The sequence below is a fragment of the Phodopus roborovskii genome, unplaced genomic scaffold (assembly GCF_943737965.1).
Source record: "Phodopus roborovskii unplaced genomic scaffold, PHOROB, whole genome shotgun sequence".
Classification (NCBI taxonomy): Eukaryota; Metazoa; Chordata; class Mammalia; order Rodentia; family Cricetidae; genus Phodopus; species Phodopus roborovskii.
Genome location: NW_026126448.1, coordinates 10,704,194 through 10,965,387, shown reverse-complemented (window position 1 = coordinate 10,965,387; position 261,194 = coordinate 10,704,194). Strand labels below are relative to the sequence as shown.

Here is a 261,194-nt window from a genome sequence, read left to right as displayed (position 1 = left end):
CTCCAAACCACTGAGTCCATTTTCCAGCCCTGGATTTCAACTGATTTTTTTTGTTTGTTTGTTTTTGTTTTTGTTTTTAACTGTTTGAGAAACTGGAAGTTGGGCTGGTGTGATGGTTCTGTGAAATAAGGCACTTGCTGCCAAACCTGATGACCTGAGTTCAACCTACAGGACCCACGTGGTGAAAGGACAGAATCTACTGCTACTAATTGTCCTCTGACCTCCACGTGTATGCCACTAGCCTGTGTGCACAAACACACGTAAAAACAAACAAGATGTGTTTAAAGGGGAAAAAGAATCTGGAAGTTAAGTCTTGAGACTTGAAGGAGAACTGTTGTGCCAATTTGGGGGAAATGGTGAAGAATGTATCCAAAATACTGAGGCTGTTCGCTCAAGAGGAGAAACACGTTTCTACAGCCTGGTGATATTTATCCACATGGACACACCTACTGCAGGTTTGTCGTTTAATGTACTAGATCTAGTAGCTGGGCCCATTTTTAAAAATAAATTTTATTTATTTTATTGTATGGGTATTTTGTCTGCATATGTGTCTGTGTGCATTATATGTAGTCTGCATATGTGTCTGTGTGCATTATATGTAGTCTGCATATGTGTCTGTGTGCATTATATGTAGTCTGCATATGTGTCTGTGTGCATTATATGTAGTACCATGGAGGCCAAAAGAAGACATTGGATGCTCTGGGACTGGAGTTAAAGGTAGTAGTTAAAAACATAAATAAGATGGGTGCTGGGAATCAAATCTGGGTCCTCTGTAAAACCAGCAATCTCTCCAGCCCCAGCTGGGGAGTTTGAAATATATATATTCTAATATAATTAATTGTAGCATTTCTCCCTTTCCTTTCCTCCCTCCAAATGGGCATATTTTTAATAGACAAGGCTCAGCATAATATGGACTTGCTCTGAAAGCTGAGATGACAGACATTGTTTTGCATATATAGAAAAAGATATTGAAGAAAAAAACATGGGATGAATTACTAAAGATATTATTCCTTCTGTCACCTGCCACTGGTAGGAACCCAAGTAAAGTCTTGAATCTCACTTAATTGTAAAAAGTGCTTGCAAGGACACAGCTCTGGGTTTGGTCTAGCCACCACCACTAGAATGATGTGCCCAAAAGTCCATCTTCCACCAGGCATGGTTGCAAAGGCCTGTAATCCCAGCAGGGAGACATAGAGTTTAAGGATATCCTGGGCCTCATAAAAAGATGGTTTCAAAGAAAAAAAGTAAAAAGAAAAAGAAAAGGGATAGTTTGACTGATGGAGTGTTTGCCTAGCATGGATGAAGGCCTGGGTTCGATCCCCAGCACTGTGTAATCTGGTCATGGTGGTACACACCGTAATCCCAGCACTATAACCAAGAGGTGGGGCAGGAGGATCCAGAGTTCAAGATCATCATTGGCTGCATAGTGCTTGAGAGCATTCTAGGCTATTCAAGGCCCAGTCCAAAGAACAGGTATGAGAATCTTTAAACACCATTTAGTAGCCATTCCTCTGGAGACCAAGAATGCTAATGAGGTGGTGGCGAGACTGCCTCAGAGGTTAAGAGCATCTGTTGCTTTTATAGAGGATCTTCAGGTTCAGTTCCCAGCATCCACGGGGTGACTTAAAACTGTAACTTCAGTTCCACAGGATTCAGCCCCTTCTTCTGACCTCAGTATGTGTGTGGACCACATTAAATTAAAAAAAAAAATAATGTTGATGAAATGCATTTCCTATTTTCAATGGAGTCATGAAATTCCTAATAGTTGCCTTTAACAATGATATCAGAATGGATACCAAGATCTTTGGAGATGGATAATTGGGAATAGGGTCTCAAATAAATGGCTACTTCATCCATGTAGCTAAAATTTCCCCAGCTTTGGAGACAGACATTACTGAGATGGAAATGAAGCCTTGCATTCTACTGCTGGACCTGAGCTAGTGGGCAGATTCTGAGCCCACTCAATAAGGCCAAGATGCTGTCCTGAGAAGGTAACTTAAAGTCCCATTGGTACTTATGTGTCTCACTCCTGGCCTTCTCCAAAGGGGAGTAACTGTACAGGTGGATTAGAATGTTAGCTGTTGCCAGTTCCTGCATGCTTGTAATTCTCTTGTCCAGTTATCTGGTGAGACAGTATGGAGCCTAGGTAATGAAAGGTTTGCCTAAGAAAGCCTCACCCAACAGGGCCTTCAGCCTCCCTCACAGATCTTCACCTTCCTGAGTGGCATCTAGTTGGTATCTTTAGATCTTTTCCCTCAGGCACTCTGGATTCACTGGAGAGGGTTTTTCAGATACCCCTATGGAATGTAGATCAGATGGGACATTCTGGAAAGAAGGCTTGGAGTCCTAAGTTCTTTGTGCATGTTTTCACTTACTCTTTCACTTACCCATCCTATCCTCCATGTTCAGCATAGAACTGGTCCTCCTCTGTGGCTGGTGCCCATTAGGTCCCCTCTGAGATGGCATCTCCAGGCTCCTGGAAAGACACATAGAGGGCTGCCCTCTGCCTACAGAACACAGGGAGGCTGGAAGTCAGTGCTGCACCAGCAGTGTCTCATGAGAATTCGGCTCTTAGCATCACTTTCACTCCCATTTCAGTATACCCCAGGCGATCATCTGTGTCAAAGATGGTCCCTTCTGGTTCTTCTCGACGCTTGCTTAGGGCTTCAGCCTCGAGTCTACTTAGCACCCACCTCTGTTTGCCAGTTTCCAAACTGTTATATTTCTCCTTTCCCATTCACCTTGTCCTGTAGATTTGTGTCTAGAAAAGGTGAAGAGGGATAATCCTGCTTACCTTCCCATGTGCTAGTGAACACTGCTCTTTGAAAGTGAAAAGGCTCCCATAAAAACTGGCGTCTTCAAGGGGTGGAAGGGTGGATGACCTGTATGCTGGATGGAAATCAGGCATGCCTGACATCCCAGTACTTACTTGCTGTGAGTTTGAGGTCAGTGCAGGTTCAATGGCAAGATCTTGTCTCAAAAATAAGTAGAAATAAACCAAGCAAATTCACTGGAAGCAGAAGCTCAGAACCAGTGTAACTGTGACTAAAGAACAATTTTAAGTGTTAGGAATTTATCCTTTCAGATGCTAACTGAGGTATGCCCTGTGTCTAGGAAAATACAAATTATTCCATGGACAGTTTGATGAATTGTCTTTCCAGGGTATGCTATCTATTCCAGGTCCATTAAATAGGAGATTTCAAGGACCCTGTTGTTTGGGGGAGGGTAGTGCAGACCGGTTAGACATGATGGCTCACTTCACAGGAGAGGGAGACTTCCAGCTCATTGTTCACGCATTCGGGGATTGTCTGGGTTATCTCAGAAGCAGAGCCTCAGACAAAGAAGGGCACACAAGTCGCTTATTAGTGAAACTCAGGAGACCCAGTGGGGAGTGGAGGGGAGGAGACAAGGAATGAAGAGTGGAGTAAAGAGTTGTTACTCTTGGGTAGCTTTCTGTGTGTGACATCATCAGCTGCTCTCATCCCTCTTCCTCTTCTTTTTTCTTTCTTTCTTTGAAACCAGTTTCCTTTGTAGCCCAGGCTGTCCTTAAATCTCCGTCTCCCTGTTGGGATTATAGGCCTTTGCTATCATGCCTGGCAGAAGATGAAGTTTTCCTTTTCCTTCTAGTGGTGTGGCTAGATCAAACCTAGAGCCACAGCCTTGCTAAGAAGGGACTCTATACGTTTTATTTTTTATTTTAAAAATCTTTTTGTGTATGGGTATTTTGCCTCCATGTTTGTCTGCTTATTTGCTGGGACAAGTCATTAGCCCTGAATTACAAATTTTCAAATGGATCACTCAGATTAATTTTTTTTAATGTATTTTGTTCTCTTGTTTTGTTTCATGGTTTTTGTTTTGTTTTTAGAGACAGGGTTTATCTGTAGCTTTGGAGCCTGTCCTGGCACTTACTCTATTGACCAGACAGGCCTCGAACTCAGAGAGATCTGTCTGCCTCTGCCTGCCTCCTGAGTGCTGGGACTAATGATGTTCACTACCACCCCCTTGTTTTTGATTTTTAAGACAGCATTGCTCTGTGTAGCTTTGGAACCTGTTCCCGAACTAGCTCTTGTGGACCAGATGGTCTCGAACTCACAGAGATCTGCTAAATGTACTTTTTAACATTAAAAATTTTTAGTAATTTTTAACACGATAGAAATCCTTCATATAGATATTTTAATCTTCTTTTCTGTATTATGATTGCAGTTAAGAAATAGGGAGGAGAGTGTGATGCGCACTCAGAGGCTGTTACACAGGAAGCAGACTAGTACTCATGGAACCCTGGGCTGACCAGAGTACTGCCTGAGTGCATTCTGCCAGGTGACAGGGGCAGGCCAGTGTAATACCTGAATCTTTACATCTTCTACCTGCAGAACCCTCTTAAAACTGAGAAGCAGGCCCAGGTTCCTTTCTGAAATAGGTTATTGTAGCTATGTCAATTGATTAGGTTGTTTCCTTAAAAAGCTGAATTCCTTGGCTACAATGTTTTTGTTTTATGATCTGAAGTGCTTTCTTACTCAATGGGAGATAAATTGTTCTCTTTTGAATACCTTTATTAAAACAAAACAGCAAGCTGAAACATCACTCAGTTTTAGTTCCTAGTTCAAACAGCATTGGGAGGTCATAGCTTGTTTTCAGAGAACGTTGTATTTATTTTGCTTAATTTGTACATATTAGCAATCTAGTATGCATTTTTCTTAACATGTATAGTTTATGTAAATATGAGTATGTGCTCATATATGTATGTTTGACATATATGTCTGACATGTATGTCCATGTGCATATCTGTATGCATTTTCCCTGATGTGCCTATTTGGGTGTGCCTGTGTGGATAGTGAGGTAATTTTAGGCTGAATCATGTAAATTTTGTTTGTCAAAACTGGTCAAATATCAGGAACTTCATATGGTTTAATTTAACACATTTTTTTTTTCTCAAACTGGTTCCAAACTTGAAATCCTCTTGCCTCGGCTTTTTAAATGCTGGGATTACAGATATATGTCAACTACAATTGCTCAAATAGCCAATTTTCTCCTACAAGTCATTTTTTCTTTTATTTGCTTTTTTGAGGAAGAGTTTTAGCCCAGTTTGCTTCAAACGTCTTTTGTGGCCAGATCTTCCTGCCTCCACCTTCCAAGTGTGTAGATTTTCTCACTACTTTTAAGTCTGCTTTTAAGATTGTTTGGTATTGCCAGGTATGTGACGCTTGCCTATAATCCCAGCAACAGGAGGCCGAGGGAAGAGGATTGGCTATGTTCAAGATCAGCCTGGCCTACAGAGTGAAACTCTGTCTTACAAACCATTTTGCAGGGCAGCTGGTGCACACTCTATTAGGGAGGGGTAGGGACTTCTCTAACTGCTACCTGTGAGCCAGTTTGGGTACAGTGTGAACCTTGTGCACACCACTCTTTGCTCGTCCTTTTGACTTTCCCTCTATGGCATGTCTAATCATGTCTTTTGCCCATTTTCCCCACTGAAGACTTTTTTCTTTTCATTTCCTTCCAACACATTTACATAGTTGAAGTTGATCTGATATTAGTAGACAGTAACTGTGGGTTCAATTCCCAGAACCCTTGTTTAGAAAAAAAAAAAAAAAAGCTGGTGCAGTGGTATGTACCTGTAATTCCAGAGATTAGGAGGCAGGAGACAGGAGAATCCTAGGGTCTTCATGGCTGTGGCCCAACCCAATCAGAGAACTAATGTAATGAGACCCTGTCTCAAGTGGTTGTCCCCCACCCCACCCCACCTCCACACACTCTTTCTAGGCTATTACCAAGTATTCCAGATTCTGGAGTCTTATTGGTGATCTCTGGGGCAACAACTCTATTTTATTATTATTATTTTCTTATTTTATATATCTATCCCAGTTCCCTCTCCCTCCCTTTCTCCCTCCCTCCCATTCCATTCCTCCCCCCCCCCCCCCACACACACACACACTCCACAGGGAGTGTGATGCCTTCTGGGAGGGATCAACAAAATCTGTCAAGTCATTTGGAGTAAGGATTAGGCCCTCCCTCCCGCCTCTAGGCTAAGGGAGTATCCCTCCATGGGGGATGTGCTCCCAAAGTCCTTTTGTGCACTAGGGATAGATACATCCTGGTTCCACTGTCAGAGGTCCCTTAGGCTGCCCAGGCCTCCTAACTGAGACCCATGTTAAGGGGTCTGATTGGTTCAATGCTGATTTTCCAGCTATCAGTCTGGGGGTTCATTAGCTCCCCCTTGTTCAGGTCAGTTGTCTTTGTGGGTTTCTGTGGCCTGACCTTGTCCCCATTTTCTTATCACTCCTCCCTCTCTGCATCTGGATTCCAGTTCTGCTCAGTGTTTAGCTGTGGGTGTCTGCTTCTGTTTCCATCAGCTACTAGATGAGGTCTCTATGATGGTGGATAAGTTAGTCATCAATCTCATTATCATTTTATAGAGTCTCCAGGGTTCATTGCTGGTGTGGACTGGTGGAGAGGGACCGCAAACTCTCATGGGAATGACCACACAGATTTTTATTTTTTTGTTCACTTTGGTTTTTTTTTTTTTTTTTTTTTTTTTTTTGGACAGGGTCTCTCTACATAGCCCTGGCTATCCTGAAACTCAATATGTAGACCAGGCTGGCCTGGAACTCACAGATATCTGTCTGCCTCTGTCTCCTGAGTACTGAGATTAAAAGCCTGCACCATCATGCCCAGCCAACCACATATCTTAAAAGTCACACACACATACACCCTTAAAATATTTTAAGTCATGTGAAGCCCCTCCACTCAAGCTGGACACCTGTGCTCAATCTAAGAACTCATGTAAAGGACAGATCTGATTCCACAAAATCATCCCTTGACCTCCATACACATGCCACTGGCGTATACACCAGCCTGCCCCTAAACAATAAAGTAAAAGAAGTCAACCACTAATTACTTTGTTTCAGAAAGACCATTTCAATGCCTAAGAAAAAAACATGTGGTACAAGCAGAAGAGTCTGGATTATGATCCCCAGGATCCAAGTAAAACCTGGGTGCAGTGAGACATCTCTAATCCCAGCGCTGGGGAGGAGGTGAAGACTGGTAGGTTCCAGGAGTTCACTGTACAGCCAAAGAGGGGAGTTCTTGATTCAGGGAGAAGCTGTGTCTCAATCAGGTGGAGAGCAATAGAGGGAGGCACAGCATTAACTTCTCACCTCCACAGATGCATGTGTGGGCCAATGGGTGTGGTGGGCAAAGGTTTGAAATCCCAGCACTGAGAGACACTGGCAGGAGTGTTGCAAGTTCAAATCTTGCTTAGGGTACACAGTGAGTTTGAGGACAGCTGGGGCTAAGTAGCAACATTACCATGGCTCAGTGGGAGGTGCCTGCTGCCAAGCCTAGTGACCTGAGTTTGATCCCAGGGCCCATGTGGAGGGAAAGGACAGAGAACTTCCAGAAGCCATTGTCTGACCTCCACACACCCACCGTTTACTCTGTTGTAGCATGTGTGTTCATACCCCTGGAATACATTTCTAAAAATGTAATTAAAAATGTAAAAACATGAAATACAAAAAATAGGTTAAAATTTTTGTCGAGTGGCCTTTTATATTGTCCTAAATCAGTTTTATAAATGTATCCCAAGTTTGTGTTTTTTCTTTTATTTATTTATTTTATGTGTATGAGGACTCTGTCTGCATGTCTGCCTCTGCTCCGGAAGGAGGCACCAGATCTCATTACAGATGGTTGTGAGCCACCATGTAGTTGCTGGGAATTGAACTTGGATCCTCTGGAAGAGCAGCCAGTGCTCTTAACCCCTGAGCCATCTCTCCAACCCCCAAATTTGTTTTCACATTTCATTTTAGACCAATGGAAATTTCTGGTAGATAAGGGATCTGAGGATTAACTACTCAGGATCACTGATTTAGATTGTCTTTGATGAATTAAAAGGGAATGTTTCACTCCAGCCCTTTGTTTACATAGAAGAGGGCTAATAAAAATGTTAGTTGGCTCATTTCTAGAAGTGATGTTTTAAGTAAATATATGATTTTTGCATTGTTATGGTAGAATAAGCTAGTACTAACAGATGTCAAAATTTTACAATGAATTTTGGACCGAAATTCTATCACATATATGACCTGTCTCATAACAATATGGATGTATTTAACACTAATGAACTGTACAAGTATTTCGGTCTGAAGGCTAGGGCTCAGTCAGTATAGAGTTTGCTGTGCAAGCATGTGGACATGAGATAGATTCCCCAGAACACATGTAAAAATGCTACACACAGCAAAGGCCTTTAATCCCCGCACTTGAGAAGCAGAGGCAGGTAGATCTCCGTGAGTTCAAGGCCAGCCAGGTCTGTCTATGGTCTGTCTATCAAGTTTCAGGTCAGCAAAGGCAACATAGTTAAGACATGCCTCTCTCCAAGTCAAACAAACAAAACCAAACCCAAATGGTGCCCTGTTTGTGATTTCAATGGCTGGAGGAGGCTGAGACAGATCAGTTTCTGGGAAAAAACATGGGTGAAACCTGAGGAACTACACCTTAGGCTGACCCTCTGACCTTTACATACACATGCACCAGTGTGGACTCACACAGTAGTGTTTTAGTTTAGCTTAAAAGTAGACCTTTACTCATTACAGCTGCTGTTGTCGCCTAAAAACGATTTGCTATTATTATTTCTACCTGCATCTACCGAAGGTCATACTACATGGAGCAGAGGTCTGATTGTGCTAAAAAGAGAAGTTTGGGGCTGGAAAAGATGGTCAGAGAGTAAAGGCACTTGCTGCTAAACCTGGTGACGTAAGCTTGATTCCCAGGACTCAGGAGGTTAAAGGAGAGAACCAATTCCTGCAAGTTATCCTCTGACTTCCATATGCATGGTATAAAAATAGAAGATGGAGCATGCTGATTCTTAGTTCCTAACTTTTCGGTGGCATCCCATATGTTTCAAATTGGCACAATGTTTTTAGCATGGTTTGCCTTAACCATCCTGAAGTCTTGCATCTTACTACACATGCTCCCATCTCAGGGACTTTGTTCTCTGCTAGAACAGTCTTTCATTTTGTTGTTGGTGGTGGTTTTTGGAGACAGGGTTTCTTTGTGTAGCCCTGGCTGTCCTGGAATTAACTCTGTAGCCACACTGGTCTTGAACTCATAGATCTACCTGCCTCTGCCCCCCGAGTGCTGGAATTAAAGGCAGGGGACACTACTGCCTGGCTAGGGCAGTCTTTCACTAGATAGCCATGACCTGACTTCTTGCAGATCTCTGTTGCACTTAGAGCATCATATCAGAGGGCACCTTCTCAGCTGCCTTCAGTAAGGCAGTGCCTACTGCACATAGCTCTTAGTGCAGTTGCACCTGGATATCTTTTATCATTCCTTTCTCCTCATTACTGGTTTGAAGTTGCACATTCCTGTTCTTTCAGTGGTTGCCTGAGTTACAGTATGCATTGAAAACTCTCAATATCTTATTTACACACACTCTGTCATGTGTGCATGTGCACAAATACCGATGGTTTCCAGGTATCTACCAAAATAATTCAAGTTATGCTTTATTTCTTTTAAAGTAAAGAAACATTAGTTTCTGGAGCTCCTCCTGGGGTCCAGGAAGTTGAATTAAGAGTCTCAGGCAGGCTTGGTCATTTCTAAGTCTTCACTTAACATTGTAACTGAAAACTTATGTTTAGGAAGCCAAACACTTACAATTATAACGCTATCTGCTAAAGAAGACACGGGTTTATTTTTTCTTGTAACATGACTGTAGAGACAAATAAATAAATAAATAAAAAGCCCAGAAGTGAAATAAAACGTGACCATTGACTTGTCACAGGAGCGTTTGGAGCCTACCTCTGAATGACACAGGGTGTCTGCCCAGGAGATAATTAATTCCTGCTGTGAGAGGGACTACTTAGCAAGATAGGAGCCAGCTGGCCCACGAGATAAAACTAAAACTAGTTTTCCCGGCTCCAAAGGCCTTCCACCCCATTTCAGCTGTACACTCCCTTCTCCAGGAGCACCGGATGGGTTTGATCAGCGGTGTGTTTAATAAATTCTCTACTGTCCATTTGTCTATTTTTTTTCAAATCATTTTCAAATCATTAACAGTCCAAGTGCTACTGTCTTCAACTCAATGGGCAGTCAGAGATGTCCTTGATCCAAGATCACAGCCCAAGACAGGAAAATATTTTCGCTTCTGAAATTTCTCCCGCGTTGTTCTACTTCAGTCAACCCCCTACCCCTTTAAGGGATCTGCCGGTCCTTTCAGGTCCTAGTCAAGTAAAGAGGATCTCCTATATCCATCCCAACTCGTTATCTTCCTCCCACTCTTCTGTGAGCACAAAAGTTCAGTTTTCCAGCTAGCTGAGTAAAAGCTGCTTCTAACTCTGATAAACTTACTGGATGCTGACTTTCCAGTTCTTGCTTTGGTAACCCTCTCCTATCATCTCTTAGATATTATCTTCAGATGGGTTCAGTTTTCTCCAATGTTGACTGAACTTTTTAAAGAGATAAGTTAAAACCAGGCACCGAGGAAGGCTAATCCAGTCGGACTGGCGACTTTTAAGTGGAGACTGGGTCACAGAGACACGAGGCGCTCCCCCCAGCTGCAGACACACAGTAGACATTCCGTGAGAATATGGGAAGAAAGGGTCCCTAGCCGCCAGGGCCGTGAGAAAACACATTCCTATTGTTTGAGCCACCCGGTGTGCAGTGTTTTTTTAGGGCAGCCTTAGCAAACTAATACATGCCTTCAGGGACATTAAAAATATATATCCCGGAATTTTGTTTTTAAGTTTATTGTTTTCTAGGCCCCTGTTGCCATTTGGGTTGTCGTCTATTTATTTTTCTACTTATCGATTTCACCAGAATGAGGTTAGGAGAAGGCAGGAACTGAGTGCTATTTAGGGCTGCATCCTGAAGCCGGAAGAAGAATGAAAGAATGACGGAGAAGCGGCTTCCCCAGGAAGACCCGCCGGGGCATTTGGCCCGGGAGACCCGGAGCAGGCGCCGGGGGCTCCGCTGGGCACCGCCCCTGGCTCTGGCAGTCACCGGCGGCTTCCGGCTTCCGGGATCGCGCGGCACCCGGGAGGGCGGAGTTACGGGCAGGGCGCCGGCGCGGGCGGCGGGCGGTGGGCGGGTCCCGGGTGGAGGCGCCGGGCAGCGGCGGGGCCTGAGGGGCGGGGTGAGACAGTCGCGCTGTGGCATCTGAACCGCAGCCGGCGACGGGCGTCCTGGGCGTCCTGGGCGTCCAGGGCTGGCGCAGGAGGTGCTCGGGTCGGACGCCCGTCAGCGCCGAGCCTGGCTCCCGGGTGCAGCGGGTGAGAAGTGGGAGAAGGCAGTGTCCAGTCCCGAGGCCAGCGGTGCCCTGCGTCCCCACGGAAGCTTCGGTGTGCGCTAGGCGCCTCGGGGAACGGATCCCGCCACCCGGGGCTACTCCAGAGAGCCTCCGGTGAGTAAGAGCAGGTCGGGGTGGCTGGCACCGAGGATGGGTCCCAGCAAGCTTCTGTGATTGTCAGCGTTTTCGGAAGGAACAGCCGAAAGTTTTTGCACTTAGTACCCGGACTTTTTACGTTTTCGGGGCTATATCCACCAGCTCCGGTCTCGTTGGACACTCAGTAGTTCACCTTTCCTTCCCCTCCCCCAAACTTCAAAAAGTTTGTCCCCGTCCCCCGTGGATGGAGCCGCTTTTGGGCTCTCAGATCCACTGGACCTGGTCCTCTGTAGTGATATATATGATTTATTAAAGCTTGACTGAGGATTCAGAAAAGCAAAATTATAGCCACAAACCTTAGAAACCAGGCATGTGCCTTTAATCCCAGCAGCCCGAAGCCAAGATGTGGAGATACACACCTTTAACCCTAGAACTCAGGATTAAGAAGGATCTCTGTGAGTCCAAGGCCACCCAAATCTACACAAGAGTGATTCATTCTAAAAGAGAATTATAGCTCATACCTTTAATCCCAACATCAGAGAAGTATGTAAGACAGAAGCAAGGTCTCAGAGAGCCCTTCGTTCTTGGTGAAGAGCTCGTGCGTGGATCGGTCCTTTAAGCCTGAGCTAGAGGTGAGAGCTAGAGACTGGCTGCTTTGCTTTTCTGATATTCAGCTTGAAGTTCGAACCCCAATATCTGTCGCTGGGTCTTTTATTTATTCGAGTTACAGTTCCCGGTATCAGCAACTACTCATCGCTGTTAGGTTGTTTCCAATTTTGCTGCTACGGTCAGTTCTGAAGTGATTCTGGTTGTACTTGACATACATATTTCCTCCATCCGAGTTCCATGAGAGCATGTACCCCTCTGTCAGTTTTAATTAGTTTTGAAACGAGGATTCTTTTCACCAGCTGCTGGGCATCTTGGGTGAGTGATGGGGCAGCTATGTGGATTGTTTTATCAGCCAAGATACTTAAGCTGAACTTTAAGTTCAGATGTCTAATTGTTTTTTAAAATAACTTTAAAAGATGATACCTTGGGGCTGGCGAAGATGGCTCAACCAGTGAAAGCTTTTGCAGCCAGGTCTGATGCCCTGAGTTCAATCCTGGTGGAAGGAGAGAGCCGACTCTCAAAAGTTGTCATGTGACCGCCCCCCATAAATAAGCACCTACAAATTTTTAAGTTTAAGATAATGCTGTTGCAGAGCTTTAAATGAGAAGGTTTAAATTATTAACTTGGAGTTTGCTGTAGGCCTAACATCGTCTCAACACTGCATCCCTGTGAAGCAGTTACCACTCGCGTTTTATAGATGGGAAACTGAAACTCAGGCTTGAAATTCTTTAGAGCTCTATGTACATTATGCTCTCGGGGGTACTGACATCAGAGATTCTTTCTGGATTCCAAATATGTAGGTGGAAGGAGCATGCAGTTTAGGAGGCGGGAAGGTCAGGTCAGGGTGTGTGGGCATTTGTACATCTTTGTATCTGTGTGTTTGGAGTTGAAGGGTGCTTCTGTATCCAGGACACTGTTATTTCAGCCTTGAGCCAAATCTTACCTTTTTGCAGTTATAGATTAATTTCTGGACTTCTGGTTCTATGATAGGTGCTCTGGTTACACCTTTTTCTTTCTTTCTTTCTTTCTTTCTTTCTTTCTTTCTTTCTTTCTTCCCTCCCTCCCTTCCTTCCTTTTTCCTTTTTTTTGGGGGGCAGGGTTCCAGACAGGGTTTCTCTGTGTAACAGCCCTGGCTGTCTTGGAGCTCTCTGTAGACCAAACTGGCCTCGGAATTCATGGGAGTGCTAGGATTAACAACATGAGCTGGATCTCACCTTTCTGCCTTTTGATCAATCCTCAAGGGTACAAATAGAATTAGTGAGAAGGCTCAGAGGGGAAGGGCACCCGCCAAACTTTACAACCTGAGGTCAGTCCCTGTGACCCACGTGGCGAGAAGAAAATGGCTTTCTTAAGTTGTCCTGTGACCTCCACCTGGGCACACAGACAAGTAAATGAATACTTTTTTTTAAAGTACAGCCAGGTGTGGTGATGCTTGAACCTTTAATCCCAGCACTCAGGAGACAGAGACAGGAACTCTGTGAGTTCCAGGCCCGCCTGGTCTATAGAGTGAGTTCCAGGACAGCCAGGGTTATACAAAGAAACCCTGTCTCGAAAAAGAGAGAGAGGTACAAAGGACTTAACCCTTAATCTGGCTCTCAGGATTGCCTCCACATCTGTTTCCACAGTTCTTCAGGTCATGATATGGTCTCTGATATTACAGGGTCTCAGCAAACTTTGTGGGTAGAAGCTTATGATCTGAGAAGATCCATAGGACTGGGAAGCCCACCCTCAGAAGTTCCAGCAGTTTCCCCAACAGAAGCTGCCACCCACAGTGAGGTGGGTGCCATCATGCCTCAGCAGCTCCTGATCACCCTGTCCAGTGAGGCCAGCACCTGGGTGATGCTGAACCATCCTGAGAAGACCAAGGAGGGGGCCTCCCCATGGGAGGACGTGACGAAAATGCTTGAAGGAGAAGGTGAGGACAGACTGATAGAGGAGGGAGTAGGCCTTTGAGGATAAGGAGGTCTGTGTGGGGTCCGTGCCTGGTTTGGGGGCCAAGGGATCTTTGTGAAGGAAATGCTGGGTTCCCTCCTCTAGTTCCTAGTGACTTGTACTGTGCACTACTTGCATCTCCCTTCCCCAGATACAGTATACAGCAGGAAGATGGGCCACAGGCTTCCTGAGTATGGGATCTAACTCAGAGATGGGGACTCAAAGGCCTCTGTCCCCTGAGTCTCAGGTTTTCTGCAAAGCTCCAGGTCATCTTAACTCTAGTCAGTATTAATCTTTTTGCCATCATCTTCCTCTGAGTGGCAGGAACAAAATGCCTGACTACTCTCATTTTATCTAAGTTATTGTCAGTCCCTTTAGGGCATGTCTAGGTCTTAGTCTGTTCAAAAGTAGTTAGTTGGGAAAAGGAGTAAATGTTCCTTGTGATCTCTTCATTCATATCCATAATGCTTGGTATCTAGCTTAGTGTTTTGTTGTTTGCTTGTTTTTTTTTTTTTTTTTTTTTTGGGGGGTGTTGCTTGGTTTTTTTGGGGGGTGTTGTTTTTAATGTTCTAGCTAAGGGACTGTTGCTAAGCATCTTAACAGATGGAAACAAGAATAATTACCCCTCTTTGTTGCTGGTAATGGTGTTTTGTCAGTGTCTTATGTGTAGCCCAGCCTGGCCTCCAACTTGCTGTGTAACAGAGGCTGATCTTAATCTGTTACACTACTGCTTCCATCCTCCACAGAGATGCAGGGATTAGAAGTGTGAGCCACCCCTGCTTATTCATGCCTGGCATGAAGAACTTTCTTGAATGCTTATTTACTAATTGGTACAGTAGATACATAGAGATAAAAATAATAGCAGATAGCCTTTAAAAAGTTCTTTGGCAGACAAGGATCAGGAAGCCGTCTTCTGATTGCATGTGCTAAGTCATTTCCCTGCTGAGCAGTGGTGGCACATGCCTTTAATCCCAGCACTCCAGGAGGCAGAGACAGGCCGATCTCTGTGAGTTCGAGGCCAGCCCTGGTCCTCAGAGTGAGCTCTAGGACAGGCTCCAAAGCTGCAGAGAAACTCTGTCTTGAAAAAAAAAGAAAAAGAAATAAGTCTAATCAAAGGTTAAGAAGTTGAGTGTGTGGCTGAGGCCAGCCTGAGTGACAGAGTGTGACCCCGTCTAAAAAGAAAAGCAAGCCCAGTGTGGTGTGGAAAGCTTCAGCCCCAGTGCTCAGGAGGCAGAGGCCAGCCGGCCTCTGAGTTCCAGGCCAGCCAAGGCTGCATGCCCTTTGTGAGTGTTTGGGAAAGGAGCCCTACCAGGGGGGAGGGGGCCAGCTTTTCTATTTGGTGGTGTGGGAAGGTTACACATCTCATGGTTTTTCTCTTTCTATAGCTCCAATATCACACGATACTTATGGGAGCCAACAAGAAAGTTTATCAGAAGGCGTGACCTCTAGCATCCTTGCAACAGAGTCCCAGGTGTGTTGGAGTTTCCTCTTATTTTTTTGACATTCCTTCTTAGTTTTTAGGTATGTACACTGCCTTTTTGAGAAGTGGAAGTAGGTTAAGACATACAAGTTACTGATATATAAAAAAATTAGACTTCTGTGGTGGCAATGTCAGAAATCAACATTGTCCTAATTTCAGGGTAGAAAGCAATGTTCCCGAACTGACAGAATCACTTGGCGTCTAAGATAAACATCAGTAAAATAATTAATGTATTGGAGAGAGGAGAGGACTTGTTGGATAGGAGTGACTGCTACACACTGGTAAAGACCTAAGTTCAGATCCCAGCCTCGGCATAACGATCTGGGTGTGTTGTAACCCTAGTGTTATGGGGGGTGGAGATAGGGGGATTGCTGGGGCTTGCTGTTTGCCAGCGCAGCTGAATAAGCACGAGCTGGAGGTTTGAATATGACAAAGAATGATGGAGGAGGACACCCAGTGCCCTCATGTTCACCTGGGCAAACACAGTGCACACATGTACATATATTACACACATACATATACATACATACATACATACATACATACATATGTACACAACAGATTAGATAAGCAGTTTCTAACATAAATAATAGCCATCAAATGTGTAAGTAGAATTCTGTTCCAAGGTTCTTAGTGATCTGTGAATATGACTATGACCATTGGTATAGCATTAAAAACAGGAAAAGTGAATAGAAAAAGAAACTAGTCAGGCCACACAGCCCACACCTTTTAGCAAACAAGAGAACTCAGAACCATTTAGGTATTTGTGGCAGCAGTAGGTCATCACTGCCTGATAAAAATTTGGTTGAAACAGAAGGAAATTCTAGAATAGGTACAAAGAAATACTAACGGGCTGTAGAAATAGCTCTACAGTGGTCAGTGTACTTGTTACTCCTACAGAGGACCCAGATTTGATTCCCAGAACCCACATCACGTACCTCCTAACTTCAGCTTCAGAGAGATCCAACACCTCTGGCCTCACAGGCACCTGCATGTACATGGTATACATACATACACACACTCTGACTCACATGTACACATGCGCGCGCGCGTGCGCGCGCACACACACACACACACACACACACACACACACACACACACACACACACACGACAAATAAATCTTTAAAAAACCCAGAAATAATTACTGGGAGATTATTGGAGCTGGAGGGATGGCTCAGTGATTAAGGGCATGTACTGCTCTTGCAGAGGACCTGAGTTTGAGCCTCACATTCATGTCGGGCCCCTCAAGATTGCCTGTAAACTGGGCATGGTGGTGCATGCCTTAATCCCCGCATTCAGGAAGCAGAAGCAGAGGCAGGTGGATCGCTGAGTTTGAGGCCAACTTGGTCTACAGAACGAGTTCCAGGACAGCCTACAAAGCTACAGAGAAATCCTGTATAGAACTCCCCCACCCACCAAAAAGTTTATTTTTAGACTTTTTTCTTTTTAAGTTTTAAAAGGTGGATTGTTTTTGTTTTTGTCTGTCTCTTTAGGTCTGATAGTTTTGTTTATTAGTAATTAGTATTTACTTGGAAGACAATGAGTTCTATTGAAGTTTGGGCTTGAGGGAAATCAATTTTGCTTCCTCTGAAGTTTCTCTGATCAGAAACACACTGTCTTTTCTGTGTTCTCTATACACAACCCTGGCCATCGTAGCACTCACTATGTAGACCAGGCTAGCCTCAAACTCACAGAGATTGCCTGCCTCTGCCTCCTGAGTGCTAGAATTAAAGGTGTGCACAACCATGCTCGGTCTGTCTCTTTAAACAGACCTTCAATGCATTATGAAATAGCACACTGATTTACAGCCATCCCAACCCAAACCTATCAGTCTTCTATGAAGTATCCTTCTTTCTCAATCTTCCTAATGCTATGACCCTTTAATACACTTTTTCATGTTGTAGTGACCACCAACCCTAAAATTATTTTTGTTGCTACTTCATACCTGTAATTTTGCTACTGTTATGAATCATAATGTAAATATCTGATATGTGACCCGCTTGAAAGGCTCCAGAACCACAGGTTTAGAACCACTGTTTTAAAATCTGCAGTGTGTTTTTGCCTGCAGTCCATTTTGATTAGCTTGGCTGTCTGGTTTTTCCACTACTGTTTGCACAGAGCCCCTTTCCCATCTCTCTTTCTTTAAGCCTCTGACTACAGTGTGGCCTTACATACTTAGTCCTCTTACACAGTGGTTGCTTCTATGTGTACTGTGTTCTTTGTCCTGTTTGTATTTGTTACTTTGTTCATCTTCTGCTACCTTCTTTTGGATGGAATACTTTTTCATTGTCCCATTTTTGTCTTATAATGATTTTGGCTACTTTAAAAAAAAAAGTCCCATGGTGGTGCATTCCTGTAAGCCCAGCTAACCTGACCTTGTTTTTGTCAGTCCAGTCTGCCTTAAGTGACAGTGATATTTGCTGCTCTTGCAAAAGATCTGAGTTCGGTACCCAGTACCCCACACAGTGGCTTATAACCATCTGTAACTCCAGTTCCTGGGCCTCCTAGTGTACCAGGCACACGTGGTACATATACATACACACATGTAGGGAAAAGACTCACATACATAAATAAATCTTAAAAAACCAAAACAAACAAGCAACTTTGAGATTCCATCTCACTGTAGTCAGAATGACTGTCATCAAGAAAAGAGGCAACAGATGCAGGTGTAGGGAATGCAGGATGTAGGGAAACGGGCCCTTACTCACTGCTTGTGGGTTCTAAATGAGTCAGTATGGAGGTTTCTCAAATAATTAACAAAATACTTCTATATGACTGCATTATCCCACTCCTGGGAACATACCCAGAGGACTCTGTTCCACCACAAAGTCCTACATATCCATGCTTATTGCTGTACTATTCACAGTAGCAGGAAAATGGAACCAGCCTAGATGCCCTTCAGCCTGCGAATGGGTAATGCAGACATGGTGTTACACAATGGGACTTTATTGGGCTGTGAAGAAAAATGAAGTCATGAAATTTTCCGGAAAATGGGTGGATCTGGGAATGGTACAAAGTCAGGAGACCCAGACTCAAAGATAAATGCCACGTGGCCTCTCATGCGCGGGCCCTCACTCACGGTATCCACAGGCCTGTGTGTGGGCGGGGGAAGTGTGGGAAGTAGGCCGGAGATGAGAGGGACAAAGAGGTGTGAAATGGGAGAGGGCAGTGACACCAAGGTGACTTGAAAGTGGGAACGAGGCTGTGGATTGGCGTGTAAAGGAACACGCTTCAGGGACATGAGGGAGAAGACGGTTGGAGAATCAACAGAAAACCAATTTTGTTGTAAAATGCCACAGTGAAACGTGTTCTGTGCGTGCTAATGTAAACTCTTCGAGGAAAACAAAGGGATGTGTAGGCATTGGGGACAGTGAGTGCCACGGAAAGCACCTCCTTCCTCGCCCCACTCACCTGCTCTTACCTCTTCTGTTGTCCCTTGTCGCAAAGCCACCTCCACCATGCGGTTCCTGGTCCTCAGTCTGAGGCATTTGGCCCATTCTAGAGTACTTTCCCTCGGATCCCACGGATCCCACGTGACTGCCCCCCCCCATTAGTGCCTCCTGTCAAACCGTTCGCTCGCTGCTCTCACTACACCCCAAAGAGAAGATCACCCCGACTCTCACTGGCTTTCCCACTTTCTCATCTTTTTCTGTCCTGTGCCGTGTGCTTAGTCATCTATAGCAGTCTCTAGACAATCCAGGCAGAGCCAGCAGCGGCTCCTGGGGAAACTGGTGTGGGTTTTCTCTGAACTTTGAACACTGCCGGGTTCTTAGAACGCTCCTCAGGTTTTGACTGGGCTGTACTGACTCACATTGCCCGTCTGATATTCCAGGAATCCTTGACTTTCAAGGACGTAGCTGTGGACTTATCCCTGGAGGAGTGGGGGCAGCTGGCTCCTGCACACCGGGATTTGTATCGGGAAGTGATGCTGGAGAACTACAGGAACCTGGTGTCAGTGGGTAAGGACCAACCAGATGTTCATTCTCCTTTCCTTTCTGTCGCTGGGATAAAATCCCCCCACAAAAAGTAAAGGCTTATTTGTCTCATAGCTTTAGTTCCCATCCATTATTTTGGGGAAGCTGAGGCAAGAACTTAAGCATCACATCTACAATAAAGAGCAAAGGCTAGAATAAATACATCTTTGTTTGCTTGCTTGCTCTCAGCCAGCGTCCTCTACTCTAACATAGTCCAAAGCCCCAGACTGGGGAATGGTGCTACTCACAGTGGACTGAGCTCTTCTCTTGTTAATCAAGACAGCTTTCCATACCAACTTGATCTAAACAGTTCTTCAATAAAGAATCTTCTCAGGAAATCCCCAAAGGATCCATAAAACAAACTTTAAAAATTACACATCAAAAAAAATCTTCTCAGGTGGTTAAAAGTTGTGTCAAGTTGACAAATAAAAATTAACCATCATGTCAACTGCCCTCCATAAACCTGCCCATTATTGGAGAGCCACTGTTGCTAAACCGTTGATGTCATGGGTGCACTGGGTTTTGGCTGTGGGTTCTGTATTGGAGATTTGTTGTTCCTTTGAAGATCATGCCAGGGCATATTGATGAATTCTTTAAGGGACAGCTTTTTTTTTTGGTAGAGCTAGAAGAGAGATATGCGACCCTATTGGGTATCAGAATCCCGAATAGCAAACGGTGGACCGGAACTCTGGGGAGGGTCTCAAACAGCAGCATCAACATTATATAATTCTTCTCTAACTCTGAGCAGGATATCAACTTTCCAAGCCTAGTGTGATCTCCCAGTTGGAGAAAGGAGAAGGACCATGGATGGCAGAGAGTCAAGGCCCAGAGGACCCCATTCTTGGTGAGACCAGGGTGCATGAGTCCTGTGGGTAGGTAGGCCAAGAGCGCTTGGGTCTTCCTAGGCTGTGGGGAAGGCTCAGGGCTGGCGGGACCTGCACTTTCCCGCCTCCCTATTTCAGCCTCCCCATTCAGCCTCCCCATTGCTCCTTTCCTGTCCGATCCTTCACGCCTTCACTGCAGTCAGAAGGGACAGGAGTCTTGCCCTCATTCGAGTTAAATCCGATCCCCTCACAGAACAGGGAAGTCGCTGACGTTAACATGGGTCTTTTTTCAGTGCCACATTATATTCCACAGATCTTTTCCTCTTTTGCTTTTATCCCCCCCCCCCACTATTACCTTATGATCTCAACTTCAGTTTCTCCTAACTCACATATATAATTTTCCTCCAAACAACTTCGTAAAAAGTCCTGCAAGCGGGCTGGCGAGACCGCTCGGCCGGTAAAGGTCCTTACTGCCGCGACTAAAACCCCTGAATGTGACCCCTGGAAGCCACAATGTGAAAGGAGAGAACTGACTTCCTGACTGCCCTCCCACCTCTGCCCACATATGTACACACAAACGTAATTTGAATAATTAAAAACTTTCCTCTCACGAAGAATCAGGGAAGTTAGAGGAATAATTCGGTGATGTTACAGCCTTGGCAAAAATGCTGAGTTCTGAGAACTCTGAAGCTGACTGGAATGCAAAACAGTGAAACCGATTGGAAGGTGGTTTGGTGTGCTCGAGTCAAAGGAAGGCACATCTGTCCCATGACCCAGCAATGTTCCTCAGCCATCTTAGAGGATTACTTGCCTATGCACAAGGACAGATATGTGCACGTGTATGTTGACCACAGTGTCTGTTTAACTGCCAATGTGGAATTTAGGACGTAGTGGAGAAGGGTCAGGAATTCAAAGCTAGTGTGGTTTACATGAGATTCTGCCTCAAAAAAAAAAAAAAAAAAAAAAAAAGCTCAGGATTTTCTCCATAAAGGTCTTACACATATTACATGTCCTGCATCAGATTCATCATGAGATACTGCACTTGCTACTGTAGATGATATATTTCTTGAATTATATCTTGTTTATTGCTACTAAGTAGTAACACTTTGAACATTTTTATTTTGACACTTAAAAAATTTTTTAATTCATTGTTTTGGGGCATTTTAATAATATACTGTTTCAAAATGTATATTATTATTATTATGTAGTCCAGGCTGGCCTTAAACTCAAGGTGATCCTCCTGCCTCAGGTTGCTGAGTATTGAGATTATAGGTAAAAGCCATTACACCCTCTCAATATTTCAGAATTAATATTCATAATGATTTAAAGTAGCCAGCCGCTTTGTTTTACCCTGTTATAAATAGTAATTGCTTGTACATCCTCCTTGGTTTTATCATCCACACTGATAATGATGAGAATACAGGCTTCAGGTGCAGGAAACTGCCTGCACGTGCCAGGATCACAAAGCAAGCAGCCAGCAGAAAAAGAGGGAAGCTGCTGTGAGTGTTGTTGGTTTCTTGGTAGACTCTTTAAAAGTGACCTTGTAGAGGGTTTTAAAATGAGCACCAGCCGGCCACTGTGGTGGCCGCAGCCCTAAAGGGAGGGGCAGGAAGGGCAGGGGCAGGTCGTGACGTCATACTGGTGTGTATGAGAGGGATGAGGCCAACCTGGGGCTCTTAAAGCGCTGCCTTAAAAAAAATCAAAACCCCAAATAAATAGCAAGTATTTATTTATTCAGTGAAATAGCAAGCAAAATTCCATATTCAAAGTTCAGTCTTGCTTTCTCTTCCTCAGACCAGAGCCAAGGGCCTGGCGAGCTTAGACTTTGTTACTGTCTCTGTGGTGGCACACACCTGGTGGCACCAGTGCTTGGGAGGCAGAGGCAGGCGGAACTCTGAATTTGAGGCCAGCCTAATCTACAGATTGAGTTCCAGGATAGTCAAAGCTACATAGAGAAAGCCTGTCTTGAAAAACAAAACAAAAACCAACCACGGGAAATTAAACCTTCTATGAATACAAACTTATCACTTGAAATAGTAGTTAGTAATGGTGTAATAGATAACTAAGTAAGAAAACTAGCCAAAACTAAAAAAAGAAAAATTACTGTTTTTTGAGTTTCATACATGTATCATGTGCATTCTAATTATTATAGTTAATCTTCTTCCCACCTGTATTTTGAGTCTCAAAAAATTAAATAATATTTAAAGACCAAAACAACTAGTCAGAATTTTATGAGACATCTACCTTAGATATAGCAGCAACAGCCATTCTGGGTTTCTTGTATGTTTCCTTTGCATAAATGAAATTATAGATATTTTAATAGCTTATAGGGAACAGAGCTAAACCCAGGGACATAGTAACTCCAACTATTAGTTAATGGTAGCATCATGTTCTTGTGAGTACTCTTATTTAGGTCCCTGTGTTCTGACCTGGAGACTCTGTGCTGCTGCTGGGGATGTGCGTGACATCAACTTAAAGTCATATCCTAGAAGGCATAACCCAGAGTCATTCTTTAGTGTTCTTAGAACACAACTAAGCCATTTTTGTGATGCATAGCTAGCATTTGACAGGTAGAGGCAGGAGGAGCAGGAGTTCAGATACTCCTTTGGCTGTGTGAGGCCCTGTCTAAAAAAAATAAAAAGATACACAAAGAGAATTGAATGGTGCAAGTTTTGCAACATATAAAAATAGATGCAAGCAACCTATTCAGTTTATTTTTAATTGTTTATTTTTGAGATAGAGTCTCATGTGTCTCAAGCTGGTTTTGGACTTCTGATCTTCTTGCTTCCACTTCTCAAGTGAAGGGATTACAGGCACATGCTCTCTCATCTAGTTTTTACTGTAACCCAGGGTTTCATGTAAACTAGGCAAGCACTGCCAACTGAACAGCCCCATTCTCTATTTCTTAATTTCATTTCTTACTGCCTGGCCAGGTGTATAGCTATGTCTAAACACAATAAAAATCCCATGCTGCTTTCTGTACTGTTATCTAAATCTCTATTCTGTAACACAGTGGTTGCTTTTTAAAAAGGTTTATTTATTCATATATTTCATGTACATGAGTGTTCTGTCTTCATGCGCACCAGAAGGAATCTGATCCCATTACAGATGGTTGTGAGCTACCTACCACGTGGTTGCTGGGATTGAACTCAGAACCTCTGGAGGAGCAGTCAGTGCTCTTAACCACTGAGCCATCTCTCTAGCCCCAGCTGTTGATTTTTTTCAAAGCTTCATGAATGAGTTATTCACATTCTTCTCTCTTTTTTTTTCTTTTATGTCTTTCAGATGTGAAGAATAAACCAGAAACCAAGGAGTCAACTGCAGAAAATGACACTCCCCCTAAATTCTGTCATGGCATCATGATGGAAAGGCTCACAGAGGATGATGCCATCTGTTCTGCATTGAAGAAAGCCTCCAGCTACGATGCTACACTAGAAAGGCACCAGGAAACCCGTGGAAAAGGTGTGAGGCCAGCTGTTTTGACCCACAAAAAGGGATGCCAAGAAGCAAACAAATTTGGGGAAAACCTTGAGGGTTCCAATGTTATCTTAGAACAGAGGCATCATAAATACAACCCAGGTAGGAGGAGGAACAAATGTAAGTTAGATTCAACTAACGATCCAATGAGCTGCATAGGAGCCAGAATGTATGGATGTAATATATGTGAAAAAATGTTCAAACAACCCATTCACCTTACAGAGCACATGAGAATTCATACTGGTGAGAAACCCTTCAGATGTAAGGAATGTGGAAGGGCCTTTAGTCAGAGCGCATCGCTTAATACCCACCAGAGAATCCACACTGGTGAGAAACCCTTCGGATGTGAGGAGTGTGGCAAAGCCTTCCGGCATCGCTCATCGCTCAACCAGCATCACAGAATTCACACTGGAGAGAAACCGTTCGTCTGTGATAAATGTCAGAAAGCCTTCAGCCAGAACATCAGCTTGGTCCAACATTTGAGGACGCATTCTGGAGAGAAACCCTTTAGCTGCAACGAGTGTGGGAAAACTTTCCGACAGATTAGGCACCTTAGTGAACACGTAAGAATTCACACCGGGGAGAAGCCCTATGCCTGCACTTCGTGCTGTAAAACGTTTAGTCACAGAGCATATCTGACACATCACCAGCGAATCCACACTGGGGAGAGACCCTACAAATGTAAGGAATGTGGGAAAGCCTTTAGGCAGAGGATACACCTTAGCAACCATAAAACTGTTCATACAGGAGTGAAAGCCTATGAATGTAACCGCTGTGGGAAAGCCTACAGGCACGATTCATCCTTTAAGAAACACCAGAGGCATCATACTGGCGAAAAACCTTACGAATGTAATGAATGTGGAAAGTCCTTCAGCTATAATTCATCACTGAGCCGACACTATAAAATACACAAGAGGAACTCTTTTCAAGATAATGTTTAAAAAATGATACAGGATACATGAACAAAAGGCAAATTGGTGATTCTAAGCTTTAAAATTTCAGAACTCAAATTTAAGAAATTGATAATGACAATGGGAATTTTTTATTTTGTCAGTAGTATAAACAAACACTACATTGATTACCACTGTCTGCTGACACTTTGCAAAATAATAAATCCAGCGTTATAAAAAATTCATAATTATTTTTTCTCATTCATGGTAGATTAATAAATTATATCTTGGTGGACTCATTGGCTTGCAGTTTAGTATTTGGGAACTACAGTTTAAAATGTTACCACCTGGGCTGGGAGAGATGGCTTAGCCATTAAAGAGTTTAGACTGCTCTTGCAAGAGGACCCAAGTTTGGCTTCCAGCATTTACCTCAGACCACTCACAACTGCATGTAACTCCAATTCCAGGGGTATCTAATATCTAATACCTCCAGCCTTTCTAAGTACTACATTTAAATTCGCAGACTCAGACACAAACATACGCAAACACACACACACACACACACACACACACACACACACACACACACACACACAGAGTTAAGGACCTTGCAGTTGAACTACAGTTATGTGTTGAGCTTAATTCTTAACTATCCTGGAGTGAGTGTAGCCCAGAAGTTGCAAGTTGCACACTGTTGCTAGAGCCTGCCCCTTGGCTTGGTCTGTTGCCAGTACCTGCTTGGTTACTATTTACCACACCGTCATGGTTACTATTTACCACACCGTCACTTCTCCCTCTGCTAATGACAGACATTTTTTTCTCCATGACTCTTAGCATTCTCTCCCATGGTCATGCATTGGGTCTAATTGATCTTACTGACATTTTACATTTCTTCATCTCCACCTTAGAAGTCTCTTGAGCTCCAAATTACATTCAGTGTGGGTATTGATTATAACTGCTTCAAACGCTACATGTTGAAATCTTACTGTCTTTTCAGTAAAGTCTGCATTCCTTAACTTAGAAAGTTGTACCACCATCAATCCAACTCTCCAGCTAAACTTGTTCTTCTCACCCATTACACCCCCCAGTTGATCACAAAGTACTGTTCTAGGACAGCCTCAGTTTACCTACTCTCTAGGTCAGGGTCAGCCTGCAAGTTCTTAGCATTTTCTAACTGTGTCATCATCAGTCGATCTTCCTCTAGCACAGTAGTACTCAGCCTGTGGCTTGTGACCCCTTTGGTAGGGGTCTAATGACCCTTTAACAGGGGTTGCACGTCAGATATTTACATTATGATTCATAACTAGCAAAGTTACAGTTAAGTAGCCACTAAAATAACATGAGGAACTATATTAAAGGGTGGCAGCATTGGGAAAGTTGAGAACCATTGCTCTAGCAAATATATATATGCTGTGTGCTGCTACAATGACATACTATAACACACACCCAACCATTGCTTAAAATCCCCAGTTGTTTATGATTAAGTGAAGAAAAATGTCATTTTATCTAAATGTAGAACCATTGAGACCATTTCCACCCAAATGTACTTTGGCTCTGTCATAAAGATTTGTGGTCCCCCAAATATACAGTCATATTACTGGATTTTCTTGGGGCCTAATGCTGAGCTCTAGTAGCATTAATAGGCCAAGCTCAGCCACTCACTTTCCATATTCCCTTAACGAAAGAAGCAGAGAAAGGGGATGCATGCAATGAGGCCACTTCGGAGAGAGGAACAAACAAGTCTAATGATTCCCAAGACCGTAAGATGGTCTTAACATGCAGTTTAGGTTTCTTTATCTATGTTTGGTTTTTTGGAGACAGGGTTTCTCTGTGTAGCCCTGGCTGTCCTGGAGCTCACCCTGTAGACCAGGCTGATCTCGAACTCAGAGATCTGCCTGCCTCTGCCTCTTGGGTGCTAGGATTAAAGGTGTGCACCACCACTGCCCAGCCAAAGTTTAGGTTTAAACAGAGGCCAAGAGAGGTACACAACTAAGATGTCCTGGTCAAGGGATGGTCCTGCCCATGTCTCAGCTGTTTCCTGCAGAGTGGTCTGACAAGTGGTAAGGGGCGTGTGAAGTGTCTCCTGGGAGACATATCCTCTGTATGGCATGATGCTTCAGCATCTCCTTTCCTCCAGCACGAGCTCCCAGGAAATTAATTTCTCTGGGTCCACTCCTTCAACAGTGCCAAAGGGAGAGGCACAGAACTGTCCCTCTTTTATCTTTGCTCCTGCCACATTGAGTGTGTGTAGTATTTCCTTGGTTTTAGTCCCCATCTGTGCAAGTCCCCCCCTTTTTTCCTGCCCAAGTTCTTTGGCATGTGTTATCCTTCCACAGACCAGAGAAATATATATTATATATATGTATATATTATATATATGTATTATATATATTCCCAGCGCTTGGGAGGCAGAGGCAGGTGGATCTACAGAGCTTGGTCTACTGAGTGAGTTCCAGGACAGGTTCCAAAGCTACAGAGAAACCCTGTCTCAAAAAAAACAAAAACAAACAAACAAACAAAAAAACCAAACAAACAAAAAAAAAGTACTTTTCGGGCTAGAGAGATGGCTCAGCAGCTGCTCTTCCCAAGGACCCAGGTTCAATTCCCAGCACCCACATGGCAGCTCCCAACTGTTTGTAACTCCAGTTCCAGGGGATCCAATACCCACTTGTGGCCTCTGTGGTGATATCTAAATTAAAAACAAACTGGCAAACCCTTGAGTTCTTGACTGAATTTACTAATTGAGCAACACAGTCAGGCATTATCCTTTTGGAGTTTTGAGCTGAGGTTTTAGGTGTGGGTCACCACGGGCTGAAAAGTATTTCCCAAGAATAGAAACAACTGGAGCTGGAGAGATGGCTCACAAGTTAAGAGCACTAGCTGCTCTTCCCGAGGACCTGAGTTTGTTTCTGGCTTTCAAACCTTCTCTAACTCTAGTCCCAGGAGATCCGACTCCCCTTTCTGGCTTCTACAGGCACCAGGCAGGCTCATGGTGCTTATACTGCAGGCAAAACATCGATACGCATAAAATAAAGCCAGATATTAAAAAAAAATCTTTAGAAAGAATCTGAGCATAAGGTCATAATGCCTGTAATCCAGCACCGAAAAAACAGAGGTTGCAGTATCCCAACTGGAGGTCAAGATAAAGGATGAAAGGAAACCAAAGGGCACTGACAACAGGAGGCCAGCGTCTGTGAAGCTTGAGTTCGTAATTGCTCCATAAACAGGGAAAGCTGGTGCCGGATGCTAAGATCCGGATTCAGGTTCCAAGGGTGTCAGAAGCCTGCTAGCTGTACTGGGGATAGCCAGTGAGGTGACCGCCAAGACCTTCCTCAGTGGGCTGGTGGTCGCAAGAGACCCGGACAGCGGCTGCTAGATGCTTCCAGGCTAAAAGACACTACACACAGTACATACAAATGCACCAGGTTTAGACGCCCGCTCAACCCTAGTCTCGCGAGATCGGGGGCTGGGTCTCTGGAAAGGGGCGGTTCTCGGACCGCCGCCAGGAAGTCCAAGACGGTGGTCAGTTGCTGAGGGATAGTCCTGAATGAGGTTCCTGTTCTGTGCATTCTGAGCCTGGACGGATCCGAGTCCTGGCGCGTGGGCTCAGCACACTTGAGGGTGCACACCAGGAGGACAGGAGCTCGGGGGCTGAGTGGAAAGCGCAGGCCTCCCCCGTGGATAAAGGCAGTGGCGGCAGCCGGAACCCATCAGCCAGGCACGGCCTCCGACCTCGGGCTGCAGCTGGGAGCCTGGAGGGAGGAACAGCGCCAAGTAGAGGGGTTGCATCAAGTAGCCCTTCTGGGGTATGAGAAGTTATGGAGACCTTGCCCTGGAGAGGCCGGTGCTGGGAGGAGTTATGATAGCTAGCTGTCCCTGCAGGGTAACACCGTAACATGAGGTGAAAAGAAACAGAAGTTCACATTTTATCACAGCAAGGCCCTGAGTGCCTACTCATCTTCACTCGTTTTGCCATTTTAATACACGCCCTTCCCTGACGAGGGAAATCAGCTAAGGCCCAGGTGAGTACGAGCTCCTGCTCTGCTAAAGTTACCATTTTCCGGAGCGAATAGATACATAGACCAATCAATTCATTTGAAAGAGGAAGGGAAGCCACATTTATGTGTACTGTGTTTTAGCTAAACCGACATAGAAGGATTAGCCTACCAATTCTACATTTTAAAGATGTGTCAGTAACATCAGAATCTTTTTTCAATGTGCCCAGGAGTATTCAAGAAACAAGTAGCATACTAGCAAATTCTACTGGATTTTTCAGGATTAGATTCAAACTCTGTGGTCTCTTGATTCTGTCCTGGTACTTTCTAAACATCTCATTTTTGTTTTCACCTAGTAAGTTTTAGCTACACTTATGCACTTTTTAAACATATATGTTCACATATTAAATATTTAACATAGATATTAATAGGTATTTATGAATCTTTTAAAGAAGCCAGATGTACGCCGGGCAGTGGTAGTACATGCTGTTAATCTGAAAAAGACAGGCAGGAGAATTCCAGAGTTTGAGGCCAACCTGTTCCACAGAGCGAGTTTCAGGCCAACCAGGGCTACAAACCCCATCTCAACCCACCCTCAAAAAAAAAAAAAAAGGTCAGAAGTCTAATGAAGCATTTGGTAGATGCTATAATAGCTTTATAATAAATCTATGGTATATCTTAAAATGCTGGTGCAGGCATCAGATGATGTTGACAGGTCATGTGTCTATAGTACATTGTGTCATATTCCTTTCTGAACTTTTTTTTTTTTTTAGCAGCATAAGAATGTCTAGGCTGGCTGTGTGATGGTGGTGCACACCTTTAATCGCAGCACTGAAGAGACAGACACAGGTGGATCTCTGAGTTTGAGGCCAGCCTGGTCTACAGAGTAAGTTCTAGGCCAGCCAGGGCTACACAGAAAGAGACCCTGTCTGGGTTTAAAATGCCTGGGTCGTGTGGTTGAGTCTAAAGTGTGCATCAGTGTAAATTGTTTCCTTCTTTTAAGTAAATGCAGCATGTCTGTATCAGGGTACTAATTTTTGTATTTTCAATTGTGCTAATAGGCCTTTTTCATCATAAGCTAATTTCTTACTGAGAGGAGAAAAATATTAATGGCAAGCACCAGGGTAGTGGCTAACACAAATTTGTATAAAGAAGATCTGTGTAAGGTCATAAGGGTAACTGTGTGTGTGCTTTCTTTTTTGCTATTGTTTTGATTGGTCTAATGTAGCCCAAGCAGGACTTAACGCAACTTGGCTATGTAGCTGTGAGACCTTGAACTCTGCTGCCTCCTTCTTCCATCCCCCAAGTACATGGGATACGGTCTTGCCCTGTCATGCATGGCTAGTAAGAATAAGAGGTTTTCTTCATCATTAATATATATCAAGACCTATAGTCATTAAAGGTAGTGAAATAATATTCCAAATCTGTAGAGTTTCGAGTAAAATAGGGAAACCTCAATGTGAAATCAAGGCCAAGAAAATAAGATTTGCCTAAAGTCATCCATGACAAAATATATCAGCAGCAGATCCATGTATAAAAATAAAATAGTCTACTCTCGGTGGCACATCACTTAATTAACTTGTGCTATGACTCTGTAGAAGTGAAAACAAGAAATAGACATGGATGGGTAGATAGTAAGTAAGAAGAGTCATAAAGTGTACCTGTGTGTAACTCTTTGTAACTACTCATTAGTCATATGTCTTCTTAGGGCTGGGGATGTAGTTTAGGAGTAGAGTACTTGCCCAGCATGCATAAGGTCCTGGATTCAGTTTCCAGTGCTGCATTGAATGGATGAGTCAGTCAGCTGATATGATCCTGTTAGTCTCATAGGAATTTGCAAGTCTTTGACAATGTTTGGTACATTATCTAGGTCCCTCTTCGTTCAGTCTAGAACCGTACCATGTATAATGGCTGAGACTAGGGAAGAGGAGACAGCATCAGCAGAAGCCTCAGGGTTCTCTGACTTGAGTGACTCGGAGTTGGTAGAGTTTCTGGACCTGGAAGATGCCAAAGAATCAACTGCTTCAGTTAGCAAGCCTGGCCCTTCTTCTGAACTCCCTGGGAAAGATGACAAACCTGTAAGTGTGCAGAACTGGAAAAATGGATTGGATGTCTTGTCGCCCATGGAGAGATTCCATTTGAAATATTTATATGTCACTGACCTATGTACTCAGAACTGGTGTGAATTGCAAATGGTGTATGGAAAGGAACTTCCTGGGTTTTTGACACCTGAGAAGGCAGCTGTTTTGGACACTGGTGCTAGCATCCACCTAGCAAAAGAACTGGAACTTCATGATCTTGTGACTGTCCCCATCACCACTAAAGAAGATGCCTGGGCAATCAAGTTTCTGAACATACTTTCAATGATTCCTACCCTACAGTCAGAAGGGCGCATCAGAGAGTTTCCTGTGTTTGGGGAAGTAGAGGGCATATTTCTTGTTGGAGTGATTGATGAGTTGCACTACACATCTAAGGGGGAACTGGAGCTAGCCGAACTCAAGACACGAAGGCGCCCAATGCTCCCTCTGCCAGCTCAGAAAAAGAAAGACCATTTCCAAGTTAGTCTATACAAATATATCTTTGATGCCATGGTACAAGGGAAAGTGACTCCTGCGGGCCTAGTCCACCATACAAAATTGTGTCTAGACAAGCCACTGGGGCCTTCAGTGCTGAGGCATGCCCGACAAGGAGGCTTCTCTGTGAAGTCTTTGAGTGACCTCATAGAACTGGTTTTCTTGTCCCTTACCCTGTCTGACCTCCCAGCTATTGATACCCTAAGACTAGAGTATATCCATCAAGAGACTGCCACTGTATTGGGCACAGAGATTGTAGCCTTTGAAGAGAAAGAAGTGAAAAGCAAGGTGCAGCATTATGTGGCCTACTGGATGGGCCACCGGGAACCTCAAGGTGTTGATGTAGAAGACGCATGGAAGTGTCGGACCTGTGACTATGTAGACATCTGTGAATGGAGGAAGGACCGTGGAGCGCTCAGCTCTTCACTGGAGCCCAATGCCAAGAAGTCGAAATGAATGGAAGTTGCACTTTGAGAAATGTTGATAATTTCTGTTCTTAATATAGCTGTGTAAAAGGACCAGTCTCTCAGCTTGGCGTTCACAGTCAGGAATGACTGGAGAGATCTGGGGTTATAGTGACCTCGGAGCTTTGAGATGAAATACAAAGGAGACAGATGGACATCATGTCTGCAGCAGAGGGATCCCTCACTATCACTGCTTTCTCAAGAAAATTATTTGGGTTCTTATGTTTTTTATTTTTTTCTGGATGAATTTTCTTTTACATTTTTCATAATAAAAATGAAATGACCTCTGGAACTGTCAAACTGATGTTGAATTGATGTTTGTGAGTTTGCTGACCTCAATCCTTGTAAAGATGACCACTATACTATACATAATTGTATAGTTTCACGATCCTTTAAGTTCATGCTTAAACATTTTAAAGACAGAGCTAATAGAATAAGCAGACCAAGAATTTAAAATAACAGCAGTATATATTCTCAGAGATGATGCAAGAAGTCATGGAGGTAAAAATATTAGATGACAATTATATATGAAATAACAGTATTCACATATTATACAATCCAGCAATACTACTCCTGAGCATATGTCAAGGGAAATTCATATGGATGCAACAGGAAATATGAAAAAATATACTTTCACAAATACAAAACCCTAGAAACTATCCCGATGCCCATCATTAGGGAGTAAAGTGATATAATAACTGGAACATGAGCCTCGATGATATGTAACAATATGCATGAATCTTAGCAACACCTTAGTGAAAAGGGTAAGTCCAAAAAGATTACATGTAACAGGACATCCCTTTTCATAAAGGAGAAAACAAACATTTTAAGGAAAATGTAATGGTAGAGTTAGAGTATAGCCTGTGTTTTTAAGATACTGGTCTCTCTAGGATGCCAGATCTCACAGCCTGAAGGCATGAGACCTCATTCCCTCCTAGAGTTGACAGGCCACTGCTGGAAGGATTAAAACACAAGTTGGGGTGGGGAGAGCAAACCCTAGCTAGACAAAGGAAAACTAGCTACTTTTCCCCTGACATTAAATTATGGTCTGTCTCCAGATGAATTCAAACTACATAGTTTCCATAGCAAAGGCATTACCTTATAGCCCTCACCCACTAGGAAAATGGTATAAACATGAGCTCTACCTTTGTTTCCCGGAAATGCACACCCTCCTTCCTGTCAGCGGACACTGAAATCCCCCTGGTGACCAGAATAAACCTGCTTTCACATGGAATTTGCCTATCACTTGTCTATAGAACCAGCTCTTCTCTCCAAGATGCCTTGGACACCATTTGTCTATTTCATGGTCACATTTTCAGTTCCACCAGAAAGCAGTGGAACCCTCAACATCACCAAAGAAGCAGGAGAAACAAACTGGATGACTACCACCTGGAAATTAAGGACACGATAATGACCATGTTAGTGAATTTGTAAAAGTTGATGGAAGGGGTGGGTGGGGCAATGTGAGCTTAATTCCTCACACCTACATAGTGGAAAGAACCAAATTTCTCTGATCTGCACACACACACACACACACACACACACACACACACACACACACACACACACGATGAATATAATTTTTCAAAAAAGATAAGCCATTACAGTAGGAGATAAAAAAAAGGTAACCTTGGAGTTGGGGAGATGGTTTATTTGGTCAAATGCCTGCTATGAAGCATGAGAACCTGAGTTCATTCCCCAGTTCATTTAAAAGTGGGCCCAGAGATTGGAGGCTGACTAGTACTGAACGGGTAGAGACAGGCAGATCCCTGAAGCTTATTGGTCAATTGTTCTAGCCTAGTTGTCAAGTTTCAGGTTCAGCAAGACCCTGCCTCAAAAAAAAGTGGAGAACCAGAGAGAAAGACACCTGATATTAACCTCTGGCCTCCTCATATGAGTACACCTATGGGTGCGTGTATGTATGTATATGTCACATGTATACACAAAATAATAGATTACCTCTAGAAACCCCTTTGAGCTGTACATGAACAAACACACACTTGGAGTACTGATAACTCTTCCCACCTACTGGGTAATATCAATGTGCCAGGCACTGTGCTAAGCACTGTGTATCAGTTATCCACAGTGCAGAACCTGAGGCTTAAAAGGGTTAAATTACTTCTCCAAACTCCTGGTGTTTGAAAGTAGTAGTAGATTCCAGCCCACTGATGTGTGGTAGCAATGCTTATGCCATTAAGCATTGTGCTTTAGTTTCTCTTACTATTACTAAGTCTTTGGGGGCTGTATAGATTATGATGACATCAGAAGAGCTTGACAGTTCTAATTTTGTCATATTTTGGCTTACCTTGATCTGTGAAGATACACTGGGATGGGGCCAATGTCTACACATAAAAAAATTCACTTATATTTCATGTGTACGTGTACAGGTAGCCTGAATGTTTTTGGTGTTTTGTTTGTTTGTTTTTGTTTTTAAGACAGAGTCTCACTATGTAGTGCTGGCTACCCTGGAGCTCACTGTGTAGACCAGGCCTTGAGCTCACAAAGCTCCACCTGCCTCTGCCTCCCTCCGCTAGTGCTGGGATTAAAGGCACATGCCACCACATCCTGCCCTAATGAGAAAATTCTTGATTCAAGCATGTTCAGCCGTTTGACATTGCACTATGGCATTGCCATCCACAATGTGCACACTTGAGAATTGCACAATCAACTTACAAAACTTTTAAAAGGACATATTTATTTATTATGTATACAGTGCTCTGTTTGCCTGTTGTCTTGCATGCCAGAAGACGACAGCAGCTCTCATTATAGATGATTGTGAGCCACTGCTGGGAATTGAATTCAGGACCTCTTGAAGAGCAGCCAGTACTCTTAATCACTGAGCCATCTCTCCAGCCCCAAGTTACAAAAGCCGTGAATAACAAATCTCATAACATTTTAAGTAAGTTTGAGTTTGTTTTTGGTTGTATTCACAGCTATCTGTAGGTACATGCAGCCCTTGGGTAGCAGGTTGGTCAGACCCATACATACAATATCTTATTTTACTATTATTTTCTGCATGCCACAGCATGGGTGTGGAGGTCAAAACAGCTTTGTGGAGTCAGTTCTCTCCTTCAATGTTTATGTGTGTGCTGGAAATTGGACTTAGCTTGGTCATGTTTGCATGGCAAGAGTCCTTACCCACTGAACCATCTTGCCAGCTTGAACTACAACATAGATAATACTTAGTATTCTGACCTTAGACTACATTGTTAAAAAAAAAAAATCCTTGGGCTAGGGATATGTCTTGGTAAGGAAAATGCTTGCTGTATAATTATGAGGACCTGAGTTTGAATCCCCAGAATCCATGTAAATACAGGTGCGGTAATGCATATCTTTAACCAGTGCTCCTCCAATGAGATGCGAGGTGTGGACAGAGAATCCATAAACACCTGTGGACCAGCTAGTCTGGCATACACAAAGGAAGACAAGAGCTCATGTCTCAAATAAATAAATAAATAAATAAATAAATAAATAAATAAATAAATAGTGAAGCCTGAAACATGACGTCCTCTGGCCTGCACACATGTCATGTGTGCACCTGTGCTTACTACACACAAGGCACATACACATGCATATGCACACACATCATGCACACAAAATGAAAACAACCTATTAATGGACTCTTCAGTTGTTGATACTGTTTTCATTTATAAGCTGTAATGGTTGGAAAGAAAATGGCCCCCAAGGGGAGTGGCACTATTAGGTGGTGTGTCACTGTGGACTTTGAGGTGTCGTATATGCTCAAGATACTGCCCAATGTGATAGACCACTTCCTGTTGCCTCCACAAGATACAGAACTCTCAGCTACCTCTCCAGCACCATGTCTGCCTACACTCCACCATGTCCCACTATGGTGATAATGGTTGAAATCTGTGAATGTTTTCCTTTATAAGAGTTGCCGTGGTCATGGTGTTTCTTCACAACAATAGAAACACTAAGGCAGAAGTAATGGTGTGAGGACATTTTCAAGGTGTTTTGTTGTTCAGGGGCTTAAAAAAATAATGTTGAGGATCAAACCCAGAGCCTTGCATGTGGGAAGTAAGTACTTTATCACCAAGCTGCACGTTCAGCCCTGGAAAGCATTCCTTTTGTCTCAACCCCCTTTCCTTGTTTAAAATAATATTTTACCACTTGATTATCATTTATTATTTTAATTCTTTTGTGAGTTATTTTTTTCTTTTGGTTCTTTTGAGATGTGATCTCACTATGTATGTAGTTCAGGTTGACCTGGAACTCGCTATGTAGCCCAGGCTGGCCTCACATTTATAATTCTTCTGCCTCAGCAGTCCTAGGGTTACAAGTGTATGCTCAGCTTACTCAAGTTTAAGTCTCATAGATAGCCTATGCTGTGTGTACTACAATTGTCACCATTTTTTCAGCTACCAAAACTGAGGTACAGAGTATTCAAGTAAATTTCCCAGGGTGACATTACTAGGAAGACAGCTTGCAGCCTGATAAGCTGCTGTCAGAGCCCAGATATGTGGGATTGCCGGGGTGTGCACACATGCAAGCCTGCCTTGGTACACATGTGCTGGTCAGAAGACGATCGGGTGTCAGGGATTGAACTTGGGTCACCAGACTGGGTGACAAGTACTTTTACCTGCTGAGCCACCTTGCCAGCCTCAAATTGATCTAGATGACTGCCTTAGGGTTTCTATTGCTGTGAGGGGACACCATGACCACTGCAACTCATAAAGAAATATTTGATTGGGCTGGCTGGCTTACAGTTTCAGAGGGTCTGTCTATGATCACGATGGGGAGCATGGCCCACACAGTCAGACACGGCGCTGGAGCTCAGTGTGCTACATCTTGACCAGAAGGCAGCAGGAAGTCAGCGGGCTGTCTCACTGCAGGAAGCTTAAGAAAAAAGACCCCAAAACTGGTCCCCACAGTGACAGACTTTCTCCAACAAGGCCACATCTCCTAATAGTGTCTCTCCCTTTGGGGGCCGTTTTCTTTCAAACCACCAACAGTGACTAACATGGTTTTCTATATTTTCCAGCCCACTTGTTGCCTCAGCCTCCTGTGCCTCCATGCCTGACTTTTTAAATCAATTTCTCCATTACTCTTTGCCGTAGTTAGGGTCTCTAACACAAACCTTGAGACAGGAACTGAAGCTGAGGCCATAGAGTGATGCTGCTTACTGGCTTGCTTCTCAAGGCTTGCTCAGCCTGCTTTCTTATGACCCAAGACCACCTCTCCAGGGATGACACAACCCACAGTGAGATGGACACTCCCACATCAATCATCAATTAAGAAAATGCACTACAGGCTTGACTATAAGCAAATCTAGTGGCATCTTCTCAATGGGAAATCCTTTTTCCCAAATGACTCTAACTTGTGTCAAGTTGACATTAAACTTGCCAGTAAACTCTTGTATTATATATAGCATGCTTCGGGTATAGAATTCTAATTTCACATTTATTTTTCCTCAGAAATTACTTACCCTCTGGTGCTGCTATTAAAATACCTGGGAGTTATGATTATAGCTCAGTTATTCTAGAAGTCCTGAGTTCAATCCCCAACACACACACACACACACTGTTATTAGCCTTGTTTTTTTTTTTTAATTTTACTTGATACGTGTCTGTGTGAGTATATGTCGTGTGTATGCCTGCAGAGGACAGAAGAAGGTGCTGGATCCCTTGAAGCTGGAGTTACAGGCTATTGTGAGCTGCCAGAGGTGTGTGCTGGGAACCAAACTCAGGTTCACTGCAAGAGTACTAGGTGCTCTTAACTATTAAGCCATCCCATTAATCCCTTACTGTTGTTTTTGATAGCCTGTTTTTTTTTTTCTGTATGACCGCTACCTTTGAAGAGATTTTGCAAAAGTTTCGTATCATTTCACAAATGTTGTCTATAATGATTTTATTTATATTTTTTTCTTTTCGTCTTCTCTTTTCCCCCTTCTTCTTCTCCATCTCCTTCTTCTTCTCTTCTCCCCCCCTCCTCCTTCTCTTCTCCCTCTTCTTCTTCCTTCTTCTTCTTTCTCTATGTAGCCCTGGATGTTCTGGAACTTGCTATGTAGATCAGGCTAGCCTTCAACTCACAGAGATCTGTCTGCCTCTGCCTCCTGCCTGCTGGGATTACAGGTATGCACCACCACCACGTGGCTTGTATTATTCTTAAAGTAGGCAAGTGGTGGTGGTGGTGTTGGCAGTGGACACCTTTAATCCCAGCACTCAGGAGGCAGAAGCAGGTAGATATCTGAGTTGAAGGCCAGCCTGGTCTACAGAATGAGTTCCAGGACAGCCTGGGCTACACAGAGAAATTTTATCTCAAAAAAGAAAAAAAAAAAAAGCATTGTTTTACAAGAACAGAGAAATATATTTTTTTTTTCTAAATCACACGATGTAGTATAAGAATACTCCAGCAAAGCTGGGCGTTGGTGGCACACACCTTTAGTCCCAGCACTCAGGAGGCAGAGGCAGGTGGATCTCTGTGAGTTCGAGGCCAGTCTGGTCTACAGAGTTCCAGGACAGGTTTCAAAGCAATACAGAGAAACCCTGTCTTGAGAATAATGCTCCAGCAATTGACAAGAATACTCCAGTAAGAATAAGTATGCTTTTGGAATACTTTTTAACAATGTTGGTAATGTGAATGGTCTAATATCAATAAAGTCACATTTAGGGAAAACTGGAAGAAATAGAAATAACAGTCACGTGAATAGTGTTAGTCAGTGATTTTTCTGTTTTATGCTTTTCAGGATTTTGTAATTCCTAGTTATTTCCCTTCCCCATTAACAATGGTATTGGGAGCTGGTGAAATGGCTCAGTGGGTGAAGGCACTTGCCACCAAGCCTGCCAGTCTGAGTTTGACTCCTGGGAACTCTCATGGTAAAAGAAGAGGACAGACTCAAGAAAATTATCCTCCGAGGTCCACAATCACTCTCTGTGTCTGGGTGTGCATGTACACACAAATAAATAAATGTAATTATGAAACAATGGTATTGGTGCTTCCAAATACAAAATTACATATGTCCAGTTACAAATGTCAAAATCCTGAGCTGGGTATGGTGGCACTTGCCTATAATCCTAGCACTCGGGAGGCTGAGGCAGGAAGGTTTCCACAAGTTCAAGATCAGCCTACCTACAGTGTGAGACCCAGTCTCAAAGAAGAAGCAAAGTATTATAAAGCAGAGATAGCTGAAACTAGTCTGCTACAGAGTGTCAACCCAGAGGAGTAGGAGTATCTAAGATCAGGAAATGGAAGCTGGAAGTGATCACACAGGACTGTCACCCCAGCTCTTGGAAGATAAAGATGGAGGATTGCCTGAGCCCAGCAATCGGAGAACAGACTGGGGGGACAGAGTGAGACTCTACCTTAAAAAAACAAAAAACAAAACCAAAGAGCCGACCATTGAATACATGAAGAATTTTTTGTTTGATCTTCTTTTTCATGTGTTTGTGTGTGAGGTTGTTGTGAATGACTATTCTGAGCCAAACACCCACAATCTTGGGGCGCTCAGCGGCTCACACTTGCACAAGGGTTATGGCAGCTGGGCTCAATGACTGTTCACATTCCCTCCTGGAGAAGTTGGGAGGGTCACAGGACCCTCACCAGAGTGGCCTGCCTGCTTCCTACCACCTGTTCGAAGCAAATGCGTCTTTTTTAATTAATTAACTAATTTTATTTTACATGTTGATCCCAGTTCCCTCTCCCTCCTTCCCTCCCTCTTACTCTCTCTCCCCCCTCACATGCACCCTGACCACCCTCCCATCCCACCCACCCCCACTCCACATGTAGGGCAATGCCATCCAGGTGGGGTCATGTAAATCTGACAAGTCATTTGAAGTAGGTACTAGGACTTCTCTCCTGTCTCTAGGTTAAGGCAGTTATCCCTCCATGGGGGGATGTGACCACAAGGTCCTTTTGTGCACCAGGAATACATCCTGGTTCCACTGTCTGAGGTCCCTTAGACTGCTCAGTCCTTCTAGCTGAGACCCATATTCAGGGGGGCCTGAGTCAGTCCCATGCTGGATTCCCAGCTATCAGTCTGGGGGACCGTTAACTCCTCCTTGTTCAGATCAGCTGTCTCTATGTGTTTCTGCAACCTGGTCTTGTCCTCTCTCTGCATCTGGATTCTAGTTTGACTCAGTGTTTAGGTATGGGTGTTTGCTTCTGTTTCCAACAGGTACTAGATGAGGGCTCCATGATGGTGGATAAGTTAGTTGTTGCTCTCACTATCAGGGAAGGGCATTTATGGTAGCCTTTCCACTGTTGCTCAAATTGTTAGTTGGAGTCAGTATCTAGACATTTCTTTAGGTTCAGTTTTCTCTTCAAAGTAATAATGGCTTCCTCTTTTATGTTCTCTCTCTCTCTCTCTCTCTCTTGTTTTCTATTTCTACCCTGACTCAATCTTCCTAGTCACACATGATTTCCTCTCCTCCCCTTCTCTTTCTCCTACTTCTCTCTCCATTCGCTGCCCCCCCACACTTCCCATGTGCTCTGGGGGACTTATCCCTTCCCCCTTCTGTGAGGGACCTTATATGAATCTCTTAGAATACACCTTGTATCCTAGTTCCTCTGGTGGTGTGAATTATAGGCTGGTGATCCTTTGCTCTAGGTCTAAAATCCATATATGAGCGAGTACATACCATGTTCTTCTTTTTGTGACAGGGTTACCTCATTCAGGATGGTTTCTTCAAGTTCCATCCACTTGCCTGTGAATTTCAAAATTCCATTATTTTTTTTTCCACAGAGTAGTATTCCATTGTGTAGATGTGCCACATCTTTATCCATTCTTCACTTGAGGGGCATCTAGGCTGCTTCCAGATTCTTGCTATTACAAATAATGCTGCTGTGAACATAGTTGAACACATGTCTTTGTTGCATACATGTGGATCATTTGGGTATATGCCTAAGAGGGGGATTGCCGGGTCCTGTGGTAAACTAATTCCCATTTTCCTGAGGAACTGCCATACTGATGTCCAAAATGGCTGTACGAGTTTGCACTCCCACCAGCAGTGGAGGAGTGTTCCCCTTTCTCCTCATCCTCTCCAGCATAAGTCATCACTGGTGTTTCTAATTTTAGCCATTCTGGCAGGAGTAAGATGGTATCTCAAAGTTGTTTTAATTTGCAATTCCCTGATAGCTAAGGATGTTGAACACTTTATTAAGTGTCTTTCAGCCTTTTTGATTTCCTCTATTGAGAATTCTCTCTTCGGCTCTGTACCCCATTTTTTAATATGGTTATTTGGTGTTTTGTTGACTAATTTCTTGAGTTCTTTGTATATTTTGGAGATCAGCCCTTTGTCAGATGTAGGATTGGTGAAAATCTTTTCCCAGTCTGTGGGCTGCCGTTTGGTCTTGTCATCTGTGTCCTTTGCCTTACAGAAGCTTCTAAGTTTCAAGAGGTCCCATTTATTAATTGTTGATCTCAGTGTCTGTGGTACTGGAATTATATTCAGGAAGCGGTCTCCTATACCAATTTGTTCAAGGGCACCTCCTACTTTCTCTTCTAAGAGGTGGCTGGATTTATGTTGAGGTGTTTGATCTATTTGGACTTAAGTTTTATGCATGGTGATAGACATGGGTCTATCTGCAGTCTTCTACACACCACCGTCCAATTGTGCCAGCACCATTTGTTGAAGATGCTGTCCTCTCCCCATTGTATACTTTTAGCTGTTTTGTCAAAAATCAGGTGTTCGTGGTTGTGTGGGTTGATATCAGGGTTTTCAATTCCATTCCATTGGTCTACCTGTCTATTTTTGTGCCAATACCAGGCTGTTTTCAGGACTACAGCTCTGTAGTAGAGCTTAAAGTCAGGGATGGTGATACCTCCTGAAGTTCTTTTATTGTACTGGGCTGTTTTGGCTATCCTGGGTCTTTTGTTTTTCCATATAAAGTTGATTATTATCCTTTCAAGGTCAGTGAAGAATTCTGGTGGGATTTTAATGGGTATTGCATTGAATCTATAGATTGCTTTTTGGCAAGATTGCCATTTTTACTATATTTATCCTACCTATCCAAGAGCATGGGAGATCTTTCCATTTTCTGGTATCTTCTTTAATTTCTTTCTTTAAAGTCACAAAGTTCTTATTATATAGGTCTTTCACTTGTTTGGTAAGCGTTACACCAAGATACTTTATGTTGTTTGTGGCTATTGAAAAGGATGATGTTTCTCTGATTGCTTTCTCTGTCTCTTTGTTGTCTGAATAAAGTAGGACTACTGATTTTTTTTTTTTTTTTGAGTTTATCTTGTATCCTGATAGTTTGCTGAAGGTGTTTATCAGCTGTAGGAGTTCCCTGGTAGAGTTTTTTGGGTCACTTATGTAAACTGTCATATTATCTGCAAATAGAGACAGTTTGAGTTCTTCTTTTCCAATTTGGATCCCCTTGATCTCCTTTTGTTGTTTTTTAGCTGTAGCTAGAACTTCAAGTACAATATTGAGGAGATATGGAGAGAGAGGGCAGCCTTGTCTTGTTCCTGATTTTAGAGGAATTTCCTTAAGCTTCTCTCCATTCAGTTTGATGTTGGCTGTTGGTTTACTGTATATTGCTCTTATTGTGTTTAGGTATGTTCCTGTTATCCCTGATCTCTCCAAGACCTTTATCATGAAAGGGTGTTGAATTTTATCAAAGGCTTTTTCAGCATCTAGGGAGATGATCATATGGTTTTTCTTTTTCAGTTTGTTTATATGGTGGATCACATTGATAGATTTTTGTATGTTAAACCATCCCTGCAACCCAGGGATGAAGCCTTCTTGGTCATGGTGGATGATTTCTCTGATGTATTCTTGGATTCGGTTTGCCAGTATTTTATTGAGTATTTTTGCATCGATGTTCATCAGGGATATTGGTCTGTAATTTTCTTTCTTAGTTGTGTCTTTGTGTGTCTTGGGTACCAAGGTGAAGCAAATGTGTCTTAATAACACCTGGCCCTGGGGAAGGGCTAGAGCTAGGTAGTCTAGCTCTCATCCCTGTTGGGAAAGACTTTCCAGTGCAGCCCTTTGGTGGGAAGAGCACCCCTTACCTCTGCTCTGTAATTAAGCCCCATATAAACTCATAGGTTCCCCAGAATGAACTTTGGTAGAATTGTGCCTCAGTTTGTCCTTGGGGCCTTAGGAGAAAGTAGACCTTGTTTACATCTGTTGCACCATGGGAAGGGATTTTAGCTACAGGATTATATATATGTGCATTGGGGAGGGGGGTGCATGGCTGTGCACATAGAAGACAATCACAGAAACTGTGGAGAGATTTTACAAGTAAGCATAAATGACTTAAATGTATGGACAGGTGTTCAGCCTGTCTCATAATAAGAAGTGGCAATCAAAAGGGAACTGAGGCCTGCAGTGGTCAGAAAAAGGCCAAGACATTGGATTCTCTGAAACTAGAGCTACCAATGGTTATGAGGCACTGCCACATGCTGGGAACAAAACCCGTGTTCTCTGCAACAACTGAGCAGTCTCTCCAGCCCCTAGCTTTTCTTCCTTGAGTGTCCCAGCCTGGCCTCAAACTTTATATGTCGCCCAGGATGACCTTGAACTTCTGATCCTATTGCAACTACTTTGGGTGCTAGGATTCCAGGTGTGCACGACCACATCTGTATAGTGGTGGTGGAGATGGAACCTAGGCTAGAATGCTGGAGAAGCATCCTAGCAACTGAGCTCGGGTTATAGTCCTGCGCCAATCACAGTGTTTCTTAAAGGCAGCAGATGGAAACACTGACAGATAGTCTCCATCCCACACTCTCCCATTCTTCTTATTCTTTTCATGTTCAGAGTGGCACTGGTTCTTTCCCACACACATGACAGACACTATTGGCTTCTGCTACATGTAGTGATGACAGTGCCAGGAAGGGTGTCACACTGGGGAAGAGTAATTCAGGAGGATCTAGGGTTCAGGGCCAGCCTAGGCTTCACAGTAAGACCCTATCTCAAAATGAGAGGAGCTAAGGAAATAGCGCTTGTCTGGAAAACACAAGGATCTGAGCTCAGTCCCCAAACCTGTGTTTAAAACAAAACAAAACAGGGGTGGTGAAGTCACTTGGAATTCCAACCTTGGGCAGGCAGAGACAGGTTTCCCGGCTGGCTACTCTAGCCTGCTTGGTGACTTGAAGCAATTGAGAGACACTCAGGGTTGTCCTCTGGCTTCCACAGCTGCCCAGGGGTTCTTGCTGCAGTGTAGCTGGAGTCTTGCTTTGTGGGGGCTGGCTCTGAGCAGCAGGCCTGCAGTTGGTTATACTAGCCCCTTCCGGTGTATACAAGCTTCAGGAGGGTTCGGAAGAGCCCTGATTTTGCACCTTCTTCAGTCCCCTGTGGCTTTGCTTGCAGTGGGTCTAAAATCCACCTGTTGTCCCCTTGTTCCTCCGTCGGTACACGCTGTCACTACTGGGAGGGGCTGCCCTCTTACCCAGCTAGGAAAACCCATGCTCCCTGGAGGCACTGACCCCTCTCCCCACCCCACCCCACCCCACCCCCAATGTGGCTAATGTAAGTTCCTCATTCAAGTCAAGGCATCTTGGACTGCAGTTCTTAGCAATCCACAGTTTCCCTCTTGGGATGTTTCAGGTCTTGTTATTTAGGAATCTTCCCTAGCCATGGCCAGCTGTTGGGCTGGATTCTTTCCAGAGAGAACTGTATGCTCTTTCTTGAGTCTGCTGCCTCCAGGGACCATGTGCACCTGAGCTAAAGTTGCAATTAAAGGAGACAGAGGGCAGCATGGCTAGCGGGTTTCAGCTGCCTGGACTCTGGAATCAGGTAAGCCACGGGCTCCAGAAGTCTCCAGAGGTAGACTGGACCCAGTAGCTTGTATCTGGCAGGAAATACTTTCTAAGACCCTAACGCCCCACCACAGTCAAACGTCCGCTTTGCAGATTCCCGCCTTGGTCACTGGCTTTCTCTCCATCAATCCCCGGCTTCATTTTCTCTAGTTCAAGCAACATGAGCTATGGATATAACTCAATTGCTTGCTATTTTGTCTTCCTCATTAGTAGGTTCAGTAGCCACTACTATATAGATGTGATCATTTTATTTTTGCATTTATTTATTCAGTTGAGTAGCGGCAAGCGTGTGCCTTGGTGTGTGTGTGGAGGTCGGAGGATGACTGGTGGGAGTTGGTTCTCTCCTTCCACCGTGTGGGTCCTGGGGATTGAACTCAGGTTGGCAGGCTTGGCATTCTCACTGGTCTCTCATTTCATTCTTTGTGTAGACAAATGGGCTGCACGTGGGGTGGCTTTGTTGTCCTCTTGCATTTCCTCCTGGATTTGTTTCTCCCCTTTCACCTTTTTGTGGGCTCCAGGGATGGAACTCAGGTCATGAGGCTTGCACAGTGAGTGCCTTACTCACCAAGCACCTTATATAGACAAGAGGTGTTTTTGCTTTGTTTTGGTTTGGTTTTTGGTTTTGTTTTTCAAGACAGGGTTTCTCTGTATTGCTTTGGAGCCTGTCCTGTAACTAACTCTGTAGACAAGAGCTTTCAATCAGTATGTTTGCTGTGGATAAGTGAAGTGTTTGGAGTGAAGGAGAAATGGGCTGGGGTGGGGTGGGGGTGGGTCTGACCAGGTCCTGATGGTTCCCCACTCTGCCTGGTACTTGGGTACCACATCCTGGTGCTGTGATACCCAGCCCAGTCCTCTGTGCCCTATTAACCATGAAAAAACAAAACAAACAAAAAGAAACAACATCCTTAATACAAGACAAGATGCTAGAGAGCCTCAGGTCAGGTATGAGGTTGGTCTGCTGACTTCCCTACTACTTGGGCTCCCTTCCCAGTAACCTCTTGTCTGCAACATTTCTTCCTACCTAAGCAGAGAAGCATTCAACCATCACAGCACAGGCTAGGAGGAACTAAGAAATTGTACTTTAGAGGATCTCTCAAGGTGCCTTCACCTTGCCTAAGGCAAGAGGACATATCTCATGTGGTGGGTGCTGGTCCTCACTGGAACAGGGTGCCAACTCTGCTTGCAGAGAGGGGGAGTCACCATAGGCAAGGAAGGACTCGCTGGCTTCCGAAAGCTGTCTCCACTCAAACTCAGAGCATGCTGTGTCCCAGTCTGTACAGCCTTCAGAGAGTTCTTCAAGCAGGTCAGTATAGCAGCACTGTCCAGACAATCAGACACTTGGCTCCCAGATGCCTGTTTCCCAACAAGCATCAGTCCGCTAAAACATACCCACCCACAAAGGGGTGTGCACACATTAATGGGTTGGACCTTAAATATTTTCCAAAGGCTCTTATGGTGAAAAGCTTGGTTGCCAGCCTGTGGCATTATTGGGAATTGGTAAGACCCATTGACTCTGAACAGGGGTTGGGGGAGGATTGGGGAGAGTGGTGTCCACAGTGCAGTTGAGCTAGGACTGTAGGACAGGATGGGATAGATTGCTGAGACTAAAGAAAACACCCAAAGGCTTCATGCCAGACACAGGTTTATTGAAACTTACGAGGGGAAGAAGGAGGGAATGAGCAGCAGTGGGAGAGAGGAGGGCGGCGGCACGCTGACCGGTAGCCTCTTTGCTCCTCAGCTATCCTCTTTGATTGCACTGCTCGCCACAGGAGGAGAGGCACTATGTCAGACTGCACACGCAGTGGCACCATTAGCTTGCCAGACTGCTTTGTCCTCGGATGACCAGCATTCCAAGGAAGAGCTGACTTAGCCTGTGTGGGAAATCAGCCCCTCTTCTGATAATGCTACTCTCCTGGTTCCTGTGGTGTAAGACACTTCCCTTTGCCTGGACGTTCTCGTTTCCTTGAGGGGATTCGAGGGACACCAGCCCTTTCCTCTAAGCTTGCTTACTGACTTTCGTGGACTTTCTGCCAGTTATGCTATCTAATCCGAGGTTCCAAAGCTTCGGAGCCAAGAGATCTGGGACTGAGACCTCTGAATCAGGGGGCCAAAACAAATCACTCATTCCTTCTTTAAAACTGGTGATCTCAGAGTTTTATCACAGGCAGAAAGTCATCTAATGCAGTCAGGAGCTCAGTGTGATTCTGTGGAACAGAATAGAAACCAGCTTATTTGCTTTCTTAGAGGGGCCACAGGAGAGACTGGGGATGCAGCTTAGTTGGTAGATGCACAAAGCCCTAGGTTCAGTTTCCAACATTATGGAAAAACCAAGCACTGTGGTGCCTGTACTGGGGAGGCAGAGGCAGGAGGACCAGATATGCAAGGTTATTGTTGGCTTCACAAGGAGTTGGAGCCAGCCTGGACTACTACATAAGATCCTGCCTCAAAAAAAAAAAAAAAAAAAAAAAAAAAAAAAGAGCAAAATAAAACAAATCACAGAATGCAAGTGTTAGACTGTCCAAAGAATCACTTGACATGTAAATCCTAGCTCCAGATCAACCACCTCCACCACCCACTGACACTGCTCTCACAGGACTATAAATGCAGAGGATTGTAAAATCTGCCACTCCCCCCCATCTCTGCCTTCCAAGTGCTAGGGTCAAAGGCATGCAACACGATAGCCTGACAAAATCTGCCATCTTAATCATTTTCAGTGTCCAGTTCATGGGCACTGGTGTGCAGCTTCCTCTGTCGGTAACATTTTCATCTCACAAAAACTGAAGCTCCCCAATAGCATCACTCCCTGTTCCCTCTCCTCACAGCTCCTAGCAACCGCTTACTCTAAATATCTCACTTCGTGCAGTCACATTGTGCTTGCCTTTTTGTTACTGCTTATTTCGCTTTACAGAATATCTGTAAGTCTCATTTGCACAATCATATGTGTCAGAGCTTCCTGTTTCACAACTGAACAGTATTCTGTTCTGTGGGCATCCCGTATCTGGCTTATCCATTCACCTATCAATGGACACTTGGAGTTTGTCCATGTCTTATATATTGTGAATGACTCTACTATAGAACTTGGGTATGCAAAATATCTCCTTGAGACAGCACTTTCAATTCTTTTGAGTGAATGCCCCGAAAAAGAATTGCTGGACCCTCTGATAATACCACTCCTAATATTCTGAGAACCTGACTGCCATATTCTTTTCCTTTTAATAATTCCCACCCAGAAGGCACCAGAGTTCCAATTTCTTTCAGGCCTTGGAGTGTTTATTATCTCCTGTGCATCATTAGTGGACATCTTAACAGGTAGTATCTCACTGTAGTTTTGTTTACATCACTCTAATAATTAGTGATGCAGACAGCTTTGTATTGGTACCATTGGTTTGTTTTCTTTTTCTTTTTTGAGAGGAGATCTTGCTATTTATTTTGAGACAGAGTTTCATTATGTAGCTCTGGCTGACAAGGAACTTATTCTGTAGACCAAGGTGGCCTCAAACTCACAGAGATCCTCCTGCTTCTGCTTCCTGAGTGCTGGGATTAAAGGTGTGCACAACCACATCCAGCTCCGTTTTATTCTTTTGAGGCAGGATCTCTCACTGAACCTGGAACTCACTGGCTCACCAGCAAGCTCCACCCTCCACTGGCTGCTCTTCTAGAAACCCCAGGTTTGATTCTCAGCACCCATATGGCAGCTCACAACTGCCTTAAACTCCTGTTCCCCAGGGTCCATTACCCTCTCCTGGCTCCAAGAGCACCAGTAAAGCACGTGGTACACAGATACAGATGCATCCAAATACTCACCCGTAATTTAAAAAAAGTTCTCCAAGCTAGTATCCAGCACCAGGAGCATGAGACTGTGGGCTGTCAGTCTTATATTCCATAATTCAAAATAAAAGCATTCTCACTGGGATGAGAAACCATTTGATGCACATTCACCCAAAGATCATTTCAGTGAGGGGCCTGTGGATCACTGACATATCAGACCCAGGAAAGGAAGTGACTTTTTATTAACAGTATTTGTTTATTAGTGTCATTCATGCACTCATTTTATGGGGCTGGGGATCGAACCCAGGGCCTTGCTTATGCTACACAAACATTCTACTATTGAGCTACATCCCTGAACCACAAGAGACAATTTTATAAAACCCATAAGAGAAATTGAGACTTTGCTTTGAGGGGATGTATTTTTGAAAAAAACAGTCTTATGTAGCCCAGGGTAGGTTAAACTTTCTAAGCAGCTGAATATATAGCTATGGAACTCCCCATCCTCCAGAGTGCTGGGATTACAGGTGTGCACTACCATGCTCAATCACAGGAATATTATTGTTATTACTATTAGCTATTTTTTTTTTTTTTGATACATGATCTCACTATGTGGCCCTGGCTGACTATTGCGGTAAATAAGGATCAGGATAAACAAATAGGTCAAACCTCACTACAGCTGACTTTGAATTCGAAGCGATTCTGCCTCTCTCTCTCCAGACTGTTGGGATTACAGGCATATCTCACCACACCTGGCTGATATTTTTAGAACTAGCCTACATTTTCATTCCTGGATCCTGGAAGATATTCTTTACCAACCTATTAAGTTTTGAGGCAAAGATACAGATATTAAATTAAAAAAGAAATCAAGACTGTGGACCTCAATTACCACCTGTACAAGAGGCATAAGCTCGTGAGCCATTGTCAGGCTTTGTTTATAAAGGGGCTGCTTGCCGCACTTTAGCCGCCTCTTCACAACTTGCTCACAGAGTTATTATTGGCACAGGCGCTGTCTTCTGTGCAAGTCCTCAGTGACTCACTCGGAAGTCAGAGGATTCTTCAGCGGTCCTTTTCTTTGCTTCTCCCTACCCACTGAAGCCTCCCTGCGTGCTTGATCGGCCAGTTGGCTCTGAAACTGTCTTGCTTTGTAGCCCTGGCTCACCAAACTCCCTATGTACATCAGGCTGACCTCAAACTCACAGAAATCCACCTGCCTCTGCCTCCTGAGTGCTGGGATTAAAGGCGTAACATCTAGCCTTGATCAGCCAGTCTTTTCCACTGTCTCCTCACACCACCTGGGTCTGTGGCCAAACTATGGAAACTGTTAACTAGTGATGGCTAATGTGCTAGTAAAGTTTTGTTGTTGTTGTTTTGGGTTTCTTGTTTTGTTTTGTTTTGTCAGCTCAACACAAGTTAGAGTCATCTGGGAAGAGGGAATCTCAATTGAGAAAATGCCTCCATCAGATTAGTCTGCAGTGCGTTTTCTTGATTGATGATTGATGTGGGAGGACCTAACCCACTTTGGCCATGCCGTAACTGGGCAGGTGGTCCTGGAGTGTATAAGAAAGCAAGCCGAGCAAGCCTTGGAGAGCAAGCCAGTAAGCAGTGTTGCCTGGTCTCTGCATCAGTTTCTATCTCCAGGTTCCTGCCTTGACTCCTGTCATGATGGATACAAAGTGTAAGAGGAAACAAACTCTTTCCTCCCCAACATGCATTCGGCCATAGTGTTTATTACAGTTGTGGAAAGCAAATCCACTAGATGAGAAGAATGCCCGGACATGGTTTAATTCTCCTGAGCAGGTATACCACCTCAGCTGTACCCTGGGGATAATCTAGGCTGATTCACTCTTGCCATGAAGACATTCCCACCTTTACATTCCACCTCCTGGGGTGGGGGGGGGGGAATTCTCGCCAAAGCTCCAGTCCCTTCAAATGGCTCCTGACCAGGAATTCCCTGGGAGCAGGGTTTGGACAGGATGAGTCTCCATCCTGCACCATAGACTGCTATTTTGGGATGACATTTTAAAAATAGGTATTATGGAGGTATAATTACAGAAGATACAATGCATTCTTTTTCATCGCTTTGTTTGGGGATAGGGTGTGGCTATGTAACCCAGATTATTCCTTGAACACTTGATCCTCCTGCCTCAGCTCCCTGAGTGTTGGAATTACAAGCCTAAGGCACCACATTTAATTTACTAATTGATATTTTCTCCCTGAAGACTAGCCTCGACTGTTCTAGAATTTAATGTAATGATATTTACCCATTGTGCCTTTTCTTTCCTGTGGGTTTGTTGTTGTTGTTGTTTTGGCAGGCCATCTTTGCTCTTCATCTTTGCTGTTGCTTGTAAACAGTAGTGTTAACAATTGCCTGAATCAATATGCCACACACAGGTGGCTTTTCCCATTGCACCTGTAGGTAGATATGGCAGTTACACATCTTCCAGTCTACCCTCCGTTACCTGTTCCTCCACGGGGGCACAGTTCCTTTAAGGCGGTTCTCAAAATTCCTAATGCCTCTTATGTTGTGGTGGCCCCCCAACCATAAGATTATTTTGTTGCTACATCATAACCATAATTTTGCTACTGTAACACATCGTGATATAAATATCTGTTTTCTGATGGTCTTTGGTGACTCCTGTGAAAGGGTTGTTCAACCCCCGGAGAGGGGTTGCAACTGGCAGGCAGGTGAGAACCTCCGCTTTGAGGGGCTCTTTCCGTGAGAGCATGAGGTTTTGTCAGTAGATGGCGCTGCAGAGTCATCGCAGCAGGCAGGACCTTGAATTTCCCTTCCTGGCTCCAGTTGAGTTTTACTCTCCTAATGCCAGAGGCACTTGCATGGGATATATCTGTTAGTGTCTTGCCCTGGCTGTGTGTCCCCATCACATTAACACCTACCAAAATATAGCCCTAGCCCAGAGCCACCTTGAACAGTGTGCCCATTGAGAACACTGCCCACCCCAGGTCTTGCTCAGCCCAACTGGCCCTGACATTCTTGACTCCTGTGTATCAACAACTCCCAGCTTCTGCTCACCAGCTCCCTGAAGGGTGTTCCAGCATCCCTCCCTGTGTGGACACCAGGCGTGCACCACTCCATTCCATCTGCAAGTAGGTTCATTACTCTCTGGGCACTTCTGCTAGTTGTCACAACCTGCCTGTATTTGGGTGTTTCTGCTACCAGATCCAGCCTGGTGGCTCAGCATACCACTACTACTTCTGCTTTGTTTGTTTGCTTGTTTTTGAGTCATGACTTCTCTGTGTAGCCCTGGCTGCCCTGGAACTCACTCTGTAGACCAGGTTGGCCTTGAACTCTCAGAGATCCACCTGCCTCTGCCTCCCTAGTGCTGGGATTAAAGGTGTATTCTGACACCTGTGGTGATATATTATTTAGGTTTAGTAAAGCTTGCCTGAGGATTCAGAAAGCAAAGTCAGCTACATGTTATAGAAACCAGGCATACATTTTTAATCCCAGGACTCAGGATTAAGAGGTAGGTGGATCTCTGTTAGTTCAAGGCCACTCTAACTACACGAAAATGATCCAGTCCTAAAGAGAAACAGCTCACACAAAAATGATCTCGGCACTTGGGATCACAAGCCTTCAATCCCAGCATTAGGGAGGTATATAAGACAGAAGCAGGGTCTCAGAGCACGAATTCAGTCTCCAGCCACGTTGAGAACAGAGAGACACTGAAGTCTGAGTTAGTCTCCAGCCACACTGAGGAGAGCAATAGTAGTCTGAGCGACTCTGAGGAGCAGTGGAGTGGGGAGCAGTCTGAGGTTTGCCCCTTTGGTCTGAGCTGATGTGGAGGTAAGAAGTGGTGCCCTGCTTTTTTCTGATCTTCACCTCGATGCTTGAACCCCAATATCAGTCTCAGATACTTACATTATCATACATGTTTTCCCGCAGGTTTAAATCCTAGCTTCCAGAAGAGTCCCTTCTTTCAATCTGTTTGTGTACTTTCCCTCAGCTTTAGGGCAGTCTTCAGATCATTTTGTGTGAAGTACTGGGAATTGAACTCAGGGCCTTGTATATGCTAGGCGAGCGTTCTACCACTGCACTACACCAGACTTCTCCAGTTCCTTTTGCACCTTCATAGCTGTTCCAAAATTGTTTTTTCTTTTGTTATTTATCTTTCTAGAGACAGGGTCTCATTATGTAGTCCAGGCGGGCCTTGAATTTACCATGATTCTCCTGCCTCCATCTCCTCGTTTTTTGGATTACAGGCATGAGCCACCACACCTGACTAAACTGGTCATTTTCTGGTTTTTTTTTTTTTTTTTTTTTACGTTAAAATGCCATTATTAAGCTGGATGTGAAGAGGTATAACTGGCCTCAGGTTAAGTTATATATATTGAGTTCCAAGCTAGCCTGGGTCACATAGTGAAAACATGTCTTAAAAACAAAAACAAACAAAAAACTTGCTGGGTAGTTGAAGACGGAGTTTACAGGTAGTGGCGGCATGTGCATTTGGGACGCAGAGGCAGGTGGGTCTCTGTAAGTTCAAGGCCAACCTGGTCTACAAAGTGTGTGCCAGGATAGCCAGAGCTGTTACATAGAAAAACCCTGTCTCAAAAAACCAAAACCAAACCAGAACAAACAACTTAAATAATTATATAAAGGAATTCCCTCATGGTAGATTATTATTTTAAGGTGTGTGACTTTTGTTTATGCCGCACTTGTTTAACTCAGTGAAGCTGGGATTCTTTGTCTGTTCAAAACACCTGATGGTCTAATAAAGAGCTGAACGGCCAATAGCAAGGCAGGAGCAAAGATAGGCAGGGCTGGCAGGCAGAGGGAATAAATAGGAGAAACGAGGAAAGGGAGCAGCAAGGAGAGAACAAGGAGAAAAGGACTTCAGAGGCTGGCCACCCGGCCACCCGGCCACAGAGTAAGAAGGGAAATAAGGTATACAGAAGTAAGAAAGATAAAAGCCCAGAGGGAAAGGGTAGATGGGTTAATTTAAGTTAGGAAAAGCTGGCAAGAAACAAGTTAAGCTAAGGCTATGCGTTCATAAGTAAGAATAAGCCTCTCTGTGTATGATTTATTTGGGAGCTGGGTGGTGGGCCCCTCAAGAGGCAAAAGAATAAAAAAAAATCATACTACAACTACATTCCCTATTTCAAATTACTCTGTGGTTTCAGTATTTGGACTGAATTCTAACAGACATTTGTATTGTGTCCAGTTGTGGCTTTAATGAATGAAGCTGTCATGAATGTCCTTATCTTGGGGGATGTATGTTTTCATTACTCCTGATAAACACCAAGGAATGGAGTTGCTGGGTTCTATGATAAGAGCCCACCTCTGGGAGGGACTGCCGAGCTGTTTCCCCAAGGGCCTGCACCCTCTTATACGTCTCTCAGAAATGCTGTGCTGTGTCCTACCAAAGCTCCACACTACCAGTCATTTCTTTTAAGCAGAGATATGGGCTGGCAGTTCCTTGATGACTAATGCTATGAATCTTATCTGTATAGTTTTGTAACAGTCTGTTTAAGTCTTTTAACCTGTTTTGATTCATCTTGTTTATTTAGATTTTCAAGTCATGGTTTCTATACCTACCCTTAGCAGTAGACCAGGATGGCCTTGAACTCAGAGATCACCAGCCTCTGCCTCCTGAGTGCTGGGGTTAAATATGTGTGCTATCTTGCCCAGCTTTGACCATCTTGTAATGAATGGGTTTTTGTTTGTTTTTTATGAGATAGGGTCTTGCCCAAGAGCTTAGCTTGGCTTGAACTCACTATGAGGCCCAGGCTGGCTTCAAATTTCATGGCAATCCTCCTGATTCAACCTCCCAAGGGCTAGGACGACAGGACTGGGAGCCACTATACCTGACTTCTTAGGAATCTTAATGGCGTCTCAGGAAAAAAGAGAAGAAATACAGCTTTTGTTAAACCCACGTTATCTTTCTTTTGTTTTAAATTTTTGTCTATCATAGTTGTAAGACTCCACCCCCATTTCTCATTTTAGTGGTTTTCCTGATTGATGTCTGTGGTTTACTTGAAGTTAGCTGTAGTTGGTTGGTTTTCACTCTTTTGGCTCTTTGGGGGCCCAGCTCCCAAATAAGTCACACAGGTGCTTATTCTTATTTATGACTGCCCAGCTTTAGCTTGGCTTGTTTCTTGACAGCTTTTCTTAACTTAAATCACCCTGTCTATCTTTTGCCTCTGGGCTTTTATTTTGCTCTATTCCATATACCTTTCTTATTCAGTGGCTTGCTGTGTAGCTAGCCCCAGGGGTCATCCTCCTCTCCCTGCAACTCAATCCCTTCTCCCAGATTTCTTCTATTTAGTCTCTCTGACTGCTAACCCTACCTATCCTTTCTCCAGCCTTGCCATTCAGCTCTTTATTAGACCAATCAGGTGTTTTAGACAGGCAAAGAACACAGCTTCACCTTAAACAAATGTAACATTAGACATCTTTGTATCTTTAAACAAATGTTCCACAGCATAAACAAATGTAACACATCTTAAAATAATAATCCACATGGTTAGCTTTTCCTTCTTTCTCTCTCCCTCCCCTTCTGCAACGCTTCATGAATGTGTGTCATCTTTGCACAGGGGCCATGCTAACCTTCTCTGTTTCATTCCAATTTTAGTGCATGTGCTGCTAAGTGGGCGTGGTTAACTTTTCTCCACAGTGTCAAGTAAGGAAAGGCTTATCGTTTTCTATTCAAATGCAATCATTCTCTGAGCTAACTTCTTCTGGGACCCAGTGATGCCTCAGATGCCACCCAGGTCTGACGACATGGCTTATGCATGTATGGGTGTTTTTACCGCATGTATGTCTGTGCACCACTGCATGCAATGGCCACAGAGGTCAGAAGAGGTTGGTCATCTGATCCACTAGGATTGGAGTTAGATGGTTGTGAGCTGCCATGTGGGTGCTGGGAATCGAACCCAGGACTTCTGGTAGAGCAGTAAGTGCTTTTAGGCGGAGCCATCTCTCCAGTGGCAAGAATTGACTTCTTGATGGCACTGTGTCTTTCTGTCCATGTTTAATTTCTCTTAGCCCCATTTTGTATAGTTCTTACAAACATTTTGTGATTATTGCATATGTATGTATCTGTGGGCACACCAATGTGCCATGGTGCTTGCAGGGAGGTCGGAGCACAATGTTGTGAGTTGTTTCTCTCCTGCTTTTCCTAGAGTGCTGACTGGCCTTTGTTAGCTTGACACACACCAATCACCTTGAAGGAGGGAACCTCAGCTGAGGAACTGCTTCCATCAGAGTAGCCTGTGGGAGAGTCTTGGGGGGCAGTCCTTAATTGTTAACGATTGTAGGAGGGGCCAGACCACCAGCAGAAAAGTAGCTAAGAAGAAGCCAGAGGAAACAAGCCAGTAAGCAAGCCACAGTCCCCTGTCTCCATCCTCTGCTCCTGCCCTGACTTCCTTCTGTAATGGACTGATGGGGAAGTTAAGCCAAGCAACCCCTCTCCTCCCCAAGTTGTTTCTGGTTGTGGTGTTTTTGGCAGCAGTGGAAAGGACACACAGGTCTGGGGACCTCACACAGGTCATCAGGCTTGCACAGCAAGCCATCTCACCACCCTTTACATTTACTGAAATTTAATAGGTGCTATTATAAATAGCATTGTCTCACTTGGGAGCAGAGGCAAGAGGATCATCACAAGAACAAGGAGTTCCAGACCAGCCTAAGCTGTCTCAAAAAGACAATGATTTTACATTTCTTATTTTTTGATAGGCTGTAATAGTAAAATTGATGTTTGCATGTTGAAATTGTGTCCTGGATCCTTGACAAATTTATAACTATGAGTTATTGTTTTCTGTAGAATTTTCTGTTTACACAGTCATTGTACCTGTAAATAAGGCCATTTATTTCCTTTAATCTATGACCTTTTGTTTGTCTATTGTCCTAATTGACTAGGACTGCTGACAGTGTTGACTAGAAATAGTTAAGGACAAATATCTTTTTCTTTTCCTGACCTCTGGGAGAGGTATCCTGTTTTCACCATTATATACCATGCTGCCTCTACTGTGGCAGGCTTGTTCTGCCACAGTATTTGTCTTTGTTGCTGTTAATGGCCATGAGGAGACACCATGACCAAAGCAACCCACAAAGCAAGCATGACTAGAGCTGACAGGATCATAGCTGATCCACTACAAGTTGTAGAGACAGATAAGTGAAGGGGAGGGGGAGAGAGGGGGGAGGGGAGAGAGGGGGGAGAGGGGGAGGGGGAGAGAGAGAAGGGGAGGGAGGGGGAGAGAGAAGGAGAGAGAAGGGGGGAGGGGGAGAGGGGGAGGGGAGAGAGAAGGGGAGAGGGGGAGGGGGGGAGGGGGGAGAGAGAGAAGGGGAGAGGGGGGAGGGAGAGAGGGGGAGAGAGAAGGGGAGGGAGGGGTAGAGAGAAGGGGAGAGAAAGGGAGGGAGAGATGGGGAGGGAGGGAGAGAGGGGGAGGCAGAGGGAAAGAGAGGGGGAGTGGGAGGGAGAGCGAGGGAGGGGAGAGAGGGAGTGGGAGACAGAGAGACTGGGAGGCAGACACACAGATAGAGATGGGCACAGATACAGAGATCCAGACACACACACACACACACACACACACACACACACACACACACACACAGGGGTGGCTGGTGTAGGTGTTTGAAAACTCAAAGCGCACCTCCAGTAACACCTTCTCCAACAAAGCCACACCTAACCCTTCCTAAATAGTCCACTAAATGGGCACTAAAGCTTCTATGACTAACTAGTGTGGCTAGCTTTGCATTCTGATCCCTAGACAAGCTTTATTAGAGGTATCACCACAATTCCCCTTTTTGCCTAATACATAAAGGGTACAACTAACATAAGAAAAATATGCAATAAGTCCAGAAAGTCCCGGGGGTTCTCCTGTTTCCTTTCCCTAACCCTGAGTTACAGGCACATACCTCCACACACACACACACACACACACACACACACACACACACGACTTGGCACATGGGTGGTCACACTCATAAATGAGCCACCTCTGTAATCCCAAGTTCTTTTTATGTATCTACTGAAATGATACATGGTTTTCTCTTAATTACCCAGCGATTCTTTGTTCTTTTTCCCTCTTCTTTTGGATTGTGTATTAGTAATTGTCTTAGTTAGGGTTTCTACTGCTGCAGTGAAACACCATGATCAAAAAGCAAGCTGGGGAGGAAAGGGTTTATTTCCTAACACTTCCAGATCATAGTGCACCACTGAAGGAAGTCAGGACAGGAGCCCAAACAGGACAGGATCCCAAGGGCAGGAGCTGATGCAGAGGCCATGGAGGGGTGTGTGGCTTGCTTTCTATGGCTTGTTCAGCCTCTTCTAGAATCCAGGACCAGCATCCCAGGGATAACACCACTCACCATGGGCTGGGCCCTTTCCCACTAGTTACTAATTGAGAAAACGCCTTACAGCTGGATCTCATGAAGGCATTTCCTCAGCTGAGGCTTGGGGTTCTCTGATGAATCTAGCTTGTATCAAGTTGACCACAAACAAAACCAGCCAGTACAGTAATGGACCCTATCCCCACTATACAGTGTTTCACTGTTTTCTTTTTAAATAGTGTTTATACCTTTTTTGTTTGTGTTTCAAGGCAGGGTTTCGCTGTGGCTTTGGAGCCTGTCCTGGAACTAGCTCTGTAGACCAGGCTGGCCTCAACCTCACGGAGATCTGTCTGCCTCTGTCTCCCAAGTTCTGGGATTAAAGGCGTGTGCCACCAACTCCCGGCTTCTATTTTACTTCTACATATGTTTTCTGCTTCACAGTAAATGGTTATTTATCAGCTTTGCTCTTTGTTTAATGCTGAGGATCAAACCTAGGGACTGGCATGTGCAGGTCACAACCCTTCCAACCACATCTGTAATCACACATGTACTCCCTTTAAATAAAATTTCCTTCTTGAAATGGAGTCTGTTTCCCTGGATGACCTAGAATTTCCTGACTGGCGTCAAACTCAGAGATCTACTTGCTTCTGCCTTGCCAGTACTGGGATTACAGGTACATGCCACATCACCTAGCAAATGTATAGTTTTAAAATATGTATGTGTACTGTGTGTGAGAGAGCTGGTAGAAGCCAAAAGAGGGCGTGAGCTGGAGGTAGAGGCAGTTGTGAGTTGCCTGGTGTGAGTGCTGGGAATGGAGCCCTGGAACCCTCTGGAAGAGCACTAGGTACTTGACCATTGAGCCATCACTTCTCAAGCTTTTGCTTTTTATACATGGTGATTACCAAATTAAGAAAGTGACCTTCTGCTTGCTAGTTTTTTTTTTTATTATTGTAAGTAGGATAAACCCTTATAAAATGTCTTTTCTGCATTAGGATAAACACATTTTCTCCTTTAATCTATTAATGTAGGAAATTACAAAGATGAATCTTTCTAATAATAATGAAACATCTTTAAACACTGCTTAGTTATGTCCTACAATGTTTTAGTAATTGTTGGAATTCACAGTTCATGTTTAGGATTTTCACGTCTTTTAGAGGTAGGGAAGGCAAGGGGTGCTGCTGAGGTCAGTGACCATGGCAAGCCCCAGCTCTAGAGCTGGACTGTTCATTGTTTCTATCAGGCGTAGCAGAGTCAGCCTTATGGCTGTGTGGCCTTAGCCCTGTCCTTCCTGACCACTATATTTGGGTGTCCCCTGTAAAGTCTGCACAGACAGAAATTTTTTTGGGGGGGGCAGTAAGCAAGAGTCCCAACTGGTTAGTATGATTCCATGGATCAGGAGTATCCCTGTGCAACTAAGCTCCAAGGAAGGGGCCAGAGACCCAAGTTCATGCCTTTTCCTGAGCTATACTTCTCTCCCACCTCTTGGCCAAGGCAGCATCCCCTTTAATTACCCAGAACCATTTTCTCTCCTGAAGTAAAGACCATCCTCAAGCTGGGCGGTGGTGGCACACACCTTTAATCCCAGTGCTCAGGAGGCAGAGGCAGATCTCTTGAGAGGTTGAGACCAGTCTGGTCTACAGGACAGGCTCCAAAATTACATAGATAAACCCTGCCTCGAAAAAACAAAACAAAAACTAAACTAAAATAAACAAACAAAAAAACCATCAGAAAGCCACACATGAAACCAATTTCAAATGAACTTTATTATTTTTTTTTTTTGCTGCTCAAATACTGTACATGCAGAAGCCATGTGAAGAATTTTCTCCTCAAGGGGATTGGCAAGGATGTCACATGAGACAGCCGGCATTCCCTCCCAGCTGTCCACCTGCTATCCAGGAGCCACAGTTTGGAAAGACGCTGCACACAGAAACTGCAGAGAGCTCAGATATAAAAGGCTAATTACTTCTTATCTAAACAGTGTGCTTGTCAGTCCCTAACAGCTCTCGCTCTCTTTCTTTGCAGGATGCATTTGGAAATTCTAAAAAAGGGGTTCCTGCCTTCTGTGAGTTTCCATGCTACAGGAGTTGCTAGAAGTCTCAGGTCTACTTTTCCTGAGGAAGAAGCCACTCTGCCTTCTGAGATAACGTTTGGGAGAAGACATTTGGGAAGAAGTGGTTTTAAAAAGCCAAATGCTTGGAAGTTCCTTCTCTCATCCCATCAAAGAGAATTCGGTCAGAAGGCTCTGAGTGTCCACTCTTCCTGGGCTGTCATCTAGAAGCAGAATGAGGAATGGTCTTACTCAGGATACAGCCGAGATGGTGACATTGCACGGCACCTTGGAATCAGTCTTTTCTCACCAAGACCAGAGAGCGCGTGGGGTTACAAAGAGATGAAGCCATGTTTCTGGGCTCTGGGGCTCTCTTGCCAGGAGCAGTATCTGAGCATGGACCAAATGAGGACCTGCTCCCAGCATGAGAGCAGAGGGAGATGAACCTGGCTGGCCCTTACCACCCAAGCCATAGACTTCTGAAGCCTGGAGGGAGCCATGGAGCAACTAGCTAATGCTCTGATTTTACAGATGAGGACACCAAAGCCCGGTGAGGAGTCTCGCACAAGGTCACAGTTTCTGGCAAAAAGAGGCGGGGTGGGGGATACAGAACAGCCATCCCTGTCCAGGTCATTGGCTAATGGGGCAGATGCTCAGTTGTCCCTGGGATTCTCAGGTCCAGGGACCCTTCCTGGCATCAGTGTGGACTTTCTGGCAGGCCCAAGGCGAGTGTCCAGCCAGAGCCAGTTTCTCCAAAGCAACACTCACTCTTTTCAAGGCGCACCTGCTGAGACAGACTAGGCCCCAGGGAGAAAACAGGCCTCTCACTCATACAGTTTGGCTTTTCGTACAGGCATAGCCATGCTGGGCCTACAGAAGCCCACACTCAGGGTTGGGGGAGGGGAGTTGCTTTGCTACATGGAAAGATTAAGCCCTTTGTCAGAGAACAAGGACCTTCCCTTGGGCATGCCAACTTCTGATCTGTGTTTGTCCAGCTCCACCGACAGAGCTGGTACCCAAGGAGGCCAAGTCGCTCTCTTTGGCATCACTGACATTGCTCTGAGGTGCTCAGGCACTCTCAAAATGACCCTTTCCCAGCCAGGCCAGGCTGATCCTGCCACCATCAAGCCCCCACCAGATTGGACAGGGTCCCCCTGCTCTCTGGTGGTGGCTGATCTCCCCAGCCTCTTTGGACCTGGGCTAGAAGCAGACTGGAAGGAGAAGGCAGGGAAGGAGTCTGTTTCCAGCTCCTCTCTGATCATCCAGCGGAAGATGATGCAGGAGAGGGGGCATATGCAAGAGAATGTCTTTATGTGGAGACAACTGGGGAGCAGGAGAGAAGGAGGTGTTAGGGAAGCAGGCCTCTTCTTGTCCACTTCCCTGTGGCCACTACAGAAATGCTGCTGGACAAACTTTAGGCCCCACAGGAAGTACCACACCTCCCCAGGCGGAGGACAGCAGCCTCCGTCAAAGGCAGCGGCTTCTTAAAGAGTTTGCACAGTGCTGGACACAATCGGAGAAATGCAGAAGAGCAGCCTTGCTGGGGTGCCACTGCTTCCTAGGCCAAGGGTGACGGAGAACATGAGGTATCAGGAGCTCTGGGTCCCCGGGGGAAGCAGAACCTGTGATGTGAGGCCCCTGGGTATGACAGGGCTCCTGGGAACACAGTCGAGGATTGTGCTACATTTCATTTCCAAAGAAATGCCCTGGGAGGGCTCAATTGTCTTTAAAAAGAAAAAAAAAAAAATGGAGGCTGCTGGTCTCCCCCAGGCTGGCAGTAAAGGAAGAGCTGGTGTGCTTCCTGGTGGTGGTGTGGGGGTCAAGCCCCTGGGAGAGTCAGCTTGACCCCAGTGCAGGACCACCCAAGCACCAACCCTGCCTCTCTCTCTAGAGCTTTCCTTGGTTCTGCCTCTACCCTGTGGCATGCTGGCATTGCCAGGACCCGCTGAATAGGTGCTCCTCAGTAGAGCTGGGTGGGAGGAGACTGGATGAGAGAGCCTTTGGAACTGGGTCTTCCCCAAATGTCCCCTTGACAAACCAAGACCTGGCCCATTTCCTGGAGGATGTTTCCTAGCACAGAGTCCCATCTCTGACTTCCTTGTAGGGAAGGAATCTGTGAAAAAGTGGGACAGGCTGGGCAGGGCAGAAATACAGAGACACATGCTCTGAGTCATTCATCACTGCCCACAGCGCCGATGAATCCCTGGAGGAGACAGGATGACTGCCATGTGGCCAAGGGGTTATATGTGAGATGGTCTGTTGGTAAGGGAACTCACAAGGACCCAGTTACTTCTTGACCCACTGTCCTTTCCTCAAAGGGCAGATCGCTCCCAGCCCAGGCAAGAGTCACACTCCTCTTCTGGAACAGGGCTATCTCTAGAACGGCATCCCAGTGGAGCCCTGCATCCAGGGTGCCGAGAAAGAGCTTTAAATCCAGCCTCTCTATCACAAGTACACACTAGCCTTACACAGCCCACATGTGTGAGCAAGGATCTAGGTGGGATTATTTATTAAAAAGAGGAATTCCCCAAAATCAATTAGGGGAGGGGTTACCTTCCGCGAGCGGGGCGGGACAGCGAAGTGCCCATCTCCTAGGCCGTTTACAGCATGAGTTCCGAGCACATCACTGCTAAGCTGGTCCTCTGCTGGCATCTCCCACTGCTGGAGGGGACTCAGTGCTACATCAGCAAAGGTCGATGCTGTCAGTGGTCACTGACCCTCCTCCGCTCCAGATGGCTTTCACACCATCCAGAGGATGACAGCTTTTTAGGCACACACACCACAAGCAAGATGAAAACAGCTTTTTGCAAGCCAGTTTCCCCCTTGCCCCCAACCCATTAAGGGTCAGAGGCTGGCACACTCTGCCCGGTGTCTAGTGATACAGGAAATACATACACTTCCCAGCAAGACAACTTCACTAGCCACTACCTCACTCCCCTCCCCTCCCCCCTCCCGTTTGTGTGGGGGCTTCACTACCTTTCTTTGAATGGAGGGTGCAGGATTCTCACTACAGAGAGGCCTTTTGGGCTGGGCTAACTTTATGCACCCCAGCTTTGGTACAAACAGAATTCACACTCAGGCCAAGGACTTTCACAGTTACCCAGGTACTTGGGCCAGAGGCATAGCCACACTTGGAGATGGGCTGGAAGAGAGGCAGAAAGAGAGCCGCCTTCTCTCCTACCCCCACCACCTCCTCCTTCCTCTTGGACATGGACCAGGATGCTTTGCCATCTCCCAGGCAGCCTCCAATTCCACCCTATAGCTAAAGAGGGGAGGAACAGATACAGCATTCCGGAACTAGCCTTTAGTATTAACAGCCATCTCAGGCTCAATCGAGCCCAGGCACTAGTCCCTCCAACAGGGTTTTCTGTGGTTGGGAGGAATCCCAACCAGACAGGGGGAGGGGTAGTAAAGCAGAGGCAGCAAATGCCTAGTGCAGGCCACTGCCCAGAGAAAGGCAGGGAGGTGGAGGGGTGAGTATTGCTGGTCAGAGCTGGTGACAGAGGTACCCGAATGCAGAGCCAGGCTGCTCATGGAGCTAGGAGGCTGGAGTCCTGGTGTCAGAACTCCAGCTGGGGACTGGGGTCTACAGATGAGCAAAGAAAGCAGAAGCCTGAAGAACAGCTTCCTGCGGCTAAGTCCCAGGTCAGACAGGATTCTTGACGGTAGCTCTAAACAATTCAGTCTTAGCCCTCCTTACTCTAGTAAGCAGCCCTACCCATAACACCTCTTACCAAGCAAGCCATGCTCCCTCAGGGATAAGCCTGAAAGGGGACAGGTCCATCCTTGGTGCCCGAGAAGGCCATCTGCTTTGACCGGAAACCCCCCTGGGCCCAATGGAGCTCCTCTGGCATGTTGGAGCACACTCCCGGGGAGGAGAGGCCCTAGCTTGTCCTCTAGGTGCCAACCCCAGGGAGAAACATTCTCAAGGCCCCTCCCTCCCCAGACATCCTCTGTCTTCCTGGGGGGCCAGCCAGGGCATTGAGTGAGCATGCCACATGCTGTGGAGTGCATTCAATGGGATGGCCACTGGTGTGGCCTGGGGTAGGGAGAGAAGAGATTGGATTCCTAGAGGGAATCAGGTATGGTCAGCTGCAATGGATGCTACATTCCTCAAAAAAGAGCAGCAAGGCTGGGAAAGGCAAAGAAACAAAAGACAGGACAGAAAACCAAGTGGAGACCATAAGACTACAGGCCCACCAGTGGCCACACCCTTACTCCCCCTGCTGGAGACTCCAGGGGCAAGACGTGCCCACATGATGCTCCTTTGGATTCGTTCCAGCAAGATACAGAGACATGGACTGCATTCCATGTGGTCACTAGGACTGACTGCACCCAGACAAATGGACAGATATAATGTGGTCACACATACACACAGACACACAGACACACTACAGTCTCCACTGCCAGCTGGGCTGAGCCCAGTGGCCAACAGGCATGCAGCACGTTGAGGGGTCCAGAAAGACATGGAGACTATGTACAGGGGGTGGTGTGGCCAGCAGGCTCCCTTCACCCATCAGCCCCTGGCCTTTTGTCCTCAGTGAGGAGGTCCTTAGGAGCACGAGGGGGAGGGGCTGGTGGCACTCTCCAAAGAGGACTGGGACAGGCGCCTGGTCAGGGATCCGAGTGTGGAGTCAGCCACAGAGGATGTAGGGAAGAGTTTGTACCAGCCGGTGACAGCGGCGTTCAGGTCCAGCTCATCCAACATGATCTGGGCCATACCCATGAAGCATTTGTGGTCCATTCGGCCATAGTCTCCCCAGACGATCACCTGGCGGCAGGGAGAGGAAGAATGAAGCACCAATCCCAGGACTGGGCAGTGAGCCCAGGAACCTACCAGCTTCCCCAGGGCACAGATGCCAGAGTCAGAATTAAAACGATATAAGCCTGCACTTTCTGAGCACCTGGGCCATGCATCATCTCAACTGTTGTAACAAGTATTTTTCCCCGTGGTTCAGAGATTTAATTAACCAGAACAAGGCCCCACAGTGACCTGGGATTAGATCCCGAGTGGATCTGCTTCAAGGCCTCCCAGCACCCAAGGCAGCAGCTTCTCCACAAAGAAGTGGAGTCCAGGGTTGATGCTGCAGCCCTGCTGTTGGCTGTTGTGGACCCGAATAAGCCCCTTGCCCTGAACTCAAGGAGGAAGAGCTGAGGCTCAATGGTTTTTCAAACATTTTTCAAAACAGACATCTGATATTGGGCCTCTGCCCCAGAATCCTACAGTTCTGCCATGCTTTGGCTTGTAACCCCATGGGCCCTTACAACAGAACCACCACAGCTGGGAGGAACAGCTTGCTATGAGTTGGACTAGCTGGAGGATTAAAAACATCAGAGGTGGATTCCTGAAGGTGATTATGGGATTCCAGACTCTTCCTCAGCTTCCCAAGTGCCCTGAGGTGAGCAGCTGTCTCCACAGCCCCAACTGGCAGTGGACTTGAGTCTCCAAAATTCAGCCAGAATACTCTTTCTCTCCTTTCAAATGAATCTCAAGTGTTTACTACAAACAAAAGGCAAGCCACCACCACTTATAACTTATTGAGTGGCTGCCTATGTGCAAACTCTTTAACGTTAAAAAAAAATGTATGTGCAGGGCTGGAGAGATGCACTGGCTGCTCTTCTAGAGGTCCCAAGTTCAATTCCCAGCAACCTTTTGGTGGCTCACAACCATCTGTAATGAGAGCTGGTGCCCTCTCCTGCAGAGAGAACACTGCATACAAAGTAAATCTTTTTCTTTCTTTCTTTCTTTTTAAATGTGTATGTGCATACATAAACATGAGTGAAGATGCCCAGAGGCCTGGGACCTCCTGGAGCTGACAGAGCTGTCTTCTATGACAGACCATTTCTTCTCTGAGCACTCTAACTACAATGAGTGTCAAGAAGGAATTAGAACTACATGAAGAAAATCATGTAGGCCCCCATGAACTCAGGTTCATCTACTGAAGGGACACAACGAGGCAACACCCCTCCCCCACACTCAGGAAGGGCCACCAATGCAGTGTTTCATTGTCAAGGAGCTGGCTGTCCTGAGAGTCACCCAGACTTGGGCTCAGTTCTGCTCATCACTTAACTGCGCAGTCCCCTTCATCTTTCTGAGACCCTGCCTCCTCTGAGACCCCTGCAAAATGGGGAAACCACACCTCCTTCCCAGGATTAGCCCAGAGAAAGCCACAAAGCATTCTAGAAAGTGCCTAACAACACCCGGCACCCAGTGAGGCACATACAGCACAGGTAGCCAGACAATAGCATGGTTCTCCTGCCCAGCTGGGAGAACTGGGAAGCTATTCCGCTACGCTCTGAACCCTATCAATTGATGGGGAAACAAGAACATGGGCTGTGAAAATAAAATACAGAGGGGAAGAAGAAGAGGGAGTGAAGGAAGGGGGAGAGAAAGAAAAAAGGGGCTGGCAAGATGGCTCAGCAGGTGACATGCTTTCCACAGAAGCCGAAGGACCTCAATTCAATCCCTGGAAGCCATGTCAAGGTGACAGAGAACGGACTCCACTCTACACAAAGTATACCCCCACAGTGATAAAGTAGAGGCGATGTAAATGCATGTTGTGTGCCCCCCAATAATGTGTACCCCTCCCCAGTGATAAAACAGAGGCGATGTAAATGAGTGCTCCTAGTTCAATGCTTGACCTGATCTTGAGCGTCTACCCTGTAAACACTGACCTGCAGAACTTTGCCTTGGGGCCCCTCGTCAAAGAGCAGAGCCTGCTGGTACAAGGGATCACAAGTCTTCTTGGCCACCTTTGTTTTTTTCTTGGCTACACATGCCCCGTTCTCCAGCAGGTAAGCCTTGATATAGGTGGCTGGAAATGAAGGATCATAGTTGGGAGAGATGTCACAGCCTGTCCGGTCTCCACCCTCCAGGCTGTTCTGGGATGGGGGGGGGTGGGGAGAGGTGGGATGAGCTGGCCATTCTTGCTCACCGGCCTTCCAGGCAAGGTATGAGTCACTGTCAACAGCACCACTTCAAGGCACTGGTGAGCTGAGGGCTTGCTAGTACCCATCCCTGCCAGGACCCTTCCTCAAATCTCCCAGCTGCTTAGCCTCACTTACCTGGGAGGGATTTGGAGCCCGGTTTGGGGGTCAAGCCCCGAGCTTCAACCACTTCCACCTCCAGCTGGCCGCTCCGGTCCATGATGCCAATGTGCACGTCTCCTGCAAGGGAAAGGAATGGAAGGCCGGGTGAAATCAGATGGGACAGGCTGCAGGGGATGCTTGATGCCTGCAAAGGGAGGATGACAGAGCAAGTCGCACACGCTGAAACTGATCTCAGGAGACCACTTCAAAGGGACCGAGGAACAATGAGGCATGACCCTCAAGCGGCACATGCTTAGGCCATAACTAATGGCTGCCAAACTCTCACCTGTCTGGTGGACTCGGGGCTTCTGCTTCACTACATAGAACAGGCAAGCCTAGGGGGCAGAGCCTATACAGCAGCCCTCAGCCAGTCTCTTTAGTATATGTCAAAACAGATACCAAGAGAGTATCCATGCAAAGAGATGCTAAGCAATGAGCCTGCCCACGACATCTTTGACCCTGGACAAAGGGAGCAGGGCAGGCCCCCTGTGTGCTGAAAACTGAGAGCTCATAACTCACTCCAAAATGGTAAGGGTTTCTGTCATGCTGATTTCTGGGAACTTTTAGCTTTGCTCATCGTGGGTGAGCTAAGTTTAGAATTACGCAGTAGTTGTTTGGAACACTCTTCAAATGGGTGAGACTGAGTTCAGTCAAACATCATAGCCGTCATGTTATTGTTGGTATTTGCATACTTTGGGGGTAGGGGCTGAGCACATTCAGAGACACCCTTCATCCTTCTCCATCCAGGGATTTCTGAACTTGGCAAGAAGAATAAAGGGTCTCAACCAGCCTACCCATGAACGTACACTTGTCTTTCCTGGTTTTGGACACAAGGGGGCACCACACACAAAATGTTCTAGGTTCTGATAGGTCATTAAAGATTATAGAAGTGGCTGGCACTTCTCGGTGTGTCTAGGAAGATGGGGTTGAGATATTGAACAGTCTCCAGTACCAATCAAAATCTTAGAATTAATAAATCTAATACCCAGTGCCAGAAGAGTGTATTCTGAGGGTCTTGTGGACTCCTCTTGCAAGGAAGGAAGGAAGGAAGGACCGTGCTGTGTACAGAGTCCTAAACTGGTGCAGAATCCCAGCTTGACTGTGCACACTCACTTCCCTCCTCTGCTGTGGGGGTCAAAGGTCAAGAACCACCAGGATGGGGCTGAGTAGAGACATCTGGTTCAGGCAAAGCCCAGGTCAGACTGATGGGGACGCCCGCCTGGACATGGGGAGGGGAAGGCTGAAGAGCTGCTAAGAGGACCCTATGCGGGCTTTGAGAAGAGCTTCCCAGCTGCCAGGAAGAGAGATGAGAAAATGGCTAAGGGTCCCTCAGTGCCCGATGCTGTTGGGGGTAACAAGTCCAATTAGCCACAGCTCCTGAGGAGAGCACTAAAATGCTTTACTGACAGTGACAGGTGCTCGGAAAGGCCTGTGAGATTGGAGAACTAAAGCAGGGCTTATTGGTATTATTTTCCCGACGAGGAAACCAAGGCTTAAAGAACACAAGTGCCTTGTCCAAGTCCAGAGAAGCTAAAGCAACTGGAGCCAACGCGGTGACTCAGTTTACACAGCAGGGGAGGGTGACTGCAGGGAGCAGGGCACTGTGGAAAAGCTGCTGCTGGGCAGTGAGGACAGGGAGGCTGGGACTCCTACCAGGCACAGGATCCCACTGAGCTCCTTCTGCTGTGTGTGTGTGTGTGTGTGTGTGTGTGTGTGTCCGTCCTGCTTATCCTTCCGCAAGACTTACCCATGGGGGGTGTTGCCAATGTTTGTCGCCCTACAATCTGTGCTGGTCCCAGGCCATCCAGAAAATCACTGAACTGGCTTTCAGCTCCAAGCCGAGTGGGAAAAATAAAGCTGCAAAGGGAAGCAGAGGGCATGTGAGGGTAGCCGGTGGGCTAGTCGTGGGGTTGGATGCAGAGGTCCTGCACCCGGGGAGCTGTACCTCTGTTTCTCACCTACACAGTGTGACTATATTACTCTACCTGGGAGTGGACAATTGTTCATTTCTGCCCATTGAGGAAAAAATACACCAGGCTTTGTGTTTCAGACAGTCAGTCCCATTGTGTACTTCCGGCTGACCTAAAATTCACTATGTAGCCCAGGCTGGCCTCAGATTCATGACAATCCTCCTGCCTTAGTGTCCCTCCCAAGCTTGGAGAAAGATACTTTGATATCATTAAAGAGACTAATGAAGATATATAAGGCATTGAATCCTTATTTTTGTTTTCTGAGACAAGGTCTTGTGCATTCCAAGCTGGCCTCAGACTCATGATGTAGCCCGGCTGACCTTGAATTCCTGATCATCATGCCTCTGCCTTCTGGGATTACAGGCATGTACCAGCATGCCCTGTTTATGCAGTGCTAGGGAGGGACCACCACCAAAGCTTCATGCATGCTGAATGAACATGTTACCAACTAAGCTGCGTCCCACCCAAGCTCCAGAGCTGTCTGAAGTGAGCGTTGGAGGGCAGGGCTCACTGGACACAGACATTCTCATGACAGCATGCCAATGCCAAGAAAGAGAGACAAGCTAGATGGACTCTTACTGACTGGGATGAGTTCCCAGGACTGAGGTTTGATTTTTTTTTTAAACCAGAAATTTAAAATCCAAGTCAGTAAGGTGAGATGGTTCTCAAAATGGCAGCAAAGACTAAAATAACCCACCGATGGGGTTGAGATGAATGGCAGGTGATTGTGGGTGGTCCGTGACTGGAGGGGAGGGGGCTGGAAACGTAACAAGAAGAACTGACAGTGATTGAAAGTAGGCCAGCTGCCAGCAATGTGTTGAACGCTCCATGTGCCTTCTGTCATTAATCTTACAACCAGGCTGTGTGGTAGGAGCCACTGTCCAATTTTACAGATGAAACAGACATTTCCAAGAGGTAAGAGGCTGGCCTTGTCTGCAACAGGGATGACACCTGGCTCACTGGGGGACGGGGTGGGGCAAAGTTCTAGACACATGAGATACAGGAAATGGCAGTGAATTTTGCTTCTGCCTATGCTGCTGCCATTGTGTCTTCAGGCCCAGATGTTCTGGGTAGGGTCAACAGGGACAGCTTGCTCAGGAGCCAATGACCCAGAATATGCAGACCTCTTAGTCCTTCCTATGAAAGGAGGGTCTGAGAAGGATCACGTTGGACAGTTTGGAGTAGGGACTCTATTGATCAGTGACAGGCAGGGAGCAATATGTTTGTGGGGCAGAACCAGCATTTCCCTTACAAGGCTCATCTTCTACCCTCAGGAAGAGGCTTCAAGGCATCTACGTTTATTAATCATTGTTCTCTCTCCCTCACCTCTCTCTCTCTCTCTCTCTCTCTCTCTCTCTGTGTGTGTGTGTGTGTGTGTGTGTGTGTGTGTGTTCAGAGTCAGAGGTCAATCACTTTCTACCTTAATTGCACCTAGAGTTTGTGGATTTGAAGAGCCGGGCTGCTAGCTCTCCTCAACGATAGGATTATAGGCATGTACATAATTGCATCCAGCCTTTTCACACGGAGGTTGGAGAACCCCATTCAGGTTCTCATGTTGGTACAGCAAGCACTTTACTGACTGAGCCATCTCCCCAGCCCTCGTGTTTTTTGGCTTTCCTCCTCCTCTCTCCATCCACCCCTCTTTATTGACATAATGTCTCTTGTAGTGCAGGCCGGTTTGGAACTCACTATGCAGCTAAGTTCCTGGTCCGTCCTCCACCTCTCAAGTGCTGGATTTATAGGTGTGCACCACCACACCCAGTCCTAGTGTCACATTCTTATGGCAATGAGACCTCAGAAGAAATAAAGAGATGTAGACTCAGAGTCTCAGAACTGGTGTGGGGGTGGTGACTATGAATAAAGGTTATGGAATCAAGTGATCTTGGCGTAAACAGTGACTGTGTCTTCAGAACTGTGCCTGTGGGTAAAGAGCCTCTGTCATTCAGGAGCCTCAGTTCCTTATTTGTACATGGAGATATTGGTGTTTTCCATTCACTCAGGGTGGGCACAGGTGTCACATAATCATAGCACGTGGCTTCCAGAAAGAGAGTCACTAGCCTGAGGTCCCCATCAATGCTCTGGACAAGGTAGGAGGTAGTAAATGACAACCTCTACTTGTTTCCATGTTAGAAGGTACAGTCGGCCATCTGTATCTACAGGTTTTGCATCTGTGGATTCAATCAACCACAGATTGAACATATGAAGAAAAAAAGTTGTACTGAGTACAAACAGATTCTTTTCTTATCATTACTCTTTAAACAGTACAGTCTATGCTGGGAATTGGATGTGCACCTATAATACCAGTGCTCAGGAGGCTGAGGCAGGAGGATGCTGAATTCAAGGCCAGCCTGAGCTTTATACTAAGGCCCGTATAACAAGTATCTCTATTGCATTTAGCTTAAACTGGGTGGTACAAGTGATCCAGAGAGGATCTGATGGACACAGGAGGATGTGTACAGGTAGTATACAAACACTATCCAGTGTATTCAAGGGATTCAAGAAGCTCAGGGTTTTAGATCCATGGGAGGTCTTGGAACCAACCCCACAGGGATGCCAAGGGCTCACTCACTGTAATATTAAATAAGCCACAGGATCCTGAGAGTAAAAATTATAGGGCCTTGATGAAACAGAGGCAGAAAATCTACAAACTCTGATTTAGAACAGATCTGTAGAGTCTAAGCAGTGGCTTTAAAATGCTTACTCCAACTCACATGCAAAAAAGAAAAGGGCCTGCCAATACCACAGCTCACTCTTGACCTATGTGTGTCCTGGATGGAGAACTCAACTTAAGGCCTCCAGGCAGTTCACCCCTTCTACACAAGCTACATCTGCGTTTTCTATTTCTTTCTCTAATGCTGCTTTTGACCCACTACAGCGATTTTACTTCCTGCCTATGAGTCACAAGGTAAGATGTGACAGTTCTAAAAAACATGGATCTGGTCCAATTTTCTTCCTTAATCTCCAAGCAAGGTGATTTATAATGATTTCACATAACTAAGCCATGGAAATGAGTTTAGGCTTAAAAGGAGTTTAAGGTCACGTTTTCCTTTCTGCTCGTCTCCCCTGGAGCAGGGTGATGGGAGGCAGGAAGCCCAAGATCCTTCCCGAAGTAAAAGAATGAATGATGGGCTCCAAGTTCTCTGAGGTGTTCTGTTGGGAGCCATTGGGAGACCTGGGGCCCAGGGACCAGATACCTAGGACAGGGGAGAGGGAGGCTGGGGCAGGGAGGTATGCAAATATCTTGGCTGGAAATCAAATTGTCAGGTGCACGCACGTGCCCTCGGAGCTGTTGCTGTTGGTGCTTCCATCGGTAGACTCCCGGCTGCCCTGGCGTGTGACACGGCTCCGCATCTCCACCGCAATGCCAGTCTCTGTGCTCCGTCGGATGTTGCTGCGCAGCTTCTTAGTGGCCCCTTCTGGGGTCCCCAACCCAATAAGAGAGAGGAAACAAGGTCAAAACATGGTCTAGGCTTCTAGAAGGTTACTGCCAAATTGATCTCCTAGACGGAAGCAGGTGGGGATCTGCCAAGGCTGGGACACCACTGAGCTAACCCTAAACTGGCCCAGCCCAGGGTGAAGATAGAGAAAGCTATCCAGGGACGAGCTGCACGCCCACACAGAAATGCAGGTGAAGGTAGAGTCCTGCAGCCAGGGGACCCCCTCCCCACTCCACTGGGTTCTCTTGACTCTGCCTTCACCTTCTGTTTCAGCCTGAGCTCCAAAACTTAAGAGTTGCTCCTTCCTCTCACTTTTGGAAAGTTTGTTCTAGGATTTCCAGATTTACTTTCCCTCTTTTGCATATTCTACCTGACCCCAAACCCACCTCTCTGCTGCCCTAGAAAAACCCCCACTGGAAGCCTGACCATTTGAAATTTGCCTTCTCAAGGGAAGTCTAAAGAGGAGAGCATGAAAGGCAAGTTGGAAAGCAAAACTACAGGAGGGGTAGGATGGCTAGCTTGACCTGAACTGATGCTGGATTTGAGAAAGCCCTCAGTGAAGCCCCCTTATCCTGCCTCTGCACCTTCTATTCAGGGGCCTCCAGCCCCCTCCTCAGCCTGGCAGGAAACACAGGGTACTTTCCCTGAGTAGCACACCAGCCTGCCTGGGTTTCCATGGCAACCTCCTTAGCATTGCAGTGTGGTCCCTCCAGACAGCTCTCCTCCTGGGCAGGGGTGGGGGCAGGGGGGACAAGCTGGGGTTTTGCAGGGACTCCCCTGTTAAAGCTTGATTGCTGAGCAACTTGATGGGGAGGGATGCGGCACTCAGAGACTGTACCAAAGGAGCCATTTGCTGCCACCAGTTATAAGCCCAAGACTATTGTTAGTTGAGTGGCCTGCAAGGGTGCCTAGGGCAGGGTAACAGCACATTATCCCCAAAGGCAGCCAACAACTGGCAGGGGAGAGGATGCTCAAGTCCACAGCTTGGGAAAGGAAGGCCCCTATTCCTCCTATTTTACCCCACTTGCCTTTCAGGAAGTCCCCACTAATGAGAGACGGTCAGGAGGACAAATGCTACCATAGGGTGGTAGAGGGGAGGTGATGAGAACAGGGGCCAATGTGCAGAAGGGTGTGTTCTCTAAAGTCAGTGCAAGCTATCAGAAGAGCTAGCATACCCAGGGATCATTGTCTGTCTGTCTGTCTGTCTGTCTGTCTGTCTGTCGTCTCTCTCTCTCTCTCTCTCTCTCTCTCTCTCTCTCTCACACACACACACACACACACACACACACAGTCATTTTAGCTCAGGCTTATTCCTCCTGACTATCATATATATGAATACAATAACCTCGTATATCATGTGTCTGTTTACTGTTTATATAAAGTCACACAGGCCCTCTGTGTATTACATAGATACACTGTACATTGTCAAACAGGTTATATATATGCCATCTTATTACCTAGAATTGAGCCCGTCTATTCACCACACATAATGATGTTCTCCCACACGTGGCATGTGACCTATCATAGGACTTTCTCTGTCCCTGCCTCCTAACTGCCTCATCCCCTCTAACCCAGTTAGAAGACAGATGGCCGTGGGGGGGGGGAGACACTGAAAGCCACCCTGCCTCCCTCTCACATTCTCACCCCCTCAACACACGCTCTCTTAGAGCCTAGGAAAGCTCTGGCCCATTTGGAAGTTAAATTACCTTCTTAGATAAGACCTGCCCAACTCAGTGTGAGCGCCCATGAGTGGGAAACTCAGAGTCCTGAAAGGTCAGAGATGCTTCTCCAGGCCCCTCCTCCACTGCCCCATGAAGAGTCTGGGATAAAGAGAGCGGGGTGGGGGTAGGGGGTGGGGGGGTGTCGAGCCACCAGGCCCTCAGACTCCCTAGCCACATGCCATTTCCCTCCCTGCTGCTTCCTCTCTCGGAGGTGTGACTCAGCAGAGATTATACTCCTGTCTTCAGTGCAAACTCAAGAGCGAAATCCTCCCACTGGCTTCATTTCTGTCCATCTTCGGCCCCTGCTGACCCAGGGAATAACTTTATGGTGTATCTCGATAGAGAACTGATCCAAGTGGTTGCAATAATTCAGTGTTCCTTGGAGAAAAGTTCCAGCACCCATTCTATCTGTTCCATCACATTCAAAAGAGGGGCAGTCATGGCCCCCAGCAACACTTCTTTGGCTCAGGAGAGAAGGGCTCTGTCCTTGGTACTGGACATTTAGAAGGAGGTTGCTTCCACCCAGCATGACCCGATAAGGGCTCAGCCTAATTAAGGCCAGGCTAGATTTTATTTAGGTTCTAGGATCCCAAAACTCTGACCTCACCCTTCATTGCTCCCACAATTTAGAGACCTGATAGTTCTTAAAGGAAGTCAGGAGAGAGCATCTTTAGCTTCAATTTACAGAAGAGAAAACTTTCTGACCGAAAAGTGACCACACTTTCACAGAGAGCTACGAAGCCAGAACTAGCCCTCTAAATCATATTGTGAGATTTTGTAGGTCTGCAATAGGGCAGCATAATGACAAACTGGAAGAGGACAGACAGGCAGGGGACTAACAGGAAGCTGACATTACAGACTAGACATTACACTATATGAACTGGGGCAAAGAACAAAGAAGATCAGGTATCGATGGACTAGGAGGGTGGGGTTCTTGCAAGAAGCTAGGCCTAGGAGAGAATTCTTCCTGATTCCCCATAGCCCAGCCCTATCGGGAATCAAGCCATTCCATTCGGGGCAACAGGGGTGCCCTTCTGAGATCTTTTCTCAGAGCAGCAATCCCTTGTGAGATGATTACATACTTGCCTGTAGTCCCAGAGTCTCCCAGCCAAGATGATGCTCCAAGCTGAGGCACTGGCATACTCAAAGCTTGCATGTATACATGCATGCATGCACACAGGCATGAACGCTCGAGCTCTCTTTCACACACACACACACATAATGCATAACACATGCACACAATTAAAAGTAATAAAATAAATCTTAAAAAAAACAACACTTTGCTAAGTATCTCTCATATGCCATTCATGAGAGGCTGGGTACCTTTGCTCATCTATCTTATTTAATCCTGGATAGCTTTATAAAGCATATATTTTGTCTTCAACAAACAGCAGGCTCAAAGAGGTGAGGCAGCTTGCCTGAACTATCCAGCTAGTAAATGATGGAGTATGGCTGCAAAGGCCAGCCTGAGGTCATTCCCCAGGGAAGTGTCTTCTCCTCAAGGCTCTGGAAGTCTCATAGATAAATGAGTACATCAGACTGGATGACCTCGAGGGCCCTTCCTGCTATGCCATTCAGTGATTAGATGATTCACAGGGACCTGCACTTGGAAAGGCATCTGGGCAATTCCCCTAGCCCCAGACCCTGGGACTTTCTTCATGCCCTTACATACCATGAAGACAAGGCATCCAGAGGCCCCAGCATCACTCATCTCTCCCCAAGGCAACAGGTCTTCCTGGCATCTGCTCCCATCCCAGACTGCTGCTGTCTGAAGCTATGGTAGATCCCTGCAATGACTCCCAGTGACTTATGTCCTGCCTTGGCCTTGGAGACTGTCTCTCCCAATCACTTTGCATACAAGATATCTTTGGGTCTGGAGCTAGATTCCAATAGCTGCAGGATCTTCTAATCTTAATCCCCCAGGTTGGTTTTATCCTAGCCCTCCTTGCTCCAACCCAACTCCCAATCTACCTCCCTGCTCCCTACTTTCAAGACTACACTGCCCACCCAAAGGTACTAGTAACTTCAAGGCCCTCCCCATCTAGTCTCTCCCAGAGCAGAAAGTACATGGGAGCCAGAGCGCTTGAAAAGACCATCCCCTGTGTTCCTGTAGACAGCTTTGTAAAAATCTATTTTAAGGTCTGGAAAAGCACCCCCAAATACCAGCCCCAATGGGGCGTCTTGATGAGCATTCTCCCTGGATGCTCCGGCATTCTACCCTTCCCCACCCCCGTCCAGCTGCCTACTTGAAGGTTTTTGGGGGAAGTTGTTACTCCGAGCAAAATAAGCAGGAAGAGATTTAAAACAAAGCCAGCTGGTGTCTGGACCAATGCCACAAATGGAGGTCTGGGTGGGGAGGACTAGCTCCTCTGTGGTGTGGGGGCCACATGTGGCTGTGTGAGACGAGGTGGGTCCCTCCAAGTCTGAACATAACTGGAATTCTGTAGCCACATGCCTGAAAACACATACCCTATATATGAGGATGTATCAGCTAAGGCATATGTATGGCTTTATGAGTCACGTGCATCTAAGTGATGTGGGTCTTTTTGTCTGTGTTCAGGGAACCGAATTTAGAGTTATTTGTGACCATGGACAGTGTAATGAGAATAACTGGACCATGTTTTCCTGGCAGTAGAAGTGACTTGCCTGCACAAATGAGCACTCTGGGCATGTCACTGCAGGAGCCATGCATTTGTGTCTCTCTCTTGTGACTTTGCAACACCTGTGTGTGACTGTGCAACTATATTTGTGGGGCCATTTGTCCTTAGGGGACTGAGAAATGGCAATGGGACAGGATCGTGAGAATGCATGTCTATAGAAGTGTGGGGGTCTCTTAGCATGGCTGTTCCAAATAACTTCTAATACCGCATGAGTCAGTATGTGGAAGCCGCAGCAGTAAAGAGCAGGAACTGGGAGAGACACTGGGGCTTGAGTCTGCACTCCCCCATCCTACTGTGCAGTCTGCAGCACCTGACCTTCCCTCTCTGGGATGTTACTGCCTGCCAGTGAGGACTATAGAATGTCACCCACAAAGTGCACATCTATCCTTAGCTTCTAGGGAATTAACAGCAGCACACTCCCCTCTTCCCCCTCCCCTCCCCCCACCTTCCCCATCTCTTGGTGCCCACACCCCTCACCAGGCTGGGGAAGCTGCAGGGTGCTTTTGCTCCACTGGGTCAAGCCGACGATAGCCACCATCTTGGCACCCAGGCTGCTTCGCCGTTTCTTGGCCGTGGTGGTCCCGGCCCCACCCCCAGCTTGCTGGGATCCACAGATCTCACCGCTGATGCTGGAACTCCGTACCACGTTCCTGGAGGCCCCAGCTGAGGCTGGACCAGGCTCCCCGTTAAACATGGTCCCCAGGGTGGCAGAGCTTCAGGCAATTCTAAAGGTGGGTGGGAGAAAAAGGGATCCCATGTCACACCCGTGTGACTCTCCTGCAACCCCGCCACTTCCTAGCTGCATGACTTCGTGTGTGTGTGGGGGGGAGGTCATTCACTTGGTCTCCCTGAGTGCTAAGGATGAAATGAACAAATGGATCTGCAGGTCTGATTCAACAGATGGAGGCACTGTCAGTGGTCTAATGTGTTTGACCCCACCCCCACCCCCTACCTCCTAGCTTTGCAACAATCAGCACCAAGGCCAGGGGCCTGGCACTGTGGGTGAGGTGTTTGCTGTCAAGCCTGACCTCAGTTCTACCCCCCAGAACTCAAATAGTCCTAGGGATCTCAACTGCCAAATCTGGCCTCTAACCTTGCCACACAAACTGTGGCACATGCCCCCCCCCACCCCCCACAAAAGTAATTTAAAAAATTTAATATGCCAAACAAAACAAACCCCTAGAGAACAAAAACGGGGTTTTTAGTGCCTGGTTATGGACAAGCAGCAGACGTCCTCGTTTGGCAATAGAGACAGACTGGTGCTCCAAAGGGTTCCATGCACACTAGCTGGGTGACTTTGTGACTAAACATGTTGGAATTTCTGTAAATGCCTTAGCAAAGCAACAACAACAAAAACATCAAAACCCTTTTTACTTCACAGGATGGCTGTAAGGATTAAATAGGGACTGTGCATAAAATGTAGAGGACAGTCCTAAGGCAGGCTGTTCCTGTATCGAGTGACAAGAGCAGGAACAAAAGTCTGTGCAGAGAGGACAGAAGGGGCTGGCCCAGAAAAGCCTAAAGTGGAATTAAAATCACAGTCTCTATACTTCAGAGAGGCCTCACCGTCAACTTACCCCAGCTCTGTTCTGTGCTCTTAAAAAAAAAAAAAAAAAAAAAAAAAAAAAAAAAAATTGGACTCACATTGTAAATACGATTTTAAATCCTGTTATTTTTCATCTAACATCAAATTGTAGCATTTCCCAATGTCATTAACACTTTGTATAAATGTTCCAATGCCACTCTAATTGTCCCTCGTACAGACAGTACATAATTGACTTAAATATTTCAATGCAGTTGCCTCCTGAATCGGATCCAAGTTTTTCTCTCCTCTTTTTTAAATAAACATTGAAGCCAGGCACGGTGGTTCATGCCTGTGATTCCAGCACTTGGGAGGTGGAGGCAGGAGGATCAGGAGTACAAGGTCACTGATGTCTCAAACAAAACAAGCAAACACTCAGATGAACATCTTCCTGAACTTGTTCTGATTTTTCTGGCGGTTGTGAGGGGGTGTGGAGACCCCAACCCCCTCTCTGCAGGCTGGCAGACGATGGTTTGAGCCAGGTGCTACCCTGCCTTGTCTCTGAGGCAGACACTGATTAGCTTAAGGTTACTGATGAATGGCTTCCTCCTCAGCAGTCATTTGTTCAGGAGTAGGCACCTGACCACTGCTCAAACAATCACTTTAGGAGTGGTAGAGGCCTGCCCCTTCCCAACCTCTACCCCTCCTGCTACAGCCAAATGCAGGCAGAGGCCAGTCCTGCTGAAGACCACAGCACGAAGAATATGGGGCCACACCTGGAGCCTGCTTTTCTTGGGTACTCAGTTCCAAAAGGGTGTGTTTTCTGTTGCTTAAGCCAGTGTGAACCAGTGTTCTCCATTATAGCCAAAAGCATCTTGCCTGATATTAGGGCTTTTTAAAAAAAAAAATTCTTGGATTATATTGCCAAATCCCTTTCCAAAGTATAAAAATTTAGTGTCCTCATTAACTGCATTCAACAAATGTTTAATTTCCTAAAATTCCAAGGCCAAGGCTGAGTGCCAGGGATACAGCAGTGAGCCAGGTCCACTTGGTCCTGCTCTCCCAAGACCTCCAGTCCAGGAGGGGAGACAGACAGTAAATAACTAATTACAACATTAAATATTTAATGGTGGTTACGATAAGAGCCAGGGAAGAGGAGGACAGAGGGCTCTGAGAACACTCTGGGGGAGGGGATGGCAGGCGTCTCTTACACAGAGGTGGGGTCTCTGTGTTTGTATATGTGGAGGCCAAAGACTGATGTCCAGCGTCGCCCTCAATCATCACTCTACCTTGTTTTCTAAGACAGGGTCTCTTACTGTACATGGAGTGTAATAACGTGGTTAGACCAGCTGGGGATCTGAAACCCAGCCCTCATTTGCACAAGTCCTTTACCCACGTAGCCATTTCTCCAGCCCCAGAACTCCAGTCTCCAGATACAAAGTTCTATCATTTGGCTGTTAGGAAAAAGGCCGCATCAGCTGGCTCTGCTCAGGATAGTAAGAAATACACCTTCATTCTCCGTGTGCCACCTTTGTTCTGCGCTGGCCTCCAGTCTCTTCCTGAGCTAGCTATGCATCCCAGGGGTCAGGACATTTTTCCTGAGGGAATACACCCTTCTTCAAAAGGATGTAGGAAGGGGAAGGGGAAATGGAGGTGGAAGAGGGAGGCTTTTTTTCTGGATGCTAAGGAAGACAGTCCCCACACTGCTGAGAAAAGCTACTGTACTGTCCGCATGGCTCCTGGTAGGCCAGTGAATTAAGGCCGAATCAGAGGATAAGTCAAGGCCTCCTTCTGCCTTCTTTGGGGCTGTGGACTGATTCCTCTGTGCATGCCCCCCCCATGGCAGTGCACAGTCTGGGGTTGTATTTCCCCAGTCTCCATCAACCTTAAAGCTAATGGAAAGTCCCTGTGGTCTGTGATGATCTCTTCTGTTTAGTTTCCAGTTCGTGTGCCAGTCTGTGAGGGTTTGGGGGTATCTGTACAGTCTTCTGGTGGAAGATGGGACAGGGCTTATCTGATGCTGTGAATCTGCCACAGTGTGAGTCTAATTTGCCCACTACAGCAGTTCTAAGAGGCGCCTCATTATCTCTTTAGGGAAGATGAGAACGGTGAGTCTCAGAGAAGCAGAAGATCAGCTTGTCCTACTCTGCTAGGAAGTGGCAAGGCTTGGATTTGAACCCAGGTCTCCTGTGTCTACTTGCTCAGTAGTCCCTGCCCCTCAGTGCAGACTTTACCCAAAGGCGAGAGCCCACCCCTCCAGGGCAGACACCAATCTGAGTCTCTATGTTCTTTCAGAAAATGGCAAGGTTACTATCTATGACCAAAAAAAAAAAAAAAAAAAAAAAAAAAAAAAAAAAAAAAACCTTTGTGGTCCAAGTTCCCCCAAGCTATTGTGAGCATTTAAGGGGCAGAAACCCTAGACTATAGCTAGAAAAGCATACAGTTCTCTGGGGAGACTCCACGGCACTTGAGGGGTGAGAAGGGACAGAATTCCAGACCTCGCCAAAAACCCTGGGCGCTCATGTTTCCTCATAAATAATAAACAGACAAGCAGACTGACATCCAGGACTTTGTACCATACAGAGCCATGTTCTCATCATCAAGCACCCACTGGAAGAACTGATGAGTGCTTAGGCGACCCCAGCCTGCAGGCTACTCCCCAACAGGTAGGAGGAGCCAGACAAAGCACTAGGTCTGAAGGTTTCTGGGAGGCTTGGGGGGCAGGATGTAGGTCAGAACACAGATTCCTTCTGTATTCTTTTCCAGGTCTTGGTTTCCTCATCTTTGTATTAAGTGGAAGGGGTCAAATTAGGTGCTCTGGAAAAGTCTGAGACCATGTATGCTTCGGTGGAAGGCTCAGAACCAGGATTCTTGGGGCTGAGGCTATAACTCAGCCGTAGAATGCTTGTCTAGCTGACACACCTGTAATCTCAGCACTTGGGATGTAGAGGCAGCAGGACCAAAGTTCAAGGTTATCCTTAGTTACATGATGAGTTCAAAGCCAGCCTGGGTTCTATAAGACCCTACCTCAAAACAAGGAGGGATGGTGGGCGGAGGACAACGGGAACTATGTCTCTAAGTCTTCCCTTCAGGGAAGCCAGAGGCACAGGGGTCAATCACACTGGGCCCCAGAGGACAGTAGCTCACTGCAAAGCAACCCCGAGCCATCAGAACACAGGGAGGAGAAAGGGGAGGTAGCAGAGACATGATACAGTAAGGCCCTGAAAGAAACCTTGAGCACAGCATGCCACACACTGACGACCCAAATGACTGCCGAATGAACAACATAACATCCTTTCCAAGAGGGCCACATCACAATCCCCTGCTTGAGTAGTTAGTTCATGACACCTGGGCAGTGTTCTGTGCTGACTCCGCCCACTACACAGCAGCACAGGAAACAGTTCTGATGTATCCTTGGGAGACATCCAGGAACAGGCCTGCTGCTTCCTGTTCTGCCCTTGGAGGGGAACCTTTACCTGGGGTCTTGCTACCCTAGGGACACTACAGTTCCTGGAGCAGGTCTTAAGGCCATGCCAAGCCCCCTGAACCTTCCATCCCTTTGACTATGTGACTGACAAGCCAGTCAGTTTTTCTTGGCAGTCAATGAAGCATCCAAAAAGCCCAGATGAATGCAGCCACTCACTCTCACAAGGACCTCACCCCAGGGTGCCTGCACTGTGATGCTAGAAAGGACAGCAAGTGCCTGAGGCTCATCCACCCTTCTCCATCACCATCATAGCAGACGCCACTAGTCCACCTTGTTCCCAGGGGCCAAACAGAGAAGCAGCTCCCGAGCCCAAACTGACATGTCTTTCCTACTCCCACCTTTCAACCACAGAGGTGGTGGCCAAGGCCTGGAATGGAAAGGAAATGCATCCAAGACCACACTGCAACCCAAGTCTTCTAAAATCCCAGATTCCCAGCACCTGTCAGAGGTGCCCTCCCTCCCTCTCACCTGGAAGGAAAGGTAAGCTCACCGAGCTGGTGAATCTGAGTGTGGTGTTCCGCATCACAGGGGGCTGTGCCCTCTCCACAGCATGCCCCTAGGGCATTTGCACAATGCTTCACTTCTGCAGAGATAGCAACTTTCAGGAAAGGAGGCAGAGGCAATCAGGGCAGGCTTCCAGGGGGAGGAAATGTGATGACAGGGTCTGCAAGGAAAGAGCTGAGCACAAAAGAAAGTTAAGGCCTTTGCCCCCAGGGAATTCTAGCAGCTGCTGGAGGAAAAACACCGACTTTGGGGATGGCTGTGGGACATTGAGAAAGTCCTTCCAATTTTCAGATTCTGTTTCCTCCTTTTAATTTTGTTTTGTTTTTATTTTTGTTTTTGAAGGCCTCAAACTCAGAGCTCCGCTTGCTTCTGCCTCCTGAGGACTGGGATCAAAGGTGTGTGGGTGTAAGGATTCAGGTATTATGTTGGCCTGCCACTGTCACCTGGCAGAGTGCAGTCAGGCAGTACCCTGGTCAGCCCAGGTACAAAGGACCCCTTAAAAAGAAAGACACCTGGCCCCCCCTCTCTTTCCCCCTCTTTCCTGCTGCTCCCCTGGGGCACACAGGACTTTTCCTGTCTCCTTCTTCTCTTCTGTCCTCTCTCAGTCTCTGTGTTTCTGTATCTCTTTACCTCCCCACCTCGTCCCTATCTAATAAAATTTCTCACTTAAGCTCTGTCTGCCTGGCATGTTTGTCCCTCACCTCAGTCATGGTCATCCTCCCCTGCTGTGGAATCCACCAAGGTTCCCCTCGAGCATTATCCTAGCAGTGGGTCCTACTGTCTCCTCTTTAAAACTCCTGGTCCCCTGATCTGCCTTTAGATACTTCATTGTCAAACTGCTGAAGCTCAGCAGCTTTAAGCTTTTTATTTTTTTAATTAATTAATTTTGTGATGTGTGCCTCAGGAGTGGAAGAAGCTTAATTAGAGACAGTCTCAAGTAGCCCAGGCTGACCCTAACTCATTATATAGTTAAGGATAATCTTGAACTTCTGATACTCCTGCCTCTACCTCCGATGTGCGGGATGCCACTATGTCTACATTAAAGCAAACCAAACAATGTTCTCTAATACATGAAGGACTCACCCAGGCCAGAATGCTCAGGAGCTATGGGCCCCAAACTCTCTTCCTCTAGCTACTCTCTGGGGAACCTCCTAGACCAGTGGTTCTCAACCTTCCTAATGCTGTAACCATTTAATATGGTTCCTCATGTTGTGCTGACTCAACCATAAGATTATTTTTGTTGGTACTTCATAACTAAATTTGCTACCGTTTGTGAATAATAATGTAAATATCTGTGTTTTCCTATGGTTTTCAGCAACTCCTATGAAAGGGGTTGTGAGCCACAGGTTGAGAACCACTGCCCAGTAGCCAGGGTGGGAGGCACTAATTCTAAGAAAGTCACCCAGAGTCTCTTAACTTCCATTTCTTATTCTCTGAGAAGAGTGTGATGGAGTCAGGTGGTGGTGGCACACCCCTTTGATCCCAGCACTTGGGAGGCAGAGGCAGGTGGATCTCTTAAGATTGAGGTCAGCCTGGTCTACAAAGCTAGTTCCAGGACAGCCAAGAATACACAAAGAAACCCTGTCTTGAACCCCACCCCAAGGAGTCTAATAGCCACCTGGACCTACCCACCTTTCCCAGCTGAGTATGGATCAGATGGGGCAAATGCACAGAGCCAATTAATTAATTAATTAATTAAGAAACATGTACTCAGGAGCTGGGCAGTGGACACCCAGGCCTGCCACCTGAGCAGAGGTAGAGGACATCTCCCCCAACCCCAGTACATGGCTCCTATTCCATAAAGTGGGATGATCACGTGTGCTTTAGGAGTATCGGACAAGATTACAAAACGAGACTGGTATGTGCTCACTGCCCAGTCAGGCAACTACCTTCTTACTGTGAATGATGGTGCCTGGTATGTGGCAGACACTTTCCAGGTGTTAGCCCCTACTCACCATGTGCAGCCTGTTCAGGGGGAGGTCCAGGGATTAACAAGACAACCCACCACCACCACCACCACTCTAGGTGTGCAGGGTAAGAATGCACCTCTCACTTGTGATGGGTAGTAGCCGGGAAAGCTGCATCAGCACCACTGGAGCCCTTACTGGATGCTGGTCTGGCACCTGAGAACCCTGCCCAAACCCTGGTAGAGGCCCTCAAGTCCAGCCCTTCCTTCCTCTACTTAGGACGAGGTGGGAGGGTGGCAGGGGTTGGTATGTGGTGGGGTGGACAGGCTAGGTCAAGAAAGCACAGGCTGCCAGTGTGAGAAGCATGCTGCCTCATCTATGCTAATGAACGATCTCTTATCTTTCTAGACAATACCCCCAACACACACACACACACACACACACACACACACACACACACGGTCAAAACAAGCACATAATTTCAAATGTGATCACATCATACAGACCCACAAAGCTGCTACCCACATTTTAAAGACACAAGCACATGTGTTCACAGATATGCACATGCTCACCCACACAAAGACATACAGATCGGCCACACAGACTTTCAGACTCGTGTGTGCACAGCTTTATACAGTCACATGCAGTGTCTCCTCCCCTTGGCCCTGTCCAGCCAGAGATGCAAAGCTCCTTGCTCCCACTGGCAGGAAAGTGAGTCGAGTCTTACCCTAAGCCTGGCTTCCTAGGCTGGGGCTCACACACCAGGCTGGAGCATACCCTTGTGTGAGCTGGAGCACATACACACTCACACACTCCATCCCCCAACCCCATCCTCCCGGCTCCCATCTCTGCTGGACCGGACAAAGAAGCTCATCGGTGAGGTTTGTGGTGAAGAGATGGGAAGGCTGGCAGGCAGCAGCTGCTGTCACCATGGCTACCAGCTGACCCACTTCTCCTCCACCCAGGCTGGCCCACCCAGCCCAGGCAAGGTGGTTACAGGAAGCTTTGGGTAGGATGGGCCCTCTCCCGTCATACACAGAAAAGGAACAACCCTCTGAGGGTGTGGTAAGTGATGAGCTGAGACCCAGTTAGGCTGGGTCCTATGAAGGAAGGCACCAGGCTCCAGACAGTCCCTGATGAGAGCAGAGCACTGAAAATATGTTGCTGAGAGATCAGCCTGGGTCTCTGGCCTCAGCGAGCTACCCAGGCCCTGCTTTCAGTCACAGCCCTCACAGTAATGCAGGGGTTGTGATCATGTCCCTGCCTCTGTCCCAGGCTCAGCATGTCCTCAGGTCCATGGGACTCTGGGCTGAAGGAGCCATCTCCTGAGCAGAGAAGTCTTATGGAAGGCAAGGCCCATCTCCTGCTTTCTTCCTGGTACAAAGCTAACATGTGCCTTCTCCCAGCCAGGGACTTAGAACCTGTGACTTAGAACAACACATCCTCCAGGCTGATCAGGCACAGGAAGGGTTGGTTTGTACCCAAGATGAAATCCACCCCTCTGCTTGACACCTGCCACCTCCTTTCCTTCACCTGACCTCCAGTCCCTGACTTCCTCCCCTAGGTCCTGGCTTCTTGCCCCATCTTGTAAAGGGGCCACACTTCCTTCTTTTTATCCCTCGCAAGTGCTACTATGTCTCATGTAACCTGGAACTTCCGCAGCTTGCCCCTACCGCCATGCTCCAAGGACTGCATGCTTGTCTAACCATCCACCCTTGCCTACCTGATTCCAACTCTTCTCATCCCCCTTTGGAGCTCATTTCCTAGCAATCTTCCTGGGGCTCTTGCTCCTCCAGAACTCTGTACTGTCCTGGAGTGTTATGGGTTAAAGTCCTGATACCCTGTACCTCCAGTGTGGCCTGGATTGAAAATGTGACCTTTGCAAATGTGATTAAAGTCATCCTGAAAGGGGTTGGAGGGGTGGAGGTTGTTCCTGCTCCAACTAGTGTCCTTACAGGAAGACAGCACTGAACAGAGAAAAAGGAAAGATGGTATGAAAGTCCAGACTGCAGCATCAACAAGCTGAGGATTGCCAAGGATTGCCAAGGATTGCCAGCAGCCACAGAAGCCAGGCGAGAGGCATGGGACAGATGACCCCTCTCAGTCTGCACAGGGATCAACCATTCCAGACACCTTGATTTCAAACTCTCAATCTCTGAGCCATCTCATTTGTGGTGCTTTGTCCCAGCAGCTCTGGGACATGAACATACTGCCATTTGGAACCTGTGCAGTGCTTGTCTCCCACACCCAGCCCCAGAACTGCTTAAAAATAGGAACTGTGTTCTTCACCCTAAATCCCTGGTACCTGGAATGGGTCTGACAATGTAGCAGGCCTTTGTAAATACTTATTGAAAAGAATGAATGGCCACCAAAAGTACTAAATGAACACTGATGGAGAGAGGAACCATGAGTCAGTTTTATTTTCTTCATGTGACATATTGTGTTTTCTAAAGCTACTACTTTAGAAACTGTATTAATGCTACAATAAAGGAAAGAAACAATAAATATTTTCCTTTCCAAAACATATGCTAAAATAACAGACATTTCTACCCGTGTGTGTTCTGTGAGGGGGGACAAACTCTGCAACATGCTTGATGACTGTTTTCTATTGATTAATTGATCCTTCCTTGGGTTTCCAGAATACTTCTTGCAGTTGGTTTTACAGAGTCTGAGTTCTGGGGCCAGGTAGGTAGGTGTGAAGGGTACATAATTTCCTTGGCCATCTCCACTATCCACTCCTCCACCATAAACTGTAGAATCTGGCCAACACGGCAGCCATCACCTGATGTCGCTAAACTTGGCATCTGAAGTTATCCCCCATGTCCTGGAGAAAGGCTGTACACCAATATAACCATATACACAGTGACTTACCGACCAGCACTCCTCAAACTCAGATGTGGACACAAATCACCTACGGATGATGCTGAAATGCAACTCTGACCCCAGGGCTCACAGGCAGAGTCTGGGAGTCTGCATTTTGTTTTTCTGCCAGCTCCCAGATGATGCCCTGACTGCTGGCCTGTGAACCACTTGTGGACCTGAGATGCCAAGGGAAACACTCTTGAGTGTTTTGTAAAAAGAAAGAATACTACAGGATGTGGGACACCAAAGGAGGCATCAGGAAGAAGTACGGAGCGGAGCAGGACAGAGCAGAAGGTAGGTGGGAATGGGGGGGGGGCCCAGAGGCCACTGTGAGAGCAGAGGGGACCACTAGGAAGGTCTTCAGAACAGGCGTGTTCAGAGGCTCAAGAACACAGCATGGCAGAAAGTACAGCTATGGGAGAGGGGGGCTGGAAAGACAGGTTACAAGCCACCAATGAGGGAGGGCCCCTGACTGTGGAGCTGGGAAGCATGTCTTTAATCCCGAAGGAGTCATCCGACAAGGTTTAGGTGGGATGCTTTCCAGGAACCAATCTGACAACACACGCAGAAGCAGAAACACGCTGATGGAGGGAAGAGCCGCACAGCTGCCCTGCATGTTGGAAAAGGGAAGGGGTGGAGTTTGGGAGTCCCTAGAGGGGGGGAAGGGGGAAATTTGGGAGAAGGGAGTAAAAAGGAATCCAAGCTGATTTATAGGGAGGGTATGAATGTGAGACACCATCAACAGAACCTGAGGAGGTCCCTGGAGACAAAGGGAAAAATGAGTACCCATGTTAGTCACAAGGAGTCTAAGCTAGCTAACACTGCAGTTATGGGGGGAGATATTGGGCAGAAGCAGATCCACCGAGCTCAAGAGACCTACAGGAGTGAGCACGAATGGGAGGGGAAGCGGCATGCTCAGAGGAGAGTGGAGGAGAACACAGGAGAGTGTGACACCCACAGTGACAGGCAGGAGAAAAGGACCTACAGGTGGAAGCACAGGAGATTCTCAGGAGGAGGAGCTGGCATGGGGGTACAGGCCTATAACTCCATCATTTGGGAGCCTGAGACACAAGGAACCGCATGAGTCAAGGCTAGTCTGCACTGCGGAGCCCCTGTCTCTTTTCTGATCCTTATTTTCTTGTTCTTTGTTTTATTGAGATGGGGTTTCTCTGTGCAGCTCTGGCTGTCCTGGAACTCACCCTGTAAATCAGGAGTGGCCTAGAACTCAGAGATCTGCCTGCCTCTGTCTCACCAGTGTTGGGATTAAAGGTGTGCACCATCACACCTGGCTGTGGATCCTTGTCTCAAAAAAAGAAAAAAAAAAAAGAATATGTAGAAGAACTTAGAAAGAATGCCATGAGAATACAGATGGACAATCGTATACCACCTCACTGTAGACCACAGAGAGGTCTTTCTTAGAAGCAGGAGAAACCAACAGGCAAAAAAAGAATGCTAATCGATGAATTGATTTGGATGGATAGGATCTTCCTATACAGACCAGGCTGGTCTCAAACTCAACACTTTCACCTGACCCTCTGGGATTACAATTGGCCAACACCATATCAGGTAGGAAAGGTCGAATTTGGATTGGTAGAGGAGGGTTTGGATACTCTGGGGGAAGGTCTGGAATGTGGTAGAATCCCAAATGTTTAGTCCAGCTCAGCCCAGCACAGGAAGAACAGTTACTGTACCCCCAAACACATGTAAATAAAGCACACCACATGGCTACAGAGGCAGAGAAGAGATACAGCCACTAGGTCTTGCAGGAGGTAAGAACATAATTTATTATCCACTGGGGATCCCTGTGAGAGTGAGCAGGAACACAACTAACGATCCTGTGAGGACTACAAACATGTAAACTAGGACTAACCCAGGCAAACCCAGAGCGTTTATGGTCACCCCAGGTTTGACATACTGGATCTCAGTTAAAAAAAAAAAAAAAAACCTCTTCCCCTGATCCCCCTTCCTAGATGGAGTGAAGAAACTCTTGGGGTGTCCACAGCAGAAACAGGTAAACTCATCCTGAGAGTGGGGGCCTGCTTATAGAATGTTAGGTGCAGAGCGTCTCCCTGGCTAGCACTGGCTGAGCACCAAGACTCAGCCAGCAGCATCAGCAGCACCAAGGACAGCGACCAGCCTCTCGCCTGTCGGCCCCTCCCCTGGTCAGGGCTGCCTTCCAGGCTGATCAATATTTCACAAAGGGAAGGGGCTCCAATTACCAGCCTTGCACCAAGCCGGAAGGCGCCACCGCTGCACCCACTGCCCACCCTGGGGACCTTCCTGTCATATCCAGCACAGCTTCAGCTGACCTGGACACAAACAGGAATGTCATCTATTCCTTCATCCCCAGTCCTCTTCCACGCCTGTGATACACCTTTGCCCAGAACTAGAGACACACTACACAAAGAAGGCCACACACACAGACATCAAGCAAACCACACCCAGCACACAAGCTACCTGAACAGGGCACTCAGGCATGAAGTGTGAGCACGTACAGCACACAAACATAACAGACACACATGATAGAGATGCAATGACCAGACACACATACACATTACACACATGAGATATGCCCACCACACACAAAACACAAACTCAAATGCTTCATGAAAACTCCCTCAGAGGACCTGAGACATGTCACGTGAGGGTCAGTGAGCTACAGACACACTATATTAACTCATGCACTTGCACACGCATACACACACGTACATACTCACAGAGATACACACACACACACCATATGCCTTGACAGTGACCCTCTCTCACCATGCATACACAGCACACACACACACTCTCTGATGCCCAGGCCAATGTGCTGATGCTGTGAATGTGACTGCAGGAGACAGACAGACCTCTCTTCTCTTCCTCCTTCCTTTCTGCCAGCTTTGTTCTGGGCTTGAGCACTGTGAAGAAACCTAGTCTTTCAGGTTTCCAGGCCTCAGAGACAAACAGAGGCACAAAGAGGTAGGTAGAGGAGGGAGTTGGGAAATGGGGACCCTGGAGAGTCCAGAGCCCCTTAACTCTGTTTTTCTAGGGCCCTAAGCTCTGGGACACAAAGCTCCAAGGACTGGTTCTCTTACCCACAACTCCCAAAGCCTCACTGCCGCCTGGGGCTCCAGGCTCCTAGAGAGCAGTGAAGCCTGTGTTGCTTATGGAAGACAGGACCATCAGGTCTGAGCTCCATCCTTTCACACCACATCTCAAGTCCTGGCCTGGAGTGAGAACATCTCAAACCAACAGCCCCTCTCAAACATGTTGGGGACTACACACAAATTCTCTTGCCTGCAAGATGTCTCAAAGCGAAGGTAAACAAAACAAAGAACAGCCCAAGCCTGGGCTGTTGGCTGAGTGAGAAAGCATTGAGAGGCCTCTGTTTGAACCCCGGCACCCACCAAAAAGAAAGAAAGGGAGGAAGAGGAGGTGGGGAGAACAGAGAGGAGAGCCTGAGCATAGATAAGCAGAAGAGAGCAGGCCAGTATAGCAGGGAGAAGCTTTGGTTTTAGGTAGATGGAAAGGGCAACTTTAAGATTAGATGGGCAAAGGTAGTCATCTCTGACATCCTCTTGCCAGGATTTTGCATTGTCCACACATTAGTGAACCACACTGATGATTTCTGCCAAATCCCAGTCTCCTGTACATTAATTTTTTTAAGTTGGCACTTTTAAAACTTAAGTGAACTATTTTAAATGGATTCTGTAGCTACTATAAGCAGAAACTCAGCATCTCTTTTAATAAATAGAAAAGCTATATAAAAAAAATAAGTACGGTAAAACCACCAAGTTATAAGCTGGTGAGATGGCTCGGTGGGTAAAGGTGCCTGCCTCCAACCCTGATGACCGAAGTTCAGCTTCTGGGACTCACAGGGTGGAGAATCGACTCCCATAAGTTGTCCTCTGATCTCCACTCATACACAATGATGTGTGCCCACTCAGCCACATACTCAACAGAAATAAATGTAATTTTACAGATATGGCAGTTCGCTCTGTAACTCCAATGTGGGAAAGGCTGAGGCAGCATAATTGCTAGAAGTTTGAGTCCAGCCTGATTTTCATAGTAAATTCCACATCAGCCTAGGATAGTGAGACTCTGCCTCAAAAACAAAACAAAACCAAACCAAACCCAAAAACCTCCAGGCAGTTGTGGCACCTGTCTTTAATCCCAGCACTCAGCAGGCAGAGGCAGGTGGATCTCTGTGAGTTAGAGCCTGATCTACAGAGTGAGTTCCAGGACAGACAGGACTGTTATGTGGAAACTTTGTCTTGGACCCCCCCCAAAAATAAACAAAACAAAACAACCCAACAAAAACCAAACCAAAGAAGCAAAGCTCTACTATCACAGTTCAGCTACTTGGAGTTGCTAACCACAACGCTCTGCCCAGTCTGAGATTTCCCTGCAAAGAGGGAGGGGGAGGTCTGGGAGGATTTGGAAGACATGTATAACTACACAAATTCATTTCCCATGAGCTGACCCTGGACTTGCAGAGCTGAGATGAAACCAAGGCTCGCACTACGTATGTTGATGTTATTTATGCCAGGGCAGATCTGGAAGCCCCTGCCACCATATAGGGTCCCACCAGAGGTTTCATTCCACCTGTGGGAAGCCCACCTACCTTGCTTTCCACTCGAAGGAACTGAGCACAGCAGCCACCCGCTCTAGAATAACCATTTTATAGGAATTGTTCCACTTGCAACTACTGAAATAGCTCAGCAGCAAAGGTACCAGCCACCAAACCTGATAGCCCAAGTTTGATCCCCAGGACCCACATGTTTGGAAGGCAAACAGAACTTCCACAAGTTGTCCTTTGACCTCTATACATGTGTTTGGCATGCCCACATGTACACACATACACACCACACACACACACACACAAATAAATATACATTTTAAAAAAGAAATTGCTCAGGGTTTATTTCTTACTTACAATTTGTCACTATAATCATCTAATATGAAACTCATGGCAATGATTGTAATCTTCATTTTTAAGGTGAGAAAGGCCCAGACAGGTAAGAGATTTGCCCACATTCACATAGCTCTACCAGGCAGATCCACAGGAGGAGATTTGACTGCTACACAGGTAACATGTGTCCTACAGCCAGAAGTCCTACTCTGGGTGATCCTGGGTTGGGTAGTTGGGAAGGCAGAGGAATGGCTACCTGGCATATGCCTGCAAGGCCCTCACAACCCCAAAGAGCAAACAGGCAGGTGAGTGAGTAGTCGATATTGTTAGTATTCAGGCATCTGTACTGGCCTGTCCTGGGGTTCTGACAGGATACACCCTCAGCTGTAGCCACTAAGAGCAACACCTATGCACATTCACCATGTTCCCTTTTAAAAGGGCCCTGCCCACCTCCCATCTACCTCCCTCCCTCCCTCTCTCCTTCTCCCTCTGTCTGCCTGTTCCTCCCCCTCCTCCATCTTTCCTCTCTCCTGCTGCTCCTGTTCCTGGAGTCTCCCCCCTCCCCTTTTTATGATTCCTTTCCCTAATTAAAAAAAAAAAAAACAAAAAACTAAAAAACCTTCTGCTTGAACCCTGTTACATGGCATCTTTCTCTCACCTGCTGCTTTTCTTAAATTACAACAAATATGAAGAATTTTATTCTGGAGTCCCACCAGAGTTGCATGTCTCTGGGTTATCAACACCACCTCTTGAACTTCAGTTTCCAGGTCTTTAAAAGGGGCCAAATGATAGCACATCTTTAAGACATAAGGATTAAATGGAAGCACATCCCTGGTGCCTGTTACAGAGTGAGTGTCAAGAAGGGCTTATTACCAGGGAAGCAAGAACACAATCAACAGGTCAAGAATGACTGGCTTAGGTGGTGCTAGCACACGCCTTTAATCCCAGCACTCAGGAGGCAGAGGCAGGAGGATCTCTGTGAGTTAGAGGACAGCCTGATCTACAAAGTGAGTTCTGGGACAGGTGCCATAACTACTGAGAAACCCTGCCTCAAAAAAAAAAAAATCAAACAAAGGAAGCGGAGGAAGAGGAGGAGGGTTGGCTGGTGAGATGGGCGCAGGTCAGGAATGGCTGGCTGGTGAGACAGGCATGAGATGGCTCTTTGGTGAGGAAAGGAAATGACATTTCTTTTTGACAGGGTTTCTCTGTGTAGTCTTGGTTGTTCTGGAACTCACTATGACCTGAGAGGGAAGAGATTTCTGGTTGGTGTGGTGGTTCAGTACCTATCATCCTAGCATTCAGGAAGCAGAGGCAGGAGGAACGTGAGTGTGAAGCCAACTTGAACTAAATGACGAGATGCTGTCTTAATGGTGAGGCTGTAGCTTGGTGGATGAGTGCTTGTTTAGCATGTGAGAGGCCCCAGAATTAATCCCTGGCACTGGAGGGGGAATATGGTGGAATGCAGCTCAGGCTGCTCAGGCCTTCCCTCAACCCATTCCAAAAGAAAGTGGAGAAGTTCATCATCCCATCCCACCTCTCTCTCTGCTTGGGCCCTGAATGACATGTGACAGGCTCTTCAGTGCCTGCCCTGGCCACTATTACCCTGGGAAGAGTCCCCTTTAAGTCACAATCCCAGGCCCCCTTTCTTGCAGGTGCTGTCTGCATGGACGGCTGACACTCTGCTCACCTGCCTGCTCCACCTGGTACTTTACATACAGAACAGATATCTTCTGAAGCACTTGGAGGCTAACAATGACCCCCCCCCACACACACACCCAAGGTAGGTTCCAGTAGCCATATTCATGTCTGACTTTGTGATCCCTCCCAGCAGGCTATGGATATGTGGCCCAGAGTGGCACCTGACTCCCTCAGAAGCAATCAGATCTTCTCCTGGGAATTTGGGCTTAGACCTGTCAAGTGCTAAGTGCTAGTTCTGATTGTGGCTGGAACCCAGAGTCACAATACCAGAATCCTCTTAGAGGGAACAGACAGGCAAAGACAGGGCGCAGAGAATGAAGCTTCAAATGTTCGGCCTTCCAGGTCCCGCCTCCCTAGACTAGCCCCCACCCCAAGTCTCATTCCCTGTAACAAACTCTCCTCCTAACACACCTTTATTACTGAGGCTGGTTTGCCTGGACTTGCCTAATTAAGACAGGAGCTGGGGGCTGGAGATATAAAGATGAACACCCCGAGGTAGAGATGCAGAGTTGGCACTGATATGGCAAGGGCAGGGTGGGTTAACCATACTTGGTGGGCAAAGGGTCCTATACAAGCTTCACAGTGAAGGTAGGTGTCTGAGAAGGTTTTTAAAAAGTGAGAGATGTTCTCTAGAAACAGGCTAGGGGTGGGTGAGGCACCCCAAGCAGAGGGAACAGCGAGTATAGGTACACGGAGTCACAAAACAGCCTGGCCTGCTGGAGGAACTGCCAGGTGTTCAAAGTGTGCTGCGGAAGCAGGAGAGATGGGGACGAACAGGGAGTTGGGGACAGATCATAAAGAGCTTTGAATACCATGCTAAGAAGCTGAGGCCTTTTCCTCTCAGCTACGGGGAGCTATTGAAGTATTTTAAGTAGCAGGGGGGTGACAGGGTCAGTTCTGTGTTTTGGAAAGATCACTCTGGGGATGTGTGGAGAAAAGATTGAAAAGGCAGGCCTGGAGGCAGGGAGGCCACTGAGGATGCTGCAGGATGAGGCTTCCGCTCTTTTGTGACCAGCCAACTCACCGTGTCCCTACTAGGTGCCTCGGCTAGGTAACACCGGTTCCAGACTCACTGAAGGCTCAGGTCAGCAAAGAGAGATGATGGGAAGAGAATAAAGTGTCCCAAGTGTCCTGGGGCTGCGGTTTGATCTAAGTGGTCCCTGTGCAAGCACAGAGACCTGAGTTTGAATCCCTGCATCCATGTAAAAAGCCAGGTAAGACTGTGAGTGTGTTTTGAGTTCAGGATTAGAGGACAGAAAAGGGAGAATCTTGCTGGCCAGCCGGCCTAGAGTGAGCTTCCGGTTCAGTGAGAGACCTTATCTCAAGGCAATAAGGAAAGGAGCAGACAGAGGAAGACACTGTGCTCATGGGTAAGTGTGCCCATGCACTCCTGTACATGAGCCATACCGCACAGAGAGACATCCACAAGAGGAGGAAGAGGAGGAGGGCGTCCAAAGGAAATGGGGCATTTAGCTCTTGACTTTTAGATTTCTCTGCTGAAATGACACTGGGGTTGGTGTCTAGGAACAGAAGGAGTCAGCAGGGCCCCTGGAGGGGTGGGGGTGCATCAGGGACAGGTGTAAATGTCCTGCAGTGGAAGGTAAGAAAGAATGGTAGAAGACAATGCAAACAGGGAGGTGAGGACCAGATCACACAGGGCCTTGTAGACTGCGTCAGAGTATCCGGATTTTAATCTAAGAAGTCCTGGGAGTTTTAAGCAGGGAAATGACACAATCAAACATTTATCTTTAGAAGATCGTGCTGGCTGCATCCACAACATGATAGCAAGTGTGGCAAGCATGAGACTGTAAGGAATCCAGGTAAGAGGGGGTCATGGGTGTCTAGATGACAAATAGTAGCATTCTGAAGGGGAGTGTGGGCAGGAAGAGGGGCCTTAGACCTGACCCAAGAGAGGGATGCTGGAGAACAAGGCTCGCTAGGCTTGGCTGTAGGCTGTGGGGGCGAAGACAGGGAGGTGTCCAGGAGAATTTCCAGCTTCCAGCTTGAGCAAGTGGGTGGGTGATGGTGACGGTGACAGAGACAAGCCAGGGACCTTGGAAGCAGAGCAGGTGCAGGTGGGTAGAGCTAGGGACCTGGGTCTGATCCTAAGGCTATGTCTAGGAAGCACTAAGACCTACAGGTACTGAACCCAGAAGAGATAATTAAATTCAGAATGGTGAGATGACCTGGTGAGGATGGCAAAGGGGTGGTGCAGGGAGAAGAGGGGTCAGTTTAACTCCGAGGAGCCATGGCAACAGCAGGACCTGGGGGCAGAGTGGCCAGAGAATCTGGGCTTGGACAGTCAGAATCAGGAAGCCAAAAGATTATCCTCTTTCATACCCTGAAGGCATCTGGCCTTGAATCTCCCTCTCTCAGCCAAGGAGCACACCCGTGCCCAGATAAAAGAGTTTTCTTACCCTGTATCCCTTCATCCCTCTGGACAAAGCCAGGTTCTCCCTTCCAAGCATGACAGTGCATGTCTATAATTCCAGTACTTAAGGAGCTGAGACAGAACTGCCACAAGTTCTAAGTAGCAACCAGGCAAGCCAGGGCTACACAACACAGTAAGATCCTGTGAGTTGAGTGAATAAGTGAATGGATGAATGAATGCATGCCAAGTTCTTCCAGGTTCAGCTCAGGCAGCCCCTCACCTAAGTGAAGACTCCCCAGGAATTGCCTGCTGTCTTGCTACCAGTCACCCTGTCTGTCTTTTAATAACTGTGGGACTGTGGTCAAATAACCTCAGGTCCCTCATCTATACCATGGAGATGACGCCCATCTTTCCCTCGTTGGTAAAAATGAGTGTAAAGTGCTTTGAGGAGAAACCATAGGAGAAACCCCATGTAAGCTTTACCGTCACTAATATCCCACCCACCTTTGGACAGATAGTCAGGCCCTCAGCCTTCGATGGCCTACCTTCAGGAGCTATTTTCAAGCCTGTCCCCTCTCTAGATAATATGAAAAGACCAGTGCTAAATGAAAGCCCGGGCCCTTGTTCAAAACAATTCTCTCCAGACCATGGCGGCAGAAAGTTAAAGGTGTGGAGGCCCACTAGGCTACCCTACCTTGAGCCAACCTGTGCTAGCCTTCAAGTGAGACAGTGAAGATGCCACCTGACATTTTCCAGCTAGAATTTCACTTTCTTCTTCCCACTTTATAGCTGATGACATTCAAGTTTAGACATGGGCATGCTCTGCTCATGAACTGCTGGGTTAGGATCTGAACACAGAGCAGACTAGTATCAAAGCTCTACACCTTGCCCTCTGGCTCCCCAGAGGCTGGGAAAACCTGGCCTTGAGGGCTGAGCTGGGTCAACAAGGCTGAGATGTGGCTCAGCCCACAGAGAGGGATCTGAAGACACTAGGACTGCCTCCCCCCTGGGAAGAGACACATAAACAAGGGCTCCCTGGGTACCATCTCTGCTGCTACTCAAGGGAAGGGCTCAGAGAGGGCAAAAGGTCACGCACAAGGAGGCCACAGCACACACATCTGGAAGTCTGACCCTGCCTCTGCTCTTTAAAATCCATTAGGGGTTGCCACTGCTTCTGAGTAAGCCTCCATGTCTCTAGTATATTGCTGAGCCAGGGTTGTGGAGCTTGGCTGTTCCCTAGTCTGCCACACACCCCTTCATTCTATCACCAGGATGTTCTCGAAGCACCAGGGACCATAAATATTGTTCCCTCCCTATTCATCCATACTTCTTTGCCTCCGTGACCACTTGGCATTCTCCGTGTCTCAACTAAGACGTCCAACCTCTCTGGAAGCCCTTCCTGAACCCCAGAAAGCAGAGGAACAACCTACAGCGAAAGGCCCATGAACCATTACTTTCAACACATGTCACAGCTGCTCTAGCCCAAGACCCTACTACAGCACGAACTCCATGGTTCCCAGAGCTTGCTGTACCAGTGCTACTGAGTAACTGTGTCCCCTGCAGCAGAGGCAAGAGGACCCTCACTCCCTTCTCCCACTCCTCCCCTGCCTCCTTCTGTTTCTTGTGCAATGGCCCTGAATGGTATCATGGTATTTTTGTTTTGTTTGGTTTTTGAGACAGGGTCTCATGTAGCCCAGGCTGGCCTCAAACTTGTTATAAGCTCAGGTTAGCCTTGAGCTCCTGATCTACTTGCCATCAGCTGGGATTACAGGGTATACTATCATATTCAGCTCTTACTCAACTATCTTGAGCTCCAAGTGTGAAAAGTCCAAACTTGCAAGGGCCGAGAATCATCAGAAAAGGTTCCACCTGCCCTAGGCTGGTTGTATATTCCAGTACCATACTTAATTCAGCAGTACCTTCTAGGTAGGTGGGCCAGTTTGGATGCAAAGCATTCCTAGTTTGAGCTTGGATTTTTGAAATAGGCCTCATTCTGTAACTCTGCTATGTAGTCTAGGCTTATAACACTCCTACTGCCTCTGTCTTTCCAAGTGCAAGGAATACAGGCAGGTACCACCAAGCCTGGCAATCATTCATGCTTCCCAGAGCCAACGAAGGAAAGGGAGCTGAGAGCAACACCTGTAGTAATCACAGGTGGAGGACATGAACCTTTGCTCTGTCTGATGCCCAAGTACCTAGTCTCCTGTCTGCCACTGACCCCAAACCCTTGTGACTCACCACTCACAACCAATCCATCTCCCCCACAAAGCACATCCCAGCCTAGTCCCTATGTCCGGTCACGGACACCTCTGTGGATCACAGCCCCATCATGAAAAGAGGCCAGTGGCCAAGTCATCTGTACCCACTGTGAAAGAAATACCCACATGTCAGCCAAACACAAATAGGGAAGACACCCCATTATCAGCAAAATGTTGCTGTAGGAGATGCACTCTGTACCCCAAGTCAGCAGAATGCTAGCAGGAAGGGCCATTGTTATGGTCAGCAAAATGCTGTGTGAGAGGCACTGTCCTACACCTCTGTGCCTGTTGGCTCATAACAAGACCGGGGTATACAGAAAAGCCTTCCAAAGTAGGGTTTCTGGGGTGGCTGTTGCCTGGGGTGAGGGTAAGGCTTCAGCTGGGGAGTCGGGCAGACTCAGGTGAGAGTTCTCACAGGGCACTAATGAAATCAACCACCAGCATCCCCCGCCCCTCCCCTGGGACCCTCCAGGCTCCAGCTGATGCAATGCCCAGCCTGGTAATTGTTTTCTTCACTCCTTAAAGGGCCAGCTACTACTGCAACTATGGGCAGGCATTACCCAGACTCCTGACAACCCACAGAGAGCTCAGCACCTGCTCAGGGAGAGGAGGGACCCAGAGAGCCAGCAGCATCAGGCCCGGGCTCCAAAGCATACAGTCCAATCAATGTCCATAGACTAGGAGTGGCAAGGAGGGAGAGAGAACAGTTAAGACAGTGACACCGACCACATCCCCTGGAGGAGGGAACAAGGTCCCTGCTGAGTCCACAGCTCCTGTCTTCAGCACGCCTGCTCCAGCAAGAACTTGGCACAGTGTTGCTTATAGTTCAGTAGTTATGCCCTGAGCCAATGGGGCTAGACTCAGGGAGAAGCTGTTCAAACCAACCAAACCACAGTATTTACTCCTCCTAAAACATAGATCTGTTTTGTTGAAAGAGGCTCAGAGAAGGCAAGTGCTTTCTTTAATCTCACATAGAAAGTATGAGAGCCAGGGTTTGAAGATAAGTTTCACCCCTTGTAAATGCCCAGATGTCTGTTGAACCCCAGAGAGTCCCTGCATATCTGGTTCAAACATAACAGGCTCCTGTCCAGAGAATGTCCCATTAGGCTACCCTCTTCACTTGCCTGTATGGACAGTTGCCAGCTGCGTGATTGTGATTATGGACTAATTGATGGCTGGCAGCAGCTGTGGAGATGGTTTGTTAACCCCTTGGTGAGAGACCTCCTTTCTCCCATTCAGGCCCCAAAGCCAAGTGAGAAATCATCACCAACAGATCACAGGGCAACGGGAAAAGCAGCAGCCTCCTTCCCACTCACAGATCTCCCCTTAGAGACAGGGCTGGACACAGCCATTCCCCCAGGCCCAAGCCTTGAAGGCCCGTGGTGGCATTGCCAGCTAGAGCCCCTTGTTTCTCTGGCCTTAGGTATAGCATTTCCCATCTCAGCCTGGGACCACAAGAACTATGGACCATTCCCTAGCTTCTGAGTCACTAGAAGGAGACTCACTCATTGAGGCTGGGTTGTCCAAAGATGATTGGGGCCTGGGATGCGGGCAGCCAGGAGACCGGCCAGGGGGACCTATCCTCCCAACCGAACCAGAATATGCCACAGTGACCCATGAAGGGTCTTGCCAAGTTCCCTGAAGCCCTGGGCAACCTATCGTGCCCCTGACCACTTTCCCCCCAGCTTCCCAGAAGCCCCCTCTTCCCACCCTGAGGCTGCGTGAGCACCACCTCTCTCCTTTCCTGGGGAGGGGGGTGTTTCTCCGGCTACAATGGTGTCACGATGGGAGGAAAAAGTGGCCGCTTCCCAATCAGGGTACAGATAGGAGGGAGAAAGGCAGGCTGCCTTTCCAGGAGAGATTTTAAGCACTTTCCAAAAATGCTATGCGAAGCAATGCTGTTGTTGAAGACCAGGGCCCCAGGTGAGCCCAGCGCGTCAGCAAAGTACTCCAGATTCTGGGGTTCCTACCCCATTTTCCAGGCTTCCCCATGTTCAGCCCCCGCCCCACAGCCATCCCAGGCTGTGCGCATCTCGGGCCCCCGCCCCCCAGACCTGGCACACGTTCCTACGTAGCGCTCGGCGGCCGGCCAGAACCCCCCTTCCCCGGCGTGGTCCCCTGTCCGCAGCCCCCTCCCCACGCCCACTCGCAGGCGCGCAAGGCCTGATGACTTACCCCGAGATGGGGCCGGGGTCCACGCCGGGTGCGGGGCTCCGCTGGCGGAGTGGCTCCGCAAGGCGAGGCAGGTGCTGCCCTGGGACCCCGCCCCGCGGACCCGGCGGTAGGCGCGGCCCGGCCCCTGGCGGGCTCGGACTCCGAAGGGGTAGGGACGCGGGGCGGGGACGGGCAGCGACAGAGACTCACGGGGGCATCGCCCACCGCCGGGCCGGACAGCTCCGCTTCTCTCCGCCTGCGCTGCTGGCTCCGCGGACGCCACAGTTCTCAGTAGCCGCCGGGTGCAAAGCCTGAGCCACGGCTGGCGGGAGGCGAAGAGGGCCCTGCCAGGGGCGGGGCCTCGAGCTGGTGGGAGGGATTAGTGAATGGGGCGGGGCCCCATGATGGGCGGGGCCGTGGGAATCTGGACCTTCTAGGTCTATCCATACCGAGTAGGCCTAGAAGGGGCGAACCTCTAAGAAGCAGGGGTTGGGGCAGCTCAAGTAGTTCTCTGTCCCTAAGATGCTCCTCCTGCCCTCTGCCTGTCCACTCCTCTTCCCTTGTCTTTGAGGGTACCTCCCAGGTGCCCCCATCTACTCTGAACCAGGTCCAGGAATGTCAGTTAGTGAGCAATAAGGCTAAGCAACTTACAAACGTAAGAGTCCATTTTAAAGACCAAGATTTGAAAAAAAAGAAAGAAAGGAAGGAAGAAAAGGAAGCTCAGAGAGGAGAAAGGACTTGCACAAGTTCCTGCTGTGAAAGGCTTTCTGGAGCTAGAGAGATCTGATCAGCAGTTAAGAGAGCCCGCTGCTCTTGAAGGGGATCAGAGTTCCACTCCCAACACCCACATCAGGCAACTCACAACCACCTGTAACTCCAGCTCCAAGGCATCCGATGCCCTCTTCTGGCCTCTGCAGGCATCAGCACACTTATGCTCACACACATACAAACAAAGTAAAAATACATCTTTTTTTTTTTCCTTAAAAGACTTTCCAATGCCCCCTTTGGAGTTAGGAGAAGGGATTAGAGTATCAGGCCTCTGTGTTAACCCCCTCCTCACCTGTGGTAGTGGTTTTCAATTTGGTTGGTCTTGTCCTGAGGAGATTTTTCTTAATATCTGTAGTTATTTTTAGTTTCTGAAATCATAAAGGGCTTTCTTGATGGTTTCTGTTAAGAAGAAACTCTGGAACTGTACTGGCCAGTCCTGACACCAAGAGTTCTCAGACCCAAAGTATCAGTCTCTCCTACCCCATATTTGTGTGTGTGTGTGTGTATAATATTACATTACACATATTATGCACACACACACACACTTATACACATGTACACATATATCCAGGGAGGGTTATTAGAATGGCTTACAGGCTGTGGTTCAGCTAGTCCAACCATGGCTGTCTACCAACAGAAAGCACAAGAATCCAGTAGTTGTTCAGTCTACGAGGCCAGATGTCTCAGCTGGTCTTTAGTATGCATCCAAATCCTGAAGAAGAAGGCTCTAATGTCAGTGAAGGAATTGACTTGCTAGTGAGAGTGAAGGCAAGCAGACACAGAGAGCAAGCTTCCTTCATCCATGTCCCTTACATAGGCTGCCATCAATGGTGGATCTTCCCACCGACAAAGAGGGCAATTAAAAGTGGGTCTTCCCACTTCATATGATTTAATTAAGAAAAAAATCCCTCACAAGTGTGCCTGGCCACTTGGATTTCAATTAATTCCAGATGTGGCCAAGTTGACAACCAAAAAGAGCCACCAGGAAGGGCTTGGCATCTGTCTGAATGAACTTAGGTGGATGTCCTGATTTAAGCCTCCGCAGCTTAGGGCCTGAGGATACCTCTCCTAGGGTCCCACCTGCTCCCAACTTGCTGTGCTTAAGCAAGCTTTGGACTAGCTATCTCTGCTCTCAGGCTGGAAGGTTTCTTTTGTTGTCATTATTTTTGTTTTTTCTTGAGACAGGGTTTCTCTGTGTATGCCTGGCTGTCTTGGAACTCATGTTGTAGACCGGGCTGGCCTCGAATGCAGAGATCCTCTTGCCTCTGGCTCCTATGTGCTGGGATTAAAGATGTGTGCCACCAGGCCTAGCTACTGCTGGAAGATTCTTAATTTCACAAAATATGAATGATGAGTGAGAAGGTGGGAAGAACATGGAAATGACTCAGATAAAGGGCATCCCTCCCTCATCCCATTTCATACCTTCTCCACATGGTAAACTGAGGCCCAGTAATGTAAAAAGCCAAGAGCTGGATTCCTTAGGTCATCAGCTGAGATTCATGATTTTATTTGTTTATTAAAGATAATGTTGAAAAAAAATGATAATGTTGTTACCATCTAATCTAGGCCTAGAACTAGAGCCTGTATGGTAGGCGGCCTGTTCCGGGCAGAGCAAGCAAGGGAATTAGATTAAAGGAGGCAATGTGAGGGCCGGCCAGGGAAGTATCTGGAAACTGATGGGGGTGAAAGATAGTGAATTCAGAGCTGTGAGGGGTAGAACACTTGAGGGGAGTCGTGCTTCCTCTTAGCCCCCTGTCACAGAGAGGGACCCATACGTCAGGAGCTGCTGCTGGCATCATGGTCTCTTTGCCCATTGTTGAAACTTTCCTTTCTAAGGAAATACGCAAATTTCAGGCCCTCCTGTGTATATGTTTGCAGAAGATTGAGGTGAGTTGACTCTTAAGTGCAAATAGAAGAATAAGTGTGCAGGATTTTAAAAATAAGATTAAATTACATTAAGAAAGTGCTATAAAGTCTATGTTCTTACACAGTATGGCCGTGCAGCAGGACAAGACATCCCTGAAGCAAAGTGGGCTACAGAAATGGACCCACTGATGACTGCAGCTCAGAGACAACCTAAGCACTATATGAATCCCAAGAAGAGAGAAACTTGACATCTCCAAACACAGAGTAATGTCAAGGAGATGGAAGTGTTCATTACCCTGACTTGCTCAGTACATATTGTACATGGGTGCTGAACCAGCACACTGTCCTACATAAACAAATACAATTAGCATCTGGTAACAAAATGTTTTTAATGTTTAATGGAGAGAGAAATGCTAACTACCCTAATTTGATCATTGCACACTGTTTACATGTATTGAGTTATGACTCTACATAAATCTGTACAATAACAAACAATAAATGAAAGAAATAGGCCCAGCCACACTGGGGAATTTCATGAAGACAGTGTTTCAGATAAACTGGGGGTGGGGGGGGTTGGAGAGGCTGGGCATGGTGGGCAACGCCTGTAATCCCAGCACTCGGGAGGCTGAGAGAGAAGGATCAAGAGTTGGAGGGTAGTCTGAGCTACAGAGCAAGATGTCTCAAAAAAAAAAAAAAAGAAAGAAAGAAAGAAAGAAAGAAAGAAAAGAAAAAGAAAAAAGAAAAAAAAGAAAGAAAAAGAAAAAAAAAGATGGGGATATAGAGAAAAAAATAGACTGCTCATTAAATGGGTGGAAGGACTGGCTAATGGTTTGGGGAAACAGAAAACAAGTCACATCTTACACAGGCAAATAAACTTCAGGTGGAGCACATATTTATATAATAGCACCATACGATATACCTGGAGAAAAACATGGGCAATTGTTTTGATCATCTGGAAACCAAAGACTTTCTCTAAGCTAAGAAACCGTAACGGAAAACACTGAGACGTTCGATAATATTCCCTACCAAAGAAGTGACCGTGATATCAAATGTGAAAGACAAATCACAAGCTGCAGGAGATAAATGCTCCCCACTCTGCCTGTCCCTCTGTCCTGCTGTCTCCTCTCCCAAGCCTAGAGGAATACACAAGAAGGGCCTGTGAATCCAGACCAGGCACAGCATATCACATCACAGAGACTCTTCCTAAGGCATCCCGGCCAGCGCCCACCTGTTCTAGGACTGGGAAGGCCCGGAAACCCCAACTCTGCCATCTGGGTCCTCAGCAGGTGATAAGGCTAAGCCAGAGTCCGCCTGCAGGCTGCTCACCACTTCCCTCATGTGGCCATTCTGGAAACTGCAAGTTTCAGTTCAGGCTGTTTTACACGTTTGTCTTCTTCTCCTTCTTCTTCCTTCTTCCTTCTTCGTCTTTCTTCTCCTTCCCCTCCTCCTTCTCCTTCTTCTCCTCTTCCTCCTTCTTTCTTCTTCCTTATTCTCCTTCTTCTTCCTCCTCTTCCTTCTCCTCCATGAGTCCAAGGCCAGTGGCAGTCAGAGGGCACCCTTAAGAAGTTTGAGTAAATTCCAGGGATTGAACTCAAACAACCAAGTTTGTGAAGCAAGAACATTTACCTGCTGAGTCGTCTCCTGGACCCCATGGTTTCATCTGTAAAAAACAAACAAGCAAAAACCTGTGTGTGTGTGTGTGTGTGTGTGTGTGTGTGTATGTGTGTGTGTGTGTGTGTGGCGCGCACGCCTGTCTGTCTGTCTGTGTATATGTATGTGAGGTGAGGGTGGGGGTTTAAAAGATGTTGGTTCTCTAGCTGGGCGCACGCCTTTAGTCCCAGCACTCAGGAGGCAGAGGCAGGTGGATCTCTGTGAGTTTGAGGCCAGCCTGGTCTACAGAGTGAGTTCCAGGACAGGCTCCAAAGCTACACAGGGAAACCCTGTCTTGAAAAACAAAAACAACAAAAAGATGTTGGTTCTCTCCTACCATGCTATCATGTAGGTTATAGGGGTCGAATTCAGGTCAGAATTGGCTGCCACTGCCTTTACCTCCAGAGGCCTTTCACTAGTCCCCACGGTTTTATTTTTAAGTGACACCCAAACCTCCTTATGGCAATAGCTGGGTCTCAAGCACAGCATTGCTGAGAACTAGGGAAACTCTACTTAGGTAGGAAGTCTGTAGGCGCTAGGAGGTGTGACTCATAGGACTCCTCCTCCCCCTTTCTCTCTTCTTCCTGCTGGCAGTGAGATCAGTAGTTTTGCTGCACCTTGTAGCCTATGATGTGTCTCCCTAGGCTGGCCAATTGACCATGGGCTGAAGCTGTGAGGCAAAATGAGACTTTTAAATTTTTTTTTTCTTTTTTTGAGACAGGGTTTCTCTATGTAGCTTTGTAGACCAGGCTGGCCTGGAACTTACAGAGATCTACCTGCCTCTGTCTCTGCCTCTGCCTCCAGAGTGCTGGGATTAAGGGTATGCACCATCACTGCCCGGTTGAGACTTTTTAAATTTTTAAGTTATTATTTGTGTGTGTATGTTATATGTGTGAGTACCAGTGTGCACATGCCACAGGTGTTTGGAAGTCAAAGGACAACTTTCAGGAACCAGTTTTCTCTCCACTGTGGGTGCACATAAACAAATACACAACCCCTCCCCCCAAAAAAACAAGGGTGCTGGAGAGAGAGATTGGCAGTTAAAAGCACCTGTTGCTTGTTATGAGTGTATTTTCCTGCCGGCCTGGTCCCAGTGCTGCGCCAGCCCCAAATAACACACAGAGAGTCTTTATTGGATATAATGCTGTTAGCCTGTTACTAGCATTTCTTATTGGCTAGCTCTGTCTTAAATATTAACCCATTTCTATTAATCTAAGTATTTCCATGTGGTCTCATCTTACTGGAGAGAGGGATCGGCGTTCTTCTGTCTCGGTCCTACATTTTTAATCTCCTCCTGCCTCCCCTGAATCCTCCATGTCTCCTTGTCCCACCTGTCTTGCTTTCTTATTGGCCAACAGAGCTTTATTCATTAACCAATATGAGGAAATAGATTTACAGAATGACATCTCCCATCAGTTGCTCTTGTAGGGGACCCAAGTTTGATTCTCAGCACCCACATGGCACCACACGACTGTTATTCCAGTTCCAGCAGACCTGGTAACCTCTTCTGGCCTTTGCAGGCACCAAGCACACATGTGGTACACACACACACACACACACACACGAAATAAATCTTAAAAATTAAAAGAACTAAAACTGCCATACAGGAGGGCTGTGTCAGAAGAGACCCCTTGGAGGTTGCTTGTTACTCTTTCAGGAGCAGCTAGTAAGAGCCATGAGCTGTGTAGCTGGGATGGAAGGGTGAATAAGACCCAGCTTGGCCCTCCTGAAATCCACACCTGGGTTAGCTGTGGGGAGGACCCAGAAAAGGCGAAGGGAAATTACAAACTCATATCCTAGGCACCCTAAAGCAGGTCTGGAAGTCAGGCATCCATTGGAACACTTCTCCTTTATGCTTCCTCTGGCCCCATCCCCTTACTATTTCCTAGGGCTAGAAGCAAGATACAGCCCTCCTGTGGGGTGTGGAGCATGCGCCTCCTGCCCATATAGGGGGGGTTTCCAGCTTTCTTGGGCGCTCAGCTCCCACAGGTGTCTCCTGCTGATAAAGTGCTTCCCTATCCCACCTTATGGCCCGATGAGCATGTGCTCAGCCTCAGTCCAGATGTCACCTCCTCTGGAAGCCCCCTTCTTTCTTGTCATCCCTGGCCGAGGAGGCCCCTGGTGAGCACTTCAGAGTGCAGGCTGCAAAGCGCTGTCACTAGCTCAGGCTTTGGCTTCTGAGCCCTGCTGTGCTGTTTATTTTCTGGGAACTGTTCTCTGAGTGTGTTTCCTTCAGCATGTGTGAAATGTGCTGCGGGCTTCATAGAGGAGTTGTAAAGATGAGTGAGCAAATGGATATAAGCAGCAGTGATGGCAACCCAGCGCTTGGTGAGGGGTTTCTACCCTGTTCGTACTTCTAATTCTTTCCTTCTCTCATCTTCTCTGTATTCCGAGTTCCCAAGCACCCAGAAGAGGACAGGCAAGAGGAGGAAGCTATCCATGATGGCCCTAAACATGCATTAAGACCTGACTACTGTATAAATAAGGGGAAGAAATGGTAACTCCATGGAAAGTTCCAGGCAGGAGCTCCAATCACGATCCCAAGAACGGTCCAGTTTCTGCCTGACTCACATCCACTCAGAGGAAAGCCACTCACTTCATACATCCTGAGAATCCATTCCAGGACCCAAAGCGGTGCTCCACGAGCAGGAGCGTGCTGTGGCCTGCCGGCAAGTGCCTCTTCTGTCTCACTCCCTTCCATCTCTGGAAGGGAGCATGAGGCCGAGAGCACAGGGAGTGTGCAGGGTTCCACCTCCTTAGCTTCCCAGCCTTTAGGCTGGAGCAGGTAGGGCCAAAGCCTGAGGCAAGGGGCACCATTTCCAATATGAACTCCTGACATCTAACCGGTGGTCTTTTGCACAGGCCAACTAGAATGTCTCTGGAGTCACAAAGTGCGGGAGGAAGTTTCCAGGTAGCAGAGGAAATTGATGTAGAGAGGCCAGAGACAAGTAGGTCTTGGGCATTTGAGCCACCTGCATGCTATGGTGAGGGTTGGGAAGTATGGTATGGAAGGAGGAAGATCACAGGTTCTGGAGCTCTGGGCAATATGGCATCATTCTTAAATTTAAAAGAGAGGGGAAGAGGCCAGTGGTGGTGGCCCAGGCCTTTAATCCCAGACTCAGGAGGCCAGAGACAGGCAGATCTTTGTGAGCTTGGAGGTCAGCCTGGTCTACGAAGTGAGAACAGCCAGGCTTCACAGAGAAACCCTGTCTCAAAACACAAAAACAAAACAAAGCAAAACAAATAAACAAACAAACAAAAGAGAGAGAGAGAGAGAGAAGAGAAGGAACGGGATTGGAGGCCAAATGAAAGCACAGAAGCCTGAGTGACTTTAGGTAAAAGATAAAGGGGCAATCTTGTCCAGAGATGGGCACAGCAAGAAGTATTATTTGAACAGGATTAGACGTGCCTCCTTCCTAATGGCCTTTCAGTCCAGTTCTTACCAGATGCTCCTTGTATGTGAGCCACATAGACTAAGTCCCTGTCTCTTGGAGCTCGGTGCTCTGAATCCACTGTCATCTGGGTGAGGGTCTATCCATCTTTGGACCTTGGCTTACTGAACTATCTAAAAAGTCCTCTGCAGATCAATGCTGCATTTGGGCATTGTGTAGAGGAAAAGGGTTCTTCTGTTGGCAAAGGAGATGGGGATTGGAGCCTTGATCTCCCAGCTCTCAAAATAGCTTGGTGACTGGCTGGAAGATGTGGCACACACCTGGCTTTGAACCTGAGCTCCACTGACACAGTCTGCCTCCCCCTTCCATCACTGCCTTTGTTAGATCACAAAGGAGAGGAAGAAAAAGGGCTGGGTTCTTGCCAGCATCTTCCAGCTGCTAAATGCCCTACCTGCCCCCTTAGCACCTTCATGGACCTGCTTTAGCCTCTCCAAGGACTCCTGCCAGGTTTGTTCCAAAGAAAGTACCATTCCAGGAAGAACTTAAAACAAAGAAAGTGTTCTTCCCCGGTGTTGAGCCATTGACTTTTTTTTTTTTTTTGGCCTTCCAGCTGCTTGGCCCTATGCCTGTGTCCTGCCTTCCTTCTTGGCTAGGGTCCATGGTATTGGTGACATGTCCTTGCTTTTCTGTGGTGCTTTGTACTTTTCACATTCACCGTCTTATTTGCATCTCATTGAAACTCAGGGATGGGCAAGAAAGTAGAAAACACCACTAACAGTCCCCCACCCTCCCTCCCCACTTAGAACTAGATTTATTTGTGTTCTTTGAGAGTGTCTTATGTAGACCAGGTTGGCCTTGAATTTGTATGTAGCTGAGGATATGACTTTGAGTTCCTGATCCTCCTGCTTCTGTCTTCCAAGGGCTGGGACTATAGGTCCATGCATAACACTATGCAAGCAAAACAATTTACTTTCCATGAAATTGTTTTGGTAGGTTTTGTCATGTGTCCTAGGCTGGCCTCCAACTTGTACTCCTGCCTTATCCTCCTCAAAGTGGGGTTATAGGTTTGCAATGCCATGATTGGCTGTTTTAAAAATAATTTTTAATTATCCCTATGCCATTTTTAAAACAGGCATGGCGGCATATTTCTTTAAGTCCTGACATTGGAGGTGGGCGTGGGGTGCAGAAGCAAGCAGATACTGCAAGGGACTGCTAAGTAAAATTCCTGCAGCTGCTGGGTTAGGTGTTCAAATGACCCCCTCAAGAGATTTGTCCATCCCACAATGACGTGGGTAGTACCGAGAGAGCACAGAAGAAAGCTGGATTGGAGGCAGGGTTTTGTAACAGTTCCTCTGCTGTTGGCAGGGATAAATGCTGCTGAAACACTTCTTGTTTTGATAGCAGAGAACATAGTGGAAGGTAAAACAGAATTTAGAGAGCCCATGGTCTAGCCCTCTGTCAGAACAGCTTAAAAGAAGAAGCTGGCCAGGCAATGGTGGTGCACACCTTTAATCCCAGTACTTGGGAGGCAGAAGCAAGCAGATCTCAGTGAGTTCGAGACCAGAGTAAGTTCCAGGACAACCAGGGCTGTTACACAGAGAAACCCTGTCTTGAAAAACCATGTAAAAAAAAAAAAAAAAAAAAAAAAAAAAAAAAAAAAGAAGAAGAAGAAGAAGAAGAAGAAGAAGAAGAAGAAGAAGAAGAAGAAGAAGAAAGTGTAATAACCTTTGACTCTCCTCTCTTCCTACACACTACTTTGTGACAAAGGCACACTTTACTGCCCCCACTGTTTTGGGCTTCCTTATCAATTGTGCCCAGTGTCCATCTGGTACTTTTGAAACCCTTTGATGCTGCCACAGCAGAGTCAAATTATCTCATGAGGCAAGCTCCTCAAGATAGTTACAGGGTAGAGGTGTAGCTCAGTTGATAGAGTGCTTACCTGGTATACAGAAGGCCCTAGGTTTGATCCCCAGAACAGGAGAAATCTAGTGTAGAGACACAAGCATATAACTCCAGCTCTTGGGAGCTAAAGGCAGGAGGATCAGAAGCTCAAGGTTATCCTTTGTGTTGTTAATTTTTTGTTTTGTTTTTCGAGACAGGGTTTTTCTGTGTAACATTCCTGGCTGTCCTGGAACTTACTCTGTAGAACAGGCTGGCCTCAAAGTCAAGAGATCTGCTTGCTTCTGCCTCCCAAGTGCTGGGATTAAAGGTGAGCGCTGCCACTGCCCAGCTCAGTGTTTAAACTTTCAAACACAGAATGTAGCTCAGCAAAGTGTTTAGAAACATGCTAGAGGTCCAGGAGGATGGAAAGGGTAAGGTGGAACAGATTTAGTGTCTGTAGGAAACTACTACCACCCTAGGGGCTAGGATGAGATAAAAGTGTAGTGGTCTTGCCGGTGAACCCGTAAAGATGGCCATAGCCCTTTGGGTATGGCTTCAGGCGGGCAGAAGCAGAAAGAAGGAAGCTTGAGGCATGACTTCTTTCTCTTTGGCCAGCCAGTTCAATAGGAAGGACAGAGAAACGCTCCCAAAATTCTTTGTATTTTTCTATGTAAGTGTTCTGTAATAAACACCCATTTATCATTTATCTTGGGTCTAGTGAAATCATTAATCCCATGCCTTCAATTGGCGACAAATGTGGGGCACAAATTTTCACATAGAACCTGATTTGGGGGCTGAAGGGTGACAGGACCAGCTGGGACAAAGAACCTTTACATCATGAAAGAGTGTGACATGATGTGGAAACCCATACTCCTAGAACGCCGTTTTTGTTTTGTCTTGTTTTTTATCTATTTATTTTTTTTATTTTGCAGTGATGCTGCAAGCAGGACTGCCCATCATCTCTGATGCTTACAGGAACCCACTGCCATACCCCCATGCCACTGATTGACTGTGACAGTGGTCTCTTTTAGTCACTTGCAGAGACTCCATAGATCTCCACCCCTAAGCACTAGCTGTTGCCAGATGCTCCGGAAGGTGCAGAGAGAACAACAGCTTTGCTCTTCCGATTACTAGCCCCTGTCCAGGCACACAGGTTCCTACAGGAACTTCCTATTGGTCAACCTGACAAAAAGCCAGAAGGCAGGAGGGATCTGAGAAATGTTATACCTTTGCTATGTATTATTATTGGATAATCTCTTTCTCTCTCTCAACTGTGTGTGTTGTTGTTTGAAATAGGGTCTTTCTATGTAGCCCAAGCTGTAATTCTCTCTGGTCTGAAACTATAGGTATGAGCCACCATGCCCCATTGACTTCGCCTTTATCACTAGCCCATCATGTCCTTTCTATGACCTGTGTATTATCAGGAAGCTAGTTCCACCTGCTAGAGCAGGTTTGAACCAATCAGGGCATTCAATACTTCTGGCTGCAATAACTGGTCAACGTGGGCATGTGAACCTGGGGTAGCCCAGTCAGAATGAATCTCTGAAGAATTTTTGCTAGGGAGTCTGGCAGAAAGAGTACTAATTGTATATGAAAACATGCAACATTTAGAACTATTAACAGTACCTGTCTTGAGTCAATATGGGAAGTGGAAACCAGGAAGGGAAAATAGCCATGAAGACCAGATGATGATGGTGATGACGGTGGTGATAATAGATTCATATATTACTCACTGTAGCCACCAGAGGGAATCCCAACAAAGTGGACCAAGCTCATGCATCTCACAGTGGTTCATCAGTTGTAATACACAAGCAAGCAAGACCCACTAAAAAACCTAATGGAAAAATGTGAAAGCAAAGGAAAGTTCTAGGAGTCTGTCATTTTCTTCTTCGTAACATCCTAGAGGAAGACTTTGAAATATTCTTCTCTGTATCTTCAACAAGAAATATGCTTTGTGCACTTGGCTGGGATGTAGATCAGTGCATTGCTCAGCCCTCATCAGGGAAGCTTTTTCTTGCAGTAGATGGTAATTAACACAGAGACTCACAGCTGGACAATGTACAGAGTGAGAGACTGATGAACACTCAGCCCTAAATGGGATGTCTTCATCCAACTGTTCCCTTCAAAGCTCGGGAATCTATTAGGAAGAGAAGGCAGAAAGATTGTAAGAGAAAGAGGTGGTGGATGTCTTAAAAAACAAAACAAAACAAAAAAAGTTTCCTGGGGCTGGGAGTTTGCTCAGGGGTTAAGAGCATTGGTTGCTTTTCCAGAGGACCTGGGTTCAATTCCCAGCACCCACATGACAGCTCACAACTGTCTGTTACTCCAGTTGCAGGGGATCTGACACCCTCACATAGACGTACATGCAAGCAAAACATTGAAGCACATAAAATAAACATAAATTATTTTTTAAAAAAGAAAACAGTTCTCCAGATACAACAGGGCTGACACACATAGGAACACATAGGGAATGTGACAGCATGCACAAGACCAGCACAAGGTTAAAGTGGACAAAATCCCAGCCAGAGAAGGGGGAAGTGGACACAAGTCCCATCCCTAGCCAAGACATCATTTGCAGTTGACACCTATTGGGAAAGGGGAAATCAGTTTCCTCCAATGGAGTGTCAGTGGATATTATCAACCACATTCCAGGGCAGGTCCCATGCCATGTAGTTGACTGACACAAGTGTATCTGTATGTTTTTTGTGTACTTTTGGTTTTTTTTTTTTCTTATTGGGTGTTTTTGTTTGTTTTGATTTTCTTTTTTCTTGTTTGTTTGAGAGAGAGAAAAGGAACATAAAGTTGGGTGGATAGAAAAGTCAAGAGGAAATGGGAGGATTTGGAGGAGGGGAAGAAATATGATCAAATGTATAAAAATGTTTATTTAAAAATAAACAAATAGGGGCTGGAGAGATGGCTCGGTCATTAAGAGCACTGGCTGCTCTTCCAGAGGACCCAGCTTCAATTCCAACTCTCACACAGTAGCTCACAACTGTCTGTAACTCCAGCTCCAGGGGATTCTACATTCTCATACATGCATATATGCAGGGAAAGCACCGATGCATTATCAAATAACTAAATATTACATTGTTACCAATGTACATGTTGATATACAGTGGGTTAAAACAAGTCTTGTAATAGTTTTCATAGTAATTAATCTTGCTATGTGCAGTTAACTCCATTTTCCCATCTTATTATATCCTATCTCATTCCATCTTTTAAATAAAAGCTGGCTCAACCATCTCAATGACCTCATGATCTATTAATGTCTTGTAATCTGTAATTTGAACCATATCCTATACTTTGCCAACATTAATTGCTGTAAATTTTAACTCTTTTTTTCACTTCTCAGTCAGTTTTTGGGCCAGAGCCATGCTATGCATTCCTGGATGGTCTAGACTTGCTATGGCGTCCAGCTGGCCTCAGTTTTGTGGCAAGCTTCCTGTCTCTGTCTCCCAAGTACTGGGATTGCAAGCATGTGCCACCATATCCAACCAAAACCTTGATTTTTAAGGATTCTAAATCTTATCAGCTGTGCTGTTTCTCACATTCTCCATCATCATTTACTCCATTGATGTGTTCCAGCTTCTGTCAGAAGTGGACCTCCCTTATGGCCCATGCTCAGGACCTCAAGAATTTACCTTTATTGTGCTCTCTCAGGCTCCACTCCCTACCCTCCCACCTACCCCACCCCACCCCCACTTATTTTTCCAGATCTCTGTGAGTTTGAAGTCAGCTGATCTAAATCGAGAGTTCCGGGACAGCCAGAGCTATACAGTGACACCTGTTTCAAGAAAATAATAAAAATAAATACATAAGTAAACAAGCAAACTCTTATTTTATTTGTGTGTGTGTGTGTGTGTGTGTGTGTACAGGACAGTACAGGTGTCTAAGGAGTCCAGAAAAGGTTGTTGGGTCAGATTCCCTAGAGCTGGACTTACCGGTGTTTGTGACCTTCCTAACATGGGTGCTGGGTGTCGGGTGGTGGTGGCACACATCTTTAATCCCAGCACTGGGGAGGTAGAGGCAGGCAGATCTCTGTGAGTTTGGGGCCATCCTGGTCTACAAAGCTACACAGAGAAACTCTGTCTTGGAAAACAAACAAACAAAACATACCAAGCCATCTCTCTACCCTGCAGCCTTTTCCTTACTTTGTGACTTACTCCTCATCTACCAGAGTATTTAGTTTGTTCACCTGCTCTAGTCTCTCTCAAAAGCAAAACTAAATAAACAAAAAGCCCTTTTAAAATTCGATTTCAACTGCTTTCTTGTTTTGTTTTGTTTTCAAGACAGGGTTTCTCTGTGTGACAGTCCTGGAACTCCATCTGTAGATCAGGCTGGCCTGGAACTAACTCGGCCTGCCTCTGCCTCCCGAGTGCTGGGATTAAAGGCGAGCACCACCAACGCCCTCATTTGCTTTCTTGAGTCAGATAAGATGTGGTTGAATGGGGCAGGAAACGGAGCAGGCAGATCTGGAGGAAGGATGCACTCAGGACCAGTGGTGAGGAGCCTGGCCAGGAGAGACGGGGAAGCTGGTATCCAGATTTGTGTGAATGGGTAGAAGGCAGGAATGAATTTTGAGCCCAGAGTTGCATTCTTTACACTCTCCCTTTGATACTTCCTGCTACCTCCCACACCTTAGTGACCCCAGACTGATGTCTGGAGTCACGTAAGTTTAGGTTCAGCACCAGTCCTGCTGTTTCTGAGCTGAAGGACTTGGGATAAATTCCATCCCTACTTTATATCTGCCTGCTTAGCCTAATGAGACCATCTTGCTGGAAATAGTAGTACAGGCCTGTAACCACAGCACAGATGCAGAAAGATCAGGAATTCAAGGCCAGCCTCAGTTATATGTTGAATTCAAGGCTAGCTCGGGCTGCATGAGGCTCTTGTTTCAACCAGAAAACCAAACAACAAAATCATCTCATTAAGTTGGTTTAAGGATTAAATGACACCAGCTCATGCTAATTTTTATTAGTCCCCCACTAACTTAATTACCATGACGATTACTTGTTGATCAAGTTCTCTGTGCCAGGCAATATTCTAAGAACCTCTTACAGAAAGGGTTTCTAAGTACTCATTCTGATAACTTAATTAGCATTAACTACTGGAGTGAGTATGTACCTATAACAGGGAGTGGGTTGGCTTACTTATATCCAATGGTGTTAATCACCCACTATGCCACATACTTACAGCCCTCACCCTCGAAGGACTCACCATCTGGCAGACACAGTGAGAGCTATGTGACAATAGTGGGCTATGAGATCTTTTTTCCCTGTTCTAAGTTACTCCCACTTTGGCTCTAGATCTTTCAATGGACAGTGATTCTGCCTCTTTGTTTTCAATCTTCATGTTTGAGTCCTACCTTCCTGACATGCCCTTGAATGCCACCTCCCCCATGTGTCCAACAGGATTAGGAGAGGATTTTAGCATTCCCAATCTCTCTTTGCATAGGCTTCCAAACTGAGTTTAGCACATATACAACAGATACAGAGAGACCTGGTGTGGATTGCACATCAGCACTTTTTTGTATGTTTGTTTTGGTTTGGTTTGGTTTTGGTTTTTTGAGACAGTTTCTCTGTATAGCCCTTGTTGTCCTGGGACTCAATCAGTAGACCAGGCCAGCCTCTGCCTTCTGTGTGCTGGGTTTAAATGTGTGTGCCACTACTGCCTGGCCACACCATCATATTTTTTTGTTGTTGTTGTTTGTTTTTGGGGGGGTTCTGAAACTGGATCTCAGAATATAGCCCAGGTTATCCCCTCGTTTGTGATTGTCTTGATTTAGCCCCACCCCACCACAAGCCCCCTGGTTACAGGCATGAGTCACTACACCCATGCTTTTCATGCTTTGTTTTGTTTTGTGGCTGGCCTCTCTCACTCACAGAGATCCACCTGCCTCTGCCTCTGCCTCCCAAATCAAAGGCATGTGCTACCAGGCCTGGCAACACTTCTTGTCTTTATTCACTCCTTGCCTCTCAATTGCTGTCTTAGTTACTATTGCTCTGAAGAGACACTGTGACCACAGCAGCTTTTAAAAGAAAGCTTTTAATTGGGTGCTTACTTACAGATCCAGAGAGTTAGCCTGCAGTCATAATGATAGGGAGCAGTAGCTGAGAACTAATGTGACCTGCAAGTTATAGACAGAGAGAAAGACAGCCTAGTGCAGGCTTTTGAAACCTCAAAGCCCACCCCAAGGACACACTTCATCCAACAAGGTCACACCTTTCACACTTTTTTTACCTTTTTTTTTTTTTAATTTTCACCCCTGAGGCAGGGATTCTTTGTGAAGCCCTAGCTATCCTGGAACTCACTCTGTACACAGGCTAACCTTGAACTCAGAGATCTGCCTGCCACTGGCTTCCTAGTGCTGGGACGAAAGGTGTGAATCACCACACCCAGCTAGGGCCACACCTCTTAATCTTTCCCAAACAGGGATTAAGACTGAGGGGTCAATGCAGGTGTCAAACAGGGAAGCAAACTCCGAGAAGAAACAAGAATGAAAACCCAGAGCAGACTGACTTAATCAACCTGGGTCACTCAGTGAGTCTAATGCCAGGTGGTTCACTGTCAGCATATTTAAAACACAGAACAATTTGGGGAAAGATTTCCAGGCAACCATCAGTCCAATTCCAGGTGCATACTGAAGCTTAGGTGTGGCTACACCAAGAGGGTGGGTTCTATAGCTAAAAGGCCTAGAATCTAGTATGGTCTCTGATCATAGCAGAGAGGTCAACAGACCTTAAAGGAAATGTGGCATCTCCTCTAGGGATGGGTAACGGTCTAGGGAGGGAAGGGTCTGGGATAATCATTCTGGGAAATTTGGGTGAGGTCTGTCCCTTCAGATAGCAAAAATGTCACCAGGACATTAACAACCTCCACTCTCAGCTTTCTGGATGGAATGTAGGTGTTTGATTTTTATCTCCTGTCAACTTGTCTGCATCTGGAATTAAAGCCCAAGTAGATTGGTACACCTGTGTGTGACTTGTTCTAGACTGGGTCATTTGAGGTTGGAAGGCGTACCTGAAATCTGGGCCACACTTGGTGGCGGCCTATATAAAAGACGTGGAAGAAGAGAGCACTTGCTTGCTCTTTGCCTATTTGCCCTCACTCTCACTGACAAATTAATTCACTCATTGCCAGAAGAGCCTATTGGAAGGGGGGGGTCATGATCCCAATGTATACTGAAGGCTATCTGAGACATCCAGCCTTATGGACTGAACAACTACTGGATTCTTGGACTTTCCATTGGGAGACAGCCATTGTTAGACAGGCTGGGCCACAGCCTGTAAACCATTCTAATAAATCCCATATATACATACACATACACACATATATACATATATGTGTTCACTCTATCAGTTCTAATCCTTTAGAGAACCCTGATCGATACACTCAGGCATACCATCTTTCTGGAGCTCACTAGTGACCTATGGCTAACAGCCACTGTGCTGGACAGAGAAGATATAATGTGTCTACCATTACAGGAAGCTCTACTGACTGATAGCACTTTATTTTCATTTATTAGAATTTCATTGCATCTTATTTATTTATTGTGTATGTGTGTGTACATGCCACAGTATTTGTGCAGAAGTCAGAGGTCACCTGGTGGGAGTTCGTTCTCTCCTTTTATCATTTGGGTTCCAGAGATCCAACTGAGGTCATCATGTTCTGTGGCTGTGTTACCCACTGAACTGTGTTGACAGCTGCCTATTATTTGTTTTCAGATAGGGTGTCTTAGGGTTTCTATTGCAGCGGAGACACCATGACCATGGCAATTCTTATAAAGGAAAACATGTAATTGGGGCTGGCTTACAGTTTCCATTATCATCATGTGGCAGGCAGGCAGACGTGGTGCTGGAGAAGGAGCTGAGAGTTCTACATCTTATCTGCAGGCAGTAAGAAGCAACTGTGGCTTGAGTATATGAGACCTCAAAGCCCACCCCCACAGTGACATGCTTACTCCAACAAAGCCACACCTCCTAGTAATGCCTCTCCCTATGGGGGCCATTTTCTTTCAGAGAGCCACATAAGATCTCACAGTGTAGCCCAGGATGACCCAAGATTTTCTATGTAGCCCATATTGGCTGTGATGGTTGATTTTGGTTGTCAGCTTGACTGGCTCTAGATCAATGGAGAGACAGTCACTGGGTGGGGCTGTGAGGGTATTTCCTGAAAGAATTAACTGAAGGAGGAAGACCCTCCCTGGTACCTGGCAGCACCTTCTGGTGGCTCAGATATAGAAGTCTGGCAGAAAAACAGGTCTGCCTTTGCCTGCCCTCTTTTTCTCCCTGCTGGTGAGTGCATCTACTCTGTTGTTGCTGATGCTATGGCTGCCAACCTTTCCTGACATTGGAACCCAGCTTCTCCAGCCTTCCAGAGTGGGCAGAAAATCAAGAGTTGCAGGAATCCTCTAGGCTTTCAATGTCAGACTGGAGATTGCTGAGACATCTAACTGAGCTGCTTACTGGATCCTTAGCTTCTCCCATGTGCTTACAGCCACTATGAGACTAAAAGCCACTGTCATAAATCTCGTGTGTGTGTGTGTGTGTGTGTGTGTGTGTGTGTGTGTGTGTGTGTGTATTCATTCTATTGGTTCTGTCTCTCTAGAGCAGTAGTTCTCAACCTGTGGGTCATAACCCCTTTGTCAAACCTCTAGCTCCAAATACATTATGACTCATAACAGTAGTAAAATTACAGTTATAAAGTATCAATGAAATAACTTTATGGCTGGGAGTCAGCACAACATGAGAGACTCTATTAAAGGGTTGCGGCATTAGGAAGGCTGAGAACAACTGTTTTAGAGAACCCTGACTAATACAGTTGTTTTGAACTTACAGCAATCCTTCTGCCCTCGACTCTTGAATGATTACATGTGTAAGTCATAATTGTCAGCATGGTTGTTTTTTTTTTAAAGATTTTGTTTATTTATTATTTGTACAGTGTTCTACCTTCACGCCACAAGAAGACACCAGATCTCATTATAAATGGTTGTGAGCCACCATGTGGGTGCTGGGAATTGAACTCAGGACCTCTGGAAGAGCAGCCAGTGCTCTTAACCTCTGAGCCATCTCTCCAGCTCTGTCAGCATGTTTTTATTTGAATGCTTTTGTTTGGTAGCATTGACATCAAATCTAGGGCTTCATAGATTCTGGGCAGAGGCTTTATCACTGATCTGCAGACCAGGCCCAAAGTTCAATTTTCTGAACTTGTAACAGGCTTTTGTTTGGGCCACCAACCAGCTCCCAAATGAAGACATAGTCTTAATAGTAATTATGAATACTTGGCCTTATCTTATGCTTGTCCCACTAGTTCTTATAACTTAAATTAACCTGTTTCTTTTCATTTATGTTTTGTCTTTCTACCATTCTGTGTGTCCTACTCCTTGTCTGTCTGTCTGGCAAATGCTTGGATGGCTATCCCACAGCATCTCCCTTTCTTTCTCCCTTGTTCTCATCTCCTCTCTTTATTTATTCTCTCTGCCTGCCAGCTCCACTTATCCCTCCTCTGCCTAGGCCATTCAGCTTTTTATTAGACAAATCAGGTGCCTTAGACAGACAACCTGAAACAGTAACACTTCTTGACACAATTAGACAAATGCAACATAAACAAAAGCAGCATATCTTTACATTGTTAAATATTCCAAGCCAGGCCTTAATGACACAAACCTTTAGTTCCAGCACTTGGGAGGCAGAGGTGGGTGGATCTCAGTGAGTTTGAGGCCAGCCTGGTCTACAGAGTTAGCTAGTTCCAGGACAGGTTCCAAAGCAATACAGAGAAACCCTGACTCAAAAAACCAAAAAAAAAAAAAAAAAAAAAGTAATATTCCATAACATAAACAGATGTAACACATCTTTGCATAGTTAAAGTGATATTCCACAACAGGAACTCCTCGTGCAAGCTCTCCCTTATTTACTGTCATTAAGTGGACAGCCAGTGTCTGGTCTCTCCCATACATTTTCATTCAGAGTGGCACTACATGCTGCCATCTCTTTTCACAATGCTGACTAATTAATAGGTGTGCACTTTGCCAAAGCTAGCCCATACAGGATCTCTACCTCCCAGGAATTGAAGATTGATCCTAAGACTCTAAACCAGGTTGGCTTCAAGCTCACAAAGATCTGCCTGCCTCTGCCTCCAGAGTTCTGGGATTAAAGGCCTGTGACTTACTAGTGTTATCAGTGAGCTCTGGGTCAAATGAAGGGACCCTACATCAATGAATAATATGGAAAATGAAGAAAGAATTTGCTTAATGTCAGCCTTGGGCCTCCACATGCATACACAGCAATATACACACGTGCACAAACACACACACACACACACATATGCATGCAAACATACATTTCACACACAGAGACATCAGAAAAACCAAATAACCCCTACATCAAAACAAAACCAACCAAGCAAGTAACATGATTAGCTAAAAACAAAGCTAAATAAAAAGTAGCATAAAACAGAACAAAACTCAACCAACAAAAATCCACCACTAACTCTCCTTGGCAGGAAATTAAACCTAAAATTGACCATAATGACCATAATATACCTTTCCATATGATTCTTTCCCTCAATGGAGCCCTCTGTTGTGACACTTGCTTATAGCCAGCCATACATGGCGAGCTCTTCGCCAATTCTTTTCATTTTCCAAGATCCAGCTCAATGTCACATCCTTGCTATTCTTGCCCAAATTCCCTGCACTATTTCATACCGAGTGGCTGTAATCTCTCTTTTTTAAAGCTCCAATAGCCTATCACTTTATCCCTCTGCTGTCCTTTCAGATCAAAAGCAGTGCACCATGAAGGGGCCTGGTCTCAGATAGGCCTTCTTCCAGACAGGCCTCTCTGAGTGCTTAGACAGTAAGGAATTTCCCATAGCCCCAGAGTTGATCTTCAACTTTTCAAACTCAGAAGCCTGATTTTTACAGTGATCAGAGTGGAACAGTCTCCCATATTGGGGAGTTTTGAGAGTCACACACTCACAGAAACTGTTATTTACATATACCAGAATCTGATTGATTTATAAAGAACAATAAAACTATTTTTTGCTTCTTTTGGTTTTAGTGGCACATACCTGCAGTTTTAGCTACATAGGAGGCTGAGGTGGTGGATGGCCTTGAACCTAGACGTTGATTCAAGGCTAGCCGAGCAAGAGTGAGACACTCAAACAGATGTTTGCTGGACCAGCATGCAATTACATCAGGAAAGCATGTGTGATAACTATTCTTAGTTGTCAACTTGAGTACATCTGGAATTAACTAAAACCCAAGTGACTTGGTATACCCATGAGGGAATTTTATTGATTGAATCATTAACATCCAGGGTGGGTTAGATTGACCTGAGACCTGGGCTATACTTTCTGATGTATAAAAGCCAGTGGAGACATCCAGCCTTATGGACTGAACAACTACTGGATTCTTTCTGTTGAGAGACAGCATTGTTGGATTAGCTGAACCACAGACTGTAAGCCACTCTAATAAATCTTATAATATATATGTCCAATGCTAATGCTACTGTCTTAGGTTGGGTTTTTATTATTGTGAGGAAACACCATATCATGGCAATTCTTATAAAGGAAACATTTAATTGTGGTGGCTCACTTACTGTTTCAGAGATTCAGTCTATTATCATCACTGTGGCATGCCAGCTGGGGGAGTAGTTGAGAGTCCTACATCTTGGAGGCAAAAGGAAGTTGACTGACTCACTGGTCAGTATCCTGAGCATATGAAACTGCAAAACCCTCCCACCCCCGCCCCAACAGTAACACACTTCCTTTAACAAAGCCATACCCACTTCAGCAAAGCCAGACCTCCTATAGTGCTACTCTCTATTGTGGTGATAATCTTGCTTATACAAATAAAGCTTGTTTGAAGATCAGAGGATGGAGCCAATTACATTCAAACCACCAGAATTACCTTCTAGGACTACATTGTTTTGGGATGTCACTGTTGATCAGCTCTTTTTCTCAAAGAACTTCTCAAAACAGGGTATAATTGAATCACTGGACAAAACCAATTAAGCTTCTGTTTCTTAAATTATATTCACACTTGCCTTCTTTGAAATTCTTCCCATATGACTTGACCAGAGTTTGTTTTGTTTTGTGATCGTATTTGTAGATAAGCTCTTGGCTTATTCCCAGAGAGCTTTGGCAACAGCCAAAGGAATCACAGTGATTTATAAGAACAGAGATTTATTTCTTGCTCAAATGGCATTATATATCATATGCATTAGCTGTGACTCTGCTCATTTTAATTCTTGGAGATGCAGATTTATTTGTGATGTGCTGTTCTCATGGCAAGAGAAAAATAATACCACAGGAGCATGGACAGTTCATAAATTGCTGCTTGGAAGGGTTTCAAGCCATCATTTGGAAGGCAGACGTAAGTGAGAAGTTCAAGGTTATCTTTGATGATACAGCAAGTTCAAGGCTAATCTGGGTTACATGAAGCCCTGTCTCTCCTCATACTTCTAAGTACTGACTGGGCCAAAGGCCCTGTAAGAACTAGGCAGACACTCAGCAAGTTACATCTCCAGCCTTCTGTTCCTATTTCCTTGATCAAAACAATGCAAAGTTGGTGTCACATGCCTGGCACTAGAGAGGTGGAGAGAAGAGAGTTCTGACCTTGTTTCAAACAAAACAGAACCAAGGTGGGTGTCATGTCTCAGGCATGTAATCTAAGCACTTGGGAGGTAGAGACAGGAAGATCAGGCATTTGTGGTCATCCTCAACTATATAGCAAATTAGATACCAGCCTGGGATATTTGGGTCACTATCTAAAACCAAGCAAAAATAAACTAAGACAAAATCTAGGCTGGGGAGATGGTTCAGTGGGTAAAGTGTTTGCCTTGACATCATGAAGACCTGAGTTTGAAGTCTCAGCACCCATGTGAAAGCCACATGTCTAATCCAGCATAGATGGCACAGATTTAGGCTGATCCCTTGAGCTTTCTAGGCAGCCATCCTATTCCAGTTGATGTCCTCAGTGTCAATGAGAGAGCCTGCCTGCAAACAGGAAGGTGGGGAGCAATGGAGGAAGGCACACTCTGGCTTCCATCTGTATGTGAGTATGTTTACACAAACATGTACATATAAAATGTACATGTCACAAATATACAAATTAAAAAAATTTAAATTAAAAACTAAAAACAACAACAAAAAGATTCAACCATCTAGCCATCCAAACTTCAAAACAGGGCCAAACTTACTGAGATTAAGGTTCGAAGTACAATTCCCTAGGGACTTGCCATACAGGAAGGACTTTAGAAAGGGAGGGAGGCACAAGGACTATGGCTAATAACCCAGGCCACAGCAAGGACTCATGTTCATCTCCTGTACCTACTATATTGTTACCAGTTATAATACTGGTCACTACAATACCAAAATATTTCACTGTTGGCAAATAACTCCCTTCCCTGTGGTCCCCTGCAACACAGTATTCAGAGACCCTCAAATGAAAGGTTAGCAAGTAGCACAGGATACCTTTAGGATCCTAAATGGACTCTCCCTTTTCTCCCCCCCCCCCCAGTGCTGAGGATCTAACTCAGGGTGCTACTCACAGTGAATACATGGAACTACTCTAAATGGACTTCTTTTTATTATTTTTAATTTTATGTGTCTATGTGTGGGCATGTGCAGGTACCCTGTGAAGTCCTGAAGAGGACACTGGATCCCCTAGAGCTGGAGTTGCATGTGGTTGTGAGCTCCCTCGTGGTTGCTGGGAGCTGAACTCAAGTCCTCTGCAAGAGCAGTACACAACCTTAACTGCTCATCAGCATTATTTCCTAAGTAGGTATTTGTTGGTTTATTTCCTCTACTATATAAGACTTACGTTTAGTTCAATTCTAAGAGCAACCTCATTTTCAGGCTCTGAAGGGAAATAATCTGCAGTCCCTATACACTGTCCATACATGATTACAGCATAATAATCTCTAATAATTTGAGCTGTATTTCGCACCATTTTCACAAATATAATTTTCTAATATTGGCGGAGTTATGTTTTTCTTTGTTTAGCTATGTTTGTCTTTATCAACCCCTCACTCCTTAAATATAGCAAGAGGTTGAACTTCTTTCTTTCTTTCTGTATGTGTGTGTACTTGTGAGGGGTATGCGTGTAACACAGTACACTAGTGGGGTGTAGAAAAACCACCAGAGTCTGTTCTCTCTACTCACCACATGGGCCTCTGGCACTAATTCCCCCATTATCTGGCTTGGAGGAAAGTGTCTTTATTGGCTGAACTATTTAGTTGACTTGATTTTGAACTTCTGATTGGATGAAAAAAAAAAAAAGAAATAAAAAGGAAAGGTATGCTCCTAGGTATGGTGGAAGAGAAAGTTTATTATAGATGAAAGTGAGAGTGAAGGAAGAGGCAGGGACATCTGGGAGAATCCCAGACAGGACTCGATCAGGCTGAGCTGGGCTGTGTGTGTGTGTTTTGGGGGGTGGGGGATGATAAACATATATAGCAGCTAGGAGGCCAAAGATACAAGAGGGTCTGCATTATATAGGAAAGAATCTCTGTGGGAAGGGCAGTCCAGCCCCTGGGCTGGAGAGTTCAGGGTAGAAGGTAGGGTATGCCAGCCACACGTAAAAGGTAGAGACTGAGGGATGATGAGAGAACCTGGAGACTGCCATTCATCCTGGATTCCGTGGAGGGTTGACATTTAACACTGATCTTTCTACTTTCACCTCCAGAGTCTTGGGATTAAAGGCATGGACCACTACATCAGGTTTTATGCCAGGCTGGGGATCTGAACCATGCCCCCAGGCCTGCCTCCTTTTTCTTTGGCCTTAAGCATTTTACTTACTTTACTCCTCAGCTACATCCACAGTGCAGTCAAAATACAATTTATTAGGGGTTTTCAGTAAAAAATGTCTCTTTTAAGAAGACATAGTTTATGTCTATAATCCCAGGGCCACAAAGGCTAAACAAGGAAGATTTTGCTGAATTTAAGGCCAAAGTGGACTACATAATTAATACCAAAGCAACCAGTTATAGCAAGACTCTGTCCAAAAACAAGAATTAAAACGGTGAAATACTACCCCCCCACCCCCCCTCCCAGGCAAATGGCCAGCTTTCAGGGTGTCACCTCTGTGCTTTAGCATCCTGAGTGCTAGGGTTAGATGCATGTTTCACCACACCTAGCCCTACAAATTGTGTGTGTGTGTGTGTTTGCCCGGGTAGGAACATGCTGCAAAAGGCAACATCTGGATGTCTTCAATGGCAACTCCACCCCATTCTTTTTGTTTCTGAAGACAGGGTTTCTCTGTGGCTTTGGGGCCTTCCTAGAACTGATTCTGTAGACCAGGCTGGCCTCGAACTCACAGAGATCCACTTGCCTCTGCAGTGCTGGGATTAAAGGTGTATGCCGCCAACTGCCTGACCATCATTTTTTTTTTTTTTTTTTTTTTTTTGGACACAGGGTGTCACCACGTAGCTTTGGCAGGACTGGAACTGGATTTGTAGACAAGGCTGCCTTGAACTCGAGATCCTCTTGCTTCTGCCTCCCAGGTGCTTGGTTTAAAAGCTATGTACTACCATGCTTGACCCTAACCTATTTTTATAGACAGGGCCTCAAAATGAAGTTGGGAGTTTGCTGATTTGGTGAGACTAGCTTGTTTCCTTTTTAGCCCTGAAACTATGGGCAGGCCAGCGTAATGCCTGAATGCCAACACCCTGTGACAGCTTCCTACATGGGTGCTGGGAATCTAACTCAGGTCTTCACGATTGAGTCACGCACTTTAAAAGGAGTCACCTCTTTAATCTTTTATGCGGTTCTCAGGTTTGAACATGTCATCACCTTTTTGGTTCTGTTTTTAAGTTATATTTGTCAGTGTGTGCGCGCGCGTGAGCACGTTCTGAGGCGCACGTAAGATCAGAGGATAACTTGCAGGAGTCTTTTTCCGGTCCACCACGGGTTCTATAGACTGAATTCAGGCCGTCAGGTTTGCTGAGCCATCTCTCCGGCCCCGGAGACTTTTTGAACTCGGAATGCTGGCGAAGTCCTTCTTTCCCCACCTTTCATTTCCTTTGCAAACGAAACGCGGAAAAACCATTCGCTAAAACTCAGAAGCACGTACACCAAAGCTGAGATATGCAGCGATAGAACGTCCTCGGAGGTCACCAGTAAACGCCTCCTGAGCCCCGGGAAGGGGGCGGGGTCAGGAAACTCTCAGACCTCACCATTCCGTTTTGCCCCGCCGGCGGCCCTTCTCAATTCTCGCGAGACCTGAGGCGGCTCAGCCGCTGCGCACTACGAGGTGTTAGGAGTCAAGGCGCGGGGAGAGGGGGAGGGGCGGGGGGAGAGACGGTACAACGGCGTGGCCGCCATCTTGTTTGCGCCCCCGCTCCGCGCGCGCTCCGTTTCCCGTGACGCACGCTTCCCCCTCCCCTCCACCGCGCCCGGGCCTCTGCATTGCCCGACGGCGCAGCAGCGCGGGGGCGGCTGCTTTCTTTGCTGGACTCCGGAGCAGAGGCCTGTGAGTGTATGGGAGCTCGGACGAGGAGGGTGGAGAAGGCGGCGGCGGCCGGCCGTGGGGGCGGCGCTTCCGCCTCTGGCGGAGATCTCACTTTCCTCCACGGCAGCCGCTGCACTTCGGGAGGGCCTGCCGCCGCCATGTTGTGTCTCCGCCGGGCCCGCCGCTGTCGCCGCGGCTGCGCTCGCGGGGTCCGTGCGCCTGGGCCCGCGGGCTTTCTCCCATTGGCGGAAGGCGACTGCGGGGGGGCTCGCTCGTGATTGGTCGGCGGCGGGGAGGCCGCGGACCTGGCACCTTATTGGTCACGCCGGCTCCGGCCTGGGGGGGTGATGAAGGAATTGGCGGCTGTCGGGATGCTAGCTAGCTGCTCAGACTCAGGCGTTCGGGGCGACCGTTCCCCTGTGCCACCGTGGCGAGGAGAGTCCCGGGCGAAGCCGGGGCCTTAAGGAGAGAGAAAGAGTGGTGGCCAGGTTTATGGCCTTCAAAAGGGGACACTCCCAGAGGCGCTCAGCCAACTACAAGATGGGGGCGTGCAAGCCCCTGGTTTGTAAACACCAGGACAGGAGTCACAGGACAAGGGTCTTCGAGATCAAGGGGTGTTAGTCGTAGAGCGGGAACCACTTGGGAATGACCCTGAATAGAAGTCTGAATGCATGTTATGTGATTAGAGGGCCTGAGAATCAAAAACACACAATCCGATTAAGGATTCTGCTGTAGAATTAAGGTTTGGAAACCCGGAGGGCTTGGGTGGGGCCCCAGAGTCCTGGCATGGGGTGTGAGAAACCGGTAAACAGAAAGAGGCATCCCACTGGATAGGCGTGTCCGGTTTTAGACACTGAATGCCAAATTTAGCCTTGTATTAAGTAGGCTCTAGAAGGTATTTGCATAATTGAGAAGTTAAGATTTACAGGGTTTGGGATCGTGCTAGTTTTGAGATGTTTCATATGAAGTTTTCCTGCTCTTAGAAGAATCCAGGGTCAGAGCTTTGTGCGTGATAGACAAACTCTACCAGCTGAGCTACATTGATCTCTTTATCTTCAGTTCAGAGGTACTGAATCATATATGGTCTGTGAATCAAACTCAGGAATAATAAAGCTACTTCTACCCAGTATTGAGTGCTGACTTTTGTACTAGCTGGGGTCTATGTGCATTTTATGTCACACAGATAATAGCAGTGCTGTTCTCATTCTTTGAGGAAACAGTTTAGTAATTTGCTGGAGCTAGGTGCCCTGTCCCTGATGTGGTGTTCCTAGAGTTCCTGTGGGCAGGCTGAGCCCAGGAATTTGATTTCAGTCTGTAGGATATGATGAGATTCTAAAAGCAAACCGAAACCACTAGGAATTAACTTAGTTCACAGCTAGTAAATGACTGAGTCCAGGTCTAGAAACAGGTCTGTAATTCTCGATTCCTACATTATTTATAGAATTGCTCCTCTCAACATCTGTTCCCTCCTCCTCCTTCCTCCTCTTCACTCTTTCCTCTCTCCTTTTCTTTTGAGACAAGGTCTTATGTAGTTCAGGCTATCCTTGAACTCAGTATATAGCTGATTCCTTTCATTCCCGATTCTTCTGATTCCACTTTCTGAGATTACCCAGAGGGTTCCATGTTTGTATCTTGGAGCTCTTATTTTTTAATTTGAAATTTTTATTATGTTTTAATTTATTATGTATGTTGGTTGTGTGAGCCATAGCATGCTTGAGGTCAGAGGATAGCTTGTTGGGTGTATGTTCTCTCCTTCCAGCGTGTGAAGTTGATGTGTTGCATTCCAGTTCTCAGGCTTTGTGTCAAGAGCCCTTATTCGGTGAGCCATCTTGCTAGCCTGGTGCTTAATTTATATTTTATTTTTGATAGGCTTTCACTATGGAGATGGCTGACCTAGAACTCATAGAGATCCTCTCTTTCTTATTCCTGAATGCTGGAATTAAAGTTGGGTGCCACCATGACCAGCAGGAGCCCTTATGTATTTGTTTTGTCTTTTTTTTTTTTTTTCTTTTCCAGACAGGTTTCCTCTGTGTAGTCCTGGCTGTCCTAGAACTCAGAGATCCGCCTGCTTCTACCTCCCAAGTGCTGGGATTAAAGTTTGTGCCACCACTGCCTGGCTAGAGCCTTTATGTTTAAAGTCTTATTACCTTGGTACCATACATACCTTGTGGTGGAAAAGAAAAATGCATGTATTTTAGTTCAGAAAGTTAACTGCAGCTATTTTTAAGCATGTTCTTTGTGTTAAGGTCCTAAGGAGTGAGAGAACCTTGTCAAGGTCACTTAGCTTTGCAGAGAGATAAGCCATGTCTACCTTCAGTCACTGTATAGCTGACTTCATTCCATTGGACAGCATTACCTCACCTATAGAATCAGTGACTTGCTGGTAGAGAGGACTCTTTAAAGCAGGTTCTTCTGCTGGGGATGTGGCTCAGTTGTTAAGAGTATGAGCCTACTATGCAGTAGCTCTGGACTTGACCTCTATCGTCTGATAAACTGGACCTGGTGATACATAGTTGTAATCCCAGCACCCAGGAGGTAGAGAAGGAAGGAGGCTCAGAAATTTGAGGCCTATCTCTGAGATACTCTGAGATATATGAGACTCTGCCTCTAAGTAAGTAAGTAAGTAAGTAAGTAAACAAATTAATTAAAATAAAATAAAATAAGAATAAAGGCAGGGTCTTTCTATATAGCTCAAGCTAGCCTCTAACTTGGGATCCTCTTGTCCCAGACTCTGAATATTTAGTCTACAGGGTATATTTTGGCTTTTTTCTTTAACCCCTTTGGTTCTTTGGAAGGAGAATGGCAGAGGACATACTGAGGGTCACAGATGACCTTGAATTTTACTCAGTACATTTTTTTTTTTGTTTGCCCCCCCCCCCCCCCCCGAGTTTCTCTAGCTCTGGAGTCTGTCCTGGAACTTGCTGTGTAGACCAGGCTGGCCTTGTAGCTCACAGAAATCCTCCTGAGACCTGGGGTTAAAGGCAAGCACTACCACTGCCCAACTCAGATATCACAATTTAAGAACATCCCTTAGCTAGTAAGTTGTTCTTTTTCTTTTTACTTATTACAGAGGAAATTGGTTGTGAGTTATCTAATGTCTTATAGTCTTTCTTTTATTTACTCAGTTTCTAATGCATGGACTGGGGCAAATTAGGAAGGTTAACGTACAGCTCATTTTTGTATTTCCCCTGCAGAGACTCACAGCACCCAGAATATTTTTAGCAGATTAACTGCAGGAGGAAATGGATTTCATCTTTGACCACAAAGTGCCTGTGGGAAGGGATGGTATAGCAGCTGATTTTGAAGTTGGACCTGGGAAAGATTTGTGTCTACAGTTTCTGCAGTCTCTTTACTCTGTGCTTTGGTATAGTCGTCTCTGAGTTTTAGTTTTTTTCTTTTTTTCTTTGTAAAGTAGTAATTACAAGAAATGACGATAATGGCATATGAGAAGATAACATTGTGGGCCTTAATAAATGAGAGAACTCATTTTCTTTTTAGAGCAGCATAAAATGTGCTGTTCTGACATCCAGTTAAAGCTTTTCTGACAAGGAGGTCTTTGATAGTTTTCTCCTCTTTTATGTGCAGCAGGGTTCCACATGGGGGAGCAACCTCAATCATTGGGCTGTTGTGGCTTAGAGGCTGATTTTCCATGGGCCAGTGTGAGGTCAGTCTTAAACTTCTACATGTACAAAGTGGTTGGGTAATTTGTTTAGGGAAAAAGTTTTCTTATGATAGTCTCTGTTAACTCCCAGTTGCAACCAGTAAAAGGTGGTGGTGGAATGAAAAGCTTTTCATATTTGCTAGAAGCAATTATTAAAGTTGGAACAACCAGTATTATTCTGCCCAAAGATTTACAGGTTTTTTTTTTTTTTTTTTTTTTTTTAGTTTCTCTAATGTAGAAAATTTTTGTTGAAGTTGGATTTTGGTTTCTGTGTTTTGTAGTCACTGGTGTAACTTTGTTGTTGTTAGCAGAAGATAACATTGTGAAAAAAATAATCTGCCTGCCTACAAAACCTTTTGTTAGGTTGAAGATTTGTTTGTACCCTTCCACCTCTCTTGTTTCTCAGCAGTAACTGTGGTCTTTGCGAGGTCCTCACAGACATCTCCAGTAAGGGCTTATGTTCCCAGTCTGCAAAGTGGACTTTCTAACGGATGTAGTTTAGAGAGGTGAACTACACTTCTACCTTTTCTGCATTTGAATGTTTCTAGGATAGCGTTAAATTAAAGGTTTAAAATTTCAATGTCTGAGGTACATAGAGGTGTCCTAGTTAAGCTGTACTGTCCATTTAAAGTCAGTAGTATGTAAGATTCAGGGATTTCCCTGAATGTGAACCATAAACAGTATTTCAATAAGAGAAGAAAAGAGGGGGTTGGAGAGATGGCTCAGTGGTTAAGAGCACTGCCTGCTCTTCCAAAGGTCCTGAGTTCAATTCCCAGCAACCACATGGTGGCTCACAACTATCTGTAATGAGATCTAGTGCCCTCTTCTGGCCTGCAGGGAAACATGTAGACAGAACACTGTATACATAATAAATAAATATAAAAAAAAAATAAGAGAAGAAAAGAAATGACTCATACAGAGTGTTTTGTTTTTGGTTTTTCAAGACAAGATTTCTCATGTAGCAGCTCTGGCTGTCCTGGAACTCACTCTATAGACCAGGCTAGCCTTAAAATCACAGATAGCTACCTGCCTCTGCCTCCTGAGTGCTGACATTAAAGGTGGTGTGTACCATTACTGCCTGGCCATATATAATGTTTTATGTCATGCCACTGGTGAAAAGCTATGAGTTTCTAAAGCTGTTCATGGTACCTAATTGCCTCAGTCCCTAGATTCAGAAGCTACCAGTAGTCTAGGTAACTGTATGAAGTGAGATATTTTTTTTTTTTTTGCTCAATGTTAAGAATGCATATGATGTGTCCATTTTAAAAGAATGATGGCTAATGAGTTATATATCATTTTCACAGTTGAATATCTTTGTCACTTATATTTTAAAAATTACTACTTTCCTGAGAGGGCTAAATACCATAGAACTTGTTCATTATGAATTAAAAAGTTTAGGAAGTGGAGTTTGCTTGGTTGGCAGTAATCTGGAAGCAAAATATTTTGTTTATATTTATATTTTCTGTAATACTAAGTTAAAAAAGGAAAAATGTGTATTAAACTTTATTATAATAATAATGTATTCATTTATTTGCTTATTTAAGGCAGGATCTCTCTACATAGCTGTGACTGTCCTGGAACTTATTATGTAGACCAGGCTAGCCAAACTCACAGAGATCCACCTGCCTCTACCTCCCTAGTGCTGGGGTTAAAGTAATATGCTACCACACCCAGCTAGTGCATTAAACTCTTAACTATTTTAGAAAGCTATCCCAATCAAGTTGCCTGGAGTCTTTCCTTCTACAAAATGTGTTACTGAATAGTGACCAAATGAAATATAGTTTTTACAGTTCTTAGTCAGGCTTTTGTACATGTAGGTTTGTGAAAACTAATAAAGGTTTTGTGCTATGACCATTGTGTAGTGGAGCTCAGGTGAGAGTTCTAGGGCAGTCATGAATTAAAAATGAATATTCTGTGCAAGATAGCTGGACCTATGTTGGAAAAGGACTTTTCTGAGAATGAGATATGTCTCAAAAGTGACAAATTCTTAGAGATTATTATTATTTTAAAGGTTATCCAATCTAGTCAATATTATAGAATTATTATAATTAGTAGCAGCTCAGACAGAGAGAGGGGGAGAGAGAGAGAGCACATGCATTTAACAAGCACATTATTGTATTCTGCTTGTATCATTAACCACTGAGTTCTGGACCATCACAATAATTCAGTGGGTGAAAGTGTTTGTCATGCCAGCTTTGATCCTTAGAACCTAAGGTAGACATAGAAGAACCTCTGACCACAATAGCCCACACATAGAGTAGTAATAAAATGACATCACAACCACTGAATCTTATTGATTAAAAAAAAAAACTTAATAGTCCCTTTCCTCCCACCTTCCCCAACTCCCTCTCTTCTCTTTACTCTTTCCCCCTTTCTCATGCCCCCCCCCCTTTTTTTTTAAACAGTCTTTCTCTATTTAGTCCTGACTGTCCTGGAACTCAATATGTAGATCAGTCTGTTGCAGAATGCACAGAGCTCCTCCTGTCTACCAAATGCTGAGATCAAAGGTGTGTATCACCATGCCTGGCCCCTTCTCTCTTTTGAGGCAGGGTCTAATATACTGTGTAACCCAGGCTGACCTCAGCCTTCTGAGTGATGAGATCACACATATACACCAGCATGCTTGGCTTCTCATTCGTATTTTCCACTGATGACTGCTGCCATACCAAAGGCTCTTATTCTTAAGATCTTAACTCCCCCAGGAGGCCCTCTGATCAGCTTGACATTTAAGTAGGCCTATGGTGAGGTCCTCTGCTTATCCTCCTGTAGCACTGTGCATATGTCCTTGTAACTAACACAACATCATGGTCCCTGGGTTAATTTTCTTATAATAGACTTCAACCCCATTGAGGACAGACACTGTCTGGTTTGGTATTCAGGACTTAGCACTATGCCTATGCCTGTAAGTATTTCTTGAACAAACAAAATTAATCTAGTCTTTCAACCTTGTAGTACAGGAGTCTGGCTGCAGTAGAGCTTTAAGGAACTAGCTTGAGGCCATTAGCTACACAGTCATGGTGATGAAGAATTGGTCTAAATCTGTCTAGGTACAGTCTGGGCTTTTTTATGTGCCACTCCGCATGTCCGCTCTTTTTTCTTTTCTTGATTTTACATATCCTTGTCAAGTGTTGAGACAGCCTGTGACTAAGAGTCCCATTCATAGCTTTCCAGGCAGCTTGTCCCCATGTTTGAACAGCTGAGAGCTGAAGTAAGTTCCTCCAGAATAAGTTTTCATCCATTGGCCTCAATTTATGCTTCAGTTTATCCCTGCCTTCCCCTCTCCCCTTGTGTGTTTTAACTTTAGCAGTGTAGTTTAGACTGGCCCTGAAGACTGTTTTGTTTTCTGTTTTTTTTTTGTTTGTTTGTTTTGCTTGTTTTTTGTTTAAACCAAATGATTTAGAATTTATCATCTATCAACCATTCTCCCTTCCTTTTGTTTTGTTTTCTTCAAGACAGGGCTTCTTTTTGTAGCTCAAGTAAACATTTTCTAAGTACCACTGCATTGCTCTAATTGTTCCTGGTCTACCTTTGTGAAGTATCTTAAAAATTAATTGTTAGGGTGGTTTGTAGTTAGGATTGAACCTAGAGTTGTGTGTGTTTGTGGGGAGGGAACAAGTGTTCTACTACTAATCACCTCTCTTACTTTTTTAGATGCTATCATCCGGTCATCCTCCTGCCTTATCCTGTAGCTGGGATTATAGGTTTAGTTATTTCTGTCTTCTTTTGAAAATATGTTGACACCAAAAAAAACAAAAGACAAACAAGCTTTGAAGTGGGTTTGATTTGGGAAGTAGCTAATAGTTGTTCAGCACTAAGTCAGGGGAAAGATTTGTGTCAGAAGCTGTAATCCAGTGAAGAGCTTGCTTATAACTTTTTTTTTTTTTTTTTTGAGATTTGGGTCTCTGCTGCATAGTCCTGGCTGTTCTGGAACTCACTATGTAGACAAGTTGCCCTTGAACTCACAGAGATTTGCCTGCCTTTGCCTCTTAAGGGCTGGGATTAAAGGTGTATGCCACCAGGCCCCTCCTAATTTGTTTATAACTTTTTAAAAGATTTAAAACATACATTAAAATACAATGTTTTGACATTAAAATAAGCTGACTTTTGTGTCTTTAAGAAAATCTAGAGTTCACAGGGCAGTAGACCAGTATTCCTAAACGACCATTTTTGTTAGAACTGATAATTAGTATTTGCCTCTTTAGATTGGACATTCACTCTGCAGTATTCCCCAGTTCTCACTATCCCATTTACTGACACTGGCTAAAGTCAACATAGATTTCTATCTTTTCAGGGGGTAGGAGGGGCTTGATTTGTTTTGAGACAGGAGTTTGTTGCCTGGTAGTTACTCTTTGCAGTTAGGGTGTCTTTGAACTCTTGGAAATCCTGCTTCAGGGGTTACTGGGATTACAAATGTGCACCTTATTTATATATTGATGCTGAGCACTAGGGATACATGTACAGAGCCATAGTTGCTGCCTTGAAGAACCTCTTCTGTAGTAATAAGGATGTTTTTAAAAATATAGTATGAATAAAGCACTATAGTAAAATGTGTGTTTAGATATCTGAATTCTACCATAGTAGATTTGCTTAGTGCTCTCTTTTACCTCATCTCTCGTGTAAGTTAATTCTACTTTATGGTTTTCAACATGAAGAAATGAGCTCAGAAATGCTTAAGTAGTGTGGCTAAGATCAAACAGCTAATAAGAAGTTAGCTACAATTCAGAAATGAGTGTTTTGGCCAAGAGCATGAATTCTCACCCTTCTGTGAGAGCACTGAAGCTTGAACTGTAACCTGAGTTACAGGTTTTCTCGCTTAAATGATGAGAGTGTGTTTTAGGATGAGTAGATGCAATTGTGTGGTGCAGAGGGCTGCCAAGATGCAGGGCCAGGGAAGAATGAAAGTTAGAGTCCCAGGTATCCCATGAGACACCTAGTCTACAGTAGTATCAGCTAGGGAAGAGAAAGTGTTGCCAAATAGAAATTCATTCCCACTGTGGTTTCAATTCTACTGTGGTGACTGCTGGTGAGGAATAGGAGTTGAAATGTTTTTTCTTGTAAACTGCCAAGAACTAATAAACTATGCCCAAGGCCTTCACAGAGTAGCAAGGGTCTTGATTGGTTTAATCTGGTACATCAAAAACAGGGTTGAAAGGCAGACTTTAGAACAATAACCAGACCTCGGCTGTGACTGGTGGTGAAAGGCCTGGATTTCCGGCCTAAAAACCAGGGGTTTTTTGTTCCAGCTGGGAGTCCTCTTACACAGTTCTTTACAGCTGAAGAATTGCTTGCTGCAGGAATACAGGGCATAGAAGAGAAATTACCACAAGTCTTGTTTTCTTTCTGCATGGTGTCCTGTAAAAACAAGAAAGTAGAATTAGATGGCATTCAGCACTTCATATTTTTTCAATGGTTATTCAAGCACAGCATAATAAACGTTATATGCATTAACTCATATATTCCCTACAGTGTATACAAACTGTATTATAGATGAGCAAATTATGGCTCAAGCTTAGTCTGTCATACAATTAAAAGCTAGGTTGTAGAGCCCAAAATCTATAGTTACTTTGTGGTCACCCCTGGTGACCTTCAGTACCTTAGAATGTTTCTAGAAACAACAATGAACCAAATAAAACTATTAAGCTCTCCTGAGATAAGTGCTGCTGCTTATTTAACAAACAAAGCAAAAAATCCAGGGTCTTGTTATGTAGACCACACTGGAATTCAGTTTTGATGTCATAGTAGGCATTTCCCCTTCCATCATATTTTCAGTAAGTTGGATTGGAGTATTGTGGTAAACTTCTTTTGAATTGTTACTGTCTCTGCCACCAACTTCATACATTACCCCCAGATCATCCTATTTTTATTTGTTGGTGTTTTAAAATAAAATGCATAGACTTGGTACTGTGCTTTTAAAATTACCATGAATACAAAGACAAGCACCTTTTAAAAATCCTCAAGACTGTTGTATGGTCATAGTTTCACTTTGACTATTGAGAAGGCTGAGTTTTTCTTTGATTAACCCTGCGGTTTTATTCTTCTGTTAATGATCAGTGGAAACCTGGAGATAGGTGGTCACAACTTTCCAACCTTGTGCACATTGCATCTCTGGTTTACTGCTTTAGGTTACTGTAGCAATATCTTACAGACACTATTGGTGGCCAATCAGAAGCAGTGAAATTACCTTCAATTTTTTAAATGGAACTCTGTAGCCAATAGGAAATCCTTTGGGTGGGAAAAGTAGCGACCCGACCCTCTCCTTTGGTTTTTAAGAACAATTCTAAATTTGCCCTTCCCCGTTTTTGAAGCCCATGAGACCATATGTGTCTTTTGTGTGCATTTCCTGGGTATTTCCAATCCTTAAATTGTTAGGTTTGAAGTGAAGAATCTGACCCCTGTTCTGCTTCTCAAGGTAACTTTAAAACAGGAAGTGTACAAAGGAGGTAACTGATGACGTGAACAGCCAATCATGGCTTTGTGTTCTTAGCTGATAAAACAGCTCAGCCAATGGGACTGCTTTGGAGGCAAGGTTTGGTGTCAAATAGCAGGCTAGATTGAATGCCTTTGACTGTTAAAGTGGAAGGAGGCTGCAGGCTTCATTGGAGCCTCAGAGTTTTTCACTGAGGCAGGGGTCAGCTGAAAGACAAAGAAAAATGGCGAATAGTTTGCTGGGGGGTGGAAGGACAGCTGTTCGGGTTTTCTCTGGAGTGAACATTCCAGACTCAGGTTTCTGCATCTTCTGCTGCCTTTTGTCCTCCGTTTTTTTTTTTAGGGGGAGGGATAGGAGTGACTTAAATTCTCCCTGTCCGAGGAGATATAAATAACTCCATGTAAAATTAATGCAGTTCTCGGTAAGTTTAATTCTTTGTTTTGTGTTGAGATGATAGAAACTGTTATCTTCAGAGAATATAGACTAGTTGCACTGTTTCAGAAAATGGCCACTTTACATTCCATGCATACCTTCTTGGTGCACCTAGATTACCTTGCTCTGTTTAGATTTTGCATGTCCTTCAACTAGGATTTTCATACTTTAATATCGACAAGACAGATGCAAGAAGGGCTAATCATTTTTTCATGGGCACACAGAAGCAAAGCACTGTGTCTTTGCACTGGGTAAACTTAACTGTTTTCTAAATAATTTTCCTTTGTTCAAGTGCACTGAAGCTTTTCTCCAGAATAAGCTGAGTTGTCTTAAGGGTTTTTCTATTTCCATGCACTTTGTTGACACACATCTTTTTAGAGATAGCAGTCATATTAATGCTCTCTCAATATGTTTGAAAATATGATTTACAGCTGATGCAGGTTCTAATAGGGAAGGCCCACATGCCAGTCTGAAATTCTGTAACTTTCTTGATCTACCTGTGTGCCTCTAGATTCTAATAAGAATCAATTGAGTAAGACTTTGTTGTAAAATGTTATGTTAGTTTAATGTGTTGATTAGTTTAGAGGCCAGTTAAAATTCGAAGTGACAAGTTTATCACATTTTTTGTCAGCTGTTGATTTGGTCCTTTAAAATGATTCAAGCAAAATGCCTTTCATTTTCAATATGAAATATTTAAGGGGTTTGCCTGCAGTTTGTGATTAGAAAAGTTAGGAGTGTAGGTAGCCTTTTGCCCTTGATATTTACCCCTTTTTAAAGGCTGTGAAGCTAATAGAGGTTGCTAATCAGTGACAAGTCAGTTCTTGGGAATAGTGGAATCATTAGTCCTATGTGCTAAGATCTCTAATACGCCTGGCCTTTAAAAAGCAGTTCTTTGTTTTTCTCTTTATTTGCAAATACTGAATGAAGGTCATTGGAACATTCCTGCTGCAGATTGAGAGTAGAGCAGTGAGGCGGCAGCAGCTCTGGACAGGGACCGGAGCAGGCCTGGCTAGAGAAGTTTGGAAGGTGTTGATTTGCCTTCCCTTCCTCTTGAGGAAAGGATTTACCTGAGAGTATCCCTTGGGATTTACATGTAGACACTTCCAGCTGGAGTGGGATAACAGCCCAAGTTACTAGATGCAGGCCTCTGTCGCTGCTCTTAAAAGTGACCTTGAAAAACTGCCGAGGAGTTGAATGATTGAAGGACAAAGTTTGTTTATGCAGATTTGAACCGAAAAGCTCTTTTAAGATGAAGGACTGGACTTCTGGATGTTCTAGTCCAGCGGTTCCTAGGAATCTAACAGAGTTTAGATTCGGAGTTCTTAAGTAATAGGCTGGCATCCATTCTCTCCTTCCCCTGCCGTTTGTATCTCACCTTCCACCCCTAGGAAAATATTCTAAATCCTTCTGATAGGATACTTGAGTGAATTATCTAACAGGTTCAGAATTCACTGCATACTTCTCTGTCACCCTTGTAATCTAGAGGGTTCTTAGTGAAGAGAATGGTATTCCAGGAGCTCAAGTAGTTCGATTTGTGAAACTCTTTTTTGGAGGATTGGAATGCTGATGGTAAGAAAAATTTCAATTTAGGGGAATTTTAAGTCCTAAGAGAAAGGAGTATTGTTAAATATTATATTTTAAGTGTATTTTGTATAGGCTGTTGGTGCATATTAGTTGTTTCGAGTGGTATGTTGGTTTAAAAAACAAACAAACAAACAAAAAAACCAGGTATCAGTGACCTTACTGGCTGTAAGAAAGGCCTGGAGCAGAGGGATAAAAATGAAGGTAGGGAAAATAGGAGACTGAGGCCAAACTCTGTACACTTCAGAACTTTGTAGAGTTAGTTGCTTAAGAACATCAAGCCATGCTTTCCATTATTTTAGGTTACCCACTGCCTGGGAAAACACAGGCATGCCTGTGTGAAGCCTGAAGCAGCTGAGGTGTTTCTTATATGATGAGTGGCATTTATGGACCCTTCATTTGATACTTCATTGAATGACACTTATACAATTCCCTCATTAAACACATTAGACTTGAAAACCTTTTCTAGACAAAGGAGGAAAACTTTATATCCAGAAAGAGCAAAAGCCTTATGGGATTAACCATAGCCCAGACTGGAAGTGGCAGGATGGGTGAGGCGCAGGGAGGCTTGGATAGGATAGGTTGTTCACTCTGATGACAGACAGTATTTTGAGGCAGTAGCATGTAAACTATTTAAAGCCAAGAGTCCTGTGTTCATATCCCAAGAGTCAGCTTGTAAAAACAGGCTATCACTGCCACTCAGTTGGTAGAGTGCTTGTATAGCATACAGGACACCCAGGATTTGATTCCTAGCATTTCATAAACCAGGCGTGGTGGCCCATACCTGTAATCCCAGTACTTGGGAGTGGGGAAGCAAGAGTATCCAGGAGTGCAAAGTTATTCAAGACCAGCCAATGTCTCAGAAAAGAGACTTAGATATAGCAGCTTGGAGGGGGGGGTGGGCTTGTAAATGTATATGGATAGTGTACATGTGCTTTCATGTGTTTGGGACAGGGTTTGACCTTGAGTGATTTCCTTTATCATCCACTTTCTCAGTTAACCTGGAGCTTACATTGGCTACACTGGCCAGGGAGCACCCAGTATCCTTTTGTCTCTGCTTCCCAGTTACAGATTACAAGCAAGCCTGGAACACCATGCCTGACATTTTAAAATGGGTCTTTAGACTTGTATGCACTTGCTCACTGAGCTGTTTCTCCCATTTTTCCCCCCTTTCTTAATTTTTTAAAATTTTTACATTTTATTCAGTGTGTGTGTGTGTGTGTGTGTGTGTGAGATAATCATGGCCTGGTGTCCATTAGAGGTTAGAGGACAGTTTCAACAGTGGGTTCTGTCTTAGGGTGAAAGGCCTAGAGGCAGGGTATTTTATCTACCGAGCTAGCTCCCCCTCCCCCATTATTTTTATTTTGGGATAGAGCCTTATGTAGTCCAGGCAGGTCTGGGATTCTCTATGTAGTCAAGGATGACCTTGAACTCCTGACCTTTCTCCACTTCCTGGGTGCTGAGATTACTGGTGTACATCACTTTGCCTCAGAGCTGAGGATGGAAACTAGGACCTTGTGTCTGAAAGGCAAATGATCTACTTTTAACTACATCCCCTGCAGCAGCTTATTTATCAGTAAGTCTTGAATAAGGTCCTGTATGTTGAAAATTTTCTGCACATTATATATTACTGCATGAATATTGTCTATTACTGATGCAGGCTAATTGAGGAATTTAAATATTTATGGAGATGGGCATAACATCAAAGAAAAAAGTGCTGGTGTTGTGATAGATTTATAAAATAATGTTTGATTCCCTCACTTGCATATTCCTGTTTGTGTTATCAGGATCCTATTTTTAATTATTATTTTGTGTATAAGTGTGGGCACACATATGAAATACCATGTGTGGGGGAGTCAGAGGACAACTTTCAGGAGTCAGTTTTCTACAGCTACCATGGGTTTCAGAGCTCAAACTCAGGTCCCAACAAGTACCTGCTGACACATCTCATCAGCTGGATCCTGTCTGTATAATACATGTGTTGAGATTATTGATTTCCCATGAAGGAATTTTAAACCCTTTGTCAAAAATTTCAGGTCTCAGCCAGAGAACTCAGGAGGCCATCATCTTCTGTTAAAAACAGGCTACCTGAGCCACATGAGGCCAAGCCTCAAAAAACAAAACAAGAAAATTAAGGACCTCAGAATAGGGTGAAGTGGTAATACTCCATTTTGCTTTGTTTTTAAAATGTGTGTGCATATGTATAAGCACATGTGCATCTGAAAGTGACTGCATAAGATCAGAAGATGATCATGATACGTGGATTTCAGGGTCAAACTCAGGGCCTCTGGCTTGCCTGGCAAATGTTTTTTACCCACTGAGCCATCTGGTCTTTCTTAAAAAATTGGAATGCTGCTTTTAAAGACATAATTAAACTAAGGAGTGTCTCAGAATAAAGACTAGAAGCCTGTTCTGATTGGATACTGAGATGTGCATTCTATTTTAATGTGGGTAAGTTGTAATTATTGTTGATTGCTTAGCAGAGGCTACATTTTTTTAGTTTGTGTGCCAAATATTTATAAAGTACACTGGAGCCTTTTTGTTTGTTTGTTTGTTGTGAAGTCATATGATCTTTCCGTCTGTGATTATTTAGGAGCTTGAGAGGTAGTTACAGCTTGTAGAATAGTAGCGAACAAGTAAATGTTGAAATGAAGACTTTAAAAAGAAAATCGGACCTGTTAAGAAAATTTAAGCATAAACATAAGTTTGACACAGTTGTCACTGTGCAGCAATTCTGTAGCATAAGTGATAGAACCCCATGGAGGTGTCTTTCACACATATTTTACATGTCTAGTATTGTCTATTTTTAGGGTTCTGCCCCCCGCCATTGATATTTTGTGATTTTTGACTTCCTTTCCTATTATATTACCTCTCAGGTGTGGTCAGTCAGCATTGATGTTGGCCTCTTTTTTTTTTGTGTGTCCTTTGAAAACCTTAATTCAGACAGTAAGATTTTGCAAACTTAACATTCATTTAGCTAAGTATTATCCCAGTTCCCTGCCAGTATATGCTTAAAAGCCCCAACCTTGGTGACTGGGCTTTTTTGTTCCTAAAATACGATTAGGCCACCTTTTCAAGAAGCTGTATACTGAGGCTGGAGAGATGGCTCTTTGGGTTAAGAACACTTGCTTCCCTGCAGAGGGCCTTGGTGCAGTTCCCAACAACTACATGGTGGCTCCAAAACCACCTGTAACTCCAATGGGCCTCTTCCTGCCTCTGTAGACACTGGCCATGCATGTGTTATGTATACATAAGTGCAGGCAAAATTTTCATACACATGCAATAAAAATAAATAAACCTAAAAAAGCAAAAACAAACAAAAAACTCAAGTTGTACTCTTTTGTGGGAGCTTCAGGAATCTAAAAGCATTATTGCTACTCCATTTGTTCTTCTCCTCCTCCTCCTCCTCCTTCCTTCTTTTTCCTTTTTGCAATACTAAGTTTCAAACCCGGGGCCTTAAAAGGCTAGGTTAGTCCTCTACCACTGGGCTACATTCCATAGACCCTATAAAGCATTCTTGAAGTGGATCATGGTCGTCTTTGTGAATCAAATTATTTTGCCCATAAGTATCCCCAGTGTTTAAATAATACTGTTAGGCTGATGGGATAATTTAGGCAAGAGCTGTAGCACATCTGCAGCCCCCTGGAGTCATGGGATCTGTCTAGTTTTTCTTGGAAAAATTGAGGTCAGAGAGAGTTGGGGTTCTATTAAGATCTCAGCTTCTTAAGGACAGGCCCATGTAAGATCAGAGCTTTTACTCCCACTCAATTCATTGCCTTTTTTTTTTTTTTTTTTTTTTTTAATTCCTCTGGGTGACTTTATCTTTCATGTTTCTTTTTAGTATACCTATACAGGACACAGAAAGAACAGAGAAGTAGGCTATGGAGGAGGTTCAATAGTCTATACATGGAGTCTGCTGGTTAGAATGTTTGCTGTGACAGCAGACTTAGTGTCCCTTTTGGGATTGAAAAATCCCTTGCCTCAGCCAGTTGCTTGTTCTGAAAACTGAGATTCAGCTAGGAAGCTAATGGTGCCCACCTGGCTGAGGTGTCTTAGAGAACTGGATGACTTCTGTACATTACAAAGAAGTAAAATAAGGTACACAGTGTAACACCTGTATGCCAGCTCATGCATTTTATTCTTATTTGTTATTAATACATTTCAAGAGTAAGCTGTCCTCACATATGTTTGGGCCTAGCTCATCAAATGAGTCTTTAATGTCATTTTATGAAGTAAAGATTTTAACATTTGACATGACTAAAGTAGGAACCCTTGTCTATGTATCCCCAGAGTAATACTTTAACTATGCCAAATTTCCCCACCCCAGCAAAATTGTGTAATTGTGTGCTCATGGGTAGTTGTGAATTTTTGTTCTTTAATTATTCTTTGGTAGGATGTTTCTTGAAATTTTTAAAGTTTTTCTAACCATTGTCATATTTGAATAAAAATTAGTTTATTGAAAGAATGGGGGGGTTTGAATTGTGTAACTTACACAATATTAACTCCTGAAGTGTACTGAGATTGAAGTTGGTGGTAGACACAGCTAAATACTATGTGTTTCATGTCTCCACTAGTGAGACTTTAGTTTTATTTTTAATCTGTTCTCAGTATTAGGGCCAGCTCTTTAGGGCTTAGTCAGTTTCTACTTATTACTCTCATCTCCTGTCTCTCTATTCAGTAATTGGCCCAAAGTTTTTCTCTACTCAAAGTATTATAAGTTAATATAATTACAGTTCAGCACCCTGTAGTATAAAAGGACAGCTGAAGGATAAATAGCAGATAAATTCCAGTATAAAAGAACTAGGGGGGGGTCCTTGTAAGTTGCTCTAAAGTTGCATATAACACAGTTTGTGTGTGACCTTGTGTTTCTTTGTTCAAAGGAAGAAAGATGGTGTAAAGAACCACAGGCAGCTGCAGTGCTGATTTACTTGGTGATCTTTCTGTTGTTGAAAGTACTGTCATTGGGCTCCATTTCCATGGTGTTAATTACATGGAAAACTAAATGGAAGCCTGCATGACTTGAAACATTCAGATAAAACTAGGTTTTCCTTTCTCTGTCTATACTCTGTAATTCTTACCTGAGGAGACCCTGAAGTTAGATGCTTTACACATTCTTTCTCACCAGTTCATTAAGTCTGCTTTTCCTCCCTCCCTCTCTTCTTCCCTCCCTCCCTCCCTTTCTTTCTTTCTGTTTTGTTTTTTTGAGGCATGGTTTCTCTGTGTAACAGCCCCAGCTGTCCTGGAACTAGCTCTGTAGATCAGACTGGCCTCGAACTCACAGAGATCTACCTTCCACACACTGTCCAGCATGTCTGCATATTTTTTTTTTTTTTTGAGTATTTACAAGTAAGGTTTTACTCTGCATCTAACAGTCTGGTAGGGAGACATGATGCAAATCAAATATTAGGAACTGATGTGGAAAGAACAAGGGTTGTAGCTCAGTTGATAGAGTATCTGCCTAGTATCCATAAAGCTCACTCTAAGTGCTATAGTGATCCTGTAATCCTAGCATGGGGGTGGGGGAGGCAAGTACTGGAGGATCAGCAGTTCAAGGTCATTTTTAGCTATATGGAGTGTTTGAAGCTAGCCTAGGCTTAAAGAAAATTCAAGAGAGGAGACCTTAGTTTAGGAAGGCAGACGATTGAACTGGCTCAGCTTCAGGAGGTAGGAATATGACTGAGGCATAGGGAATGGCAGGAACAAGAATTGCAACATTTGCACTGAGGAGAGCAGAGCAATATATAGGTCACTCTGCTCAGAGCATAAAGAGGTGAGTAGATGAGTGGATGACAGAAAGGAATGGTAAAAGAAAGAAGGCTAGGAAGGGATCAGGTATTGGAAAGGCCTTGACATTGAGATCAATTTCTGCTTGACATTAGTGACTATTGAAGATTCAGGGCAGTAGATTGTTGTGGCTTTATCAGACATATTCTTTCACTAAATTTGTTGCATATCTTATGTAAACTGAAGATGGTACTAGAAAATTTGTCTTTTTTTTTTTTTTTTAACTTGATCCTTTCTTGAACATAAGATTTGTAGATGACATTGTCACATGCCACATGTCACAATGTCAAATGGTTGGACATGTCTGACATCTGGAGGCTTGTGAAGAAAGAATTATTGATGTAAGTAGCTTACAGTTGCAGTGATAGTTAAATGGGTATTAGCTACTGTCATTGTAATCATTTTTATTATTGCATGGAGGTGATGACAGCTTGAGGAAAGAAAGGTCAGGTAAGGACACTAATGTGGAACACTGTCATTACTTAGTGGTTCATGGGACTTGAGGGATAGCCTGAATGACTAGCAGAATAGAAACTAAAGGGGGAATGGAACCCCCCCCAAAAAAAAGAGTTTGGACATGGAGAGTTTCAGTTCTGTTTAGCTTAGCTTTCCAGTTGGAAATGTCCAATAGGTAGATTAGATATTTAGGACTGGACATTGGGGGAAGTATCAGAATTAGTATTATATTTGGATATCATCATTGTGCTCTCCCTTCCTTTTCTGTGATAATACTGGGGCCTTGTATCTGGTAGGCAGATGTACCACCATTGATCTATATCCCTAGGTAATAATAATTGGAATTTAAACTCATGGTAATTATAGCTAATCTGGGTGACAGATAAGAGAGAATTGAGGGAGAGAATGGTCAGAATTTACCAAGCTTCACATCAGAAATAGAAACGTGTTGGACCCTTGGAGTATGGTGGCACATGCCTTTAATCTTTCACCCAGGAGCCCGAGGCAGGTAGATCTCTGCATTTGAGGCCAGCCTGGTCTAGAGAGTTTCAAGCCAGCCAGAGCTACTTAGTAGACCTTGTCTCCAAAAATAAACAAGTAAGCTAGAGATGTCTGACCAGGCATCCATAACAAGGTAATGTTATGGCTATCATCTTACTCATAATGGTTTGCATTATACTTGATCTTGGCTGAGGGCATTGTTTTTAATTCATAGGTGTGTATTCATTAAACTAGTAGTGACATTTCTTTGTGTCTTCACCTGCAAGAGAAATATAGCTCTAGTTTTCACTTTCTCTATAAAGATGTGTAGATATTTTCATAAGGTTTTACTAGGTAGTTCCTTGACGTGTGCGTGTGTGTACAGAAATATCCATCTCTATCTGGGGTAAAGATTAGATTTCTGGGGTTGCACTGGATTCAGTGCTACTGATATTAATTTTGAGAAGTCTGAAGTGGGAAGCCAATGAAAAACACATGTATAGCAGTTTGACAGTGCTTGCTTAGCAGATAATTTACATCCTAAAGGGGTAAAGAACCACTGACTGTATAGGCTCTAGCAGAATTTTCACTATAAACCACCTGTAGTTTCTAGTGTCATAATTATCTTCAATCAAAAAGAAAGAAACTTGTCACTAGAGAAATAGTTGTAAATTTCCAGCTGTCTTACTTAGGTATTTTTATCCTGAACTTTCTTTTCTTTCCTGATAATTAACTGGCCAGATGCCCATGAAGCTACTACTCTCAACAATAGCTAAACTTGTAACAGTAATTCTGTGAATCAGTACTTCACAGTTAGGTAATGTTGTAATCTATGTGGTATTTACTAATGTGGGTAGGACAGAAAAAGATCTCCATGTTGAGGTTGAGGAAGCAGGGGCAGAGTCTGGTGAATGAGCCAGACTTCCTTACTGTGTATGGAAAACAGTCTGCCCATGAGACTCAACCTCTGCCTCCCCTTTCCTGTGTTGACTCTCCTACCTAAAGACACTGGGTTGTTTTTGTTTTTTTTTTTGTTTGTTTGTTTTTTTGTAATTTTTTAAATTGAGTGTGGCTCATGTCCATATGCTACTACTTGGGAAATTGATGCAGGAGGATTAACATGAATTTTAAGACCATTTTGTTTTATAGAGTGAGACCCTGTCTCAAAATGGGATGAGGGTGGGGGGCACGGGACTAGACAAAAGCTGGGTGGTGGTTGCATATGTCTTTAATACCCCCCCCTGCACTGGGTGTCTCTTGATTTCAAGGCCAGCCTGGTCTACATAGTAGTGAGTTCCAGGAGAGCCAGAGAGCTACACAGAGAAACAATGTTTTGAAAAAAGAAAAGAAAAACAAAAAACAAAAACTCAACTAAACAAAAGGGACACAAAATTTCTCAAAATTTCTAAAGTTCTTGGTCTTTTATGTAAATGATCACTTAAGTTGACTTTAAAAGGAACAAATGCATAGTAAAATTGAATTACTTTGGAAGGTTTTATTGAAAAAAGAGGCCGTAGCCATTTTCAGAACAGATTACAAGTAGATACTTTGGGCAATAATAAATATTTGGGGAATTGTGTTCTGTGAATCCTAAGTTCATTATAGTCATATGAATAGGTAGATGCTTTCCAAAATAGACACGTGATTAGGATTTCTGTGGTATTTTCAGCCATTCCGGTACACAATTTGTGGTATGTATTGGGTTCTTCACTTGAACTACAGAGATCATTATTTTTAGATGAGTCATGACTGGACAGCCTGCTTCAGACATCCTAGGTGTGGTTTATAGTTTCTGCTTCCCCCCCCCCCCAATGAAGGTAATTAGAACAAAGAGAATCTGTGCCCAGTGTAGGTGGCACATGCCTTTAATCCCAGCACTCAGGAGGCAGAGGCAGGTGGATATTTGAGTTTGAAGCCAGCCTGGTTTTACAGAGCTAGTTCCAGGACAGGCTCCAAAGCAATACAGGGAAACCCTGTCACAAACAAACAAATAAATAAACAAACAAACAAAAAGAAAGGAGAGAGAGAGAGAGAGCAAAGGGAATCTGTTTGAAATGGAGGCTGTCTAAAGCTGTTGGGTACTATCAAAACTCACTAGGCCCCAGAAAGTGAACTGGGTCTACAAGGCCTTTCCATTGCCACTACTGGCTGGCAGCCTGGTGGTCTAGTCCCACTCCTTGAAGGATTCTGCTGCTTACCAAACTTGGAAACTTTACATTTAAAATTATCAGTTTCCACCTTGAAAAGTGTGTAGCAATCTGGTAACTTTCCATTTTAGATCCCTGTTTTTCAGAATGGTTGGGAACAGTAATGGTAGAAACAATAAAATAAAGGTAGATGTGTTTCAGCATGAGAAAATCCACAAGTTCTTATGTTTTATTTAATTACCAATTAAAAGTATCTGTAAGTATGTGTGCATGTTCCTACAGAGACCAGAAGAGGGCACCAGATCTCCTGGAGCTGGAGTTACAGGCAGTTGTGAGCTGCCTGATGTGGATGCTAAGACCTAAATTTTGGTTCTCCGCAAGAGCAGCAGATACTCATAACCACTGATATTAACTCTGTCTTTCTTTTGTTGTTTTAAGACAGGGTCTCACTGTGTAGCCTTCATTTCCCTGTAGTAATTCTCTATTTAAATCAGGCTGGCCTTTGAACTCACAGAAATCTACCTGCCTCTGCCTCCTGAGTGCTGGAATTAAAGGTCTGTACCACCAGGCTAAACTCGAATAACCAATCTGTTTGTTTGTTTGTTTTGTTTGTTTGTTTTTTGAGACAGGGTTCCTTTGTATTGTTTTGGAGGCTATCCTGGAACTTGCTCTACAAGACCAGGCTGGCTTCAAACTCAGAAATCTGCCTGCCTCTGCCCCACCCCCACCCCCATCCCACCAAGTGCTGGGATTAAAGGTCCACACTACCACACTACCACTGCTGGCCTTACAGGGGGAAAAAAAAAAATTCTCCAAAAAGAAAAAAAAAAAATCCTTTAAGTCTTTAATTGAGAATTGCTGGCTCCTTGCTGTCTTTAGACCTATTAATTTGCCAGCACAGTCTCTGTTGTCCAAGGAAACCTGTGATTAGCTATTGTGCTGTATATCTAAATGAGAACAGTTTCTCTCCATCCCTATCCTTTACTTCTTCCCTGTTCAAATTTTTTTTTTCTGCTATTGGATTGTTGCACAGAGGTTTCTATATAGATGAACACAAGTACTTAAGAAGGATCTCCCTATATGCAAATTTCAGGGACCCAAGGCCAAGGATTTTTGAGATTTTAGAGTAGTTCTCGAGGAGCCTGTGTTTGGTCATTGGGTTCATGGCCCCTTCACTATATGAAAGGCATGCTTGTCTTGAGCAGGTGCTAGAAACAGATGGTTATATAAGAACCACAAAGAAAATAGGAATGTAGACTTTGGGGCTTAAAAATATAATATGCTGCCTCAAAAAAATAACATGCTGCTGGGTGGTGGTGGCAGCATAAACCTTTCATCCCAGCACTCAGGAGACAGAGGCAGGTGGATCTCTGTGAGTTTGAGGCCAGCCTGGTCTGCAGAATAAATTCTAGGACAGACTCTAAAGCTACACAGAGAAACCCTGTTTCAAAGAAAAAAAGAAACAAAAAATGCTAAAACAATAAGACATGTTAATATGTCTGAAAATACTACTTAAGATTGGATTGTGCACTAAGGATGTTTCAAGGGGAAGGAAAAATATTGTCTCAGACTAAATAATTAGTAAACGTATTAAATTTCCTTATAGTTATAAAGGAAAGCACAGTTTTCTAGTGATGCTGTACCCTAAATCTTTAAACAGTAGTTATAATTCATGAAATTGTCATCAGAAATCTTGCTTTGTAGAATCTTTCTGTATCTGGATGTTTAAATAGAGCTGGACACAGCTGGAGCTTTCTTTACTGCTTCTTTAACTCTCTCTCTGCAGAGAGAGAGAGAGAGAGACTCTGACTTAACATGCTATACTGTAACAGAGCCCTGGAGCTTTTACATTCTATTTTTTCTTAAATAAAATAAGTGCCCACTTGTGTAAAATGGGAATGATACTGATAAGATTATCATCAAGCTAAATGAAGATCAATTAAAGGTAACGTTTGTGACAAGGTATTTTTTGTTGTTGTTTGTTTCTTCTTTTTGAGACCGGGTTTCTCTGTATAACAGCTTTTGCTGTCCTGGAACTCGCTGTAGACCAAGCTGGCCTTGAACTCACAGAGATTCCCCTGCCTCTGCCTCCTGAGGGTATTAAAGGTGTGTGCCACCATAGTTTGACCAAAGTTGTCATCTTTGAAATACTATTCAGAATTACACTTCTCATTTCTGGACACAAAAATAATGCCAGAAATTGAACAAAAGTTTATTTGTAAATCTCAGGTGGTTCAGGAATCAAAATGACTGTTTGGGATGAAAACTTGCTGCACAGTCCTTGTTTCTAGCTCCAGCTGATGTCAGAATTTCCTTCATGCTCAGAGCCTGAAAAACCAGTTGCTGTCCATTCTTTTGTAAGAATGTATTTCTCTTTTTAGGCTGGAGAGTCAAAGACAATACAGTTATTATTTCTTTGGGGCTGAGGAGCAGTCCCAGTCTACTTTTTTTGAAACAGGGTTTTCTTGTGTAGCTTTGGAGCCAGTCCTGGAACTACCTCTTGTAGACCAGGCTGACCTCTAACTCACAGAGATCTGTCTGCATTAAAGTGAAGCATGGCTATTGAAGCAAGCAGTGAACTCTTCATAGTTCCTTGGAGGCCAACCACAGTAACATAATGACAGCCTCAAGCTATAGAGATCAGGTGATACACACCTTTAATCCCAGCAGCCAGAAGCTAGGAGTGGTGGTACACACCTTTAATCCTAGGACTCAGGATTAAGAAGTAGACTGATCTCTGTGAGTCCCAGGCTACCCAGATCTACACAATAGTGATCCAGTCCTAAAGAGAAACAGCTCACACAAAGATGATCTCAGCACCTGGGATCACGAGTCTTTAATCCCAGCACTAGAGGGTCTTCAGTAGTCAGATCAGGCATTCATTCTCCAGCCATGTTGAGGAAGGGAAGATATTGAAGTCTCAAGATTCTCCAGCCACACTGAGGAGAGGCAACAGTCTGAGGGTTGGTAAAGTTAGGATAGTTTTGAGTCTGAGGTAGAGTGAGAGCTAGTACCCTGCTGCTTTGCTTTTCTGATCTTCAGCTTGAACCCCAATATCAGTCCTCGGGTCTTTTATTTATTGAATAACAAAAATCCTTTATTCTGTGATTCCTGTATAACCACTTCTCTTGGCTGTTCAGAGTCAGGCTGTCCAGGCTGCCCCTTTTCCTGTAGAGGCCATATTCAGTGACTCTCTTGCCCATCATGGTAGTTACCATACCACGTGCTACTTGCTCTGAGAACCAGTGGTGACTCAGATCAGATTCAAGGAGGAACAACTAGGTGAAGATATTTAGAGAAGTCTGTGGAGCTGTTGAGTTGAGCATTGGAGAAATGGTAGTTTCACAGTGGACTTTGAGTCTTTCCTCTTTAGCTTCAGAAAGGAAACCATTTATAAAATCAGTTAATTTAAAATCGGATAAATTAATAGATACTGGGAGTTGAAAATCGTCAGTAACAGTATTGAATACTTCAGCTCATTAAACAAGAAGTCTTATTCAAGTACTTATAAAGTAATTAATGAAAATGAATAATAAATTGAGTATCAATAATGAATTAAATCTGAGAAATTATATTTTACATTTTTGATAAGAGTGATACAACTTAATGTACTTGGTTTAAAGACAGTTTTATCTTTGCCAGCATTATATAAATGGCTTTATCTAGTAGTAGGTAATGACTCAACATTAGAATGAAAAGAATACTAAAACTGCTGATTTCCCCAACCTCATACATGTCTTACTGTGTGGCCCAGGCTGGCTCAAAATTGCCTATTCTGCTTCTGCCTCCCAAGTGCTGCTACTAGGAATAATTCTTCTAATTTAAATGTTTCATCACCCAGATGGAGCATGCATGCTTTTCCATGAGGTACAAAGATTATAAATGGGCTAATTTTACAATAAGATCAGTTCAGTTACCACTTATGTGTTAATTACTACAATAAGTAACCGGGGTTGCTCCCCGCCCCTTTTGAGAATTTAATCATCAAAATTAGTTTGTATTTATAGTTAGGCTGCATATTAAAGTATGCTTCATTGAGTAAATACTGAAAACACAAGTTTGTTTTTTATGAACTATATTGCTTGAGATATGGTGTAAATTTTAAAGCCAGTCCAGGTGGCTCAAACAAATAATCCAGGTAAAGGGAGAATATGCACTGTTTATTTAATTTAAGGCAAACTGCACAGATGGTTGTAAAAATGCTTCTTGAATTGTATGCCCTTATATTTGTGTGCTTAGACAGGAGATCAGAAAACAGTTAAAGCTTATGAAATATTACATCTCACAGATGCCTATGCTCCAAATCTAGTTGTCATCAGCAGGTGAAGGAAAACTGTTACTAGCAATGGTGCAGCTTTTCCCTTAACTGGGTAGCAGTCTGCATGGCACAGTATGCTAAGGTCATACCGTCCATTGTTTCCTGCAGCAAAGGGTAGATTACTTCTACTTTTTTCAGATATGGTCTCACTCAGTAGGTCAGGCTGCCCCCCAATTAAAGATAATCCTTCCTCAGCCTCCCAAGTGCTGAGATTATATGTATGAACCACCATACTCTGTATTAAATATAATATGTGTGTGATGCTAGGGAACTCCGGGCTTTGTCAGTGCTAGGCAGGTGCTCTACCACTGAGCTACATACTCATTTCCTCATCACTACAACCCTTTTGTTTGAGACAGGGTCTCACTATGTAGCCTAAGCTAGCTTTGAACTCTCAGTCCTCTACCTCAGCTTCCTGAAGGCTGCATTTACAGGTGTGTACTAACACATCTGGATAGAAAGATTTTTATTAAATTTTTTTTTTGCCTATTTAACTAAAGGTTGTGATGCTCATTCTCTTGTTAAGAATATTTCATAGGAAATTATTAATAAAACTAAATTAAAATTTTCTTCATGGAGCTGGAGATGTAGCAAGCCTGAGTTTGGTCCCCAACACCACATAAACTAGATGTGGTGATACATATTCATAATGCTGGCACTCTGGAGGTGGAGGCAAGGGGATCAGAAATTCAAAGTCGTCCTTGGTTATGTAGAGAGTTCTAGGCTAGCCTGGCCCATGTGCAATGGCTGTTGCAAAACATTTATTTTCCTAATGATTTCTGTGTTCTGAGTACATTTCCTGTGATAATAAAGTGAAATGCCATGGAGCTATGTTGTGAGAGATCTCTGTGGGTATTTAGGACTTGAGAATTTTTTATCTAGTCATTTCCAACTGTGATTCAACACTTCCCTTCAACTCTTTCCAGAAAGTTAAGATCACATTGCTTCCCAGATACTTAAAGAGTTCCTGTTGATGTATGGAGCTGTTTATATCCCTCCAGCATCAGAAATTGGCTCCAACCATTTTTCCCATTACCTCATCACCCACTAATGTCATTGCACCAGAGCAAAACCTGCTTTGAAGCCTTAACTGTTGTGTTACCACCCCACCGCCCTTTTTCTTTATAAGGAAAATAGAAAAAACAAAAAGTCAGACTGGTCAGGCAGTCCTTAAACATTTAGCAGTGACTTGAACATACTAGGTTTACCAGCCATCTACTCTGCAATGGAGAAGGCCTGCCCAGCTATACAAACATGAAGGCTAAAAGTTAAACATTTGAAGCTAGGTACAGTGTCACATGCCTTTTAATACTAGCAGAAACAGGCAATTCTGAGAACAACCTAGTCTACATAGTGAGAGTTTCAGGACATCCAAAGCTACATAGTGAGTCTTCTGGAAACAAAACAAAACAAAAAACAAAAAGCTACATGTTTGATTATGTGATACCTAGCTCTGGTACTTTTCTTTAAGCCCTGTAGAATTAGTTTTAAATAGCTTACATGATGGGGCTGGAGAGATCTCAGTGGTTATGAGCACTGACTGTTCTTCCAGAGGACCCAGGTTCAGTTCCCACATGGTAGTTAACAATTGTCTGTAACTCCAGTTCCAAGGGATCTGACACCCATGGCAAACACCAATGCATATAAAACAAAAATAAAGAAAAATTTAAAAAATGCTTACATAGCTCAGGTATATTAGACTTTTTCAAGTAATACTCTGCAATAGGAATTACTTAGGAGATAAGAAGTTTCTTTTTCTTGTCTTTAAGTTGTTGAACTGTTTCTGGTGTTAAGCACTTGCCAGGTAAGCATTTGAACCTAGAGGGTTTTTGGTTTTTTGTTTGTTTGTTTGTTTGTTTGTTTTTTATTTTATTATTATTTTTTAAACACTTTGTTTCTAAGCTTTTCAAGGCATTACAGTATTTACAGTGATAGCTACTGGGGGAATGTTTCGTTTTCCTTTCTGTATTATTATAAAGCAGTTGGACTTCTCTTCATCCTGATTGTAATCCTCCAACATTTATTTTTTTTTTACCCCCAACATTTATTTTGTGCGTTATGTGTGTACTGTAGCAAGCATGTGGACATCAGAGGACAGCTTGAGGAAAACAGTCCTTTCCTTTCCTCCTGCGGATACCCACTGACCCACTTCCCTCCCTCCCTCCCTCTCTTCCTCCCTCCCTCCCTCCCTCCCTCCAGGGTTCCATGTAGCCCAGGCTGATGAACTATTGTAGCCAGAGCTTATGTTGAACTCGTCTTTCTCCTGCTTCCACCTCACACATGGTGAAATTATGGCTTCAACTATCTTTAGAGCGTCTATTGATTCACTGTGTGTGCTATTATGCCAAAGCAAAATTAGGGTTCTAAAACTATTAGGGAGTCCTCAGATTCACTTCAGAGACTTCATACTACCCACTTAATTACTGGTCCTGCTTTAGTATTTTAATATCCTTATTCAAGACAGATTTATTGGCAATCAGAAGGAATAATCACCATCAGAAACTCGAGAGAAATGGAGTATCAGTGTCTAACAAATAAGTAAATAAAAATAATAAATGTGACTATTACTGATATTTTCCAAAATTCTCTACCTTTCTCTTCAAACTCTTATGTATGTGCTATGGCATGGAGTATGAGGAGCTATGGTTAACCTAGAAAGCTTCGAAGAGAATGATACCAACAATTATCGAATAGACTAGGGCCATAGAATGCCTTCTTCATCCCTATGGGAAAATATAACTTCAGATTTACATGAGTATTTCAGTTGGTTTTTCTCAAAACTTGATTTCTCCTCCTCTTCCTCTGTTTATTTGTTTTGTTTTCTTGAGACAGGGCTTCTCTGTATAGCCCTGACTGTCCTGGAACTCATTCTGTAGACCAGGCTGACCTTGAACTTAGAGATCTGCCTGCCTCTGTCTCCTGAATGCTGGGACTAAAAGTGTTCACCATCACTGCCTGGTTAAAACAGTTTTTTTTTTTTGGGGGGGGGGGACAGGGTTTCTCAGAGAAACAGCTTTAGCTGCACTAGAACTCATTTTGTAGACCAGGCTGGCCTGGAACTCAGATCGGCATGCCTTGTGTCCCATCTGTCCATGTCCTGTGTCTGCCCCCTCCCCCCAAGTGCTGGGTTTAAAGATGTGTGCTACCACCTATCATTGCCAGGCTCAAAATTTGATTTGTTTTTGTTTTTGAGCTGAGGACTGAACTCATGATCTTGCTCTTGCTAGGCAGGCACGCTAACACTGAGCTAAATCCCCAAACCCTGAAACTTGATTTTCTAAATTAAACTTTTTGATAGCCTGTGGTATAATCTAGGACAATTTTTTCTTCAAATGTCTTTTGTGAAGATGTAATAAATCTGTGCCAGAAAGCCTGTCAACATAATATATTTACCTTAACACCTTGAAACAGTTAAACCAGTGAAAACAGCTACAGAAAGACAACTAACATGGCTTTATTATATCTAATCTGTTTCGTTTCTGTGTGTGTTTTCAGTTTCAGAAATGTCCACCGAAGGAGGGTTTGGTGGTACCAGCAGCAGCGATGCCCAGCAAAGCCTCCAGTCCTTCTGGCCCAGAGTCATGGAAGAAATCCGGAACTTAACAGTGGTGAGGAAAGGCAGTGAGCATCAAAAGCAGCTCAGTAGAAAAAAGACAGGAGCACTTTGATTTTCAAGCATGATCGAAAAGCCATTGTGCATTCTGACCTATATGTTGGGAAATGAAAGTAGAATTTCCCTTGGACAAGGCAGTATTGTTTGTGACAAAGTGGCTGTTTGAGTGCTCTTCTTGGAGGAGGCTGATGTGAAACTGGTGCTTTAGAAGTACAGAGAAGCAGAGGTTGCATCTTCCTGTAGTAGTTAGCCTGTTTCTTTATCCTAATTCATTAGCTGTACCAGCTTTTCTATAATTTGATGAAAACTGTTGGGCAGCTTATTCGGTGAGCCAGCACACTTTCCAAGTGTTATACATTTAGATTGGGCTTGCACAGTAGCGGCATTGTGTATGGCGTGTCTGTTCTCAGGGGCTATCCTACGTATTTCAGGTTGTTCAGTAGCATCCTAGCCTCTACTCATTAACTCTCAGTAGCAGTTTTCCCCTACAACAAAAATACCTTCATTGACTGGCAAATATTCCTCTGAGCTAAAATTACCTCCTGTTGATAACTGTGGACTTAGAAAAGTCACATGCAACCCCATCTTTGAGGAGCTTACAATCTTCTAATTACAACTAGAGTGAATTAGTCAATAGGTATTTACTCTGTATTTATGGACACAGTCACAGTGGTGAGTCTTGAAGCAATAAAAGTGAACGTGCTGGGGGAGCCCCAAAGACAGTGTAGTGTCTGTTTCTCTCTGAATGAGCTAGAGAGGGCTTTAAATGACAGTATATAGGGACACTGAGATGGCTCAGCAGGTAAAGTACTTGCTACCAGTCTGGTGACTTGAGCTTTACTAAAACTTACTAAGAAGCAAAAAAGAAGGAAGAACATCATGTTTATTTTTATTGAGTCTTGAAAGGTAAGTGAGCATTAGTCACATGGATGGACTGTCCTAGGCAGCAAAAAGAGCATGTGCAAAGGCTTGGAGTCTAGAGGGAAGGACATTGTGTTAGAAGAAGTTTAGTATGCTAAAGGTTGGGGGTAGGAATGTAGTGTGTGATTCAGGGATAGTAGCAGGAGAAAACAGAAATATTTTCAGAACACATTGTCATGTTCTTAATGATGAGTATTGGGTTTGGTATCTTAGCAAGCACTGAAGGAACTTCCTGTGTTAGCACACTGACAGAGCAGACCCTGGATGTTTTTCCTGATGTATAATGTCTTGGTTTAGTGGTATACTAAACCACTAAACCTATGTTTAGTACACTCTGGTAACAAGAGGAATTGATTTGTTTGTTTACTCAACAGATTCTTATTTTTTCCATCTACTCTGGCCTGTTCTGTCTTAGTAGTATGCCGACAGACTAGCTCATTGCACTCATGGAAAATGTGTCATCTCAAGGCAGACTATAAATAAGTAATGAATTAAACTAACTTCTAACTGTGATACTCACTGACATCAGGGTAATTAATGTTCTGAATGGTCCACTGGGTGGTGTTTGTTTACACCGAGGGGCTTTTGGGTGATTGAACTTGACTGAGCCTTTTCTGGGTGGCCTGTGTGAAGAGTGGATTTCCAGTGAGAAGATTGTTTCTTTTCTGTATTCCCAAGTGTTGGTCATCTTTGCTGTTTTAGATGGAGAACAAAGGGGATAACAGTGAAATTACAAAGTCAGAAGTAGGGTGTTTTGCACAGGTTTTTGGAAAATAATCTTTATAAGTCAGGTTTTTGGGGGGAGCTTATTGTATGTGGGTTTTTTTTTTTTTTTTTTTGAGACTGTATAGCCCTGGCTAGCCTCAAACTTAGAGAGATTTCCCTGCCTCTGCCTCCTGAATGTTGAGATTAAAGGTATGCACCACCATCACCTGATTAGTAAGGGCTTTCTAAAAGAACACCATACTTTCTGGTGATTGGCTTACAGGATGCAACCCAGGTAGTCCAACAATGACTATTTTACACTAGAGTAGCCAAGCATCTGGCACTTGCTCATCCTGGACTAGTCTGGTGCTGGAAGGCCTAGAGGATTCTTGGAGGGCTGCTGGTCTCCAGTCTTTGTTGGAATCTTGGAGAAGTTGGTTCTAATATCAGCAAAGGAATGCTGCAGCAAGACATGTGAACTTGCCATTGACGGTGAGGGCAACCAGACAAAAAGCAGAAGGTTCTTTTCGCCGTGTCCTGTTATGCAGGCTGCTACCTGTTTCCACCCAGATTTAGAGTGGGTCTTCCCACTTCAAATAATCTGATCAAGAAAATTCTTCACAGGAGTGCCCCAGCAGTTTGTACTTTAGTTCCTTTCAGATACAGTAAAGTTGACAACAAGAACAGCCATCATATAATTTAATGGTTACATTTATTTGATTTTTATTTGCTTATTTGATTTGGGTCAAGTTTGTGCAATACATACTATTCTGGTGCTAGTTTTGTAGGTGAAGAGAAAGAACTGTAAGAACAAAGTGTTGTTCTTCATTGATTTAACTAAAAATTTCTTCTTATGTATCTTTGAAAGATTCCTTAGACCTCTACTGCTTAGGAGAGTGGCTGACATACAAGAGCTGCTTAATGAATGACTGAATGAATCAGACCCCACTTGAGACTTCGTGTAGAGCAAGTGACGCCAGTTCCAAGTGTGTGTGTGAGAGGGAGGTTGGGGGGTTTGTTCTTTCTAAGAGCTCAGGCCTGCAGCAGACGAAGGCCTCCACTTCTCTGACTACCTCTGACTCTGCAGCATTTTAACACTTAATTTGGGTCTTTCTAGAACTCAGTGGTGCTTAAAGTCAGACTTTTGAGGGAAGGGAGGTGACACGCATGGTCTTGCTATACAGATCCTCTTAAGTGATACTTTGAAATATTGAGCATATTTTTAAAAAAGTCTATTATGCTTAATGTATCCAAATATAAGTAAAACAAGGATATTTGTAAAAGTCATATTGTCTAAACTGGAATCAGGTTGTTCTGAAGCAAGTAACTAAACTTTGAAAGGTAGTGTATTTCATGACATACTGAACATACCTGTTCTCAGTTGTTTTATTCTGAATCAAGTAATATCAATTTATCCTTCATCTCAACTTGACCATCCTGCTCCCACACTCCTAAAAGTTCTTTAATTGCCCATGAATCTAAGTGTTCAGATGGGAATGGTGTTGATTACAAATTCTATCCAGTAATCATGCCCCTCAGTTATTCCATAGAACATTATATATCCCTATTCACCAAGACTCTAGGAGAGTCAATAACAGATGTTCCCTACACTTGTAAGTAGTGGCTGGATCTCAATGAGGATCCAGATTTCCCTCTACCCTCTGTCTCTCACTTTGGGAATTTCACAAAAGAAAAAGGTTGGATAGGTTGGCTTCAGGAAATTTGATGTTCTCTCTCCTGTCCTCTACAGGCACTCATACACATGTGATCTAACACATAAACAGATAGACGTGAGTAGAAATGGGGGAAAAAAAATCTTTACAAGATGCTTTAACAGAACTGGAGAGATGGTTCAGAGGGTAAGAGCACTGGCTCTCTCTCTTCCAGAGGTCCTGAGTTCAATTCCCAGCAACCAAATGGCGACTGATGATCATCTATGATGGAATCAGGTGCCCTCTTCTGGTCTGCAGGCATACATGCAGGCAGAACACTGGATACAAACAAATCTTTTGTTTGTGTTTTGAGACAGGGTTTCTCTGTGGCTTTGGAGCCTGTCCTGGAACTAGCTCTTGTAGATCAGGCTTGTGTCAAACTCACAGAGATCTGCCTGCCTCTGCCTCCCTTGTGCTGGAGCTAAAGTTGTGCACCACCACCACCTGGCTGACTGGCTTGATCTTATAGGTCTTGTGTGAGTTCATGACTTCTAGCTGCCATGTTATTATATCCAGAAGACAGCATTTCACAGTATCCCTCCCTGTCCTCCAGTGCTTACATTCTTCTCACCTTTTTACCACATTTTCCCTGAGCCTTTGCGGGATTGATCCAAATGTCTCTCTGAGGGCTAAGTACTCAGTAGTCAATTATTCTCAGCACTTTGACCAGTTATGAATTACCCGTGCAAAATGACCAAGATTGAAAACAGTACTAATCTGTGGGTATAAACATAGCTATTTAGAAGGCAGTTTTGCATTCACATTTAGAAAAAGAAACCACAGAAATAGGGTCGTCCCTCTCCCCCCATCCCCATCTAGAGTACTAGGCATGAATTGATTCCTATGGAGCAGGCCTCAGATTCAATCAGAAAGCTGTTGGTTACCACCACATAGCTGTGCCACTGTCACACCTTCCACCACTCAGTGAGTCAGTTGATAACTTTTCTCTTGCATATATATCACCCTCAGCACTGAGGTCAGTCTTAGTTTAATTTCTTTGTCCTGCAACCAAAATGTGTTTTGTCTTCAGCAGTAGGGTCTTACTATCTTAGCTGTGGTGGGCAACAAAGAGCAATGGCAAAAGCCTGTGTTGCCTGGGGGTCCTCTTGGCCTTTCCTGACCATTAGCTCATGGGGAGGTATTCCACACCTGACATTGACATTTTCATTTAGTAACCCAAGCTTTCTGACAGCAGCATAGTCCATTCAGTCAGGGTACCTCCATTCATATTCCTTTTAGAAAAGATAACACATTTTCCATGATATGCCTGCCTCTTGAGTTTTGGAGTTAAAGGTGGCTGTCACCATACCTTCAGTTTTGGAAAGCTCATCACTCTTTCATTTTCCTTCATTCCCCCTCATCTCCTTGTTCATCTCTTCTTTAACCCTTGTATTCCTGCACTCTATTTTTATAGTATCAGTGCTCTGCTCTTCCACTTTTTGTTGCTTTTCTTTTCAAATTGGAAAAAGGGTTGTGTGTGTGTGTGTGTGTGTGTGTGTCTATGGGGGTATTGGTTTGTTTGTTTGTTTTGTTTTTCAAGACAGGGTTTTCCTGCATTGCTTTGGAGACTGTAGACCAGGCTGACTTCAAACTCACAGAGATCTGCCTGCCACTGCCTCCTGAGTGCTGAGGTTAAAGGCGTGCACCAAAACGCCTGGCTGTTGTTTAAGACAGTCCTCTGTAACCCAGTCTGGTCTTGTACTAATCATTTTACCTCTACCTTTCAAGTGTGGGATGTGTACCACTGTGTTTGGTTTTGCTTGTTTGTCCTGAGATAGTATCTCGCATGTAACCCTGTCCAGCTTGGACCTGAAGCAGTCCTCCTGCCTTTCTCTTTGAGTGCTGGGATGATGGGCATGTGCTGCCGTTCTGGGCCTGAAGGGCCTTTTGATTTTGGGATGTGTATGTGTTAGGTCAGCTCTTCGTTTTTGTTAAATAATCCTGGAAAAATCCTGGAAAAATGTCAAATGGCAGCTCATTTTCAAGAGAGCTGACTCTTGTGGTTTTGTGTCATGTGTATCCATGGAGGACTTTGTGAGTTACAACCCTCACCTCGCTGGCATTTCTGAGCAGCATTGTCATCTTGTGTGATCATCACACTAGTAAGAAAGCAAGGGATAGATTACTGTAATTAAATACTTCAAAAATGCCTTCAAGTGTCTGACTCTAATTCAACTCCCCTTTTGCTCCTGCTATCCTTTGCTCTTAGGTCATACTTTGGCCACTACAGGTGATATTTGGTGCTTCCTCTTTCTGTGAGGATGTGTTTTAGTATCACGTGGACATAGTTCCTGTCACCTTTCCTATGGAACATTTCCCAGCTCTTCTTTCCCTCTAGCCCCAGTTTGCTCCCTGGCCATTCCCTTCCTTGTGTCTCTGTGGGACTTATTCCCTCTCTCTAGTGTAAGAGACTGTGTAATGTTTACATGTGACTGTGACAGATTACAAGTTCCTCAATAATAGGGATAGAAATGTACTTTCACACAGTGTTAGGTGTCAGAGGGCAGGTTGGGTTATGGGGATATTAAATGAAAGAGGAACTGAAACAAGGTTAGGAAGAATACGTTCTACTGTCTTCTGGTAATACTGTAGTAACTGGATCTCTCAGCCTCTGTCACTCCCAGGTTAGTTATAGTAGAGGTTTCAAGGAGAATGTTGTCTAATTTGGAAGAGAAAAAGATGAAAAAGTGGTATTTGAATTTGTAGAGGTGAGTGTAGCTTATTGATTTGTGTAGAGACATTGGGTACCTTTAAGTTTCTGCCTTGAAGGTATTCCTTTTGCTTCCAATTCTTTTTTGTTTGTTTTTGAGATAGGGTCTCACTACATATCACTGGCTGGCTATGAACTCACTATGTAGACCAGGCTGGCCAGAGACTCATAGAAATCTGCCTTCCTCTGCCTCCCTAGTACTGGGTTAAAGTTGTGTGGTACAGTGCCTAGCTCTGTTAGGTATCTTAGATATTTTACCCTAATAGTTCTCCTCTGTAACCAATTGGGTGTAGAGGAGAAATTAGGAAGCCTAATGGCATTTTTCTAGAATGCTTTCTTGATATATATGTTGAGTTTTCTGTTGGTGTTGGAAAAGTAAATTCACTGTGCTTGTTAATTTTTATCAAATTTCAAATAAATAGTTCCTTTTTCCATAATGTGACAGAGTCGGTACCCAGGTGATCATATTGGGTTTAGATAGTCACACTATAGACCCTTATGGAACAGTGATTTGATGTCTCGCTTCAGCACATACTTAGTCTCTCGTTATATCTTTCTCTTCATTACTGCTCTAAAATTCAAAGCCCCACCCCACCCCACCCCATTTCTAGTATTATATCCACCCTTGGGCATGTGGTTAAATAGTCATTTCAAAATAAAGCAAAAGGGGAGGTGCTTAAATTGCACATAAATTGAGTGATAGTACTCAAACCTTTCTTGTTTTGTGTTTTATTTTTATTTTTTGAGACAGTTTATCTGTGTAGACCTGGCTGTCCTGGACCTTGTTCTGTAGATCAAGCTGGCCTGGAAATCAGAGATCTACACCTTGCTGTGCCTCCCAAGAGCTGAGATTAATAGCGTGCACCACCACTGCCAGGCAAAAGAGCCCTCCCTTTCTTAAATCCCAGCCAGTATAGTGTATTTTTCTCATCCCATTTTTGTTAAGGAAAAAGTAGCGGGCCTGTTTCTATAAGGCAGCTGCTAAGTTTACCCTTACCCTTAAGATCCCCACAATACCCTGACAGGAGGGCATTCTGGAGGCAAAAGGCAGGGAGGTGTCTGCGAGTTTGAGGCTAGCCAATATTGAGATCCTATCTTAAACACAGAAGAACTGGCAAGATAGGGAAAGCCCTAAAGGCAGAGATTTCACTTCAAGCTGCATATTGTAGGTTAGTAAATTTGGTTACAAAAAAGGAAGGAAGCCAAGCAGGGGTATCACCCAGAATTTGTGAGGCCAAGGCAGGAGATCTCTGTGATTTCAAGACCAGCCTGATCTACAAAAATCCAGTTTTAGGATAGCCAGAGCTGTTATACAAAGAAAAGCAGAACAACAAAAAAGAGGAAGGAAGAGAGGATACTTGAAATGAACGAACCTCTGCTGAGCAGAGGCCAAGAACCTGTTAACTGGCTGTCTTTCTTCCCTCCTGGGAGGGATTGAAGCTCCGAGAGGGCTAATTGAAGAATTTTGTCTGGAGCTTGTATTTTGTTAATTTATCTGTCCTTCCTCTCCTGTCATATTTCCTGAGAGCGGGGATCTATACCAGTTTTGTCTGCTTCTGCCTGTGCTCTGCCACTTTGCTGGTCATCCCACCTCTCATGTGTTTCTTGTTGTTTATTTCAGAAAGATTTCCGAGTACAGGAACTCCCATTGGCTCGTATTAAGAAGATTATGAAACTGGATGAAGATGTGAAGGTGAATTCATGTTATTTTTAAGATTCATATTAGAGCTAAAATATGAGTATTGCTCATTCCTCTAGAGCTCAAAGCTTAACAGAAATGAAAATTTTATGACATGTTGCCTATGTTTTTACTTGGCTTTTGTCTAAAATGAAGTGATCTTACATTGAACAGTTTAATTATTGTATGGCATTTCTTTGAAAACTAGGGATATTATTGGAGTTTTTTTCCTACATACTTAGTGTTTACTTCTAAGATCAAGTACTGTCCCCAATTCTTTTCTATTCATGATGTCAGTTCAACAAAACATTGCTATCCTTTCAGTGTCTTGCTACAATTGCTCTTTGAATTGTGAGGAAGTTCTGTTAATAATACTTAGTGCCTTAGTAGTGCTTTTCTGTTGTTGGGTAAGACACCATGACTAAGGCAACTTATAAGAGTATTGGGGCTTACAATTTCAGGGGGTTAGAGTCCATGACCATTGTGTCAGGGAGCATGCAACAGCCAGGTATGGTGCAAGTAGGCCGGGAGCTCACGTGTTAAGGCACAATCACAATTCAGAGAGACTGGAGTGATATGACTTCTTGAAACCTTAAAACCTGCTCTGAATGACACACCTCCTCCTAATCCTTCCCAAACAGAGCCACCTACTGAGACCAAGTATTCAAACATATGAGCCTGTGGGGACCATTCTCATTCAAACATGTGCCTTTCTGGTATTTTGACCTTTTTAAAAACAAACAGCCAGTCCTTCGATACAAGCATTCTGGGAGGTAGAGACAGGCAGAGATCTGAGTTCAAGGCCAACCTGGTGTATAGAGCAAGTTCTAGGACAGCCAGGGCTACACAGAGAAGCCCTGTCCCCAAAAATAAACAAAACAAAGAAACAAACAAACCATGAGTAAATTATACTTGTGAGAGGATCAGTCCTTGACCTTTTTCTTTCCCTCCCATTCTTAGGAGCTCACCTCTGATTTATGATTCTCAGGGAAGAATAGCTCTGTCTTTTGTCTAAAAATGTGTGCTGTCTTTGAATTTGCAAGGAAAACTAACAGTTCATCTAGCATTCATATTTCCTTCTTATTAGCTTCTTTCCTTGAATAATTCTGAGACTTAATGGGATAAGTATTGTTTGCTTATTGAGACAGGTGTCACTTCATTATGTAGCCCAGCTTTGCCTGGAACTTTTGGTTATCCTATCTGTCCCTCTTGACTGCTGGGATGTTCTAGGCATGTGCCACAATGCCTGCCCATTTTACCGCTGTGAAAGTTTGCACAAAGATGAAATGAACACCTGTGTTGGTAGAAACCAAGATCCCAATTCTCATCACTTATCTTTAACTATATAGCTCATCTGTCTGTGTAGCTCTGTACAGCTTTGGTTGAACTTGGAAGACAGGCATATTAAGGCAGCTTAGTATTTTCAGGCACTGTGCTGGGTACACAGGCCTCCCCTACTTATTTCCCCAGTAACACTGGAAGTTTATCTGTTTTTTCTTCCAGTTTAAGAAAATCAAGGTTAGAAAGGTGAGATTTTTTCCAGATCCATTGGCACCCAAGCTTTCCTCAAATAGTTTCTTGGGATTAGAATCTTAACTCTGCCACCTACTGGCTCTGTAGCTATGGCTACATCACTTCACTTTTCTTAACCCAATTTTCTTTGGAAGGCTGTTAGGAATGGCTTAAAAAAAAAAAAAAAAAAAAAAAAAGCACCCATATGCTTGTAATCTTAGCATTGGGAGGCAAGAGAACCAAGGATCGAAGGAGTCTGACAGGCACTGCAAGAGACACTGACAAGGCAAGACGTGAACACCATGGATGGGTCCTGGCAATGTCAGGCCCTAGATAAGTACGCATCATTACCCTCTTCCCTACTCGGATTTATTTTACTCTGGACTTTCCAGAGACCATCCCTTTATTTTTTTAGCTCTTGTCCCAAGGTAGACACTGATAGGAGAGACTGACTGACTTGAATACTTTTCCTGGGGTTACAGTGTGGGCCTATACTCTCTTCCAGATGATCAGTGCAGAAGCCCCTGTGCTCTTTGCCAAGGCAGCCCAGATTTTTATCACTGAACTGACTCTTCGAGCCTGGATCCACACAGAGGACAACAAGCGCCGTACTCTTCAGGTAATGCAGACTCCCCCACCTTTTCCTCTCCCATGCTTTGGACTGATGGCCTCTGCCAAGCTGATATGTAATTGTGGTCTTCCTCTCCTGGGACACAGGTATACCTTGTAGACACGATGATGATGTTTCCTTTCTAAGGATATTAGTTTTCAGTTCTCAATGGTTTTCAGAGCTCAGTGATGGAACTCTTTCTGTGCTTGGTGCACCTACATAGAAGCAAGGGCTCAAGTGATCCAGTGTTTGTCTATTTCCAGGTGTAACTTCTGGTTGGGAGTTTGGAGCTATCAGAAAAAGACAATCCCAGAAAAAATTCAAAGTCTCACTAACTGAGCTAGATTTTTTTTTTTTTTTAAATTCCTTGTCTGCCTGCCTTGATATTGTTACCTCTTGTTCTCTTTTTATTTTATCATTATTTTTTGTTTGTTTGATTTGGGGCCTTATCATGTAACTGGCTAGCCTAGAACTCATTATGTAGACCAGACTGACCTTGAACTCATAGAGATTCACCTATGTGAATGTCTTTGTGTTCCCTTTATTTTAACTTAGCAAGTCAGTATTTTTATTGTATGTAGAACTCTTGGTGATACTATTTCCCAAAACCCTTTCCATCAGCTAAATACTAGCCCTAAGAGTAGCGGTTCTCAACTTGTGGGTCATGACCCCTTTGGTGATTACATATCAGATATTTATGTTAGGATTCATAATAGTGGCAAATTACAGTTTTGAGGTAGAAACATTAATTTTTAAGGTTGGGGGTCACCACAACATGAGGAGCTGTATTAAAGGGTTGCAATATTAAGAAAGTTGAAAACTACTGCCTTAGAGATTAGGATTTCCAGATACAAAGAAAGGTGATCGATACAAAACACTGAAAGTATTTTAATAAAGCAAATAAATTCCTCTCATTTTCCTTTACTTAAAAAATTGGGAATGTGTACTGAACATCTACAACATGATAGGCACTATTACAGGCCCTACAGATTAACAATGTACAAAACAGACACAAGTCATATCCTTGTGAGCCTGCATTCTAGTGCAGGTAGACATTGAGCATTAGTTAAGATTTGTTCCTGGGCACGATACTGCAAGCTTGTAATTCCAAACTCAGTAGACAGGGGCAAGATGACCAATGAGAGTCTGAGGCCAGTCTGATCTACACAGTAAATTTCAGACAAATTAGAGCTACATAGTAAGACCTCATTTCAAAAAGTAAAGTAAAAAGGATTGGGGAGATATTTCAGTACATAAAGTGCTTGTCATGTAAGCTCTGTAGAACCCATGTAAAAGACACACATGGTAGTCTACTTTTGTGGCAGGAAAAGAGACAGATAGATCACTGAAGCTCATTTTTTAGCTAGTTTAGTAGCCAAATCACTGAGTTCCAGGTTCTGTGAAAGACCATCTCAAAAGATTCAAGTGGAGAGGGACTGAGGTAGACACTGATCGATCCCTGGCCTATACATGCATGTATGCTTACATACACCATACACCACACTTTAAGATTTGTATACTTTGCTGTTCATTTAATTTTGGGACAGGGTCTCTGTGAAGTTCAGGCTGCCCTATGGTTTGTGTGGTTTGTGTGTGTGCATGCAGTGCCTGTAGAGGCTAGTAGAGGGCATCAGATCCCCTGGAGCTAGAGTTATAGGTGGGTGCTGGGAACCAAACTTGGATCCTCTGAAAGAACAGTGTATTCTCCCCCACCCCCTCTTTGAGACAGGGTTTCTTTGTATAGCCATGGCTGTCCTGGCACTCGCTCTGTAGATCAGGCTGGCCAGGAACTTGCAGAGATCCTCCTGCCTCTGTTACCTGAGTGCTGGGATTAAAGGCATATGCCACTATGTATTCTTAAACACTGAGCCACCTCTCCAAGTTCAGACCTGGAATTCTTGATTCTCCCAAGTGCCAGGATTATAGGCTTGTGCCAACATGCCCAGATACTGATCAAAAAAAAAAAAAATGTTACATCTTTAAAAAATTTTGTGGTACCTTCTCTCTCTCTCTCTCTCTCTCTCTCTCTCTCTCTCTCTCTCTCTCTCTCTCTCTTCCTCCCTCCCTCTCCCTGTTTCTCTCCCCCTCTCCCTGTCTCTCTCCCTCCCCCCCTCTCTTGTGTCTATGTCTATACACATTTCTCTATAGAATAATATACATGTGAAAATTGTAAAACTTTATACTGGTTAAAGTAATTCTATGTTTAGAAAGATCTTATAAAAGCTATTGCCTAGGTCAGTTCAGATTAAAAAGTAAAATGGAGAAAACACTTGAACAGCCCCCTGATAAAAGATGATGGCTAGGCCTGGCAAAATGGAGTATCCAGGAGAAGTACTTTACACACAGAGACAGCTTGACAACCTGGGTTCAATCCATGGTTGAAGAAGAGAACAAACTCCCACAAGCTGTCCATTGATCTCTATACCCATACTGTAGCATGCTCCATCTTGCAGTGTTCCCTCTACAGGCAATAAAAACATGTTTAAAGGTGATGGTCAATAAACCTGTATGTAGCCTCACTAGTCATCTGTGAATAACAGCTTAAAGCCACAATGAGATACTGATCTTTTCTTTTTTAGCCAGGGTTTTTCTGTGAAACAGTCCTGGACCTCTCACTATAGATCAGGATGGCCTCGAATTCATACATCCACCTCCTTCTGTCCCAAGTGCTGGGATTAAAAGCATTCATCACCTCCACCCGATTGATACAGGTGTAATTTACTGTAGACTAACTTAAAATCAAAGAGAAACAATTGTAAGTTTTGGTGTAGAAGTTAGGTATCTAAAAGTCACTACTGGTCAGAATGTAGATTAATGTAATCATTCTGTGTTATAATTTATGAAAAGCAGCATGCAAGAGAAAGATGCCATGAGATAGGATTTGAGCAGAGGGGTTTTTATTAGGGAAAGGGATCATAAAAAGGGGAAAGGAGAGGAGCCTAGCTTCCCAAGACAGGAGCAGCAGGAGAGAGGAAGGAAGGGGTGAGAGAGTAGAACAGAGAAGGAGAGAAACAAAAGGATGGGAGGTGGGCGGGCCCTTTTAAAAGGGAACATAGTGAATATGCACAGGTGGTGCTCTCAGTGGCTGCAGCTGAGGGTTTATCCTGTCAGAACCCCAAGGGTAGACTAGTACAGATGCTTGAATACTTACAATCTGGCAATTCGGAATAGAGTTAAACACACAGCCATTCTAACATGGCCATTCTATGTAAGGAGTAAGGTTCCCGCACCTCCCTACCGCCACACCTGCCTCAAATAATACACAGAGACTCTGTATTTGATATAATGCTGTTGGCCAGGTACTAGTTTCTTATCAGCTAGCACTGTCTTAAGTATTAACCCTTTCTGTTAATCTATGTATTTCCACATGGTCTCCTTACCGGGGAGTGGGGCAGGCGTCTGGTCTACACGGTCTCTCCATGCTGACTCCTCCTTACTACCTCCTCCTTCCTTCTTGTCTCTTAGTCCCTACTATCTTCCTTTCCTGTTGGCCAACAATGCTTTATTCATTAACCAGTATGAGAAACATATATACAGAATGACATCTCCCATCATCTCCTCTTTTCTGTCTAAAAATAAAAGGAAGGGTTTTTTAACTTTAACATAGCAAAATATATCACACAACAGTTATCAAATAAAAATCACAGTTAACAATATTTAGTCCGTTAACATTTAGCAAGATTTAAGAAAATATTCCATCATCTATCTATGTGAGTCTAAAGTCCTATATGTAACTTATCTTTAAGCTTAACTAAGGAAAACTATAGCCATAACTATCTGTCTTCAGAAGAAATACCACAGAAGGATAATATATAAATTCTAGAAATGACAGAAGTTCTTCTGTAATCTTCTATCTTCAGCCTATAGGTCATAGTGTGTCTAGCACACTCTTCAGCAAAGCAGGAAACTTTAAACTGTCTTCTTGTATTTACAGTTTGTCAGTCATTTTTCTCTGTCCTGCAGAATGTCTGGCAGACTCTTCCATGAAGCAGGAACTCTGTAGTAATGTCCATTTTGCATCAGCAGTCACGTTTCTGTGGGTCCTGCATGTCCAGTTTATACAGCCTAAAGTCAAACAGTCCAGACAAGAGCAGTATCTTGCCCAAATGGCTAGTTTTTGCCATACTAGAAGCAAACGCCATACCTGTTTCTTTGATGTCCATCTTCCTTTCTAACATAGGTGGTGTTGCCAGGAGCATTTATGTCTCACTGTCAAGAAAAACCCTAAACCATTTTAAATGCCATATTCTGTAGGTCTTTGAAAGGTTTGAGAATACCTATTCATCTCAAATACATCTCCACATATCTAGAAAACATAACTCACCTAGCTATAAGTTTTGACTATTATAGGTAACTATCTAAAATCTGTACTAAATTATACGTTACATTTTTAAATGAGCAGTATAAACACAATACCTAAACAAAAGGAGAAATATAAACATCATAAAATTGACCTTAAATTGTATCAATAAATGAAAATCCATTCCAAAACAAAGTATTCATATCTTTACCATAATCCCCTTTTTACCTTTAAAAAGAGATTAGTTGTGGTCCTTAACCATTTATAACCAACCCCGTTAAAATGAAAACAAACATTTATAAACAATATTTGGGAATTTGGGTGTTGTTCTTTCCAAACTGCTTCCTGCTGGTAGGGGGCACTGTCATTGGTGACCCTAAGAAATGCAGAAATCCTGGCTGTAGTCTGCAAGGCTGCTTTGTCCAGCTGTTTTGAATGTAGGATCACCTGGTACTGTTTCAGGGGGTCTGGCTTGCTCAAACCACATTAGTCTGGAAGGAATCCACAGCTTTTCATTTTCTGTGGAAACAAAAGTAGAAATCCTTTTCCCCAGTAACTTGTCCTTAGACTTAAATTTTGAAGTCAAAGCATTTTTAAAATATATGAATTGAATTGATCCAGCAGCATTTGTTTTAACAGTTGTTGTTTCCTCAGCAGTCAAATAATGCAAAGACAATATAATACCATACAGAATCCAGATTCTCTTCATCTGTAGCTTTTTTATTATTTTGTTTCTTTTATTTTTTGAGACAGGGTTTGTCTGTGTAACTCTTATCTGTCCTGGAATTTACTGTGCATACCTCTGTCTCCCAAGTGATGGGATTAAAGGTGTGTGCCACTACACCCAACTCCTGGCTGTATTTTTAAAATCATTTTATTCCTTTTCTCTCCCAAGCCTACATATATTTTAGAACACAGTGTAAACCTTTAGAGGTTTTCTTAATGTGAATCTGTCTTTACTGTAAATCTTTATCTTTTTCTGGCCACGAGTCTTTATCTGGTAAACAACAACATTGCTAAAGTCATAGTTGTTTCTGCCGTGGTTTATCAAAGATGGCGGCGGCTATTTTACTGCCAGCACTGATAGCTATGCTCACCGCCTTGGTCTACGCTGCCATCCAGCAGCATGTTGTCAGCTTGGAGATGTGGTCACTGCCATTGCCAGCTCTCGTACACACCGATAAATTGTTAGCAGTGCTTCTTAAAAGCCTTGCGGTTTTTTGCCGCTTATGTTGAGTCAGGAATCCTCCCTTAAAGGAGCCACGCAAATATCTGCTTATCTCTCGCAAAGCAGAGTCCAACCGAGAAAAATGCTGCTACCAAGAAACCTTGCTTGTCTCTGTTCTTTTGTTTCTAAAACCCTTTTTTAAGCTTTTGTTAAATTTTAAGTGGAAGTTCTTATTAGCCACATGGGCGCCATATGTAAGGAGTAAGGTTTTTCCTCCCGCTGCTAGTCTTGTCCCGCTGTTGCGCCAGCCCCAAATAACACACAGAGACTCTGTATTTGATATAATGCCGTTGGCCAGTTACTTGTTTCTTATCAGCTAGCATTGTCTTAAGTATTAACCCATTTCTGTTAATCTAATATTTCCACGTGGTCTTCTTACCAGAGAGTGGGGTCCGGCAGTTTTGTTCTCTCCCTTCTCTCCAAACTCTTCCATCTTGACTCCTCCTTACTACTTCCTCTTTCCTCCTTGTCTCCTAGTCCCTCCTATCTTCCTTTCCTATTGGCCAACAGTGCTTTATTCATTAACCAGTATGACAAACATATATACAGAATGACATCTCCCATCAATTCTACTCCTAGGTTTGCATCCAGAAGAAATGTAGATGTTCTTACATAAGAGTGGTCATAACAACCTTATTTGTATTTGATCCTGTCAGAAATACATAGATGAATTCTGATGTATCATGAAATAGATCACTATTCAAGATAAGACAACTACTGCTCCATATAATCCAATAAAAGTCAAAACTGTATTAAACTGAAGAACATGGAGAAAAATGTCTAATGTACGATATTAAAGCAGTACCACCTCCACTGATAACCATTAGTGTTGCCCAGCTATTGGGGTTGCTAGGAGATCTATCCGGTATTAACTTCCTCGGTGTATACATTCATCAGAATCCAAACAGAAATACATTTCTGTATTTCACTGAAATAAGTAGTATCTTAGTAAAATATTAAGAAAGATACACTAAACCACAAGCAGTGGTGCACTCCTTTAATCACAGCACTTGAGAGGCAGAGGCAGGCAGATCTCTGTGAGCTTGAGGCCATCTTGGTCTACAGAGTGAGTTCCAGGTCAGCCAGGGCTACACAGAGACACCCTGTTTCAGAAAACAAAACAAGAAGGATAGATTACAGGTTTGTATTTCAGTGGCTTGCGGCCATGACAGATAATAGGGAAGGAAAAAACAGAAAATTTCCATCCTCCTATTGATTTGATGGGTCCCCTTTGCCTAAGGTGTGGAATATAGAGGTTGCTAAGCATTTTTGTGAGTTTGCTTGTTTTTCTTTGTTATGTTATTGTGAAGGTTTCCAGACATAAAGTTTGCATAGAGTACCAGTATATTTTCTCCTCAAATTCTGCACCCTTAATATGCCCAATCTAGTCTCATTTCAGAAGCTAAGGAGAGTCGAGCCTGATTAATATTTTGATGGGAGACTGCCTTGGAATACTAAGTGCTATAGGCTAAAAACAAAAGAAATTTTATTCTAGCTGATTTATCGAACTTCTCACCTCATCCAGCCATCAAGTGGTCTATTTTGTTTCTCTGTGTAGCCCTGGCTGTCCTGGAACTGGCTCAACTTTACTTTCTTCTATATACTTGAGTTTATCACACACTGAATGAGTGTTTTTTCTTTTCCCTTAAAGCTTTCAAAAGAATACACACATTAAGAAATAATTTTTTTTTCTATCTTCTTTTTTTTAATTCATAGGAAGGGGGCTGTCAGACTTGAAGAGAAAGCCCATCTGAACAAGCTGTGACATTCTTGTCAGCTACCTAACTGTAATAAATTTAGGCTTGATCATTCAGGCTCAAATTCAGATTTAAACTATGCATTCAGCAGTGCAGTTTTGAATTTCAAGCTAAAAACCATAGCTAGCAAACAAAGATCAAGTGACTAGATTATAATTGCCTGTTTAAAAAAGAAGAAGAAAATAGTGTGTAGGCCTTGAAAAAGGTCATACGAGTAAATGATAGGCTGACCGTGCCAACCATGGAATGGAGATTACTGCCTTTGTCCTGTGAATTAGCCAGAGGATGGTACATTGACAATTTTACGGAGAGCCTTGAAATGAGAACAAGCAGAAACAGTAGTGGGTAGGGCTCAGATGTCCTGCCCTAAAGCATGAGATGTGTGTTGTCTCTTTCTTTGATTTCTGTCCAACAAGTTTGGCTGTTTTTATTTTAGCTCTAGACATACCTAGGGATATTTAGTGCAACCTAAAAGTCATCTCCTTGGGCTGGGGTATAGCTCAGTGGTAGAACAGCTGCCCAGCATGTGCAAGACCCCAGATACTGGGTGTGTGGGGTTGGGGAAGAGAGGGGGGAGTGATATCATCTTATTTGAAAGATAATAAAGCCAAAAGAACTATAGTCTTTACACCAGTTTTTCACTCTGTTTTTCTTTGTTACAGAGGAATGATATTGCTATGGCAATTACAAAATTTGATCAGTTCGACTTTCTCATCGACATTGTTCCAAGAGATGAACTGAAACCCCCAAAGCGTCAGGTAAGCAGGGAGAGCATGCCCAGCTGCCACCTGCAGGGCATGGATACACTGCTATCTAGGGCTACTCCCACCCTCCCAAGGCATTTGCTGTTCCTGTTTCTGTTCTCTAGTCCAGATCACCCTCGGCATCTTCTACTCATTTGTGGGTACTTTTAACTCAGTGCCTCTGGAGTGGTGTTGCAGTGAAAGTTAAAAGACATTAGTCACAGCAGTGGTATGAAACTCCTTTCAAGTTTCCTTGATCTAAAACGAAAGCTTTCTCAGCCAGTCAGATTTCAGCGTCTTAAGAATCAGCTTCTCTGTGAATAGTGATGGTAATAGACCCTGTCCTGTAGAGCTCATTGTTTCTGGCACACAGTTCACATGACTCACTAGGTTTAGTGGAACATTTGGGAAATAGTGGCAGCACCTCACAGAAACAAAGCCATACCATGCTCTGTTCGCTTTGTTTTTGTTCATAAGATTGAGTGTTTTTAACAGATTATTTTGTAGTATACTGTCTAGAGTCATTTAATGACTTCATTCTGACCTATACTAATAACCAGTCAGAAAATGTGTCAGAGAAGTGGGCTTCTTAATTGATATTAATTCTGACCCTTCATTAGGGTTTGGGTTAGCAAGCCCTGGGTTACCTCCTTTATCGGAGCAGGGTGTGCCTCACTGAAGCTCCTTTTTTTCTGGGCAGTCTTTGCTACTGTAAACATCCTTGACTGGAAGCTGTAAGGTGTTGAGAAGAGCTTTCAGTCGGATGTTTACAGCGGCAGGCTGCCACAGTCGTCCCCGGCTGCGCGAATCGGCTTTGAGACATTACAGGTTTGTGCCCTGGACTTGACTCCTCTTCTTGGAGTGCTTCCTTTCTCTCTGAGAAATTTCACGAACTCAAACTGCCTCTCTGTCTTTGGAGCTAATAATACCATGAGTCTGCTTTTCTTGTTGGATTTTTGCTCCCATGTGTCCACCAGGAGCCCCTTTTAAAAACAAGGTGGTAAGATCTGTGATGCAACCAGGCATTGCTCTTATTGCATTAACTCCTTGTTCATTGTGAGCCGCTTGCTGAGTAGACTGACTAAAGAGACTGTGCTACTCTAGAGCAGTGGTTCTTAATCTTCCTAATGCTGTGAGCCTCATATGCTGACCCCCAACCATAAAATTATTTTTGTTGCAACTTCATAACTATAATTTTGTTACTGTTATGAATTATAGTGTAAATGTCTGTTTCCCAGTGGTCTAAGGTGGCCCCTGTAAAAGGGTTGTTCAATACTCTCCCCCCCCCCCCAGGGGTCAATACCCACAGGTTGAGAACCACTGTCCTATACCTTCCTCCAGAGTTCCTTGTCCTTCTGGGTCTCAAAGTGTCCTTTAGGGTATTACACTTGAAGTGCTCTGATCCATCTTTTTTTGTTTTGTTTGATTTGGGTTTTTGATACAAGGTCTCACTGTATGTCCCTGGCTAGACTGAAACTGTCTGTGTAGACAAAGCTGTCCTGGAACTCAGAGATCTGCCTGCCTCTGCCTCTTGAGTGCTGGGATTTAAGGCATGTACCACTACACTTGGTCCATCTCTCTTTAAAGAGTATCCAGCAGGAATACTCCTCATGCTTCTGGGTTTTAGTTCTTGTAGGTGTTTGAGCTATTGATTGGCATCCTGTTCAGGACAGCTGCTGCCTGGCGTGTGAAAGGTTGACACTGCTGAAAGCTGGCCTGAAATTCTAAGATAGCAGTTTTTAATTCTCTGTGGACATGACGTTTTCCCAAGCTCCAAACTGGCTGGCACCTCCTAAAGTCCTTTAAAAGTGCCTACTCTCCAAAACACACCCTCTGAAGGAGGCAGCAGTTCACTCTGCTACTAGAGCAAATGTATTTCCCCTAGTCTGGAGCTGGCTGCTCATCCGTGTTGTGATGACCCTGTGAGGTGCTGCTGTTTGTTCACTGGCATTATTTTCAGCCTTAGCGGCGGAGAGACCACTGCTAATATTGAGCAAGTACCCCTTTGTATTGGCCCAGTCGTTCAAGGGTTACTCTAGGGCTCAGGGTGCCGTTCTCCACCTGGGAAAGGAAAATACTGAATTGGGCGTCTAAGGTTCTAGGTTCTCAGAGATAATTAGAATGTCTCTTTTTCAGTGGAAGTGAATAGACTGCAAGTAAAAGGTAGTTCAGGCTAACTACCACTAAGCTATGAGTTGAAAGTTCCTCCTCATTGAAATGTCATTATCTTTTCACCCATTTCTTTTATCAAGCATAATCATTTCCCTTGCTGGCTTGAGCTCCATTTGCAGAATGAGTCTTCATAAAGCAGAAGAACCTGACATGGGCCTTCTTCCATCACAGTGATTTGAAAACAGCCATGCCTTGTCCTGACAACAGTGTCCTAGAAACTGTCTAGTTTATTGTTACCTGAGAGGATGCAGTAGGAAGCATAGGAGAAACTACTTGCTTGCTTGATAGCTTTTGCTAAAGTGGGAAGAGGTACTTAAATAATTGGCTTTCTGCTTTGTAAAATCAAAAACAAAAACATGTTCAGTGCTTGATAACTTTAATCATAGACTCCTAGAGCCAGTCACAAGTAAAAGGTAGAAAGTGCCAATGTCCCCCAGCTGCCTGACTGCATTCACAGGTCTTAAGACTCTCATGACGCAGAGCTTGACCTCTTAAGTCTGGTCTTCCTGTTTATAAAATAGGAAGGGAGACCTCAGTAGGGGAAAAAATACACATTGAACTTAATTTCCACAGCTTTAGAAAGAGCAGTTGGAGCCAGGCGGTGATGGTCCATGCCTTTAATCCTACTACTTGGGAGGCAGAGGCAGGCAGAGTTCAAGGCCAGCCTGGTCTACAAAGCTACACAGAGAAATCTTGACTCAAAAAAAAAACAAAGAAACAAACAGCAGTTGGCCTCAGTTTTGTGACTTAAAAGTGTATTGGTATATTATCCCTGCCAAGACATGGTTGCTGGCTGACATTTGCTTGAAATGGTCCTGGCGTTATCATTGTTAGAGTGTTTTAGAATTTGAGACCTAGATGAAAATAAAATAAAAGGGCTCTCCTGCTTCTTCTGTCTCTGCATAATCATGTTGAGAATTGAAACTGGGTTTGAAGCACAGAATACATTAACCCAGAAGGTCAGCTTATGTTTAAAGACTTGCTTAGATAGCAAGAATATTAGGAGTTATTTCCTGGACTGGGTGGATGACATTAGGGAATCTTGTTATCTAAGATTCAGGTTTCTCAGAGGCCAGCTGTCCATAATCCCAGTTAAAGTACGCACAGGAAATACAGAAGCACTTAGCTCGGTACCACTAGGGCAGTTTTTGCACACACGTGGTCATAGGATCATAGGGAGACTAAGGAAGAGTGGAGGTGCTGCCCTCTAAAGGTGTTGATATATGTGTGGGTTCAGAAGAATTTGCCTACCAGGACTCATTCAGAAAAGTCTCATCATTTAGGAAGCACTTACTAGTGCCTGTGTGGGATACTAGGGGCAGTAGCAAGCAAGAGAGGCGGTATTTGCCTTCGTGGGACTTAGATTTGAACAGAACTGGCAGTTTGCTGTACAGGTACAAAATGTTGACATGCAGACAGTGCCATGGGAGCATGGGGCAGTCGAGGTCTCAGTACCTTATGGGAATATCTCTTCTGAAACTTGATAGACTTAGCTCTGAATACAGACATGAATAAAATTACTCAGCCCATGTGGTTGAATGTTTTTGTTGTCCTAGACAGGGACACCATATGTCACAGGTCACTCGGAATGAGATGCAGATCTCAGTGGGTGGTCAGGGGCCCACCAACCCCTGGGCTGTAACCATGTTGTAGTGTGTGTAAACATCCTACACTCTCAGCTGTGAGCTCAAGGTGGCTGGGAGAGGGTTGTTTACTCCTTCTGCCATGGAAAGCGTCAGATGAAGAACAATCTCTTCACCCACCAGATCGGACAGAATGCTGCCTCCCTAGTCAGCCAAGGCAGCACCCCAGCGGAAAGCTATCGTCAGGCCCCCTGGGTTGCACTTCTCTGGCTAAGTACAAGTAGACTCAGATGTGATGCTGGGGTAGATGTGTCCGTGGTAAACACAGAGCTTTCAGTGTGTTGTGAAAAGCTATATCTGGAATTGTAGCCCAGGAAAAGCCGTTTTCCCCTTTCCCTGATATGTCCCTTCTGGAATGGGGCATGCTATCTTTTATGGGACTTGGGGACAGTAAATTTGGGTAGCATCTTCCCATTGCTGGCAGGTAGCAGCACTGTTCTCCTATCACAGGCCTTGACGGAATCTACTGACAAGCTCTGTTGGCATGTGATTGTTGGTTACGGTAATTATTTGCCTGTTTGCAACTCCTCACGCAACGGATGATTACTCGGTGCTTCAGAAAATTGGCTGTATGTTCTGTGAAGCCTATAGAAGCTGTTATTTTTAGTTTGATTTAGCACAACTGGTCTCTTCAAATTCCCCTTTTCCTTTGACTGCAAATGTGAAGAGCTCAGCATTCAGCAGGCAACTGCACATAGCCTGTTTGGGGGAAGAGTGGAAATTCACTGTGGCGGTTGCTGAGTTGGGTTTTTTCCCCTTACCTGAGTCTCTTTCCACCCCACAGGAGGAGGTACGCCAGTCTGTGACTCCTGCGGAGCCTGTCCAGTACTACTTCACGCTGGCTCAGCAGCCCACTGCTGTCCAGGTCCAGGGACAGCAGCAAGGCCAGCAGACCACCAGTTCCACGACTACCATCCAGCCTGGGCAGATCATCATTGCGCAGCCTCAGCAGGGTCAGGTCTGTGAGCTGCAGAGGGTACCAGCCTAACACCAGAGTGCCTCTTAGGTTTGAGTGGGGAAAGTGCTGTGCAGAGAGGCCATCAGATCCTTCAGAGTTATGCAATTGATATCTGGAAACCTGAGCTTCCCCCTGCTTGAGTCACAGAAGCCAAGTATCACCCTAATCTCTCTGGACCCTGCTTTCCTCATAGGTCAATGGACAAGATGTTCTCCAAGATCCCTATAAGCTCAGACATTTTAGAGGAAAATAATTCCCTCATGCATCAGTGAATAACAGTGGGATGTCTTTAAAGGTCTTTTCAGTGGACTCCACATCTGCTGTCTGTCTATACCAGGATTGGAGTTAGTACCCTTAAAGGGGAGAATAATATTGTCAACTTGCAAAGCTCTCCTTTCTGGATGTTCTCTGTCCTATTGTATTTGTGTCAGGTGACCTTCTCTTTTGACAGTAGTAATCAGAGGATTTTTTTTTCTCTCTCCCAAAGTACTGTTGAGAGCAGTACCATCCATTGGGAGTCAAGAGAGGCTGCAGAGGACTCAGTTCTGTGAGCTCCGAGTCCAAATTATGTCAGTCATTTTTTTATTTATTCATCAAACAGTGAGCATCTTCTGTGAATAAAGTCATGCTAGGTATTGGGGGCATAAGCATGAATAAAACAATCCTGATTTCCAAGGAATTCACAATAGTCTCAGTTAGGGATACAAATATTTTTAAAGGTTGTACCACCACATGTTGTAAGTAAGACTAAGGGTTAGAATTATATACAGAGTGTTATCAAGAGATTCCCTAACAAAGATATGTGAAAATGGTGGAAGAGAAGATGGTTAGAGGCACCTGAACTGGAGTAACACGGCTCTAGAGGGATCACTGGACGTGTTAATACACTGGGAAAGCATGGTATTGCTGCTCTGAAGGCTTTACAAATGAGAAACAGCTAGACATGGTGGCACATGCCTATAATCCCAATACTCTGGAGATGGGGGTGAGAGAATCAGGAGTTTGAGACCAGCCTCAGCTACATGAGACCCTGTCTCAGAACAATCAAGCAAAGCAGGCAGACAGACAGAAAAGTAAGAAACAGCAAAGGAAGTAGTGGGAAAATATAATTAGCACAGGAGTTATCTAGGCAAGTCTAGGAAACTCATCCTGGAGAATCTTGTATATTCTGGTAAAGAGCTAAGTTTGCCTACACGAAAAACATTGGGGTGGGATGGATTTAAGTATTAATTTTGACTGCTAGGTAGGCAAGGTTCAAAGCTGATTATAGCCCAGTCCTCTCCTCAGGCATTCACTGCACCCTGAAGCCTCAGGGAGCTTCTCCGGCTCATGCTTGTGCCTCTGCAGTGAAAACACTTTACCTGCCAAAGGCCTTGTCCCTTTACTGAGTGAACTTAAAGAGAGGCTGTCAAGGGCTGACCCTGATTGGCTGATTATCCCAAGGAGCCCAGGGCTGCTGTGCTTACAGCAGGGCACACTATTGGTGATTTGGCAGCTGCCATGCTAACACATGCCCTTATTTTCCTGAAATGAATTAGAAAATTGGGCTGATGGAGTACAACGATGAGTTGGCAGCATTTGGGGGGGAGGGGTCAGCAAAGAAAATTCATCTGTCTTCCTTGCTAACCAAGATTTGCTGGGCTTGGAGCTGAGAAAGCTTGTGAGGTTGGTGAAGTTGGTCCTTTCAAGCTGTTTTGTTGTCTTGCCGTTTCAGGGGGGCTGGGTCATCCCTTTCCTGGACCTATCCATAGTGAATGAGTAGTAAAAGCTGTTTCAGTTTGAGTGCAAGTATTTTCCCTAAGATAGACTATCCATTATAGTACAGGTAGAAGGAACTGTGGTGAAGTGAATTCTGTGTTTTCTGTTTTTAGTTGAGAACTTACTTCTCTTGGTGTGGGATAGATAGGTGGAGCATCATAATCATGCTAGAAATAGAATACCGGTTTGCTGTTGTCCTAGCTCACCAAGAATACTCTTACTGGGAATGCTGTCTCTCCCTTCCCTCTTCCAGTTTTCAGTAATTTTTCCTTACCTAGTTAGTGTCTTAAATCTCTTCTATAGTTCCTAGATGCCCGTCCTGCCATAGTTTTAGTCACTAAGTTATAATGTCAGGGGCACTTGTGCAGTCAAGAGTTGGCATCAGAACAGCTCCATCAAGTGAAGCCCATGATTCTTTGAGACTCCTAGTATTATGTGATTGACAGGGTTCTTAGTTGAGAGCAGGGAGATCGCTTCTGAAGTAGAATGAGAGAATACAGGTGTATTGCTCCACCTATCCGCCATCACGCCCACTACCAGACAAGTCAGGTACCCTGGGTTAATTTCTCTTAGTTCTTCTGTTTACGGTCTTTAGATTCAGAGTCTGCTTCATAGTCACAAACTGCTAAGTGCAGGTCATAGATACAAGGCAGAAGTTTCTTAGCCCTGAGATCAACATTTCTAGACTCTTGAAGCTCTTGCTCTGTTGAGTTCTGTTGAATGAGGGTAGGCTTCGATGAATTGTCATATCTGGTGTCACTCTCTACTGTGGGAAGCTGTGCTTTGGTCCATAGCAACTGTCTGACTAAGGTGGGCAAGATTCACTCTGCTGCACAAATGGTTGAAAGCCTGCATGCACTAGCCCCAGCTTTAGAGGCGAACATGTGTGTGTGTGTGTGTGTGTGTGTGTTTTTTTTTTTTTTTTTTAAGTGTCTTTTATGCCTGTGATGTAGACTAGGACTCTAAATAAAATGCATTCATGTCGGCTCCACTTATGTTTCCTTGTGCCCTCCAGATTCATCTGCTCTAAATTTTACATGGATCTGTTTGTGTCTGTTGTTACAATTGCTTTAATTTTTTTTTTTTTCTCCCTTGTATTATATTCACCTTGCCACCACAGAAGGACTATGGAGTTGCAGCATTTGAATCCCAGGCATTTAAGCTTAGACTCAGGCAGATATTCTGCACTATGAGCGTAAAACTTGGTTTGGCTTCTTGTTTCTCATTAAGACTTAACTCTAGCTGTGTTGTGGAGCCATGTTAAGAGGGTGACAAATCTCAGCACTAATGGAGTGTGTGAGCTCCCAGTTCACTTCTACAGGCAATTCAGCCAGAACTCAAGCAGCTCTCTCTTGACTCTTCCCTCTAGACCACACCAGTGACAATGCAGGTTGGAGAAGGTCAGCAGGTGCAGATTGTACAGGCCCAGCCTCAGGGACAAACACAGCAGGCCCAGAGTGGCACTGGCCAGACCATGCAGGTGATGCAGCAGATCATCACCAACACTGGAGAGATCCAGCAGATCCCGGTAAGCCAGCATTGTCCCCAGACTCCTCAGCTCCTGTTGTCAGGGTTCCCATCACACACCCAGCTTTGTCCATTGTTCCCTACCCACTCTGCTTCAGTCCACATTCTGCCTCACATGTGATCTAGCTCTTCTCTCTTCCTCCTACACCCACACAGAGAAATCAAGGTAGCTCTATCATGCTTGTCTTTTTATTATTATTATTATTATTATTATTATTATTATTATTACTACTACTACTACTACTACTACTACTACTACTACATTAATGTATTTGTGCATGGGTGGGTGTGCTTCTTTGTATTCATGTGAAAGTCAAGACAACTTTGTGGGATGAGATTTTCTAAGGCACTTTGATCCATGCAAACATGAATCAAATAAGTGTCTTACTGCTTTCAGCTGAAAGCTGCAGTACAGATCTGGCAAGGAATTTGGACACTACAACTTCTACCATGTGGGTCCAGGGATTGAACTCAGGTTGTCAGGCCTGGTGGCAGGTGCCATTTCACCACCCCCAGACCTATGTTTTGATTAGCAGAGAATAAGAGGGAGGTATGTAGGGAAGGCCATAAATAGACTTGTTACATATTCATGAATTGGTTCCCAGGGGAGCCTACAGCAAAGTATATTTTTGGCATTCATTTAACTTACCCATTCCTTTACTGTATACTGTTGCTTCTTGCATGCCTAGAGGGATTTCATTTCTTAGTTTTGGGTTTTTTTTTAACCTGTCTTTATTTTTAATTTATGCATATGGGTGTTCTCTTTGCATGTATATCTGTGCGCCATGTCTAAGCAGTGTGTACCTGGTGCCTGTGAAAGCCAAAAGAAGGAACTAGAGTTAGAGATGGTTGTAAGCGGTCATATGAGTGCTGGGAATTGAACCCATGACCTCTGGAAGAGGAGTGGAGCCATCTCTCCAGCCCCCTGTTTTTTATTTAAAAAACAAAACCCAAAAACTAAACAAACCAAAAAAACTTTTAGCATATGCAAAGACTCTACATTGATTATTTTTCAACCAAAATGGGAAAGGGTGGAGCAGTTCTTCCTGAAATGTCAGCTGGTAGGAACCACTCAGACTTGCCTTGCTGCTTCCTCTCTGAAACAAAGCCCAAAGAGTGCCCTTTGTTTGGTTTGGGAAGTTTTCTTAAGTTGTGAAGTAACAGACCAAGCAAAGCTGTAGGAAAGTGAAGTTTGTAAGTCTGTGTCTCTCCGCCCTACTTCTGTCTCTCATCTACAAACATACCAATAATTCCAGGTACCTGGAGCTGTGCTCCCTTGCATCACTCTTTCAGCCACCAGTTCTCTGCTGAATGGTTCTCTTTTTTTGTATGAACCAAAACAAAGTCATTTAGCCATAGCCCCCATCTTTATGGAACAAACCATTGGTCCAGAAGATTTGTTACAGAATCCAGTATGTCATCTTCACTATTCTAAGTTACCCACTCAGAAGTTGACATTTCCAGACTTTGTTTCTAGACAGGGTTTCCCTGTATAGCTTTAGAGCCTGTTCTGGAACTAGCTCTTGGAGACCAGAGTGGTCTCAAACTCATAGAGTTCCACCTTCCTCTGCCTCCTGAATGCTGGAATTAAAGACAGACATTTCTAGACTCTTGAGACTGCTCAGTAGTATTTGTAATTGTAGTGACCTTCAAAGCAGAAACTTCACTTCCCTCACAAAAATAGGGAGAGACGTGTTTGCTGAGGAACTTTGGCAGCAAAGCCACGAAGAGCAACAGACCTGCTGTTTCTTGGTAGTGAGGAGCTTGGCAACTCTAGGTTTCTCAAGCCTAACTAGCAAAGCCTCTTACTTCTGCCACAGCCGCTTGGAATCACTTGGCTGCCCTAGGAATTTCTGCAAGTGTCACCTCCCACTAGTACATCTTAAACACCTGTGACTGTTAGGAGCCTTACCTATACCTGGGACAAGGCTTTAGTTTTTCAGTCTAGGATTCTTGGCTGGCCTTCTGATGACTCCTGACTAGACCACATTATCAGTCTAAGCAGATGAAATTTCCAGCCCGGCAGTGGTGTCATACGCCTTTAATCCCAGCACTCAGGAGGCAAAGGCAGGCGGATCTCTGTGAGTTTGAGGCCAGCCTGGTCTACAAGAGCTAGTTCCAGGACAGCCTCCAAAACCAAAACCACAGAGTAACCCTGTCTCAGAAAAAAAAAAAAAAAAAAAAAAAAAAAGAAAGGAAGGAAGGAAGGAAGAAATGTCCAGCCGCTTTGATCCACAGAAGTGGTTTGATGTCAACTGGAAGCTGCAGTATAGATTTGGTAAGTAATTTGGGCACAACTTACCAATAGCTCCTGTTGGCTCTGAAACAAAGTAGTGAAGGTCACAGTAGATTTGCTACATTTCCATCAAGCCAGATGTTTAAGGACTTAAATTCTGTGTCTCCCCTATCTGCCTCAAGCAGATAGTTGTGGAACTTTTACCAGGAACAGGCTAGGGTTATAGCGCCATCAGTAAAGTGCTTGTCTAGCATGCCTGAAGCCCTCAGTTTGATCTCTACCACTGTTTAACTGTGTGCTTGTAATCCCAGAACTTGTGAGATAGAGGCAGAAGGATCAGAAGTTCAAGGTCAACCTTGGCTATGTTGTGATTTCAAAGCCAGCCTGGGATACATGAGATCCCTGTGTCTTTAAAAACAAAACAACACTTCCATTTTTCTTGATGGTTCAAATCCTTTGAGGCCAGCATGGAAGCATTTGATGCAGCACTGCATTTCGGGCGCACATAGCTTTACTCTGTCAAGTAAGGTTCCTGCCATGGGGTTAGCTTTTGAAAGCCAGGAACAGAAGCAAGCTGAACAGCCAGGAGGTTGCTTTCTGGGCCCCTAGATAGAGACAGACCAAATTAGCTTGTGCTTCCAGGAACTTTCAGCCTCTAAGTTATCAGTGTGCACAGCCATCATTCTCATCTACCCTTTATTTCTGCTGAGCCACAGAACTCAGAACTGACTCATTCCTCTCTTCATCCCCAGTTTGAAGCAACAGTGTGTTCATGGCACAGTGGAATTCTAAGAGCTTGTGTTAAGGCTTTCAGCACACAGCTAAGTGTAGGCTGTGGTGTTACCATGTTGTTTGAGGCTCCATTGTAAGCATGAAGAGCTCTGGGGGCAATTTTGTAGCTTTGCTTTCTAGTGATGGGTTTTCTGTGAAAGTTCTACTGATTCTGCTTCCCCTGGGGAGTATTTGGCCAGAAGCTAGTGCTGAACATCAAGAATCTTCATGGTTCACAGACACCACCACAACCACCCACCCACACACACACACACATACATTGGTCTTGAATCTTAGGGACAGAGAGTAAAGTGGACCAGGCTTTTTTTCCATTATGAGCTGAATGACTCGACAGCCATCTGTCTTGGGCGCCTAGAAAACCCTGGAACTGTTCACAGTGGATGGAGATGGCAGAAGAGGCCTGTACTTAAAGCCCAGGCATTCTGAAGTGTCAGGTAGTCTCGGGAAAGCCTCAGATAAGCTCTGATCAAATAGCCAACTGCCAGTAGAAGACTATGTGGCCATATTAGGGCATGCTCTTTTATGTGGGGGTGGGGTGCTTTTCTTGTTCTGACCTCTGTTTAAAAGGACTTTTTTTTCAGGGTAGGCTTCTTTGAGGGCCTTGCAGGGCATGGGCCCATATGAGATTGTGTTCAGACCTCTGTGGTCTCTGTCTCTGCTCTGTTCTAGGTGCAGCTGAATGCCGGCCAGCTGCAATATATCCGCCTAGCCCAGCCTGTGTCAGGCACCCAAGTCGTGCAGGGACAGATCCAGACACTTGCCACCAATGCCCAACAGGTATGTACACCAGAGAGGGGCAAAAATCAGCCAACCAACATGTTGTAGCAAAGAGTGCTCAGCACACAGCTCTCATCACTCATCCTTCAGCAAGAACCATTCACCCCAAACCTTTATCTGTGTGGCACCCAGGGGCAGACTGGACAGTTGGTATCACAATGTGTTTCTTACCATCTTGCTCTTGAGAGGCAAAAGCAAAGACAGAGTGTACCAGGAAGAGGCCAGGTTTGGGTCCATGTATGTCAGACTGGAAGAAACCTAGCTGCCGGGTAGTTGTGTTCTGGTATCTCTTGTGCCCTTGGGAAAGCATACTTAATTTACTTACCTCCATAGATAGACTCAGCCAGATAAACCATCTCTGTGTCCTCCCTGCCTTACAGTCTTGAAGGCTCTGAGTCATAGATGCCAAGGGGCTACCTACTTCAGGCTTTGGGGGCCTATGGGCCATGGTCGTCATTTACAGATGACGGGGGACAATGGTGAAGGGGATGTATTGTTAATGGATCCGTTTGCCTCAGACCCAAAAAAAGCAGCAATCGTTTAAGAGCTGGACCCGTCTGGCCGGGTTGCATTTCTGGTGATGTATCTATTGACAGTGGTGACAGGGCTGAGTTAGAACAGGTCTCCAAAGATCTCATTTGGGAAAATATGAGGAATGAGCCAAAAGTAAGGCAACTGAGCTCTGGTTCATCCCTGGGGTCATTAAAGGACCCTTTCCAGCCCTGCTCCCTGCTTGCCTGTGGTAACTATCTTGGGTCTCAGTGACACTTCCTAAGACTGGTTATGCCCATGAGCCCATCTCCCTTTTTTACATTTTCTTTAAAAGCTTGTAAGATTTCTTGTCATTTTCTTGAGATCCAAGAAGCCTTTTTGTGGCATGGAAGCAAAAGGGAGTGAGAAGGAGTTGTGGTTCCTCAGACGGAGAAGGGGAGACTCAAGACATAGATTCTTTGAGGGCACTTAGAATTTACATGATATAAATTTTACAGCTTGGCACCTAGTATATACACAGTAAGTGTTTGTTGAGTGAATGCTGGCTAAAATACATATGATTTAAAGATAAGCTTTTCAGCTGCTGTGAATAGCAATCTTGCTGGCCACAAGGTACAGTTGACTTTAATCTGTGAGATTTGTCCCTGTCTCAGGCCTATTCATTTATCCTGAAGTCATTTCTACAAAACTGACTTTGTACTGGGGAGTATATAGATTAATCATAGGTATTATTCTCAAGCAGCTTGTAGACCTACATAAGGAGACAGACCTACAATAAGGAGTAATAATAAGAAACCCTTCATACCTGCCCCTTGGTCCTTCTAGCCTCCATGGTAGGCTGGCAGGAGCTGTTTGGGCCATTGTGAGGACACATGAGAGGGCAAGCTTTATCTGACAGATTGGCTCTGATGATTCCAAAAGCTGGTACAGAGGCTGCTGCAAGTTGCATATTCCGTAGACATAGATGGACACACCCCAGTCTTTCCAGCTTTCCTAGCTTTTTCCAGCAGTTGTCATTATATGTTCCAGTTCTCCTTGTCAGTATAAAGTCTTTGTGTAAGATGTGAACTGTGTGGGGTAAATGTTTTTTTCTTGCTGCACGTCTCTCTCCCTCTTGGCTCAGAGTGCTGCACATTGAGTGTCGGAAAAAAGTGCTTCATGACCTGCCACTGTGAGGACTGCAAGGGCCAAGGGTGCTGCTCACTGGGGTGTTTCATATTGCAGTCAGATAATCTGGGTGATACAGGTTTGGTTTGGAGCCCACCTTCCAAGGGCGAAAGGGACCACTTGCTGCTTTGCCCTTCATTTGCATTCTGCCTTCACTGACTGAAAAATAAGTTCCTAAGGCTTCTATTCAAAGCCACAACTGAAACGTTAAAGCCGAGGAGCTGTGTACTCTTAATTGAGCCTCAGACCTGGAGGGGAGAGGATGGTTGTGATGTGCCTTGTGTGAGACCAGATCTTTGCTAGCCCTCAGTGCAAGGAGACTGGGAGAGACTCTGGCTTGCAGGCCCTTGTCAAGCGCCTGCTCAGTGGCGGGCCTCACTCTGAGCACTTTGTAGAGCTTATGCCATTCAGTCTTCACGTAGTGGGCAGTAACAGACCCTACAGCTACCACGCCTGCTCTGTCCACTTGCTTCCCACAGATCACACAGACAGAGGTCCAGCAAGGACAGCAGCAGTTCAGCCAGTTCACAGATGGACAGGTAGGGACCCAGCCTGGGTTGGGTCTAGGGGTGCAGGTGGTATGTGGGTTTGGGTGGTAGGGCTGTTGTCTTCCTCCCTAACAGTGGACAAAACATTGTTAATACAAGTAGTGATCCTTGAGATTTGTAGGCTGTGCAAGCCAAAAACAAAAAGAACAACAACAACAAAAAAAACCTTAATTGTTCTGTAGCCCAAATTGCCGTCCTTCAGGTGTGGGAACTGAGCTCTGGAGGTAGTCACTTCTCTTCCAGACTTACTCGGTGGTTGGTACAGAGCCAGCACCAGAATACGGGTTTTCTGTTTCCTCCTCTTGAACTATTTTTTTCCTAAGCCAAGATACTTAGACAGGTGGTTTAGTTCAAATAAAGGAACATGTGACCTTTTGAACATTCTTCTATCCCTAAGAAGGAGGGGCCTTCCGCTGTTCATCTGCCTTCCCCTCACAGTGTGGTCCCAGGGTCTACTGAGGATGAGAAAGGTGTCATGTTAATCTTAATCTTCTTTGCTGCTCACAGAGAGAAAAGTCAGCCTCTGGCCCTCTGGTCTCTACCAGGACCAGTGCTAGGCTCTTGGGCTAAGGCTCCTGCTGGCGGTTTCTTTCAGGGACCCCAAGAAACTAGGAGGCTGGGCAGCCCTAACTTGTCTTCTCTCTGATGGGCTTGACTGTAGTACACGGTTAATACCAGGCTACCTCTCACATAGAGCTCTTGAAGGAAAGGAGCCATGGTTTGCATGGCCATGTGCTTGTACTTGTTAAAGCAGAACAGAGTGTAGCAGGTTTGGCTCTGAACTAACTGGAGAGCACAGAGTAGTGAAAGACACAAGAAGTACAGCTCCCCTGTCCACTAAACTACCTCGCATGGTGCCTGGTGCCTCCTGTGTCTTTTTGTTGTCCCCCTCCCCCTATGGAGACTATACCCCATCCCCCTTCTCTCTAGTAATTAAAGTGTCTGGGACCCCATCCAGTTTAAGCCTACAGAGAACTGCCTGCCTGCCTCTATCCCAGGAGTGACCTCACTCTCCTCTCTACCCCTTGCAGCAGCTGTACCAGATCCAGCAAGTCACCATGCCTGCAGGCCAAGACCTCGCCCAGCCCATGTTCATTCAGTCAGCCAACCAGCCCTCCGATGGGCAGACCCCTCAGGTGACTGGAGACTGAGGGCCTGAGCTGGCAAGGCCAAGGACACCCAACACAATATTTGCCATAGAGCCCCAGGTGATGGGGACATACCCTCCCTCACCAGAGGACCGGGGACTTCAATGCCTCCTGCAGGCTAAGATACTGGTGCACTACTTCCACGCCTGGGGACTGAGATTCTACAACAGAAAGATGCAATATATTTTATTTTCTTTTTTCCATTTTTGTCTCCAAGGAATCAATATTTCAATATATTGAGCTGTGTGCCCAATGCTATAAAACAAGAATAACATATTTATGGCATTTTCTTGAAACATGTGTTTGAGGAAATAATGGTTTCCTGGCTTGAGCACTCACTGCCACTGCTAAGGGGCAGCCCGTGCTCCTCCTTCCTAGGGGTGCACAGGGTTTCCACTCTGCCAGTTCTGCCCTCAGAACAGGTCAGACCCTTCCCACCAGCGTTCCTCTCTGCCCCTTCCCCAGATCCTCTGCATCCAGAAACCGTGGAAACATTCCTTGACTGTGGGCCATGAACTCATTCCCCACAGAGAGCTGGTTTCCTCCTCAGTCCTTATCTCCAAGACCCAAGGAGACTAGGACGTTGTGCTCTGCTCTGCCCACTATTTTATTTTTTGAATACATTAAAGATTGTGCTCATCTCCGTTGCTGCATGGACTTCAAACTGCATGAAATGCAATAAATCTCCTTTTAGGTACTTGAGAGTCTGTTTCTGTGTCTGGGGACGTTCATGGGGCCACGCACTTGGGAGAGGCTTGGAAAGATTGCTTTGTTTTCAGGTTGGCTGTCAGGAAAGATGGGCCACCTGTAAGGAGTGGGTGTTCATATCCAAAGAACTCACTGCGGCACATGGTGGGTTCAAGCTGCCTTACAAAAATGACCCTCATCAGAACATGTCTCCTGCTCAGAAAAGCCTCACGTCGCCCAAATGAACCACTGCATGACATCATGGGGACATCTCCAGGAGAACTGGCTCTTCCAGCAAACAAGGACCCCAGGAAACCTCTGCTGTCTTCTGTGGCTCACAGTGGCTCTTGCCATTGCCTTTTGTATGTAGTTCTAATTACCAGAGGCCTGGATTGACCACAGCCCTTTGTCATCCATCCCATAAGGGCTTCTGTGCCCAAAACCTGCTTCCTGTCACCTGACCAGGGGCAAGAGGAAGGGCCAGCAATGAGCCATCTTTCTGATGTCTTTGCCTTTTTACAACAAGAGTTGGGCCTGCTATCACAGGGAAGACAGTGAACCGAGTGCTAGAAGCAGAGATCAGTTTGCCATAAACCAGAGGGCAACTCCTGGGCCTTGGAATCAAAGGATAAGGTGCAGGGAAGAGGCTGATTTCAGACCTTTCCAGCTGAGGCCTGATATGCTTAGGATTCCCTGGCCACAGACAGCTTGCTACAAACCTGCATGGGAGGGTAGGCATTGGCATAGGAAAATGGAGGAAGACTTTATGGTTCACACCTCCTGCATTCCAGGTTCTGGGGCTTATGTTACATTCAGGTCTGGTCAAACTGCTTTTTACTCTAATGTGTCCTTCAGTTTTCATTTACTTAAGTGTACTCACCTGATTCCGTAAAACTAGAATTAGGAAGAAAAAAGGTGAATAGGAGACTGGGACCATAAAAATCAAAACACAAATGTGCTAGCTATCAAGACCTACATAATTTTAAAAGGATTTGAGCTTCCTGGCCACCAAAGCAAAAAAGCTAGGACCAAATAAGGGATTCATTCACACTATAAGCAAGAAAAGTAAGTTTTGCAAAACCATTTTCCTAGTTTTAAGGTGTTGGATAGAGTTCCCTTACCAGAGAAGATAAGGTGGTATCACCATTGGTTGTTAGTGAGTAGGCTTAGGAAAGAACCTTGTGCTTTTAACTCCCAAATATCACTCCTACCCTGACAATTGAGCTATCCTCATCCTGCTGTCTCTATCAAAGGAATATCTCCTGGCCTTTCCACCTGCCCCACACTCAAATGCTCCTGAGTGTGGAACATCCCATCAGTGAACATGTAGGTAAAGGGGCCTGGTCACAGTAAAGGAGCTGTGTCCTGTTTCCTGGAAGCCTCTGTCCCACCCTGCTTCCCTTTCCCTCAGACTTCATTCTTGTTTTGAAAGCATTCCATCGGTGTGATTGACAAGCAGCAAGCTAGTTTATGTTCCCTTTCAAGGCCCCTGCCAGCCGATGTAAACCAGCCTTTTGGTGCAGCCCCAGAGAACCCCTATCAAATCCCCAGAACAATCCCATTACATCCATCTGGAGTACTCTGAGTATTTCCTAGTTTTCACAGCCTGGGTATAACATGGTCTTCATGGGACACTTCAGAAGCCACGATGAGGGAGCATAAGCCTGGAGATACTGGTGGCATGAGAGACCCAGTACAGTGACTTGGTCAAAGTCATTCTGAATTACAGGTGAGTTTAGACCCAAACCCTGATCTCCTGATCCCTGTTTATCCATCTCCAGTTGCTTTGCTGGAGGTGGGATGTATGAGAAAAGAAAGCTTTACACATTGGTTTTTACTCAGCTCCCTAGGATCCCTGACCCAGCCCTGCGTGTGTAGAATAGTAAATAAAGTTGTGCCTTCTGCTCTCGGGTGGTTGTGTAGGGATTGGAGACCCCTTGGATTATGAGAGCTGGATGATACCTTGCTGCCCTGGTTGGCCAAGGCCACGAGGGGGCAGCATACCACCCTTACTGAGTCCATAGTCACCTAGTCCCTTCCTCTTCCCAGTTAGGGATAGGTTTAGAAACTAAACATGTGGTGTGACTGTCCCTGTTCTGTTAAGACACCGGCCAACCCCTTGAAAAGAGGGTCCTCTGGGATAACAGTGGGACTGGAAACTATCCTCTTTGGAGTGTTGTATGAAGGTAAGTAGTTAGGTTTAAATAAAGGCTTTCCTATAAAAGTCCATACGGGGTACTCCATAACTCCTTTGTTTCTTTGACCCCTCCTAGCCCGCTGCCCACTGCACTCAGTGTTCTCTCACTGACCATTCTGGTTCCTGAACTTGCAGCCATGTTTTCAGAATGTGCTGGCCCTGGTGCCTGGAAAGCCCTTTTCATGTATTGATCTCATACATCCATCAAAGCCCAATTGAAATGGCTCTCACTGAGAAACTCCAAATTCCTTGGGCAGAGTCAGCAAGGACTCCTCCAGTGCTCCTTTATCAATGTCTCCAAACTGTTATTAGAGCTCATATACACAGCTGTTCAGGAGAGACTTCTTTGGCACCCTGTCCTATGTCAGATATTGTTTGGGACATTCTGAGTCCAGCTGAAAACAAGCCAGGTGAGATCCCTGCTGTTGTGGACTGTAGCACCCGCACAAATCCACCATCTCTCCGCTGCTTGCCATGGCATTTGGTTTAAGTTTTTTACTGAGCACTGATGGTCTGCTAGGCAACGCCCTCTGAGATGGCCCTTCTAAGACATTGTGTAGGAAAATAGAGCTAGGCTGGGGGATAGAGGGCTTGCCTGACGTATAAAGCCTTGGGTTTGATCCCCAGCTCATCATAAAAGGCATAAATAGTGCACACCTGAAATTTCAGCAGCTGGAAGGTGGAGATGGGTATCAGAAGTTCAGGGTTATTCTTGGCCACATAGTAAGTTGAGGCCATCCTGAGTCCCCCCCCCCAAAAAAAGGAAAGTTTGCTACTATATTGATTCTCATTTCATCATCACCATGGGATGAGCAAGCTCCCCCCATTTTATAAAGAAGAAACTGAGGCACAAAGAGGTTCAGAAATTTCTCAAGGGTGCCAGCTGGCTATCAGTCTCATGACCTGGCCTCCATTGGTCTTGTCCCTTTCCACAGCACCAGCTACCTGTAGGGCTTTCTAAGGTGACATCCAAGCTGTCTGGAGAAGACCCTACAGTCGTCAAGTACCCAGTCATATGAGTAGCTTGGACATGGCCTCTTCAAGGCCTCAGAGCCAGGCCTGGAGTATCAGCCCTAGCTTGGGTATCATGCCTTTATCACAGCTCAGAAAGAGGGGACAAGAAGACAGCAGGGCTGGCATTCAAGAGGGGAAAATCTTAGCGGGGCCAGGCTCTGTCTGGCCAGTGTTGAAGCAAGATCCAAAACAGAGCTCTAGCTGCCCTGTATATCTGAGCATCCTGCCCCTGCTTGGAGACCTGGCCTCCACGGAGGCTGTGGGCACCTGTGTGAACTCCTAGCCCCTCCCCTTGGGCCATGTACCTTTTTTTTTCAGGGGAGGTCTGTGAGACAGAAGCTTTCTAAGATAATGTACATGTCCAAATGCCTTTATTTTGCCCTTTGATTTAAATGACAGTTTGGCAGTAGATGAAAATGAAGGTTCCCAATTCTTTGCCCTCAGCACTCTGAAAGATGCGCTCTTCTGTCTTTTGGCATCTGTTGTTGCTGATGAGAAGTTTACTGTCAATTCAATTATTGGACCTTTGTAGATAAGTGATCTTTTCTCTCCGGTGGCTTTTAGAATTCCTTCTTTATTCTTAATATTCTACACTTTTGACTAAAAGGTGTCTAGATTGTCTAGATATAGCTTCTTTTTTTTTTTGTAATACCTTACTAGACATCCTGTAGACCTTCTAATTCATGTTTCAATTTTGGAAAGAGCTTGGTCACTCTGCAGTATCTTCCGAGTGATAATACATACACCAAAGAATCTCATTCATCCTGTGATATTTCTTCCCTCACTTGTTTAATTCCCTTATTCTGAAGGATTTCTCCAGTTCTTGCTTCTAATCCAGTGATTCTCTCTTCAGCTCTATTTACTAATTTGTCCATTGGGTTGGTTAGTTTTCAGTGTCAATGACTTTTCTTTATTAAAAATTCTATATAGCTGTGTTCTTTCTGCTGTGTGTGTCTGCTTGGTTTCCTTCAGGTTTTGTTTTACAGATGCTGATTCTTCCTTATCTTCTTGAAGATTTTTAACTGTATCAAGCTTCGTTTCAGACTTTCATTTTCTCTAAGTTTTTAGGTATGAATTCTCCCATGGGGGAAATGGCTCCTTAAGTTATTGTGCTACTCATTTGTTACAAAGTTTGCTCTTGAGGTTGCTTTCAACACAGTTTTTCTGACTGTGCACTGGAGTGCAGCCATCATCCAGAGGAGTGATTTCTTGAATGGATGTGCCCAAGCCATGTGGGAGTAGCACCTAACTCAAGTGTCTTGGCTTGGAGTATTTGTATACCATGGATCAGAGTCTCCAATGCATATGGACCAGCTGAGATGTCACATTCACATGGGACTCTTTCTACCTAAAACTATGGCTGGCAATAAGAGGTGGATTAGCACTAGGCAATAGTGCTACTGTTGCATAGGCAATAAGTCTACTGTATCCCCTTATTCCACTCATGTAGGCCAGCTATACCACTGCCCTCCTTAGAACATGGAATCCCCTAAGGTACAGATTTCACCCTTGTTCATAGGAAGGGATGAACTCTTACCCCTGCTCCTAAGGAGTTCTCGCTCTTGCTTTAATGCTTGGATAACTATTGTTAAAAAGATATATCCCATGACTCTCTCTTTGAGAAATCCACACCCATGCTGTGGGGTGTGTCTTTCTTCCCAACCATCTTCTTTCTCTTAACCTCTGTGCTGAAAATGTATATTTAAAGTGTCTTTTAATATCACCCTCAATAGATATCCAAAGCTGGGTGTAGTGCCTCATAACTATAATCTCAGTACTCAGGAGGCAGAGGCAGGGGAATTGCAGCAAGTTGGAGGCTAGCTCAGTTTATGGTGATTTTCAGATCAGCCATGGATACACAGCAAGACCCTGTCTAAAACAAATGTAAACAAACATAAAATCCAGCATTAATTCCCCATACCTAATATTTCAAGAAAAAGCTTCTGTTGATATTTGATGAGGCTTGAGATCAGAGACAAGGAAGGTTATAGAAGCCTGAGATAACAAAACCAAGCTTGACCTGGAAGTACTACTATCTGTGCCTCTCAACACTGTCGCTAATCTTCTTGCTTCTTGTAAGACTCCCTGAACTCCCACTTCCCTTACCAAGTACTAACCACCCCTTTCTGAATTGCCTCCCCTGACACTCAACGCCTTCAGTTTTTCCTACTCCCCAAATCTGCTTCCTAACAGGCTTATTTTGCCAGGAGGACTAACTAGCTAGCCTATTGCTTGCTTACTTGTTTTATTTGTTTGTTTGTACTGGGGATTGAACTCAGGTCCTTGCACATGCTAGGCAAGCACTCTACTACTTACTATATCTTCAGTCCCATTTTTGCATTTTATTTGGAGACAAGGAAGGTCTCATAAAGTTGCTCAAGCTTGCTGTGGTGATTTGAAAGAAAATAGTCACCACAGAGAGTGGCACTATTAGGAGGTGTGGCATTGCTGGAGGAAGTGTGTCACTGTGGGGATGGGTTTCGAAGTCTCATATGCTCAAGCCACACCCAGTGTCTCAGACCACTTCCTATTGCCTGCCAATCAAGATGTAAAACTCTCAGCTCCTTCTCCAGCGCCACATCTGCCTGTACATCACCATGTCCCACTTTGATGACAATGGACTGAACCTCTAAAACTGTAAGTTATGCCATAAAATGTTTTCCCTTGTAAGAGTTGCCATGGTCATGGTGTCTTTTCACAGCAATATAGAAACCCTAACCAAAAAAACAAACAAACTAAAAAAAAAAAAAAAAAAAAAAAAAAACCCACTCTAACCAAAGACAGAAGTTGGTACCACAGACTGGGGTGTCGCTGACCATGTTTTTGTTTAAAGGAATATGAGCCTTGGGACTGTGGATTAGAAAAGCAGTTGAAGGATTTAAGCACTGCTTAATGGGCCCTACTAGTAGGAACATGGAAGACAGTGGTGCTGTGTGACTTGAACTGTGAGTGCTTGGCTCGAGAGGTTTCAGAGAAGGATTTTAGTATTTTTCCTAGAGGTCATTCTTGTGATATTTTGGTGAAGGAAGTGGTTGCCTTTTGCCCTTGTCTGAAGAGTCTGCCTAAGGCTAACGTGAAGAGGTTTGGATTAATTCCGTTGGCAGAGGAAATTTCAAAAACAGCCTAGTATTGACTCTGTCATGTGGTATTAGTGGTAACTCTAATAAAGATTTATAATAAAAAGGAGCAGGCTGAGCAGGGTGAACTACAAAATGTAATATTTGAGGGGAAAGAGAGCACCAGGAAGTGGAATGGAACTAAGACCTGTCTTCAAGGAGATGAGCAGATTGAGAAATGGAATAAAGGGAAAGGTGATCTCAGGGCAAGATTGCACCCAGCTGAGTTTACAACTTGTGAAAAGGAATTAAAGAAAAGCTTAGAGCCAGGTATAGTTGTGCAGGTCTTTAGCCCCAGCACTCCAGAGGCAGAGGCAGAGGCAGGTGGATCTCTAAATTTGATTCCAGTCTGCTCTACAGAACAAGTTCCAGAACAGCCAAGCTTAGGCAGTGAAGGAAACCATTGAAAACAGAAAGCTGGTGAAGATGTAATTGAATGAAGGGGTCACGCTTGAGCCCCAACAAGCAGCAGAACTTGGCAGCTTTGGCCACATGGTTCTGGCTTTTGAGTCAATGATAGAAGAAAGGAATTGTGGCGCCTTCCTGAGACTAAGGAAAGAGTCCATTCTGTGATGCTGTGAAGAAGCCTGGCCTGCCTTGGAGACCCAAAAATGGTAGAGTTGCCAGAGCTGTGGGATGCCTGCTGTGGAGATCTGCTAATGAAAGGGAACCAGCCCAAGAGAAGGAAGTGTGTTGCAATCAACAGAGCTGAAAGAGGTTGGAGAGCTGAAGGGTGTTTTGACATCAGACATGGAGATGCAGAGTTTGGAGTTTGCCCAGCTGGTTTCGGTACTGCTTTGGTCCAGTATTTCCCCACTGTGCTCCCTTCCCCATGTATTAAAATTGTAATGTACATTCTGTGTCATTACATGTTGGAAGGATGTGATCTGCTTTTTTATTTTTATTTTACAGTTAAGAGATTGCGTAAATCTCAGGAGAGACTTTGAACTTTAGACTTTTAAATAAGTTTGAGACTGTTATAGACTATGAGGACTTTGGAAGTTGGACTGAATGCATTTTTGCATTATGATATATGCCTTGGGGGACCAGGAATTGGAATGTAGTGGTTTGAAAGAAAATAGCCCCCAAAGGGAGTGACACTATTAGGAGGTATAGCTTTGTTGGAGTATGTATGGACTTATTGGACGAAATGTGTCGCTGTGGAGGCAGGCTTTGAGGTCTCATATATGCTCAAGCCACACCCAGTGTCTCAGACTACTTCCTGTTGCCTGCATATCGAGATGTAAACACTCAGCTCCTTCTCCAGCACCACGCCTGCCACCATGATGATAATAAACTGAACCTCTGAAACTATAAGTGAGTCACCCCAATAAAAACTTTATAAGAGAGTATCTTCACAGCAATAGAAACCCTAAGACCCTTGCCTTGAACTCCATCCAGTACTTGTGATCTTCCTGCATCAACCTCCTGAGTAGCTGGGATGACAGATCTGAGCCTCCAAAAGACACTTGGTGACTCAACACAGCCCTTCCTGTGTACTGTAACAGTTCTATTATCCTAGTGACTCTTGCTGAGACCAAGGACCTGCCAGGAGTCCCCAGCACCATGGTCATCTTCGTGGCCAGCCCTCGTGTACCTAGAGAAAGAAGAGTCCCAAGGGCAGAGGAGTCCTGCAAGTTAGGAATGGATTTGACCTTTGTTTCCACACCCCATCTCCTTTGTCTTCTTCAAGTACCCCATTCTGGGCCTTGAGATCAATGGCGATTTACTTTTGCTGAGCTCAGAGACACTCCTCCCTCCCCACTTCTATGGTTCTTAACTGTCTGGTCAGACAAGCTTGGTCTAGGGGAGAAGGTGAGTGATAACACTCAGGTCTAGGGAAATCGGATCCCTAGCCCTCTTTTGTTCGTCTGATCCCTTCTGTCCATTCTGGGCTGCACAGGGAAAAGAGAGAAGGTCTCCATGTCCCTCGGTGGCTTCCCAAGGGCCATGATGTGATACTGTCATCCTATGAGTACCCTCTGCCACGTCTCACCTGAACAGTAAGATAAATGCCTTCTATTTGTATAATAACCTCAGCTGACTTGGGGCGTCATGCATTATTGTATCTAGCCTTCCTGAACCCTCCTCTGCTCTGTGCCTAGATCAAGCCCCCTCTCTGATGTCTGGACTCTTCAGTCTGGTGTTCAAGACCTCTGGCTTGATAGCCAGTCACACTCCTCCCTCCTCTGTGCCCTAAGACACCTTCTCCATCCCAGACCCAACCTACTCATACACATTGTAGCCTAATGCTCTACTGGGCAAGTCTTCCCTCAGCCTGAAGCTGCCTGAAAGGTATGAACCTCTCGAGCTTCCAGAATGTTTGGGAGATGCTAAAAGAGGAGCAGCCGGGGCCTCGCTGAGTTTTAAGTGATAAAGCCTATTCCTCTCCAAGCCCTCTCCATTCCTGCCCCTGCCAGTGTCAGCCTCTCTCTCCTTGGGCCTCCAGCAATCCAGCAGTCATAAGAAAACTCAAGGGAAAGTCAAGTGAGGTGGCACACACTGACAATCCCAGCACTGGGTGATGGACAGGCAGATTGCTATAAATTCAAGACATCCTGGACTATGCAGCCATCTGTGCAGGGAGACCAACCAATCAAAGATTGAGGAGAAATAGGCAGGTGGGTAGAACCTGGAGTCCCTCACCCCAACTGTTCTCTACCACCTTATGACTCTGTTAAAAAAGGACTCTTGATGCTGACAGGGCCTGGAAACTGCTGAGTGAAGCTAACCCTCCCACTCCAGCAAGGAATCCGAGCCGTGAAATGACCTGAGGTCATGACAGGAGTCAATACCAGTCTTGAACCTAGCCTCAGAACCAAGGTGCCAGCTACTTGATCCTTTCAGATCTGGGCATCCTACCCCCTGGCAGGAGCCAGTGCTAGAGGCCCAGAATCAACTCTTAACCATTCCTTCCCCCACAGCACAGCACTCCGGCCCAGCGTGCAAGTGCTGGGAGAGTGCAGGGCACTGACAATCTGAGATCACCATCTGGTTGTACATTTTTGGGTGCATCCCCCTACCTCTCAGCCCATTTCCCACAAAGCACTGGACCGTATTCTTTGTAAAGGATAGGACCTGGCCCACAGCTAGTGCTCAGCAAACGGGAACACTCATGCTCCCCACCCTTCCTCTCAATCAATACCTGCTCCATTGATGGATGATGGAGACAGTGATGGATTACAGCAGATCAGGGAGTTGGCCTGTTCTTATACAGCCCTGGAAACTCAGAGCCAGGGAGAAGCATGGGGCAGGGGAGGAGTCGAACAGAGCAGAGCAAAGTGGCAGGGTTGCCAGGGAGCCAGGTTGGTGGTGAGGAAGTTGCTGAGTGAAGGGGATAGATAGAGGAGCTAGAGGATGGGCTGCGGGAAGCTACAGCATTCATTACCCCATCTCCCTCCATCAGGGAGGCCTGACCTGGAGCCAGAGACAGCTGTTTGCTCAGAAAAGTGTCTTAGTCACTAAGGGCTGCAGTGGGGGAAAGTCCATTCTCTGTCATGTCCTGGGAATCCGGATGGGCACAGGAAGGCCACCAGAGTAGCACCTGTCCTTTCTGGACTCTTCTCTGCCTGCCACACACGCACACACACACAACAGCTCACCTTTGCCAGGCTGTGTCTCCCCACTTTCACTACCAGTGCAGGTGACCCTCCATGACATGCCTACCGGCAGAGATGATGACCTCTGAGAACCCTGGAGCTGCTTCTGAAACCTAACTTCTTGCACTCCTCCAGCTGGAACTACAGCCTCTTACCTTCCCCCAGTCTTTAAGGGGGTTACCTAGAGCATGAGCTGGAAAAGTTGATGAGCACCCCTCTCTGAAAAGGGAGTTCATTCCACTCAGTGAGGGAGAGGAGGCTCAGCGATGCCCCACATGGGAAGAGAGGCACCAGTTCATAGGTGATGCTGAACTGGAGGGTCAGATTTCCCAGCACAGACCCAATTTTAGATATTCTGAATATGGAAGTCAAGTCCCATTTTGTCTAAGATCAAAGACTCAAAACCTAGCAACCACTTCCCATTGTGCAGTTTGAACCCAGACTTGAGGCCCACTCCTAGACCCCTGACGGAGTACTGCCAGTTACAGTCTGGGGAGGCAATGCCATATATGGGGAGGGGCATATACTGGCTTCAGTGTACAGGGAGAGGAAGGCTCCATCTAGCTCTGGCATTGCATCCAGTAGTGGGGCTCTGAGGTGTAAAAACCTCCTGTCAGTAGGTCAGCCCATGACCTGCACAGGAGCACCAGGCTCTGCACTCCCAGCACCAGAAGCAGTGGGAGAGATCCAGGTCAGACCTCAGAAAGCACCCCAGCTAGGCAGGAGGGGAAAGGGTAACTAGGGGTTGGCGGTACAGCTGGCTGCCAAGACTAGCTTGGGGATCTCGTTCATCCTGCATGCCCTCCCCGTCCACAGCTCTCCCTCCAGCCCTCCCTCACTGACGCTGGGCAGATCAATGCCGCCTTTGCTGACAGCTGAGAATAGAGCTTGCAGCCCGCCCCTTCCCCCGCCCCTCCAGTTAGCTGTGTCCCCCGAGATTCTCCACGAGGAGTGAGGAGCAGGGAAGAGTTTGCTGCAGAAGCGCTTCACCCTGGGGCAGGGCCTATGGAGGGAGAGGCTGGTTTGGCCACTGCTTTAGGCTGGGGAAGAGGGAAGGAGGGCCAGCAGACCCGAATCACCATTTAGCACAGGGCAAAGGGAAGGAACCAGCCAGCCCACAACTGAAGATGCTGGTCAGGCACTGATTATTTTCTTCTGGAGATGGTTGCTCCTAGAGAAAGTCCGGGTGGGATACTATGGACCGTTGGGAGGGCTCTGTCCGGTCCTCCTAACGTTTGGCTCAGTGCTTACTTCTATACTTCCTATGTACCCTAAATAATGTCCCCTGGATAGAATAAGGGTGGGAGGGGCCTCACAGAGGCGGGGATGGGGTGGGGAAAAGAGGGCAGGTCTGCGATAAGGGGACCACCCCCTATGCTTAGGGTGGTCAACTGGGGTCTCCTCCATCACCAAGAAGGGAAGATTCCAGGAGAGACTCATCTGGGCCCAGCTGACAGCTACACCCACTACATACATCTCGGTAGCTGTAGGGCACTAGGCCCTTCAGGTAGCAGCGAGAGGAGTGGCAGCTGCTGTCCCAACCTCACTCAGCGCTTAATGAACTTTAAGCACCCTACACAAGAAACCAAGGGCACAACCGATGGCCACACCTCATTTACACCACCCATCGCGCTGCACTGGTGGGTTCTGCACACCCATCTTCACTCCCATCCATCCATCCATCCATCCATCCATCCATCCATACATACATACATACATACAAACATCCACCCATCCACTCACGCTGAACCCACACAGACCCACGGGTAGCCTGCCAGCGCGCACAAGTAGACACTTCCCTGGATACACACACCTTCACTGTACAGTATGAGTGCCCCTCGCGTGACCGCGGCCACAACTCCACACTCCACGCCCCACTTTCCACAACCACACACGAGGCCTCCCAATCTCCCCCCCCCCAGCGCCGACCACCAGGGCCACCACTAGTACAGTCCCGACCGCGAGGCCCCTCGCGCTACCCGCACCACGCGCTCGGGGCCAGCTCACACCGACTGGGCGGACCGCGCGCCCTGCCCCGCCGCGTCGAGCGCAGGTCCCCTCCCCGCGCTCGCCTCTCTCGCTCCCTCCCGATTTGGGAAGGCGGCCGCGGGGCGGGCGGGGGAGGGGCGGGGCGGGGCGGGGGAGGGTGACATGTGAGCGGCGCGCCGGCGGCAGGTGGAAAGGCGAGCGGCATGGAGCGCGTAATAAGAGAGTTGGAGTCGGAAAGAGCCGCCCCAGTCGCCGGGGAAGCGGGCGGTCAGTACGGGCTCCCGCGGCCCCGAGGCTCCGAGCGACCGCCCCCGGTCCCCGTACGGCCCCGGCCCGGCCCCTAGCCCCCGCCGCCCGCGTGCGCGCCCAGGGTCGCCTCGCCGGCCCGGGGTTCGAGCCATGCGCCTCTGAGCTGCCCGAGTGCGCCCCCGCCCCGCAACGCCCCGGCCCCCCGCCCGGCGCCGCCCATGGCCGAGGCCCCCCCGCGCCGCCTCGGCCTGGGCCCCCCGCCCGGGGACGCCCCCCGCGCCGAGCTGGTGGCGCTCACGGCCGTGCAGAGCGAACAGGGCGAGGCGGGCGGGGGCGGCTCTCCACGTCGCCTTGGCCTTCTGGGCAGCCCCCTGCCGCCGGGCGCGCCCCTCCCTGGGCCGGGCTCGGGCTCGGGCTCCGCCTGCGGCCAGCGCTCCTCCGCCGCGCACAAGCGCTACCGGCGCCTGCAGAACTGGGTCTACAACGTGCTGGAGCGGCCCCGCGGCTGGGCCTTCGTCTACCACGTCTTCATGTAAGTTGGGGACCCGGAGCCCCTTCGCGTGTCCCGGCGCTGACCCCGCGTGAGCCGGGCTCCTTGGGTACAGCTGCCTCGAGCTGGCTCCACCTCCTGCCCCCTGCCCCGTGGCACTTCCCCAGCCCTCCTTCTCAGACCTGAACCCCCTTTTCAGTCTCCCAGCTTGACCCTAACCCCTGAGCTCCCAGCACTGACCCCTGCTGCCCTCGCGTCTGACCTCTTCTGCCTCCTCTCCTTACTTCCATCCTGATCGCCGAGCCCCGCTGTCCCAGCTACTCTTGCCCTTCTCTGCTCCACTAAGTCCGAAGCCACTAAAGTGGGCTCTTAATTTCTTTACCTCTCCCCCCTTGTGTCCCAGACACAGAAGATCCTGGCCCCCACATTTTCCTGCCATCTCCTCTCCTGCTCAGTAACGACCCACATGGTCCCCTTGGAGATTTCCCACTTCAGAAACAGGCTGTCCCCAGCTCAGGGCTGGCCTCTGATTGTTGGTGTCTAGGGTCCCGATGGCCCTGACAGGCCTGTGTGCTGTTTCCAACTTTATCTGTATGTTCATTAACCTTGCCCTGCACCCTCAACTTCGGAGCAGCAGAGGCAGCAGGCTGCCCTGGCTGCCCGGCCACTCTTGTCCTGCCTTGCCCTGAAGACTCGGCCCAGCTCTCCTGCCTTGCTGGCCCGCTGTACTAGGCCTGGCTCTGGGTTTGGGGAAAAAGAAAGAAGAGAGGGGTATGTTTGGAAACCATGCCGCCGTGGGGCCCCTCCTTCCCTCAGCAGGCTCCTACAACTTTCAAAACACTGACCCCTCTTGGATGAAAAGAGTGAATTTTGGCAGCTCAGAAGGCAGTCTGGGGGAAAGCCTGGCCCGGGTCAGGAATATGAGAGGCCCAGGCCATATTGGTTAATGCACTGGGCCTGGTGCTGGGATGCTTAGGAGTGCCCTGGAGGGACAATATACTGCTTGCTATGAAGCCCTCTCACGCCTGCCAGTCTTGAGTCTCCTGGGCAGCCCACTTTGTCCACCTGCTGGTCACGTCACCATCTGTCTGTGCCTCTGCTAGACTTGAGTTTCTCCTTGTGTGTGTGTGTCAACCTGACCGTTCATCTGTCCACCTGTCTGTCTGTCGCACAGCCTTCTGTTGGTCTGTTCCCATGCTATGTGGGCCTGTTCAGTTATTCATTTTGATGCCTGTGTGTCTGTCATCTGTCTCTCTGCCTGTCCACCTGCCTGTCCACCCTTCCACCTGGCCTTTCTCACCTGTGTTTGAGCAGACTTTCTGCCTGCCCCACTGGTATATGCTCAGCTGCCCCTGTCCCATGAGAGTGGGGACCACAGGACCTCAGGGGAGGGGAAGATGGCACAAGGAGGACTAGAGGAAGGGAACCGCTAAGTATCTAGAGGTGGCAACTGTGACTGTATGCAGTGACCCCCTCAGATTAAGATTCTGTAGGATATAAGGTCAGGAGCAGCCCGCATCTCAATGTGCCGCCCAAAAGCCCTGGATGAACACACCAGAGCTGAAGGTAGAATTTACTAATAGAGCCTTGAAAAGAATAAAGCAGTGTGTGTGTGTGTGTGTGTGTGTGTGTGTGTGTGTGTGTGTGAAGGAGTTGCACGACAGACCCCCTCATGTGCCCATGGAGGCTAAGCTACAAGACACAGACAGCTATGCTTTCCAAAGTTTCTTTCCTGGATGTGACTTTTCCAAGGCAGAGCTGGGCCTGGAGACGTCAGTTGGCTTTGAGCTGGGTTCCTCAGCCTGTAGACCTGTCCTCTTGGTCCCCAGGACAGTCACTGGAGATGAGAGCTGCCTAAATGAGACCATGACTCCTTTGAAGGGGCCTCCCCTTCCTCCCAGGAGCTAAATCTGATGACACCTTTGCCCCACATCCGGCCCCTTCCGGATGCCAGGAATGCCCTGGCTAGAGGCACCTATGTCCTGAGCACTTGTCTCTAGGAGCTTAGGGTGGAGGCATTCCTTGGAGCTCTAGGGGAAGAAGCATGGTGTGACAGCATCTGGGTGTTTAGGGGTCTCCGGGAACTGGAACTCAAGGAGACTAAGATGCCACGAGTCCCTACCTATTAAATGCTGTGTGATGTTGTGTTAGCTTTGGGGCCTGTCTGAGCTTTAGGTCATCAGAGCCAGTAGAAATCCCACAGTCCGGGTCTCATGTGTGGGAAAGAGCTGAGTGAACTGCTAGCGGCTGTCTGAGTGGGAGGAATGGGTGTTAGTGTCAGGGGTGGGGGAAGCCTACACAGCGGAATCTCCTGTCCTCTATGGGTTCCAGACATGGAGTTTCTCAGCCTCTCACGGTAGGGTCTTGCATGTTCTTGTCAAGAATTGCTTGTAGTTGCACTTCTAACTTAACTCCCACACTCTCCAAGATGGGAGTGTAGTTTTCATGCATAGCCCCAGTTAGGACCTGTTTTCAGAGACCCGGGACAGTGTGAGTGAAGTCCCCACAGAAGAGCCTAGGAGAAAGGATTTGGGGAGGTGGGTGCTGAGACACCCCCTCACATCAGCCAGCTGGCTTCCCAGGACTCACAGCTCCCCTGGCACCTAGGAATGAAGTCTGCATCTCTGGCACTCATCTGTGCCCCTCACAGCTCTTTCTGTCCCGGGGCCTTTAGTCCTGCCACTTTGCCCTTTTTACCCTGGCCACTGGTGAGTATCCCCACCCTCCCCAGCCCCAGTTCTCTGCACTTTGTGAAATCCTCATCTGTGCGTCCCTAGGGGCAGACTCACTCCTTGTGGTACCCATCAGACCACACTAGCACCTTCAGAGTCCCAGACCTGCAAGGCAGCATCAGAGCAAGTCCCCCTCCCCAAGTCCTGCTGCCTGCCCTGGCCCCTGTGAAGTTCTCACCACTCAGCCCTTGCTCCCAGCCCCCAGCAAACTTCTCTAAGTGAAGGTTTAAGGCTCTGTAAACATCCTCCCTCAGCCTTGTCCCTGGGGTCAGAAACTGTGGGAATGGTGGGGGGGGGGGAGGAGGGGAGGAGGTGGCCACAGCTCCAGGGGCCTGTTCACTCTTAACCCTGGAGTCCCCCACCCCAACCTCCAACCTCCATGTGTGTGAGACACACATGGCCTGGGCTGGATGTCATCCCCACACAGGACACCCAGACCAGGTCAGTTCTCACACTCTGACAGCCCCATTCTGCCTCTGAGAAAACTAAGGCTCTGGAGACCAAAGTCACGTGGCATCATAACTGATGCAGAGTGTCAGACCTTAAGTCCACACTCCTTGTCCAGAAACATTCCCTCTGCTCTCCGAGGCCACCTGACGTGGCCCTTTGAACTGAGATTTTTTACTTCGTGCGGACATGCAACCTTCCCAGCCTGGTGAGGTGGGCCCTGTTATCCTCCCCACCTGACAGATGAGGAAAGTAAAAAAAAAAAAAAACCAGAAAAGGCCATGTAGTTCACAAGAAAGAGCTGTCATCCTCGGATCGCGGCTGGATGGGGCCCCAGACCCCTCCAGGGCAGTGTTCTATCCATATCCCAAGCACCCCACATACCTACAGCCAGGGAGCAGTGGTAAGACTTTATAGACTTGAATGGAAAGTTCTCAGCTGCTCCCAGGGCAGTCAAGCTCACCATAGCTCACAGATGTTTCAGATGCACAAGCAGCTGCATCCAGAAGGAACTGCTGTCCCCACATTCTCACTGGCTTCAGAGTTGAACATCTGGGCTAGGCCGGGCCAGGCCAGGGGTGACTCTCTTCATGCAGTTTCTGCTGTGTCTTTCCTAGGGCTGCAGGCTGGGGACTATGTGATTTAGTGGGGGTGGCTTGGACTCCTCCCATAGGGGCCTCCAGAGCCCCCTTGCGCAACCCTGCAGTGTGTGGCCATGTATACCCAGGCATAGAACAGGACACACTCCCCTCCAAGGTCACACTTAGCGTCCCAGACAGCACTGCAGAAACCTGATGCTCCAACACCTTCACGCTGTGACTGGGGATGACTTGGAGTGTATGACCCGGGACACTTTATTGCTTCTGTCTTTCTTTCGTATGGAGTGGGGGAGTGAAGACCACCTATCTATGCTTGAATGGCTTCATCCTTTCACGTTCCCTGGTACCTGCTGCTCCTCCATTTCTGGAGTTCTTCCTTTGGGTTAGGTCACTGTGTGTCTGTCTCACTCCAGCACATTTCTTCTTCCTGTTGAGGAAGCCCTGCTGGACGTCTGACTGTGAGCCCCACTGCTGAGGGAGCCCATAGCCACCCGAGGTTGGAGCCAGGCATGCTTGAGGAGGCGCTTGTTCTTTGGCTGGTGGCAGTACTTTGAGTGGGTGATTAATTTAAAGTTTTCTGAGCCATCAGAGTCACTGAAGTGGCCTGGGAGCCGGGGGGGAGGAGGCTCTGAGGCCGCCCCAAAGGAGCTCTTCCCAGCGCTAGACCAGTACAGGCCTGCTGTGGAGAGTGAGGGTTGGAGGGACCGAAGTGTGGGCTGGGTCTGACTGGTGGGGTTGTTTGTGCTGCTGCCCTTAGCTGTCCTGAAGGATGCTTAGTCTCTGAGCTCTGGCTCCCAGGTCTGAACAGGGGGAGGCATGGCTGCCTCCTGGGTGGCCAGGGCTGAGGAGGGAGAAGCAATGTTGAGTGCTGCACCAGACATGAGTTAGCCATCGTCATCGGCTGTGTGCGGACGAGGATGTTCTTACTGTCATCATCCGGTACCTCTGATGGGAAGTCTGGCAGGGGTCCTGGGCTCAGCAGGGGAGTGTGTACTGTGGAGGTACTATTGCCTGTGTCACTGGTGTGGCGTCCTCCAGGTCCATCTGAGATTTTTTTTTTCTTTTCCCTAGGATGAGTCCCTCTATGTAGCCCAGGCTAGCCTCAAACTTGTAGGCTCATGTTCTGCCTCAGGTGGAGTCAGCGCCCCTCCCTCCAAGTTTCTTTCTAGCATCATTCAGGCCTCAGAGCCACTGTGTCAGGGGACAGTCATCTTCACACTGAGTAGAGGACGTCACACAGCTAGTGACTTTGGTCACTAACCTGAGTCTCTGGGCTGCTTATGGATTTGTTTCTTCCTTTGTGTCACAGATGACATCAGCCAGCATAGTGCTTTGCCAGGCTTGGGGAACCAGAGCCTTGCCTGCAGGGAGCAGACAGGGGGTGGGGTAGGCTATGGGGAAGCTGTCAGTCTCTAAGAACACTGGTCTCTAAGCCCCCTGGGGCAGGGGGTTCTGGCTCTGTGTGTGAGTGTGTCTGTCTCTGTCTCAGAATGCCATTGTGCAGTAAAGGTTTGGGAACTTCATGGTTCATGTCTTTCCCTCCTCACTCACAGCTAGTGGACACAGAGGCAGTGGTACCCCGTACCAATGGACTCTGGAACAAACCCAGGGATCCATCATGGGAAGAGACCCATCCCCATTCTACTCTAATCCCCAGGCCCATGTCCTCTTCTCCCAGGGGGGTCTAGCAGGAAAAAGGACCCTTAGTCTGGACCACACACACAGAGCTGCACCTATGGAGAGATGCTTCTGACTCAAGAGTCAGGATGGAAGAGGAGCATCTCATAGTGTCTTCTGCTGGGGCCCTTCAGAAGATGGAAACATTTAGAGGGGTATCCAGGAGGTTGTCAATCCTTTGGAGGCCCTGTGAGGCTGGGGAAAAGTATAGTCTGGCCTCTGAAACCCTAATGGAACCCCCTAAGACTCCAGGCAAACTGGGCAGCTCTCCCCAAGGCAGGATCTATGTGCCCTGGAGCTTGGCATGGGGGTGGGGGTGAGGGGTGGGGGCTGGAGAGCGCTGGGGTGGGGGGGCAGCTCCAGGCAGCAGACTAATTGGGCTAAGAATCCTTGGGCAGTGCCTGAGGGAGGCAGACAAAGAGAGCGGAGAGCACAGTCATTCTTCCCTCTTCCTCTAAGAATTGGGAATGGTTGGTGGTGTGGGGTCTCTGGCCTGAGGGCTGGAAGGAAATCATCTGACTCCTAGACCCTTAGTCCAGGCTGGTGGTACAGGAGCAAGCTTGCTGGGGATGACAGATCTTGGTTCTCACAGAAACCAAAGGGATGGAAGTTAGATAACAAGGACTGGCAAATGAGATTCTGTGGAATACCCTTTCCAAAATGTGGGAAACCCTGTGTGGCAAAACTGAACATGATTTATTCTAATCATCTTCATCAGGCAAAGGAATGGCACCCCTCCACAGCATGCAGGACAGAGGGTAGATACCTGCTTCCTGTGAACCCAACATTGGAAAGGAAATAAGATCAGGACCTGAAGGCTCTGGAGTACGGGAGGGGGGTCTCTACTGCATCTCCCTCACCCTTTCTTCCTTGCAGCCCCTCCCTGGAGTGTCCAGGTCTCTGCCTTTGGGTTTATTTTTTGCTGGGCTTGGCTGTCTCTCGGGGTTTGGTGGGGGGTAGGGAGAGAAGAAGGGCAAGAAAGAGTGGCTTTGTCAGCATAATCTAGATGCTTCTGCTCTGGCCCATCTGGGCCCAACTGACACCCTCTACGGGAGGGACAACCCCCACCCAGGTGCAGTCTGGAGCCCCAGGGAGCACCCTTCTTTGGGGGGGGAGGGCTGCAGAGCTTCTCCGTCTAGTCTATCCTTGCTGCAGGGAGGCAGAACAGAGACCTCAGAGCTCCAGAGGACTTGAAGCTTGGGCAGATACATAGCTTCATTTCACAGATGAAGAAACGGAGTCAGGAGATGGGATCTGATGGCCCAGGACACAGCTCAACAGATATTGTCATGGTGTGTGCCATATATCCCCAGGGAAGGGAGCAGCCCCTGAATACATTCACCCATCTCTCTGTCAGCCTGTTTGAAGGCCACTTACTAGGAGAAGTGGGAGGGGGGAGGAAAGGACCCTTGGTCCAGCAGAGGGAGGAGGGAGGGTGAAAGCCTAAGAATGTAGGGAGGATAAGTGAACATGTCAGCAACTCCTTCAGGCTCTCTTTTATTTTTGGTATGTGATCACACATACACACACACACACACACACACACACACACACACGCACACGCACACATGCACACACATGCACGCACGCACACACACGCACATACATCCACACACACGCTCATGCACATGCACACTCGTGCATAGAGGGTCTTTGTAACTGGCCTAGGCTGACCCTACACTCCAGCTTCTCCATCCTCATCTCAAGTGCTGGGATCACCATATCGGGCACTGGTTTTTGTTTTTGTTTTTGCTTTTTGAAGTGGGTATAGAAATCTAACCCAGGGCCTTGTACATGCTAAGCAAGCACTCTGTCATAGAACTACATTCCCAGCCCCTACCACACAGGTACAAACACATACAGATTGAAGCATAAAGAAGTTAAATGACAGTGAGTCCTGGTGGTTCACACCTTTGATCCTGGCACTCAGGAGGCAGAGGTAGGCAGATCTCTCTAAGTTCAAGGCCAGCATGGTCTAGAGAGTGAGTTCTAGGACAGCCAAAGTTACAAAGTGAGACCCTGTCTACAAAGAAACAAAACCCAAACACACAAAAGAAGTTAAATGACTTGTCCAATATCAACATGGCTAATAAGTGGTAGACACAGCATTAGAACCCAGAACAAGACTCCTGGGACCATGTGCTTAGCCTTCTGCTGTTCTGCCTTAGTTTAGGGGCCCCTCTTACTTGCTTCCGGCCCCCCAGGATGCAGGGGGTTGAACTTGTGCCGCTAGGCAAGTGCTCTGTCACTGGCCCCACCTCCTTGCAGGGGGAGGTGGCTCGTGCCTCGTCCCTCTGCCCCCTTTACCTGTCCTTGAATTCTGGGCTTTTGTCTTGGGCCCTTCCCTCCCAGTTTCATGGCGGGTGGGTTCAGAATCCTGTGACATTATGATACCTTCTCGAGGGCCGTTTTGCCACCAGGACTTCATCCCTTAACTCTCAGATAGTGAACACATTAAAATGGTCCTCCTTCCTGGGTCCCGTGGCTTTCACACCTCCAGACCCCAGGAAGCTCTTCCCATAGACACTGTTGATGACCCACAATGCCTTGTGAAGCGCTCCAGGGACTTTTCCGTAGGCTGCTCCCCTGCTCCCCTCTCACACCCACTGCTGTGTCGCTAACTCCTATTCATCCTTCAGAGCCCAGTTTGAACATCGACCCTTCTTGGGAACACTCTCTGCCCACTCTACTTCAGGCTTCCTTGGAGACCCTGCAGTGTCCCCGAGTTTAACTCCTGCGTCATGTATTCTTAGGTCTTCCTCAGTGGGCATCAGACCTGGGTCACATTTGGGTATGAGTTACAGTCTGTGCATGAGAGAATGGTGGCGGCCATGTTTTAAAGAGGAGAAGAGTTTGCCCACTTAAGAGAAGTGAAGAAAGGACCTCTTGACCCATTAAGTGCTGGAAGCTCGCTCCTGTCTTTATCCTGAGTGCAGGGCTCTGACAGACAGGAATAACTGGGGTGAAGGTTTTGAGGCAGGCTTTCTGGGTCCCTTTGCCACGGGTTCTAGAGGGCCCTTGGTCACTTAGCTATCCTTTGACCTGTGGGAGCTGGAGGCAGGACAGATGTGGGAGGGGACCCTGGATGCTTCCTGAGCCACGGCTCTGTAGACAGTTTCCAGTCCCCAAGGCTGGCATGGCTGTTATTCCCATTCTGCTGACAGGACATGGGGGCGCACACACCAAGTTGAGCGGCTTGTCTGTGGCAGAGCCGGAATTGGAACCCATCGGTATGAGACCTTCAAGTACTAAGTAGGTCTCAGTTGCATAGGCAGACCACAGGGTGCTTTTCAGTGGCCAAGGGGAGAAAATGAGGAAAATAAGGACATTGTGGTGATATTTTCATTAAACTAAATGTATCCCATTTCAAAGTCTGCCATAAATCTGAGGCTATATGCTTTCTTTTGTAAGTGATAGGGCAGGGATTTTTAAAATTGCCTTGGTAAAACAAAAACTCATCAGCCTTACATAGTCCCTAAAGTGTTTTAGGAAATTTGACCAAAACATGAAATCCCCAAGAGTTGGGGCCCTGTCCCGGCTCTTGAGCAATGGAGGCCAGAGAACTTACAAGAGACCTGGCAACTGGAAGGTTTAGGGGATGGAGGAGCCCTAGGTCCTGCCCTCAGCCACTGCCCTGGGTTATTTCCCAAGACTGGCCTGAGGGGTTGGACCTTAAACAGTGGACCAGTAGTTTCCAGGCTGCAATTAGCTCCTGCCTCTGTTCTGTGTAACAGCAGAGAGGTCCAACCTCACCAGGTCACCAGCCTCGTTCCACCCCCCAAGATTGCAGTCCCCTGCACACCTCTCAGGGCTGTCTGCTGACTGGAGCTGTGGTGAACTATGAAGTGTTCTGAAGAACAAGCTGGCCTCGAACTCACAGAGATCCTCCTGCCTCCACCTTCCCAGTGCTGAGATTAAAGGCATGTGCCACCCCCACCTGGCTAGTTTTCTTCTTTTGTTTTTAACCTTCCCATCCCTGGAGCCTTGAAGCCCTCTTTTCTCTCTTGCTGACTCTAGTTTAAGGCCTGAGAAACAACCATGGAAGAGCGAGTTGGCCCTGTGAGAACAGGTTAGCAAAGCTGGCAGTTCCTTTCTCCGGGAGCCCTGGACCACAGCTTAGAGATGTACCAGGCTGAGGTCCTCAGAGCCCATATTTAGTAACAAGCTCTTCGCCTGATCTGTAACAGGCTTTGTATTAACTGGTTTCCTCATAGTACTTCATGAATCCCCCACTAAGATCCCTTTAAGGTAGACATATCATTGTGACCATTGTTTAGAAAGGGAAACCACAGCTTGCAGGTTAAGCATGAGCCCTTGTCATGACAAGAGGAAGTGGCAGGAAGAAGTGAGGACGAGAATTTTCTAAGTTTAGTCCAGACAGAGCAGAGCACCTAGATAAGTGTGCAGAGACCCGGTGCTGTGTCTGGGTAGGAGCTTTGTGTGTGGCTGCTGCAGGTCAGGCTTGCAGTGGGAAGAAGGCAAGTGAGTGGCAACCAGCAGCACCTCCCTTCCTAAGGCTCCTCCCCCTGCCCCAGCTCTCAGTAACAGTAAGGATAATAATAGCGAGTGTTTATTGAGTGCTTACCAAAGGCCAGACAGACACTGCTCTGAAAACTTGCCTCTTGTCAGCCCTGTAATGTGAGTCTGGCCAATGGGCCCATTTTTCAGATAAGGGCTGAGGCCCAAAGGTGTTAGTTAAGTCACCTGCCTGGGCATTAGTAGCAGGGCTAGGACCCACAGCTTTGGAGGCCGTGGCCTTATGTACCTTCCTCATCTGCACAGCACCTGTTTCTCAGGGAGACTGTCCTAAATAGCACTGCAGCCATCAAGTTCAAGGCACTACTCCATCCCCTCTGCATGAACTCATTCCTTCCCCTTTGCTCTCCTGCTCTTATTCAGAAAACTTCTCTGGCAATTCCTGGGGGGGTCCCTAAACCGGAAACTGAGGATAGAGCATGCCCTAGTCCCTGGGGGACATGGATGGACCTCTACAGTGGGTCATTGTCCCTAGGTACTACAGATCCTGTGGGATAAAGTGGTCCAGTGTAGAGTGGTCTAGTGTAGCCCCAAAGCAAGCCTGGGCAGGGAAGCCCTCCTGGAGGAGGCAGCTCACCCTGAAACAGAAAAGGCCAGTGAGAACAGGAACCAGGCAGAGGGCCAGGGTCTGGACGGGAGGCCAGCAAGGCTTTTGCATAAGAGAGCAAAACATCAGAACCAGGGGACTTAGGATGGTGCTGGCTGGTGCTGGCTGGGCTGCAGCAGCTTCCGGGAAAAGATGATAAAAGGGACTAAGTGTGGGCATGACAGGCAGAATTCTGTTAGAAATGCCTTTCTTGGACTGACCAGGACCCCAGTGGAGGAGGGACTCTAAAGGGACCCCAGGATACCATCCCAATTGGCCTGTTCTTCTCCTGCTCACCCCAAGACCCATACCTCAGAGCACCCTTCCACCCTGCCTTGGGCCTGGCTGTCCCAGCCTGGCCTGCAGCCCTGGGAACTTTGCCTGTATGCAAACCTGGTCCTGGGAGAGGCAGCAAATCTAGGGGTGTTGTTTGGAAGCAGGGAGAGTGAGAGCAGGTCCAAAGACTAGGTTGCAGAGGGTTTGGGATTGGGGTCTGTGGGTATCCTCAGAGGAGTGGTCTAGAACAGCCCTGTGAGAACATGCAAGGATTGACTTAGATGGCATAGTCTGGACAGGGCTTAGTCCTCTTTTGCCTCCTGCCGTCTGACCAGGCATGCACCCCACTCTAACACCTCACTCTGCCATTCTACTAAGGAGGAAACCGAGGCTTCAGTCTGGACAGAGACTAGACTTTAATCAGCAGTTGGGCCCAGACCTGAATTGAGGCTCATTGTGAGAGTCTAAGTCACCCCTAGCAATGGTAAAGCCAGGACAACAGCCTTCCTACAGAGCCTCCCCAGGCTGGAGGCCCCTCTGGTTGGTCTTGGGTAGATTTCACACCCTCTGAGCCTTCCTACTGTGCTGGAAAGGAGGTTTCCTCTCCCAGGTGCAGACATACCTAGCCTATTGAGGGCTTTAATTATTGTGTGTTCAACTAATCTCCCTGAATCCTTACAACAGAAATTCTCATGGTGGTATCTCCTGGAGGGAATGTTACTACACCATCCCATATTGAGTCTGGGAAAGAAGTCTGGGAGTGTAGCTCAGTGGTAGAACGTTAGCCTAGCATTCACAAGGTCCTGTGTTTGACTCCCGGCACTGCAAAAATAAGTGTGTATGGGTATGTACATGAGATGTCTGTCTGTTTGTCTATCTCAGGTGATAGCCTGTTCAGTAAAGTGAGTATCACCAAAGCATGAAGATCCAAATTTGATCCCCAGAGCATGTGTAAAAAAACCAGTGTAATGGTACAATTTGTAATCCCAGCATTGGAGAGGCAGAACCCTGGGGCTGGCCCATAGGCCAGCTCTAGACCCCAATAAGAAAGACCTTATCTAAAAAAATTAGGTGGATGTTTCCTTAGGCTCTAGCGCCTCTAGACCTGCCCTCACCCTCACTCCAAATGCTGCAGATTGCACCTCTATCCACCCCAAGTACTGCAGCATCCCCCCAGCAAGATCTACTTCTACTCAAAGACTGGCAGTGTGGGGAGCATGGGAAGGGCAGGGGGCTTTGAGCAGAAAGCTGGGTGTGACTCTGAGGCTGACCTCCACACACAGGCACATATTGTGTGTGTGCATATGTACACACACAGAGTATATCTGCTCACACATGCACACAATGTTTTTGAACAGAATGACTTATACAGAGTAGCTCAGCTGAGACTTAGCCCAGGTGTCTAAGTGTGCTATGATAGACACACTGCCCCAGTTTTGACCATAAATTAACTGTTGTCCCAGGCAAGACCCACCAGACAGCTGATCAGAACATTGTGGTGTGGTGTGTGTGTGTGTGTGTGTGTGTTAGGCTAGGCTGACCTTCTGGCTGGAACTCTGCTCATCAACCCATGCCCAGCCCAGGCCTGGTGCAGCTGCTGCCGTGGGGAAGGACCTTCCCACTTGCCCTGCGGTATCAATGGTCTTTCCCTTGGTCTGTGTGACTGCCAGTGCGTGATCAAGAGGGCACCTGCCAGCCCTCCCCATGATGGGTTTGGCCATCTAATGCTCTCACATGACAGGCATGGGATGAACTGTGAGCTGGGGAAAGGGATTTGTGCTCTCCTAATCTGGGGGTTGCAGCCCTCCCCCATGTCTTGGCTAGGGCCGTGGGAGAGGTTTGTCTCTACTCTATACCCAGTGGCCCCAGCTAGATTCTGGCACACACCCAGCTTTCTGCTCAAGGCCCTCCCTGCCCTTCCCATGCTCCCCACACTTCCAGTCTTTGAGTAGAAGTAGATCTTGCTGGGGGATGCTGGAGTACTTGGGGTGGACAGAGGTGCGATCTGTAGCATTTGGAGCTAAAGGAAGCCAGAAATGGCAGGGAGGTTTAGAGCCTATGTCAGGCAGATGATCCATCAGTTGGGGTGTAAAGTTGGACTGTTTGGGGCTAATCCTGGGCCACCCCTTCCTGGAGAAATTTGGCTACAAGTCAGGGAGGCAAATGTGTGGGTTGCCCCCCCCTCGCTGGGCAGTAAACACAGCCGTCGCCCGGGAGATGGGCCTAAACATGCCGGCCCCCCACTGTTATTTATACCAGGGCTCCCTTCCTTCTCTGGAGCCTGGTTCTGGCTCTTCGGTGTATCCCTGAGCTGGGCAATCAGAGTTGAAGTCTGTGTCAGGGTCCCAAGTGCAAGCTCACCCATGCCTCCCAGACACTGGTGATGGATGGCTTGTCATTTTGGAAGGTCTCAGGTTTATCAATCGAAAAAGTGCTCCCAGGGCAAAGTCTAGCTGGGAGGCAGGAGTGCTGGGATTGTGCCTTGGCCTTGTGCTTGCTTGTTGTTGCCCTGCTGTGACCACTCAGCCCTTACTTCCTCCTGCTTTCAACAGGCAAGGGGCTAGATTATAGCTTTTTAGCCTGTTTGAGGCAGCAGACCTGATTCTCTAATAGGACCCTGAATGGTGCATATACATCTGATGTGTATCTCAGATCAGTGTCCAGCTGGTTTTGGTGGACTCCAGTAGAAGCCTAGGATTCTGCGTTCTCTGCCTATGCAGCCCTGCACACAGACTTGGAATCTGCATGTGCTTCTCTCCTAGATAATGCAGGGTGAGAGACCAAAGTCTGCTGATTCGTAGTGAGTGCAGGTAGAGCCTGATGAGATAGATATGGTCAGCAGGGGAAGAGACTGGACCTACACCATGGGCTGCCCGACCCTGCCGTATTCCAGCACAGGACTCAAAAGAATCCCAGAATTGAAATTCACCCTTGGTCGTCCAGATCATTATGAAGGCAGACATGCCAGAAAGAACAGAACACATTTTATTTAACAGCTTGTTAACTTGATTTAAACTTTCAAATATTTAGACTTGCCATATGTGGGTCTCCATTTGAACTCTTCCCCTCCTTACCCCCCCGCCAGCGTCAGAGGTGTGCTGGCATCAGCTCTCCTGATACCCAGACCTCTCTGCAGCAACTCCAAGACAACGTTCCTCAGGCGTCACAAGGCTGGCAAAGTCCCAAGTCACCAAGGTTCAAGCCCTTGGTGGATATGAAAGAACAGAACTGGGCTGCTTCAGAAAAATCAGTGTCAGTGGGGTGGGGCAGAGGGAGGGACAGCTGGGCACAGCACTGACCAGACAGACAGAAAGGGTCCTGAGGGTGCCCCATCGAGGCTTGAAATCCTAGGGGTCTCCAGGGGAGGGGTACTTCTTCCCAAAGTTGAACAGGAATGCTTGGGGGTGGAGAGGGCTTCCAAGGTGGGCAGAGAGCATAGAAGTCACCAAGTTGGAAGTGTGGGGAGTAGATCAGCACTCCCGCTGGGTTCCAAACAGGCTGATTATGGGGCTGGGCCTGACTCCTAGGAGGGACCAGACTGAGTTTTAGGCTGGCCAGGAGTGGGTAGGGGGGGGTAGGAGATAGACAATCTTAATTCTGCCTCCTGAGAATGCCATCTCTCTTCTCTGTCTCCCCTTCCTGTCATGCCTTTTGCCCTGGGTGTCTGGGTGGGAGGGAACTCAGCCTAACTTCCTGCTCCCTTTACATAAAGACAGCAATTGCACAAGAGGTTTTCCCAGATGACTGTGCCTGCTCATTCATTCATTGATTCATTCACCCAGTCAATAACTATTCACTGGGAACCTCCACGGCACCAAGCTTGTTCTAGGTGTCGGGGAGAGACTGTGAACGAGGCGAAGTTTCTGCATTCACAGAGCTTGTACTACAGGGGTAAGAAGACTAAAAACTTAGAGTGTTCATCCCGTTGCTAGGCACAGGGAACGGGGAGTCTGTCTATTACTGTTCACACACTGAGCAACAAGGAGAAGCCTAATGCCCTTGATGAGGCCCAGCACCACTCCTCCGTAGGAGGAGCCCAGGCCTTCTCACTCAGCCAGTCTTTGAGTCCTTTACCAGGACCTTTCTGGTCTTGGGGTCTCCAAAGAGGCCATGAGAGCGTGGCCAGCACACTCGGCTATTGTGAGAGGAAGAGGGGTACCTAGGACTCAATACTACCACATACATCATTGCCAACACAGATAACAGTTGCTACCTAGAGGTTTCTCTGTGAGCCAACCTCCTTTATCTGTTCCACATATGCTGCTTCTTTTCTCTCCGTTTTCCAGAGGAGGAAATCGAGTCTTGGTAAGGTGAAATGACTTGCTTGAGGTCACACGTGAAACTCCCTGACACTAGGAGCCTTTAAGGACGGTGCTATGAGGTGCTGCCTGGCACCTGCTGCCCAGACTGGGCACTCAGCCTGTGAGTGGAAACCTAGCCCTAGCGCTCGCTCTCTCCCCTTGTTCCCCCTTCGTCCTCGCAGGGGCTGGCATTGTCCCGAGTCTGAGCACTGGGTGCTGCAACCCTGGCCAGAGCAGCACCGGGAGGGCTGCATCAGGCCAAACTCCGCTGGGGTCACAGCCCTGCGGCCTTCATGGGTGGGCGATCGGTGGCGGGTCAGGGTGTCGAATGCTCTCTCTCTCCGCCCCCGACCTCGGTGGCGAGGCAGCACCTTCACACTTTCCGCTTGGCCCGCTGCTCGCCTTTCAGGCCGCAGCATTTTCAATTGTTAATTTGGAAACGGAAAATAAGCCGGCCGGGCGGGGAGGCCGCGCGGGGAGGTAACCGGAGCCACAGCACGCCTGGAGCTTGCTGAGACAAAGCCACGCCTACACAAGCCCCGCCCACAACGGGCCCCGCCCCCTCAACTTTGTCCCTCCCAGGCCGAGATCTGGGGTCCGTTGGCTCGCACCCTAGAGCGGATGGAGTTCCCTGTGGCAGAAAGCCCGCCTGGGCTGAGCCTGGGAGGGGTCCCCAAGAGCCTCCCCCAAGGACATCTTTCTCTTCCAAGGAGGCACGCCTAGTGTCAGCCTCCTGTGTCCCCAGGTGAACCTGAGCCTTGCTCAGGCTTCATCCCAAGAGACCCCCTACCTCCAGGCTGAAGCATCTGGGATCATTCATTGGTCCCATTAGACAGAGAGAAACTGAATCCTAGAGAGAGACAGATCACGGGCTTTATAGGCTCACCAGCCAATGCAGAGCTGAATTTTAGTTTGTTCTGGCCGTGATAAGAGCAAGGTCTATCAGCAGAGGACAGGACATCAGAATCAGAGCCAAACAGTTGTCCCCTTCCTCCCTGATGGACAAAACCCTGTGGCTAATGAAGTTCTGCTTTGGTCGACCCCACTCCTTGATGCTATTATTCAGTAATGAGAGAGTTCTGGAGGTCCCAGCTAGGTTCAGCAAGCAAATAAAACGTAAAAGACTCTCTTCTGGGTAATCCCAGAGCACTCACTGACTTCTTAGAGACCGGAACAGGCAACTTTAGAAGCTGACCAGAGCCCCACTTCCTGTCCCAGAAGCCAGAGTAGCCAGTAGCCAGCTGGACCAGCCAAAAATAAGGCTCTAGATGCCGTCCCTCCTGCAGAGGAGTACATTGACACTTTGCAGATTGGGTAGCTGAGTTAGGGTAGACAACCTGTCCATCTAGGTTCCCAGCAATGCTTATGCTCCTGTGCTATGCCCTCTGGTGCTCTTGATTCTGACTCTTCTCAGAGCCACCAAGCAGGCCCTTGCCTTTTAGAGGACTCTGGTCTGCTGGAATTGTAGGCTGGATAGCCCTCGGTTACAAACCAAGAATGTTTGCAGATACCCTCCTAGCCCCCACCTTAAGACTCTCCCAACCTTCCTCCCACCTCAGCTCTGAGCTTACAAGGCAGGTCTTGCCCAGCTCACAGGGCTCATTCAGCCAGGCTGGTTCTGAGTGTGGGATTCCTAGGGGGACACTCAGCTGCCCCAGGTGGGCCTGTGAGTTTGCATGCTGCTTTGCTTATTCATACCCACAAACCTCAGTCTGGGTGGGGTCCCCAATAGCTGAGTCTGCAGATCTATGGGGCTGGGCTCTGTCTTGGCACCTGAGCTCCCAGGGGGCCCTGCCCTCCCCAAAGCTCCAGCTCCACCCGTCAGCTCTTGCCAGCATGCTCGCCCTCTGGGTCTCAGCTTTGGGAGTACTGAGTACTGAGAACCGAGTGGCTGGGAATGAAATCCCCCTCCTCCTCAGCACAAATCACTTAGAGGTGATCCTGACCCCTATCAGATTCAAGTAGCTGGGGAACTGGGAAATCCTCCAGGGAAGGAACTAAGAGTGCCACCTGGGTCACACGCTACAGGAGGGGCCAAGACCGGCTCCTTCCTGTCCTGGCCCCTTGGTGTTTTGAAGGGTGGGTGGGGGAGTGGTGAGTACTGAATCTTACCTCTCCTGACAAACAAAACAAAAAACAAAAAACACCCCATTACTCTCAGGGCTGGGGAATTGAGGGCAGTACTGTGTCTGATCTACTGTATGAGCACAGGCAGGCAGGCCTCCTTCCAGCACTCAGTTTCCCCATCTAGAAACGAGAGGATTGGTAGGTAGTTTTCTAAGGGATCTTCAGGGCCAAAATTTAGCCCAGACCTAATCACATCTGGCCATTTCTGCTTCTCCTGGAGCAAGTCACCGGAGGCTGCTGCTGGGATTGTACTGTAGCTCCCAGCTCAACGTGGGGGGCTGGTGTTCTATTCTCAGTGTGACCTCACTTCCCTGGTCCATGCTGCTCATGCTCACATTCCCGTGTCTCTTCTGGGAGTGAGGAACCTTATCTTCAGCGGCCCAGAGACTGACATGGGCTTCCACCTCCCAACCTCCCTTATTTCTCCCACTCCTTCCCTGATGGCCTGGACCACGCCAGGCATTCTCTGGCTCAGGCCTTTTACATCGCCTTTACTGTGTGCTCGGATGCCTGCCTGGCTCTCTACTTCCTCCATTGTGCTCAAATGCCACCTTCCCAAGGCTGCTTTCCCTGCCCACTCTCTGTACAATGGGGTTCTGTGCCCTTTTTGTCCCTTAATTTTTCACAACTGTCATCTGATGACTTAAACCGTTTCTTGCTTATTTTCTCCTACCAGGAATGTAAGCTTGCTAAAGGCAGGGTCTTTAGTAAATGGTCACTGAATGGATGGTAAATGGCTACTGAATGAATGAATGAGAGTGGATGAATGAATAAATACTTTGTGGTTCTGGGCTGTGTCGTTTCCCCACAATCCCTCTGGCTTCAGGGAATGTTGGGGTAGACTCAGGAGGGACCAGTGGCCGAGGAGGAGGGTACACCTTTCTCAGGGAACTTACCCTGAGTCAGATACGGGACATGCCTGGTAAAAAAGGACAGCCCTCTGGGGCCATGATGGCAGCTTTTTCAACAGAGGTTTTCACTCCACCATGGCAGTTCACAAAGAGATGGGAATGGGGGACCACAGGAGTATCAGTGTCGTCCAGCTAACCAGCCAGGTTAGAGCTACAAACGCATGCAAAGATGGGAAGACAGAACAAGAAGTGGTGAGGGGAGCCCTGTGTGCTGGGGTCAGGGAACAGCATGGTAACGGAATAGCCTTTGCCAGGCTGGGCTGGGGCTGGGGCTGGGGCTGGGAATTAGGTAGCTTGGTCAACAGGACTTTCATTGTACCATACTTGAGCCAGGTCAAGTTTGACTTAAAAACAAGAAATGAAACAGCAGAGATTTTATTTATTTATTTATTTTTCAAATAAAATCTCGTGTCAAACACAGCTTGTGAAACTGGGCCATGGAATACACATGGAACTATTTAATGAAGCTGAGGGGAGTTTCTACTGGCCACCTTGCATATGCTCCTTGAATTTGGGCAGCTTGTACTCCAGCCCTTAGTTCCTCTTCAGTTAGCAGCTAGCTGTTAGAGAAGTCAGGACTGCCTCGCTAGCCCCTCAGCTAGCTACTGCTACTTCCTTGTTCCATTATTGGTTTGTGTTGACTGTTGAGCTCCTTCACTTGCTGCAGAAGGTAGTCTGGCTGGTATGGCAGAAGGAGGCAGAGAGGCTTGGTGGCTGGTCCAGCTGCGAAGAGATGAGGTTATTCCTTAACTTATTAGCCCATTTTCTGTCACTATAACAATATACTCAAGGCTAGATGCTTCATAAAGAAAAGAGCTCTGTTTAGCTTGTAATTGTTGAAGTTCAAGGAATTGTCAACAAGCATAGGCTCAGGTTTGGTGAAGACCTACCTCGTGGCTGATATCACAATCTCGGGACTGGGGGTGAGATTGAGTGATCACATGGTAGGACAGGAAGCTGAAAACTGGAGCTCTGAGGCCACACCCTCAAGGATCTAACAACCTCCCACGAGGTTCCACCTCTCACTGTTGCCACACTGGAACCAAGCTTCAGACCCACGAATCACTAGGAAGTACCCTACTCAAAGCGTGACACTCAAGCGCCTTGTCTAGAATCTGACATTCTCCACACCCATGCTCCAGAGGAACTAGCTCAAGAAAGATTAGCTTAGGAGGCTGAGGACAGTAAGGAAAGGGGATGGTACACAGTCCTTGTAGCCAGAAGTACACCTGGGATTTGTGGACTAGAGAATGGGAGGTGAGTTTCAGGTCCGTAGCCTCTGCTCCCTCTACCTCTGCCCCATCTCTCCACAGCTCACTGTTCCCTCTGGAGAGAGATGCTGGCCAAGGAACTGATGAGATGGTTCAGTGAGTAGGAGAGCTTGCTGCACAAACATAAGGACCTGAGTTTGGATCCCCAGTACCCATGGGAAAAACAAAAACAAAAACTGGGCAAGGCTACATGTGCCTGTGACCCAAGTGCTGGGCATAGGGGCAGAGACAGAAGGGTGTCTAGGGGCCTGCTGGCAGTCAGCCTAGCTGAAAAATGGGGAGCACTAGGTTCTGTGAGAGACCCCATTTCAAGAGATTAAGGTGGAGAGTGACAGAGTGGGACATTTGAATCATCCTTTGACCTATGCACATGTGGAGCTGTGTGGGCCCATGCACATACCCTTCTACACAAACACACTAAAAGAAAATTCCTGCTGGCTCAGCCATACCTGTTATAAGCAGACACACACGCCCTGTTAGTTTTTTTTTTTGGGGGGGGGGCGGGGAGGCAAGGTTTCATGTACTTCAAACTGGCTTTGAACCAGTTATGTAGCTGACACCACCCTTGAGCTCCTGATGCTCCTACGTCAACCTCGCAAGTGTTGGGATTACAAGAATGTGTCATTGTACCCAGCTGGTGGACTCTTCTTGGTTCAGATTCCAGCCAGAAGAGGCTGTGGAGTCATCCCTGGGCCTTCTGTGAGGTGCCCAGCTGGGCTGGGAGGGATCCTGTGCCTCAGGGATGGGTCAGCCCAGAGCAAGCAATTCCAGTTTCTAATGGGGCCAGCTCAAGGGGTCAAGTCTTTGCAACTTGTCCAGCTAAAGGGAATGCATTTTCTAATTGGTCTTCCATCAGGAGGCATTTTTTTCATAGTTTGCACTATGTGCTGGCAGCTGCTGTCTCTCTAGGGACAGCCTTGGAGAAAGTAGAACTGAGCTGAGAGCTGTCTCTATTTCCCACTGCCCTGCTGGACAGCCACAAAGCTGAAGGAACCTTAGCCACTGTTGGAGTGCCACTCTCCTTCGTGTTACACACAGGGAAACTAAGGCTCCTTTAAGACCTCATCCCATGCCTGAGCCCCATTATGGACCTCTGGCCCAGAGATGCAGCCGTGCCAGCAGCAGCCTTGTGTGGGGCCCTGGGTCACGTGTTCTTACTCCTTCTGCCGTATTTAGAATCGCTGGATCAGGGGAAACTCTCCTCCCAGCCCTTGAGGATTCTTGGAAAGAGCCTGCTCTGAAGCCTGCATAACGCCCCTCCCATCATTGCCCCAACCCACAAGATAAAGCAAGTGTGCTCCCTCCTTAGCAGACTGTGGGACCCTCTAGGCTTTTCTGCAGCTCCCTTGTCAGGATGCGGCTATCAAGACTAATTGGAAGTCTCTTCTGTAGGCAGGTAGAAAGGGGGTCAGGACTTCTGCCCTCCAAGGAATCTTGGCTGAGGGGTGACAGACTGGTACCAGGTCCCCGGTACCCCCACCACTACCCTCCTCCTCACACTGAGGGGAACAGGGTAGCCCTGCTCAGGGGGCTCTAGTCTGGAGAGCAAAGGAGTCACATACTTCCCAGGCCAGAGGCAAATATCAGGGAGCCAACTGGCTGCTAGGCTCAGGCTGGGGCGGGACCTTGGAGGGAGGGAAAGATGGAGGGAGGTTCTGGAGGAAAAAAAGGCAAAGAGCAGGCATCTGGCTTAGTGAGGGAAGCATCCCCTAATTTCATTAACATAGGCTGCTTCCTCACTGGATAATCAAACCCGAAAAACAAACAAACAAACAAACAAACAAAAAAAAAAAACACACAGAAAAAACAGACCTGGCTAGTGCAGGTTTGGATACCCATCAGCCCTCTCAGGCTCCGCCCCTTCACCTCTTATAGAAGTCCACCTCCTCTCCTAGTTCTTTGGCATCCATGCCCAGCTCCTTCACCTGTCCCAGCCTGGTTTCCCACTAAATTGTCTCCTACCTCTCTACCCGTCACCCTGCTAGCCTGGAAATCCATGTTGTACTTACTCCACTCTCTCCCAGGCTTCGGTTTCCTGTTCTCCTGGCTCCTCCCACTCCTCTCTTCTGAGATAGATTCCTGTGTCCATCTTCCTCCAGCTTGCCTTGGCCCTTCTTAGTGGTCCTGGCTCACTCCATCTGGGCCTATTCGTATCCTTCTCTGCCTGTGAGGCTGCCCAAACCAAGGGACTCAGTGATCACCAAATCCAATAGACATTTTTCAGGGCTTGGACACAGCCATCCCTCCTTCCTTCTTGCTGTTGTCTACACTTGCTTCCTTTGACTTCCATGCCTCTCTTCTGGTTTCCTTCCCATCTGCCCGAGTCCACTCTTTTGGCCCTTCCCTTTACACTGCTAGGGTGTCACCGGGTCCTCTAAATTTACCACTTGCTCACTGGATTGTCGAAGCTGGCCCCATGTCCACCCTAGTATCTCCACATCTGTTCTTCTACCCAGTTTTGTCTTCTTACCTAACATGCCTTATTCCCAATACCCACATCTCCTTTGGGGTCTCCCAGGTCCCATGTGTTACTCAATACTTTCACCAGCCCAGTGCCCTTGCCAAAAACAGAGGGATCCTTCTTCCTCATTGTCCCTGAGTCCCCCTTCCTACAATGACACCAGTCCATTCAGTTCTCTGTTGCCACTTTGCCAGTCCAGACCTCTGTCATTTCCCAGATGAGTTATTCTAGAGCCTTCTAGTTAATGTTTCTGGTCTGCATTTCCCACCTACCCCCATGCTCTACACTACCCAGGTGGTGGTCCTGAAACACAAGCTGGACATTGTCATTTCCTTTCTCTGATCTCCCCAATGGCTCCCTGTTGCCTTTAGGACCACATCCCAGTACCAAAGGGTGCTCTCATGAATCACACCCTCTCTGTGTGTTCCCTTCTGAGTCAAGAACTGCTAGCCCTCTGGGCTGGCTTGCACAAACTCCCACATCTTTGCTGCTGTCATACCCTGCTTCCTCTGTCTGGGTCACCCCTATCTCTATCTGGTTACAGCTCCTCTCCAGCTGAACCAACATCGTCTTGGAGCAGCCTCAATCTCCTTAGGACAGGCACCAGCTCTCCCAGTGTGTCCCCACTATTACACTTGCCAATGTCTTGGCATCTGGATTATTTCTTCCCGGCTTTACCGTAGATCCAGCTGAATGTAGATGAGATCAGTATTCTGAGTGTGGTTCAGATAACTTAGGGAGCAACCTCTTTCCTTCCTGATGTGAGATCCCCTGCCCATCCTCCTACCCACCTGCCATTTATCTAGCTTTCTGGCCTCTGAACATCTGTCCTTCCAGGGATGTTCTTAAGGAATCTGGAACTGAGCTGGTGGCTGATCTCTTCCCTTCCCACCCCACTACTGAAGAGTCACCAGGCTGGTGAAAACCTACTTACTATTCAGTCCCCACCCCGCCTTTGTGTTGTGGGCTGGGAACTTGAAGCTCAGAGAAATAGTTTGACCTTGTTGTCCAGGTAGTCTTGGGCTCGGGTCTTGCATTATGATGTTGGGAAAGTTAACACCTCTCTCTCTTTCTCTCATAGCTGTGTTGAGAAGTAAGTCCTATCCTACAGCATAACTTTCATCGAAGTGCTTATTTAAGGACTCTGTCTATACCCACAGACTAGCATAGCCATCTCTGAATTCCTATAGCCCATTGCTTCACTTATGTGCCTGAAGAATCATGGTAGGGCCTGGGGAGGATTTGATGGAGAACATGTGTGTGGAGGGTTTGGTACCATGCTGGGCCAAAGGTTATAATTTGGGATTGCACATCAGACCAGGGGAGAAACGAATGTTGGTATGACAACTGCCTCCCTGACAGCTTCCAGTCCTGGCCACTCCTGGTAATGAAATGAGGAGGTGTGGATGGGGGGACAGTAAGAACTGTCATTGCTTTAAAGGTGCTGACTTGGTGTCAAATGTAGAGGCTTATGCCTGTGATCCTAGCATTTAAGAGGCTGAGGGAGGGGGATCTTGCATTCCAGGTTAGCCTGGATACATAGTGAGTCCCTGTCAAAAGAAAACAAATAAAACCCTGAGTTGGTTAGTAATTGAGCCTCATTCCCACCTTGAACTTTCTGAATCAGACATTGCTGAGGAAGTGCCCGGAAATCAGCATTTTTTAAAGACAAGGTCTCGGTGTAGGCAAGGATGACCTTGAGTTTCCGATCTTGCTTCCCCCATGTGAGTGCTGGGATTACAGGCATGTGCCACCATTAACAAGCCTCCAGGGAGTTCTGGTGTTCTCTGTAGTTTGAGAACCATGGATCTAAGCAAATATCTACCTTTCCCTACCTAATCTTCCTGATTGAGTGGGGGGGGGTGCAGAATAGGGTATAGGGGACAGAAAAGACAGTGATAGGCCTACAGGCTGCCCCGTCTGCTGTATCTCCAACTCCAGTTGACTAAGGGCTACAAGGGTCCACTTGTCCACAGATGGGATGCATAGCAAAGTAGCCTCCAGTCTGGTGATCTTCTAGGAAGGTCACAAAAGGCCCTGGCAAGTACCTGTATACCATCTCTACTCTTGTAGCTAGAGAAACTGAGGCCACAGAGGGTCCTGAAACAATCCTCCAGCTATCCTATTTGTCATATGATGAAGTTGTATGCCAGAGAGTTTATGTTTTCCCAAGAGCATCTGGCATCTTTACGTGATGGTGAAGACCAAGGCAGCACGAAGGCCAGGAGTTGAAAATGTTCTACCCTCAGCCCTGCCACTGAGTCACTGTGGAATCTTAAACAAATCTGTCAGTCCTGGGTCTCATGACTTTATCTTGAAGATAGGAATAATTATTCAGGTGACAGGAACAGAGTGTTGTTCTTCATCAGCTCTAACACATTCTTGTAAATGAATTGAAGGCCTAGGGTAAAAAAAAAAAAGTTCCCATCCATGCCAGTGATTAAGGGAAGGGAAGGGACAATTCAGGATTTTGTTGTTGCTTTAGACAGTCTTGCTATGTCCCCGGCTGCCATGGAACTTATTATATAGAACGGGCCAGCCCCTAAGTCATGGTGACCCTCCTGCCTTCAACGGTGCTGGGATTAAAGATGTACATTGTCACTTCCTGCCAGTTCAAGGGATTTGTAAGCATGTTTGCCCTGTGGAGCTGGTCAAGGTTAGGGGCGGTTTAGGAAGATGCCGGGGAGTCTGTTCAGTCAGGATGGGTGGGCTGAATTTTAGCAGATTCCTCAGTTGGTTCAAAATGGCCACATTGGTTAAGTGACTGGGTGTTGATGTGTTCATAGTGTGAATTCCTGATATTTGTCTTCTCAGTGCTATGAAATCAGTCAGTCAGGGAAAGGGAGAAGGGACGGCATATAAGGTCACTGTTTCAGAGAGAACGCTGAGGAAAGACCTCATCCAAAAAGTAGCATGGGAGCAGGCACCTGGGTGACTGAGGAAGCCACCAGTGGCGCAAACCAGAAAAGCCCAGAGGTGGAAATATTTAGATGAGCTACTGGAAGGTCTAGGAAACTGGGACATTGCAGTGAGTGGGTAACTGAGCAGAGAGGATTAGGTGCAGAGGTGAGTGGGCAGGGTTGAGGTGGGGTAGGCCTAGAGAGCCTTGCTGGTAATGCTGGAGAGTTTGACCTTTGCTCTCCCAAGTGTGACCTGAAAGTTCTAGGAGTGACTCCAGCTTTGAATTGTGAGGAGATCAAGACTGAAGGAGTGTGATGCGCTTGCTCATGAAGATGAGAGGGGAGGCAGGGAACTCGGTGGGGGTTGAGGTGGAAGCCCGTCTGATAGAAGCTGAAGGCTGAGTCAACTGAACTGAACTTGCTCCAGAGCGGGAGGTGGGGAATACAAGACAAAAGAATCACAGCTGACTCAGACAGATGTCCTTAGTTCCCAGGTACCATCACTGAGCTGCCAGGGTGGAGGAAAGGAGATATTAGGGGATGTCGAGATTCTAGTTTAAGACATGTTTGCTTCCGGGCGCCACTAGATACCCAAGAAGAAACTTTGAATTGGTAGGTAGACATATGAGCTGGGCTCTCAGGAAAGCCTGCCACAGTCTCACACCTGCTAGGCACAGAGGTGAATATAGTACAGGCTGGGGGCAGGGTTGAAAGGGATATTCTTTTCTGGTTTGTATTTTTTAGAAACATGCATTTAAGAACATGCTAGTGGTGCTGGACACAGTAGCTCACACCTGTAACCCTTGCTAGTCCAAAGGCAAGAGGATCGGAATGTAGGGAAACCCTGTTTAAATAAATTATAATATTGATAACTGGTGACAATAGGAGCCAGTGAGATGACTCACTGGGTAAGAGTAGTTGCTGCCAAGCCTGGCAACTTGAGTTTGATCCCCAAATAACGAAGAACAGCTGTCCTCTGACCACACCCCTACTGTGGCGCACACACATACACAATACACATATGTAAATGTAAAATTATTTAAAAAACAAGTTGGGAAAAGTGTTGCATGCCTGCAGCCCCATCTGCTTGAGAGGTGAGATGGAAGGATCTCTTTAGCTTAGGAGTTTGAGATTGGCCCTGTTAATATAGCAAAGGCCCCTGTGTCAAAAAAGAGATGAGAGGGGTGTTTGGGGCTGGAGAGACCTCAGTGGTTGAGAGTTCTAACTTCTCCTTGAGAGGACCCACATTCCATTCCCAACACCCACATGGTGGCTAACAGCTGTCTGTCACTCCTGTTCCAGAGGATCCAATGTTTTCTTCTGGCTCCTCAGCTACTGTGTACACATGATGCACAGACATGCTTGCAGGCAAGACATTTAAACACATACAACTCAATTTCCAGCGCCCACATCAGGCAACTCACAACCACCTGTAAGTCATGCTCCAGAGACCTAGCACTCTTTAATGGTCTCCACGGGCACTGCACTCATGTATACATACTCCCTCACCCTACATGTACATGATTACAAGTAAAATAAATTTAAAATTTAAAAATGTTAGAGACTTGTCAGCCCAGCACTCAGGAGGCAGAAGCAGGCCAGTCTGATACAGAGCTACACAGAGAAGCCCTGTCTTGTTTAAAAAAAAAAAAAAAAAAAAAATTGTCAGAGGCTAGTCTTAGTCACTGTTCTGTTGCTGTGAAGAGACACCATGACGGCAACTCCTATCAAAGAAGACATTTAATTGGTGGTTGCTTTCCGTTTCAGAGGCTCAATTCATTTGCATCATGGCAAGGGGAGTGGCATCGTGCAGTAGATAGACAGGCATGGTGTTGGAGAACTGGCTGAGAGCTAAATCCTGATCCTCAGGCAGCAGGGAGAGAGGGAGCCTGTGCCTGGGACTTGGAGTGTCCTGGGCTTCTGAAACTCAAAGTCCACCTCCAGTGACACCCCTACTCCAACAAGGCCACAGCTCCTCGCCCTTCCTAAGAGTCCACCAGCTGAGAACCAAGAATTCACACACATGGGCCTATGAAGGCCAGTCTCTTTCAAACCACAATTGACCATAGGGGCTGAGAGTGGAGCTGAATAGCTGAGCCCTTGACTACAAAGCCCGGGGCTTGCTCTCCAGCACTGCAAAAGAAACAAATAAATGGAGGTATGTTAGTTCGTGTCTAAGCAGTCCATGTTCGTTGAAAAACAAAAATAAAAACAAACAACAAAAAAAAACCCCCAAAACTTTAGGAAGCACAGACAAAAAAAGCAAAACCCGAATCACTTCATTTTTAGGGTTAGGGTTAGGGCATCACTATTGGTACATATATAAAGTGTATTTGTTTTTAAATATCAGGATCACATGACCCTTGAGGTTCTGTAATCTGCTTTTTTTTTTCACTTAGTTTATTGTGGATAGTTGATACCTGTGTAACTATTGAAGTAGCAAGAAAAAAATAGAGGAAAGGAATTCTGGAAGTGCTCAACAGAGTGCTATGTGTGCCCACGGCTACCTGAGGTCTTAGGGGGAGCTGAGAAAGGCAATGGAGGAGTTGGGCTAGAGCAAGGGCTCATGCTATTCCCACCACAGCCCTGCCCATACCAACTGTGTGTCAGCTGCAGCTCCCATTCCAGATAGCCTGGTGCTGCTGGTCCCGTGGTAGGTGACTGGATCTGAGGAGTGCAGGACACACTTCCCTCTCCACTTGCTGTGTGTGTCTTTGCTGACTCAGCTCCGGGCTGGAACTGGCTGCAGAGGCCTCCATCTCACTCATTCATCTGAAGCCCTTACTGACAGCTGCTTCTTGCCTCCTTGATCCAGGGGCATTTCGTGTGATGCAGCATCAGATCCTGCCCTTCAAGGAGTTATAAGTGGGCCAGGGCATAGCCAGACCCTACTCTCAATTGCCCATCAGCCCATATTACAGAGGAGGAGGCAGACTAGAAGAGGTCAGTGGTTTTCCTAGGTGTATTCTCTCTCTCTCCCTCCCTCTTTCTCTCTCTCATACACACTCAAGTGTGTATGCATGCTTGAGCAGAAATAAAGTGGAAAGAGATCTGGACTGGGCATGGTGTTGCATACTTGTAATCCTAGAACTCGGAAGATTGAAACAGGATGAAGACAGAGTTCAAAGCTAGCCTGGGCTACATAGCAAGACCCTAACAAAAATTAACAAACAAAAGAACAACTCCTGGGGCACATACAGGAATGCAGGTCCAAAGGGGAGTCTGTAGAGGGGGCCAGGAGGAGTCAGAGGTTCTGAGGAACAGCTAGAGTGTGTTTGGCTGAAGGTGTGCAGAGGCTCTGATGGCAAGGCAACAATAGAGCTCTGAGGACATGTAGGAAGTCTGGAGGGTCAAGACACTTTGATGCATTTCCAGGGAATAAGTTCATTCCTTTGTAGATGAAAGTTTCTGTCCTTCCTGGTCCTTCAACCCTTTAGTCCCAAATAAACACACAGAGACTTATACTAAGTATAAAGTATTTGGCCTATTGCTCAGGCTTATTACTAACTAGCTCTTACAACTTAAATTCACTCATAATTCTTATCTATGTTTAGCCACATGGCTTGGTACCTTTTCTCAGTAAGGCATTCTCATCTTGCTTCCTCTGCATCTGGCTGGCTACTCACTCTCTGCCTTCCTCTTCCCAGAATTCTCCTAGTCTGGTAGCCCTGCCTATACTTCCTGCCCGGCTACTAGCCAATCAGTGTTTTATAAAACCAATACAAGTGACAAATCTTTACAGTGTACCAGAGCATTATTCTACATCATTCCTTCTGGGGTTTTCTGGGGGCAGGTGCATGCTTAGCGTGCCTTGTTCCAAGAGCCCACACTTTCCTCACTATGCCTGCAGCCCTCCTGTGTGTATGCATGCCTCAAGGCACCTGCTTATAGACTCTCCCCACTTCCTCTCTACCGGGGGCTCCTGGCTCCAATCTCAGATCAGCCCTGGAAAGGCTCGGCAGCCTTGGGTGAACCCCTTTCCTGCTCTGTGCAATTGTTTCTTCATGTGCACCTGACCACAAGGGAAATAAATGTTGGATGAGTTATGTTCTAGAGTTTGTTTCTAACAGGGCCGCTTGGTAGCTTCACACTGCCCACAGGGTAGTTCCAGGCCTTTGCCCCCGGCTGGCTCCTCACTACCTGATCCTCCTTTCCTTTCCTTCGCCCATGTTGCTGCTCCCATGCCTTCTCTGTCCCCTTTCGTTTTTGTGGTGTGTGTGTGGTCACAAGTGTGAATGCCTGTACTCGTGGACGCCAAAGGAGAACATCGTGTGCCCTGTGATATCATTCTCTGCCTTATTCCCTTGAGACGGGGTCCTTCAGTGATCCCGAAGCTGAACTGACTGGCCGCTGAGCTGCTGCGATCTGTCCGTCTCTGCTCCCAACACTAGGGCTATGGACACATGTGGTCATGCCCAGCCTTTTTATGTGTGTATTCGGGGTTCAGACAGGGGCCCTTAAACTCGCACAGTAATCCTTGTCACTGCTGAGTCACCTTCCCAGCCCCTCTCTTTGCTGACTCATTGTGAATTCCACAAAAACACGGAGGCAGAGCAGCTGTCCTTATTTTTCAGTTGAGGCTACAGCTTCTGAGCTCTGTTGACCTCTGGAACACTTTACTCGGGCCTTAAAATGGAGCCTGGAGCCAAAGCTAGTGGGTGGCTGAGCCTGGGACACTGAGCCTCTATGTTCTCTTGCTAACCCAGACAAAACTGGGAGGCCTCCTCCCTGTGCTCAGTCACACCAGGGTTCTCCCGAGAGGGCTTGGGAGGTGTCCGCTCCCAGCAGCCTGCAACTTGCCGATCCATGACCCTATAGTTTTGATTCTGTTTTCCAAAGACTTCTACCCAAATAGTGAGTCTCCTGACTCTGCAGCCCCTGCCAGGGGACTCTCGGTTACCCTCTCCCTCAGCCATCTAACCTTCCCTGTCATGCTCCAATTGCAGATTTTTGCTAGTCTTCAGCTGCCTGGTGCTATCCGTGCTGTCCACTATTCAGGAGCACCAGGAACTTGCCAACGAGTGTCTCCTCATCTTGGTGAGTGCTGGGAGTCCCCTTAAAGTCTACTCTGAGGCAGAGCAGCAAATGAAACCTCACCTCTGCCCTGAGGAGAGAGGCCTCCTAGACTGTGGTCAGAGAGCAACTGCTGCCTCTCTGACCATCATTCCTGCCTTTATAGCTGGTGTAGGGAGATCCCCTGTTCTATGTGAGGCCTGAGGAGGAGCCCAGGATAGACTTAAGTGTGTAGGCTCCACTCTGTACCAGAATACAAACATCACCTTGTTAAAACAACTCCAACAGAAGGTCTTCCAACAACAGAGAGCCACTCTTGATGTGGCTCAACCAGGGCTGAGTCTATAATGGTTGGAAAGCGGAGGGCAGGGAAACAATCCAGGCGTCTTATGGAGCTAGACACTTGTGTATGGGGGCAGCCTTGGGCTTCTGTTCTTCCTAGAGGACAAAGAGGTCACCTCCCTTCTGGAATCCTCTCAAATCCTTCCAGGTATAAGAGGGACCTAACCAGGTGCTGGTGTTCCTAACCCAGGGTTGGGCTCTGATCTGGGTCCTGGTCCCCACAGGAATTCGTGATGATTGTGGTCTTTGGCTTGGAGTATATAATCCGCGTCTGGTCGGCTGGCTGCTGTTGCCGCTACAGAGGATGGCAGGGCCGCTTCCGCTTCGCCAGGAAACCTTTCTGTGTCATCGGTATAAGCCTTCCCTACTCTGCCCCACCCCAAGCCTCAGGGCGGCATTTTGGTCCCCTCCTTGACCCCATCCTGGTTTCTCATTAATTTAATGGCCCCTCCCAATCTGCACCCCCCACCACCGCTGCATTATGGTCCCAGGAGTCCCAGAGCACTGGTCTTGACTCAAGGTGGGATGGTGACTTTGACATCCTTGTTGTGCAGATTTCATCGTGTTCGTGGCCTCGGTGGCAGTGATCGCTGCGGGCACACAGGGCAACATCTTTGCCACGTCCGCGTTGCGCAGTATGCGCTTCCTGCAGATCCTGCGCATGGTGCGTATGGACCGCCGTGGCGGCACCTGGAAGCTGCTGGGCTCTGTGGTCTATGCACACAGTAAGGTGAGGCTGGGGAAGGGTGGGGGCAACGAAGCACCTGGACATTACCTAAGGTGAAAGCAAGAGGTGGAGCTGGGGTGGGACCAACGCTGGGGCAAGTGGGAACTGCAGCCAAGCCGGGTGGCCTTGTCAGGGACTAATGGGGGCCTACACTGGGGCAAGAACAATTATGGCTTGGAAGGGGCGTGGCCTGTCTGAGGTAATGAGGTAAGGGTAGAGCCTAATAGTGAAAGATCTGAAGAGGGGTCAGGGCCCACTCTGGGGTAAGGGGCAGGGATCCAGCGGCTGGAGCCAGCAGGAGCCTGGACTTAGGTGGGGCCTGAGAGGTAGGGCTTAAGGATCACATCTGCCAGTCCCGTGGTTTGAAGAGGACTGCTCCCAGTGGAATGGGGAACTGCGTAGGTCCAAAGCATGGAGGCTGGGAAGGGATCAGACGGATTGAAGCCTGGAAAGATTAAGGATAGGCCTGGGGTCTGGCTCTAGGGGGTTCTGAGAAGTCTGGGCAAGAACTCCTTCTTGGAAGGGAGCAACTGTGTAGCCTCATCCCCTGACAGGCATCCGTCCCCCTTCCCTCAGGAGCTGATCACCGCCTGGTACATTGGATTCCTGGTGCTCATCTTCGCCTCTTTCCTCGTCTATCTGGCTGAGAAGGATGCCAACTCTGACTTCTCCTCCTATGCCGACTCGCTCTGGTGGGGGACGGTGCGTGAGGGTCTGTGCAGGTCCGCCCTTCCCCCTAGGCACTTCCCTGGACACAGCTCCCCAACCCGGGCTTATCTCATCCTTGTCTCTCCACACTAAGGTTGGGGCTCCCGAGGGCTGTCCCTATGCTAGCTATCCCCTACCTACTCTGATGGACCTTGTTTGTGCCCCCACATCCAGTCCTTCACTGGGCCCTTGTGACTTGTGACTTGTACCGCTTTTCCTTAACTAGCGTGAGAACCCATCTGTACCCCTCCAGCCTCTGAGAAGTCCTTGAGCTCAGTCCCTGGGGCCACTATAGGAGCTTGTGGGTGGGGTTGGAGAGCCCTTGTCATCAGCTTTCTACTTGCACTTGTGCTGCACCTCCGAGCCCTTATGGCTACCCCTGTGCCCAGTCCTGTGGGTAACCTGTTTGTATCTTCAGATTACACTGACGACCATTGGCTATGGTGACAAGACGCCACATACATGGTTGGGCAGGGTTCTGGCTGCTGGCTTCGCCTTACTGGGCATCTCCTTCTTTGCCCTGCCTGCCGTGAGTTCTCTGCTGGTTGGTGAGGGAGGCTGGGGCCAAGACCTGACTAGCCTATCCTAAATTTGCCTTGGGCAACATGGGGTTCCTCAGATGGGCAGGTATGGGAACATGTTAGTAGCCTCTTGTCCTCCTTCGTACATTACCTGCAACCATGCCCTATCCCCATAGGGCATCCTGGGCTCTGGCTTTGCCCTGAAGGTCCAGGAGCAGCATAGGCAGAAGCACTTCGAGAAGCGGAGAATGCCAGCAGCCAACCTCATCCAGGTACACGATGCTTAGGAGGCTGTGTGCTTCTCAGCCCTGTGTGCTGACCCATGTGTCCCAACTTAAAAACTGCAGCAACTCTTATAAAGGAAAAACCATTTTATTGGGGTGACTCACTTACAGTTTCAGAGGTTCAATCCAGGAGCATGGCGGCATGCAGGCAGACAGTAGCTGAGAGTCCTACATCTTACAGGCAACAGGAAGTCGACTGACTCATTGGGTGCTATCCTGAGCATAGGAAACCTCAAAGCCTGTCCCACAGTGATACACTTCCTCCAACAAAGCCACACCTCCTAAAAGTGCCACCCCTATGGATTATGGGGTCCAATTACATTCAAACTTCTATGGTAGGGGTAGGGGGTCACGTGCCACATTACAGACTGAGCTGGAATGCTGACCAGCATTACCAGTAATGTCCCCTGCAGCAAATATCTGGTTTCAGATGCTCTAGAGCCATCCTGTTGCCAGCTGTGGCCATGACCAGGGATGGGGAGAGCCTGGATAAGAGGCCCCCATCTCCTAGTGGAGACCTAACTCTGCCATCTTAAAACTGCATGGTTGTCTGTTAGCTTGTTCCATTCCCGGCACTGTGTCCTCAGGAAGTCATACAATAAGAAAACGGTACCAAGTTGGACTTTTCGAATTGCCAGCATTTACTGGGCAGGCGAGAAGGGAGCCAGCCAAGGTAATAGAGGGGGAGTGGCCAGAGATGGGGGGAGCAGGTGTAGGAAGCCAGGGGTATGTGATTTCAGCTCCCCTCAGTGTGATGGACTAGATGTGAGTGGGCTCTGATCTGTGACCCTGTCACTGCCTTGGCCTCTCTCCAGTGTAGGGGCATGCAGGGGAACTCCCCACAGGAAATAGTTGAGGAATGCTGACACAGCACACCTCTGCCTGCTCCCCAGCCCACCATCCTCTGACCCCCAAATCTGAGCCTGACTCGGCCCCCCTTATCTCTCCTTCCCAGGGTAGAACCCGTCTCCCTCCCTGCTATCTCTGACTACCAGCCCAGCCTTTTCTTCTTAGTGTCCCTTGGGGCACAATGGCCACTATCCTCTGGGAGCTGGCCTCCCGAGGGGCATTGTAGGGGCAGGCAGCTGGCACTGTCCCTGCTGAGAGACAGCTGGTATTGTGGTACCTATAATTAATGAGAGCTCTGGCAGCTGCTCCCCGGCCCATGCCAGGGACCCAGGCAAGCAGGAAGTAAAAATATTTCTGTCTTAGGAAGGCGCCAGGCTGGTGAGGTCACTCATGGCAAGCCCTTAAGGGCAAGAGGCACCCAAAGGAGGGGAAGCATCCGGGGCTGCCCCAATTCTGCTTCGTCCTGTCTAACAGTCTCCATATCTCCCTGCCCTGGTGGGTCACTTCATTCGGTCCTTCCTTCCCAGACTTTCTACCTGGATGAAGAGAGACGGTTTTTTCCCTCATCAGACCATAGTTCCTTCTGCTCCAGAGTCCATGATTGTTGAAGAGTTTGTGGTCAATAATCTTCCCTGCTCTCCCTCAGGCTCTAGTAGTCCCATGGTAGCAGTAGGCAGCTGATGAAAATACAGCGGAGCCATTGTTTGTAAAGCCATTCACTTAGTCAACACTCCCTCCCCGAACATTTGCAGAACCACCTGCATGTGCCAGATACTGTACTTGGCACTGAGGATGCAGAGGTGCCCAAGATTCAGCTTACGAAGAAAGACACTAGCCAGACACTGTGAATGTGTTCTTAGCTAAGGGAGCTAGAGGGAGGGCTTAAAGAACCAGGCTGCAAGTGTGCCAGGCACAGCTTGGCACTGGATAGATGCTTGTCCATTTCATCCTCACAACACTATTAGGTCAACAGTCCCCACTCTATTCTACATGGAAGAATGGATTAGAAGCCCGTGCCTGCCTGACCAAAGACCCCAACTCTTCCCCAGTGTTTGTAGGCCCCTGACTCTGGTACTGACTTACTGGGTCACCTTGAGGAAGTCATTCCTAGGACTTGGTTCCTTGGCTGGACCTGCTGGTGGCTATGGAATTAGACTTGGCCTCTGGTCCTGGTGTCACTCTTAGCTGGCCTGGGACTAGGTTCCCTCGGGCAGAGGGCTGGTGGGTGGCTAAGGACTTCTGTGACACCCCATTCCCCCCATGCCTCCAGGCTGCATGGCGCCTGTACTCCACTGACACAAGCCGGGCCTACTTGACAGCCACCTGGTACTACTATGACAGTATTCTCCCATCTTTCAGGTAGGTGCTCCTGGAATGGGAGCGGGTAGGGGCTGGCTTTAATGCCCCTCGAGAAGATGCCCTCAGGGTTGAGAGAGGAGATTGCTCCCAACAGAGCATTTGGGACTGGCACTTCAGGTCCTGCATAACTTGGAGTCTGGTTGGTTCTCTCCCCAACCCTTCTGAGTCCATTGGGCTTAGGGTATTGGTGCAGCTTTGCCTTGAGGCTGAGTCCCACTCATGGAATGCTGGGAGTCTACATACTGGGAGTCTCTATCTTCTCTCATTCCTGAGTGGGGGCTCATTAGCTTGTCCCAATCAACGTATCGCTGGTTAGAGAGGATGCTATGACAGAAACATGTGTGCCTGCCTCCAGAGCCCTTGTGTTTGACTGTGTGGCCCCTGCTACTCTGAGGCCTCTGAGTACCAGCAATGGGTCTGTTCTGCTGGCCCAGGCTGGGCTCAGGCTCAATGGGGGCGGCTCTGTGCCGGGGTTATTAATAGCATCATCAAGGTGCGTGGAGCCAGGTGCCTGGCCAGGCCCTGGGGCAGGAATGAAGACTGCAGAGCCGGCTCGGTTGGCTCAGTCCCACGGGCAGGATGGCATGGAGCTCGTGCTGGTCTGGGCTGCTGTGCTCAGCGCTTCTCTCTGCTCTTTGCCTCATTAGTTGTCCTCGGGCAGCTGTTGCGTGATCCCACTTGCCCGAACCCGCACCTGGCCCCTCTTGCTCCCTCCCTGTCCTACAGGCTTCCCAGGGGAGGAGCAGGAGGTATGGGCTGGAAAGGGGCTCCCCACATCACTCCTCCCTCGTCTCCACACTTGGTGAAGGCAAGCTCCTACCTCAGAGGGAGAGCTGGAGGCTGGATTTGAAGCAGTCCATTTTGAGGGGAGGGGGAATGGTCTAAGGAATCAAGGCCAAGCAAGAGAGGGAGCAGAGACTGGATGCTTAGAAATTGCTGTGGAAGTCGGGAACTCTGGATGGGGTAGCCTGGGTTTCCTGGTGAGAGGAACAGAGTCTGGTCTGGAGATCTGGGCTCCGTTGGAAAGGCAGGTGAGGGGTATGGGGTGGCTACCTTCCTGGTTATGGCAATAGGAAATGGCCAGGAGAGTTAGTGGATAGCCAACCCAATCCCATCCCCAGGAACTCCGTGGTAAGAGGAACAGCACCAGACAGGGAAGCTGGGCTGGCCGCCCTATTAAATCTGTCTTCAGCTCCAGTTTCCTCCTAAAATCCAAGTCAGGCTGGGAGACTAAGGATTTCAGAGCTGCTGATGGCTGCTTGGTAGCACAGTTCTGAGATGAAGAGCAGAGTCAGCTAGATCTGAGCTCCCTCTTGGTGTGGGTGCTTTGGAGTTGTGCCCAATCTACACAACCATACCTAGACTCCTTCCGATTTCCCAGAAACTTCTGCAGAGGGGGGAGGAAGCTAGCCTCTCCACCCTGCCTGTTCTGGCCTGGGGTATTTGTGAGCACCCTCAGAGTGTGTCTCAAGACTTGGCAGGATCTGAGCTCAGTAGCTCTGGGCCCACTGGGTGAGGTGGGTGGTGTCCCCAAAGCCCTGCCTGTAGCTGATGGCGCCCTCTCCTGCAGAGAGCTGGCCCTCTTGTTTGAACACGTACAACGGGCCCGCAATGGGGGCCTACGGCCCCTGGAGGTGAGGCGGGCGCCAGTACCCGATGGAGCGCCCTCTCGCTACCCGCCCGTTGCCACCTGCCACCGGCCGGGCAGCGCCTCCTTCTGCCCCGGGGAAAGGTAGGGGCCCCCAGAGGCCACCACCTCCTCTTGCTTCTCCTCTCCCTTTTCCATTTTCTGTCTCAGCCTCTCTCAGACCTCTTCCAGCCACCACATGGGTGTATGGACCTGTTTGGGGGAAATCTCTGGCATTGTTGTGAGGCCTGATAGTTGTCGTCAGATGGCCAGACAGGTACAGGCAGGGTCATCTCTAGAGAGGCTACACTGGACTTACCGTTGCTCTGTTCTCTGGGTCTCCCAGGGTCTGAGAGGGAGCGCTGTCCACACCACTCTCTCCTGTCACCTCCACCGTTCATACCATTGTCCTCTTTCTTTCTCTGTCCCACGTGTCTCCCCCACCCCATTCTCCCATCCCTGCATCCCCATCCCTCCCGGGAAGCTGGAGAGAGGAGGAGGCCGCTGGCCCCAGGTGCTTACGGCTCAGGTAATGGAGGGTGCTTTTCTGTTCTGGGGCGCGAGGGCAGGGACCCCCTCCCCCGGCATGCTGCTGTTCACGGGAAGCAGATGCTTGCTGGAAGAGAACTCTGTGACTAAGACTGCTACAGGACCTGTGTAAAACCCTGCCAGCGACTAACACGTTCGTCTCTGCAGCTCTTGTCTGCAGCTTTTTTAGAGTAGGGGGGGGGATTGTCCCCCTGGGGCTCTCTCCTTCTGTACACTCTGAGACACTCACTCTTTGCTGTCCCCAACCCTCTCTCCCAACTTGATCTGGAGCTTTTGCCCGTTGAAAGGAGAATCAAGATGGAACGATACTTGCTCCGTCTACATGTTCCTAGCTGGAGGGATCCTAGACATGTTAGGGTAATGGAAGCCCCTCCTCATGTCTTGCTTCTGTGAAGGTTTAGATTTGAGGTCAAGGGTCAGTTCAGTCCCTGCATGTCCTCCCCTGATTTACCCATCTTTTTTCCTTTGCCTCATCCCACACATCATCTTTGAACTAGCCAGGTGAGCATCTGTTCCTTGAGTTTGGGGCATCATTAAACCCAGGTCCAACATTTGCAGCCAGGGAAGAGGCAAGTCCCTCCACACTCAGGGAAGCTCACCTCAACTGTGTGCCTGGAGGAAGTCATCAAGTAACCCTGCTCTTGGCAAAACACTGATGCTGGTCATGGGTTAGAGTTGTGCCCAACCAGGCTGGTCGGGGGCTCTGGGGTCTCCGTTTGGGGCTGAAGGGGCTTGGAGAATGGATTGATAGAGATGAGAGAGAATAGGGTCTTTGCTCTCACTAAGGTTCTTACTGGCCAAAGGGCTAGACAGGCCTGGAGCTTCAGGGAGAGGAATGATTGGCCAAGCTGCCCTGGGAGGTCCCTCTAAGAGAAGCCCATGGGGTAACCTGTCTTGGGTTTTCCATCATTGCCTGCACGTACCGTGACCGTCAAACCACAACTCATAGCCTGAAACTCATAAGGTTTGACGTTCTGGCAACCCTGAGCAGGGCCAAATATGGGCTCTGAGCTTCTAGTTCATCTAGTGTTTCTCTTCACCTGAATCAGAAGACACTAGTGGTGGGGGGGGGAGCTTGGGCCCTGTGCCCCTAATGATTCTGAGTCCCTGTTCCTCAGAGGCCTGGGGACAGAGGACTGCTGAAAGCCTGGCATTATTAACGCCGTGTCTGTCTTCTCTGGAGTGTCTGTCTGTGTGTCTGATGGTGGAATGACTCAGGAACCTGGGGCAGGGGACATTGAGCTGTGGCTTTTAGATCTGTCACCAGGCTCAAGCCAAATGGCCATGTCTTCAATCTTGGCTATTTTGACCCTAGGAAATGGGGCATAACTCCTATTAGGATACCCTCCAAACACATGTGTGTACATACATATGTGTATACACACATATGTACACTGCTACCTCCCACCCCCCACCCAGGTTTGGACACATGGTGCTTGGGATGACCCACACTGAGCATGTTTTCAGGAAGTGGGGCTCCAAGGAGCAAGACTTCCTGGGAATGCCATTCCCAGGACCAGGGCCTCCCTTTGAGGGTTATGGGATGAGTTCTAAAAGCCTGGCTTCTTGACTGCCACATCCCATGGAGCATGTACTCAAAATGCAAAGGACAGGACTTCTCCGTCTCACGGACTCAGTCACTGGAGAAGGGACCCTGAATTGTGCAGGCTCGACATACAGCCAAGGGATCGTATGCAGAGCCTGAGCACCTTTGTATCCTGGGGTTGGGACTGGAGGGTGAGTTGAATGGGGATCCTTCTCTCCCTCCAGCCACAGGAGGCCAGCCCCATCCTGGCAGCTCTCCATGCTCTATCCACCTGTCTCTTTGTCACTAACCTCTGTTCGTGTCTTGTTCTCAACTTTCCAGCCAGATGTTTAGTAATAAGCGGAGTTTCTTTCGGATCCACGCCAGCTGGAGACCGAGGTACCCCCTCATCTGCTCCTCCTGTCCCCTTCCCTCCTTGCTCCCCCCACTTTAGGGGCTGGAGAAGGGGACAGGATGGGCCAAGGACAAGGTGCATGTGCCTGCCGCCTGCAATCTGCCACGGGGCCCTAAGCCCCCTTGCCTTCCTGGGGATGCTTCACCAGGTTTAGGGCATGGGCCCAGTGTCAGAAGGGACACTCTCAGGAGCTTTGAGGATATGCTGGCTGTGCTGCTGACCCCTGTGTAATCTTGGCCAAATTACTTCTCTTCTTTGGACCTGTTTCCCTTCTGTGGAACGGGCAAGTTGAACTAGAGGCTCTCTGAAGGCCCTTCCCGCTCTGACCTGTGCCAACCTTGGAGTTGGTTCCCTGGCTCTCCACCACTCACCTGGGAAGCCCACAGGTACCCGAAGGAGCTGTGCCCAGTACCTCCATCATCAGTTTCAGAGCCCCAGCTCTTCAGCTGCACCACAGCTACATTTGTGGTACCTGCCCCATGCCAGGCACTGTTCTGTGCACTGGGGAAATGGTGATGAATAAAACATGGTCCCTGGAGAGTTGCAAAGAGTAATTGTGGTTCAGTGCATTGAGTACAATACAAGAAGGAAGCAAAGGGGCTGCGGAGCTGAGGTCAGACATTTAGCCCAGAAGCAGCCCTGAAAGAGATGGCTGCAGGGGGAGGGTCCTCAGGCCAGGGAGCTGCACAGATCAAGGGCAGAGGTGAAAGGGAAAGCATAGCTATGCAAGATGAGCCTGCAGCCCAGTGTGACCTGGGGCCACTGGAGCCACTCTGGGGTAGGACAGGATCATAAAGAACTCGAAGTCCTGTATGAGCCTCATTCTGTTGGCATTCAGGTGGCCTAGGTTTGTGGAGCCTTGTGGTTGGAGATAGAGCCAGGCCAGAGACAGCCATCCTTAGAATTGTCATTTCAGGCCACCACTTAGCTCCAGTTTGCTAGCTGTATTCTTGTACACAACACCTAGCTTTCTGTGCCTCAGTTTCCTTCCATGTAAAATATAGGTGCTAATGGGGTTTGCGTCTGCTAAAATTGACTGGCTCCTGTAAGTGTAAGTTGGCCTCATTCAATGTAGTGTGTTTGTCGGTTAAGAAGGCCCCTGGGGTGTGGCTTTGTTGGTAGAGTGCTTGCCTAGTATGCATGAGTTTGCTTCCTAGCACTGCATAAATTGGATGTGGTGGTGCATGCCTATAATCGCAGCACGCAGGAGGTAGAGGCAGGAGGATCAGAAGTTCATGGTTATCCTTGATGGCATATCAAGTTTCAGGCCAGACTGAGCTACATGAGATTCCATCTCAAAAATTAATTAATTAATTAATTAATTAATTAATTAATTAATTAAAAGCCATGCTTTTGGAAAGTACTTTGGAAGCCGAGAAGGGTGTAGCTTTATGGCAGACCTTTCAAGTTCTATCCCCAATCTTGAAAAAAGAAAAATCAAAAGCTTGGGATATGTCTGTAGGAAATAGGGACTCCCTGAGGGTGACACTGGGGAGAACGGGCTACACCTGCCCTTCTGCAAGTGTAGGTTGGAGGAACAACCAAGGTGGAGAGGGCCAGTGGTAAGGCTGCTTCTTCGTAGTCCCTGAAGAGGGGCTGTGTGGGGCAGCACAGGGATGCTGTCTGCCTTTCTCAGAGTTCCCTATGTCTGGGTTTTCAGGGCAGTTGGAGAGCAGCCAGTGAAGGGTTTACCCCGTCCTTCCTCTCCCCCCACATCTTCCCCCCCCCCACGCACCAGTGCCACCACTTCCCATCCTCCCAGGCACCAACAGCCCCCTTTTTCTCTACCTCAACATTGTTGACATTTTAATCTTAATGATTCTTTTGCTGGAGCCTAGGGCATGCATCTTGGGATGCTGGACAGAATTTCTGGCTTCCACCCATGATGTACCAGCACAGCAGCTTTACGGAGTGAAAACGCACAGTGTCTCCATTGCCGGGTGCCTTCTAGTGGGCAGGATGGCCCCCAGCTGAGGACTACTGCCTAGTTCCCACTCTGAACTCTTGTCCTGGGAAAAGGGCAGTCTCTAAAGTCAGAGAATGGATACTGACCTTGTTCTTATTTTAGATAAATAATTTCTCTCTTTCTGCATCTATAAACTAGGGGTGACGAATTCAGGAGCCCCACGAGGGGGGCTTAGAGGCCTAGATGACCCCAAAGCCTGCAGATGGATCTCATGTGCTCTAAGGAGCCTAGGAAGAAAGAGATGTTTGGTGCCTACAATGTGCCAGGTTTCTTTCCATTTTCTTTGAGCTTTTAGGCTCCAGAGAGGCTGATGTGAGCCTTTTTCTGGTCCCTGCCCAAGGAGCTGGAATCCAGGGCTGCTCAGGGGGAAAACAGTGTCTTCTTGCATTCAAGAAGAGCCAAGACCTTTGGCTGGCTGGAAAGTTACAGAATCCCTAAATCAGGCCAGAAGCTTCCTCCACCACCACAGACTCAGAGCCAGAAAGGGACTGTGTAAGGCCCCTAGTGTAAGCCTTCGCCCCCTTCCTCTGAGAGTCCTGCCAGCTACAAGCATAGCCTTGTTGTACACTTCAGTAACACTGAGGCCATGCTTCCCCAGAATGTCAAGGAGAGATCTGGAGTTCCAGTCCTTGGACCGAAGTGCAAGGACTTCACCAGTTTCCTCCCCTTCTCTCCCCATTGGAGGAGCAGAGGACAGGGTCTTGCATGGCCTGGGTGGGTGTGGGTGCTTGCCAGCATGAGGAGAGCCCACAGGAATGGTTCTGCAGGGGCAAGTTTGAGAAAGCCACACTCAAACTTCTCTTGGAATCATTGGGGTGTGTCAAAGAGATCCCAGGAATGTGAAGAACATGATGGATTCCTTCTAATAGCCCTAGGCTCCCAACTTGTGACCTATAACCTCTCCCCCTAGGCAGGGTCTCACTCTCTGGCTGGCCCCACATCTGGGCCATCTTTCCCAAGGTGTCTCTGGTTTGGTGCATTCCCCTGCCTCACCACCCTGGCTCTGCTCTCTGCTCCATGCCCTAGGCATGGGGGACCCCACCTCCCACATAATACAAAAACCAGATTTCGTCATCCTCACAGCCATTGATCTGAAAACCCCCAGGCAGGTGCTAGGACCCCCCCTTTTCACATCTGCCCCCTCTCAAGCCTTGTCTGAACCTGGCTGGTGTTTTCCTGCACTGTGGCTCTAGATACTTGGAGTGAGGACCTCTGGACCTGTCAGCAAGGGCTCTCCAGCAGAGCAGAGGAAATGGTGATAACCCTGCAGGGTGTGGGATGGAGGAGGTTTAGGAGGTTTGCTGAGGTCTTACCAACAGCATAGCATGGTTCTTGAACCTCTTGGACACAGAGTTACTCTACCAGGTACTGGCTAACTGGGGCCTGTCTGAGGGAAATGGAGGCCTCCTCCTATTTGTCCTCCAAGGTTTGGGGAAGTGCTGGGGAGCTGGGCGCAGGAAAAGAAGTGAAAGCAAACACCCTTACACACATGTGTGTTCACAAGCACACAGATAGGTGAGTAGCCAGAAAGGCGGGCCTTCCTGGTGTGTTAGGACAACAGTCTTGGAAAGCAGAACTCAGACAGGGAGCCCACGAAAGCACAGGAGAACAGACTACGCAAATCCTCACTGAGGGGACCAGCACCTGAGGTGTCGTAGACATTCAGATCCTCAGCAGGCCACCATATCACACAGTGCCCCCCACCCCCTACCCCCCCCAACCCCGCTAACAATGTGGAAATCTGGGATAGAGACCTTAGTTTGCCCTGTTCTATTTATGCAGCTGTGCCTGGTCTTAAAACCAGGACCTGACCAGTGTGGGATAAGATAGCTCCAGCAGAGAGGGGAGGGGGGAGTTAATGGATACATGTGTACACACATAGGTGGCTGTGTACCCAGGTACACATTACACACACTTTATCACTTCCACAAAGCCAACCCCTGTGAACAATGTGGCCCGGAGCCTTGCTCTGTATGCCTGACCAGGTGAGCAGTGTGTCTGTGCCCACAGGGGTTGCTACCTCCACCCTCCACCCTCCACCCACCTACCTGGGCTGGTCCTGGATCCTCTGGCCTCCTGTCTCTCACTTCCTTCCGGTTTCTCTCACTGCTTTCACTCTGACATCTGTCTCCTGTGTACCCCTATCTGTCTGGGGAGGGGAGTGGGAAAAAGTGGTGTGGGGCTGGGGAAGGGATGTGTCCCCATTGACCCATCTAGCTTCCTGTAGGCATCAGGGCCCCTTGTCGCACGGAAGGAAAATAACTGGTGGGGAAATCCAGACCCAATAGCCACCCCCTAGATCGGCTAGGTCAGCTTTGTTTCCATCTACCTGCTTCAGCACCAGCTAACTTGACTCTTTCCCTGGCCTGCCCTGGCCTGCCAGCAGCCGGATGGGTATCAAAGACCGCATCCGAATGAGCAGCTCCCAAAAGAGGACAGGACCCTCCAAGCAGCACCTGGCACCCCCGCCAATGCCCACCTCGCCAAGCAGTGAGCAGGTGGGTGAGGTGTCCAGCCCCAGCAAGGTGCAGAAGAGTTGGAGCTTCAATGACCGCACCCGCTTCCGGGCCTCTCTAAGACTCAAGCCCCGCAGCTCTGCTGAGGGTAAGCCCCGGAGCTTGAGTGCATCTGCTGCTGGTGGCAGGGGCGGGGGCCACTGGGTCAGATCATCTGCTCTAGGAAATGGGCATCATAGCGTCTTTGCTATAACCCAGTCTTCAGTCTGTAAGATAATCAAATGAGAATCTAGAGGGGGAATTTGGCAGAGGTAAGAGCATAGGATTGGAACCAGGCTTGTAAGCATTGAATCCCAGCTTTGTCATTTACAGGGTTTTTTTTTTTTTTAATTAAATTATATTTTACTTGTTTATTGTGTGTATGTGTCTATATCTGTGGGAATGGAAGTCAGAGGACTGGCAACCTGTAGAAGTTGGCTCCCTCCCACATAGGTCCTGGGGATCAAACTTGGTCATTAGCCTGAACGCTAAGCACTAGTATCCACTGAGACATCTCACTGGTCCTCGTCATTTATTTTAGATAAGTGAGCACATCGCTCTGAGTCCCACTTTCCTCATCTGTAAAATGGAGACAATGATAGTATGTATTCCAGAGAAAGATCTGAGGAGTAGTGAGGTGATCCTCGAAAGTCCAACAGGAGAGTGGAATGCATAGTAAGTGCATAGCAGCAGCCAGCTCTCAAGGCACTTTGGAAGGAGTCACAGCCCTGTGTGCAGCTGCCCACTGGACAGTCTCCATCACTTCTCCTAGCTACCCTGTTTTGCTTCCACTCTGTAGACATGGAAACTGAGACTCTCAGCATAGGAGTGGAAGAGCTCTTATCCTGAAGCAAGGCTGGCCAGCACTGCTCCCTGCTTTCATCTGTACCAGCCTGACCTGCTGCCACTGCGGGTGGGGGGTCTGTCACTGGCCATTTCTCCACTGTAGGAAGACGGTCCCTTTGTGTTCTAGCTCTTCACTAGGACTTACGCAAGAGGCTGCTCTGTTCTGTGCCTCGGTGTCCTCTTCTGAAAAATGGGAGGGCTGTATGGGGGTCTCCTGACAGAGCCCTATGCCCCTGCTGAATGTACTTGTAGGTTCTTGGTAGAGAAAGAAAGGGTAAACGTATCCATCGCAGATGAGGACAGGGTGCTATGGAGGATGAGGGCAGGATGCTATAGAGGGTGAGGACAGGACTCTGTGAGGATGAGGACAGGGTGCTCCTGTTGTTCTCAGAGGGGAACAAAGCTTCTGCCTGTGCTGTGCCAAGATGCTGAGGACTGGGGACTCAGCCTTTCCTGGAAAGTTACCGCACATACAAACCAGTGGTTCTTTGAGAGGTCCTGATCCACGGAAGCCTCTCATGGAGGTGCCTTGGATCTCCTTCCTCCTGTGTGTTGAGGAAAGTACACCCTCCTGAAGCACAGGGTACCAGTCTCTGAGAAGCCGTTTCCCCTTTAAGGGCCTTCCTTGTAGCAGATCTGGGCAGGGGCTCCAGCTGGAGTTCCCTCCTTCCCAACCCCCCTGGCTCCCAACTGGAAGAAAAGACCACGCAAGACTCTATGAAGAACATCAAATAAATGCCTTTTCCCTGGGGCTTCCTGCCCTGCCAGGAATAACACACAGCATGTCCTCCAAGGCTGTGTACATCACCGTTGTCCCAGGCTAGACCAAATGTCCTCTAAAGCAGCTGCTGCTCACCTGTCACCAGGCAGATGTCTGCCCTGCCCAGTCCTGGAAGAGGCAAAAGCATAAGGAACGCAGGGCAGTGAGAGGCAAGAGTGAGGCAGAAGCCTGGTCTGCCTTGGGGCTCGGGAAGGCCCTGGGCCCTTTGTACATTTCTGTCCTATTATTAGTACTGCTAATGGAGATGGGGACTGGAGCATTTTCTTCTCTACTCCTTGGCCCTCACATGCCATTCCTGTCTTTCCAGAGGGCCCCTCAGAGGAAGTAGCTGAGGAGAAGAGCTACCAGTGTGAGCTCACGGTGGATGATGTCATGCCTGCTGTGAAGACAGTCATTCGTTCTGTCAGGTGAGGCTGAAGCCCAAGGTGAGCAGCTCTCCCACCTGCCACCCGTCACTGCTCCCCATCTGGGCCTGTCCTCATGGCCAGGCCTGGCGTAGCTCCCGGGGTGCCAGCTGCTACCTGCCTGGAGTGCAGGAGGTGTGGGCAGGGAGCATATGGCTTCCAGCACCGTTTGCTCCTACACAGCACACAACATGTCCGGAGGGCCTGGCCCCAGTGGCCAGTGACACAGCTGCCCATCAGTGTCTCTGCCCTTACACATACCATGTCCTCCCCACATCCCACCTCAGCCTCTCTGCTTCCCCTTCCCCTCTCTCCTTCTCACACTGTGTGGCTTGCCTCTTTCTTTTTCTCTCCAGAGCAGTACCAGAGACACCTGACAGCCTCTGTTTATGCTGCGCATGTTTTTCTTCCTGTATCTCAGTCCCAAGTTCCTTTTGTCTCTATTTCACAAACTCTTTCTCCCTGGGTATCTTGGCCTCTCTGTTTCTCCTAGGACATCCTCAACGAAACTGTCAGTGTGTCATGGTCAGCATTAAGATAGATAGATAGATAGATAGATAGATAGATAGATAGACAGACAGACAGACAGACAGACAAAAATAAAGCTGGGCATAGTGGAAGTTCTATGTTCCTAACACTGGGGAGGCAGGAGCAGGAGGATTGGGAATTAAAGGTCATCCTTGGCTACATCGACAGTTTGAGGGCTACAGGAGCACTTGCTCCAAAAACCAAATAAAAGAAAAAAAAATATGAGGCTGAATGTCTAATACTCAGGGTGATTATGCTTAGGAACTTTGTATTTCAATCTGTGTGTGCATTCACACTAGTTTGCACAGAGTAAGGTGTATTCTTTATTTGTTCTTGGTCAAACCGTTTAAAAGCCATGACATACTGACTGCTGTGACAGTTAAGCAGGGACTGGTCTCCTGTACCCTGCAGCCCTGCCCAGTGTGGATCTGGCCTTAGCATCCTGGCCAGGAGTCCTGGCTGGGTCTCCATTTCTAGTCTGCAGCTGGGCTCTGGAGGCCAGGGAAGCTCAGCTCCCTTACTCTGTTTCCTGGCTCAGGCACCTACCCACAGCCTCTTGTATTCCTTTTGTAATCAGCCAGCTGGGTCCTCTGTTCCTCCCCAACCCCAGCCCCCCAGAGTCGGGCCTTTCCTCACCTCTTTGCATACATCCTGTCTCTCCCTTTCTGTGACCACCATCTTGGATACAGTATCTGAGCTGTGAGGGTCAAGCTAGCTCTCTTTGGCACCCTTATAGCCCCTGCTCCAACACAAACACACACACACACACACACACACACACACAGAGAGAGAGAGAGAGAGAGAGAGAGAGAGAGAGAGAACACCCCCAAACTGCTCTTCAGCCCACTTCCCCAAATCAGGCAGTTGATGTCATTACCTACCCTGTCAGCCATAGGAGTCAACTTAAATTTGGACTTGGAAGTCTCTTGTCTGGCTTATGTTGCTCAAATCTGTCTCCTCCCTCCATCCCACTGACCCTTCCCAGCTCAGGCCCATCCTAAGAACTGGTCTCTGTGCCTAGATCATGGAGCATCCCAATACATTCTCTCCAGAAGCTGGCAGAGCAAGCATGTTGAAGCAGAGTGGGGGCTCCTCCCCAGCCCTGTGCCTTCTCTGTGCAGTCCCCACCCCAAGCCTTAGTCACAGCTAGCTAGGCCTGTCTTCTCACACTGCCCACAACCCGGGGGGTTGGCTCCCTTCTCCTGCTCCTGCCTCTCAGAGCCTGTTTCTGGGAAACTCCTTTCCTCTTGCCCTGGGCTGGAAAGCACCACTTAAGGCTCTGCCTGCCGAGGCCCTCCCTTCTCATGGTTCCTAGATCTCCTTTCCAATTCTTTGAATATGGCTCTTGTCTCCTCTCCACTGCACACATCCTCCCAGCCTCCCATGCTAGACCTGGGCTCTCTGTAGCCAGGGATTGAGTCTAACTCTCTTTGGTTGTCCAAGACACTGCACACAACTGCCAAGTATCAGCAGCAGCAGTTGATGTTCTAGAAGCTCCATGTCCCACTGGGCTGAGAGACATTGAGTCCATTCCCTGCCTCCTCAGTTAATGGGACTGTAGAGGCAGGCGTAGGAGAAATCACCAAGCCAGTCTGTGGGCCTGCAGGGCCAAGGGGAGCCTGGTGGGTAGGTAAGGAGGCCAGGGGGACACAGCAGAGAGTGTTTGAAGTGGTCCAAGCAGATGGAACAAGAGAATCTGCCAGAGATCCCCTCCTCTAACAGGATTCTGAAGTTCTTGGTAGCCAAAAGGAAATTCAAGGAGACACTGCGGCCGTATGATGTGAAGGACGTTATCGAGCAATACTCCGCAGGGCATCTGGACATGCTGGGGCGGATCAAGAGCCTGCAAGCTCGGTGGGTATGCAGGCTGTGAGAAGGGAGCTGGGTAGCGAGTTGAGGGTGGGTCCTGGCCCAGCTGAGAAGGCTAAAATGTATCAAGTCATCTGTGCTCTGTGGGGGCACTGCCCAGGTCAGCAAGGTCCTCCAGGAGGCTTACTGGCCTACATCTGTAATCTCACAGGCCGGAAGGACCATGAGTTCTAGGCTAGCCTGGGCTATGAGATTCTGCTTCAAAAGAACAAAGAAATGAGAAAACAAACCCAGACCAAAAGATCCCAGTTGATAGGCTGCTTGGAAGCGGAGAAACAAAACAACAACCTCAGTTATAGTTCTCTGGGAGAGTCCAGTCTGTATTCAGGCCTTGACAGTTTCCCTAGGATGCCTGTCTTCAGGTCCTGAGGTGACTGGCCTACAGTAGCCACTGACTTCTCGCCAGTTGCAATGTGAAGTTACCTTTCCATTCTTGCCTCTAGAATCCTGCATGTCCCCTAGGTCCAGGGTTAAGGAAGAACTTTTACATCAAGTCCCAAATTGCCTGGAGCTTCCCTTTCTCGTGTGCCCCCCACTTTCTCACTGTGTGTTCATTCATTAACTCAAAAGATAACAGTCAAGGTGGGGCATGGTGGCGCACACCTTTAATCCCAGCACTGGAGAGGCAGAGGCGGGTGGTCTGTGTAAGTTTGAGGCCAGCCTGGTCTGCATAGCGAATTCCAAATCAGCCAGGGCAACATAGGGAGGCCCAGTCTCAACAACAGCCATAGTACTGGGGGCTTGGGCGGGGGAGGCTAGAGGCAGGAGGATCAGTGGTTCAGCCTTCGATATTTAGAGAGTTCAAAGCCAGCCTAGGTTACAAGAGACCCTGTCTGAAAGGGAAGAAGTAAAAGATAAAGAGAGAAAAAAAAAAAAGAACAAGTATTATGTGTGGGAAGAAAGAGTGATCAGATGTGACCTCTTCTGCTCTTTGCTGTTAGGTTAAGTAAATAAAGACTGAGTTGATCCAGCAACATGGAGCTCACTCGGGGGAGGGGAAACCTGACTAGAGTGGCTACAAAAGGAAAGGAAACAGGGCTGCCGGCAGTGAAAGTCCTGCATAGGGTGGGATTGGCTCTGGCCTTGTCCATCTTCCAACATTCCCTTTCCCAGCCCAACATTCCCTTTCCCAGCCCGTCATTTCTCACCTTGGAGGCCCTGCTTGTTATTTGGAGAACTCTCAAAGCAAAGGCTGGTGTCTCCCAGCCTCAGTCTCCCTTGGGCAGGGAAGTGGCCTCTTCCCACCAGAGTGGTCTGTCTTCCCTGTCAGCTGTCAACCAAGGGCTCTTGTGGAAGGGAGGCGCGGTGTGAAGCAGCCTCTTTGCTACTTTCCCTCCACAGAGTGGACCAAATCGTTGGTCGAGGGCCTGGGGACCGCAAGACTAGGGAGAAGGGCGATAAGGGGCCTTCGGAAACAGAGGCAGTGGATGAAATCAGCATGATGGGGCGCGTAGTCAAGGTGGAAAAGCAGGTGAGTGTAGGAAGGACTTCCACCCGATGGCTGAAATAGCTGTCAAGAGTACAGCTCTGTTGTAGTACAGAGTCTTGGCCCCTGGAGGCCCTAGTAAGGGCCTACATGTTGAGTTCTGCTTGGCCAAGCTCCATCCCACAAACAAGCCCAAGCTCCAAGAAAGCCCACTCATTCTTGAATGATCCCATGGGGTAAGCCAGTCCTAACCAAGCCTCCTACCTGGTATGCTTACCTTTTCCAAGCCCCGCCTCCTATGTAGCCCCGCCCACTGAGCTCAGTCCCTGCTCTGTCCAGACCAATCCCTACCCCAGTGGTGCCCCATCCTTGGGTCAAGCACCACCTCTAGCTTCGCCCCTCCTTGCCCCCTCCTCCAGGTCCAGTCCATTGAGCACAAGCTGGATCTACTGCTGGGCTTCTACTCGCGCTGCCTACGCTCTGGCACCTCGGCCAGCCTGGGTACCGTGCAAGTGCCGCTCTTTGACCCCGACATCACCTCGGACTACCACAGCCCTGTAGACCACGAGGACATCTCTGTCTCAGCACAGACGCTCAGCATCTCTCGCTCAGTCAGCACCAACATGGACTGAAGGGCTTCTCGGGGGCTGGGCAGCCTTCGGTCTGCCCCTTGGACTCACCCCGAGGCCTCTAGGACTCCTCTTTTACTTGAACTCGCTCCCTGGCAGGGAGAGAGGCCATACACAGTATTGAGCTGTCTGAGTGGGCAAGATACCCGATGCCAGCCAGGCCAGCGCCCCAGGAGCATGAAATGCCAGGCCACGTGGTAGGCTACTGTAATGGCTGACTAGAGGCCTCTGGACACTCCAGGACCCTGCCGGCTCCATCAAGGCTCAATATGGCCTGCCTGGCAGGGGCTCTGTCCCGGGAATGGGAACAGGGCGCTGGGGCCCTGGTCCCTGAACCAGCTTCTAGCTATGCAAGGTGAGGTCTCCAGGCCCGCCCTTCCAGGCAGAGCAGGGAAACCCTCCTGCCAAGCCCTGCCCCACTTGGGGATGGGCCCAAGGTGCCCCCACAGGTGCCCACAAAGCACAGGACTCTGCCATAAGGTAGATGGGCACCATATATGCAAACTATGTTAAATATGCAACTTTGGGGGACCCCCATGGGGTTCCTCTGCCCCTCCCCCACTGGGAGATGGGCCCCAGCAGTAGCTGGTCTCAGGCTGCTTGGCCATACCCAACCTCCACTCTTTGGCTTATCATCTATCCCCCACCTAGCATGGGGCCTAAGTCTCCCTGTGCTCCCCCAAGGGCAGTACCTGGGTCTTTCTGCCCCTTTCAGGTGTCACCCCAGAGTCTCCCCCTTGCTGCTGGATATCCACTCCTACTGGTCTTCCAGGCAGCTTTGACAGTCAGCACAAGTTCTTGTATTTTGCCCAAACCAACCAGACAGTGGCCCACCACCAGGGACACACGATGCCCCTTTTATTTCCCCAGCAGAATGCCTAACATAGTGACACACAGGACCACACACACTTGGAGGCGTGAACACAAAGCCACTCAGTCTCCTGGGCAAGAAATGGAGCATCGGAGCATCTCTGTATGTCCCCAGGCCCAGCCTCAGTGTTTTACTTGCTCCCCTCAGGAGTCCTTTAGCTGCCCTGAGGACTGCGTTGGTGTCCCACAGCATAACTCAGGCCTAGGCCTCCAGATCATACACACCACTGGAGAGAACCCCCCCCCAGCACGCCTTCTTCCCAGTCCCAGAAAGAACACACAATCCAGTGCTACCCCAACTGCAACTGGCTGTCACCTGCACTGGCCTCTGCTCTACTGTCTCACTCCAATTGGCAGCACTGCATATTGTCACAAAGGCCCAAACACCGCAGGCCCCGGCACCAGCTTTGGATTCCCACTCTTTGTCCCTCTTCTGCAAAGCCAGTGTGGGTGGCAAGACAGTGAGGGGTGGTGGACGGATGATAACACTCTGGGGGTGTTTGGGAACGAGGAAGGGGCTAAGGCTGAATGTCTGCATCTCACACTGGGACCTGCATGTACCAGTGACAGGGCTTGGGTTGAATCTTGCGCAGCCCTATGGTGCCCGATCTCTGCCCAACCATCTGCATGTACCATCATGCCCTGGATGGAGCCCATCCTGGCTCGCCTCACTTGCATTGCGCTGTCCCCAGAGAGCCACTCCACCCCCTCAGAGACAGAGCTGTGGAGAGGGGCTGGAGAATAAGATTACCCTGTGACCAAAGGAGACATGGGAAGAAGCCCTCCCCCCTCCCACGATCGAGGCTCCCCCACCAACCCGGTTCTCAGATATGCAAGTACCTCACTTTGTTAACTTATTAACTTATTGGTTTCATTAAAGTTTTCAGTAGGAAGTGATTGGTCCTGGTTGTGCTTAGTGACTGAGGGCTGAGGCTCCTGATTTGATGGTAGAAACAAGATTTGGAATTATTCTAAAACATAAAAACCCAACTCCATGCGGCTCAAGCAAAAAGAAAAGACACATTATTCCAGATAACTAAAGCATCTAGGGGAATAGATTTGACTTCATAGACAGGTAAATCTAGGTGCTTGAACACATGCTAACCCCTCTGCTCGGCTTTCCTCACAGCTGATCTTTTCCTGCTATTCCTTTTTGTTAAAGTCATTCCAGAAACTCTTGGAATTTAATGATGACCACAGACCCCCCCTGAACAGTCAATAACCCTACACACCAACCCACTCATATCCCACAGCCATATGACTGTCTCCCACTAAATGAGACAAAGCTATGCTTTACACAAACAAGATCCTTCTCTATCCCCGCAAAAGGGAAAAACACAGCCTTAAAAAAAAAAACATTTTATTTGTATTATTTTTAGATGTATTATTTTTATGTGCAGGTCTGTGTGGGTATGTGCTTGCAAGTGCTCCTTGGAGGGTAGATGTTCCAACCCCCCTCCCCCAAAGCTGGTGCTGAACTCTGATCCTTTGGAAGAGCAGTGCACAGTCTTAACGACTGAGCCATCTCTCTAGATCCCAAGCTTCAGTCTAACAAAAGCATCCATCTTCAGGAACTAGCCAAACAACCCTTATTGGGATGGTGTTAACTACTGTGATTCAGTGGCAACCCTACATGCAACCAAGCACTGACCTCACACTACAGTCTTTCAGGAGACTGTCCACAAAAGGACCACTCTTGCTCCAAAGGGAAAAAGGGCTTCTTCTGAGCCAAGTATGAGTGACCATGGCTCAGGAATACAAATTCAGGTTGCCCTGAGTGACATCTTTATTGTGGAAGCAGTTACATGAACTTTTATAGTCATAGACCAAAAGACAGACATAAATCAATGCGTTTATCAGATACATCGCTAGGGACAGCAGGTGGATGGGAACCAGTGAATCGGGGACATCTTTGCAGAGGCTTCACATTTGATCTGATGACATTCCTAACTTTTGAACTGGTGGAAACTAGAGCTTGGAGATGATAGTTTCCAAAGTTTTTACCTAACAACCACAACTTTCTTTTTCTTCCTCCTTCTTCCTCTCTCAATCTCCCTCTCCCCACTCCCTCTCCATCCTCCCCTTTCTCTCCCCCTCCCCTGTTCTCTCCCCTCTCCCCTCCCCACTTCGGTCCCTGGGGCTGCATGAATCCCAGGCTGGTCTCAAACTCATAGCTAAGAATGACCTTGATTTTTCTGATGCTCGTACCACCACCCCCCAGGATGCTCCACTACAGTCAATTTATAAGGGACTAGTGACCAAACCTAAGGTTTCATGGATGCTTGATAAGTACTCTGCCAATGGAATTACTTCCCGGCCCAGAGAGCAGCAACTGTATAAGTTAATTTTCTCATCTTTTAACTGCAGCTGACAGAACAACTTAAAAGATGGGAGGGGTGGGAAATGTCTCATGGTCTCACACAGTGTAGCCTATCCTGGTGGGGCTTGGCTGAGTTCATGGCTTTGGAAGCACATGGCTTTTATATCTTGTCAGAGCAGTAACCAAAGGCCCCAGGCTGGAAGCTGGGGTCTAATAACCTATAGCACAGAACTCGCAAGCTCTGCTTCTGTGGCCATGTGCATCTGTCGGCTAGGTTCTCTGTCCAAAAAACTCCACAACTCCCCCAAACAGCGCCACCCTCTGGACCAAGTATTCAAAAGTAAAAGCCTTGCGCAGAGCATTTACATTCAAAACATAACAGTGATAAATGGCGATTAGATTAAGGGGACTAAAGATAGTACAAGATAATTGTGGCTCTTGATCGGCAGCATTCCAAACTCCACAATCAGGGTTCCAGTCAGTTTGCAGTCTTCAACACAGATGTGGCTTTTAAAGGGAACTTTAGTTCATGAAATGGGGGGGGGGGGAGGTGCAGGAAGAAATTAATGCTATTGAAAAACAAAAGCAAAAAAAAAAATTAATGCCACAACATCCCAAGCAAAGAAGAAGGCATGCGTTGCTACTATAGACTTTTCCCCCCTCAGTGGTAACTGGTCTTTCTTAAAGACACGTTTCTTTATCCAAAATGTGCAATGGCTGGTATATAATTTATTAATCTTTACCTACCCCCTTTTTTTGTTCTCTCCCACTCCCTCCATTGGTTAGGGTTTAATGGTTTTTTAAAAAAGATTTATTTCTTGTGTATGGTTATTTTGCCTGTGTGCTCCCATGTACCACATGCTTGCCTAGAGCCACAGGAGGGTGTTGGATCCTCTGGAACTGAAGTTACAGATGATTGTGAGCCATCATGTGGTTGCTGGGGAACCAGGTCCTCTGCAATGGCAGTCAGTACTCCTACCCATCCTTTCTAGTCCCTGGTTAGGGTTCTCTGCATGGTGAAGTGACCTAAATTATCTCTGAAGGGTCTGAATCCTTAGTGGTCATGCATGGTTTGGGTGTCATAGCTTTCCATTAACTTTTATTGTTGGCCGTGGAAGTAACATAACTATGGGGGTTGGCTGAGGGACCCACTACAGAGACTAAAACTGGAAATTCAGTTTTCGTTATAAAAGAATGTAGCATAACTTATACATATCTTCCTACATGGTTTGATCACCTCTACCTTATAATCCCCAAATACAGTGTAAATGCTATATGAAATAGTTGTTATACCATATTGTTTGTGGAGTGATAATGAAAGAATAGCCTGTTCATGGCCAATATAAATGCAATTATCTAGCTACTTGTCTTCTATCTATCTATCTATCATCTATATTTGATATCCATCTACTCTATCTACAGACCATCTATATGCCTGCCATCTGTTAATCAGTCACCTATCTATCATCTATCCATCCACCTATCTATCTACTTGTCATCTGTCCCCACAGTTTGTTGGACTTATGGATGCAGAACTTACAGACACGTAGGTCAGAGTGTTGACTGTTGGAGGGACCTTAGAGCATCCCCTGGACCCCAGACATAACCTGTCTTGCCCTGATGTGTAGCCCCTCAGCTTCCCCTTGTAGGGAGCAGTCCATGCAGCCAGGGCGTTAACTCTTCCTTTGATTGCCAGTTATGTGGCATGAGGAGGTCAAATGGGATGAAAACTCATCCCTTCTCTTAGAGATAAAGACTTCAAGTGTAGCAGGGGCCAAGCTTATAAGAGCCAAAATGACAAGTTTGGTAAGTGGGTGTAGTAGGTTGAGTAATGGCCACCAAACAAAGGAATTTCTAATCTCTGTAGACTGTCACCCCATAAGGAAAAGGGTGGGAGGGGTATTAAATTGAGGATTTGTTTGTTCAGTGTTTTTCCCAGGGGCAGTCCCACTGTGTAGCCCAGGGTGGTCTCAGAACTCTTTAAGGCTTTTAAAAAATGACAGGTATGCATACGGGAATGCACATGCCCCATCCACAGCACACATGTGAAAGTCAGAGGATAAATTACAGTAGTCATATCTCTCCTTCCACCATGGGGCCTGGGGATTGAACCCACATCATTAGGCTTGGTGGCAAGCACCTTTACCCGCTGAGCCATCTCTCTGACCTAAAGCCTCAAACTCTTGCTTTTCTTGTCTCAGCCTCCCTAGTGCTGGGATTGCAGCCTGAAATTAAGAATACTGACAGGAGAAATTTGTCCTTTGTTATGGACCTCGAGTGTGATTACAAATACTTTTTCTTTTCCTTTGATGAGGTGGCGTTGGTGCTGCTGAGAATCAAATCCAGGGCCTCTCATGCCAGACAAGCGCTCAACCACTAAGCCACACCTCCAGGCCCATGAATGTCTTCCTAAGAGCCAGGCAGAGGGAAACCGTATACCAGAAGAACAGGTGACTTGTGGACAAACACAGAAGCAGGAAGATACCACCATAGCAAAGGGACGCTGGCAGCCCCCAGCTGGAAGTCAAGGAATGGATTCTCCCCTAGTGTGGGAGGGAGTGTGCTCACACCTTGGTTTAGACCCAGTAACCCTGGCCTTGAACTTCTGCCCCTCCCCCTGAACCGTGAGAGAATCTGTTGGTGTTGTGTCAATCCACCAAGTTTAAAGTGTCTCATCGCAGTAGCCACAGGAATTGATACTAAGGGTGATAAGTATGAATCAGGCCATTCTCATTACCTCCTTGTCTTCCCAGAACCTTACATTCTGTGCTGTGGGTGAGGCCAAGCCACGCCCCTCCATATGAAGTGTGCAGTGGAACCCACCTGACACCGGTGTTGGGGACCCACTGTGAGGGGTGACGTGTTAGGTCTTTAATGCTTGCCTCTGCTGGTAACAAGTGAGATGTGTCGGCGCTGACCTCATCAGTCTTGGTGAGATAAGTCCACGTGATGCATCTGCAGCCCGAGTTCTGGCCACTGTGTCTGAATTGTACATGGATAGTCTGAGATAGCACACAGGGAAGGCCGGGAGAAAAGCGGGTTGTTAGCCACAGAATGTTCCATATTGTACTGAGAGCCTCTTCTTCCATGAGTACTTTGCAGTAACATTTTCTCTGAAACACAAATGTCTTTGAGTTTTATTCCAGGGTTGAAAACTGATCTGAATACCTCTTCTGGTCTTCCTTATCGATAGTCCCCCAGTTCTATGCTTCCTCAATCCTGGACCATTCAATCCAACTGACACCCACTGCCCATAAGTCAGTGTCCACCCATACTTCTGGTCAACTCTTAATCCAGACAAAATGGACAATGGAGCACAAAGAGGAAAAGCTATAATCACAGCTCTTGGGATGTGGAGGCAGCAGAATCAGAAATTCAATTCTTAGCTATGGAGTGACTTCAAGCCCAGTCTTGGCTACATGAGATCCTATCTCAAGCAAACAAGAAAAAACAAAAAAAAAAATAGGGCCAGCAAGATGGCTCAGTAGGACCAGATATGGTGGCACTGATCATTCAGGTGGCAGAGGCCAGTGGATCTCTATGAGTTTGAGGCCAGCCTGGTCTACAAAGTGAGTTCCAATCCAACCTGAGCTACATAGTTACCTGCCCCTCCTTCTCAAAAGAAAGAAAGGAAGGGAGAGAGAGGGAGAGAGAGAAAGAGTAGGTAAAGGCACTTGTCTCCAAACCTGATGACCTCATTTCAATCCCAGAACCCACAGAGTAGAGGGAGAGAACTAACTCACATTGTCCTCAGAGGGACACACCTGTGCCAAGGTTCACATACACCCCTCTAAACATACAACAGACAAACATTGCCAAACAAACAAGAACCCTGAAGGGTGAATGGGATTTAGCCAAGCATGGGAATGAGGTTGTTAGTGTTGTTGGAGACTGATCTACCTAGTGGGTTTAGCATGTGGAAAAGCCCAGAAGAACTAGAAAGTGTGGCAAATGGAAAAAACAGAAAGAAAACCCCATGATAAGGCTTGGAGAGTGGGGGAGGGGAGCTGCTCAGGGAGGGAGGTACAGATGGGACATTAGAATTGGGGACTGAGAACTTGTGAGAGTTTGATATGACCCTACATGCCTGTGATCCAAGCCCTGGGAAGGCAAAGTCAGGTGGGAGTTAGAGGCTAGCCTGTGCTACATAGCAAGGCTGTCTCAAAAACCCTAGGGCTGGGACTGTAGCTTGGTCCTAGAGTACTTGCTTAGTGTAAGGCCTTGGGTTCAGTCCCTGCCACAGGTACACGTGAATCACATTCACGGACTTGCGGCTCGTAAATCATTCCAAGGAAACAGGAACTGAAGGTTTTCCATTAGGGCTCACACTGGGGTAGATTTGTACTTTTAAAAAGTTTTCTTTCTATGGTGTCAGGTGGGTTTCTGGGAACAAGAGTGGGTGTGGGAGGCGGCAGTCAGGCGACTGCTACAAGCATCCAAGCAAGGATGTTAGCAGCCTGAACAAGTCCCGTGGCGCTTCACTAATTGAGTAAATGCCTGTTGGGCACCTGCTGTACGTCAGACCCTGGCTCAGCACAATATGCAGGATGAATAGGCACAGGGGGATGAGCTACAGCCCCAGGGTCATCCAGGCCCTGGGGGAAACAGATGCTCCATTACCCAAAGCATAGGTCGCTGTTTGCTGTTTCTCTTCTAGGTTTGTCTGGCTCAGCAAGGAGAGTTTGCAGGTGGCCATGGGAGTCCCTGAACTACCATCACCTTGAGAGCACATACAATTTTTAGCTTGGTGTGTCATTTATCTATTGCTATGTAACAAACGCACCGTGACTCTTAATGACTTAAAACAACAATCGCTTTATTTATTCTTGATTTTGTGGTTCAGCAGTTCCGTTTTGGAATCAGCTGAGCAGTCTTTCTGGCCTCACCTGGGATCACTAATGTTCTTGTAATCTTCTGGCATCTAGCCTGAGGCTGGTTGCTTGCTGTGAGTTGAATCCCTCCCCCAAAGGCTCATATACTGGAAGCCCCTCTAGCACCGGCAACATAGAAATGGTATAGAACCTTTTAGCAAGTGGGTCTTTGTGGGAAGCAGCTAGGTCCTAGGGAACTACCCTCAGAAGGGATTAATGAAGGTTTTTCTGGGATTGGGTTAGTTCCTTCCAGATCTAATTATAATTAGTTGGGAGCCTCCCAAACCCTCTCACATAAGCAGCTAACCCTGTCATGTGTTACATTCCCCCTATCACGATGCCATTTACAGTGAGGCCCTCACCAGCGTAGATGCCAATACTACTTGAATATCCAAAACCCTGAGTCCTTCTTTTGCATAAGCCCCCTTCCTTTATAAGATGCCTAGCACCAAGTATTTTGTTACCACAACAGACTGGGCCAGGATGATAACCTAAGATGGTGTTATATCCAGTGTTTCATGTACTGGAGTTGGCCCACAGGTTGGATTGTTTATCTGACCCCACAAGGCTTCTCATCCTCTTGTAGGCTAGAGTGGGTTTTTTTGTCTTGTTTTGTTTCATGGCCAGAGCACACAAGAAGACACTTCTCCAGGCTCAGCTGTATCAAGTAGCCTGGGATTGCAACATGTTAGGGCTCAGCTCATGTGGATGGCATTCTGAAATGTTGCAATTTTCATACTCTTGCAGAGCAATGACAACCATATCTGACTACCATACCGCATATTTCTTAAGTGAGATGACATCATACTCTTTTGACAGGCCCCGTGTTAAAATAGCATCTTTGTCTTCCCTGAGAAGCTGGAGAGCACACCTTGCCTTGCCACCCACCTCTTGTGGGCAACGGGATTGTGAAGGCTGCCACGTGGGTGAGTTAGTCTACAAAGCAGATGCCACAGACCTGGCAGCTGGCATCAGGCCTTTATTTCCCCAAGGTTCAGGAAGTTGGGAGTCTAAGATCCAGAGATAAGCAGGATTAGCTCTCAGCTTTCTTCCTGGGCTTGCAGTATTTTCAGTTGTTTACACAAGAGCCCTGAATTCTTGAGTGTCTGGTGCCTCTGACCTCCCCTTCTTCTAAGGACACTATCCATGTGGCCCTTGAGCCCATAACAACCCCACAGGGACTGTCACCTCCTTCAAACCCTGTCTTCAAATACAGCTCATTTTCAGGTTCTAGGGATTAGAACTTTAACATGTGAGCTTTGGGAGCTACAACCTCCCATCCCACCTGGAGAAGTGTTTAGTTTACCTTTCTGAAGATGTTCAGGGGCTGAGGGTTGCTGTGGGTGACATCAGAAAGCCAACCATTTAAAAAGCTCATTTGGGGGCTGGAGAGATGGCTCAGCGGTTAATAGCACTTCCAGAGGACCTGAGTTTGGTTCCCAGATCAGGTGGCCCACAGCTGTCTGTAACTCCAGCTTCTAGCCCTAGCCCAGCACCCTGTCTCATATGTATATGTCATGTGAAGACACACACATACACACACACACACACATGCACACACATACACACATGCACACACATACACACATATACATATATACACAAACACACACATACACACATACATGTACACACATATTCACATACATACACACATGCATACACACATACACATGTGCACACATATACATACACCTATATACAATTAAATAATACACATCTTTGGGTGTGGTGGCACTTTAGTCCCAGCACAAAGGCCGAGGCAGATGGATCTCTTTGAGTTTCAGGCCACACTGGTCTAGATAGCAAGTTCCAAGCCAACCAAGGCTGCATGGGGAGACCCTGTCTCAAGCAAAATAATAATAAAAAAGTAAATCTTTTAAAACCTTATTTGTTTAGAGTTAGAACCTATGTTATAACACATGTTTGGAATCCCATATATTAAATGGTATGAATGCAGAGGTGGCCTCAGTCCTAACCATGCCACAGGCATGGAACATGTATGTGCCTAGCAACTTCTGGCCACCAAAAAACAGGCTGGTTCCTATGATGCACTGTTTACCTATCGATTAGAGTGGTGGTCTACAAAATCTGAAAGTCTATGTGTGAAATCTTCCACAGCTCCCCTTGTGGGGCAGGCACATTCAGATCT

The 261,194-nt window shown here is 46.5% G+C and overlaps 5 protein-coding genes and 1 non-coding gene across 13 annotated transcripts; 4 read left to right on the top strand and 2 right to left on the bottom strand.

Moving 5' to 3' along the window:
- The first annotated feature begins 11,107 nt into the window (after positions 1-11,107).
- Positions 11,108-24,807, top strand: LOC127225288 (zinc finger protein 69 homolog). 2 transcript variants are annotated; one of them, XM_051188684.1, is made up of 7 exons: positions 11,108-11,389; positions 13,641-13,895; positions 15,298-15,383; positions 19,227-19,353; positions 20,117-20,212; positions 23,478-23,654; positions 23,892-24,807. In XM_051188684.1, exons 2-7 carry the CDS (start codon positions 13,769-13,771, stop codon positions 24,608-24,610), a joined length of 1,332 nt encoding a protein of 443 aa, XP_051044641.1. In that variant the 5' UTR covers positions 11,108-11,389; positions 13,641-13,768; the 3' UTR covers positions 24,611-24,807. The 2 variants fall into 2 exon arrangements, with proteins under 2 accessions (XP_051044641.1, XP_051044640.1); XM_051188683.1 differs by having other exon boundaries at positions 23,478-24,807.
- A 5,495-nt stretch (positions 24,808-30,302) lies between these two features.
- Exo5 (exonuclease 5) lies at positions 30,303-31,865 on the top strand. Its single transcript, XM_051188692.1, has one exon. The coding sequence runs from the start codon at positions 30,405-30,407 to the stop codon at positions 31,581-31,583; it is 1,179 nt and encodes a 392-aa protein (XP_051044649.1). The 5' UTR covers positions 30,303-30,404; the 3' UTR covers positions 31,584-31,865.
- A 22,727-nt stretch (positions 31,866-54,592) lies between these two features.
- Positions 54,593-54,694, bottom strand: LOC127225513 (U6 spliceosomal RNA). The gene has a single exon (XR_007834799.1). It is a non-coding gene; the product is annotated as a U6 spliceosomal RNA (small nuclear RNA).
- Positions 54,695-63,948: 9,254 nt separating this feature from the next.
- Positions 63,949-100,306, bottom strand: Rims3 (regulating synaptic membrane exocytosis 3). 4 transcript variants are annotated; one of them, XM_051188696.1, is made up of 8 exons: positions 99,978-100,306; positions 81,796-81,983; positions 76,774-77,021; positions 71,753-71,894; positions 68,256-68,365; positions 66,485-66,586; positions 66,095-66,234; positions 63,949-64,190 (listed from the first exon to the last, which is right to left on the bottom strand). In XM_051188696.1, exons 3-8 carry the CDS (start codon positions 76,988-76,990, stop codon positions 63,972-63,974), a joined length of 930 nt encoding a protein of 309 aa, XP_051044653.1. In that variant the 5' UTR covers positions 76,991-77,021; positions 81,796-81,983; positions 99,978-100,306; the 3' UTR covers positions 63,949-63,971. The 4 variants fall into 4 exon arrangements, with proteins under 4 accessions (XP_051044653.1, XP_051044656.1, XP_051044655.1 ...); XM_051188699.1 differs by having other exon boundaries at positions 81,796-81,969; positions 100,167-100,281; XM_051188698.1 differs by having other exon boundaries at positions 100,167-100,277.
- A 25,525-nt stretch (positions 100,307-125,831) lies between these two features.
- On the top strand, positions 125,832-188,650 carry Nfyc (nuclear transcription factor Y subunit gamma). 2 transcript variants are annotated; one of them, XM_051188693.1, is made up of 10 exons: positions 125,832-125,981; positions 154,742-154,854; positions 162,529-162,600; positions 164,603-164,716; positions 172,655-172,750; positions 177,335-177,508; positions 180,636-180,794; positions 184,491-184,598; positions 186,737-186,796; positions 187,837-188,650. In XM_051188693.1, the coding sequence occupies exons 2-10, from the start codon at positions 154,750-154,752 to the stop codon at positions 187,954-187,956; spliced, it is 1,008 nt and encodes a 335-aa protein (XP_051044650.1). In that variant the 5' UTR covers positions 125,832-125,981; positions 154,742-154,749; the 3' UTR covers positions 187,957-188,650. The 2 variants fall into 2 exon arrangements, with proteins under 2 accessions (XP_051044650.1, XP_051044652.1); XM_051188695.1 differs by lacking the exon at positions 125,832-125,981 and adding an exon at positions 136,212-136,469.
- A 12,276-nt stretch (positions 188,651-200,926) lies between these two features.
- Positions 200,927-251,644, top strand: Kcnq4 (potassium voltage-gated channel subfamily Q member 4). Of its 3 annotated transcripts, none has more exons than XM_051188681.1 (14): positions 200,927-201,336; positions 231,065-231,155; positions 231,698-231,824; positions 232,028-232,203; positions 232,777-232,902; positions 233,327-233,437; positions 233,606-233,701; positions 235,833-235,921; positions 238,033-238,077; positions 244,387-244,607; positions 246,433-246,532; positions 248,780-248,911; positions 250,268-250,397; positions 250,772-251,644. In XM_051188681.1, the coding sequence occupies exons 1-14, from the start codon at positions 201,023-201,025 to the stop codon at positions 250,982-250,984; spliced, it is 1,971 nt and encodes a 656-aa protein (XP_051044638.1). In that variant the 5' UTR covers positions 200,927-201,022; the 3' UTR covers positions 250,985-251,644. The 3 variants fall into 3 exon arrangements, with proteins under 3 accessions (XP_051044638.1, XP_051044637.1, XP_051044639.1); XM_051188680.1 differs by lacking the exon at positions 238,033-238,077 and adding an exon at positions 237,492-237,653 and having other exon boundaries at positions 200,928-201,336; XM_051188682.1 differs by lacking the exon at positions 238,033-238,077 and having other exon boundaries at positions 200,928-201,336.
- Positions 251,645-261,194: the final 9,550 nt, after the last annotated feature.

Coding starts and splice junctions, on each gene's coding strand:
- Nfyc (XM_051188693.1), top strand. CDS start 154,750: ATGTCCACCGAAGGAGGGTTTGGTGGTACCAGCAGCAGCGATGCCCAG. Junction 180,795..184,490: donor GAGAGATCCAGCAGATCCCG/GTAAGCCAGCAT, acceptor GCTCTGTTCTAG/GTGCAGCTGAATGCCGGCCA. Junction 186,797..187,836: donor GCCAGTTCACAGATGGACAG/GTAGGGACCCAG, acceptor TACCCCTTGCAG/CAGCTGTACCAGATCCAGCA.
- Rims3 (XM_051188696.1), bottom strand. CDS start 76,990: ATGTTTAACGGGGAGCCTGGTCCAGCCTCAGCTGGGGCCTCCAGGAAC. Junction 66,587..68,255: donor ATTGGCAACACCCCCCATGG/GTAAGTCTTGCG, acceptor TTTCCCTTGCAG/GAGACGTGCACATTGGCATC. Junction 64,191..66,094: donor CCCAAGGCAAAGTTCTGCAG/GTCAGTGTTTAC, acceptor CCCTGCCGCCAG/GTGATCGTCTGGGGAGACTA.
- Exo5 (XM_051188692.1), top strand. CDS start 30,405: ATGTTTGGTACATTATCTAGGTCCCTCTTCGTTCAGTCTAGAACCGTA.
- Kcnq4 (XM_051188680.1), top strand. CDS start 201,023: ATGGCCGAGGCCCCCCCGCGCCGCCTCGGCCTGGGCCCCCCGCCCGGG. Junction 231,156..231,697: donor ACGAGTGTCTCCTCATCTTG/GTGAGTGCTGGG, acceptor TGGTCCCCACAG/GAATTCGTGATGATTGTGGT. Junction 237,654..244,386: donor TCCTTCTGCCCCGGGGAAAG/GTAGGGGCCCCC, acceptor CTGGCCTGCCAG/CAGCCGGATGGGTATCAAAG.
- LOC127225288 (XM_051188683.1), top strand. CDS start 13,769: ATGCCTCAGCAGCTCCTGATCACCCTGTCCAGTGAGGCCAGCACCTGG. Junction 13,896..15,297: donor GAAAATGCTTGAAGGAGAAG/GTGAGGACAGAC, acceptor CTCTTTCTATAG/CTCCAATATCACACGATACT. Junction 19,354..20,116: donor CAGGAACCTGGTGTCAGTGG/GTAAGGACCAAC, acceptor AACTCTGAGCAG/GATATCAACTTTCCAAGCCT.